This window comes from Brassica rapa, chromosome A08, assembly GCF_000309985.2.
Source record: "Brassica rapa cultivar Chiifu-401-42 chromosome A08, CAAS_Brap_v3.01, whole genome shotgun sequence".
NCBI classification, from domain to species: Eukaryota; Viridiplantae; Streptophyta; class Magnoliopsida; order Brassicales; family Brassicaceae; genus Brassica; species Brassica rapa.
This window is the reverse complement of record NC_024802.2, coordinates 10,532,085-10,807,434: the sequence shown is the minus strand read 5'-3', so window position 1 is coordinate 10,807,434 and position 275,350 is coordinate 10,532,085. Positions and strand designations below refer to the sequence as shown.

The following is a 275,350-nucleotide window of genomic DNA, read 5'->3' as shown; positions in this document are numbered from 1 at the left end:
TGCCATCAATCTTTGTGTTTTTGTTGATGTTCTTGTTTTGGTTACAGAGTCGAGAGGGCTTATGAGGAGTCCCAAAAGTGTGACAAAGATGAAAGCAAGCGATGAAAGCAAAGTTCTGACAGAGAACAACGGTTCTTGCTTCAGCCCAAGAAGTTTAGCTTCTGTGTTTGCGCAAGAGAGTGGTGGTACTACATTGTTCGGCAATGAGAATAACTGCAGTTCTGATCAAGATCTGCTTCTTATGGACTTGCCATCAAATGGGTCGTTTCCTCAAGCAGAGCTGCTTCACCAACTTTGAGGGGATAAAGCTTTAAACTCCATGGTGCTTCTCAGTGGTAATGGAAGGATGAGAGACTCTTAAGGCTTTTGATTGAGATTGATAAAAGAGACTCTTAGGCTTTCTGAGAGAAGGGACCAAAGTGAAGTTTCTGCTTTAGAAACTGGAATATGCAGCATGAAAATAACTTATTTCTATTTGAGTCTTGGCTTCTCTTTGGTGGTTAAGGTGGGTCTTACATATATATATATATATACATACTATTATAAGGTGGTTCTTATAAATACATAAATATACATAATGCCTCTTCCTTTTCAATGAACCTTTCTCTTTCAATGAACCTTTTAAACTTGAAAGTTCCATTATTTTCATTTTTTGTGGGCTTCTTTAGTTTCTGCTTTTTTTCTTGTATAGGTTGAGATTATAAGGTGGATCTTATCTATACAATACATATATATACAGTGATGCCTCTTTTCTTTCTGTGAACCTTTTAAACTTGAAAGTTTCCATTGTTTTCACTTTTGTGTGGGCTTCTTTTCTTGGAATTTTAGTTTCTGTTTTTTTTTGTATAGATTGAGATGATACTGTAGTATCATGTAACGTTCCCCAAATTCAGATAGTGGAGTAAAGGAGTGTATTTTATTTTGGGATCAATACATATACATACACATAGAGTTGTCCAAATTAGAAAATGATAATTGATCATTTCAAATATCTCTAATGTCAAACAAAATCATGCGTACAAAGACTTAAGATGTGGTTAACCATGATGTCAATTGCCAAAGAGAGACACTGTCGAATATTTTTATGATGGAGTGAATTAATAAATAACACCAAAAATTATGAATGTACCATTCCAACGGTTAATTCATGAGACAAAAATTAGGATAATATAAATAATACGAAGTTGTTTTCCACCTCCGTAAAATCAAAATCAAGATTCATCATTCATGACAAAGTCCAGATAGAATAGAATAAGAACAAGAACAAGTCCTAAAAGGGTCATATATCATTTCATTATCAAACAAGGACCATGTCTACATTCACCAACTGGAATCTCGACTAATCTTTGATTTACTTTCTCAGAAGAATGTGCAGCCATGACTTACAAGCTTAGAAAAGAAAAAAAGAAAATAGAAAGCAACAATTCTTACATGAACAAAGAACACAAGGGAAGATTAACACCTTTGGAGGTTCGGACACAGCACAGTGGCTGGTGATCACTTAAAAGTGGAGAGACGGGGAAGCTTGTCCCTGAGGTAGTAAAGCCTTGCTCTTCTCACTTTTCTGTGACTCACAACTTTTATCTCTTTGATATTGGGAGAGTATCTGTCAAAATGATAAGGTGAATCAAAACTTATATTCTTAAATCCCACATTCGGTACATTAGAGGAAGTTCCTCAACACTCGTATGTTATACATAATGAAACATGAGCAGCCATGAAGCTACCGATTATAAACGTAAACCTATGCACAGATTCTAATCACAGAGCTTAACTCAGTATCTATACATAAGGTCGGATTCATTCATTAAAAAGCCATGAGTCAAAACGTAAAGCACAGAACTTACATGGGAAACACGATTTCAACGCCAATACCAGCAATAATCCTGCGAATACGAATGGTAGTGTGGATGCCAGCGTTTTGTCTAGACATGACTATGCCTTTGTAGATAGACAACCTACGTCTGTTTTCAGGAACTTCCTGCAAAGTGTAAAAACACCATATCATCACAAAGATCAAAACTTACTGATTCCACGCATCAATCAAGAACTGTACCAGTTTGATCTCAACGATATCTCCAGTCCTGATTTCAGGAACAGGTCTCACTTTCTCGGATACCTCAATTGCTTTGAGGTTCAGTATCTACACACAACAACAACACTTAATGGCATTGGAATCACTACTAATCAAATCAAGAAACCAAGTCCCTTAAAAGCTTAACTTACCCCCATTACGTCTCCGAGCTTGACTCTCGCCTTTCGTGGAGCTTTGGCTTCGACCACCTCTTCTACATTGCCTTCATCAACAGCTTCCTCTGCTTCACCTTCACCTTCACCTTCACCTTCACCTTCTGCTCTAACGAGAACCTCTCGTCTCGCCTTAGCATCGAGTGAGAAGCTAGATTTCGAGACGGAGTGGTTCAGAGATAGCCTAGACACTGATAGACGAGGAGGATTCATCGAAGGTGCGCATGATAGGAACGACGAAAACCCTAGTTTCTTCGATGGCTGACTAGTCGGAATCATGTGCAATGCCTGGAATCATAACAAGTAATCAACACCTGGTATATATACTCAATTGGTGTATGTGTGAGAGATAGAGAAAGAAACCTGAGGAAAGAGATGAGAGCTTGTCGCCATGGTTATCACTCTTCAGCTACTCGGAGATGGAGGAGGGAAGGCTTGAGACTTGTAAACAGCCTTATCTGCTTCAGGCACGCGTGTGCTAATCCCACGTGTGGGGGGTCTTAATGGGCCATTTACTAAATTTATTGGGCTTTCATTGGTCCTTGAGTATTATCCAATAATTATTATCATCATAATATAAAATGATTATCAAATTATCAAGCAGTGGGGTTAATAAACCATCAAAACAGTCAAGAAAACAGTCAAGAGTCTGTTTTATAGATAGTGTATGGAAGAAAAATGACAAATTTACAGAGCAAGGATGGTTCTGCAGAGAAACAGGATCAGAAGAAAAGATGATGGGGGCGATGAATCTTCGAAGAAGCTGATAGCTTTGATATGGACTGTGGAATACATGAAGACCCTTGATTTTTCAGACATAGTTTTTACAACAGTCTGTTTTCAATTGGTACGAATGATCAGTTTTTGCTACACACATAAAAGAGTTCTGACGCAGTAAGTGCTTCTTTCCTTATTCGACATATGCCAAAAGTAATTAATTTAGTGGCGGACAAACTTATACGAGGTGCTTGGAATTCTCCTTCAGCTGTGGTTTATTTGATATAACCTTACCGGTTTAGATTTTTTGAGCCAGTAGGGTTTTTATCAGAGTTTAATTATTGTTGTAAAAAAAAAAAGAATCATTTTTTTGCTGAATGGAAAAAAATTTATTTGATTTATAAATGTTAATTTAATTACAGAAATTTACTAATATAGATCATTAGTTACGATGAATCTATTTACTAAAATATACTATAAAAGATTCGAGAGGCTGCTGATATATTCTATGCATTGGCTGACTCAGCCAGCACGCTAATGATATTGATGCTTACATAAACCTGCAACTCTGGCCCACTATTAGATGACGTCGGTCACGCGCCGTCGCTTCATAGGAAACTAAAGTCGTCGACGTGGCGTGACAACTGTGTTCTGTCTTTTGGCTCTTCCGTAAAGAAGAGGACACGTGTCACATCTTCACACATTACGTCGACTTTCTCTCTCCCTCCCGCTATCCCCTCTCTCCCTCTACCCCCTCTCTCCTCTAATCTCTCTCTCTCAATCAAATTAACTGGTGATTCTGATTTCTCAAACCATAGATTTGGGTTTTTCATTTTTGATCCTTAAAGGTTGGTTGATTCTTTTATCTCGATTATTAATTATCATTTATTATTATTGGAAAAAAAATGGCGATGGGTTCGAAGAGGAAGACACCGCCTGGGATTCTACTTCTGAGGAGAGTCAGAGGAAGAAACTGGAGCCCGAAGACGTTTCGTTACGCGATTCTATTGATCACTTTCATCGCCTACGCTTGTTACCACGCTTCTCGGAAACCAAGCAGCATAGTGAAAAGCGTTTTACACCCCGAGCCAAGCACCAAGCCACCGCAACAAGAACACATCAACATGCGTCCTTGGCCTTTGGGTGACGTGTTCGTGAAGGAGGAAGAAACCGATGTGAATCGTCGCGGCTCTGCTAATAAAGGATGGGAACCGTTTAACGGGAAAGGTGGCACGTCGAGGCTGGGAGAGATCGACGTGGCGTTTCTCGCTTGTTACTCGATAGGAATGTATGTCGCGGGGCATTTGGGTGATAGTTTGGATCTGAGGTTGTTTCTGACTTGGGGAATGATTGGGAGTGGGTTCTTCGTGGGGCTGTTTGGGATGGGTTACTTCTGGGGCATTCACGCGTTTTGGTTCTTTCTGGTGATGCAAATGGCGGCTGGGTTGTTTCAGGCGACGGGCTGGCCGTCTGTTGTGGCTGTGGTCGGGAACTGGTTCGGGAAGAGGAAGAGAGGGCTTATCATGGGGATTTGGAATGCTCATACTTCGGTCGGGAACATTTGTGGTTCCTTGATAGCTGCTGGTGTTCTTCAGTACGGTTGGGGTTGGTCGTTTATAGCTCCTGGTTTGGTTATGTCTTTAGGAGGTGTTCTTGTTTACTTGTTCTTGGCTGCTTACCCTGAGGATGTTGGCTTTCCGGATATCAATTCTAATTCTGGTAAGTTCATTAAGAGGCGCCGCGACATCGAAGAAGAGGTAGAAGAAGAAGTAGATGTGGAAGACGAAGGGGAGAGTTCAGGGTCAGGGTCAGGACAAGGGTACGAGAATAAAAGAAGTGTTGGTCTTTTGCAAGCTTGTATGATTCCTGGTGTGATACCATTTGCGATGTGTCTCTTCTTCTCGAAGCTGGTCGCCTACACGTTCTTGTACTGGTTACCGTTTTATCTGAGCCAAACAAGTAAGTTTTTTGATAGTCAGTCTCAGAGAGCTTAGTGTTGTGGATAATGTTCTTACTTTTATTTGTTGCAGCTATTGGTGGAGAGTATATGTCTGTGAAGACAGCAGGAAACCTCTCGACGCTTTTCGACGTCGGAGGCATTGTGGGAGGGATTCTCGCTGGTTACATTTCAGACAAGTTCAAAGCGAGAGCGACGACTGCAGCAACGTTCATGTACGCTGCTATTCCCGCGATGCTCGTGTACCATTCCTATGGAGGTGTCTCTCAGACAGTCAACGTCGTTCTCATGATGGTTGCTGGTTTGTTTGTCAATGGACCTTACGCACTCATCACAACCGCGGTCTCTGCTGATCTCGGAACGCACAAGTCTCTACAAGGGGATTCGAGGGCGCTTGCGACTGTGACTGCTATTATCGATGGGACTGGATCTGCTGGTGCGGCTTTGGGACCTCTTCTGACAGGGTTTCTTTCGACGTTGGGTTGGGAGGCTGTGTTCTATATGTTGGTCGTTGGAGCTCTTTGTGCTGGGTTGCTTTTGACCCGTTTGGTTATTGCTGAGATTAGAGAGAAACTTGGATATGTTGATGAAGGTAATGCGCACCAAATCTTTTATTGTGTGTTTGAAGAAACGTTGATGATCTGAGTTTATATCTTCGATTGTTTCTTTTTTTTTGCAGTTACTGCGTGTGAACCACTATTAAACGAGAGAAGATGATGGAGAAGAGAGTTAGGTGGTGTGAAGAGGAGCCATTGTTTGGGTAAGAGTTTTGTTCTGTTATGTAATAAGTAAAGGTTTTGCAGAGAAACTTTTGTATTCTGTGTGTTTTGTCAGATATTATTATTTTTTTATCTCATAACAAATGAAAGAACTGGTTTACGTATTTCTTCTGTGTGATTATCATCGGAAGCTTTTTGTGCTCTTTCAGTAGTTCATTAACGAACTTTTGATGTTTCAGCAGCTAAACAAAACCACAATAAAACTTGGTTATGTATAACTATAATCTGTAGCATTAAGCTCTCTGATTCTAATTGTGTGACACTGACATGTTAGCAAATTAGTGTGACATGTTAGCAAATTAATGAAACACAAGTTCGTACTATGAATGATAGCTTAAGAATCTGCTTTCATCTCCAAGAACTCTGTCTGAGACATAACTATCACAAGTTTAGAGCTAAAAAAAAAGGTTACTACTATAAACTCACTGCCAGTTCAAGCAGACCATTATCACAAGTGGCAGCAACAACACTAGCAATCTAATCAAAATTTCCATTTCGGATTTGGAAAATTTTACATATTACTGTATCAAAATAATTAACGACTTTAATTAAATAAATGTTTTGAAAGTATGGAAGAATCAAAAAAATTAAGGGTAAAAGGAAAAAAAGAAGCAACTTTCTCTCTTTTTTTTTCCATCTAGAAATTTATATTAAACAGAGCTAAAACCCAAAAATTTTACAAAGCCCATACACATTGGACACCCAATAAATCAAACCGGCCTAAAGGCCTACAAACCAGGAAACCGTAGCGCCTAAGACGCTCTGCCGCCTCCGCGCTCCATCTCTGTACGATCTGGTCGGAACACGAACCAAGGAGGTTCCAATCGAGGAGAAGACTGCTCAGTGAGTGCGACACACAACACAACCGCCTCAACTTGTCCATCTCCGCCACAGCACCGCCGGAACAATCATCAAACTGAAAACGCGTTTCATCGGATCTCGGAAACTGACGAGCCTCCGACGAAACCAACCCCGTTCCACACCCCCCCTGTCTTTACGCCGGGAGATTCCATCGATGTATCGAGATCTCCTCGGCCTTTGAACCACTTCAAACCCTAGACAAGTGAATCGCGAACCGGAGCATAAAGACCCCAAACCCTAACTCCACCGACGCTTCATTCAAAGGGATAACTCCCCATCGACGCCTCAAACCGACACCGAGACACCACCCACAAACAACCGGAGCAAAACGAGCCTCCGCCTTCCAAGATAACTAAAGCCGCCAGTTCATCTGAGTAAGGAGCCACAGCGGTAACAAAAGCCAACCGATCACCTGAGAAAGGAGCCACGGCGGTTACAAGAACCGAACGTCCGCCTCGAGAAAAGCGCAACGCTGGAAACACTAGATCTACTAAAAAAAAAAAAAGCCTTAGACTAGGAAACAAAAGAACGGAAAACGGAGGGGAACAGGAGGAAACCGGGCCGACGGTGGCATAAAGAGCCCACTCCGTCGGTCGGCCGAATGGGCACGGTGGGAACTTTTTAGAGAGAAGGCAGAGGTTTTCGGTTTCAAGAAGCAACTTTCTCTCTTCCACGCATCTTCTGTTTGAACAAAAAAAAAAAGATGTATTTAAATTTAAAATTGACCGAGACAATGGTGTGGGCCTTTCTTATATATAAATTTACCACGTTGTCTACACAAAAGCAAAGCCATCCTTTACGTCTCTCTCTCTCTCTCTCTCTCTCACACCGACGAAGATCGCCGCCGGATTATCTGTTCACAACTACCGCTAGATCAACCATGAATCCTGAATAGTAAGAGCCTTCCTTTTCTTCTCTCCTATCCTTCAGATCGATTTAATATATATATATAACATAATCTGTGGTTTTTTTGGGATCGATTTGGACTCTCTTTTCGTGAATTGATTACATTTAAGGTTGAGATCTGTTGTTTCTCTTGAAATTCATAGATTTGATTCTCGTACTTTGCGAGCGATTTGGATTATTGAGCTTGTGATTGCGTTTTGTATCTCGAGATTGCTGACTCCGCTCGTCTCCTGTGATGATACATATGACTGGTCTTTGTGAACATTGAATTGAATTGCTTACATGTTGTGTCTGTAATATTGGCAGTGACTATCTGTTCAAGCTTCTGCTCATTGGTGATTCTGGTGTTGGCAAGTCATGCTTGCTTCTTAGGTTTGCTGTAAGTCTTTTCTTTCTTTCTTTACAAGCCATTTGAAATGGGTGTCTCAATCTCTTTCTGGTCTCGTGTGCAGGATGATTCCTACCTGGATAGCTACATCAGCACCATTGGTGTTGACTTTGTAAGCCTCTTCTCTTACATCACTTTGCTTTTATGGGATAAATCACTTCTGAATTTTGTAATATGATTATTTTGCCAGAAAATCCGCACTGTCGAACAAGATGGAAAGACCATCAAACTCCAGATTGTAAGTTCGTGTCACTGTTACAATCACTTGACATTTCTTTTTTCGCGTATTCTTATTATTGTTATTATCAACCAATTTTTATGCAGTGGGATACGGCAGGTCAAGAGCGTTTCAGAACCATCACTAGCAGTTACTACAGAGGAGCTCATGGCATCATTGTATGCATTGCTCCTTTATTATCTCCCTGTTATCTGATATCCATCACTGGGAACTCTGAACCGTTTTGTTTTGTTTTTTTGTTACAGGTGACTTATGATGTAACAGACCAAGAAAGCTTCAACAATGTCAAGCAATGGCTGAATGAAATCGACCGCTACGCTAGTGAGAATGTCAACAAGCTACTGGTTGGGAACAAGTGTGATCTCACTTCACAGAAAGTTGTCTCCACTGAAACTGCCAAGGTAGTAACATGCTTCACAGTTAATGCTTCTTTGGATTTGCTGTAATGTTTTTGTTCTGCCAACACCAGGCTTTCGCTGATGAACTTGGGATCCCATTCCTGGAAACGAGTGCCAAGAATGCTACCAATGTCGAAGAAGCTTTCATGGCCATGACTGCCGCAATCAAGACAAGGTAACTATCGCATTTCATTATCGTCCATCAACACTAATCCTCATGGTTCTACTTATTAGAGTAGCCTTAACCCCATTTGTCTTTTCTTGCAGAATGGCGAGTCAACCTGCAGGAGGATCCAAGCCATCAACGGTCCAGATCCGAGGACAACCAGTAAACCAACAATCAGGCTGCTGCTCTTCTTAATTCGCTCTGGGAAACGCTTATTAACCATATGTTATCTCCTTCGTATGCATGAACATCGTTCTTCTTTCATCTGGTCTTTGTTTTTCAGTTTATGTCCAAAAATTTATAAAATTCTTTGTAATGTAGCACTTGCAATAATAAACTTATTGGTAAAAGCTTTCATTCATATTAAAGCTAAGTGGTGGTTTTTTATCAAGTTTTAAAGCTAAGTGAAATGCAAATTTTTGTTTTCTGCCTAATTTAAAAACTTCCAAACTTGGGTTTGTAGAACAAAAAGCTTTCAGTGTATAACAATAGAATCAAAAGAACAAAATCCAAACCGGGTGAGAGAGATTACAAAAACTAAAAAGAGTCCACACAGAGGCTGAACGGACCAAACCGGAGGGCTTTTACTTGCCCAGAGTAGGGAACTGTGCTGCGTCTTCAATCTTTGGTGCAGGAGCCACAAATTTTGGTGCAGCAGCCTTCTGCTCTCCTCCTCCATTGTCTCTTCTTGGTCCCCGACCACCTCTGTCGGCTCTTCTTGGTCCACGACCTCCTCTGTCGGATCCCTCTCTTGGTCCACGACCTCCTCTGTCAGCTCCCTCTCTTGGTCCACGGCTTACCCTTCCGCCACGGTAACCACCTCTGTAACTCTCACCATTGGCAGGTTTCAGAAACTCATTGATGCTCAACGACTACAAAAAAAAATAGACATACCACAGAAAGGTGTAAGTAAGAGAACGAAAATGCTACATCCTTTTTGGCTAAAACATTAGTAAATTAGAAACCTTCTTGGTCTTCTCTTCTCTCTCAACTGGGCGCTTGTCCTTCTCTGTTCCCTGATAACAACATTAAGGTTCAGTATAATAGAAGATTACGGAGACCAAAATGAAAAAAATATAGAAGAATACAGAGAACTCACCAGTTTGATGAAAACCTCATCGTTGTTGCTCTTTTTGCTCGAGAGCTGTTGCATGGAGTCAAACACTTTGGTGTCAACCTTCCTTTCTTCAACCTTGGTGGACTGCAGAGCTTTCCTCTTCTCCTCCAAAACTTTCTCATACTCCTCCAGAGTCATCTCCTACAACCAGTAAAATTACAATTAGAAAACATGATGAGATTTGAGAAATGAGTTTAAAAAGATGATAGTGTACCGTGTCCTCTGGCTCTTTCTCTGCTTGAGCTTCAACAGGTGTCTCTTTGTTAGCATCAGTTGCTTCACCTTCCTTCTCAACAGCCAAATCCTTCTCCACAACAGTTGTGGATTCTTCAGTCACCCTAGTGATTGCAACAAACAAGTGTTTATTTTCAAGACACCGATCAAACAGAACCCACATGACTACACAACACAAAACTTACGGAGGAACTTCATCTTCATTGGTTCCCCAGTTACCACGGCCAGCTCCATCACGCTTGAACTCATTTCTACTCACACCAACAGATTCACAATTACAAACCACGCACTAGATCAAATTTGTTAAAAGGTAAGATCAATTTAAGAAGCTTGCTTACCCGTGAACTGCTCCACTCTGGCGGTCATAGTTCCTACGTGGACGTTCAAAGTCACCAGACTCTCCATTGTTGTAGCCTCCACGGCGACCACCACGACCACGGTATCCACCAACAGACCCACCGCGTCTACCTCCATCTCCTTCTTCAGAGCGTCTGTAGCCTCCACCATATCCGTTCTCATTAGCAGGAGCATCATTGTTCCTGTTGAATCCACCACTCCTACCACGGCTGCCACGTCCTCCACCAGGACCGTTCTTTCCCTCCCTCACTACTCAAAGAAAAGAAAATAAAACATCTCATCAAACAAACGACATTAAAAAAAATGATGCAATGCTTATGCAAGTCACTACAACAACCAAACAAAGTCAAGCTCAACTGAACAAGAACACCACTTAAGCACACGTGACTTGCTTAGTTTAACTTTATGAACTCAATCAGAAACTAAGCAACACTAATCCAACCAAGTAAGTACCATATCGATTGAATTGATTCCGACAAGATTCTAACGTCTTCAGACACAAGAACCAAACATGTTTGACTTTAGCAAAGACTAGAGTTTATAAATCCAACCAATTACCAATCTGGTGTTAAACTTTAGAAACAGAATAAAAGAGAAAACCTCACCGGCTTGAGAAGGGGGAAGCGGCTTAGAAGGCAACTTAGCAGGCTGAGCTGGAGCAGCTTTCTCTACCTTCAGTGGCTTAGCCGCAGCGAGCAGGCTAGGATCCTCTGCGTCATCGTCCAACAGATCGAAAGGGTTCAAAGTCGCCATTACTCCGGCCTCCTGATTGTATCGAAAAGACCGGCTAACCCCGAGATTTTTTCAAAAAAACTCTTTATTGCCTATACGAATTCATGAAGAAGAAGAAAAGAATCAGAATCGAAGATATGATTCGGACAGCGTTGTTTCGACGCCCAACAAAAGTGAGTGTGAGAGAGAGAGAAGCTGCGTGCGATAGAGAGAAGTACTAACCAAACCCTAGCTGATGGATGAATGATGTCTGAAGAATTTAGCTCTAAAACCTAATCTTTTAAAAGCCCCTTAAACTGATACTCTCTTGTGTGTATTGAACTTAATTGGGCCAGGCCCGCTAACAGTGCCGCTTAGTTGAGTTTTAGAAGAATATTCCTATTGTCCTAATACTTATTATCTTTTACTTTTCATACATTAAAACAAAACAAAAAATGAATGGTGTAAAGTGTTTTAACACATGATCTCTCTATTAGTCAAAAAAAAAAATGAATGGTGTAAAGTTTTTTTAGATTGTTATATAATATTGATATGAAGTACACTTTTGAGTGAGTAACCTCTATCAAGTATTTAAATTATTATATATTTTATATTCATAAACAATTAGAGTGCTTTATGTTTATGAAGTTCGAAGATTCTCTATTCATCTTTCATCTAGCTCATGATCTCTTAGTTCTTCGCCCTATATTCTTTCAAATATATATGAATTTATTATATGTTATATCCCATGTTTGAAACTACGCTGGGCGCTAGTCGGACGGTGACTCTGGACCTAGCGAGTTACCGAAAAATCGGAGATTAATCGGGGTATACGCGGGAATTAGTTTTTATTATTTTTTAGTTATAAATATATGTATGTATATTAGTACATGTAAATATTAGACAAATGAACAACGTAGTCCAGTGGTACGTGAGTCTTGCTTGCGGTAAGAGGTCGAGGGTTCGATTCTTCTGAGTTTCAACTCCTCGAAACCAACAGCACTTGTCCCACATCGACTAATTTTACTCTAAGAAGAGTCTTGAGTCTTCTATAAATACAAGGAGAAAGTCTCCACTCCTTTCAGACAACTGGACCTCTTCCATAACCCAATAATTTGTCACCAAAGACAAAAATTTAGTTGAATAAATCGGTTTACGTCCTATTAATTGGCGATTAATCACTTAGAAAAGCGTTTAATAGTGTTTCCGATTAGTTACAACGATTTGGCTAAAATCGAAGCGGACCTTCGACGCCGAGTGCCCAGGCGGTCGCGTTTTTGAACAAGGGTTATATTTATACTATATAAAAATTGAGACTATAAACTATTTATAACAAGATATGAGTCTGTTGCGTTGCAACAGATTTTGTTTGATGTTTTAATTTAATTAGAACCATAAAATAATTAATTATTTATTATAGTTTTATGATTTTTTTTGCATATGTTGTTTGAGATTTATTTTATAATAAAAACTCGTTTTCACACATAATTCAAGTTAATATTTGTATTTTATAAATATAATCATAGTGCATAGATGAATTGTTATAAACTTTGTACTTAGGATTAGAAAAAATACTACACCTAAACATGAAACTGAATACAACTCGAAATAAGAAGGTAATGTATGGTATTCATTTAACCGGTGATCGTCTTGTGGATGTTACTCATATTACCAGAAAATATAAAGGTAATGTATGGTATTCATTTTTATAAGCCATGTTCATGTTATGATCCCACGTCTCTTGATTGTGGTGTTTGCCGTATCCTGTATGTGTATCTCTGCGGATATTTTTAAGAAACATGCTGGTCAAAGTTAAATTAGTTTCACTCATGTGTCCTGTTACAAATACCTTGCGTTACATTTGATATGTCTCCATGCTCTATATTGATATAAAAGTTTAAAAGTGGATTAATATTTTTTTATGTTTGGTTAATTAATGATACTTTATATATATTTTTTATCTTCAAGTGTTTTGTTTCTCTTTTCCAGTTAGGGTGAGTGAGGTTGAAGCATTGCTTCAAGAGCATAAACATTAAACTAAACGATCAGTCTCTTCCTTGCAGATATTTGATATGTTTGATGTTAAACCAAAAGTAGTGACTGATTTTTGAGAGTTTGTAAATGTTCTCAGTTACGTTTAGGCTTTACGACATGGAATGTACCGGTTTCGTTGGACGACAAGAGAGAAATAGGCATTATGCAAGTTGTTGACAAGAGATCTTTTGCCAACAACTTGTTCAAAACATGTTGCACCTTTTACTTAAAACATAATTTTTTTTAACTTTTATTTATTACTATTCTTTTGATAAAAGACTGCTGATTAGGATATAACAATAAGTGGATATTGCTCCCGAAGCAAATGCAATCTATAAACCATTGTATGTGCATGATCTGGTCGGGAGTGTGATATAGAATCGTGTGTTTGCGAAAATAATTAGGTTGTTGGCGCACACCTAAGAGTTAACAAAATCAATCACTTTTTATAAAAAGAGAGATTAGAGTTTTATAGTTTAAGTTGGGTGAAGATGAAAATAAGTGAATTGGTGGAATACAACTTATTTATTTGCTTACATACATCCTATTATATAAAAGGAGCTAAATCCTAGCTTCCTAAGCTTTGCCACATGAGCAAAATAATCAGAACCAACCATTATGCCATGTCATTTTGGACTGTGCTTTAAAAAAAAAAACCAACCATTAAAATATGTGAAGAGTCACGGTTTAACCCGGTTCAACTCCAGTTACATTACATCATAATAAAAAATGCATGCATTGATTGTTGATTATTAGGCTTCTAGCTACCACATCTTTGCCATCCTAAATCAAAATCGATTTCTACAACTTTAACTTGCCCCATACTTAATATTCTTATAGCTGGTGAACAATTTAATTTAGGAAATCGTTATATTTCATGCCAAAAATACCTACTGATTTCATTGAAAATTAAATAACATATATTCTACCATTAGGACCAAGAACTCTAATCTGAAGACCATATATTCATCCCCTCTCACTCTGAAAAAACCACCACCGCCAACCGTTCAAGATTTTGTGTAAGTCAATATTTGAAAGTCCCAATTTTGTCAATTTCTTGGCGTAAGTGATATGTTTAAGAGTTGGATAGTTAAGTCCGTATACGGTTGGGGACGTGGGGTTTGGCTCACCTTCCACTGTTTATTTTCAATTGTTTTAATAATAGATTCATATTGATAATCTGTGGGAACAAACGTATAAGATTTTAGTTGGTTAAGATTAAACATAGACCGACAATCTTCCGTCTTTAGCTATTGGTCTCCGCCAAATTTTTTTGATTTAATATAATAGTTCATGCCTGCTAAGATACTATAATTGTAGTTCACATCTATCGGTCATATAAAATATTTAGTTTTTTTTTTGGCTTTATAAGATTTTAGTTTGTAATTAATCTCATGGTTCGATTTTATCCATTGGGACCTTTTTCACTATGTTTTATTATCAAACCATTTCACTTTGCCTAACATTTAAATATTCTTTCCTTTGTTTAAGGATCGATTGTTCCTCAATACCATGGTCAAACCAACCGCCAAAGATCCTCCGCTTATGGGAGGTATTTTGAATTTATAAGTACATTTTTGAATCAAAAACATTATTAGTATTGATATATTAATTTAATACTTTAATCCAAAACTTTAATAAAACAAATATAAAATACAAATTATGTTTTATATATATTTATTTTTTATTTTTTTTTGACTATTTACATCTTATTAAATTTGAAGCGCACAAAAAAAAAAGAAAAGTTACATCTTATTTGATAAGATTCCAAATATGTAAATGAAATGCTACGTAGATTGGACGAACCCGAATGGGTAATTTGAAACCCCATCCTACATCAACACGAGGAGGACAAAACCACAAGCTTTTAACATGTGAAAAATACTATGAGGTTTGAGGTTGTAACTAGTAACCCGGCGGCTGCAGCGTTTAAAGAACCGGACACTATCAACGTGGTCGGGCCATTCTTGTAGTAAATCTCGGCGACTCCAATACCGATCCCGATTCCTACAGGTGTTGTGAGAGAAAACACTATCACGATAATTAAAGTTTTCTTCAAGTCAAACTTTGCCTTCACACACAAGAAAAAGGGTATAAGAACACTTCATTATCACATTGGAGAGATAAAACAAAGTAAGATTACCTTGGAGATGCAACCTCCAAGACTAATTCCTTGGAACAATTGATGGAAGGTAATTGCAGGTATAAGAGGCTTAATTGTGCTAAGATGTGGAGATGCTCCTAAAGCTATTCCAATGATCACTGAGTGAACCACAAACCCTAACTCCAAGACCTAAACAATAAAGAAAGAGAGCAGAACATAATGTTAAAATCAAAATATCGTTGTAATCAAGAATTTATTTAAACTTTTAATATATAAAATAAAATAAAAAAGTTTGAATTTAGACTACCTGAGTTACGAGCTTCTGTCTAATCTTATTGTGATCTTGTCGGGAAACAGAGTGTCCTTGTGAAGCACTATTATCAACATGATCATCATCACCGTTGTGGTTTTCCGAGTGAGATATATTCATAAAAGCTGAAGCGAAGGACTTGAATTCAATCATGGTTAAGATGGCAGCAGCCCTGGCTACAACAACTCCAGTCATCGGGAAATCTCCGATGCAAGAACTAGTGAGGCTGGCTGTAGCATCAGGAAGAATGTAGACCACAGAGGCGAGTAACATTACATAGGCACCGAATTGCCTAACGCATGCGTAGAAAAAACCATCTCCATCGAGGCCAAAGATGGGCAAACAAACACCAAAAATTCCGAAAATCAAAGTGGAGAAGATAGCTACGATCTTATACTTAAGATCCGTTGCTGAATTTACAGCGGCAGAGCAACCGCTGTCGTTTCCTTCCTCGGCCGCCGCGGAGACTGAAAGAACAAGTAGAGCAACCAAATAGACAACAATCAGGGATTTACCCATCTCGTACGACGGAAGGTAGGCTTTGAGCTTTTTCTCTGTTTTTTTCTCTGTAAAGTGTAACCGTGATTGTCAAGAATTTTAGGGTTTCTCGCTCTCTGCTTCGCTTCGCCAACTCTCTGTATTTCTTCCCTCTAGGAAATGATTATTTTTTTCTTTTTTTTTTTCTTTTTAACTTCCAACAGCAAAACAAAAAGACAAACAAAAATAATAAATAACATTATATTAAAATTTCTAGGGAAAATTGTTTTTTTAAAGCAAAAAAATGATAACTATGTCTCTTTATACTAATCTCATATACTTTATTGTCTCATTATGCTAATTATTTTAAAAATGGCAATAATACCCTTAAAGTTGTAAATTTTTATTTTTTTGTTTTTTTCTATAAAAAAAATCATTTTTTTTTCTAAATATGAAAGTGAATATTCCCAAATATTTTGTTTCCATATTTTTAGGAACTGATTTCTTATCCGTATAATACATCTTATCTGTAGAAATCGATTTCTACAGGTTTTTAGAATTATAGTAATATGTAGATTTTAATTTCTACATGTTTTATATTTACAGTAAATCTGTAGAAGTCATTGTAGATTTATATTAATGTGTAGACTTTGATTTCTAAAGATTTTAGATCGGTAGGTTAAGCGCGGAATGTGTATTCTAAATATTTTAGAATACTCTTATTTACGTAGATCATGTATTCTAAACATTGTAGATTCAATGAAAAAATGGATTTTGTTTTCTACTTCGTAGAATATCATTTATACTTTATTTAGAACATAATCTGAAATTTATGATTTAAACATTTTTAGAACTGAAAAAAATACCACTAAGTTCATATTGGTATTTTATCAAAAGTTACTATTTTTCTAATTTTTTTTTGTTTGTAAAACTATTTATTAAATTTATTTTCAAAAATATTAAAGGGTGTTATGGACAAAAAATGACACAAAATAGATATTAGTTTAAAGGGACATAATTATTATTTTTTGCTCTAAAAAACAATTTTCCCAAATTTCTAATTGTTATAAGTTTGTTGGACCATCAGACGTCCCGAGCAATAGCTTCTTTTTGTTTGTTTGTTTCTTTCTTTCTTGTAATGAAGAGATTGCTAATTTTTAGATTGTTATATATTTTTGATGTAAAGTGCACTTTTTAATGAGTAGCCTATATCAAATATTTAGATTATTATTATTATATATATATATATTTTTTCTTTTTATATTCCTAAAAAATTAGAGTTCTTTATGTTTATGAAGATTGAATATTTTTTTATTCATCTTTCTTCTAGCTCATGATTTTTTATTTCTTCTTTCTATATTTCTTTCAAATATAGAAGACGAAGACATTCTTACTTGAGTTATTAACATAAATGATCACTTTTATTACAGCATAAGACACAATATGCTATCATGAGATAGTTTTATGTGGCTGAAGACCTATTTAGCTTCTTAAAAGGTAAACCAAGGATGGACATTTGGATAATTAGCCGATTTATTTCTAGTTGGGCTGGTTAGAAAATTTGAAATTAAAAAAAAAACGGGTTGTGATCGGTGGATTCGAAATTAAGTTGATTTTGTTTTATTTTTTACCTCGGGAACATGTAAAAGTGAAACTTAATGTGTGTTTTTTCCATCGAAAGAGATTCTAATGTTGTCTATTGCTCTTAATTCTATTAGCTCCATGTACATAATTTGTGGTTGTTCTGATTTTAATTCATATGTTTCCTAGGGTGCAGCCTCTAAGAACATAATTGCAGACTTAGGCCTGGGCATTCGGGTCGTCGGGTCGGATTCGGATCGGGTTCTTTCGGATCCGGATCTTTCGGGTCTAAGAGTTTAGAACCCGATAGGGTAATTTCAAATTTTCTGTTCCGGGTCGGTTCGGATCGTGCCGGGTCCGGGTCGGATCGGGTCTTAGATAGTTAGACCCATTCGGGTAATTAGAATTTATCGGTTCGGGTTCGGTTCGGTTTCGGGTCGGGTTCGGTTCGGGTTCGATCTAAAAAAGACCTAAAAATACAAAAAAATATCTGAAAATATTTATATATTCGAAAATATTCGAAATTTTATTCAAAATTTGTGTTTTTATTATATTAAAATGTGTATATATATTAAACTATGCAAGATACAACAACAATTTGTTGTCTTCTAATGGTTGACCCCCATGTTCTCTAGACAAATAAACTGTCTTTGATTCCCTCTTAATGCATTTTATTTAATTTACATTATTAATTTGGGTTCCCATCGGATTTCGGTTTGGGTCGGGTCGGGTCTAAGACCCGCGGGTCCTCTGCAACAAGACCCGATAGGGTAATTTAATCGGGTCAGTTCCTATCCGAACCGGGTTTTTTCGGGTCGGTTTCGGGTCGAATCTTCGAGTCCAGGTTGGGGTGTTCAATCCGGATATTGGTTCGGTTTCGGTTCGGTTTTTTTTGGTTTTCGGTATTTCGGTTAGTAAAATATAACTACCATTCTAAATCCATATTTACTTCGGTTCGGTTCGGTTTATATACCGTCGGTTTTCGATTTATTCGGTTTTATACCAAAAAACATAATTATTTTGTTTGAGATCATATTATATGAATTTTAGAGTCATATTGTCAGCTCAGTAATTTATTAAAAATATATTACATGTTCAAATAAATAAACAAAAAAGTAAAAATGCTTCTATCATAAAATAAAAATAATCAAATTTATAACTAAAATCAAAGCTTAAAATTTTGAAAATAAAATTATGAAACAAAATAGAAACATGAAATAAAAGTTTTTCTACTCTTTCATATTTAGTGTTCATTAAAGTCATGTTTTTTCAATTGAAAATTTTCCATTAATTATTGTCCATCAAATTTATAATCTTCATATTAATTTAGTGAAGACTAAAATAAATCAAAAAGATCAAAAAAAGACTTAGAAAATAAGATGTCTGAATTGCGATGTATTGTTATTTAACTATAGTTCAAGTGTTTCACAAATTATGGTTTTTTATTACTATAAAATTATGGTAATAGTTATTAACACAAATTTACCTTATGTAACAAATAGATTTTTGTGTATTGTTATAAAATAAATATATATTTACATGTTTCTACTTTTAATCGGTTTTGTTCGGTTTATTCGGTTTAATCGGTTATATACCAAACCGTATCCAAATCCTATGGTTTTTATAAAATTATATCCATTCGGTTTATATGGTATATACCAAAACCAAATCATATTGTCTATTTTGGTTCGGTTTGGTTCGGTACGGTTCGGTTTTACCATATTGAACAGTCCTAAGTCCAGGTAAAATGCCAAGGCCTAATTGCAGTTATGCAGACTCGGGTTCAACTACGTTATAACTAAATTTTTATCCTTGAATGATATTTACCATTTAGCAAAGACAAAAAAAAAAACACATGACCTCTCCAAGTAACTAAGCACAGTGAACCATACTAGCCAACGATCGACGAACTGGCCTTTTAAACCTCAACATCCCAGAACTACGTGTTTGATGGATTTGTACTTAGAACCGGGTCCGAATCAAGGACAATACAGCCATGTTGCCGGATCCTACAACTTAAACATTAGTCAAACCCAGATTAGTCTGTAAAACATTGTATAGATAGATTTTATTGTGTAACCATGGTTAGTCCAAAGGATAGACCACTAGAACTATCATTTAAGGCATTCGATTTAGAAAACATATTTTAATTAATAATTTTATTAACTATTAAAACTTTCAAGAGAAAACGACCTAGTTGAAAGTTTGCATTATTTTCAAGATACTCTAAACACACATGCTCATTTCCTATTGCTTATGATTTATTTATCATCAAATTGAAATTATGTAATTAACTTATACTTAAGATCTGATATTAGAGTCGTAAAAAAAAGGGGTCTTTTAACCATTAAAGATGATCTAAAGGCATTGTCTATTAAGCCACCCTATTTTACCTTTTAAAAGGCTCCTAGAAACATTATTTAAGAAGGCCAGGGAACAAAGTTTAAGTTAACTTGTGTTTCTTTTTTTTGATCAAACCATACTTGCATTAATCTTAAATATGTTTACGCTCCAACAGAGGAGGAGGATACAAGGAGGCTATTAACAGCCAAGCAAATAACAACAATAACATAAGGGATAAAATGGCGATACAAATCATAAAAGAGAATCATATGAAATCGTATCACAACAAAGTCATAAGCTTCTTCAAAGATCGCATCTAGTGTAACCCGTAGGGCCACACACACTACGCAGAGAGCATTCGATGGGAGGAAGATCCTTGCAATACCAACGAAACATGTTCATCCAATTCACTCCATATAGGAGGAAATATTAGGAACGAATACTGATTTAACTGAGGAACAAGCGGAAAACCATAACCCGCCACATCCATATTCCACGGCTTGAAGAGGACAATGAACTTCTCTTCCACCTGCCACAGAGAAGAGAGATACACAAGCCCAACACCAACATCCGTCATGGAACCCGTACAAGAACTGCATACTGCAGACGATCGCGCCAAGGCGATATAAATGCTCCTAGAGGTCGTAAAGGTAGAACCTAATGAAACTACATCCATCGGTATATCACCAACTAAAGTCCTAAACCTCAATTCCAATGTCACCCAACCAAATAACTGTCTAGAATATTCTAGATTAGCAGAGTAAAAGGAGCTAAGATGACCCTGAAAAACCTTACACGAAAGAGTGGTAGAGAGGTCAAAACAAGAACTGATTGAAAGCCAGTCGACACACCCAAACACAAACCTGTATATCACAGGAGAAAGAAACCCGTAGGGTAATGAAGTGTCACTAGCGGACACAGGGGAACCACCACCACCACCATTCTTTGTAGCCATCCTAGATGGTGGCTTTAGAGTTGAGATCTGGGTAAAAGCTTGAGTAGATGGTATGGAGAAGATACAGCCAAAGACGACTGATGAAACCCCCAATAACAAGAAGGGAACGTCACAGCCTCGAGACTCAGGCGTCAAACTTGGGAAATCCAGATCTGGGTTTTGAGTCATTGCCAGAGGAAAGAGACTGGAAGAGGTGTTGAGGTAGCGAAGAAGAGCAACGACGGCGGGTACATCCGGAGGATCTGGTGGTTCCGGCGGAGTGACGAGAGAGAGGGAAGCCAACGGGAGGAACTTGCACGGTGGTGGGTCAGGAGGAGGCCTGAACAGCGGACAGAGAGGAGCAGTCACCATCATCATCACGAGGAAAGGGGGGTGGGGGGGCTGCTTCACGTGGTGGAGAGCTAGGCGGAGGTGGAGGAGCAGAGGAGATCCATCCAAGCGGCGTACATCGGGACTCGGGCCTGGGAGGTTTTTCTAGGGCGAACTCTTTTTTTAAAGCATAGTTAACTTGTGTTTCATCTAACATAGTGACGACAAAAAGAAGAGAAATTTTTTTGTTTTTGTTTTACATTTGGAGTACAGAAAGAACAAAAACATTGGTTGTGTCGATCGTGTTATCTATTTTATAAACAACTATAGTGAAGGCATGTAAAAGTTATGAAACTAGAAAACAGAGTGACTAAAGTAAATTATTAATGGTAATAGCAATATGGATCCAATTATACATCTAATCCTTTTTTTTTTCAGAATAGGAGATTTCATGTTGTACTTGTCTATACGCAAACAAATAAAGCCGCGTTCCAATACCATCAATACTTAGCCAATGGTATCATGAAACCTATTAAAAAAAACTTTTTCTTTAATCCATTTCTTTCTGGTCCACAATCGTTAATCAACTTGTTTTTTTTTTGGTCCACTATCTCTAAATAACAATTTACAATTTAAATTAATAAGATTGTTAAATATTGCTTTCCCGGCAACATCATCTTAATTATCACAACAAAAATATAATGTATGAATATGCAAATTAAATAAGTGCCACTATTTTTTTCAAAAGTGCAAATAAAAATGAAATAAGTCATTTTCTCCTTAAGAAATTGAACTAGTTCCATCGTTTAATAACTAAAAGAGAGACGACTAACAAAAAAAACTGTGGAATTTAAGAACCAATGAATCCAGAACTGCGAAATGTTTGTGTAGTCTTCAAGCATTAACTCATCTAGTCAATAAATCTTAAGCGGTCATTTTTTTCTCTTACAATATTGTCAAGACATTTTAAATGTTAACTAGAGCTGGATTTAAGGTTAAAAAAAAAAACTAGAGCTGGACCACCCGGTAGGGCGGGTGTTTTTTTTGTTTACATAATGTAACTAAATATTTTTTACACCATTATATAATTTATAAAAATTATAATAAAATTATAATACATCACATAATACATGTACTGCTGGTACATAATTCCACTAATAGTAAAAGTAAAATGATTTATATAACTGTAAATATAAATATCACGCTAATATTTATTTTTATTTAACTGAAATCATTTTTATTTACCCGATATCGAGTTGACTAGTGGTAAAGGAAATGCTAGTAGTCTTTCATTGGTCGGATTTGATACGCATTGGAAAGAATTATTTACAACATTTGGATTCCTAGTAAAAAAGAGAAACCACTTTTTCATTTTTTAGAAATATACTTTTCTTTTATATAAATAATATAATATTTTTTATGTATTATGTATTTTTTATTACGACATTACATATAATAATTAAAATATATATATTTTAGTTTATTTTTAGTTTATGTGTGTGTTTTTCATAAACTAACATATATATATATATATGTGAAAATAATATTTGAGATGTTTTGATAGGTTTTTGGTCATAAATGATAATTATATCTAAATTTCCAACCCGTTATATAAATAGTCTTAATTTTTAATTTTTCAACCCGATATATAAATATTAGTCATGCATTTTTAGTAAATATGTATATTATACTTATTAAAATGGGTAATTTTGGTTAGAATGAGTAATTGCATTTCTTGTATTTATATTATTATCAAATTAATTTTATTTTAACTTATTGACTTTAACATTTTATTATCTGTAGGATTTTTATTTTATTTGAATTTTTTTTTATCTTTTTTTAGAACATTGTTATCTTGTCTAAATGTTTTTCTTTACATGCAAAACTTGAAGAATATTCTTTTGAAATTTTACCTATTACAATTTTCTCATAAGAAAAATCTTAGGTGTTTTTAATTTTTTTAATACTAATACTTAAATGTACATGTTATTACCAAATATAATATTTCAAATCCTTACTAAAGAAAAATAATTTAAGGTAAAATTCAATTGAACATATGTAATATCATACATAATTAAAAATAATTTTCTAATAGCATTTTAGTTATATATATATATCTATAAAAATATCGTCAATTAAATAGATTAGTCAAATTGGTTATTTGAAAATTTTAATTAGGTACAAAATTATAATTATCAAGTAAAATGAATCTTTTTAAATATGTTCTCATTATTAAGTTTTTATTCCAAAATACAGCATATCCTTTAAATTTTTTAAATATCGTTAATTGATTTCATTAACAATAAAATTTTAAAAAATGTAATAAACACTATTTAATAGAGGATAATACCCATGAAGTTATGGAATAAGTTTTCTACTTTACATATTAAGGTTTATAGTATTAACGTGCATTAAGTGTAATATTTATCATGAATTTGTTGTGGAATAGATTTAGGAAAAAAATTAATTTAGATTTAAGTTTATTAAGTACTTCAATGACATTGTATTTTAATTAAGTTGTAAGCTTTAAGATTGTTTTTTATTTGTACTTCTATTTTAATAAAGTAGATGGAAATAGTTAAGCTTAATTTGTTCATTATGAAAATCTCCTAAAATATTTACACTTCACAAGGAATCTTGAGTAATACAAATACTATATATATCTTAAAATATGGTCTTTCTATACTTTTTTTAACAACTCATCTTTCTATACTTAAATAAAATAAAACTTTAAGAAATGAATCAACGAAAAATGCGCAGCATGCAAATATCATAAAAAAATATGTCCAAAAGATTGTATTTTTCTCATCTTAAATTTATTCGCAAAATCTATAGAGCTAGTAATTTTTTGTTTCCCTTTATACTTTTGAGATAGACACAGAGACGTGTCTACAGAGTATTAAAAAATACACTTGTCTCAGGCTCCGACTAATATGATATTTTTTAGAGCCTCAAAATTTTTTAAAAAAATATTTCTACAAAAGTCGACTAACTCAATTTCTGAATTCATGTTTTTTTTCTATATGACATAATATATCATATTTTCGTAATAAACTTATTTTTTTAAATGTTAAACTCGTGTATTTGATGAAAGTAGTATATTACATTAAAAAGTTGTTTTCACGGTCGTAAATAATTTTATTTTTAAAACTTTGCCTTAGATCCCTGGAGCCTTAAAATCCTTCGCACTGGATAGACAATATTCACGTGAAATCATTCTACGCTGTGTACGCTATACGAATTTAAGCATAGTATGATAGTAATAGCATATTCAAAAGTCTTCGTTGAAAAAAGAGAAGTTCAAATTCCTAAAACTCTTTATTTTTGTCATATTGATATCGTATAAAACATTTTGTATTGCTTTTTTTTCTCAGATGTGAATAATTATATGGTTTGTTAATTTTGTAAAATTACTGAGCAGCAACTCTCGCAGCCCGAAAGATAAGAAACTGCAGATTCTCTCTACTTTGAGACATTATGCAGAGTCGAAAATCCTATCTATGATTGTATTCATGGCTGGTCCGGGGCATAAGCAAACAAACCGACCGTCTAAGGCATTCCAATTTTATACAGCAATTTTAATTGTATGTAAAGCACTATAAAAATTATATGAGGAATATTTTAATTATAAATATTTAAAAAAGTTAAACGGAATTCGTGTTGGGATTCTTTGTTACAATCCAAAAAAAAACCTCATAGCAAAAACCAATGTTGAGATTCTGTTCAAAAGAAAATGTTGAGATTGCTCTTTACAAACCACCTTGCCCAATCCCAATTACTATTTAAACTAATTAATATGTACCGAGATAAAGACCTCTGCTCTAAATTTATGCTCTTTTTAATAAGATAAAATTATAGTGGATGGTAGCTTTCTATCAGATTCTCGTGTTTAATCGTATGTCTATATCAGCTTGTGTTTGATGTACTACGTAACTAGTTCTGAGACTGTTTCTTCTTCTCCAATAATTGGGTTTTATATAAATCTTATGACAAATCTAAAAGTGATTACATTTAACAACGTAACACGGCAAAGATGAGTTTAAAATTATGACAAAACACTGATAGTTTTTAGCGAACGAACTTATTAAAACTGTGGTGACGTTTTTTTTGCTTAAATAGTATGATACTAAATTAAATTAGAAAGTCAATTCATTGTTAGACCATCTTTATCGGTGAGTCCTTAGTGAGTTTTTAAGTATAATAAGGTATTTAATTAAATCAAAACAAAAACAAAATTAGATAATCGATCCTTAACAGAGGGTTTTGGCAACCGATAGTAAAGAGAGTTCTTAATACACGTGTAAGCAAACTGTGCATTATGAATTTTTTTTCTTTTTTTTCTTCTCTCCGCTCCTCTAGCGTTCTCCGTTGTCCAGACGATCGATCCTTCGAATTCTAAGTACTTGATGTCCGATTTCAGAAAATTCCTTAAGAGATTCGTACTCGTTGCGCAACGCCGCCGTGAGGCCTGTGACTACGAGGAGGAATCAGCGGCGGAGGCCACAAATACTGATTTTGGCGAGGGGGAGATCGCGAGCGTTCACAGCGCGGGGCTTACGAACATGCTACACAATGTTGGGACTTTAGAGAGTTTTACTTGTCTGAATGGAGACCATTTTAACTAGTGTGTGGGAGTTTGAACAGTTGGGGATCTGATTTTCAGTGTTTTTATTGATCTGCTGCAGAGATCATACGTTCACAAGAAGAGGAACAGAAGAATGAGGGAGAAGCAAGAGTTATTGCGTGGTGTGAATGCTTTCGCAGCAAACATGTTTACGGTATTACCTCATCTGTGTGTTCTGTTTTTTTTATCTTACCTCATCTGTTGTTTGTTTCTGTATGCAGTTGTTGCCCCTCCTCTTTCATTATTTGTAGAAAAATTGGGTTGCTTTACGGATTGAGCTTCTTGCAAAAAGTTACATGCAAATTTAGTGTTTCCTGCTTTGCTTCTCCCATAAGCTGAAACTTTGTCCTATAGGCCACTGCTGGTTCTTCTTATGCTCAATTGCTCATAGTATTAGCTTCTTCAGTTACTAGAATGTTCTTTGTGAAGAAATTAGAAGGTAATATTTGTTAGTTGTTCCTCTTTATGAATAAGATTGCTAGAAGCTTTTGAGTCTCTGTTAGTGGATTCCATTAAAGCTGAGCATGTTGTAACATTGTTGTGTGTGTATTTAGCTGTTGATTGAGTGGAAACATGAGCTTGATTCTGTGGAGAACACTGAGAGGAGAACTGCTAAAGGAAAGAAGATTCACTACAAGAAAACATCCGCATACTGAGGGAAAAAATCGTCGGTATATCGTCGGAATAACGCTATTCCGAGGACATACCGACGAAACAAGTCGTCGGAAATATCTTCTCGGAAAATCATATCTCCTCGGAATTCCGTCGGATATTTCCGACGGAATTCCGAGGAAACAAAATTCCGAGGAAACTCCGAGGACACAGAGTTCGTCGGAAGGTTCCTCGGAATATACCGAGGGATGTCTTCCTCGGAATATTTCGATGGAATTCCGATGGTCCAATCCTCGGAAGTTTCGACGAAATATTCCTCGGAATGTTTATCGGAAAATTCCGAGGAACTTTTGTCCCTCGGAAAATTCCGAGGAACTTTCTTCCCTCGGAATATTCCGAGGAATTTCAGTCCCTCGGAAAATTCCGAGGAACATGTTTCCCTCGGAATTTTCCGAGGGAAGAAAGTTCCTCGGAATTTTCCGAGGAACTTCTTTCCCTCGAAATTTCGAAAAAATTAATTTTTAAAAAAAATTATTTTTATTTTTAAAATTTAAAATTTTTAAAATTTAAATTCGAAAATTTAAAATTAAAATTAAAATTGAATAAAACATAAAACATTAAAACATAGTAGATAATATTCAAAGTTAAATAAAACATTCAGAGTTTTTGGTAAAAAAAAAAAAACTACTGGTCTGGAATGTTCGGGAACACCTCGTTCGGGTACATCCTCTTCATCATCTCCATCATCTGCTCGTTCAGCCTCTTCTGGGTCTCATAGCCCGCCTGTTGAGCTGCCATCTGGGTCTCCAACGCAGATATCCGATCATCCTTGTCCTTCAGCTGAGCCGTAAGAACTTCTGGATCAACATATGCCGGTGGTGCAGAAGAAGGAGCAGCCGACCGGGAGCGACGACCCAAACCGACCAAACGTCCCTTTTTCTTTGGAACCGACTGAAATATAAATAACCAAATTTAGATAATATAAATTGATAGATAAAATAAAAATCAAGAAATAATTAAATTGAACTTTTTAAAAAAAAAACTTACCGATTCAACGATTTCGTTAATTCGAACCCGGGACAAGTTGGTCGAGGCCGTCGAATCGTCATCATCGGTTTGAAGCTGAGACACTTCGTCATACACCTGAGTTTGGACCAGGTCGACCACGTCCCTCACAAGACCATCATCAATCTGGACGGTCTTCTTGTTGGTATACGCCCTTTTCATAAGGGCGAGATCATCAACCGGGTCGCCCTCATTTTCTTCCGCCTTGAAAAAAAATAAATTAAACAAACATTAGAAATTTGAAAAAATGCACAAAAAAAAAAATTCTGAAACTTAAATAATTGAAGAAAAAGCGGTTGAACTTACCATGCGATCCGCCAGAGTGGCAATAGATTGAGCACCCAAGTTATGCTTGTAGATGCCCTTTCCTTTACGGTCGCTCCTGCGGTTGTTGGAGTTGGTGGAAGAAGTTTCTTTCGTCTCTTCTTTATCCCAATGCGCACACAACTCCTTCCAGACCGTGTCGTTCATCGACTTTGGGACCTTTTAATTTAAAAAAAAAAGTTTAATAATTTAAAAAATAGTTTAATAAATTAAAAATTGTTAATAAATTAAAAACTACCTTGTTTACTTCCCACTTCTTCTTCTACTCGTACATCTGCTTCCCATAGTTGTCCATAACTTTATGGACAAAATGGTGATAGATAGAGAGCGTATCATCGGAATTCCAGTTGAATTCTTGCTGAAATAGTTTAAAAATAGTTTTAAGCACAAAAATATAAATAGTTTAATAATTAAAAAAAAAGTTTTAATAAGTAAAAAATAGTTTAATAAATATAGAAAATAGTTTAATAATTACAAAAATAAGTTTTAATAAATAAAAAATAGTTTAATAATTAAAAAAATAGTTTAATAATTAAAAAAAATAGTTTTAATAATATTTAAAATGTCTAATAAATATAGAAAATAGTTTAATAATTACAAAAAATAGTTTTAATAATATTTAAAATGTCTAATAAATATATAAAATAGTTTAATAATTACAAAAAAATAGTTTTAATAAATAAAAAATATAAGTTAAAAATTTGAATATTTACCGCAAACTGACGAAACCACAGATGCTGCTTCTCGAGAGGGAAGTGAGTGAAAGTCGGATGTCCCCTGTCGAGGGCCGAGTACATCATACGGTTGATCCATGCGCTGATCCCGTTCCCGGATCGGTTGAACCTAATAAAAAAACAAATTATTAATAAAAAAAACAGTTTAAATAAAAAATAGTTAAAAAAATAAAAGTTAAATTACCATGTTTGACCATGTCCATGTGGATACTCAGTGAGATAGGGAAGATGGTCACGACCGGGCTGTCGAACCAACTCCGCAACACTCATCACTCCCGGAGGACCCGGAGGAGCAGGAGCGGGTGTAGCAGCGGGAGCGGGAGCAGCAGGAGCGAGTAATGGAGAGGGAGATGTATGGTAGGAGCTGTGGGGCGAAACGGAATCCTGAACATGGCTGGACGAACCCCGAGACTGGCTCCCCATACCACCCCGGCTACGACGCTGACGAGGCCGGATCTGATCATCATTAGATCTGTAAATTAAAAAAAAACATATTTAAAAATTAGTTCTAATAATTTTAATTTAAAAAAAAATAGTTTAAATAATAAGTTTAAAAATATTTAAAATGTTAAATAATTACAAAAAATAGTTTTCATAATATTAAAAATGTTTAATAAATATAGAAATTTATATTTTATATATAAAATACATAAAACGTTTTATAACCACAAAAAAATGATTTTAAATATTATATATATGATTTTTAATCTTAAAAAAAGTTTTATAGATTTTAAAAATGTTTAATAAATATATAAATGAATTTAAAATGCAAAAAATAGATTTTATATACAAAAAACGTTTTCAATATGTATTTATAATTACAAATTCGATTTTTATAACCACAAAATTAATAAAAACTAAAAAAAAAAATTCAAATCAAGTGAAATACATAATCAAACTCGATTTTACACAAATCTACCATTCACCCTAACAAAATCTATAAATCTCATTCCAAAATCATCAAATCTACTTAAAAACCATACAAATCTAACTTAAAAGAGTGGGATAGGGTTCATACGTGAGGATTAGGGTGGAAATCACGAGGGAGAAGAGAGAAAGCGCCGGAAATCGCAAGGGAGAAAAGAGGAGTCGACGAAATCGCAGGGGAAAGAGAGAGTGCGGCGGAGAGAAATGGGGAAGAAAGTCGGGCTCGACCTAATAAAATGAGGTGTCCGACGGAAATTATCCGTCGGAATTTCCTCGGAAATATTTACTATATCCGTCGGAATTTCCTCGGAAATCATTAATTCAATTTTCGCGAAATATTTGGCGGCTTGGTTTACCCGGTTAAATAAAAATATTCCGAGGAACCAGGTTTCCTCGGAATACCCTCGGTAATTACCGAGGAAATTCTGAGGAACCAGGGTTTGGGGTTTCAAAACATCGATTATTTTCGCCGTATTTCATTTCTTATACAATTATAATGCATACCATTGAGGATTCTTTGTATAGATGATCATAAACCATGAAATAACAAAATTTCAAAAATAATTGTAAGTATTCCCTTTACCGTTTGTTAAAGTGTATAAGTGTTTCTCTTATGTTGTGTGGTTTTCGTTCATGCAATCGTAAAAGTGTTTGTTATTGGGTAAAAGACCAAAGTTTGACTTCATAATCTGGTTAAGACACTTAATGAAGGTTATATACGTGTTATTCAATCCGTAAAACGTTGTTTTCGGTTTAAAACCCCAAGTTCCTCGGAATTTCCTCGAAATTTTCCGAGGGAATTCCGAGGAAAAGGAATGTATAATCAAATCCCTAAATCGACAAGATCTATTCCGAGAAAATTCCGAGGAAAATCTTTCTACCCTTGGAACTTGGGGTTTTATAAGCAATGTGCTAGGTATCTTACTCCTCGACTTATGCAGGAAGAAGGTATAAAGCACAATCCCTTTTCCTTTTATTGCAAATTCTTGGCTTTGCTTTCTGTTGGGGTGTGAAACATATTAGTAATAAGAACGTTTGTGTACTTGTTCTTTGAACTTATGTATAAGATAGCAAATTGTTATGTAGTTAATTTTTTTTTTTTTTAAGAAACTCAAATCAAGAAACTACCATTGTAGGTTAAAAATTAGGTGATTCTTAACTAAAATCCTTAGCTAACATTTATTAGTTAAATAAGCATTAAAATGTACTTAAGAAACTTTATGGGTTTCTAGGGATAATCATGCTCTTAGTTTTCCCTTCCAACTTTTTTTGATCGCACTAATAATTGGAAGGTGGTTGTTTTAAAAAAAAAATAAAAAAAAATTGGAAGGTGGTTTTAAGTAATAAATGAATATTATTTTCTTAACACTTTCCTTTCCCCCAGTCTGCGTCTCTCCACAACCATTATGGGGACAAATAAAATGACCCAACAAAGAAAATTTCAAAAACTATAGAACAAATAAATGATCGTCACGTCTTACTTCAACAACCTCACACTTGACCTTCAACCCCATATCTGTTCCTTGACCGCCAGAAGCCACCGTTCTTCTCCGCTTCGAAGCTCCGTTCTCATTCTCAGAGGAAGAACCTCTCTTTGACTTAACCCGAACCGGGTCGGGTTCTCCTGAGTTAACCCTCAACGGAAAATTCAAAAGAGCGCGGGAACCACGCATCCTGAAAGCAGCTCTGTCGTAAGCCAACGCTGCGTCTTCCGCCGTCTCAAACGTCCCCAACCAAACCCTAGCTCCGTTCTTTGCCGGATCCCTTATCTCCGCCGCGAACTTCCCCCATGGCCTCTGCCTCACTCCTCTGTAATGCTTCCCCTTCTCCGGAGCCTTAACCGGACTCGCCTTCTTCGCCGGAGCATGATCCACCACCGTGAAGTTCTCGGTTTTAACCTTCGGAAAAATAGAGCTCTGGTCTTCGTCGGAGGATGAAGACGACGGTTCCCATCCGCCGTGAAACGCGTCGTTGAGGATACCGTATACTAACATGTCCTCCGAGTCGTTTTCTTTCAACGGCAAGTCGCCCCAGCTCTCAGTGAAGCAAGGGTACAACTTGCTGAAGCTAGGGTTTCTTCCATACACCGGTTTGGCCGTCGTACCAGATTGAACCACCGAACTCGCCGTCGACTCACTGAGCCACGACTCCGATTCTCCTAGTAAGTGTCGTCTTATCGACTCAAGCAAAATGTAGTCGGATTCTGCCGCCATTATATTTTTTTTGAAAAAATGTTTTTATTTATTCTGTAGAAAAATATTGAAAATTGCAGTGGGAATGAAGGTAAAGAGGTTTCGTTATATTTATATAGAGAGTAAATTGAGATAAAAGGTTCATGAACCTGGAAAGGTTTGAATTGACAAAGACATATTATTCCTGTAAATATTTATTTTAGTGTATAGTGGGGTGATTAAAAAGTTGAAAATATGAAAGTGGTGGATTTTTCTCATTGCTAAGAAGGTTCGTGAATTAAACACGTGCGGATTATCCACATAAAGACACAGGTGAAGTAGCCGTCATGGAATGTTGTCACGCAATCTATGGAGGAAAGCAATATTGTGATTGGTCTTTCTCTCGTGTCTCCCAACTTGTCTTTGTCTTTTTGTCATTCTGGTTTTGGCTCTTTTTCTAACTTGAACCGACGGTTTCTGCATCACACATCTATGCCAATTTACTTTTCTGTTACCAAACCGGCTTTATGGTTGTAAGAGAACAGGGTATTGAGAATCCATAATCATTTCATTTTTCTCGTTGCTGTATAAAATCCTATGTTCATAAAGATCCAACTAACTACTCATTTTTGTAAAGTCATACTCTAGAAGAAAAACCTATGTTCAGGTTTCATAGGCGTTTAAAGTGATTTTAAAAATTGAATACCTATTTTAATTTGCATTTCATCATCAATTGACACAGTAAAATATTCTCACTATCTTCATTTGATATTATACGATCAATGTGTTCTCGAGCATTCTTTTCTAAAGCAAGCGCGGTATCATCGTCTGAAGCTCAACTAATTTTATAACTAATATTTAAGAGGATAATGCCAACGACTAATCTAACTCCAAAATTTCTTATAAAGTTATTCCATTTCGTTTGATCAAACAAAGTAATTTAGATTATTTTGGTTTTCAATCTATGTAAATTTAATTAAAATATATATATATATATATATATATCCAGTTTATATGCGTAAAAATGTTGATAAGCGTGCCTAATCAAATACAAACTGAAGAAAAACCCAAAAATTCATGTCAGACATGATTTTATATCTTGATAGTATTCATATAACATTGTGGTGATCATCCGAAACTGTGGTTTATAATATATAACATTATTTGAGTTTCGGTTTAGTCGTTAGGAGAAGCTCATGACACGTCAGCTTTCAAATTAACCAAATTCAGTCGTGTGAGACTTTTGACCGTGTCGTAGAACATTCAAACAAGTTTTCTACAAGTAGCCAAGACACATATGTACGTGCAAGCAATCGGCAAGTGCGTTCCTACTTCAATTTTGAGTTCAACAGAGAAACATCACCATAGAACTTATTAGCAACAAGACGACAATCTTCCGGAAAAAGAAAAGAATTATGTCTGTAGCTACACGAATTCTGTCCGATTAAGAGGGTTATTTCTTCCAAATTTTCAACTTGTCACTTCTGTGTTGACAAAATTATCATGTTTCTTCTTAATTTCCCGATGTATATATATATATATATACAGAGACGGCCTTAAGGCAAAGCAAAGCAAGCAACCGCTTGCGGCCACCAATTTCACTGGAAAATATAGTCTTTAAAAACAGCCAATTTTTCTGAAAAATGTATAAAACCAGCCACTTTTTCTCTTTTCGATTGCGGCCTTAAGTGAATACGTTAATCTTAGGACCGGCTCTGTATATATATATATATATATATATATATATCATAATCTGTAATGAAAACATATACTCTATATAGCTGTAAATTAACGAAATATGATATTAAAAAGGTCTAATGGCTTTTGTTCGAGTTGGTCTTGTAATCACAACTATTATTCTCGTAAAAGTTAAAATAAAAATAATAGCTTTTGTTAGTTTTGACAATTTCTTTGTTGTTCAACTTGTTTGTACTTCATATAAAAGGGATAAATGTATTCGACGAAAAAAAAAAGGATAAATGTATAACGCACGTGTTCAGTCATAAGTTTTGAAAGGAAAGATGCATGCACATACCCGTTTTCAAACAAAATTTTCGAATAAAAATTATTATTTAAATATTAAACTCATAAAAATTTCCCGAATATTAATAGGATGCAACCGTATAATAATAAAGATAAAACAGTGTTCAAAAAGGGCAACTATTTCTCTTCCACTTGAAACAAAATATATACAAAAAATCAAAGTTTTCGTTTCTCATAAGTTTTATTCTTCCTCCATAAAACATAAAATTCAAAATTTTGTGTTTAGTTCTATGAATTTATGTTAATAAAATCGTAAATTAAAAAACACTAAATGAGAATATTCAAATTTACTGAACTACTATTGGGTATTGACTAATAGATATAACTAACAGAACAAAACTTAGGTTCACCCCTAGGGTGAACCTTTAAATTCACCTCACATCTAAGAACCAATCATAATGCCACATAGATTAATGGATAAAAACAATTAAATAATTTTTCAAAAACCAAATTAATTAAAAAATAATAATAATAACGTCAACTTTACCGACATTAAAAACGCTAACTAGACCCAAAATCCAAACCGTAACCCTAAATCCTAAATCTAAACCCAAACTCTATACCCTAAAACCCAAACCTAAACCCTAAACCCAAACCTATACCCTAAATCCAAACTATATACCGTAAAACCTAAACCCTAAACCCAAAACCCAAATTATATACCCTAAAACACAAACCTATACCCTAAACCCGAACCCTATACTCTAAATCCAAACCCTATACCTTAAAACCTAAACCCTAGATTCAAACTCTATACCCTAAACCCAAACCCTATACCCTAAACTATAAACCCTAGATCTTAAATCCTAAACCCAAACATTAGACCCTAAATTTAACCTTAAACCCAATTCTATACCCTAAATCATGAACTTAAATTGTAGATTCTATATCCAAACCTTAAATTCTAAAAGAACAATATCAACATTAATCTAAATATTTAAGTTTTGGATTTGGGTATAGGATTTACAATTTAGATTTAGGGTCTAGGATTTGAGTTTAGGATATAGGGTTTGGATTTATGGTTTATGGTTTAAATTTAGGATTTAAGGTTTGGGTTTAGGATTTAAGGTCTAGGGTTTAGGGTTTAGAATTTAGGATCTAAAGTTTGAATTTAGAGTATATAGTTTGGGTTTAGGGTTTAGGTTTTAAAGTATAGGGTTTGGATTTAGAGTATAGGGTTTGGGTTTAAGGTTTAGGTTCGGGTTTTAGGGTATAGTATTTGGGTTAGGGTTTAGGTTTTAACGTACAGGGTTTATATTTAGGGTATAGGATTTGGGTTTAGGGTTTAGGTTTGGGTTTAAGGATATAGAATTTGGGTTTAAAGTTTAGAGTTTAGGGTTTAAGGTTACAGTTTGGATTTAGGGTATAGGGTTTGGGTATAGGGTTTGGATTTTAGGGTATACAGTTTAGGTTTAGTGTTTAGAGTTTAGGGTTTAAGATTACGGTTTGGATTTAGGGTTTAGTTGGCATTTTTAACGTCGTTAAAATTGGTTATTATTATTATTTTTAACTATTTTGATTTTTTAAAAATTATTTAATTGTTTTTATCTATTAATCTATGTGGCATTATAATTGGTTCTTAGAGATGAGGTGAATTTAAAGGTTCACCCTAGGGGTGAACCTAAGTTTTGTTCTGTTAGTTATATCTATTAGTCAATACCCAATAGTAGTTCAGTAAATTTGAATATTCTCATTTAGTGTTTTTTAATTATACGAACATGTTTAGTGAATGAAAATGAGAGAGTAGTATTCAACTTCCGTTGACAAGGAGGACTTACGAACAAATTATCTTCAACTTGCATGTTATATTAAACAAACCAATCATCAATAGTGCATGAGTAAGTGACGCTGAACAAGATGAACATGGCATGCTGAACAAGATGAACATGGCATGCCGTGCCATGTCGGCCAGAAAACAAACAAATTTATGCCCTTCGCTAGATTTGCAGCCAAAGAAATAGATTATAAATTTATAAACACGAATATTCTACAATTATCGAGGACCATAAGCTGATGATATATATATATATATATATATTTTTTTTTAAAATAAGCAACGCTGTGATGTTTGGGCATATCGATATCGATGGAGTTGGTCTCACACAGTAATTATGTGATTTCAGTTACAGTTTTTCTTTTGTCTCGAACTTCTTTTATCTCATAACTGCATGGTACATCCGTACATAAAGGTAGATTTTTCCCAAACTTATAGTACTTCTTTCTTTCTTTGGAAAGAACACACCAGAGACGTTGGTTTAAAAAACCGAGTTTTATTTCGTTTTGTAGCAATTGCAATTATATGAATGTTATGTCTAGCTCTATAATATTTGAATTTCAGTTGATAGTTGCTTCTCTGTCAATAAGATTATGATGAAGTTTCACCATCTTATAATTTTTCTTAACTAGTGTAATATAAGATCCACGAATTTTCTGTAAACAAATGTGAAAAAAAGTTGAAAGACCTGCAGAATCTACACACATCAAGCGGAAATGAAAGGCGTTCAACAAAAAAATCAAGAAGAAATGGAAAGAAGTAATCACCACACGTTGAGCTCCAACGATTATTATAAAGTTTCATCAAACGGATGATAGCAAAAATAAAACAAAAACATAAACTAATTACAAAAAATAAAATAAAACATAATCATATAGGATCGAATTCGAATACAATGATAAAAATGAGAAACAATAGATTTTACCATGTGTTATTAGTATGTGATATTTGCTCTTAGGAAATGTCGGATAGTATATATTTTAATGTTGTTCTGTTAACACTACTAATGTAATAATATGTATTTTACTGTTTCTACGTACATATTCTGAATATAATCCTTCATTCGGAATACTTGTGTGATTAAAGAAAAATCGATGATTATTCGCTTTTATATTAAGTTCACGTATGAATCAACTTTGAAATATTCGTGATGTATTATAATTCTTCAGGAGCAAATAAAGTATATGTAATGAATTCAACCAACATAAGCGATGATGAAGTAAGCACAGTCGTATGAAACGTAAAAAGGATAGATCACGTCCTAGAGCAGCAAAGGCTGCCACATGGTTTGTTATTGTAGAATACTTGAGAGTTGAGATTATAAGTTTATAGTATTAGGATTCCCTTAATTATTAAGTACTTATCTTATGTACCCAGTATGTCATGGCCTAATAAATATATTTTCGTGTCTTGCATTTCTTTAACAAAAACAAGTGTTTTGCGTTTGTATGCAAAGACATAGCTAAAATAAGTAAACTCAAATTAAGTCATAGTTGCAAAAAAACATTACAAATTTATAAATACAGTTGTGAATGCAACTTTTTTCCTTACTCATCTTACAAACAAATTTAATTTGCAAATGTAAGCACGAAACAACCATACTGAAATGAAAATAACTGATTGGTCTAAAATTTAGAAACCAAAAATAGATGTATATGTTATCCCGATATTTGACTGGATTGATAAAATATATGCGTAACTTAAAATTATTGGTTTCTTAGTATATGTTTCTGGGCGGCAAGATGATAATTCCATCGGTCTTTGTCTACCAGATGTTAGAGACTACACGAAACATCGTCGACAAGGAGAATCTAGTCCTCATGGTTTCTTTTATTCCACAAAACAAATATGTATTCGACGTAAAAGTTAAAAACTGTTTTTATTCTTCCATTAATTATTACTCCAACCTTAAACAAACGTGGTTTTAGTCGTTACAACCAAAACTATCCACAATTGAGCTGACACACGGCCGATAACTTTTGATGTTGAAAATGCATATGCATATGATCAAACTCTTACAACTAGTAAGTAAATTAATCAAATATCAACATTGAACACGCACAATTCTTTAAAAATCAGGAGTACTAATCTTTTGATTAACCTTTGTTATGTATGCATGAAACCGATAAGTTCTTGCCTAATCTACGAAAAAGAAAACATTATAATACATCTAAAAACCCCTGATAGATTAGATTGCGCAGCCCGCGAGTTGTTATTTTTAAATCATTTGTTTAATCTTCCCCTCAGCTGCCATCAATGAACCACACGATCATACCGTTGACTGATGGTTTATAATATAATCTAACGGTTTAAAACCGATGAAACACACGGGTACAGATACACCCTTCCGCACCTGATTATTTAGATTTTGAATTAAAAAAACACGAGATGATGTTGCTTTGAAAGAGTCTCTCATTGACTAGACTCTTTCCTAATCCTATATATACATTCCCACTCTCTTCTCCACTGTCAAATCAAATCCTTTCTTTATTAAATCAATCATCTTCCTCCTTAGATTCTCTGTTTCCTCCGCAATGGCCACGCCAAGCGAAGCATCAGCTCTTTCCTTCATCAAGAAGCATCTCCTCGACGAATCTTCTCCGCTGCCTAAAGTCACCACCACCACCAATCCATGGATCGCTTCGGAAACCAGCTCCGATTTTTCAATATTCGGTTCATTTGACCAAACCGGTTTTGATTTTTCTGAATTTGAGACTAAACCGGAAATAACCGATCTCGTGACGCCTAGGTTCACTGACTCGTTCGAATTCGAACCGGAGGCGAATGCTGAAATTCAACTAGCATCGAGCGAATCTTTCACGTTCCAATCGAATCCACGCCGGAAACCGCCGTTGAAGATCGAGCCGCCGAGCAGAACCGAGTGGATCCAATTCGCAACCGCAAATCCTGAACCGGAGCAGCTTCCCGTACACGTGGCCGCAGAAGAGAAGAGGCATTACAGAGGAGTGAGGATGAGGCCGTGGGGGAAGTTCGCGGCGGAGATCCGAGATCCGAACCGTCGGGGAACTCGGGTTTGGCTCGGGACGTTTGACACGGCGATCGAAGCCGCCAGGGCTTACGATCAAGCAGCGTTTAGACTCCGAGGGTCAAAGGCCATTGTGAATTTCCCGCTTGAGGTAGGGACGTGGAATCCACGCGCTGACGTTGGGCAGAACAAACGGAAGCGAGACGGAGAGGGAGAAGAGGTGACTGTTGTTGCGAAAGCGCTGAAGACGGAGGAGAGTCACGCCGTTGAGACAGAAACGTCGAGTTTGACGGCGGTAGATGACTGGGATTTGACGGAGCTTTTGAGCATGCCGCTGTTATCGCCGTTATCTCCGCACCCTCCGTTTGGTTATCCACAATTGACTGTTGTGTAAATGTTGACGTGGAACTACGGCGTACACGTGTTCGTGTGATCCCTTGCTTTCTTTTGTTGCACACTCGAGGAAAAATATAATTCATTTATTTGTTTTTTATTTATTAATACGACTTTCAACTTTCAAGTTTCAACATCAAAAAGCGAAGTCCCATAACGAGAATATTAAAAGAAGAACACGAGGCTCCGTTCTATTGACTTTGAACTATTCGATTATTTCCCATGTGTGTATTAATTTTCGAAAGATGTTCGACTATGTCTGCATGTAGAATGAGGGCTTACTGTTAAACTTTTGAACCAAACTTTCTGATCCTCATCTATGCCCTAACTTTGACTTCTCTCTATTCTGTACTGCCTACATAAATACAAAAAACAAGTCATATATCATTACAAATTTAGAAGAAAAAAAAGTTATATTAACTTGAAGCATTACATGTCTATCAAATGGTTCAATATAATCTTCTAAAAATGTGTTGTCAACGAATAGACTTTCTATATGAGTATTCAAATGAGACATAAAGCGTAGTTTTATATACGTGTAGCTACATATATTTAGTGTCCTGGAGTTGATTTGAATCCATGTCTTTCTGAAGTTTGCCTACACTAGATGACTCCTAGACTTTGACGTTCGGGAATCTGTTAGGTTCGGTTCGATTGATTCGAATTTTCAGATTTTTGGTATTATGTTCATAAGTTCCATTATCATGTCGTATTTGGTTTGATTCTTTCTGAGTTTGATTCAGATCGAATTATAACCAATGTATAAAATTACACACAAATTTTTTTTTTTAAACTAAAATTTGATCAAAAATACTTAAAATATATAAATTATTAACAAATCTAATAAAAACTAGTTAATCTAGCTAAACTAAAAAAATGTATTCAAAATAACAAATAGAACAAATTACATAAATCTTTAAAATACTCTAAAAAAATCTATATTATCTGAGCATGTATATATTAATATAATTTCAGATATTTTTGCATCCTAATTCGGATTTCGGTTCGATTTGAGTTGTATCCAAATTCCAAGTAGCAAATTCTTATACTCTGTTCTGATATTTTTGTATAATAATTTAGATTGGATGTTAGTTTTCTTGGTTCGGATTTAGGTAGGATGGACTAAAAAGTAAAAACTCCCATGCCTAATGACGCTTTCTGGTCCCAAGTAGAGTCACCAGCGCAATCTTGGAGCTGGCGATGCATCTTGCGTCTAAGAGAGATACTGTCTCGGTTTTTATTCAGTGAAATTCACAGTGGCCAGAATACAAGTTTTTGGTTTGACAACTGGTCCCCACTTGGACCATTAATCGGAGTGTTTGGAGGGAAGGGACTCGTAATTTGAGGATTCATATAGATGCTCCTGTCTCTGCTTCCTGCAACGCAGGAGGATGGTCTCTTCCTCACCCAAGATCAGAGCAAGAAGTCAATCTACACCTATACCTCACTGGCATCCCTCTACCTTCCATTGATAGAGGACCTGATCAGTTCTTTTGGTTAACTAATGGGATTAAAAACAGAGTTTTTTCGTCCTCAAAAACATGGGATGCATTAAGACCTCGTGCTGCAATTCAAGATGTCGCCAAACATCTCTGGTTCAGCGGTGCGACGCCTAAACATGCCTTCCACTTCTGGGTCACAAACCTTAACAGGTTACCCACCCGTTCTCGCTTGGCTTCATGGGGAATGCAAGTACAAACAGAATGTTGTGTCTGCAACTCTGAGATTGAAAATCGAGACCACCTAATGCTCACCTGCCACTACGCAACGGTTCTATGGTCTCAAGTAAGGCGTCACCTTCGAGTCTCCGTCCCATCATTCACTGATTGGACACAACTTATCCACTGGACTACATCCTCTAGCTCTACAGCTCCGGGAAACCTGAGAATGATGGTTGTTCAAGCTATGGTTTACAACATATGGCAGCAGAGAAATAATAATCTTCATAACCAGACGCTGCAGCCTCCGTTGGTTGTCTTCAAACACATCAATAGGCACATCATCAATTCTATTTATGCGTGGAGACATAGGAAGAAGTTCAGCTCCCTTATGCAGCTTTGGCTGATTTAATAGTGCTCGACTCTTGCGCACTATCTTTTAGGGTCCTCTCCACGAGCCCCTGTTCTTATTTATATTGAACCCCTGTTTTTTACTTTCTTTTTGCCAGGGTTTCTTTTGTAAAGGATAACTACTTTGGTAGACTACATGGTCTCAGAACCAATATTAAAGTCTCCGAAGAATACATGGCTGTTAAAACAGATATGTCGAAGGCCTATGATAGAGTTGAGTGGAGCTTTCTTGAAGTGCTGTTGGAAAAGATTGGTTTCGACAGAAGATGGGTTTGTTGGATCATGGCTTGTGTCTCTTCAGTCACTTTCTCGGTTTTGCTAAACGGGAATTCTCATGGCTTCATTAAACCAGAACGGGGCATTCGTCAAGGGGATCCTCTCTCTCCGTTCTTGTTCATCCTCTGTGCAGAAGCCTTGGTTAATTCTCTAAACATTGCTGAAGCAACTGGACGTATTCAAGGAATCAAGCTCTCACCGGCCTGTCCTTCAGTGCATCATTTATTGTTTGCTGATGATAGTTTGCTTATGTGCAAAGCAAACTCGACGGAAGCAACGGAGATCTTAGAATGTCTGAAGAAGTATGGAGAAGCTTCTGGCCAGGTAATTAATCTCCAGAAGTCATCTATAATATTTGGAGCAAAGGTACCAGACAATATCAAAGAGGATGTCAAGAACGTTTTAGGAATTGTGCAAGAAGGTGGAGAAGGTTCGTATCTAGGACTTCCGGAATGCTTTAGTGGTTCGAAAAGGAAACTCCTTAGCTTCATCAGAGAGAAATTACAGGGGAGGTTAAAGGGCTGGTTCTCCAAATCACTCTCCCAAGGAGGTAAAGAAATACTTCTGAAATCAGTAGCTCTCGCTCTTCCCGTGTTTGCTATGTCATGCTTCAAATTACCAAAAGATCTTTGTGCTAAGCTGACAAGTGCAATGATTGAGTTCTGGTGGAGCAATGGTACCAACAAGAAGAAGATATCATGGATTGCTTGGCAGAAGTTATGTAAAGACAAGGAGTTGGGAGGACTGGGATTTAAGGACATTGAGAAGTTCAATCAAGCGTTACTTGCGAAACAAGCTTGGAGAGTATGGAAACATCCTGATTCCCTCTTGGCTCGAATATTACAGCATAGGTATTTCCCTCGGTCATCCTTCTTGGAATGTGGTATTGGGACGAGGCCTTCATACGCTTGGCGAAGCATTCAACATGGATGGGAGCTTCTCAAAAAGGGGCTGCTTCATAAGCTTGGTAATGGGGCAAACACAAAAATCTGGACTGACTGTTGGATTATTGATAAAGTTCCCAGAGCCCCGAGATATAGACAAGACGCCATTGTGGATTTGACCTTAACAGTGGATCATCTGATCAACCCTGCGTCAAAAAGGTGGAATGAGACTCGAGTGAGACAGCTCTTTGAAGAAGAAGATGTAAGCATCGTTCTTAATACTCGTTTCAATCTACGGTCTGGTGATTCTTTGGTTTGGGGTTTCTCAAGAAGTGGCGTCTATGACTCCAAGAGTGGATATAAACTCCTTGAATCCATACAAGCGTTCCAATCCCCTACACTGCAGCCCCTTCCTCCTCTAGAGAAAAAGCTATGGAGTGACCTCTGGAAAACAAAAACTTCTCCAAAGCTCAGACATTTTTTGTGGCGAGCTCTCTCTGGTGCTCTCGCAGTCAAAGAAAGGTTGAGATCAAGGGGTATTAATTTGGATACTACGTGCCCTCTGTGTGGACTTCATCAGGAGACCATATGTCATGTTCTCTTCACATGTGATGTGGCTAAGGAAACATGGGACCGAGCTCAGATTCCACTCCCATCTGCAGGTTTTTCACACAACTCAGTTCTTTTGAACTTGTACCATGTGCTCTCAGTTAGTAAAAATCAAAGAATTGGACAATCTCAGAGGCTACGCTTCCCTTGGATACTCTGGCACCTATGGAAAGCAAGGAATAGCTTCTGTTTTGAACAGAAAAGATTCACGGCAGCTAACATTTTCAAGAAAGCAGCTGAGGAATCTTCCATTTGGTTTAAGCTCTTTCAGAAAGATCAGGAAGAAGAAAGTTCAACCAGAGTATTGGATATTGAGAGGGCTTGGCAGAAACCTCCCATGGGTTTCGTTAAATGTAATCTAGGTTGCTCCTGGTCAGCTAGCTCTCAACATACGGGAGCTTCTTGGGTGATCCGGATTTTCGAGGCCAGGTAATGGAACACAGTCGGAGATCCTTCACAGAGACTAGCTCAAATCTGGAAGCAGACCTTATTTCACTGTGTTGGACAGCAAAAGATCTTCATACTCTGCATTGGAACAGAGTGATCATGGAAATCTCATCAGCTCATACTCTGGAAGCTCTGAATAATCCTCAATGGTTCCCTGGCTTGTCCAATACCATTGAACAGACGAGACAAGCACTAAATTGCTTCCAAAATTGCTATGTGGAAGTTGTGAATGCCGATACAAACAGAGTAGCCGAGAAGATCGCTGCCAGTGTTACTAAAGATGGACGGTTTCAATCTTATATAGCTCGTGGAGGTCCAAGTTGGCTCAATGATATCATTCTTGCAGAGGTTTCCAATTCTCCATCTTCATACCAAAGATAAGGTTGCAACGGTCTCTCTTAAGGAAGTATGAAGCTTTGGTTTCTACACATTTCACCCTTTATAGGGTATTTTCTTTTTCAAGCACCTATTGGTGTAGGCTTTGATTTGTTTTCGTCTTCTGCTGTTTTCTTTTCTCCGACAATGAGTTTGGAGATCAAACATTGAATTTATTTCAAGGAAAAAAAAAAAAAGACTACCTCTCATTCAATATGATATTAACATTCTTAGCAAAAAAATAAAAATAAATAAAATGACCCATATGCAGATAGTTTAGAAAGGCTTCACTCTCCCGTAAACCGAAATTCGGTTCATTGTTAATGTTATCCCTAGACGTGAAAATTTAACTCACATTTACCAAACAGGAAATGCCACGTGAAACATTTATACGAATCGTCAACCTCCTTCTCTTTTTGGTCAACAAACGTTACTTCTTCATTTTAACAAATTATAGTTTTGGTTTCGGAGATCTTTTTTTTTCGTAAAAAAATATTGTTTAATATTTCCAGTATGCCTTTTCAAAAAAACTTTACAGTTCTCTTTCACCAAAGCTAATTATTTTTAAAAGTTACTAAAATTTAATTAATGATTTGTGACCATTATTTTTCTTAGTTTCATCTATTTTTAAAATCTAATAAGTGATACAAAAGTATCTGTGTATTTTTAATCTAAAATTAAAAATACAGGAAACTAAGAAAAACTAATGAGTAAAAAAAAAATACAAAAGTATCTGTGTATTTTTTTTGGGGGGGGGGGGGGGGGGTCAAATTAGACATATATCATAAATTTATATTATATTGGTAATGATATATATCGAAATTTAATTTTCGTATAATTAAAAAATGATAGCTTGAATTCTCTGGTAAGCTCCTAATTTACGATGAGCACTACGTTTATGAATTGGCTTCCTTATTTCTCCTAAATGCAGATGAGGATGAATCAAACTCGGAGGCGTCTTCTGAGTCAGATGAGGAAGGACCAGAGCATCGTCTTATAAATGTAGCGGACAGAGAGGTTGTGTATCTACAAAACAAACCAGTGCGACTTACCAGAGAGGAGATTCATTGAGAAGACTTCCTTCCTGAACCCAAGCCAACCAATCATTGCAGAGCAGCGTTACACAACCAAAAAGGAGTCAAGTGATATTTGGTCTTTTTGGCTCATTTAATATTCTTCTCATCTCAGGAATGTAAAAAGAAAACTTAATTCAAGATTTTGTTAAAATTGGAACACCCTTTTGCATTAGATTTCACCGCATCTTTCATATATATGCTTTGCTTGTATATATTTTTATTGGTCATTTAGATCAATAGAGAAACAAATCAATGATGAATGTGGACTTTGTTAAAAGGACGTCCAAAAGTTAATCGATATGGGCAATGAAGAACTCTTTGCAACTGAGTTTTTAAATGGACATTTCGAATCGGATTGCCTATAATTTGTAAATTTGATTAAAGATGAAATGCATTCATTTGTCTATTTTCCTCCTTTACCCTCCCTTCTTTTACTTATACTAGGGGCACAGCCCCCGCGCACGCGCGGGGCCGGATACTTTGGCGTTCTGTCGTAGTGGATGACCTCTCTTAGTGGCGATCTGGAGATGGTGTAGGCCGAGGTATTTGTTTCTGTTTCCAAAGAATTCTAGCACACCAACGATGAAGTGAGCATCTAGGTTATCCTCCTTCAAGCAAGAGTTGATTAGAGAGTTGTAAAACTTAGCTCTCATTGGGTTCTTGACCAAGGGGGAGAGCTTCAGATCTTTGGCAATAGCTCTATCACTCAGATCAAACTTTAGGCTTCTGCAGGATAGCCGAGCGTTGCAGACGTCGAGGGATGAGGACGAACCGCCTTTTGAAACAATAATACAGAGCACATCATCCGGTAAGGACTCAAGCCCGCTCTGGTTTGCTTCTCCTGGCTCCATCGGTCGTTGAGAGGTACTGAAGAGTTAACTGTTTTCTTTTGCCTGGTTTTTTTTCTGGAACGTAATGTTTGGTTCATGAGTTGTTACTTTATTTATAAAGCGAGTTATTGGAGATTGTTTGTATTCACGGACTCCTAATGCCATGTAACGGGTTCTACTCATGTGTAGAGTAATTGTTATAATTTAAGTGTGAGTAATTAAGAAATAAGAACCCAAACGTTTTAAAATAACACCTTCAAAGAGGCGTACGTGAGGGAAGCTGAATGGAGTACCATGTTCTGGTTTGTAGTGGAGAGTAGTAGTTTTGTAAATATTGTAGACTACCACTAAAATTGATTTGTTTTGTAGTTTTCTAATTTCTTCTATTTTCACTAACTAAATTGAGCTTGAGAATGGAACCAAGCTGTAGTCGATAGAAGGGAGTAATTGTTATCTAAATTTCACTTGATAGTAAAAACTAAAAAGTAGTTGAAAAAGCTGGTTAAATTTAGTTTGACAATTAAATCAAAATCAATGATATTTTAGTGTTATAGAGTCAGGATTATTAATAAACGCAAAAGGTGTTACGAAGATCTTTAAGGGGAAGCATAAAAAAGGTTTATAGTGTCACAATTTGCGGCATATATGACGTGCTCATCTTCTAAGGGAAGAGCAACAATCTTCTATTTTGTAGTTAGATTTTTAAGATTTGGAATGAGTTAATCATGGTGCAAAATGTATTATTTCGAGAAAGCGTAGCTCCTTTAGGTTGCATAAACCTTGAGGTTTTATCGATTCTTTGTACGATGAATATAAAGTTATAGGCTAGAAAAATATACAATGCTTAGATTAAAAAAATTCTTTTATATAACCAATAGGTGTAACTCTTTTATGTGCACGTATATTTCCCTGAAAAACTTTGTCTCTGCCTATTTTTTTAGATTTATACATAAATTCTTTTAACAATAAGATGATAGAACAATTAAGACAACCGCATACACACATAATAAGAATTAGACCTTTATTCCTCTATTTTTGTAGTCCATCAATGGCAATAACTTACAAATCAATAGCTCTCTCTGTTATCTCTAACTTATATATATATATATATATATATATATATATATATATATATATATATATATTCATAAACATGAGATCATAAACATAAGTAGAACCCGTCAATATTTCATTAATAAGCAAAGAAAAATTAAATATCCAAACAGAAAAAGATGGCAGAGGAAATTATGCAAAGTCTGAAATGGAAACAAAGATAGTAATAATTATTTTAAAGCGCAAAAACTAAGTAGTTGACGGGTTCATAGGAATGGATCATTCTATACACTCACGGGAGCGCTTGCGGTTGTTCCGAGTGACTGCAATCTCTGGGGGATCTGTGGTACCACACTCCTCCCCGACATTCTCTCTCAAAACAGACAGACCCGAAGGTGGTGCTTTCAACCCGCTGTCACCTTCATTGCCTCCAAGAATGTTCTCATCTTCCTCCTGAGATAAACAAACTTTAGCTTCAAACAAAAGGTTCAAACAATAAACATATCGACAAGTATTATTGAACAACCTTGCCATGGGTCAGCGAGATGATATCTTCAGTTATAGTGGAAACAGTGAAAGTACGGTGGTTTGGTGTGAAGTTGAAAGGTGTCACACGTATCTGGAACACAAACTCCTTATCAGTTAGCTCTTCAAGACAGATTGGGAGGTTCTCCTCTCCGCCATTTGCAGCCTGCAGCACGTCAGCAATATTCAGTAACTATATTTATTAGCAGGGGAGTGCAATGGGAATGAATATTTTATATGTGAAAAGCACAAAGAACCTCATCGAGGGCGAGGACAGCAGCATCTTGCTGGGTAAGTTTTGTCATCTCCTTATCAAAGACGACAAATGTGGCGCTATCGTTGCCATCATCAACAGCAAGCTCAACACGGAACCTATGATCGAGCAATGACATGGTCAGTGAATGCTTAGCCTAAGATGTTTTTAATAAATAGAGCATAGCATACAAAGTTACCTGACAACACCGGTAACGGCATCAGTTACACATCTGTTGCAGCTTAGTGAAGTTCCAATCCTCTCCAATTTTCTGTTGCAGCCAGTGCATGCCACAAAGGACCACCCATTCTCATGGACGACACCAACAATCCGTGCTTTGCAGAAGAAATCAGCCTCCTGAGTCTGACCATGAAACCACGTCAGTCACTGTAATATAAAATCGCAGCAAGCACAGATAAACGTGGACACAGTAAGATCACAACCTGCTCATTGGAGTTGGAGATGAAAGTGTTGAGATCTGCTATTGAGACAAGCTCCTTCTTCTTAATTCCTTGGAGAGTGTCGACAAGAGGAAACACTTTGGATGATTCACCTCCAACCATGCTGACAAACGTTGCTATCTCAGGGAGGCTGGTGTCGAAAAAGAAGCGAGTCCCTGGTGTGGAGTTCAAGTACATGTTACCTGGTTAAAAAAAAAAAACCAAACTATTAGATATATCAATATGTTAGGGGATTCTGAGTTCAAACGTGTATGAGACCAGATTGGAATGAAGCAGGAAGTAAATGGTCAGAACCTCCAAATAGTTTAGGATTGACCGTGGTCACCAACATCAAAGACTTGGTCTTATCGCCAGCTTTCAAGAGACCCCGGAAGGTCGATGCAGCCTCATCCCACAGAGATAAGTAGACAGTCACATCTCTGTCGGAGAAACAGTAAGTAAGCATTGGTAAAGCAAAACACAGTAATGAACTAAACAGATATATAAGCAGCGGACGTGACTTATCAAGATGATTCCACAGAGTTATAAAACAAACCACAACAATGAACTAAACAGCTACGAATCAGCGGACTCCACTAATCAAAATGCTTCATAACTCGAGACATTACAAAAATCTGTAAGAAAATAAACTAATACTTACGGTTCGATTAAGAGGCGGACCACCACTCTGGTTGTTGCTGCATCGTTCCGGAGATCGGACCCTTGGACAGAGCGTATCTCACCCACGACGTCTGCCAGTTTATGGAAAGTTACTTATTTTAAAAGCAAAAATAAAACAAATATTGAATCAGATTTTTTGTAATTATGGAAACAAACCGGGGAGCTCCAGGTTCGTGTTCGAAAGAACGTGAAGGTGGTCGTAGCGCCGCACCATGAATTTTTCAGAGTTGATCACAGGCGCGTCAGTGAGGACCTCGCAGATACGCGTGGAAGGGGTGAAACGGATCACGAACTGATGCTATGTGATCTTGTACGTGTGAGCGCACCTTGCAACTTCAAAACGATCCACTTTTACTATAGAACCAGACTTCAGATCAGGACGGTAGTGACTCGCTCGATTAGCGGGAATGAACCCGTGAATAACCGAGTCCTGCAAGGAAATTTTAAAATCAAAATATCAGATTTTTTTAATCAACAAAAAAAAACGTAAAGCTAGCCGATCTAGAAAAGGAATAAAACTATTAGAACTTTTTAATCAATAAAAAAACGTAAAGAGATATATAATACAAAATTCAGTACTGAACAAAAAAACGTAAAGTTAGCAGATCTATAATACAAAAGTCAGAACCAGTTCATCGAGGAATAAAACTATTAGAACTTTTTAATAAAAAAAAAACGAAAAGAGATCTATAAGACAAAATTCAATACCAGTTCATCGAGGAGGAGTATCGTGATCCCCATGAACTCCCCATTCTTCTTGATGTTGCGGGAATCCCAGAAGCGTATTAGACGACCAACAACAAACTGAGAAGTTCGTCCGAGACGGAGAGAGTTGAATGTGGATCGGGCGACGACGGCGTTAGCGACCGGAGAAACTGCAGTAGTCATTTTCGGAGCAGGCGTTACAGAGCTAAGCAGAGAGAAAACGTAGAGAGAAAAGTCAGGAGCAACCGAGAGCTAACCTTGGAAGCAGCTATATAATGGAGACTGGAGAAGCGTTAGAAGAAGCCAAATCGTATAAGCGGCGGTGTAATTGTGCGTTAATGAGATGAGTTACGGAAGGAAGGAAGGTGAAGGATCGGCTGCGCAAACGAAGTCGTCTCTTCTCCTGGAGCTGTGAAGATGAACTCACGTGAACCCTAGAAGAAAACACAGCGTTTCACCACGACGTATTGGATACAGCACGGCTTGGGCTCGAGGAAGCAAGTAACGGTCCATCGAAACACAAAGCCCATACATATAAGTAAATGGGACCCGTGGCAGCTTCTCCTACGTGGATGAAGGTGTAATAGAAAAAAAAAATTAAAATGGAAGCCAGGGGGCTTCGAACCCGTACACTCAAGCTTTACTATGAGCGGGTTATACCACTGGGCCAAGTAGACTTTAGTTGATATAGCCAGGGCGACGTAAGTGTTATACAAAAACAAACTCGACCCCTCTAAAAAGTGATGACGTGTCACTTCAGGAGGAGAGAAACTCCCTCATTATATTATAGATATAGCCAGGGCGACGTAAGTGTTATACAAAAACAAACTCGACCCCTCTAAAAAGTGCTGACGTGTCACCTCAGGAGGAGAGAAACTCATTATATTATAGATATAAGCCAGGGCGACGTAAGTGTTATACAAAAACAAACTCGACCCCTCTAAAAAGTGCTGACGTGTCATCTCAGGAGGAGAGAAACTCCCTCGTTATATTATAGATTTCTCTGTGATCTTAGTTTGCAGATCGACATCTTTGCGAAAGGAACTCCAGCACAAAATATTTAGTTTCCCCATATAACCATTTTTTGGTTCCCATTTAATTAATAAAACGTTGAAAGTTATTCCAATATGGTAATATTTTCATTTGACTTTGACTCTTAAATAAGGTAGAAAACGATAACAACAAGCCTTTTTGACGAACTATCTTATATATGTATTCATCAATAGTCTCATATATTGTGTACAGTGAGAGAGACCAAAATAAAATAAAACATCAAATTAGATAGATCTCAATCATTATGGCCAAAACTCTCCAGCGACCTTTTCTCCTTCTAACGGTGGCCACTGTGCTATTCTCAACCGCTCCGTTTTCAAACGCTATTCCATTTATAGTGTTTCACGGTAATTAACGATTCTTTTTTTTTCTTCTTCAAATTCTTTATGTTTTTCCTTTTGATTATGAGTAAAACAAATATATTAATTTAAAAAAAAAACAGGAATTGGAGATCAATGCTCAGGTGGAGTTAGTAACTTCACGCAACTCCTAAGCAGCGTCTCCGGCTCTCCTGGCTCTTGCTTGTAAGTTTTGCGATCATCCATTAACAGTTGTTTTCATCTCAGGGGTCTTTTAATTTATTTGCAGAGAGATAGGAAACGGAGAGGAAGACTCATGGTTCATGCCACTAGTGCTACAAGCAAGTGAAGCGTGTAAGAAAGTTAAACTGATGAATGAGCTGAGTCAAGGTTACAACATTGTTGCAGAGTCTCAAGGAAACATGGTGGCTAGAGGCCTTATCGAGTTCTGCCACGATGCTCCTCCTGTCATCAACTATGTCTCCTTAGGAGGACCTCATGCTGGCATCGCTAGAGTCCCCAAGTGTCCAGTACAATTTCAATTTTACTATTCTTGGTGTATCTTAATCACGTTAACAAAATTAAAACAATGGCTTCGTTATGTGTGTTTTCTTGTGTCAAGTCTGGTCTAAAATGTGATATAGCAGAAGCTATCTTGAAGTTAGAGATCTATAACGACTTCGTTCAAGTATATAACACTCTTGTCTCTTTATTCAAGATTAAATTCCTTTAATCATGATTTGATGGATTAATCACTATGCAGGATCATATTGCTCCTAGTGGTTATATCAAGATCCCTGGTGTAAGTAATTTAGTTAACCAAATGGTGTAACTCGATATTGATTTAAGGGTTTTTAAATACAACGTATTTGGTTTTCTCAGGAAATGACGAAGTATTTGGAACATTCCCAGTATCTACCAAAGCTTAACAATGAGAGACCTGACGACAGAAACTCCATTTTCAAAGACCGTTTCGCGAGCTTACATAACTTGGTTCTTGTCATGGTACTTTACTGTCTCCTTTCTCTAATTCAGAGATTAGAAAACCATGTTCTTGTAAGCTCATTACTCTGTTTTCTTCTTCTTGATTTGGTAAACAGTTCCAGGACGACACAGTACTGATCCCCAAAGAAACTTCTTGGTTTGGATATTATACAGATGAAGGGTTTGGTACCCTTTTGTCAACTCAAGAGGTGAACCTCTCTCCATCTCGCTCTCTGTTTCATTTCTTCTCGGTAGATTTGTTTTATAATAACTTCAAATGTTTTCTTCTTCAGACAAAACTATACACAGAAGACTGGATCGGTCTGAAAGCATTGGATGACGCGGGAAAAGTAAAGTATGTGAGTGTCTCCGGGGAGCACCTTATGATATCGTTTCAGGACGTTGTGAAATACGTTGCGCCTTACTTGATGCAGATAAGTTAGTAATTTCTGTAATGCGACTCTTCTTGTCATTTTATGAAGTTTCAAATAGGTTTGTTTTTTTTATACATTGTTTAAGAAAAATTTAGCTCATAAAATAATATTTTTAATTAGTGTCTCTCTGCATCCTGCGCAAGCATATAAATATTTCTTAATACCTGCTTTGTCAATTCAAAAACCATCAGGAATTGTTGTTGTTCATGCGTTCTAAATAATCAATAATAAATTGAAACCAAAATTTTAATACATAACAATATCTTTAATCAAAATACACAGGGTCAAAGATCTATTTTTTCACTAAAAAAGACATTCATTTGAAAAATTATTCCACGTCAGAAAAAGTTTGGAATAAGTGGAATGCTAGTTCCATTCCATAAAATTCCAAAAATTATTGTCTCTATTGTTCCGCATATTCATTTTGCAAGTTACCAGTTACAGTCCCAGTATCTTCTAGACCATGTCTGAGATATGTAGTTCCTGAAAAAAAACAATATTTCTAGTAGATTGTTTGCTGTTTAGGGTGGTCGACGTCACACATATGGAAGCCACTGGCCTCGAGCCAGAGATCAGTCCAGACATTTGCGACAGTTTCACATTTTCGTTCTAATTACGAAATTATGCAGAATTTTTACTTATATATTTTTAGAACTAAAAACAGTAGATTTGCTATTGTAGTTATGATGATGAGTCTCAGTTTCTATGGTTTGACAAACCTTTCTTAAGCATATATGGTTGTTTTGATTTGGCAAGTTAAAAAATAATAAAACAACGCAAAGAAATAAAGTTTACTCTGCCATTAGACTTGATTACAAAGCATCATACTACCCGATTCACTACCAATACTTCTCAAAATCGAACCTCTCTCAAAATCGAAACCCTTTATCAATACCTTGGATATTTACTAATAACTTTGTTCCTACTAAGTTTGATATATCAGACAAGAACATGTCTCTTCAGGCTAAGCACATAAACCGAGATGTTATGTTTCTGCAAGGTCTTGGTTCTCTTCCGAAATGGCCTGTTTCCGCTCATTCTGAACACGTCTTCTTCAATCTCGTCTCGAGAAAGAGCGACCCTGAGACTGTGACTCTCCTTCTTTACATTCGCAATTCTCCTCGGCTCCATCGCTCCGACTTGTTTCTGGTTCTTCACATTCGAAGCTCCTCCGCCGGGAACACACCGTTTCCCTTCCTTCCTCGGCCGCAGATTCCAAGTCCTCTTTTCCTCTCTCCGCGGTAGGTATCATCGGGTTTCAGGTGATCGTGCTCGGATGACGGCGCGAATTTATTAATTTTTTGTAATTTAATAATTGAATTTTTACTTAGTAATACTAATTTTGTTTTGAAAAGTGTAAATATTTGATATTTCAAATAAAAGAAGACGATTTTTTTTGCAATCCAAATTATATAAAAAAAGATGGTTTGATGGATACATACAACAATTGAGTAAAATTATTACAAAGACAACAACTCAATCAGATTCAAACTCAACAAAAGTTTATGCTAATAACAAAAGAAGATTTTTAACTCAAGAAGGCAAACACAAACGGAGCTTTGTGATATTGATTTTGATAAGGCTTTATTGAAGCTTAATGAGCTCTCTTCAACCCTCTTACACAACTCTTCTACTTGAACATTCATGAAAGAAACTGTAGTAGGTGGTTTCATAAGGAGGTGTCTCGCGGGACGGTCCGCGAAGACATATTTTAATTATATTTTAAAACTGTAGTAGGTGGTTTGTTTCTGATGTTAAAATTTTAATTATACGAGAGAACTGAAACGATGATGAAGAAACGGTGAAGACGAAGAGCGAGAAGCGTAGAGCCTCGTGTTATCCGTCTTGTGTTGAATTTTTTTTTTAATTGAACCGGGTAGCAAAGCCCAATACTAACCGACGAAGCCCATCGAAACACAGCAAACCCCATACGAAAGCAAGAGTTTTGTGTCTTTTGCCAGCGTGTATTATTGGAATGTCTTGATTGGTCAAATATATTAGCCTACGTGGACATGCTAGAAACACTCCATATTCACCTTTTAGTATATGTTAGATGTTAGATTTTAAGACACATTTTATTTGTCACTAGAGATGTCAAATGGGCGGACAACGTCTATTTAAACATGTTCAGATGGACATTTTTTGCTGGATATTTGTTGGTGAAGCCTAAAGTGGTCTATGTCCAACCAAACAACTTTATGATTATTTGAACCGTCTATAGAGTCTAGTCAGTATAAACATTCAAATATTCATACTAAATAATGTAAATATTATAAAACATGATTTAACGGTTTTCGAGGAAAAATTAAATTTGTTACTCTTTTCCAAATTTTTTTTATGGAACAGCACTCCCTTTTCAATCTAAAATCATAATTATTGTAGATAGAGATTCTACCTTTTCAATCTAAAATCATAATTATTGTACATAGAGATGTCAAACAGGTTTATCCATCCCGTTCCGTCCCGTACCGCGGCGGGTTAGTCGTCGAGCGGGTTACAGCGGACCTGTCTCGTGCAGGCTGCGGTCTTCAAAATGCCGGTCCAAACCCGTACCACAGAATATATAAGCCTTAGCGGATCGTCCTGCGGGACGCCTCCTTATCAAACCACCTACTAAAGTTTCTTTCATGAATGTTCAAGTAGAAGAGTTGTGTAAGAGGGTTGAAGAGAGCTCATTAAGCTTCACTAAAGCCTTATCAAAATCAATGCCACAAAGCTCCGTTTGTGCTTGCGTTCTTGAGTTAAAAGTCTTCTTTTGTTATTAGCATAAGCTTTTGTTGAGTTTGAATCTGATTGAGTTGTTGTCTTTGTAATAATTTTACTCAAATATTGTATGTCTTCATCAAACCATCTTTCTTTTTAATTATTTGGATTGCAAAAAAAAATCGTGAATCACTTTGCCAAACTATATGAGTGACGTGCTATACATTTAACTTTTCTCCTAAATAACCCCATTGTAACCAAATTTAATTTAAGAAAAACACTACTTCACTGTACTGAAAACAAATTCAATCAACTTAAACAAGAAATATCACATTGTAATAAAGCAATTCATAGCTGTGTGTAATAAAAATAGAAAACCAAATCAAAACACCACCATAGCTCGAATCGTCATCGCTGGAGCTGGAGTCGTCATCGCCGGAGCTCGAATCATCATCACCGGAGCTTGAATCATGCATCATCGCTGAAACTCCTTATGTTTTCTGAGGGAAAAGTCACAAGAATCGTTTCTTTTTCACTCTCTTTCTCGCTTCTTTCAGGTAAATAAGAAAGAAGAAAAAATGCGGATCCATGCAATCCCGCATGAACCGTTTCGGCTATCCCGCAAAAAATTTAGTCCTGTAAAAACTCGTTTCTCGAAGTCCTCAAATTTACGGGCCTAGAAAATCTCATCCTAATATCGTACCGCGACAGTCTTTTACAGGCCAGACTCACGGTCAAGATCCATGATTGCCGTATCTAATTGTAGATAAAGTGGCGAGGACCAAATATGACATGTAAACTAATCATAAAATGTGGCTTCAACCGTAACGCACCCTTTCTGTAAGGTATGATTGTGCCGCGAAGGCCCAATAAATAAAGAAAATGGGCCAGACTGAAGGTGGATGGAAGCCCTAGCTACCTCCCCCCCATGGAATCATCTTGTATAAAACCAAAAACCTAGATACAAGAAACAAGTAACTGCGACGCCGGGAATCAGCAATGGGTATGGCTTCTCTACTTTCATCTCTCTTTCTGTCGTGTTTCTGTAATGTTTTCATCAGAGTTTGGTGATATGTGCTTTGTACGAGAATGGAATTAATAGTTTAAGAAATGTGATTTTTGTAACGACAGGGGCGTACAAGTACGTGTCTGAGCTATGGAGGAAGAAGCAGTCGGATGTGATGAGGTTTGTGCAGAGGGTTAGGTGCTGGGAGTATCGCCAGCAGCCTTCCATTGTTCGTCTTGTTCGTCCCACTCGTCCCGACAAAGCCCGTCGTCTCGGCTACAAGGCCAAGCAGGTACTCTTCTTGTTCTCTTGCCCTTTTATTGTTTTTAGGTAATCTCGAGCCAAGCCTTTGATTGTTACTAAGCTGGTCAAGCGGTGTCTTGACCCGTAGACATTCTCCTTTTTACAAGTAGATGTCTGCGTTTACATGATTGAACACTTCCTGAGATCAGCAAAATCAATTCAATTTTCTGACCGAACATGTCTTTATCTATGGTAGACTCTGTTCTTGTCTAAAATTGATACATTAATGGGTTGACATTTTATTGTTTTCATTCATTGAGTTTGCTGTTTTTCTGATATTTTTTATACTTTTTTTGTTAGGGGTTTGTTGTCTACCGTGTGCGTGTTAGACGTGGAGGTCGCAAGAGGCCTGTTCCCAAGGGTATTGTCTATGGTAAACCCACAAACCAGGGAGTGACACAGCTCAAGTTCCAGCGCAGTAAGAGATCTGTTGCTGAGGAACGTGCTGGTCGCAAACTTGGTGGCCTTAGGGTCGTTAACTCCTACTGGCTCAACGAGGTAAGCATTCCTAGTCAGTCTAGCATTACTTTCATAATACGATGCCTCTGAAACAATTAGTCATTGGCCTGTGCATGTTAATTTCATACTGTAACTGTCTGGTTCACATACTGATATAATGGTGTCTCTTTTTTGCTCAGGACTCTACCTACAAGTATTACGAGATTATACTTGTGGACCCTGCACACAATGCCATCCGAAATGATCCGAGGATCAACTGGATCTGCAACCCAGTGCACAAGCACAGAGAACTCAGAGGGCTCACCTCAGAAGGAAAGAAGAATCGTGGTCTTCGTGGAAAGGGTCACAACAACCACAAGAACAGACCTTCCCGCAGGGCTACCTGGAAGAAGAACAACTCTCTATCTCTCCGTCGTTACCGGTGATATGTTTTTTTTTTTTTGCTCGAGTGGTATATCTTCTGTGTGGATTTACGTTTCAGAATTTTGGGATGTATAACTTTTGCATTCAAGAGTTTGTTTTCAAGTTTTGAATTCCGTAAAACATTGAATCTGACCATAAAGCTATGTTTCTTGGTTAAGTTGGACTGTTTTTGTTTCCGTACCTTAAAGATATCCGTCTGCGCTCGACCAAAAATAAAATAAAAATAAGCGTCTGCTTTTAGAGCCTTCTTTCAGTGAAGCTGTCCTTTAGATTTTGAAGAGCTTGACGGATCGAGTCGTCGTTTTGTGTGGAGTACTTCAAGCATATCAACTTTTGTGCGACTCTGTAAATCCGATGCTTTTCATGGTGCTTCTCACAGTTTAGCTCTATTCTTTTCAATTCCTGCATCACATTCATTACAAACACGAAAACTCAAAACACAAAAGGACCTTATCTTTTTATGCTATGCTGTAATGAATCCAGATCCTGTATTTTCAATTTATTAAAGTTGTGTAAGAATACCTTGTCTGTGATCCTTGAGGTTATGGTCCTAGCTGTTTCGATCACTGTATTAGGCAGACCAGCCACTTCTGCTAACAGAAGGCCGTAGTGAGGAACATGTAAGGTTCCATCTCGTAGTTGGAACTGATCATCAGTAACTGTGAAATTTAGCAGCAGTAGGTAGCTAAAACCTCAGTCATGCGAGTGGGATGGAGTCAGAACCTTGAAGTCTAAGCGGTTGTCTCTGATGTCTACATAAAAATGCAGAACCTTGACATTCGGGTAGATAGTTGCCAACTCTGCCAGGCTGTCCATATGGGTTGCAAATACTGTGTACCTGAAAGTTCATTTGCCATCAAATGCTCATTTACTTACTTATTAAGTACCTTTCAGCGATCTGAACATGAAATAAAAACTCCGTCAAATGCTTACGCTTTGAGCGATAACAGATGCTCGCAGCAGCTCCATGCCATTGCTAACCCGTCCGAGGAAGAAGTAGCTCTCCCGAGTTCATCCATGACTATCAAACTCCTACATTTTCAGGCGTTCACAGGATATGAAACCGAGTGGAGGTTCATTTGTGTAAATGCTTTCACAAAGACTACCTGTTCGAGACATTCTGCATTATGAAAGCGGTCTCTCTCATCTCTGTCATAAACTGCGACATTAAAAAGTTAATACTGATATCATCACGCTCTCCATATGATATAAAAACTGTTGGGATTCATCAATACGCCATATCCTTGGAAATTATAATGATCGTCTACCAGTATAGGAGAATTTAGAGGTTTACCGTGCTTGAATTTGACTCAAGGTTATCCATTGTCCCCATTCTTGTGAATATGCGGTCAACCACACGCATAGTTGCAAATCGAGCTGGGACATAGCAGCCAATCTGAGCAAGAATAACTACTAGACACACCTGTTGGAGATAGGTGCTCTTTCCGCTCCTTAGGATATGAAATGCAAATACAAACATGAGCCGATGATGATTTTTTGGTCAATTGATCCGCAATTGGGGAGGTAAAGCAAGAGTTCCCTTACATGTTTGGACCCATAACTACCAACATGTTGCTTGCTTCTGACATGAAGATACTATTAGGCTGAAAAAGATATAATGGGAGTTGAACATGCATTCACATGGCCCAAAGAGAAAGATTGTAAACGGCAGAACACATAAATATGTGATTCCACAGATTTCATCGACGTCAATGTTAGTGAGAAAAAGAATATCATATACTATCTTCAAGGTTTGCCACCAAGATGATTTCTCAAGAATAAATGGAGGGATCATAGTATCATGAGAAATAGCACGAACAACTTACAACAAAATCATTGTGTATGCTTTCTAGGATTGGATGCCTTCCAGCGTCAATTGCCAGTGGGCCACTATCTGCCAAACAGTATACAGACAAGTTAATTCCACAGAAAAGATTGATAACATTTCACTTAAGGTGCTGTGTATAAAAGATGTCGCATAATATATTTCCTTCAATTTTTACTATGTTTAAGTATCATTCAAGAATCCTTTAGAGCTAAGGAGCATATGAGGATATGATGGTAGGTTTTTGAGGAAAGATAGTGAGAGAGAGACATCTACCTGTTAGTTCAGGTCTGGAGTATCGATAACCTGGCTTTGTGGATATTGAATGAGCAAACGAATTAACAATCATATCTAGGAGACATAAAACTTCTGCTAGGAGTGTGAGGGCAGAGACATCTTCCCTTATAGCATCCATAAGTGCTACATACATATAATTACATTTCATGTAACAAACATAAACGAACCAAGCCTGATATGACTGTAATAAATCGTGTTACTGCGCATAGTTTTGAGCAATGTGCAGTAATCAACCTTCCAGGCATATTTCCGTTCGAACGAAACACTCTCCAGCGGCAGACTTATTCCTGACATTCAACTGCACAATAGATCAATATACAATCGATATTAATGAAACAATATGTCAGGTTGAATCTGGAACATAACTCTTTATTGTACAAGATAGGAAGGCTCATTCTTCTCATATCAAAAACATCCACAGTGTTTCATGTCTTGCCGGACTAAAATTTTGAGAGGGGAGTTTTGTTCATTTATTATCATTTACAAGAAACACTGGAACTGTGTATAGATAGCTATAGTGTGAGCCTGAACTACATTACTTTCTGAACAGCTAAAATGCTTAAGCACCCAACAGAATCACACATGGAAACGACACATCTGAAATTGTGATGATTCAACTTACAGAGGCAAGTTCCAGACTTGAACAATGAATGTTTTTCCCATGTTTTACAACCTGAATTACATACCGCGTTCAGGGAAAATTAAGTCAGGAAAACCATACATATAGATAGAACATTAAGCTTCCAGTGGAAGTGCGTTTTTGACCTGAGTAAATTTGCTTGGAAGTTTTCCCTGAACTTCTTTCTGCGAAATTCTAAAAAAGAAGCCCTGTCTGTTGTTGAATGGGAGTTTTAGATTTGGCAAGTTGAATTCCTCACGATACTTTCTGGCCAGATTATGTATCGCTGCCAGTGTTTACATGAATTTAGACTAGCAGAACAGATTTGTAAAAGAAAAAAATCAGTGATAACACAAAGTGAAGCATATTGTTGATTCCACCTTCACTAGTATCACAGAAGGTTCTCCTTGCCATATCCAAAAATCCATCAATACCAGCTTTTAAAGCAAAACACTGCTGTGAGCGGGCAACAAAAGGAACTCGTGCATGAAGAACATCATCATCAATCACTTCCCCGACTCTGAAACAAAAATACGATAAAGAGTCTAGTTATTTTGAAACTCTAAACTTTAGTAACTTTAAAAGTAGGAAATGGAAAGCTTTCCAGAAACGAAGCTCATAGTTAATGTCTACTAGCTAGACCCACTAGTGGCGTACCTTTTTCTGATGGAAGCATATCTATCATTTTCACACACAGTCTTGTAAATATTAGCAAGGAGAAAACACTTTGCATCCTTTAGAGCCTGCATTGGAAAGAGTGCGACTAAGGTTAGGAGTCGTCATAGACATAGTTGCGAAATCTAGCAAACAAAACTGATAACAAAATGAGAAAGAAAAAAACACCATAGCAAGTAGAGGCAGAGCATCCAAGGCTGTCTTAAGTAAAATAATGCTTGAAATCATGTTTTGGCTCCTTCTGGTATTATCAAAACCAAGGACCGCTTCTGTGACTTTCTTTGGCTTGTAGCAGAAATGACAAAGAACACGATCTGAAAGTTTTGGACGGTAGAAATCTCTTGAAATTATGTGATAAAAAAAACCAAGCTTATATTAGATGCAACTATAAGAGTTCATGATCTTCTCACTTTGCTTACCAGTCTCTTTTGGAAATTTACGTAAAACCTGGGAAAGCCCATAGAATAGTTCTTCATTGCTCATCAACTCATCCTGCAATTAACAGAAGAGTAATTTTAAGAAGCTCTACAAGATCAAGCGCTGTAAATCAACATATCAACCCTTAACAGAAATCGAATAGTATATTTTAAGAAGCTCCTTAGAAAATATGACAACCAGATCACAGCAAGATACTAACCAAGCAGTTCAGGCGAGTGTTAATAGTTTTAATATCTTTCAGGGGCTGCAACAAATTGGCACGGAGAAGCCTAGTCCTGACCAACAAATCATGCATGAAATAGAATGACTAGTGAGTTAAATGAACAATGAAATATGGAAATCATGGAAGAACATTGCTATGAAGATTACAATTTGAACTCTGAATATCAAATTCATATACAGTACTTTTGGCAAAGGGAAACTATTAGTAATTTTAACTATTATGAAGAAAGTGTTTCGAGATACCCTCCAACTGTTTTTGTTGTCTTGAACATCTGGAACAGACTCCTCTTCTTATTGCTAGTGCCCAAAAGAGAATTATGGAATGGATCAATGATTTCCAGATTCTCAACACTACCATCAAACAAAGGAAACAATTAAGCATAACGGTTTATAATTTTGATTCTTAAATTCTCTATTATTCAATGGACTAAGAAGATAAATACTATCACAGTACTCATACCTAGTTGCATCGATATTCATGTGACTAAAGGATCCATTAAAGGTTACCTACACATAGGCAGCACAATCAATAAAATGCCATCAACAGAACCAAAGAAGAAACAGATGGATACCCAAAAACAAAAAGATACTCATATTGCAAGAAACTTTTAAATTACTTCATAATACAGTGAATACACCTTATCTAAGCAGATAACTGAGAACTGTATGAAAGAAAACACATACGGTGAGTGAGTGGTTGGTGACAATCACACCCTTTTCCGCCTCTATCCTGCTCATGACACAACCAAAACTCAGTATTTCAAAAATACCAAACTCATAATGTAATGAAGCAAAAAAAAAGTTCAGGATGTAGACACCATTTGATAGTAGCAGCAGCAGCAGCTAGTGATAGATAATGCTGCTTATAGTAAGTGTCTAAACCAAGAGCCAAAGGTTCCTCTGCAGCCAAGTTTTGTATTAGCACGGCACCCTGTAACATATAACCCAAAATTGCATATCCATTTAGAAACACATGAGATGACTATAAGGATGTACTATAAGAGATTCATGGATATGAACCTTGGTGTCATCGAAACAGCCACGGGCAAACACAACCTGCAACAACGCAAGATAGTCACATTACTTAACTGAATCTCATGTAGCTAAAGCACACACACTCATCTCCCATCCATGGCAAAAACTCTCACCTTCCTGACGGTGCTATAACATCTATCCACCAATTCTGAAACCCCAACCATGCCATCGGCTGCAAGTTTGTTGGGAGGAACAATAATCACACAAGGATCATAGAAACGCAGCAGCGTATTCGTGTTTTGATACGAGCTGCTCGTCTCTATATACTGAGATAGATGCAGTGAAGCGGATCTTAAATCAAACGCAGCCATTCCAACCTGATCCAGAGAATCAAACATCACCATCACGCGAATAACAACCGATCTCGTTCGATTCCAGGAAAAAAATCGACATCGCGATAGTGGAGACTCTAAGAGGACTCAAATCGAATCTAAGGTCTGCTAAAAGCGCAACGACGGAGAAGCCGTACGTACCTCTTTGGCTCTGTTCTCGATTAGTCCAACGACGAAGCTCGATCTCTCTCCACCGTCGTCTTCCATTTCCGCTCCACTGATGCTAATTTGAAAGTCGAGCGACTGGTACTAGAGTTTCCGATAACGAAGGCTAAAGCGCGCCACTGTGAATTTCAATCAAATCGGTTTGGACTTAACCACGCCGGTTTTTATTCGAAACCCGGTTTAGATTACACCCCAAACAAAAGGGAAGGAAAAAGGTTTATTCAATGCCTCTGATTATATGTGAAGATTAGTATCTGAAATTCAGATTCAGAATCAGTGACGTGTGCCTAAGCGTACATCTAACTCCTGATGTTTTTTTAAAACTAGTATGTGGTCATTTAAAACCGAATAAACATTTGGTTCAGGTTTCGATTATAGAATCACAAACTCAATAATAAGAAGTCCTTCTCTTATTCAATCAATCACAAATCATAAAGTCACACCTTATGCATCACAATATGCATTCATATATATAGGGACTAACAATTTCCTATTCCCATTATATTTCCTAATCCTTAAGATAAACACAACATAGAAAAGGAAACTTTCATCACAAGTATTATTCAAGCTTATCCAACATTCTCCCTCTTAAGCTTGATGCCATCTTCACTCACATCTTGTACTCCAATAAGCTTTCTCATTTCCTTAAACTTTATTCTTCCAAGCGACTTCGTAAGGATATCAGCTTTCTGTTCACTACCCGGGACATGTTCAACTTCAACTTGTTCCTTTTCGACACACTCTCTTATGAAGTGAAACCTCCTGTGTATGTGTTTACTTCTTCCATGGAACACTGGGTTCTTTGTAAGTGCAATAGCAGACTTGTTATCAACCATGATGACCACCGGTTTACTTTCGCTTCCAACTGCTTCACTTAGCAACTCCTGAAGCCAGATAGCCTGCTTTGCTGCCTCAGTTGCAGCCATAAATTCAGCCTCGCATGACGACAATGCTACTATCTCCTGCTTCGTTGAGCTCCATGTAATGGGACTCTCCCCAAGATAGAATATGTGTCCTGAAGTGCTTTTGCCGTCGTCTGTATCCACATTGTGGGAGCTGTCACTATAACCTACCAGCTTAGCTCCACTTTGTCGTGAGTAGTGAAGCCCAAGAGAACAAGTTCCTCGCAGATACCTAAGGATCTGTTTCATAGCTGCTGCATGAGAGGCTTTAGGTTCGTGCATATATCTGCTCAAAACCCCAACGCTATATGATAAATCTGGTCGCGTATGTAGCAGGTAGCGTAGGCACCCAATGCTCCGACGATACTCTTTTGCATCAGCCTTCTCCTCCTTAGGAGCTTTGGAGAACATCGCATTTAACTCCAATGGTACGTGAGTCGGATTGCATGAGCTCATGCCAGTTTCTTCGAGTATTTTGCGAGCATACCTATCTTGTTTGAGTAAGATTCCTCCTTCATATTGTATAACCTCAATACCCAAATAGTATGTCAACCTTCCGAGGTCACTCATCTCAAACTTTGTAGCCATCTCACGTTTGAATTCAAGTATCGCATCAAGGGAGGTACCAGTAACCAGCAGGTCATCAACATAGACCACCACGACAAGAACTTCTCGACTTTCTTCCTTCCGATAGAGCGAGGGCTCTTTCGAGCATCTTGTGAACCGCAAGCTGCGCAATATCTCATTAAGCTTTATATTCCAAGCTCTTGGTGCTTGTCGTAGACCGTAGAGAGCTTTCTTAAGCTTGTAAACCTTGTGTTCTTGTCCATCAACGATGAAACCCTCTGGTTGAGTAACATAAACCTCTTCCTTTAGTTCTCCGTGCAAGAAAGCAGTTTTTACATCAAGATGGTGTATTTCCCAACCATGTGATCCAGCCAAAGCAATGATCATCCTAATAGTTTCAATGCGAGCCACCGGAGCAAATACTTCTTCATAATCCACACCATGCCGTTGAACGTAACCTTTGGCTACTAGTCGTGCCTTATACTTACTTATTGTTCCATCAGCATTACGTTTGATCTTGAACACCCACTTAAGGCCGATAGGTTTGATTCCTGTAGGTAGTTCCACGAGATCCCAAGTTTTATTTTTTTCAATAGATACGATCTCATCTTTGCAAGCATCAACCCAAACTTTCAGTTCCTTAGCATCGCTGAAACTCCATGGTTCCTCATTTATGATCATCAACAATTGCTCACCCTCAAGTTCTGCGAGCAGAACATAGTCATCGAGGTAGGTTGGTTTGTTAGAAACCCTCGTTGATCGTCTTGGCTGAAAGTCGTTTTCATCGTCACCCCCAACTTGATTTTCATCATCATGATTATCAAGAGCTTCATGATAATCATTATTGTCGTGATTATCATCATCTGTATCAGATGAAGCTTCGAGTTCGTGATCATCTTGGCCCAAGCCTTTCACGGTGAGCTCAAAGCCCTCACTATCGAGTCTCGTTGTCACACTTTTATCACTCCATCTCCATCGCATTGCTTCTTCGAACACAACATCACGACTTATGACAATTCTCAAGCTCAGGGGATCAAGTAGTCGGTATGCTTTAGACCCTGGCTCTGTTCCGAGATGGACCAGAACTCTGGATCTATCGTCGAGCTTCTTTCTTCCAACCGTTTCTGTCCTTGCGTAGCACACGCACCCGAACACTCTTAGGTGAGACAGGTTTGGTTTTCTTCCTTTCATCACTTCGTACGGAGTTTGTCCTTCCAAGGACCTCGTTGTAACCCTATTAATCAGATAGGTTGCATGTCGTATGGCTTCTCCCCAGAGATGATTCGGCATGTCCATATGTTTTAGGATACTTCTAGTCATCTCCAAGAGTGTTCGATTTCGTCGCTCAACTACACCGTTTTGCTGAGGTGAATATGGCGCAGTCATGTGTCGCTTAACACCATGTTTCTCGCAGTAGGTTTGGAATTCGTTGGATGTGAACTCACCCCCCCTATCTGTTCGAAAACACTTTAACTTAGTATGTGTTTCTTGCTCCACAAGGTTCTTGAAGCGCTTAAATTTCTCAAAGGCTTCACTTTTGACCTTTAATAGTACTGTCCACATATAGCGAGAGTGATCGTCAATAAGAACAAAGACGTATCTGTTGAGTGCTGGTGTCGTCGGGGAGATAGGTCCACAAAGATCCGCATGTACGAGTTCAAGAAGTGATGAAGCTCGATAGCTCGTTGCTTGTGGGAACGGTTTTCGTGTTTGTTTCCCGCGCAGACAAGATACACAAGCTTCTGTGTCGCGTTTGATGTTCGGTAATCCCTCGACATACTCCTTGCTAGCCATCATTCTCATTGTATCTTTGTTGATATGTCCCAAGCGCGCATGCCATAAGTTTCCGTCTCCAAGGCTCTTAACCTGAAGACACTGCTGCATTTTATCAACCTGTAGTGTAACCTTATATAATCGATTCTTTGTCCTTGTAGTCTTGATCATCAACTGTCCTTCACGATCGAATAAAGTTAGAACGTCTTCTTTCATTCGAACTTCACAACCCACTTCAGTAGCTTGACCCAAGCTAACAATATTACTTCGAAGAGCCGGTATGTAGTAGACGTTATTTAACATCTTTTTCACGCCTCCTTTGCTGATAAATCGAATGGAACCTTTACCCATTATGTCAATCCTTGAATCATCGCCAAAACGTACTTTCCCAGTGATAGTATCATCTAGTTCGTAGAAGAACATACGATTACCACTCATGTGATTACTGGCTCCATTATCAAGATACCACACATCTATCGTATCTGTATCAGCTTCAAACTTCTTTGGATCTACCTTCTTCTCGTTTAAGTAAACTACTTCATTCATCATGAGGGTATCCGCTTCGTGTGTATCATCATCTTTCTTCTCTACAGTTTCTTGAAGCTTTAGAGCTTTATCGGGACAGTCTGTGGCGTAATGTCCAGTTTTATCACACTTAAAGCAAGTGATATGAGAGAGATCTCCACCACGTCCTTGTCTATACGCTTCTCGTTGTTGTAAGAAAGTTGTGCGACCGCGGCCTCTTCCTCTCCAGTTTGATCGACCGCTGCGTCCTCGACCACGGTTATTGTAGCCGTAAGTTTCGCCGCTTGAATCTGAGTTAGCATACATTAGCTTCCCGGAGCTATCATCGGTTTCTTCTTCCTCTTCAGTGACTCTTTCTTCGTACGCCTTAAGTCGTCCTACAATGTCCTCAAAGCTCGTTGAGTTAAGGTCAAGAACTTGCTCAAGCGAAGCTACAATATGAATAAATTTTTTTCTTGGCAAGCTCTTTAAGAATTTCTTAACAAGCTTTGGTTCTTCTATCATCTCTCCCAAAGAAGCAGATTTAGAGGAAATTTCGGATATCTTGCCAACGAAGGTATCGATTGTATCTTCATCTTTCATCTTGAGTCTATCGAAATCCGCCATCAAAGTTTGTAACCTAGCTTCTTTTACCCTCTCAGCTCCAACATATCGTGCCTTTATCGCATCCCATACTGCCTTTGCTGTATCTAAGTCGCCTACTTGTAAGATCAAGGCCTCCGGTATGGACTGGAACAGGTATGCGATGGCCATGTTATTCTTTTTTTCATCCTTAGCTCCAGGTTCTATAGCTTCCCAAACTTCACTAACTTTAAGCGCTATCTTCATTCTCATGGACCAGACCGTGTAGTTCGAGGAAGTTAACATCGGAAATTTGATGGTGGCTGGTCCGGTTTCTTTGGTCGTCGCGATCTCTTCTTTGACGTCGGCCATGGCTGTGTAAGATTGTCGAGGTGCTTATTAGGCTCTGATACCAAATATAGAATCACAAACTCAATAATAAGAAGTCCTTCTCTTATTCAATCAATCACAAATCATAAAGTCACACCTTATGCATCACAATATGCATTCATATATATAGGGACTAACAATTTCCTATTCCCATTATATTTCCTAATCCTTAAGATAAACACAACATAGAAAAGGAAACTTTCATCACAAGTATTATTCAAGCTTATCCAACATCGATATGGTCGGGCCGGATCAATCTAGTTTAATTGCTGGGTCAATCTGAGAGTCTTGAAGATTCAGGAACTCGTCTCCATGTTCTTATATACGGTGAGGTGCAAAGAGATAGAGAGAGGATACTATTGTGGTTAGAGAACATTGTGAATGAAACGAGGTGATAACTTGTTGGGGTAAGTTGTTATGGTAATTAAGATGGTTTGTAAAAATTTAGTTTATTGAAATTATATATTTGTATAAGCATAATAACCTAGTGGTTAAGATTTAAAAGTTTCTATTTGTACCAGGTTCGAATCTTAGATAATGTATTTTTTTTAGAAATTATACGATGCAAATATTTTTAGAGGTTCCATAGTACTACATGCAAAGCCGTTTTTTGTGATCGTCTACTACGGAGAAAACATGTTCATTTAGGATGTCGTACCTGCTGAACCGTTCATCAATCCAAGTGTTTCGAAGAGAGCTTCATCGTGGAATCATTATTCATGGAATTGTTTATCAATATCGTATATGTTGCAGGTAGTTGATCATCATATGTAATAAAGTTAGAAATTATATGATGATGTAGTGTGTTATCCAGTGTTAAAAAATCAACTATGCATCAATAGAGGAACATACCAATAGCAACACAAACTTAAGAGATTAAGCGGATAAATAGCAAGACGGCCTCAGAACTTTACTCTCTCTCTCCAAATTAAAACTTTTCTTCGCAGTTATATTTTGCATGCCACATCAACATCAACATCAAGCCTTAAAAAGAACTAGAGTTTTACAAAATGTCAAAATATCCTTGCAAGACGCCTTTGTTCTTACAAAATTCCGCCATAGATATTGTTGATTTCAAATTTCTACCAATCTAGCCCTCTGCCCAGAAACCCTGATCGCCAATCTCGACACCCTCTGCCTTCATCATGACATGTATGTAAACAACCTTAAGTCATCGATTACAGTCATAGGTTAAAATGATATAAACTACAAGGATTGTAATTTTGGATAAGTTTATGAGAAATTTTATAGGATAGTCTTTTTTAATTTTTAGTCACAAAATAGCCATTAATGAGGAAAATGACCAAAGTAAGTTTTATTAAAAGGTAAAAATATATTTATACCCTAAGGTTAACTAATCTAGATTTAGGGTTTAGAATTAAGGGGTGAGGTTTTGAGGATAAGGTTCAAGTCAATATTGGATGCTCATCTTCTTCCTTAGTTTAAGGCTGACGTTAGGAGCTGCATCTCCTTGGGATAAGTCAGAGTTTAGTCGTCTTTGATGTTGTCTACTTCGTCGTTGACTTACCGTCAATAGTCCATGCTCATCTTGGTTTTCAAGATCTACTTTTTGGTGATCTGAATTTTATGCTCTTTTTCATAGTTCGAGGACGGCTCCACAGTTTGCTGATTTCGTTACGTCTCCATTTCCCTCTCTATTTTCTCATCTCATTGCAGCTTTCATCACTGCTCGCATCTCTGGTGGCTTTCCCTTTCACCATGTTTGCCACTCGAGGTTTGGATAATTAATGTTTTCATTTGTGTATGTTATGTGGGCTTGAAAGGTTATTTCTGGTCTCAAGTTTAATCTATGAATTTTTGGTGGTTGCCTTCCATTCTCCCCTCCCCCTCGAGTTGTTTCTCTTCTTTCATGTTTCCCTTGGTTTGCGGAATTAGTCTTTTGGAGCTTTGGTCTATTCTATCCAGAGCTTTGTGGGTTTTCACTTGTATAGTCGCCTTTGTTTGTTCTTGTTTAGTTTGTGAGGTCTTTCTTAGCTTTTAGCTAGTGGTTATGTTTCCAGTGCTTTAGGCATATTTCTTCCTGCTTCTTAGTGACTTTTGACCTTCTGATTATTATTCACCCTCTAGCCCGCTTTCTTGGTTCTTTGCGTTGGTACTTGATCGCGCTTCTTTGTGTTTAGGAGATTGATTTGTTTCAGATATTATCTTTCTATTTTTTTATCTCTATTTATTCTGGCCAAGAAACTCTATAGTACAATGAGATAAGTTAGTCTTCCGTCTTGATATCCTTTTAGCTTTAGACTTTTATAAAGATATATAATGTTACTAGGGTATTTTGTTTTTCTCGGTGATTGTAGAGGTTTTAGGTTTAAATTTTGTGTTGTGCTCTAGCTTCTTATTCTTAGTTTGGTTATTTTATGATTCTAACAGTAAAATAAATATATAATTTGTAAATAAAATAATGAAAAGTAGTAAAAATAATAAAATGGTAAAAATTTATGTTGTTTTTAATTTTGAATAAATTAAATATTTAAAATATTTAAAAGAATAAGGACCTATAATAAAAATAGAAAAAACATGAAGACAAATGTCAACAAACTCTCCTTCCACATGTCATAAGAAGAGAATAAAGTTTATTTTATATATATATATATATATATATATATATATATATATATATATATATTTTGTTTTAATACTTTAATCATTTATAAGTAATTAATTATATTTTAAACATTTAAATTTTATATTAATCTGTTTAAATTTTTTTTTTTCAATCTCGAATATATTTTGTAAAGAATTCTCAAATATAGTGTGTTTTACCTTAAATCCATACAATATTATTAAAAACAGATGTATTTAACATTAACTAACTAGGTTAATGTGGCAGATCCTTTAGGTATGTTAGTTTAGATTGAATATAAATACTGATAAACTTGTAATATTCAGCCATTTTTACAGCTTATGATCGGTGATCACATTAAAAAATCTGAACTGATACAATTCTTGGTATATATATATATATATATATATTTCATACCGTTTAAATTAAACTATACATCATATGAAAATACATACTTATATTTTGATATATGCGTTGAACATATATTGAAAAGTTAATATTTTAATTTTAAAATCATCATTTTTTCAAATGATAATAAATTATTGAAATCACTAAACATTTCACATTAAAAACAAAATAGTTGGTGTAAAATTTTGTTACATAAATATGCAAATAATCATAAAATCATATGAGTATAAACCTCAGTTAATAAATATCCATATTAAAAGTATATTATATATCTATGATAATATCATTTAAATTTAATTATATATCATATACGATAGATAAGATTGATTGTTTTGATTTATTTACCCTAAAATGATTACTAATAAACAAGAGAGGTCGTTTGATTTATATGCGCACACCAATTTATTACATAATATTAACTGATTTCTTAGTTATTTAATATATAATTATTATTTTATTATTTCATATGCAGAAAAAACATAAAATTAGTAATAAATATAAAATATTTATTGCTCAAGGCGCGGATCTTAACCTAAGTATGTATCTCTTTAATAATTTTAAATCTAAAACATTTTCTAAATCTCAGACCAAAATAAAATAGCGAAATGAGAATAAACTCAAAAATCAATATTTATATTGAACAATAACCAAAATGAAATAAACGACGCTAAAAAATAGAAAAATATTGAAGATAGATAGGATTGACACGTGAACGTAAACTTCTCATAACCATAATTAACTTTTAAATTGCTAAATCATGGTATAAAACCGAGCTGCCATAATTTTAATGTAACCAAATAGTAGGCCTGAGATTATTCGGCCTAAACGTTAGGTTTTTATGTGATAAGTAATTTTTGACCTAAAATCTTTTTTAAAATTGGGATCACCTCATCAGTAAACAAATTATGTAATTAACAATATTTTCTTAAAAAAATTGTTTAAGGGCCAAAAATATTTATTCAATCAAGAATATAAATTTTATTTTTCCATACGATATTTCTTAAATACTTTTCATATAAATTTACCATGCGCAAAGCTTATCCTAGTTATCCATTATTTATTGGATATATTTTTGCACTTTTGACTCAATAAAACATAACTACATAATGATATATTAATTTAGATTTCTTTTCTCTTTGCGGATTACAGAATTATTAGACTTCTCATCCATAAAATTAAAACTCAAAACCAAAATAGAAATTTTGATTTCCTTTTCCAACTGTTGACCATTTTCATTAAATAAATCGAAGAATGAAATGCAAGTAAACATACAAAGAGATTCAGATTTAAAGAAAATCGTATGAGATGGATTAGAGATCAAAGAGATAGAGCAATTGTTAAAAACCTGGTTCGAGAAAAATGTTTAGACTCCTGAAGCTCTTGATGACATTCCTAGTATTCATCATAATCCTCATTGATTTTGTCAAATTCGAAAAGAGCCAATTGCTATAAATATATAATCACGATTCAGTATAAGAGAGAGTTGTAAAACAATACTTACACTGAAATGTTCCAAATAACCTTAATATCTTTATGAGATCGACACAATGATCTATCAAACAACCCCAATCGTTTTTTACAGAATCGTTGTTTTTAGTGGTATAAAGAAAAAAAATTATGGTTAAATATAGTTTCATAATATGGTTGAGATAGATCAACCATGGCCAGTTTCCTCCTTTTGCGTGAACGGTTTGGAAACCTCTCATCATGTTGGAGATGGTGTGGTATGATTGTATTGCATTGCGTGGTGATACTTGTGTGTGATTGGTTTCTACCAATGGGCGCTCGATTATTTAGAGAAGATATTAGGATGATAAACTATGGAGGGTTTATTATCTCATCGGAGGCATTATACAAGGGACTGCTACGGGAAAGTGAAGATTTCAAAACAATAAAGAGACAGATGATGATGTTTCTGTATTATTATAAATTGAATATTTGGTAAAAAATTTCAATGCCATGGATAGTTACAACAAAACATGTTATCTCCTGCAGCGGAAATGTTTGGAGCGGATTGCAATGTAACAGATGGATCGGATCCAATGATCTTCTTAAAAGAAAATGACATTTACTCACAATAATTGAGAGCCACAAGAAAGATCTTTTAAGACCAAGAACGAAGTGGAGGAAAGCTAGCGAATCAGTCTATCCTACGAATGCGTTAGGAAGCACCGTGTTACTGCTGTCTCTGCTATATGTTTTTCTTAACAACATATTTGTTGTAATTTATGATTCATGTAATATGTTTACAATGATTTGAAATCAATAAAGTTAGATGTCTTAAAATATATATATATATATATGGTTGAGATAGTGGGAAATAAAAAAAGTTATAGAGATAGTGGTTGGTCTGAGACTTATTATCCGAGATCCGGATTCGATCCGAGATCCACTCCGGATCCGCTCCGAAAATAGAATATCTGAAGTGTCTGTATCCGGATAGTCTTGGATATATCCAAACTGAATCCGGATATCTTAATTTTTAGGTTCGGATATCCGGATCCGGATCCGTATTTTTAAACGTATTAAATTTTTAATTTTCATTAATATTTATATTTAATATATTAATATTTATACATGAATTAATCTTATAATATTATATTTTAGTTTTTACAATATTATAGACATATATAAATATATTTATAAATCTTATATAAATATTTAATTTATGTATTATATTAAGAATTATTTTTTAAAAAAAATATTATGTTTAATTATTTTTACGGATCCGGATATCCGCGGATAATAGAATATCGAGACGGATATCCGAAATCCGGATATCCAGAAACCACATATCTGTATCCAGATATTAAATCTAAAACGGATATGGATCCAGATACTTTAAATTCTCCAGATACCCGGATCCCTTCCAGGTCTAGATAGTGGAAACAATTTTATCTAAAAAGTTGTTTGTTTCTGAAATAAAAATAAAAAAAATAACTTTAAAAAAATTAAATGATACATGTCACTCAAATAATTGTTGACCTCTGTTTTATTGTATAAAGATCTGTGATATTTATACCTTCAATAGTTGTCAGCACAGCAGCACTGAGTAGAATTGGATTCTTGTGAATCATTTCAGCGCCTTTAGAATATATTTTTTTTCAAGTTATCCGACCCATGTTTATTTTGACACAGATTCTTCTTTTTATTATATACTTTTTTTACTGAACAAAAAAAAATCAACTAGAGGACATCAGTAGACTACTCCGACTCAGTGGTTCCGATCATGGCCGACGAGGCAAGAGAAACCCTTCTGGAGGAGAAAGAAGACAATAACTGCCCAGGCTGTAACATCGACCGACTCAAGCAAGAACAGCGAGGAATCCCTTACATCCACCTCTCCTTCATCTGGCTCGTCTCTCTCTGCACCGGTTCAATATTCTCCTCCTTTAGCTTTCTCTATGTTAGTTTTGTTTCCACGAACTTGTGCGTCTCTCTAATACGGATGATGCTCAAAACCTTGTGGTGTATGTCAGCTCTCCCGATATCTTCCCTGTTTCCATATCTCTATTTCATGATCAGAGACTTCCATGTAGCTGAAAAAGAAGAGGATATTGGTTTCTATGCTGGTTTTGTTGGTAATAACTTTAGGCAATTTTTTTTTTTTAATTGCTTCAACATATTAATATTGAAAGATTCGTTGGTGTTACTTCTTCTTGTTCTTAGCATCATCTTTCATGATCGGAAGAGCTCTGACGTCTATTCTCTGGGGGAAACTAGCTGATCGATATGGTCGCAAACCTATCATCCTCATGGCGACTTTCTCTGTGTTAGCTTTAACTTTTCCTCAATATTTAAATAAAGACAATTTCCTTTTCTTGCAGAATTTTTATTTTCCCCGACACTCTTTTCAGGATCATATTCAATACCTTGTTTGGTTTAAGCACAAGCTTCTGGTTTGCTATTTCAGTTAGATTTCTTCTCGGCTGCGTCAATTGTCTACTCGGAGTAATAAGAGTAAGTAAATGTCTTCGTCAAAGCTGTGAAGGAATATCTACTTTTTCTCTTTCAAATGTCCTTTGAGGTTGCACTTTCTAAAGGTGTTTCTTTGCTGTTTCAGGCATATGCTTCAGAAGTCGTTAGTGAAGAGTATCACGCTCTTAGTCTTTCTGTTGTGAGGCTTTTGTTTATCTTGCATGTTTATTCTATTATTGGCCATGTTTACTTCATCTAGTTTAATTTTTTTTCTTTTTTTTCTTGCATGTTTTTCAGGTAAGTACATCGAGAGGTATAGGACTGATAATAGGTCCTGCTATTGGAGGCTATCTTGCTCAGGTTCACTTCACTCTAAACTCTGCTTACACAAATTTCACATTCCTTACATTTTCCTGATTGGGCTGCTTGGTTTCTGTTTCATGCTTCTTAGCCTGCAGAGAAGTATCCTAATATATTTTCACTGGATTCAGTTTTTGGAAGGTAATATATTTATTATACACTCCAAAATGCAGTTTCAAATGCTTGCAAAATAGTCTCCTCAATAGTTTCTTTTTGTGTTGTGCATTACAGCTTTCCATATTTTCTGCCGAGCTTAGTTATATCAGTCTATGCTATTGGGGCTCTCATTGCATGCTGGTGGCTGCCTGTGAGTATTGACTTGAACAAAAATATTAATTCATTCCTCATGGACAAAATTAGTATAGGGTATTCTCTTTGCAATGTTTTGTTCATAAAATGAATTCTTGTGAAGATCAAGAACAAATGTTCAATAAATCACTATATGGTAACTATACGCTTTGTAGAGGACTAATGACTAGGTGGACCTAGACGTTAACAAATTATTGATTTATTATATATATATATATATATATATATATTAAACCGATTTAAAATTTATTTAAACCAATTCAAGATGGTTTAAACCGATTTAAAATGGTTTGAACTGATTTGAATCAAATAAATCGGATTTAATGAAAATAGTCTGGCGATGATCGATTTGCCGCCTAGGCCCCGTATATGCGCCAGGTAGACCGAATTTTAGAATCATGTCAACTATTAGGTATAACTTTAAGCATATTGATATTTGTATGAAGATAAACCTGGAAATATTAACTCATGGTATAAGTTACAGGAAACACTTCATACGCATTGCAGAATTTCACGCGGGAGGCTAAATCCAAATGAACCTGAATATTCACCAAATGAACTAAACAATGATGGAAGTACAGGTAGAGGACTCGAAGACCATAACACACAAAGCAAGCCAAGTCTCCTGAGGAACCGTCCGTTGATGGCTATCATCATTGTGTATTGTGTTTTTTCCCTCCAGGAGATAGCTTATTCAGAGGTAAGACAGTTACAGTTCACTTCTCTATCGAAGTTATTTATTTGTTTTAGAGGATCGAGTGCTGTCAAATATTTTCAGCAGCTTTAACATTTTATCATTTTTTTGGGTAAACTTTGCAAGATATTTTCACTCTGGGCTGTTAGCGACAAAAGTTATGGAGGATTGAGCTTCTCGTCTCAAGATGTTGGCCAAGTTTTAGCTATATCAGGTGCATGTTGTATATAGCTTACATTGTCTTGTGTTGTGGTTCCTTATAAGAATTGTATGCTTATTTATATTTTCTTCGTGAAGCGTGCTCATTGCTGATTGTTTAATTAGTTCTTGGATTCTTTTGATTTGGTTTGTGATAGTCTATCCATATATATTTCCCCTTGGAGGTTCCTTGTGATTTGAGTTACCATGTTTTCAGGACTTGGGCTTCTGTTGTTTCAACTTATGGTATACCCTCCGATGGAGAAGAGCCTGGGACTCCTTGTGGTTATACGTCTTTCCGCGGTAAGTATTCTTGATTATAAAGCAATCCTCTCTGATTTTAGAGTGGTAATGGGTTGTCTACAATAGACTTTTCAAATCCCTTACATTTTTGTTGTTGTTCAGGTGATGCTAATACCGCTGCTTTCTTGTTACCCGTCTATAGCTTCGCTTTCAGGGTTGACCCTCCATTTAGTGATAAACTGTGCATCTATCTTGAAAAACGCGTTGTCTGTGAGTACATTGCGACAGCCCTGATGCTTTTGTAATGTCTCCTTAATTAACAATAATAAATATTGTAGATATGTTTGTGGTTTTTGTTGTTGCAGATCTCTCTTGTTACAGGACTGTTTATCTTGCTCAACAAGGCGGTGGTATGGTTCTTGGGCCAGTGTACCACATACCCTTTTCCGTCTTGTTTTAGTTATGGCCATCTTCAATAATGGTAACTTCTTCTGCCTCTGGTCTAATGCTCACTTTTCTTCGGCATGCCACTGCAGCCACAGAGTCAGAGAGGTGCTGCTAATGGACTTTCTATGACCGCAATGTCTATTTTCAAATCATTTGGCCCTGCCGGTGGAGGAATCTTGTAAGCAATTCACTGGAATTGTACACCAAACAATATTTACCTATAGGCTATAGCTGGAAAATTCAAGTCACATGCATGCAAATATTTACTTATAGGCTATAGCTGGAAAATTCAAGTCACATGCACGCAAATATTTACCTTCAGTTAGTCTAGAAAGTATAAGAAATATATAGGAGCTTCGTCACTTGTTCTGGTTGGATTGTTTTTCTCTGTTGTTAATGTTCTTTTTACTGTGTGTCGTTAAATCTGCAGATTCTCTTGGGCGCAAAAGAGACAGACTGCGACTTTCCTTCCAGGTCAAATTTTACACCTTGCCCATATTAATCTCTCTAAAAAAAAGCAAAGTTCTTATTCGTTTTTTTAACATGAGACACAGGTGATGAGATGGTGTTCTTTGTGCTGAATTTGGTACAACTCATAGGATTAATTCTAACTTTCATACCGTACATTTCTCAGAACCAATAAAAAGGTTAATTATACTCTACATAGGTGAGAAATAAATGGGAAGTTCATTATAGACTATATATAAAGTGTTCATCTATTTTTAACATTCCCCTCCCCCTCCCCCTCCCCCTCCCCAAGTGTTTATCCATGATTCAATAGCAAACGAATGACTAATGTTACGGTGTATTCATATTTACATAATATATTTGGGTATGTTTATTTCTTTTGATATCAAAAGATATTCAAGTATTAAAGTTAGAGGTGCCGAGTTTGACAACTAACAAAGCAAAGATCCCTATGTAATGTTACAGCAACCTTAGTTAATGAATATGTTGTAGAATTTTCTACTTGATGATGGCATCTAATTGTAAAATCTTGAAAACTTCGCTTTAGTGTCGCTAACTACTTCAGCTATGTTGAAAAACTCGTCTATCTTCTGAATTCTGAATCATCGATATCAAATCTTTATAGTCTATTCTAAAACACTGACATGTTGAGTTTCCTTTTAACGGACCTGCAAAAACGAAAGCAACAAAGATATGATGTTATCACGAGTCACAGTCTTCTTTGTCTTTTGGCAGAAAAGTAGACCACAAAATTTTTTGTTTACAACGTGAATGTGGAATTTCCAGTTCTTCTTCCTCATCATTGTCTTTTTCTCTCTATAAACATACAACCTCCTCTCTCACCACTAGTATTATCATTTATGTTTTTTGGGTATTCTAATATGTAATTAATATGCAGTCGTCTACTCATTTAAATTTAAATGAATTTACTTGCATCTTACGTGTTTCATTTAAATATGATGTTATCATTTAGTCTATGGAATTCCAAGTTTTTCTTCCTCATCAAATCTTATCAATTTATTATGGGAACTCTCATTACCTTTTAGTCCATAGAAATAAGATGGGTGGGAAATGTAATATAAATCCTTCTATCATATATAAAAATGTGTGTTCTTAATATTTGAAGAAATTAAAGAAATAATAATTACTATAGGCCCTCCATACTGAAGATGGTTAAGCGTATATGTAAGAGAAGAATCAATAACTTATGTGACAACAATTATTCTCACTCTAAAAATCTAAATATTGATACATGAGTATGACTGAAGTTTGAAATTTAAGATAATTGTTTGCTTGTAGGATTTTCGGAACACTGTTTTGAATAAGTTTAATGGATGCAATCATGCCATTATCGATGGTGAGAGAAAAATGTCAACACTTTTACAGCATTTGTACATTATATTTTTTCCTTTTTTTGTTTCTTAACAATTATGCCACAAAAATGGTCCATTAGTCGAGCACCTACAAAAATGACGAAGCGTTACTATTAGAGGAATTGAAGTTGAACAGAAACAGAGCACTCATGATGAAGACAATAAGATCAAGAGATGTGAAAATGAATATTATTTCTGTTAACCGTAAGTGAACAAGGTACAAGTGTTTATGTACATCATAATGGTGGCTAGTTCCTGTGCTTATCTTCGGTTGAGTGTCCGTTTGTCACCGGACATCATTTAGACATTGAGAAGTAATCGTCTCTCGGTTCTCGAGAACGGCATTTGGCGAGGAAGTTGGTGGCTTTGGTTTGTCTCCGGGCTTCCACCTCCCTCAGTGGCTCCTCATGGCGTGGTAGCGCTTCCCAGTGTTGGTGGTGGTTCACTTGAACACCACAGCAGCGTTATTAGGCTAACACTTCTTGCAGGTCTTGGAGCTCTCTCGGGTCTTAGGATGTTGTCGTCTCGAACCCGTTTTTTGTCAGTTTGTTGTGGTGGAGTCTTTCCCGTTCTCTTGGCAGCGGTGTGGAGGCTTCTTTACCGTCGTTTGTGTCATTCCGGAGGTTGCGCCTGGAGTTTTTACAAAAGTCATCAGGTATGTTAATCAACCTCCCTTCTACTAGCGCTTCAAAGACTACAGAGGCTCCAGCAACGAAGAGAGTGGGATGCTTCTGCTCCTAACCGGATTAACGTGAAAGAGGTGGTGATGACGAAAGGACCCGGAGTTGCGCCCACAACTTGGCTGTGTAGTCCGAATAGTTAGATCTACTAATTTCATTGTTGTACCGAATTTTACTTAAATCCGAGCTGTAGCCTTTGTAAAAAAAAAAAAAAAAAAAACTTTCTCCAAAAAAAAAAAAAAAAAAAAATATTTAATGAAAAACTGGAGGGCGATGATTGTGTCTGAGAGTTTAGGTCAAATTAAGCCGGAGTAAATATTTATTGGATAAGAGCACCCCCCATTGGTGAACTCTTCCCAAAATCCACTTTTTATTATTATAATTTTCTTTTCGTTTGATTTTTTTGAAAAAAAAAATTTCAATAAAGCAACCAATTACGGATCGCCACGTGTCAATGGAGCCCGCGAACAGTGTTGATACAGGTTCATCCCAGCGAACCCAAGTGATACAGGTTCATCCCAGCGAACCCAAATGATACAGGTTCATAAAAAATAGATTACTATATTAATTTTGTTTCTTGGAAACTGTGTGAACCTCTCTTAATATACTTCAATAGGGATGCTCTAAACACCACTCTAGTGTCTTAATTAGGAGAATTTGTTTTTTTTTTCATGGTTTTCTTATATCCCGCCATATACATTGTTATATCACAAGATAGTGAATACGATAAAGATCTGTTTCAAAAATCCAAACTTAAGTATATATTAAAATATGTACTATGATATTTTTTTTTGAGAAAGGGTTTAAATATGAACTATGTTGAATGTCCTTGCTTACACCTTTGCGTGATAGATCTTCTTATCCCAAAAAAATAAACGATCCCAAAAAATAAAAGAATTTTATATAAGTACCAAGTGATTTATTCTGTATTTCTTGCACTTGTTTCATTTCATTGGTCAGAACTGAGATTGGATTTTGATTATATACAGATAAAAGTTTTTTAAAAAGATACATGGTTAAAGAGAAAAAATCCTAGATTTTTAACTGGATTGTGCTAATCTATACCAAACTTTCTCTTTATAACAAAAATCTTATGTATCAAATATTTTATGTTATTTATATAATTATATATACTAGAATACTACCTGCGTAAAACACGGATTATATTTTTTCTGTTTTTGTTTCATTTACAAAATCAACTAAACAAATTTAATGTGTTATATTAATTAATTTGATAAATATTTAGTTAGAAGGAATTATGCTTTTTTTTAACATTTGATTGTTATGTTTCTTTTGTTTTAAATTTTGTTTAGTAATTTATCAGTAACAACTTTATTTACTCTGATATATGGTGTTTTTCACATCATTGTATAGGTGTTTTTGTATTGATTCGAGTCAATAATCCGAGTCAGTCTAGTCCTTTTTGATCTTTTACAGGTCTGGAGTTGGTAGAAGAATGAAGAGAGCATGCTTGAAGAGAAGCTGTCCTTTTGGAGCATTTTGCGGAGAACACTCAAGACGAACAGTCCCGAGACTGTTCTCTAGCAGAACAAGCAGACGGAGTGATCCCGAGGTTGTTCCCGACAAATAAGGAAGCTTCTATTTTCGGGAATTAAGGCCTTGTTGCCCTAATTTCTTTTCTACCTATTGGCGCCTCCATATAAAGACGCCATCTATCCTATTTTATTTCTTACGCTAGTTTTTACAAGAGAACTATTAGCTTTTGCGATCTGCAACTTGTAAGGGAGAAGAATCCATTCTCTCATAGAGAAGACCTTCTGAACCCTTGTTTACTACTCTTATTATTATGCAGTTTCATTCAGGATCTATGTCTTTGATTTCTTGCATCATGATTGAGTAGTGATCTAGCTCGCCTAGGGTTTTTAGGGTGTTGAAATATGAGCTAAACATAGATAAGCTATTCTTGATTATTCTTCATCCATACTATTCATAAAGCTTCCATTAATCTGATCACTTGATGTTAGATCCTAAGTTTATCGCCTAGCTAACCGCTTATGAGATAGCTTGACATGTATTGAATGAGCTTAGTATCCCTAATCAGCGAAAGTAGATATTAGGGTAGTAAGTGAACTGATCGGACCTGACCACTAAGGCTTGCAGTCGTTTCTCATCTCAACGACAGTTAGATGATGGGACCGACCAGCAAAGAGATCACCACCACGACAGTGGGGTGTTCCAGCTGAGTGATCCGAGTTCTAGAAAGCACTGCACCGCGCTTGAATAATTGTTTGGCTCTCGCTCAACACCCAATGAAATACCCTAGGCTAGCTTCTTGTTAAATTGAATCAATCTCTAGTTTACTTGTTTTCCGCGTCACCAATTGAATTGAAAACCATTTTCTTCTTAGCTTGATATTGAGATTTATAAGAGTAAAGTGTAGACTGGTCCTCTGGATTGAATCTAAAGTACTATAATCACAACTGTTAACTTGGCAGTAGCAAAGATTCATATTTAGTGTATCAAGTTTTGGCGCCGTTGCGACGGGGACCAGATTTTTTTACCTCTACTTTTCGGTTTCATTTTAAGTCTAAGATATCTAACTCGCCTCTGTTTCTTTGTCACAGCTAATGATCCAGGTGCATGACCAGTAGACATACTCGGAGCAACGCACAAGGACCATTGCATCAGCTCACTAACGAAGAACTAGCGAGATTAGAACGTCAGAACCGTCAACTGCCTAGACCTACAAGCACCAACATGGGTGATCATCAGGATGATCTTACTGCTGCATTTGCACTCATGCAACAACAGATGCAGCAGATGCAGCAAACTATCCAAGCGAACGCTGCAAACCAACGGAATGCACCGGAGGAAGTTGATCAGATTGGCCAAAGGAATCTCTTGCGTAATCTACCTGCTACGCGATCCGCCATCAACCCTCCACCTTGCACTAGACAAGACTTTGAGATCAAGCCCGCCTTGATAGGTCTGGTGCAGAGGAAGATCTTCAACGGACTTCCTGCAGAAATACCGATGGACCACATTGAAAACTTTGAGAAGATGTGTGGGTTCACTAAGGCGAATGGAGTACCACCAGATTACATCAAATGTACTTTGTTCCCTTTCTCTCTCGATGGGAAGGCTGCTCGCTGGCTAGATTCCCTACCAACTGGATCGCTCACCACATGGGAACAAGTCAGATCCGCTTTCTTGAGCCACTTCTACACGAAATCAAAGACGGCAGCTCTGAGACAGAAGATCGCCACCTTTAAACAGCTGGTAGATGAGCCGTTCTGCGACGCATGGGAGCGATTCAACGTCTATCGCAGAGAGTGCCCACATCATGGTTTTGAAGAAGATTATCTACTCGGAGTTTTCTACGATGGAGTAGGTTGGGAGTACAGGAATGCTTTAAACTCAGCCAGTAATGGAGATTTCATGACCCAATCCACTCAAGGCGCTTTCGCGCTAATTGAGAACATGGCCTCAAGCTCAGCTGACAGCAACCGAGAGACAGACCGCACCCAAAAGGTGAACAGCATCGACAATAGCAAAATAGATGAGCTCTCTGCCAAGGTCGATCAGCTGATTAAGAGTAATCAGAACCATGTCTTCATCATGGAAGAGTCTCCTCAGGATAAAGGAACCATAGACGCTACATCAGAAGCGGACCAGGCGATTGAGGACCACCATGAGGTTAGCTATGTGAATGGGCAAGGATGGCAGTTTAAGAACTATCACCCGAACCCTAACGTGAGGAACAACCCCCACCTGTTCAACAACCCTAAACCCGATGGTAACACAGAAAATGCTCAAGGCAATCAAGTTCAGAACAGTGGCTACCAACGGGGGTATGGAAATCAAGGACGAACCTTTGTCCTCAGCCCAGCTCAGAATACTCAGTTCCACAACCAGAAACAACCGACTAACCAGCAGCCTGCACAGCCTGCTCAAACTGCTCCACAAGACGAGATGAAGAGTCTTGCCAATATGATGAGCCAGCTGCTCCAAGGACAACAGATTCAGGGAAAAGCACTGAATCAGGTCACAAACGACATCAATACCCGAATGAATCACATGTTCAATGACCTGAGTGCCAAATATGATAATGTCTCGAGCCATATGAGGCAGATGGATATTCAGATTGCTCAGACTGCTGAGAGTGTGAAGAGACAGCAAGGCACTCTTCCTGGAAAAACAGATAAAAATCCCAAGGAGTGTAATGCAGTCGCGCTTAGGAGTGGGAAGCAGTTAACTGATCTGGCACCCAAGAGATTCACAACAGCTGAAAAGGGGAAGCAGAAAGAATCAGAACAGCCACCTGTAACCGCACCAGCAGACGAGGAAGAAGCAGAGCTTCCTGTTAAACATACTCCGACCACTACAGAGCAGCCTACTGTGGTTGTTCGCCCAGCGGCAGAACCTGTTCCCACCCGTGACTATGTGCCAAAGGTTCCGTACCCTGTTCCTGCTAAGGCCACACGCAAGGACAAGGAGGAGATGAAATGTAGGAAGATGCTGGAAGACTTAACAGTCAGACTCCCTCTCATGAGTGCAATCCAGATGATGCCATCCATGAGTAGCTTTGTGAAAGGACTAATTTCTGGAAAGATAACCGATGACAGTGAGTTCATGGTAGTCTCTAAAGAGTGCAGCGCTGTTCTCCAGAACAAAAGGATCAAGAAGCTAGGTGATCCTGGAAAATTTGTCCTTTCCATCCAAATAGGGAGAACAGTCTTCTCGTGTTCGCTAGTCGATCTGGGATCAAGCATCAACCTCATGCCGTACTCTGTGGCTAAGCGCCTAGGATTCACAGATTTCAAACCTACCAGGATGTCCCTAGTGTTTGCTGATCGATCAGTGAAATCTCCAGTCGGAATTATCGAGGATATCCAGGTTCTGGTTGGGAACACACTTGTCCCTGCCGATTTCGTTGTTCTGGAACTTGAGGAAGAATCAAAGGATCCTCTGATCCTAGGCAGACCATTCCTATGCACTGTCGGAGCTATCATAGATGTGCGACAGGGAAAAATCGATCTCCACCTAGGAGACATTGTGATGAGGTTCGAGATGAATCAGATGCTCAAGAAACCTATGCTAGATGGACAAACCTTCACTGTCCAAGAGGAGGGTGATCCGCTGGAACCGAGTGATCAGATGATTGAGGAGATCCTAATAGATGATCCGCTGGAACTAGCTCTGACTAGAGCTGAAGCAGAACAGAATGTCCAGAACATCGACGCTGATGGGTACGCCAAGATGTTGGACTCCGCCAGAACCATGGAAAGATTAGTGGCATATCTTAGTCTGGGGGAGAACAATGCCTCAGACTCATCGAGCTCGCCTGTTCCACCAAGTAGGAACAATGACCCGTGGAGTGAATCCAAAGCTCCAAAAGTCGAGCTCAAAACACTCCCTAAGGGGCTCAGGTACGCATTTCTTGGACCAAATTCTACATACCCAGTAATCGTAAATGCTGACCTGAACAATGCTGAAACTGCTCTTCTCTTATGCGAACTTAGGAAATATCGAAAAGCATTAGGATATTCCCTAGCTGATATACCTGGCATTTCACCTGATCTGTGCATGCATAGAATACACCTAGAAGATGAATCAATGACTTCTGTAGAACATCAGAGGAGGTTAAACCCAAATCTGAAAGATGTTGTAAAGAAGGAGATAATGAAACTTCTAGAAGCTGGTGTAATTTATGCGATTTCTGATAGTAAGTGGGTTAGTCCTGTTCATGTAGTGCCTAAGAAAGGAGGGATCACTGTTATAACAAATGAAAAGAATGAATTAATCCCTACTAGAACAGTAACTGGTCATCGCATGTGCATTGATTTCCGTAAATTGAATGCTGCGACTCGCAAGGATCACTTTCCACTTCCCTTCATTGATCAAATGCTTGAAAGATTGGCTAACCACCCTTACTATTGCTTTTTAGATGGTTATTCAGGTTTCTTTCAGATTCCCATCCACCCAGACGATCAAGAAAAGACGACGTTCACATGTCCTTATGGAACATACGCCTACAGGAGAATGCCTTTCGGGCTGTGCAATGCTCCAGCGACCTTTCAACGCTGCATGATGTCAATTTTCACTGATCTAATTGAAGACATAATGGAAGTTTTCATGGACGATTTCAGCGTCTATGGGAGCTCCTTTAGTGTCTGTTTGTCAAACTTGTGCAGGGTTCTGAAGCGATGCGAGGAGAAGCATCTCGTGCTGAATTGGGAAAAATGCCATTTCATGGTCAGAGATGGGATTGTTCTAGGACATAAGATTTCAGAAAAAGGCATCGAAGTGGACAAGGCAAAGATCGATATCATGATGAGTCTGCAACCCCCAACTTCAGTGAGGGGAATAAAAAGCTTTTTGGGACATGCTGGTTTTTACAGAAGATTCATCCAGGACTTCTCGAGAATCGCAAGACCACTCACTAGACTGCTCTGCAAGGAAACAAAGTTCGATTTCGACAACGAGTGCTTAGCTTCATTTCACACGATCAAGGGAGCTCTTGTCAGTGCACCGGTTGTCCAACCCCCAGACTGGGACCTCCCTTTCGAGATCATGACGGACGCGAGTGACTTTGCAGTGGGAGCAGTGCTTGGACAGCGGAAGGATAAGAAGCTCCATGTGATCTACTACGCGAGCAAGACACTGGATGAAGCTCAATGTAGGTATGCCACCACAGAGAAGGAACTCCTGGCCATCGTCTATGCTTTTGAGAAGTTCCGATCATATCTGGTTGGGTCTAAAGTGATAGTCCACACGGATCATGCAGCTCTCAAGTACCTGCTCACGAAAAAAGATGCCAAACCGCGGCTCCTGAGATGGATTCTCCTCCTTCAGGAATTTGACCTGGAAATAAGAGACAAGAAAGGGGTAGAAAATGGAGTAGCGGACCACCTTTCCAGAATGAAAATAAACGATGATACAGTGATTGACGAAGAACAACCAGTGGAACACGTCAGTGCGATTGGTCTTTGCTACACGGAACAACCAATGCGCATAGAAACAGCTTGTTCTTCGCAACTAGAGCCGTTTGTGGCAACAATCCAGAAGCAATATCCTGATCTACCGTGGTTTGCTGAGATTGCAAATTTCTTAGCTGCTGAAAAGGAGCCTCAGAAGTTCACGGGGAACGAGAAGAGGAAATTCTTAAGAGAGGCAAGGCACTACTTCTGGGATGAGCCTTATCTATACCGACAATGCAAGGATGGGATCTTCAGACGATGTGTTCCGGAGGCTGAAATTCCAGGGATCCTACACCACTGCCACGGATCTTCCTACGCTGGACACTTCGCCACATTCAAAACAGTCTCCAAAATTCTCCAAGCGGGATTCTGGTGGCCAACAATGTTCAGAGATGCTCACGCTTTCATATCCAGATGCAATGCATGCCAGCGAATGGGCAGTATCAGCAAAAGGAATGAGATGCCCAGAACTACATATTGGAAGTTGAGGTGTTCGACTGCTGGGGGATAGATTTTATGGGACCTTTCCCACCTTCTCACAAAAACGAGTACATCCTGGTTGCAGTCGACTATGTCTCCAAGTGGGTAGAAGCAATTGCTAGTCCGACCAACGACGCACGAGTTGTAACCAAGATGTTCACCTCCATCATCTTTCCAAGATTTGGAGTACCTAGAGTGGTTATCAGCGATGGTGGAACTCACTTCATCAACAGAGTGTTCCAAGGATTACTGAACAAGAACGGCGTGAAACACAAGGTTGCAACCGCCTATCATCCTCAAACGAGTGGCCAAGTGGAAATTTCCAACAGAGAGATCAAGAACATTCTGCAGAAAACAGTCAATACCACGCGTAAGGACTGGTCCATCAAGCTTGACGACGCTCTCTGGGCCTACAGAACAGCCTATAAGACCCCATTAGGGACCACTCCCTATCATCTGGTCTATGGCAAGGCATGTCACCTACCTGTGGAGCTAGAGTATAAGGCAGCTTGGGCTGTTAAGCTGCTTAACTTCGATATCAAACCTGCTAAGGAGAGGCGAACAATTCAGATCCATGAGTTGGAAGAGATTAGGCATCTGGCCTATGAGAGCTCCAAAATCTACAAAGAAAAAACCAAGGCATTCCATGACAAACGGATCATCAGCAGAAGCTTTGCTCCGAATGATCAGGTCTTACTATTCAACTCAAGGATTAAGCTGTTCCCTGGAAAGCTAAAATCCAGATGGTCAGGACCTTTCACCATCAAGGAGGTTCGCCCCTATGGAGCTGTCGTGTTGCTGGACACAAGAGGAGGAGAATTTGTTGTTAATGGGCAGCGCCTCAAGCCTTACCTTGCTGATACAACAATCGCTGAAGGTGTAGAAATACCCTTAAGTGATCCCCTTCAAGCCTAATCGGCTCACAAAAGTCAAGCTAGTGACTGAAAAGAAGCGCTTGGTGGGAGGCAACCCACTGGTGAGTGTAAATATTTCTTTTATTTCTAAAAAAAAAAAAAAAAAAACTAACTTGCAGGAAGAAAATCGAGCACTTCTCAGCAGAACACTCCGGCGTTTGTTCCACTGATTGTTCCCAGGTAAGTGCTCGAACAAAAAAAAAAAGAGGAAAAAGGGAAAGGCCTATTTAAGGCCCACTAACTTTACCACCCCCCTTATATCTAGAGCCGCAAACCAACCTCACCGAACCCTAAATCGAAAACTCTCATTTCATATTCTTCTTCATCGATTTTGCTCTAATCTCTTGGATCCTCTAGAGATCGGTTTGGTTTTGCAGGAACAACAATCCAATCAAGGTAACCGCTCAGATCCCCTTCCCCTTCGCGCATCCAAAACGCGGTTTGGAAGTGTCTCCTTGAATCCTCCTTACCTATTGCTTAGCGATTGGTTCTTAGATTGTAGCTATATCTTTTGCGTTCTTGAGTAATTGCGATTGTGTTGGGAATTGATGGAAGTTGTAGGTTGTTAGAAATTGATGGACTTGGGCAAAATTGAGAGATTGGAATGTCCCATCGTTTCTGAACAACCGTTGAGCATGGCTAATTTGGAAATTGACTTTGTTTTGCAGATGCCTCCAAGAACAAGGAACCCTAAAGCACTCAAGGCCTCTCGCGGAGCAGCCACGCCTTCTCACTCCGCGAACGTCCCTTCCTCCTACCCATGGCCGAACAAGGCTGAGGGTCAACCGATCAACATCAATGACCCACTACTCCTTGACTACAATTGTGAGGGGTGGGACAAGGAGTCCGCAGCAAGATACAACAGGCTTCTCGCAGCAGAGATCCTGCCCACACGATTTGCTCACGCGGAGACCTTAGCTGCTCTTGGTCTCGAGTCTGATGTGTTCGAGACGCTCGATGTCATGGGCCTCGCTCCTCTCTGCTACCAAGCCCAAGTTCTCTATCCAGATTTGGTTCGGCAATTGCTCGCAACAGCTCAGATTACTTACCAGAACCCAACTGCGCCAACATACGAGAACTGCTACTTCTCCTTCATGGCTGACGGCAAGTTCTGCTCCATCTCTCTCCACGATCTAAACGAACTACTCGAGATCGCAGACACGCCAAGAGAGGTCTCAGTTGACAAAAAGTTCGCGCCAGCAAACGCCTTTTGGGATCTCATTGCGACAGGGAAGTTCACTTCTCGCAAGGCTTATCAGTCACAAATCCGAAACCCCACTCTGCGTATCATTGCCAAGATCGTCTCGAACATCCTATTCGCAAAGGAACACACCTCCAAGGTCACAAACGGAGAGCTGCAGGTTCTATACACCGGCCTCGAGGATGAGATCCGTAGAGACAGAGTCATACCGATACAGACTGTGAAAACAAACCCTGGATTCCTTCTCATCACGATGCTCTCTGAGCGCAAGGATTCCATGGTCCGAACGGAAGACAAGAAAGATCGCTGCGGCAGTGTTCTCACACCCTTGTTCAAACGCTTCAACATCGACCTGGATTCCTACACGGTTGTTCCTGAGCTTGAGTACATTGACACCGCCTATTTGATCACGTGCCACATCCTGCGCGACGAAAGCACATACAAGTTCACAGACAAGGACGGGATCACTCTCTACTGCAAGCTCCCTCTTCCAGGGTTAACAGATTTCACAACCTTGGATAACATAGTGTTCTTGCCAAACGCAGAACACTTGTGCGTCGACCCCCGAGCGCCAATTCCAGATGAGAATGCGGCAGGGGATGATGTGGAGGACATAACTCCACCTGCTGATGGTGCTTACGACCTAGAGGACCTCACGGATGTTACAGATGACCACGCCTACAGACGTTGGATGGTGGACTCCCAGAAGAAAAACAACAGCCTCATGAAGAGGATCCTCAGAGCACTCACTGGAGGCTGCATCAGAAGTCAGGATGAGCAGACGACGCAAGGAACAAGGCGCCCAGGCAAAGAACCAGCGGGCACTTCAGCTAGAGAAGAGAGACTTCCGAGGAACCGGAGAACAGCCGGCCACTCCAGCAGCGGCGATTCAGACTGAGTCCAAACGGACTATTCCTATTCCCTTGTTTTATCCATCTGAACTATTTATTTCCCTGCTATTTGTTTTTGGTTTGGTGTGTTTTAGCCTTCTCCGATTTATTTTCACAACCAGGGATGGTGTGAAGTAAGTCTGGGGGAGAAACTCTGTACGATTTCCATGTTTTTATTGAGTCAGTCCCTAGGATCGAGTCAGTCCAGTCAAACTTATTGTGGTAATCAGGACCTTATTTTGTGATGATTTCTTAACCACCTCGTGCTTTAACCTTCTTATTCAGTGACCTTAGCAGTGATGAAAGACCCACACATGGACCTGGAACACCCTGACTTATCTCATTTGACACTCCAGAAGTTCTCCACCGATCAGGTTACACTGGGTAGACTCAACTCCACTATATCTGAACCTAATCTGGACTTTAATTCTTCTTGTTATGGGTACTAGATCAGGGAAACGAGACCTATACTCAGGACTTCTTATCCTTTTTATCCATCTTGCTGTTCCTGAGTAGCTAGCTCATCTTTAGCTAGTTCCCACCTTGTACCTTAGCCTTCGTTCCAACTTCAGGCATTTGTTTCTCAGTGTTATATGTGCAGATATGTGCAAAAAGGTTGGAGAGGAAAGGATCAACGCAGCCTTTACTCGTTACTGCTGCAGAAATTCAATCAGAAAGGAGAACAAGCAGATCAAGGGACCAACTGCTCCATGACCAATGGATCGTGCAAGTATAGCAGAATGATGCGAATCAGATCCACCAGTGGCCTTCTCAAAATCACATGCTACCTCCTTCTTCGTCACCTCATCTCTACTTTCATGCCATTTGAAAAAAAAAAAAAAAAAAAAAAAAAATTTAATTACCTTTCGTTTTTGGCATTTGACGATAGGGAAGGAGATGAGTTCGAGGGAACATGAGCCACTGGGAAAACCAAGAAGGAGTTCAGGCTAATTTTCGGAGAACATAGAAGGGGGCAAGCAGAGCAGTCTGATGACTGTTCCAGAACAGAGAGCAACCGTTCGAAAGAGAGCAAAAAACGAGTAGAGGCTGTGGACATCAATGGATCCGTTCTCTCTTGCCATTTTGTGCGATATCCTGCATCCTCTAAGAAATCGGTAACCCCTAAACACTCTCAACTCCACCATTAAAAAGCTTGTTCCATACCTAGACCGTCCACCCTGAGTAGCGCCCATGACAAGAAGCTCACGAAAATTCTAATTGAACAAATGGAGTTTGGTCTCGAAAGTGTCGCTTTTTCAGGTCAAGATGTAGAGTAAGGAGCCGATCTGTGAACAGCGATCAGGGGTTTCCAGTAAGTGTGTGTGGTTCTAATCTACTGCTTGTATGGTTCAGAGATTTGTGGTAAGAGTATGGTTGCTGAGAATAAGCGAGTTCCCACACTTTCAAACTTTTCTCCTGTTCTTGATACTTGCCTTGTTCGAGGACAAACAAGGATCTAAGTCTGGGGGAATTGATATATGGTGTTTTTCACATCATTGTATAGGTGTTTTTGTATTGATTCGAGTCCATAATCCGAGTCAGTCTAGTCCTTTTTGATCTTTTACAGGTCTGGAGTTGGTAGAAGAATGAAGAGAGCATGCTTGAAGAGAAGCTGTCCTTTTGGAGCATTTTGCGGAGAACACTCAAGACGAACAGTCCCGAGACTGTTCTCTAGCAGAACAAGCAGACGGAGTGATCCCGAGGTTGTTCCCGACAAATAAGGAAGCTTCTATTTTCGGGAATTAAGGCCTTGTTGCCCTAATTTCTTTTCTACCTATTGGCGCCTCCATATAAAGACGCCATCTATCCTATTTTATTTCTTACGCTAGTTTTTACAAGAGAACTATTAGCTTTTGCGATCTGCAACTTGTAAGGGAGAAGAATCCATTCTCTCATAGAGAAGACCTTCTGAACCCTTGTTTACTACTCTTATTATTATGCATTTCATTCAGATCTATGTCTTTGATTGCTTGCATCATGATTGAGTAGTGATCTAGCTCGCCTAGGGTTTTTAGGGTGTTGAAATATGAGCTAAACATAGATAAGCTATTCTTGATTATTCTTCATCCATACTATTCTTAAAGCTTCCATTAATCTGATCACTTGATGTTAGATCCTAAGTTTATCGCCTAGCTAACCGCTTAGGAGATAGCTTGACATGTATTGAATGAGCTTAGTATCCCTAATCAGCGAAAGTAGATATTAGGGTAGTAAGTGAACTGATCGGACCTGACCCTAAGGCTTGCAGTCGTTTCTCATCTCAACGACAGTTAGATGATGGGACCGACCAGCAAAGAGATCACCACCACGACAGTGGGGTGTTCCAGCTGAGTGATCCGAGTTCTAGAAAGCACTGCACCGCGCTTGAATAATTGTTTGGCTCTCGCTCAACACCCAATGAAATACCCTAGGCTAGCTTCTTGTTAAATTGAATCAATCTCTAGTTTACTTGTTTTCCGCGTCACCAATTGAATTGAAAACCATTTTCTTCTTAGCTTGATATTGAGATTTATAAGAGTAAAGTGTAGACTGGTCCTCTGGATTGAATCTAAAGTACTATAATCACAACTGTTAACTTGGCAGTAGCAAAGATTCATATTTAGTGTATCATACTCCTATATAAATGCTTAGATTTCTCACTTTGTTTATGCAAACCAAGTTTGTATGTGATTAACCGGTTTAATATATGACCATATTTGTGGAAACATCCCCTATATATTAATCCTGGAGCATTACAACATGTTTTCATAGCCATGTGTCATCATGAGAATGATTCTTAGAATTGTTAGAAAATTAAGTTGGTTCATATAAACATATACTATGTTTTTTATTGAACTAACTATAAATTAATTAGTAGTATATAAAAGAATATTTTTTCTTTCCTTAAATAAAAGTTACAGAATCACCTAATATGGTTAACATATATAGGACAATTAATGATTATGAATAATACATATTTGATAACAATTTTTTTAACCTCTTTCTTTTTGTCTAATTTTATACTATTAAAATAAACTAAACAATCACATTAAGCATATAATAAAAAAATTTAGATTTTTTTCTAAATGTTATATTTTGAATTTTTAAAAACGGCTATAAATTACAAATCCTATTATATAAAAGAGACTAAATTCAAGGCTTTTGGGACTATCCACCTCAGCCAAAATATTCTCATCCAAAAAGAACTAAAAATAAATGTCATTTAGAAGATAATTAACTAACATACAACTTTTGATATTTCTAGAAATTTCAAATTTGTAACTACTAATTTATTAATAGAATCATATATCTATATTGAATTATGTTCTATTTTTAATCGTTAGACTTCAAGGGTAAATAAATTATTAATTTATAATATATATAGTTTATAACTTTATATTGTAGTTATAAATAAAGAGAAAATAACCGGGGAGGGTGAAGAAGCTCATGTAAAATTATGTAATTAAAATGGTAAAATGGTGAGTATGATGACGTGAATCTAAAAAAATTTGTTATACAAATTAAGGTGCTTTCTTCGTCTACTATAATGATTTAAAATAAAATATATATTCACATAAATAAGTCAATATTTGTTGTTTTTTTTTGTAAGATGTTAAGATTATCATTTTTTGAAAGGTTACACTGTTGTTTTTAAACAACTTATTACAGCAAGGAAACAAAAACAACCAACAACAACTCAAGGTAAAAAAAACCTTAAGGAAGTTTTATACAAGAAAGATAAAAAGAAGTAGAGAAGAGGAGAAAGAAGAACTTGCCGGGTAAGAGAGGAGACGGTCACGCATCATACGGTCGAGAGAGGCAAGGATGACTGATGAAGGTGAAGAGACAGCTGTGAACACACGAGCATTACGCTCTTTCCACAGCAGGTAGATGGCTGACCGAAAGTAGAGCTTGATGACTGGAGTAGCATGCGTATCTGCGTTGACGCGAGGTTGATTGATCCAGACTATATAAAAGGGACTAAATTCAAGGCTTTTGGGACTATCCACCTCAGCCAAAATATTCTCATCCAAAAAGAATTAGAAATAAATGTCATTTAGAAGATAATTAACTAACATACAACTTTTGATATTTCTAAAAATTTCAAATTTGTAACTACTAATTTATTAATAGAATCATATATCTATATTGAATTATGTTCTATTTTTAATCGTTAGACTTCAAGGGTAAATAAATTATTAATTTATAATATATATAGTTTATAACTTTATATTGTAGTTATAAATAAAGAGAAAATAACCGGGGAGGGTGAAGAAGCTCATGTAAAATTATGTAATTAAAATGGTAAAATGGTGAGTATGATGACGTGAATCTAAGAAAATTTGTTATACAAATTATGGTGCTTTCTTCGTCCACTATAATGATTTAAAATAAAATATATATTCACATAAATAAGTCAATATTTGTTGTTTTTTTTTGTAAGATGTTAAGATTATCATTTTTTGAAAGGTTATACTGTTATTTTTAAACAACTTATTACAGCAAGGAAACAAAAACAACCAACAACAACTCAAGGTAAAAAAAGTCTTAAGGAAGTTTTATACAAGAAAGATAAAAAGAAGTAGAGAAGAGGAGAAAGAAGAACTTGCCGGGTAAGAGAGGAGACGGTCACGCATCATACGGTCGAGAGAGGCAAGGATGACTGATGAAGGTGAGGAGACAGCTGTGAACACACGAGCATTACGCTCTTTCCACAGCAGGTAGATGGCTGACTGAAAGTAGAGCTTGATGACTGGAGTAGCATGCGTATTTGTGTTGACGCGAGGTTGATTGATCCAGGCTGCAACAGAGTGTAGATCAGCCGGAGGAGAAATCCAAACTTCAGCAGCAAAAGGCTCTCATATCAAGCGAGTGAAAGAGCACTCAAAGAAGAGATGATGGTGAGTCTCTATTTCCAGATTACAAAGGACGCATGTTCCTGAGACATTTAACCCCCAACGCCTCAAGCGATCCTTGGTTGGCAGTCTTCTCCGCAAAGCCAGCCATGATATAAACGTATTACGTAGAATATGTTCCTTGAACCCAATAGTCTTGTGCCAATATTTGTTGTTGATAGTGTTTATATTCTTTTCTGACATTAGTATCTATATTTTTTAGTAAACTGATCCAAAGAGATTAATTTGTGGAGCTAACCAAACAAGGATTATAGTGTTTACTTTGGAAAAAGTAATAGGTTGAATGATAGATGGCGTGCGTGTTTTTTCACATGGAAATCTGCACATATATTAAAATCGTAAGATTTGAATCATAGAGAAAATATAGTGTATATGACTGAAGTTGGTTCATTCTGAAACTAAATATGGCTAAAATTCTTCTTTGTCAAAATGCATAGATGTGAATTTTATATGAATAGAGTTTTCCATTGCTTATAACAGTGTAATAAACTCCATGTGTAAAGGAGAAAAAATGTTATATAAGTGAAAACAAAATTTTTTTTTTCTTGTGCCTATAGGCTCTTCGCAATTTGAAGAAGAAAGAACATATTGTGTGAAAATCTTTGGCTCGGTCAAATTTTATCCAGTTGTTTATAAAACTGTTGTTATCTGATTCATGTAATTTTTCAGTGTTGATTTAAAATCCCAAAAAACCCATCTATACTGACTTTTTGATATTTTTTTTTGTGATTTGAATTTAAAAAGAGATAAAACTTTCGATAAGTTATGTAAACTCAGAACAAGTATTTAGCTTTAAAAAGCATTTACATGTTTCAAACTTAAAATATATACATATATAATGTTTAAAATTATGCATATAAAACCTGTGTAAAATGTGCCTGAATATGTTTCTCTTCTTTAATGTGTTAATCGTACTATATATAACATTATTTTAAAATTTCAAAAAGTTTATGTCACATACAAAAAACCATCAATAAAAAATATAATTCTCCATTTACAACAAGAAAAATGAAAAATTATAAACATATAAATTTAAATTAAGAAAAACTAACATTGGAAAAACAAGAAGTTAATGTAAAAAAAACCCGACAAATAATATTATAAATAAAATAAATTTATAAGACACAATCCGCGCGAAGCGCGGAAAAAATCTCTAGTAATGGTAAAAGCCTCACATTGAACTCATATATTAGGGGTTGGGCTTTTGGATATACGTTCGGGTTCGTATCGGGTATTTCAGTATAAAGGTATATAACACGTTCGGGTATTTTTACACTTCGAGTCGAGTTTAGGTATTTTATGTTCGGGTTTGGATATTTTGGGTCGGGTTCAAATATTTAAATTTTGAAGGGAAAATAAATAAATGATTTGTTGTTTAAGTTTTTTGTATTTAAAATATATTTTAACTTAACTGGTTTTCTAATTTTTAAAAGATTAAACTATTAATATGTTTGGAGATAAAAATTTAAAAATAAAAAGACACTAATTTAGTTGTTGTTTTGAAATTTTAAATGCAATTTTTGTTAATACAAGAAATAGGAGCTTGATATGTATTTTAAGTGAGTAGCAAATGATTTTGTTAATAATTATATGTATATTATCTAATTTTGAGCAATAAGCATCATTAATATAAATATTTTGAATAAAATAAGAGAAGTAAACAAGAAATATTGGGTTAAGTATATTTAAGTTTGGTTATATTCGGAAATCTATTCGGGTTCGGATGTCACCCGTTCAGATTCAGATATTATCTGAACTGGTGAAATAAATAATTTGTTTTGTTGTTCTAGAATTAGATGATTTTTAGATCGAGCTAGTGAATATATACTAGACAGATATTTATATTTTGAGTTTGCACTTATATTCTATAACAACTTGATATGTTAGATTTGAACACTAACATGTTAATATAGTTTGCCAGTGATTTTTTTTCAAAATTTTGATTCTTAGATATGTATCTCGAGTGAAACTAATTTTCAGAGATGTCCATTTTTTTAAATTGACACTTATGTAATTCACCGAATTCATAGAAGAAGTTCAAAAATAAACTTAACTTATATCAATGAAACAAAGACAAGAACGAAAGCATAATTTTATAGAGGTAGAAAATAAAAGCAATTATGGAGAGTCAATAGTAAACAAATCCAGAGCAGAAAACTCAATTCTCTTTCGTCATTATACAACCGATGTTGCCTACTTGATTTTGGTGATTTGTGTCAGCCGCAAAAGTTAAGTTCTTTTTGTGCATATTAAGTCTTAAAAATAATTAAACGATGTTATTTTTAAGAGACCAACATTTGTATTCGTCATTTTATAATCGATAAAGATTATAGTGTTGCAAAATATTAAAACCATATAATAAACAAACATTATTATAAAAACTTACTCCATGCATGCGAGCGGATTATCATCTAGTTATACAATTACTAGGTGATTTTTCCGTGCTCATGCACGTATATAAATATTTATAAAATAAATATATTATAATAATTGATTGTTATTTATTTTTAATTTAAATTAATTTATAATTTGTATGCATAATTTATATTAATAGTATTTTATTACTTTAATTAGACATGATTTAAGATATGTTATATCTAGTTTTTTTATCGTCGATTTAATTATCATTTGGGTATATTAGATTCCATCTATTTCTCTGAATTCAACTATAATATTTGTTTATTTTAAATATATAAAAATTATGATTAATTTTCTTATTTGCATTTACGATGGTTGTTGTCTTAGATATGTAAATATATTTGAGGAAGATTATGCATAACTTAAGATATATTATGCTTAGAATGAAACATAAAATAAACTAAAGTGTATGATTCCAAATTATGTAAATTAATATAACGATAATATTCTAAAATCTCATGCATATATATAAATTTTACAAAAAAAGTAAATTATAGCAGTTGGTTGATATTTTATTTTCATTTGTTAATATGTTTTGAGTCATCCTATAATTTACATTTATAAAATAAATTATTATTATAAATTATATATTTTTGTTGTAGTTAAATCTATGATTTTAGATATAAGTTGGATTAAGTCGAGTCACTCATGTTATGAGTATATTGAGTTACATATATTCTTTCAAATTCAAACTGAAGTATAATTATTTTTATTATAATTAATAAAAATCAAGTTATTTTATTTATCGTTTAAATGTGCATGTATATTCATAATATTTATCAAAGTATATGTTGATTTTTTAAAAACAAAAAATAAAGCGATAATCAATATGAAGTTACATACATAATTAACTGATATATTTTTGGAAGCTCATGAACACATATCAATATTTACAATAATTAAAATATTTTATATATTCTAAATAATTTTATGCCTTAGATTTATTAAATGGTAAACTGAAATTTATTTTGAATAATCTTAAAACTGAGAATTCAGATTTGCTTCAGTATTTTAATTATAGTCATATTAAGTTCCACAAACATAAAAACATAAAATTTAAAAGCAAATTTAATATATGAAATCACATAAGTTTAATAATGATTAAATATAATATATCTACCTCGTTAAAGTATATAGTGTTATGTTATTTTAAAATATTTTGTAATTATTTGATCAAAAGATATTTATTGTTAATTTTTTAATTTTTTTAATATCTCTTAAAAACAAGCACTTTGAACATATATATTTTTGTATTGTTTAAATTTTTTTTTTAAAAGAAATAATATATTTTTCTAATATTAAGAGTATGTGTGGGAATGTTGTTTTATGAAATCACATTATATGCAAATATATATTTCCATATAAGAAAATATATATATAAAGAAGTATTTTATTACTGCAAAAGTATATTCTATGTTATTTAAAAATATTTTTTAAAATGAAATATTTCTATTTTGTGAAGTTTCCTCTTTAATGAAATCATATTATATACATATATTTTTGTTTTAATTTTTTTTGAAACTTTATAATTGTTTCCTTTTTATTATATATGTTACTTAGAAAATTTTATATAGGAAACTAAATAAAAATTCAATAATAGTATTTAAATATAATATCTTTAATTCATTAAGGGTATCAGTGTAATCAACCATCGTGAGAGTTAATATGAGCGTGACACATAAGAAACTGAGTTCTCAAATAATATTATAGAGATTTACATAATATGCATAAAAGGTAAGTTGACAATTTATGGTTGATACAATTTGTTTAGTGGTTTATAAAGCTGAGTTTAACGTAGAAAACTAATATATAGTGGTTATGCCTAAGATCAGGAATCTATACGATAGATATGCATGGTCATTTTCACATTTTTATTAGGGTGACTATATGTATTTTTAATGAAATGTCTTGTTCGCCCATTTTAAAACTTAAATGACAACTTTTATCAGTAAATAAAAAATAAGAGTCTAAATTAATAGAATATAAATAGCTGATTTAATACAACATCAAAACTGTTATAGTTTCTTTAATACTAATATAAATAGTATTTATTCTTAAAATTTATATTTATGTATACACATATATATATATATTAAACTATAAATCAAAACACAATAAAATTAAAAGGAAAAAGTAAATTTAGGGGAAATATTAGGTGAATTGATAAATATAGAAAATGATCCTATGATATGAAAATAGGTGGGATATAACAATAGAAAAAAAATGAAAATATATAAGGTAAAATAACAAAAAAAGAGAAGAGTTAAAAGATCATATGAAATGAAAATATATTTTTATCGTGGAGTTTTTTTTATGAGGTAAAGAATACAATCATTTAATCAATAAATCTAGATATACAAATTGATTTATTAAGTTATTGAAATAAAAGAAAAATATGTAAAAAGTATCTGAAACCTAAATTCTAATACACAATTTGTAAGTTTCGTGTTTAATAGTATTAAATTATGTAAGAGAGACCAAAAGATGTTTAAGATAATATAAATGAAAATTAACGGGAATAAAAACATAAGAAAATGACAAATATAATAAACATAAGAATATGAATAATATGAAGAAATTAAATAGCTAAAAAGAAAAGCAAAAGAACCATGCGTTGAATTGGAGTTTGTTGATTTTGTTTTTAATAAATAGTGTAATATATTCTTGTAAGATGAGAGTACTATACAAATATATCCTTGAACAACGCTGGAAACACCTCAACATATAGAGTTTCAGATGTTATATATTTATTGTTTTCAGTTTCACTTAATTTTAATATAATTGTTATAATAACTAATTTATATACAGAAACCATACATTTTCGTTTATAAATTATTGTGTATAGTATCTCAATATTTTTATATAGTATAATATTAACATAAACTCATAGATATTTGCTAAATTATAGTATCGTCAGATATGAATTTTCACAAAATATGTAGAATTGTCGTTTATATCATCTATGTAATGTTTCTCATAGTTTTTAATAACATAATTAACCAGTGTTAAAAAAAACTAATTATTTTTTTTTTGCTTATTTCACAGAGAACCATTTTTGCCAAGTTAATCCATCCCGTCATCTCTTTTACGCAAGTAGGTAGTGATAATCTTGCAGTGTGTGATTTTATCCTTTAAGACACTTCCCCCAATGACTAAACAAATATATTTTTGTTGATGTTATTTTGTTTCTAAGGTGCAACCCCATGAATACTATGAAGTCATGAAATCAATTAAGATTTTTGGAGAAACATGAGGACAATGTATTAACTATGAAGAAATGTCTTTATGCTTTGGTGAGAAGATATTCAGACATGTAAAGGATGCAATCAAAATTTCAACGAAAATAGCAAATAAAGAAAAAATGAGATCTTATCTTGAAATCCTAGAGGACATCAGTGACTCTAAACGAAAAATTATTTGCTTTCCTTAAGGAAAAACTACAAAGCCTGATTAATGGTTGGACATGGCGATGGTTATCAAAGGGTGGAAAGGAGGTTATGATAAAGTTTATCTTTCTTGTTCTACCTACGTATGTCATGTCGATTCTACTACTACTTTTAGAGACTTGTGAGAATTTAGCTAATGCCATTGTACTATTTTGGTAGAGTTCAAACAAAGAGGTTAATTAGTTTTTTTTAGCGAGAGGTTAAAGAGCGATATGCCATACTCCTCGATTTTAAATCATCAAGATTAGGTTTTTACAATCGGTGCCAAAATCTTGACACGTCGATATATGTAGCATGCATTACCTGCGTAAAAGAGATGCCTTTTTGTGTGTTAGGTAATTGAACTGGATTTACTTGGTAAAAAAGGGTTATTTGTGAAGGACTAATCTCACCATGAGGGCGACATGGGACGATGGCGATCGGTCTTGCCATGAGGGTGAGGCGTGGCAAGGAAGGGTTGGTCTCGTTGTAAGGGCTAGACGAGACAGCAGGACGGGTGGTCTCATTGTGAGGGCAAGACTAGACGGCGGGGGTGGGTGGTCTCGCCATGAGGGCGAGACGAGAAAACAGGACGGGTGGTCTCGCCATGAGGCCGAGACGAGACAATGGGACGGATGGTCTCGCCATGAGGGCGAGACGAGAAGGTCGGCACAGGTCGACATCACCATCACGGCTAGACGATGACAATCGGTCTGGCCATAAGGGCGAGGCATGGTGAGGACGGGTGGTCTTGCCGTGAGGGAGAGACGTGGCAAGGAAGGGTTGGTCTCGCTGTAAGGGCTAGACGAGACAGCATGACGGGTGGTCTCTCCATGAGGGCGAGACGAGACAGCATGTCTTTATCCAAGAGTGAGTATCTTTATCCAACTCATGGTCTTCTATATCATTTTTTCGTCATAATAGATTAATCCATATTTGTGACTTGCGCTAGAGAATACTAAAGGTGGAGACGTGATTGCTGCTAGAGAGCATGTTTGTAAAGCCGACGGACATTCAAAGATGGCATTCAATGATTTTTAATAGTTTCATCTTCTGCTCCACATCTCGGTTGAACCGGTCCGACTAGTAAACTAGTGAGTACGCCGAGTCGGTATCCGGTCCGGTTTTTAAAACATTGCGTTTACCTCTCGGTGATTGCAAAAGAAAAAAAAAAAGACTCCCGTTTACTTACCTCTCGGTCACTAAATTTTCTCTCGAGTGAACTTCACGTTTAAAAAACCTACTATCAGATGTTTTTTGTTAAATTCAATACTAGCCGCAAGATTGAGGAAATAAGACACGTGTCAGTGTGGATGTAGCGGAATGAGCATCCATATTTTTTGTTTATAATTTAAATTTATTATTCGTTTGATTTCCCTGAGTAAATCGAATAATTAATCGATCATTCTCTCTCTCTCTCCCAATCTGCTTCACTCGCCAAACCTCTTTTCTTCGCCGGAACCCTAGGTCCGCCCCATCAGCTTGAATTTTCCGGTAAGTTTAACCTTCTTGACCACCGACGCAACGGATGCGAGAGGGTAGATAGTATTGACGAGTTTGCTATTGTTTTGGTGGAGCAGTAGATGAACGTGCGATTAGGGAACATCTGAGGTCGGTTTTCGTCGCCGAATGGAGGGAGGTAGCGTTTCTATACACTCGAGTTGAATTCATCTCTTTGTTTAAAGCTTTGATTTTTACACATGTTCTCTCATATATGTCAGGAATAGCCCCATGGATTATGATGACAGTGACTTTCAAAACCAGAATCTCCATTTAGCTGGTGAAGCTAACACTAAGTTTCCTCCGGTGTCTCTTCCAAGGTTTGATTTTGACGAGCATCTGAGGTTTGATAGTTTAGTCGAAACTGAGGCTTTTCTTGGTATTGAGGGTAACGAAGATAGTAACTGGATTGAGGATTTCTCTCGTGCAAGTAGTGGTGTAGTGTTTAGCTCAGCTGCAACTGAGTCTTGTGCCATTTCTAGGCATACTAATGTTTGGTCTGAGGCTACTTCCTCAGAATCCGTTGAAATGCTTTTGAATTCGGTTGGACAGGACGACCAAGTCATTGTAAGAGAGAAAGATAATTCTATCAAGAAATCTGGTGATCTAGGCTGCACAATGGATCAATTGGAGCCTGGCCTTGAGACTATTCTTTCCAAAGAGGAAACTCCCACCAACCCTTCTGTGGATGATACTCCAGCAGACTCCTGCAAGACAGATGCTGCACAGGAACAGGTCCCGCTGAAAGATGACTCACCAACTCTTGTGGAGGAGGAGCCGGAAGATAATGCCATTTTGGCTTCAAATACAGCCGCTGTGCCTGTAGAGGTTGTGGATACTGCTTGTCATGATAAGATAGGGACTGAGACAACGCATAGTCTTCTTGACCAAACCGTTGCGGAAAATAATGCAGTTTTAGCTCATGTGAGTTCTGCTGGTCTTGATACGATAGGAACTGAGACGACTGATAGTGTTCATAACCAAACCCTTACGGAAGAGGCATCCATGGAGGAAAACAATGTCGTTTTACCTTCAGATACCGGGACTGTAGAGGCTGTGGATACTGGTGGTCATGCCAATATAAGAACTGAGACTACTGATAGTCTTCTTGACCAAACAGAAGACGAAGCCAACACAGAATCAAGGATGGAAATCGATTGTAGCCACGGAACTGTACAGACTGGGGTTTCTGCTAGTGGTGAGTTGAATAATCATAATCAGACCACTTTGCTTCCAGAGCTTTTCAATGATGAAAATGATATCAGCGACCACACTGCTAAGTCTGATCTGAAGGATATGGAGCTATCTGATGTCACGGTACTAGAAAGAGGGGACCAAGCTCTCTCTTCTCTTGAGGTAGCTGAACCAGACGTTTCAGGGATCCAATGCCAAGATCTTCCTGTCAGCAGTGCCAATACCAGCGCAACAGTTGAAGCATCTTTGGAACTCACTGGGGTATTACCAAATATAACAAGCAGTGAACATGAATCTACTTTTCAGACTCAGACACATACAGAGATACTTCGAGTTGAGACTTCAGAAAGTGTTCATGTTTCGCAAATGGACTCAATGGTTGAATCCACAGATGGTGATGTGTCTAGGAAGGGTGACAATAAGAAAGGTAGTGCTCGCATATCTTATCTCAAACAAAACATGGAATTAGCTGTCAATGCCAATGATAGAGATCAGGATGCCAAGAGCTCTCAAGTCTTATCTGAAAGCTTTGTATCCGAGTCTGTTGGTTATGTTTCAAGAGACTCTGCATCCAAGCTGGTGGAGTCAAATTCTCAGTCTGACACCATTCCAAAAGAAAATCCAGGTAATTATGTTGTCTCATTCTTTTGATATATACTTTTATACTCTTGGTTCTGCATTTTTTTTCTTTTTTTTTTTTTTTTTTTGGGTTTTGATATATCATAATTATTTATATATAAACCCTCTACATGTGTATGTGTATACATTTTATTTCTCAGGGACTATGATTGACATTAAAGAATGTGAAGCCTTTCCTCTCAAACCTGAAGAATCGCGACATCTAAGCCAAGATGGAGCTTCTGCTGTCAGTCTTACATCTTCAGTAGATTTACATATGGTGACTACATCATCTGAGGCTAATGAGCAAGTCAATTTCTCTGTAACCGAGAAGGTTTTATCTGGCGAACCTGAAAATTGCCAAACTGTTTCACCTGTGAAAGCAAGTAATTCAGGGATTCATATTGCACAACAACCTAGCAAGCATACTGAAGATACTCAGCAAAGTACACAATTTCTCCATGGTTGTCCTACCTCTGAAGGGTCAAAGGATGCAGTAGATGCTGATGCCGCTGGACAAGTTTTGCCTCAGCAGTGCGAGGAAACAATTTTAGAAAAAAATCTAACAGAAGTTGTAGACGTCCCTGGTAAATGTTTTTTTTTTTTTTTTGCACGTGCTCTTTTCTTTGTATACTGTCGTTCCGTTAAGACCTTACCATATTTGCGTTTTCCTTAGAGACTCGGTCAATCCTGGACAAGGATGCCTTAAATGAAAACCCTAAAGCTAGCTCCTTGGCTAATCTTCGGACTGAAGCTGTGGCAGATTGCCAGGAAGAGGATAAGACTGCTGCATCCGGTAGGATTATGACATCTGCTACTTCTGTTTCATACCCCGCAGGTGAGTTTGTATGATCATGTGAAACTTTCTTTCTAGCAGTTTCTTCTGATTTTTTTTTTTTTTTTTAGAATGGTTTATTTAGAAAGATACATATTAGGTATGTGAATATTTGTGAATTCATACAGATCCGGATGCCAAGAGCTCTCATGTCTTATCTGAAAGCGTTGTGTCTGAGTCTGTTGGTTATGTTATAAGAGACTCCGCATCCAAGCTGGTGGAGTCAAATTCTCAGTCTGACACCATTCCAATAGACAAATCAGGTAATTATATTGTCTCATTCTTTTGATATATAGTTTCATACTCTTGGTTCTGTATTTCTTCTTCTTCTTTCTTTTTTTTTGAGCTTAGCGTACAGCCGGTAATTGCATACAAAATTGATATATCATAATTACTTATTTATAACACTCCACATGTGTATGTGTATTCCTTTTATTTCTCAGGGACAATGATTGACGGTAAAGAATGTGAAGCATTTCCTCTCAAACCTGAAGAATCGCAACATCTAAGCCAAGATGGAGCACCTGCTGTCAGTCTTACATCTTCAGTAGATTTACATATGGTGACTACATCATCTGAGGCTAATGAGCAAGTCAATTTCTCTGTAACCGAGAAGGTTTTATCTGGCGAACCTGAAAATTGTCAAACTGTTCCACCCGTGGAAGCAAGTAATTCAGGGAGTCCTATTGTACAACAACCTAGGAAGCAGACTGAAGATACTCACCACTCTCCTGCCTCTGAAGGGCCAAAGGATGCAGTAGATGCTGATGCCGCTGGACAAGTTTTGCCTCAGCAGTGTGAGGGAAGAATTTTAGAAGAAAATCTAACAGACGTTGTAAACGTCCCTGGTAATGGTTTTTTTTTTGGCCGTAGTATTTGCACGTGTAGTCTTTTCTTTGTATATTGTCGTTCCGTAAAGACCTTACCATATTTGTTTACCCTTTGATGGTTTGATTTATGTTGAAGTAATCTCTTTTCTTTTGCGTTTTCCTCAGAGTTTCAGCCAGTTCTGGACAACGATGCCATAAATGAAAACCCTAGCGCTAGCCCCTTGGCTAAGACTGCTGCCGGTGGGATTATGACAGCTGCGACTCCTGTTTCACACCCCACAGGTGAGTGTGTATGATCATGTAGCAGCAAGAAGTTTCTTCTGATTTTTTAGAAAGGTTTATTAAAAAGATACATATTAGGCGTGTTTCCACGATAGAATCAATAATCTGTTAAAGAATGCAGTTACTATAAACTTATGACTAAGTTTTACCGGTCTTGATCTTGGGACGACCAATGCTTTTCCTTTTCTAGATTCGTGGAATAAAAGAATGTGCACTCATCGAAAATATATACCTGTCCTTGCGGATATTGCAGGTGGTGTAATTGAAGTAGGAGTGTCCTGTGCTTCTACAAGTTCTGAGCCTTTTGTAAAGTCCCATGTTACTGGAACTGAAAACGCTGCTACAGATTTAGGGTCTCATGTCATTTCTTCCCCAGCTCGTAAGATGACCGAACTAGAACTTAATAAGACAGAGGATCAGAATACTTTGAGTTTGATGGCTACCGAATCTCCGGTCTTGGATAGAAACCCGACCTCCAGCAGTGGGCTGAACTTGACTTCCGATCCAAGGAAAGCAGTGGAAATTTCCGAAACTACCCTTGTCTCTCCGGTACGTCCGATCTATATCTCAACATAGTTTCATCACTAGACAAAGCGAATGCTGTTACATTATGTTTTTATTATCCTTACGTAGCATATGCTTTTGTTTATTCAGATGGTGGTGGGATCTCTGTCAAAATCTAGCTTAGAGAAAACAGCTGCGAAGTCTTCGAAAACAAAATCTGAGCGTAAACCCAGGCGAACACCTAAATCTGCAGGAAAAGAGACTTCTAGAAAAGGAAATAGTGTAAAGAGAGCTGCACCTTTTCAACATCTTCAAAGTGCAGGCAAAGCAAATGCTGCTAATCAGAGTTCTGGTTCTTCTATTCAAATCACACACTCTACTGAGAAACAGCAAAGTCTTCAGACTCCTGTTCTTAATTCGTTTGGTAACCTTTCAGCCCCCACGACTAGTCTACCGGATATGAATTCTACTGCTCCCTCAAGCATTTTTCGTCGACCTTTCACTGACTCGCAACAAGTGCAACTACGCGCACAGATTTTTGTTTATGGTGGTCTTATGTAAGTTCTATGTTACTCTGTACGTGTTCTTAAGTTTTGTTGAGTCAGAGAGACTCAGTAGCGATCTCATTCAGCGTTCTTGCACATCGTACTGTCTTACAAAATTATAATTGTTTTGTTTTTTTCTCCCGTTACAGCCAAGGGACAGCACCCGATGAAGCTTATATGATATCTGCATTTGGTGGTGCAGGTAAGACTATTATTCTCTTAACCTATTGTATTACCCATTTTTGAGACAAAGCATGTTGATTCTGAACTTCTCTAGATGGTGGGAGAGGCACTTGGGAGAAAGCATGGCGTGCTTGTGCTGTGAGGGCTCAGAGAATGCGTGTTTCTAGTCCTGAAACGCCATTGCAATCACGTGCAGGTTTCTAGTTCGATTTATTCAGCTCTTATGGTTATATTTTATTTCTCAGCTCTACTGCTGTTTGCATTCCGTAGCTAAATACCCGAAACTGCATTTCCAGGGAAGACAGAGACCCCGTCAATGAGTCACACCAGTAGCAAAGTGAGTTCAGCGACGAAACCCATAATTCCACTCTCATCACCTTTATGGAGTTTGTCAACTCCCCTCGAAACTTTACAATCAAGAAGCATTCAGAGAGGTTCAGCTGCTGCACCACTGCCTTCTTCATCACATGCTCATCAAGCTGCATCAGTTACGAATATTGGACATAATACGGCTTGGATGTCCCCTCTCCCTTACCCCAACCCGTGGCTTGCTTCTCCGCAGACCAGTGGGTTCGATGTTGGTTCTCGTTTCCCCGTTTTCCCGATCACCGAATCTGTAAAATTGACACCCACAAAAGAATCTTCCTTGCCTTACTCTGGCGGTAAGCATGTTTTGAGTGGAACTTCTGGCAATGTTTTCAAAGGGACACAAACACTTGAGCCAGCCAGTACAGTTGTAGCACCTGCTCAACACTCCACTGGGACGAAATCAAGGAAACGGAAGAAAATGCCAGTCTCTGTGGAGTCTGATCCAAGCATTTTAAATTCGCTACAGCAGACAGAAGTAGTTGTCTCACCTCTTGTTTCTATATCAACACCTGTACCTATTACAGCTGCTCCGGGTAGTCTGTCTTCTAACGCAGGCACCCTGGCCAGTGTTGATTCCATCTCTGCAGTCCCTATAAACCTGGTATCTACGTTTCCTGGGAAGAAAATGAAATCATCTTTGCAATCCCCAATTTTTGGTGGTAACCTTGTATCTGAAGTTAAGCAGAGATCTGTGTTGCCGGCAGATACCATTGATAAGCTTAATGAGGCTAAGATGCATGCAGAGGATGCTTCTGCTCTCGCTACTGCAGCCGTTAGTCACAGCGAATACGTATGGAAGCAGATAGAGCAACAGAGGCATGCTGGCCTCCAGCCAGAAACTCAAGGCAGATTAGCTTCCGCTGCTGTTGCCATAGCTGCTGCCGCTGCAGTGGCAAAGGCTGCAGCTGCCGCCGCCAATGTCGCAGCTAATGCGGCGTTTCAGGCAAAATTAATGGCTGAAGAAGCATCCCTTCCTAGTGTTTCTTATCAGGGTAATGATCTCCACAAGTCAAATGATGTACTAACTCAAGGCCAGGGTACCCCTGCTTCTGTCTTGAAGGTGAAGGTGCAGTGGTCAGCTCCAGTCCGTTCCTTAGTGCTGCCAGAGAGGCGGCTAAGAAGAGGGTCGAGGCTGCCACAGCGGCCACCAAACGAGCTGAAAATGTGGAGTCTATTGTTAAGGCAGCAGAACTGGCATCAGAGGCGGTTTCACAAGCTGGAATACTTGTTTCAATGGGTCATCCTCCGTCGCTCAATAAGCTGGTGGAGGTGGGTCCAAGTAATTATTGGAGGCAGGCTCAAGAATCTGAGAAAGCGCAGCCTTGTAAAGTGGGTGTATTAGAAAAAGAAACTGAGACTACTAGTGATAGAGGTTTTGCTAGTCCCAGCACTGCGCATACTGAGTTGGATGGCTCCGTGAGAGCAGCTGATGGTCTAGGTCTAGTTTCTGCCACTGAAAGAAAACAAATGGACAGAAAGGTCATATAAGTGCAGACGTGGCTAAACACACTGCTGTAGTTTTCGAGCCAGAAGTTGGGTCAAAATCTTCGATTGACACCCAGACTGAAAGTGAGCAGATTATGAAAAAAACAAACGACGAGTGCATCAAGGAAGGTTCTCATGTAGAGGTTTGTGCTATGTTTGCATATATACACTTTCTATAGCAAACTGCTCGCTGCTGGTTGTGTTTCTTTTTGTAATGGAGATAAAAAATTTCTATGTAGGTTTTCAAGGAAGGACCTGAATTAAGAACCGCATGGTACTCTGCCAATGTATTGAGCTTAGAGGATGGGAAAGCTTATGTGCTGTTCAGTGACCTTTCTGTAGAACAAGGTTTATTAGTTGGCCATAAATTTTTTTATGTTGTCCTTGCAGTGATCGGTATTTGATCGTTATCTTTCATTTACTTTACATATTGCTCCAAGTGTATGATATATATGTAACCGTATATAATCACCCACTTTCCATTATTATATTTTATGCATGTGCAGTACTCTATTAGTTGATCCGATTCTTTTATCTCTTATCAGGAACAGATAAGCTGAAGGAGTGGGTAGCCCTCAAAGGTGAAGGTGATGAGGCCCCGAAAATAAGAACTGCTCGTTCTATTACTGCCCTGCCATATGAAGGAACCAGGAAGAGGCGTAGAGCTGCCATTGGGGATCCTGTGTGGAAAATTGGAGATAGGGTAGACTCGTGGGTTCATGACAGGTAACAGCAATGATCCCACAACACAAAATCTGTATTGTTTTGAATTTTCCGTTTTGTGAAATCCTATTCTATTCATTCCACTAACTTTGGAAGCTTTATCTATGTGTTTTGTTCTCCTTTAGTTGGTTGGAGGGTGTTATCACGGAGAAGAACAAAAATGATGAAAATACAGTGACTGTGCATTTTCCAGGTTCGTAAAGACGTGTGATGAAGATATCTCATTTTCATGTTCTAAACTGTTTGTCTCTTTTTCTTTTTGGCAGCACAAGGAGAGACTTTGACTATCAAAGCTTGGAATCTTCGTCCTTCTCTTGTATGGAAAGATGGAAGGTGGATTGAATGTTCTACTTCAGGAGAAAACATCAGCTTGTCACATGAGGTACTACTATGACCCTTCTGTGAAGCTAGAAGCTTCGTTTTGGATGCTTTGCTATTTTGAATGACTCGAAAATTTGAATTGCAGGGTGATACTCCAAAGGAGAAGCGTCCTAGACTAGGAGCTCCATCTCCTGTGGCTGAAGGAAAAGACACGAAAATGGAAACTGTAGTTGATCCGGATTTAGGTAAACCGCCTCAGACTGGTGTTCTCGACCTCGGTGTTTCAGAGACTACATTTAACATCGGGAGAAAGGAGGGCAATCCTGGTCCACTCCGAATGAAGAGAACCGGTTTGCAAACGCAGGGAGCAAAAGTGATCTATGGTGTCCCTAAACCTGGAAAGACAAGGAAGTTCATGGACGTGAGCAAACACTACGTTTCAGAGGCGAGCAATCAAACTCGGAAACAGAAGGAACCAGCTAAGGCTGTGAAACCAATTGTGCCCCAAAATCCAGGACCAGGGAGCTGGAGATTGCCTTCTAAACCGAGAGAAAAACAGACGACAACAACAACGAAGCCCAAGACTTTCAAACCTGCGCCCAAGACCAAAGAGAAGCCGGTTGCTGCACCTAGGATAATTCCCCGCAAGGACTCTCGTTATACAACATCCTCAAATATGGAATCTGAAGATGCCGTTGGTCAGAGTGGAGAGAACAAAGGTCCTGCATCAACTTCCAGGGATCCAGCCAAGGGAACAGGGGAAGAGCAAATCACATCATCTTCACAACAAGGCCAAGATACTTGTTCCCAGTCAAGCACTACTGGTAAAGGGAAAGTAGCTCCTACTGCAGGGAGGTTAGCCAAGATTGTAGAGGATAAGGCGTCGGATGATAATTCTTCAAAAGCATCAGATGGAATGGAACCACGTAGGTCTGTCCGCAGGATTCAGCCAACTTCTAGAGTAAGTATACAGGACACTACATTAATTTCTATATGGCAATCACTTTAATTTACTTTTGAGTTTATGTGCTTTGCTCTCTAGCTACTTGAAGGTCTGCAAACATCGATGATGACCTCAAAGATTCCTTCCATGTCACACAGCAGAAGTCACCAAAGTCAAAGGAAAAAGTAACTCTAGAGGTGATGTTCTATAGTGTCTAGTAGTAAAATGACTTGGAGGCAACTATATTGAGCTACGAGTCTAAGACTATAGATTTTGTTTTTGGCAGGCAAGTAGGTGATGGAAGTAGCAAAAGCTAAGTGCACATAAAAACCTAAAAGGAAGTAAGAGGCAGTCTGCTGCTGTTTGGTTCAAGCTCCGTTGTTGGTTGGGGGAGAGATGATATGTTATTGTAGGTGTGTTTTTGATGTTTATTTTAGTCAGATGTTCTCTCTCTCTCACTCGGTGTGTCTCAGTGAGATAAGTTGAAGTATATTCGTGACATTGTTGTAGGAACTAAAACAACAGTTTTATTATTGCCAAGTATCATCATCATCTTCCCTGACTCTATTTAATCCTCTCATCAAGTATATAGATACATTTGTTTCACATTTATTTAAGATTATGATCGATCATACGACTGAATTATTACACAGTTGTTACAGGAGCAAAAGCTTCTTGTATTGTCTAAACAGGCTGGGCATGCCACTTCTGAATCTTGTCTAAACAGTTGACTAACGTCTTGGCTTGGTTTTGGAATCCCCTTGAACTGAATCTTGTTCTCTTTGTTCTACGGTCATGGATCAAGTGAACGGGAACTGGAATCTCCCATTTTATGAACTTCTTGTACCATGTGTACAATGTTGTTTTGGGAGCAAGAACCAAAGGCCTCTTCCCACGGAATATCTTCAAGTAGCTTGCGAGAAAAGGTATGATGAGAAATGTTTTGCCTGCTCCTGGGGTATAAGAAACCACACAGCCACCTATCTTATCTGAACTTGGATCCATCATCGAAGGAACCACTGACCCGGCTAGGTTTCTCCAGAGAAACTCTAAAGCTTTCTTCTGGTGCATGTGGAGTTTTCTCTTAAGCTGTGGTATTAGCGACCAAACGTTCTCACTTTCTTCAGGTGAAGGAACCTCTAAGGAGGCCACGGGCATAGTGAAACTGCGTCTCTCATCTCCATCTTGTTTCACCTTAGTGTCTATGTCTTCTTATATCACAAGATAGTAAAAATGATAAAGCTCTAATTCAAAAACAAAACATAATTATATATTAAAATATGAACTATGTTGAATGTCCTTGCTTTAGACCTTTGCATGAAAGATCTTCTATTCCAAAAATGATAAACAATTTTATATAATATATGGTAAATCTCCTAAAACACCACAAAAATATTTTTTGACCAAAAGAACACAAATGGTGTATTTAACTAGGAGTTTTGATGATTTGTATTAAAATAATAAATTCACTATTATTCAAACATGTTTTTTTAAAACACTTTAAAATCCAGTGTTATTGAATATGTCATTTCATAAAACACTTTGATATCATTGTTATTGAACAAAATTTAAATTGAAGATTTTAGAGTGGTTTAAGTGTATCAAGTTAATTTTCTCTCATTGAGATGTGAATGTAAATGTGCGGAAACATGAAGTTTCTATTAAGAGTCTTGATGACTTTTTGTCACGTGTACACAATTTCACAACATCCATGTGTACACATATTTACATTTACACACATAAAAACCGTGTTAGTTCGACACTTCAAACCAATATAATATGGACTCCCTACAATCTATGTGAACTTATCTCTTTCAACAAAGGAATTTTTTTTACATAAGCAGCAGATTCATAGGATGAACACTAATATTCCAAAGATGTAATCTTTACAAGATTCAAAGAACATAGAGAAGCCCAAATCAATGGCTTTTAACACTGATTTCTCCTTCTTGTTAGCAAATAAGAAGTTATATGATTTCAAATATGGATGTAAAAAACTCCACTGGAATGAGACATCATCACCACTTCAGAAATCGTTCTCACGACGGCTACATCCATCGGAGAGCGGAGGCGTAAGGGAAACTGGAGTAGATGAGCATAAGCTGATATTGACCAACGACAACGATTTCCGCCGAGTGGAATCCTGGTTCTTTGGTTGGTGAGATGGAAAGTTCGGTGGAGGAAAATCAGAAGACAAGAACTCATTAGATTTCAGTTCAGTCATAGCCGGTTCGTTGAAAACATAAGGAAGCAGCGACATGCACAACCCAAGTTCATCGGAGTTATCTATCCATCACTGGAACGATTGTTAAATCCATAGTGGAAGAAGAGTCGAGGATTTCAAATGTTGATGCCGATGATTCCATTCAAACTTAGTATCTCATAATCACACCTCACCTTCTTCATCCTTGTCGTTGTCGTCTCTGTCCTCACTGCTGTCGCCATCTTTGACTTCATCTTCTTCTTCTACTTGTTTTATATGAGGCCGACTAAGGACTGCAAAACTCGAACTCCATCGTCATCATGTTTCAAATATACCTATTAATCTTAATCTTCCTCTCAACATGATTTGTTTTACAAAAGAAAAAAATTATATGAGAAAACGAAGAAAAATTTAAGAGATAAGGAAAGAGAAAAAGAAATTGATTTGTGGCCACATAGTTTAATTCTTGTATTTTAGTTAGGTTTCAGTTAGAAATAATAGAAAAATGGTAGCGATGGGTTTCCATAAGCTGGGAATAAGAGAGAAAGTGTTGAAATTGAGAAAAAGTGTGTTGGTAGGACTGTTCAATATGGTAAAACCAAACCGTACCGAACCGAACCAAAATAGACAATATGGTTTGGTTTTGGTATATACCATATAAACCGAATGGATATAATTTTATAAAAACCGTAGAAATTGGATATGGTTTGGTATATAACCGATTAAACCGAACAAAACCGATTAAAAGTAGAAACATGTAAATATGTATCTATTTTATAACAATACATGAAAAGCTATTTGTTACATAAGTTAAATTTGTTTTAATAACTATTACCATAATTTTATAGTAATAAAGAACCTTAATTTGTAAAACACTTGAACTATAATTAAATAACAATACATCGCAATTCAGACATCTTATTTTCTAAGTCTTCTTTTGATCTTTTTGCTTTATTTTAGTCTTCACTAAATTAATATGAAGATTATAAATTTGATGGTCAATAATTAATGGAAAATTTTCACAACTTTTTTTTTATCGGTAAACAAACAGAGTTTCGTGTTCAATTGAAAAAGTATGACTTTAATGAACACTAAATATAGAAGAGTGGAAAAACTTTTCTTTCATGTTTCTGTTTTGTTTTATATTTTTATTTTCAAAATTTCAAGCTTTCATTTTAGTTATAGAATTGATTATTTTATTTGATGGTAAAAGCATTTTTACTTTTTTGTTCATTTATTTGAACATGTAATATATTTTTAATAAATGACTGTGTTGACAATATGACTCTAAAATTCATATAATATGATCTAAAACTAAATAATTATGTTTTTTGGTATAAAACCGAATAAACCAAAAACCGACGGTATATAAACCGAACCGAACCGAAGTAAATATGGATTTAGAATGGTAGTTATATTTTACTAACCGAAATATCAAACCTAATTAACCGAACTGATATCCGGATTGAACACCCCTAGTTGGTAGCTGAAACTTTCTTATAGTGAAAAAATAAACTAGAAAACTGCCTATGAGTGTAATTCTTTCTTAAAAAAATCTATTGTAAATAATCCATAGACACTATAAAGGTGAAATAGGGAGGGAGCGCTGTTCGATTCTCCATCCAGATGAGCCATCTAGATGAATATGAGAGTTTTGTTCCTTTAGACATTAAAAGTACAAGTCATCTGGATGGCTCATCAGAATGAGTTTAATACGTTAGTGACTTAATACGTTAACCGCTTGTGTATGACATGGATTACTTGTGTAGTGACTTAATACGTTAACCGCTCACACTAGATTAGGTCTTGTACAATTGGTTAAGTACATCAGACTTGCAATTACCCGTGCATACTCCCCTTATAACACTGTCTCGCCTACGTTCTTGATCAAGTGCAACATAGTGTCAACATGAGTTTCTGCAGTTCAACTAGAATAGATCATGAACTTCTCAAGTATGTTTTCAGCATAATGATCGTGAGATAAGGTTATCCCATTAGGAGTCTTTGTGATCTTAATATCAATAATAACATCTGGAAGACCCATGTCTTTCATGTCGAACTGACTATTAAGTATGTTCTTGGTTTGTTGGATGATATCTTTGTTGCTGCCGATGATGAGAATGTCATCCACATACAAGCACAACAAAATATACCCACTAGGAATACTTTTGACGTAAATGCATTCATCACATTCACTAATGCGGAAATCATTTGACAACATTACATTGTCAAAATTTTCATGTCATTGTTTTGGAGCTTGCTTCATTTCATACAACGACTTTACGAATTTTCAAATTTTTTGTTCTTAACCCTGAACCACGAAACCTTCAGATTGTTTCACGTATATCTCCTCTTCTAAATCTCCATTTAGAAAGACAGTTTTAACATCCATTTGATGGATTTCCAAGTTTCTTAAACAATTGTGATCAAGAGTCTGGTTGAATTTATTCTCGTTACTGGAGAATAAATGCCAAAGAAATCTACATATTCTTTTTGTCTATGTCCTTGCACCACCAGGCTTGTGCTTATCAACTAAACCATCAGTTTTCAATTTCCTTCTGAACAGCCATCTAGACTCTAGTGGGTTAAACCCTGGAGGAAAATCAACCATCTAGAAGGTATGATTCTGTAATATATAATCAAATTCACTATTGACTGCTTCTTTCCAGAAGTCTACGTCAGGGTTAGACATGGCTTCAACGTAAGATTTCGGATCGTTCTCAGCCAGAAATATGATCATGAAATCTTCACCAAAAGACTTTTCCTTACGAGGTATCTTGCTTCGTCTAGGTTTGTCTACAACATCTTATGCTTTGATTGCAGAAGTTCCAGAAGTACTTTCCTCATCAATGGAGATAACCACATCGATTTCTTCACGAGCGCATTTGAGATGTTGTTTATCCTTACACAGAAATATGTCTTCAAAGAATGAAGCATTCCTCGATTCCGTGATAGTATTAACATGGATGTCAGGTACATCTGATTTTATTTCAAGAAACCTATAAGCGGTACTGTTGTGTGCTTTACCAATGAATAAAACATCCACGGTTTTAGGTCCAATTGAGACCTTTTCGGAGGTGGCACTGCAACTTTTGCCAAGCACCCCCACACTTTGAGGTATTTGTGCGAAGGTAGGTTACTTTTCAAAATTTCATGTTGCGTTTTGCGAGTTACCTTATGAAGCATTTTGTTGAGGATATATGTCCTAGTTTGCCACATCAGTTGCACTTCCCAACGAATTTGTTATTAGTGGGATGTTGGCCCTGTTTCTTGAAGCTCGTGGGTGCTTATTGAGCAAGCTTGTTCGGCCTAAATTTTTGGAATCTTGCCTTTCCTTTGCCCTTATTCTTATGCTCAGAGACATTGACATCGTGAGTATGAGTTGGCACTTCCTTTTCATGTTTTAGTGACTCATTCTGAAGCCTGATAATCAGATTTGACAACGTCAAGGCCTTTTGCTTGTAAACAAGATAATTCTTGAAATCTTTTCAACTTGGGAGGAAGCTTTTCGATGAAGCAGTTTACTGTGAAAGTCTCACAAAACTTCATTCGCTCTTCAGTGAATTGTTTACAGATCAATTGTAGTTCATGCACTTGATCCATAATAGATCGTGAATCGACCATCACGAATTTGAGAAATTTTCCAGTGGCAAATTTCTCAGAGCCTACATTGAAAGACTTGTATTTTATTTCAGAGCGTCCCATAAATCTTTGGAAGATTCGACCTCATTGTAAACACTGAACAATTGGTCCACCAGCCAGTTTTGAATGTAACCTTTGCATCAGAAGTCTTCATGCAATATTTTTATCTGATGTTCTAATGTTTTTATAAAATAATTTTATAGAAAAACTGTTTGCAATATTTTAATCTGATTTAAGCGATAAGCATAAAGCATAAGGATTCCACTCGGCGAAAATCATTGTCGTTGGTCAATATCAGTTGATGCTCATTTACTCCAGTTTCCCTTAAGCCTCCCTCTCCAATGGTTATAGCCGTAGCGAGAACGATTTCTGAAGTGGTGATGATGACAATGGAGTTCGAGTTTTGCAGTCCTTAGTCGGCCTCATATAGAACCAGTAGAAGAAGAAGATGAGGACAAAAAGTCATCAAAACTCTTAATAGAAACTTCATGTTTCCGCACATTTACATTCACATCTCAATGAGAGAAAACTAACTTTGTACACTTAAACCACTTTAAAATCTTCAATTTAAATTTTGTTCAATAACAATGATATCAAAGTGTTTTATGAAATGACATATTCAATAACACTAGATTTTAAAGTGTTTTAAAAAAACATGTTTGAATAAAAGTGATTTTGTTATTTTAATACAAATCATCAAAACTCCTATAAATACACCATTTGTGTTCTTTTGGTCAAAAAATATTTTTGTGGTGTTTTAGGAGATTTACCATATATTATATAAAATTGTTTATCATTTAGGAATAGAAGATCTTTCATGCAAAGGTCTAAAGCAAGGACATTCAACATAGTTCATATTTTAATATATAATTATGTTTTGTTTTTGAATTAAAGCTTTATCATATTTACTATCTTGTGATATAAGAAGACATAGACACTAAGGTGAAACAAGATGGAGATGAGAGACGCAGTTTCACTATGCCCGTGGCCTCCTTAGAGGTTCCTTCACCTGAAGAAAGTGAGAACGTTTGGTCACTAATACCACAGCTTAAGAGAAAACTCCACATGCACCAGAAGAAAGCTTTTGAGTTTCTCTGGAGAAACCTAGCCGGGTCAGTGGTTCCTTCGATGATGGATCCAAGTTCAGATAAGATAGGTGGCTGTGTGGTTTCTCATACCCCAGGAGCAGGCAAAACATTTCTCATCATAGCTTTTCTCGCAAGCTACTTGAAGATATTTCGTGGGAAGAGGCCTTTGGTTCTTGCTCCCAAAACAACATTGTACACATGGTACAAGGAGTTCATCAAATGGGAGATTCCAGTTCCCGTTCACTTGATCCATGACCGTAGAACAAAGAGAACAAGATTCAGTTCAAGGGGATTCCAAAACCGAGCCAAGACGTTAGTCAACTGTTTAGACAAGATTCAGAAGTGGCATGCCCAGCCTGTTTAGACAATACAAGAAGCTTTTGCTCCTGTAACAACTGTGTAATAATTCAGTCGTATGATCGATCATAATCTTAAATAAATGTGAAACAAATGTATCTATATACTTGATGAGAGGATTAAATAGAGTCAGGGAAGATGATGATGATACTTGGCAATAATAAAACTGTTGTTTTAGTTCCTACAACAATGTCACGAATATACTTCATCTTATCTCACTGAGACACACCGAGTGAGAGAGATAGAACATCTGACTAAAATAAACATCAAAAACACACCTACAATAACATATCATCTCTCCCCCAACCAACAACGGAGCTTGAACCAAACAGCAGCAGACTGCCTCTTACTTCCTTTTAGGTTTTTATGTGCACTTGCTTTTGCTACTTCCATCACCTACTTGCCTGCCAAAAACAAAATCTATAGTCTTAGACTCGTAGCTCAATATAGTTGCGTCCAAGTCATTTTACTACTAGACACTATAGAACATCACCTCTAGAGTTACTTTTTCCTTTGACTTTGGTGACTTCTGCTGTGTGACATGGAAGGAATCTTTGAGGTCATCATCGATGTTTGCAGACCTTCAAGTAGCTAGAGAGCAAAGCACATAAACTCAAAAGTAAATTAAAGTGATTGCCATATAGAAATTAATGTAGTGTCCTGTATACTTACTCTAGAAGTTGGCTGAATCCTGCGGACAGACCTACGTGGTTCCATTCCATCTGATGCTTTTGAAGAATTATCATCCGACGCCTTATCCTCTACAATCTTGGCTAACCTCCCTGCAGTAGGAGCTACTTTCCCTTTACCAGTAGTGCTTGACTGGGAACAAGTATCTTGGCCTTGTTGTGAAGATGATGTGATTTGCTCTTCCCCTGTTCCCTTGCCTGGATCCCTGGAAGTTGATGCAGGACCTTTGTTCTCTCCACTCTGACCAACGGCATCTTCAGATTCCATATTTGAGGATGTTGTATAACGAGAGTCCTTGCGGGGAATTATCCTAGGTGCAGCAACCGGCTTCTCTTTGGTCTTGGGCGCAGGTTTGAAAGTCTTGGGCTTCGTTGTTGTTGTCGTCTGTTTTTCTCTCGGTTTAGAAGGCAATCTCCAGCTCCCTGGTCCTGGATTTTGGGGCACAATTGGTTTCACAGCCTTAGCTGGTTCCTTCTGTTTCCGAGTTTGATTGCTCGCCTCTGAAACGTAGTGTTTGCTCACGTCCATGAACTTCCTTGTCTTTCCAGGTTTAGGGACACCATAGATCACTTTTGCTCCCTGCGTTTGCAAACCGGTTCTCTTCATTCGGAGTGGACCAGGATTGCCCTCCTTTCTCCCGATGTTAAATGTAGTCTCTGAAACACCGAGGTCAAGAACACCAGTCTGAGGCGGTTTACCTAAATCCGGACCAACGACAGTTTCCATTTTTGTGTCTTTTCCTTCAGCCACAGGAGATGGAGCTCCTAGTCTAGGACGCTTCTCCTTTGGAGTATCACCCTGCAATTCAAATTTTCGAGTCATTCAAAATAGCAAAGCATCCAAAACGAAGCTTCTAGCTTCACAGAAGGGTCATAGTAGTACCTCATGTGACGAGCTGATGTTTTCTCCTGAAGTAGAACATTCAATCCACCTTCCATCTTTCCATACAAGAGAAGGACGAAGATTCCAAACTTTGATAGTCAAAGTCTCTCCTTGTGCTGCCAAAAAGAAAAGTGACAAACAGTTTAGAACATGAAAATGAGATATCTTCATCACACGTCTTTACGAACCTGGAAAATGCACAGTCACTGTATTTTCATCATTTTTGTTCTTCTCCGTGATAACACCCTCCAACCAACTAAAGGAGAACAAAACACATAGATAAAGCTTCCAAAGTTAGTGGAACGAATAGAATAGGATTTCACAAAACGGAAAATTCAAAACAATTCAGATTTTGTGTTGTGGGATCATTGCTGTTACCTGTCATGAACCCACGAGTCTACCCTATCTCCAATTTTCCACACAGGATCCCCAATGGCAGCTCTACGCCTCTTCCTGGTTCCTTCATATGGCAGGGCAGTAATAGAACGAGCAGTTCTTATTTTCGGGGCCTCATCACCTTCACCTTTGAGGGCTACCCACTCCTTCAGCTTATCTGTTCCTGATAAGAGATAAAAGAATCGGATCAACTAATAGAGTACTGCACATGCATAAAATATAATAATGGAAAGTGGGTGATTATATACGGTTACATATATATCATACACTTGGAGCAATATGTAAAGTAAATGAAAGATAACGATCAAATACCGATCACTGCAAGGACAACATAAAAAAATTTATGGCCAACTAATAAACCTTGTTCTACAGAAAGGTCACTGAACAGCACATAAGCTTTCCCATCCTCTAAGCTCAATACATTGGCAGAGTACCATGCGGTTCTTAATTCAGGTCCTTCCTTGAAAACCTACATAGAAATTTTTTATCTCCATTACAAAAAGAAACACAACCAGCAGCGAGCAGTTTGCTATAGAAAGTGTATATATGCAAACATAGCACAAACCTCTACATGAGAACCTTCCTTGATGCACTCGTCGTTTGTTTTTTTCATAATCTGCTCACTTTCAGTCTGGGTGTCAATCGAAGATTTTGACCCAACTTCTGGCTCGAAAACTACAGCAGTGTGTTTAGCCACGTCTGCACTTATATGACCTTTCTGTCCATTTGTTTTCTTTCCAGTGGCAGAAACTAGACCTAGACCATCAGCTGCTCTCACGGAGCCATCCAACTCAGTATGCGCAGTGCTGGGACTAGCAAAACCTCTATCACTAGTAGTCTCAGTTTCTTTTTCTAATACACCCACTTTACAAGGCTGCGCTTTCTCAGATTCTTGAGCCTGCCTCCAATAATTACTTGGACCCACCTCCACCAGCTTATTGAGCGACGGAGGATGACCCATTGAAACAAGTATTCCAGCTTGTGAAACCGCCTCTGATGCCAGTTCTGCTGCCTTAACAATAGACTCCACATTTTCAGCTCGTTTGGTGGCCGCTGTGGCAGCCTCGACCCTCTTCTTAGCCGCCTCTCTGGCAGCACTAAGGAACGGACTGGAGCTGACCACTGCACCTTCACCCTTCAAGACAGAAGCAGGGGTACCCTGGCCTTGAGTTAGTACATCATTTGACTTGTGGAGATCATTACCCTGATAAGAAACACTAGGAAGGGATGCTTCTTCAGCCATTAATTTTGCCTGAAACGCCGCATTAGCTGCGACATTGGCGGCGGCAGCTGCAGCCTTTGCCACTGCAGCGGCAGCAGCTATGGCAACAGCAGCGGAAGCTAATCTGCCTTGAGTTTCTGGCTGGAGGCCAGCATGCCTCTGTTGCTCTATCTGCTTCCATACGTATTCGCTGTGACTAACGGCTGCAGTAGCGAGAGCAGAAGCATCCTCTGCATGCATCTTAGCCTCATTAAGCTTATCAATGGTATCTGCCGGCAACACAGATCTCTGCTTAACTTCAGATACAAGGTTACCACCAAAAATTGGGGATTGCAAAGATGATTTCATTTTCTTCCCAGGGAACGTAGATACCAGGTTCATAGGGACTGCAGAGATGGAATCAACACTGGCCAGTGTGCCTGCGTTAGAAGACAGACTACCCGGAGCAGCTGTAATAGGTACAGGTGTTGATATAGAAACAAGAGGTGAGACAACTACTTCTGTCTGCTGTAGCGAATTTAAAATGCTTGGATCAGACTCCACAGAGACTGGCATTTTCTTCCGTTTCCTTGATTTCGTCCCAGTGGAGTGTTGAGCAGGTGCTACAACTGTACTGGCTGGCTCAAGTGTTTGTGTCCCTTTGAAAACATTGCCAGAAGTTCCACTCAGAACATGCTTACCGCCAGAGTAAGGCAAGGACGATTCTTTTGTGGGTGTCAATTTTACAGATTCGGTGATCGGGAAAACGGGGAAACGAGAACCAACATCGAACCCACTGGTCTGCGGAGAAGCAAGCCACGGGTTGGGGTAAGGGAGAGGGGACATCCAAGCCGTATTATGTCCAATATTCGTTACTGATGCAGCTTGATGAGCATGTGATGAAGAAGGCAGTGGTGCAGCAGCTGAACCTCTCTGAATGCTTCTTGATTGTAAAGTTTCGAGGGGAGTTGACAAACTCCATAAAGGTGATGAGAGTGGAATTATGGGTTTCGTCGCTGAACTCACTTTGCTACTGGTGTGACTCATTGACGGGGTCTCTGTCTTCCCTGGAATGCAGTTTCGGGTATTTAGCTACGGAATGCAAACAGCAGCAGAGCTGAGAAATAAAATATAACCATAAGAGCTGAATAAATCGAACTAGAAACCTGCACGTGATTGCAATGGCGTTTCAGGACTAGAAACACGCATTCTCTGAGCCCTCACAGCACAAGCACGCCATGCTTTCTCCCAAGTGCCTCTCCCACCATCTAGAGAAGTTCAGAATCAACATGCTTTCTCTCAAAAATGGGTAATACAATAGGTTAAGAGAATAATAGTCTTACCAGCACTACCAAATGCAGATATCATATAAGCTTCATCGGGTGCTGTCCCTTGGCTGTAACGGGAGAGAAAAAAACAAAACAATTATAATTTTGTAAGACAGTAAGATGTGCAAGAACTCTGAATGAGATCGCTACTGAGTCTCTCTGACTCAACAAAACTTACGAGCACGTAACATAGAACTTACATTAGACCACCATAAACAAAAATCTGTGCACGTAGTTGCACTTGTTGCGAGTCAGTGAAAGGTCGACGAAAAATGCTTGAGGGAGCAGTAGAATTCATTTCCGGTAGACTAGTCGTGGGGGCTGAAAGGGTACCAAACGAATTAAGAACAGGAGTCTGAAGACTTTGCTGTTTCTCAGTAGAGTGTGTGATTTGAATAGAAGAACCAGAACTCTGATTAACAGCATTTGCTTTGCCTGCACTTTGAAAATGTTGAAAAGGTGCAGCCCCCTTTACACTATTTCCTTTTCTAGAAGTCTCTTTTCCTGCAGATTTAGGTGTTCGCCTGGGTTTACGCTCAGATTTTGTTTTCGAAGACTTCGCAGCTGTTTTCTCTAAGCTAGATTTTGACGGAGATCCCACCACCATCTGAATAAACAAAAGCATATGCTACGTAAGGATGATAACAACATAATGTAACAGCATTCGCTTTGTCTAGTGATGAAACTATGTTGAGATATAGATCGGACGTACCGGAGAGACAAGGGTAGTTTCGGAAATTTCCACTGCTTTCCTTGAATCGGAAGTCAAGTTCAGCCCACTGCTGGAGGTCGGGTTTCTATCCAAGACCGGAGATTCGGTAGCCATCAAACTCAAAGTATTCTGATCCTCTGTCTTTTTCTGATCCTCTGTCTTACTAAGTTGTAGTTCGGTCATCTTACGAGCTGGGGAAGAAATGACATGAGACCCTAAATCTGTAGCAGCGTTTTCAGTTCCAGTAACATGGGACTTTACAAAAGGCTCAGAACTTGTAGAAGCACAGGACACTCCTACCTCAATTACACCACCTGCAATATCCGCAAGGACAGGTATATATTTTCGATGAGTGCACATTCTTTTATTCCACGAATCTAGAAAAGGAAAAGCATTGGTCGTCCCAAGATCAAGACCGGTAAAACTTAGTCATAAGTTTATAGTAACTGCATTTTTTAACAGACAAATTCTCTTATTTAAAATTTACACAGATTATTGATTCTATCGTGGAAACACACCTAATATGTATCTTTTTAATAAACCATTCTAAAAAATCAGAAGAAACTTCTTGCTGCTACATGATCATACACACTCACCTGTGGGGTGTGAAACAGGAGTCGCAACTGTCTTAATCCCACCGGTAGCAGTCTTAGCCAAGGAGCTAGCACTAGGGTTTTCATTTATGGCATCGTTGTCCAGAACTGACTGAGACTCTGGGGAAAACGCAAAAGAAAAGAGATTACTTCAACATAAATCAAACCATCAAAGAGTAAACAAATATGGTAAGGTCTTTACGGAACGACAATATACAAAGAAAAGACTACACGTGCAAATACTACGGCCAAAAAAAAAAAACATTACCAGGGACGTTTACAACTTCTGTTAGATTTTCTTCTAAAATTCTTCCCTCACACTGCTGAGGCAAAACTTGTCCAGCGGCATCAGCATCTACTGCATCCTTTGGCCCTTCAGAGGCAGGACAGCCTTCGACAAATTGTGAACTTTGGTGAGTATCTTCAGTCTGCTTCCTAGGTTGTTGTACAATAGGACCCCCTGAATTACTTGCTTCCACGGGTAGAACAGTTTGACAATTTTCAGGTTCGGCAGATGAAACCTTCCCGGTTACAGAGAAATTGACTTGCTCATTAGCCTCAGATGATGTAGTCACCATATGCAAATCTACTGCAGATGTAAGACTGACAGCAGGTGCTCCATCTTGGCTTAGATGTTGCGATTCTTCAGGTTTGAGAGGAAATGCTTCACATTCTTTACCGTCAGTCATTGTCCCTGAGATATAAAAGGTATACACATACACATGTAGAGTGTTATAAATAAGTAATTATGATATATCAATTTTGTATGCAATTACCGGCTGTACGCTAAACCCAAAAAAAAAAGAAAGAAGAAGAAGAAATACAGAACCCAGAGTATGAAACTATATATCAAAAGAATGAGACAATATAATTACCTGATTTGTCTATTGGAATGGTGTCAGACTGAGAATTTGACTCCACCAGCTTGGATGCGGAGTCTCTTATAACATAACCAACAGACTCAGACACAACGCTTTCAGATAAGACATGAGAGCTCTTGGCATCCGGATCTGTATGAATTCACAAATATTCACATACCTAATATGTATCTTTCTAAATAAACCATTCTAAAAAATAAAAAAAAAAATCAGAAGAAACTGCTAGAAAGAAAGTTTCACATGATCATACAAACTCACCTGCGGGGTATGAAACAGAAGTAGCAGATGTCATAATCCTACCGGATGCAGCAGTCTTATCCTCTTCCTGGCAATCTGCCACAGCTTCAGTCCGAAGATTAGCCAAGGAGCTAGCTTTAGGTTTTTCATTTAAGGCATCCTTGTCCAGGATTGACCGAGTCTCTAAGGAAAACGCAAATATGGTAAGGTCTTAACGGAACGACAGTATACAAAGAAAAGAGCACGTGCAAAAAAAAAAAAAAAACATTTACCAGGGACGTCTACAACTTCTGTTAGATTTTTTTCTAAAATTGTTTCCTCGCACTGCTGAGGCAAAACTTGTCCAGCGGCATCAGCATCTACTGCATCCTTTGACCCTTCAGAGGTAGGACAACCATGGAGAAATTGTGTACTTTGCTGAGTATCTTCAGTATGCTTGCTAGGTTGTTGTGCAATATGAATCCCTGAATTACTTGCTTTCACAGGTGAAACAGTTTGGCAATTTTCAGGTTCGCCAGATAAAACCTTCTCGGTTACAGAGAAATTGACTTGCTCATTAGCCTCAGATGATGTAGTCACCATATGTAAATCTACTGAAGATGTAAGACTGACAGCAGAAGCTCCATCTTGGCTTAGATGTCGCGATTCTTCAGGTTTGAGAGGAAAGGCTTCACATTCTTTAATGTCAATCATAGTCCCTGAGAAATAAAATGTATACACATACACATGTAGAGGGTTTATATATAAATAATTATGATATATCAAAACCCAAAAAAAAAAAAAAAAAAAAGAAAAAAAATGCAGAACCAAGAGTATAAAAGTATATATCAAAAGAATGAGACAACATAATTACCTGGATTTTCTTTTGGAATGGTGTCAGACTGAGAATTTGACTCCACCAGCTTGGATGCAGAGTCTCTTGAAACATAACCAACAGACTCGGATACAAAGCTTTCAGATAAGACTTGAGAGCTCTTGGCATCCTGATCTCTATCATTGGCATTGACAGCTAATTCCATGTTTTGTTTGAGATAAGATATGCGAGCACTACCTTTCTTATTGTCACCCTTCCTAGACACATCACCATCTGTGGATTCAACCATTGAGTCCATTTGCGAAACATGAACACTTTCTGAAGTCTCAACTCGAAGTATCTCTGTATGTGTCTGAGTCTGAAAAGTAGATTCATGTTCACTGCTTGTTATATTTGGTAATACCCCAGTGAGTTCCAAAGATGCTTCAACTGTTGCGCTGGTATTGGCACTGCTGACAGGAAGATCTTGGCATTGGATCCCTGAAACGTCTGGTTCAGCTACCTCAAGAGAAGAGAGAGCTTGGTCCCCTCTTTCTAGTACCGTGACATCAGATAGCTCCATATCCTTCAGATCAGACTTAGCAGTGTGGTCGCTGATATCATTTTCATCATTGAAAAGCTCTGGAAGCAAAGTGGTCTGATTATGATTATTCAACTCACCACTAGCAGAAACCCCAGTCTGTACAGTTCCGTGGCTACAATCGATTTCCATCCTTGATTCTGTGTTGGCTTCGTCTTCTGTTTGGTCAAGAAGACTATCAGTAGTCTCAGTTCTTATATTGGCATGACCACCAGTATCCACAGCCTCTACAGTCCCGGTATCTGAAGGTAAAACGACATTGTTTTCCTCCATGGATGCCTCTTCCGTAAGGGTTTGGTTATGAACACTATCAGTCGTCTCAGTTCCTATCGTATCAAGACCAGCAGAACTCACATGAGCTAAAACTGCATTATTTTCCGCAACGGTTTGGTCAAGAAGACTATGCGTTGTCTCAGTCCCTATCTTATCATGACAAGCAGTATCCACAACCTCTACAGGCACAGCGGCTGTATTTGAAGCCAAAATGGCATTATCTTCCGGCTCCTCCTCCACAAGAGTTGGTGAGTCATCTTTCAGCGGGACCTGTTCCTGTGCAGCATCTGTCTTGCAGGAGTCTGCTGGAGTATCATCCACAGAAGGGTTGGTGGGAGTTTCCTCTTTGGAAAGAATAGTCTCAAGGCCAGGCTCCAATTGATCCATTGTGCAGCCTAGATCACCAGATTTCTTGATAGAATTATCTTTCTCTCTTACAATGACTTGGTCGTCCTGTCCAACCGAATTCAAAAGCATTTCAACGGATTCTGAGGAAGTAGCCTCAGACCAAACATTAGTATGCCTAGAAATGGCACAAGACTCAGTTGCAGCTGAGCTAAACACTACACCACTACTTGCACGAGAGAAATCCTCAATCCAGTTACTATCTTCGTTACCCTCAATACCAAGAAAAGCCTCAGTTTCGACTAAACTATCAAACCTCAGATGCTCGTCAAAATCAAACCTTGGAAGAGACACCGGAGGAAACTTAGTGTTAGCTTCACCAGCTAAATGGAGATTCTGGTTTTGAAAGTCACTGTCATCATAATCCATGGGGCTATTCCTGACATATATGAGAGAACATGTGTAAAAATCAAAGCTTTAAACAAAGAGATGAATTCAACTCGAGTGTATAGAAACGCTACCTCCCTCCATTCGGCGACGAAAACCGACCTCAGATGTTCCCTAATCGCACGTTCATCTACTGCTCCACCAAAACAATAGCAAACTCGTCAATACTATCTACCCTCTCGCATCCGTTGCGTCGGTGGTCAAGAAGGTTAAACTTACCGGAAAATTCAAGCTGATGGGGCGGACCTAGGGTTCCGGCGAAGAAAAGAGGTTTGGCGAGTGAAGCAGATTGGGAGAGAGAGAGAGAATGATCGATTAATTATTCGATTTACTCAGGGAAATCAAACGAATAATAAATTTAAATTATAAACAAAAAATATGGATGCTCATTCCGCTACATCCACACTGACACGTGTCTTATTTCCTCAATCTTGCGGCTAGTATTGAATTTAACAAAAAACATCTGATAGTAGGTTTTTTAAACGTGAAGTTCACTCGAGAGAAAATTTAGTGACCGAGAGGTAAATAAACGGGAGTCTTTTTTTTTTTCTCACAATGACCAAAAGGCAAGAGGTAAACGTTAATAACGGTACGGTAAGAGAAATGTTTTAAAGAATAAAAATCACACACGGCAAAATTATCACTATTAGAGTAAAAGTAATTAATTAACGGTCTAGATTAACTTAGCAAAAAGGGTTATTTGTGAAATAGGCAATTAGTTTTTTTAGCGAGAGGTTAAAGAGCGATATAACATGCTCCTCGATCTTAAATCATTGAGATTAGGTTTTTACAATCGGTACCACAATCTTGACATGTCGATATATGTAACATGCACTCCATTGCTCATAATAGCGCCTCAAATTCCAAGTACAGTGAATCAAATTCTTTTTCATTGTTTCTTGTTTCCAAAAGTTGAAATTCTCCTCTAGAATTTTATCATGTCCATCCACGACCAGTGAAGAGTGCGTCATGTGTCCATGATCCATCTATCATACATCTCTCTGACATACCCCCTCAAGATGGAGGGAGTTTAGTCACTCCAATCTTGCTCATCAGTTCTTGAAACCGGAATCGTGATAATGGCTTCGTAAGGGCGTCAGCGAGTTGATCCTTTGTCGATATGTGAGTGACTCGCAATGCTCCGGACTGCACATTCTCGCGGACAAAATGGAAGTCTAAGGCCAAGTGCTTCATCCTCGAATGGAACACATGATTAGCACTGAGATAGGTAGCATCGACGTTGTCGCAGTAGACCACAGGTGTCGTCGGCAGTGTAACACCAAGTTCGGTTAACATCGAGTAGACCCATCTCATTTCTGCACCCGTGTTAGCTAATGATCTGTATTCTGCTTCAGTCGACGATCTGGCGATGCTGTTTTGCTTCTTTGATGACCATGCTATCGGTGTAGCTCCCATATATAGGATATAGGCATTTGTGGAGACAAAATCGTCTGTATCTCCAGCCCAGTTTGCGTCGGAGAATGCGTGAAGTGTCAACTGTGATTTGGTCGGCAGAAAAATTCCATGCGACATAGTCCCAGCTAGATAACGGAGGATCCTCTTAGTGGCTTGCCAATGCTGGTTAGTAGGGCAATGCATGAATTAAGACAGCTTATTGACGCTATAAGCGATATATGGGTGAGTAAAAGCGAGGTATTGTAAACTGCCCAACACCACTCGATATTCCCTTGGATCGTCAAGCGCTGTGCCGGAGAGTAGCGCCAGCTTAGGCGAGGTGGCCATAGGTGTTGTCACAGGCTTGGTGTCCAGTATGTTGATCTTCTGTAACAGATCCTGAATATACTTCCGCTGCATCAAGTGGAGACCATGATGAGTACGTGTGGCTTCTACACCGAGAAAGTAGAGGAAATCGGTTGGATCCTTGTATAAGAATCTAGCCGAGAGAACTGTGATACACTTATTGAGGAGATCAGCACTACTGCCTGTGACGATAATATCGTCAACATACACCAGGATATAGACAACATGCGGACTGTTGATGTAGATAAACGCAGAAGTATCAACAAGAGAATTTTGACAACCCATCGCGCAGAGAAAAGTCTTGAGTTCTTGGTACCAAGCTCGAGGAGCTTGTTTGAGACCATATAAAGCTTTCTTTAGACGACAAACATGGTGTGGTCTATCCGAATCAACAAAGCCAGGTGGCTGTGTGACATAGACAACGTCAAATAGTGTGCCTTGCAGGAAGACATTGTTGACGTCAAGTTGTTTGATACTCCACGATCGCGAGACCGCTAGTTGAAAAACTAACCAAATGGTAATAAACTTAACCAAGGGGCTAAATGTATCTGCATAGTCAATGCCATACTCCTGGTTGTTCCCTCGTGCGACCCACCGCAATTTATACCTATCAAGAACACATGTCATTGCTACCCACTTTGTAGCAATGACATGTTGTTGTGGTTCTGGAGGAACCAATTCAAAGGTTTGGTTTTGCAGTTGAGCGTTGTACTCGGCACACATGGACTGTCTCCAGTTCTGGTCTCACAAGGCCTGATTAAGAGTAGTTGGAATCGAGGGTTTTTGGTTTGGTTTTGTGGTGAGAAGGAAAAGCTTTTTGGAAGGTTTAGAGATTTTGTTCTTGGCTCGTGTTTGCATAGGGTGAGTATTTGTAACTTGTGTTGGTGGTGAAGGCATTGGGATCGGGTTGTTTGAGGTAGCTGAAGGTGTAGGAGATGGTTGCGGTTCTGGTTCGGTGGTTTGATTTGGTTGGGGTGCAGGCGGATGAGGTGGGGAAGAGCTTGTGGGTGTCTCTGTTTGTACCTGCGCAGAACTAGTAAGTGTATTAGTTGAATTAGTTCATGTACCTATATTCGTGTTCTGTTCTAGAGGAACAGAAGGCGTCTGAGTAGGCAGCGACACTTGTGATGGAGGATTCTGGCTCGGGGGTAAAGGCGACGAGTGTTGTACGAGTGGTGTCGTGAAGATCGGTATTTGAGTAGGTGGAGTGAAGAGAGCTGGAGAGGGGTGATCATCAGGAGCCTTGTCGAGAACAGCCGAAGCATATATGAAGTGAGACTCGACGAACAGAACATGCCGAGACGTATAAATGCGAACGGTCGAGAGGTGGAGACATAAATAGGCGCTTTGCGTGATGGAGTAGCCAATAAAGACGCAAGGTAATGATCGATCGTCAAGTTTGTGCGCCGTATACGGTCTCAGCCAAGGAAAGCATAAGCAACCAAATATTCTCAGCTTGAGGTAGTTCGGTGGTTTCCCGAAAAGCTTCTGGTATGGTGAGTCGTTTCTGATCACCAGAGATGGCAGTCAGTTAATTAGATAGACCGCGGCAGCAAAGGAATACGTCTAGTACGTTGTTGGTATTTTAGCTTGATGAAGAAGAGTTAACCCCGTCTCGACAATGTGTCGATGTTTGCGCTCCGCGATTCCATTATGTTCGGGTGTGTGTGGTGGAGAGGTAAGATGAGAGATGTCATTGGAGGATAAGACGGATCGCAGGACGATGAATTCTCCACCATTATCTGAATATAAGTTGCGGATTTTTGAATCAAAATGCTTCTCGACAAGGGCCTTGAAGGTAATGAAAGTTTCTTTTACTTAGGATTTTTGTTGGGGGGGTAGAACCATGTATACCGTGTATAATTGTCTACAAAAATAAGATAGTATTTGAATTGATCAATGGAGAGAGTGGGAGAAGTCCAAACATCTGTGTAGATGTATTGGAGAGGCTGAGTTGAGACAATTGTACTTAAATAAAAAGGGAGTTTATGACTTTTATTAATGAAACAATGAGAACATGGTGTTTGTGAAGAAGATGATAAAGGCAAAGAAAATTTTGAAACAACATGTTGCAGAGTAGATAAAGAAGGATGTCCCAAACGGGAATGCCAAAAAGAAAATGAAGTTTTTGGTGTTGGATTGGCCAAGAGAGAGATGGTGTTTGGGGATGTCACTGGGCACTCGCACAACTCGTCTTTAGTTCTGCCTTGTAGTAATTGGACCCCCGTGTTGAGATCCTTCACCTGAAAGTAGGGATGTTATAACGGGTTTCTTTAGCGGGTTCTTAATGGGTATTGAAAATAAATTAATACCTAATTAGACCCATTTAGTGTACTGGGTTTTTAATGGGTTATCCGGCTAAGACCCATTTATTATATGGGGTTTAGCTAAAATAAATGAGGACCCTACTAACCCATTTAAGTTTTTTTTTCTTTAATCAAAAACGTTGTCGTTTAATTTTTATGTACGGGTTTTCTAATCATATCAAAAAAAAAAAATTTGTCTACTCTTTCTCTCCGCGGCGGAGACTCCGCCTAATCTCAATCTCTTCTACAAGCATCAAAGGTTTGATCTCTCTTCCTATCAACTTCCATGTTTATATCTTCTGGGTATCGTTTATTTTAGTGGTTTATTGGAGTAATCATCTCTCATCTACTTGTGTTTGTGGTTAGGATCAGTAAACGTTAATGCTCTTCTTGTGTCGCTTTACTTCTTCATCATCACTGCAAGTTCCAGATAATAATACATGAATGTGTTGTGATTATGATATGATTTGCTTTGTTCCATTGATATTATTTGATTATATATTTGTGACGTGATTGTGATTTCCTTATGTTTTGTGTTTGTGATTGTGCTAGAATCTAGATTGATTAAGAGAATCTGTTTTTGTTCTTTTAGTTACAGCATGGATTAGTTAATAGACATGAATGAAGAAGATACTCTAGCTGAGATAAATTTAGAAGATACACAACCACAAGCACAGCAAAGTGAAACTCAAGTAGGGGAATCAACTCAAGCTCAACGCAAGAGACGTAAAACATCGCCCGTTTGGGAAGACTTTGTGTCAGTGGGAGTAGAAGAAGATGGCAAAGAAAGGGCCAAGTGTTATGCATTGCGGTACGAAGTTAGTGACACGTAGTGAAACGAATCACAGCTTTGGGACTCATCATCTTCAATGCCACTTGAAAACTTGTTCAAAGAAGCCTTTGAAGGAAGCTAAACCTATAAATAAAACAAGAAAGGTATGAAACAAATTAAAAAAAAAAAGAGTTAAATGGGTCTAAATGGGTCTTAATGGGTCAAAGTAAAATTTGTGGGTTTAAATGGGGAGCCCTAATAGACCTTAAAACTAAATGAGTCTAAACGGGTTTGGGTTCTAAATGGGGTGGGTTATAAATGGGGTGGGTCTAAATGGGGTGGGTTTACCCATTTTAACATCCCTACCTGAAAGTGGGTAGGAAAGAATTCAACAGATACGTTATTAGAATTGCACAAGTGATAAACAGAGATAAGGTTTTTATGAAGGTTAGGGACATAAAGGATATCATAAGGGTTAAATGAGCGAGAGGAAGTTTTAAGAGATGTTGAACCAGTATGCAAGATTGAGAGACCAGAGTCAGCAATGGTGACCTCCTCTCCACATGTGTACGGTTTATGAAGGGCAAGGTTGCTCAGATCAGTGGTGAGGTGATGTGTAGCTCCACTGTCCATGATCCAGTTGTGAGGATTGTAAGAAGACGCAGACGCCATGTTTGCTTGTGGCTGCCAAGCGGTCGAAGCAGGAGCATAGGAACGAGACTGAGATGACCCGGCAGCAGTGTTTTGAAGTTGAGAGAAACGTCTAGCGCTGTGACCGTAAACACCGCATAACTGGCATTTGCCTTGATAGCCATGGTTGTTGTCATTGCGCGAGGAGAACTGTTGTTGTTGTTGCAAAGTCTGATCATTCCTGTTGTTCCTGCTTTGATTGTTGTTCTTGTTAGAACCTTGAAAGTTTCCGCGGTTACCAGTATGAAGAGAGGATCCACGGTAGTTAGCTACATTAGCTATTATTGGAAGCACCGTCTGACGCCAGAGTACCTTGGAGCTTAACCTCGAATTGAGAAGCTTCTCGTGAACCTCCGTGACTGATGGTGTCGAATCACGACTCTCAACCTGATCAACCAGTTGCTTGTACTCCTCTTGGAATCCTTCAAGAATGTATTTGATCTGGTCCTCGAGTTCATACGGTTTGCCCAAAAGCGCAAGTTGATCAAATCGAGTAGTGTAGCCTTGGATGTACGCATCGATTGACATCGTCCCTTTGGTCTAGTTTTTGATTTGTTGACACAATTGCTTGATGTGAGCACGAGAAGGCTTCGCATTCGTAGAAGAGAACGTGTCCCAGATTTTAGCAGAGGTTATGGTAGTGGAAGTATCGGTTGAATGGAGACGGTAATAGCGCCGAGCAAAGCATTGTAGATCAGTCTGTCTTGTCTCTTCCACAAGAAGTAGTCCTGATTCGCTGAGATCACACCATCCGTTGTTATCATGGGTGGAGGCATGACAACTGATCCATCGATGTATCCCGTAAGATCGTAGCTATCGAGTAGGGCGTGAACCTGACGGCTCCACATGAGGAAGTTGGATGCTGTGAGCTTCGTAACGTTGGTCATATTAAGGTTGAGAAGGTTTGTGGTATTGGAAACAATGATTGTTTCAGTGGAAGAGGCCGGAGAGTTCGACATGATTCAAAGAATCAGTGAAAAGAAAAATCGTGAGAAGAAGAAGAGTAGAAGTGGCGGCCAAGAGAGTTTTGAAAAATTAGGGATCTATGGCTCTTGATACCATAAAGAGAATATGACTGAATGGTTTGTATTACTCATAAGATTACAGTATATATACATCGTACATTAGGTATTCTAAGTATCTAGTATTTACTGAGAGGTCCTTATACTTATATCTTCTACAGGTGGATACATATCAAAATTCTCTTCATCTTTCTTTCTCTTTTCTTTTTACCACAAAAGTTTGTTTTGGGTTTTGATTGCTGAATTTTGACTGCTTATCATCTTTTGTACTAGTGGAAAGAACTCTGAGTGATCACCTAAAAATCGTGACCTAAACACTTTGAGAGTGTGCAGATTTTTATTTGCTAACTCTTTTGTTAAGTTTTTTCAGGATGTTTTGACTTCTCAAGAAATCAAAAGCACAACAAGACGTTTATTTTTCTTTTAAAACCGTGTTAGAAAAAGAGCAAATAATTTTTGGAAATAAGAAACAGTTTGCTTCTAATGGGTTTGATTTGTGCAGAAACAAAAAAAAAACCAAAGGAAGAGACAAAACATGATCGATGATGATGAGAAGTGGGTCAGAAGTGGTGATCGTCCCTTCTCCAAAGCCAAGAGACGCAACTATGATGGGTTTGATCAGAAGAGCTTCTGACTTATGTCAGTTTGGAGAAGATGTTGCATAAGGCAATTCATGCTATCCGACAACTCAAAAAAGAAAAAAAACACCAACACTTTTATTGCACCAAAACATCAAAGTAATTTTTCTTCTCTTTCAAATTCTAATTTGAAAACTAATGTGTTGCCTTCTGATAAAAGCAAAACTGTGAAATCTACAAGCAAAGCTCATTCTACCAGGTGCTTCAAATGCCATAGGATCGGTCATTACGCTAACAAGTGTCGAAAGCAAAGACCGTTGGTGACTTTGGAGAATGAGAACGTTGAAACCGAACCAGAAAAGGAAGATCCATTACAAATTTTCGATGACTTCACATATGAGCCAATGGAGGGGCTAGATGAACAAATTTGTGGTCATCAAGCCAACCAAGAAGAATCATCTTCCATTGAAAAAACGGACCGAACTCAAGGTGAGCATTGTGTTGATTATGGTTCTTTTGCTTATAATCCTTTTCCTTTTAATGTTTCAGATTTGAGGATAAATCTTTTTGAAAAGGAAGGGAATGATGTGCCCCGGTTCGTGGATCAGTCCATTGGAGCCAACCAGCATAGAGATAAGGACGTTCTGAACAATTTGACCGATTGTAAAAATCTAATCTCGATGAATTAAGATCGAGGAGCATGGTATATCGCTCTTTAACCTCTCGCTAAAAAAAAGTAATTACTTTTTTGTTTGCCTAATTCACAAATAACCATTTTTACCAGGTTAATCTAGACCGTTAATTAATTAACAAAAAAGAAAAGAGACATTACATTTACTACGGTAGTGATAATTTTGCTGTATGTGATTTTATTCTTCAAGACATCTCTATTATTAAAAGAGAAGTACCAATATAAATTTCCCCTTAGTTTTCAAAGTTATTTACATTTGAATGTCACTGAAGTAATAAATTTACCTATCTTTTAGTATTCTTGTCTTTTATAGTTTAATTAATGTATTTTCCTAAAATAATGTATAACAAATTATGTTTATTTATTTAAAAAATGTTTCCTATAATCTGGGTAAACAATAAATCCTCCTATACATTAAAAGAGAAGTCACTTTAGTGATTTTTGCTGACATGGCATTAATATAGAGCTTCTCAGAAAAATTGTTATAATTCTATTGGTCGATTTTTTTGAATTTTATTTTTCATTTATTTTAATCAATCGTTTATCTAAACAAGCCCAAAACTATTGTCGATTTTGTTAAGCCCATATATAGCTAGGGGATAATAATTATCGATTTAGTTTAGCCTTGGGCAAGATTTAGAACTAAGATAAATATTAAAAATTTTCCTTATTATTCAAACAGTAAACTTGCGCATGTTGATATCATATTAATTACATTTGATTAGAAAATATTTTAATGTTTCTAATTAGGTTGTTTGTTTTTATTAACTTACCTTTCTAATAGCCCTGCGACTTTGCCCCGAACCGAACCAACATTTTCGGTTTCCGGTTTGGTTATGTTTTCGAGATCGGTTTGGTTCGGTACGACTTAAAAAAATATTTCGGTTTTCGGTCGGTTTTTGATTATTTTTTTTTGGAAAAACCGAAAATAACCGAAAGTAACCGTAAATAACTGAAAATCCAAACCGGAAATAACCGAATTTAACCGGAAAATCCGAACTTTTTTAAAAACCTATACCGAAATTAACCAAAAATCATAAAAATCGGTTATTTTCGGAAATTTAGGTGAAAACCGAAAATAACCGAAAACTGAACCGAACCGAACCGAAATTTAATTCGGTTACTTTCAGAAATGGTTTTTAAAATTTCGGTTAACCAAAAACTGACGGTTCGGTTTGGTTTCAGAAAACCAAAGTCGCAGGGCTACTTTCTAATATGGATTACTTGCGCAAGTTGAAATTATTAAATATACAAATAACTTATTGACAAAATTTGTTTTTAATAACTTACCTTTCTAATATGGATTACTTGCGCAAGTTGAAATCATTAAATATGCAAATCACTTATTTACAATATGGATTACTTGCGCAAGTTGAAATCATTAAATATTATCGATTTAGTTTACCCTAGGGCAAGATTTAGAATTAAGACAAATATTAAAAACTTTCCTTATTATTCAAACGGTAAACTTGCGCATGTTGATATCATATTTATTACATTGCTTACAAAATATTTTAATGTTTCTAATTAGGTTGTTTGTTTTTAATAACTTACCTTTCTAATATGGATTACTTGCGTAAGTTAAAATCATATCATATGCAAATCATTTTTTGACAATACACATTTAATATCTTTCTTTAAACGATTTTATTATTTATTATGCACAAAATTGTGTGTCATTAATATGAGAAATAAATCGACTGTATATATATAGCAGACACCCAAGGTCTTAAAATACAAACATTCTATTTTCATTCTTTAAAGTATTATTCACAAATCTCTCCTCTCATACTATTAAAGTATTACGACGATGCTGCTTGTGTGCTTGAGGTGCGAGAGACTCCAGCTTTTCTGTCATCCATCTTTTATCAGAGCCTTGATTCATTTTATATTTTTTTCTTCTTTTTGTAGACAAAACTAAAAAGTGCAGTCCAGTTGTAAGACCTATTAGATGCAACAAGAATGTTAGTTTCCCGTACAAGGTAAAACCCTAAACTCAACTATTTGTGTCTTGTCTCCAAAAATCATGTCTGGTCTATCTTTTCCATGTGTTGAATACTGGTAACGACAATATGGTCTTTCTTTTTTTATATGTAGACCAGGTCGTGAGAGTGATAGTGATCCAGAAGACCTTGAACATGCTGAGAAGCTTCGCCAAATTAAAGCAGTTCTTGAAGAGGTTCTTTAGTACTTTTTTTTTTTTGAATATAGTCCGGGGAAAGTATTACATAGTATCATTTAGTAATACTATCTTATATCATTTTTTTGTTGAATAGACTATCTTATAAGTAAACTAGCATTATGCATTTTTTATTTAATTTATGAGGTCATTTTCTCACATCAGAGAACTTTTTGGAATGGCGTAGGGAGAAAATTTCTCATGGATATACAGGAAGGTTCAACTGAAGCCGCTGAAGTGGGATGGTGAAGGCGAAGAAGAAAAACCTGTAGAGGCCCTTATGATTCTTCAATACGGTGGTGTTCTAACTCACGCTGGTAGAAAACATGTGTTTACATACTCTACCATTTAATTTGTCATTGTTATATATATATATGTTTTCCAAATATGGAAGAATTGTTTAACTTATTGATGTTTGCTTCATCTACATGCAGGCAGAAGAGCTTGGTAGATTCATCCGATACAATATGTATCCAGTAAGGCCCCCTGATCTGTTACTTTTATTTTGGAGTATTTCACCGATGAAATGGCCTTAAATTACATGTTTTTTTCAGGTGAAGGGACTGGTTTGCTTCGTCTCCATAGTACATACCGTCATGACCTTAAAATTTACAGCTCTGACGAGGGACGTGTTCAGGTACGTACACCTTTTACATTGATACTACTGAAGATAATTAAGCATATGTGTTGGAAAAAAATAATGTTTGAACTGGTTCGCATATGGTGACCAGATGTCTGCAGCTGCTTTTGCTAAAGGTCTACTTGACCTAGAAGGACAGCTGACGCCAATCCTGGTTTTCCCTTCTTAATATTATATTGCTGGTGCTTAATTTGCAATGTCATCATGTGTTTACTAATAACTAGACATTTTTCCTGGGCTACGCCCGGGGTTATAAAAATATAAATGTATTTAATATGATAACGCACATATATTGCATCCTTTGCTGAAATAATAAATCATATATTGAATTAGAAAAAAGTAAAACTGACAATTTATCATTTTTACTATCTAAAAATACATATAGAAAGATCAACAAATGTGAAATGAATAAAGAATAGTTAAATCTAAATTATGATCCAAATATTTTTTTATTTTATATATTGGATTATCATGAAAACAAATTATTAATCATAGATAAAGTTTATCTGGTTAGGATAGAAATAAACCATGTATTACACGTGTAAAATCTGAGAACATATTGTATCACTATTCTAACATAGTAGATGTTGAAAGATTTATATTTTTTTGCTTGAAATCAGTGAGCTTGAACTATTTATTAACAATGAAGTTTTAAGTAGCAGTATTAGAAATTTTATATGGTATTTAAAATTAATATGAGTTGATGCCGCTTGCAATGATGTTTTGATGACTGCTACCCATTATAGAACAATCCTCAAAAAGTCTGCCAAAAGACCTCAAAAGCTTACATCAACATTTTGTTTAATGCTAAATTTGAAGTGTTTTTAAATTTTAAAACTATTATTAATAATTGTAAAACAGATTTTATAAATTGTTTTATGAAAAGAAAGTTTTCTATCATTTATTTTCACATTTATTTTGGTTCGTTACCAGTGATTATTAATTTGATTATCTTCTTTAGGAGTATGTTCATAATTTTATGCATAAATATCTTCTTTATGATCAATCCATGTTCAGCGTTTGCATTTCTGAGTTTCTTTGCAACCAAATTTTCTTTGTTTTTAATTCGCTTATAGCCATTAATTAGGCTATAAACAAACAAACCTATTTTATTTTTGTTTGTTATTTTTAATCGATTTGTTATTTGATGTTGTTTAGAAATTTTTGTGATTTATTAATCTAGATGGAAGTGATGACTTAATTTTTGGGTATGTGTGTATATCAGATGGGTTTGATAAATTTTACTTTTTTGGTAATTATATTGTATTTTAGGTGAGCAATTAGAGTAGAAAATATTTGACTATAAGCTAATTGTGGATATGTTTTATTTGTTTCTTTTTGTTCTTTTTCTAGTGTTTAATGTGATATGTATTATTTTATTGTTGATATTTCATCTTAAAAATATAGTTCTACATTTTGTGCTACTCGGTGGTGTTTTCGGTTTGGTTGTGTCCCAGAACATAGGAGATGCTGTCCAAGATAGAGGATCTCTTCGTCTAAAGAATATACTTAGCAATATAAATGCTTGGCATCTTTCAAAATGATGTAGTGTTACATTTGAGAATAAATAAAAACAGCTTTAGTTGTAATATCAGATGCCATTTGACAATATAAATTTTTCATAAATAGTTTCAAAAATATATAGAAACAATTATTCATCTAAAATTTGCTTGCTTTCTCTCGTCTTTCATTGTCACTGCTTAATAAAATTTATAGAGAAAATATATTTTCGGAGCAATTCTGGTCACAGTGGTTTACAAAAAGAACATTGGTTGTCCCAAAAAAAAAGGACATTGGTTTTTCTCCTTTTGCCTCTTTAATACAAATACGTTAACATGTTCTCTGTTTTGCTTTTGTCTCTTTGCTACCCCAGTGATTAGATGAATTATTTTTTCTTTATGTGATCTTTGTAGTGAATAAGATCTGGAATCTCCATCATTGTTTGTTAGTTATAATTATAACATATCGGTACTTTGCGAAATGAATCTTGTTCACCCTAACACATCACCTCATTTCGCAAAATGAATCTTGTTCTTTTGGTGATAGACATTGTGTTAGAAAGAACAATTTTTTTACTTCAACTACACTCTACAAACAAAAGACATAAAAACCAAAATTTTGAGAGATTATTCAAGTTTCTGAATAGTTGTAGGATCTCATTCTTGATCCTATCCCTGAAACATTCTCGTTTTTTTCTGTATAAATTGAATAGTTAAACCAAGAAGTAGGATCTCATTCTTGATCCTATCCCTGAAACATTCTCGTTTTTTTCTGTATAAATTGAACTTGTGCATATCCAAATCAATCTCAAAGTAATTTGGTCCTGTCCAAATGATCAACACACACATCAACAGTAGCACAGAGCCTGAAAATTAAATGTGCGATTAGCTATTGAAAACTAAATGAAAGATTTGTAATCCATCCCAAATTCAATATCAGAATAACTATCGTTGTAAGTTGTGAAAAAAAAATTAGTAGAGCTTAGCTGAAGACTCTGATATTCACCAAACCAGCCATCATCTTCGACCTTTCTCTAAATGAAACTGTAGATTTTCTTCTGAATCATTTTACTTTCTCCATTTTTTCATACATAAATCTCTACAAAAAAAAAGAATATGGAGAGAAACAATTATCTAATGCGGTTAAACATTATTGCTTTGAAGTTGCCTTGAACTGTATTCCTCTCCACGCACATCAACAAACATCCTAAGCTCGCTATCGGTCAGGTGCTCTTGAGTCGCAACACTTTATTAAACAACCTCTGTTGTTCCTCCAGCCACCTCCTGTAGCCACTGAATTATGAAAAAAATTAATGCACAAGTCTGAGCAACAATGGATCTAGCTCCGGCTGCTCCTAGACACAGAAGCGTGCTCACCTGATGATCCACAAATGTAGGACACCTTCCATTATTATTATCTACACGTTCTTCCTAATACCATGTTAGGAACTTTTATTCCATTTTTCAATCCCACTTTTGACAATCTTTAGCTAGGCCACATTTATTGTCTTTGCCACCACCAGCTTGGCCTCTGCCTCAACTACCTCTAACAACACCTCCATGTTGATGTTGTCTACCACTAAGTATGATATAATTAGATGATAAATACCACCAGCACGTTGATAAGAAAGCGAACTAAGTCAATAACACTTACATTGGTAGGTGTCTCACATAAGGAGTGCATCGCTGCCAAGGAAATAATTTGTTCACAATCAACTTCTTTTACAAATGTATATATATCTCCTAAAGAAGAATCAAATATGAGCAGAGAAAAGATCAAAGATTTTGTGATAGAACGCCTATTTATAGGATCCAAGCTCTAACCATTCCAGGGCCCTCTGTACATGGACCTCCGACCAAAGCAACGATTCTAGCCCCAGTTCCAGGAAAGCAAGCTCCAAGCAATCCAGCAGCTACACTCAACACCACACCAGTGCATCTTTGGGGATGATGACCGGGCTGAACAGGCCATTGTCTGTTTGCAGCTCATCCAAAAGCTGCATACCAAACATCAATCCACGTCACAACATATAATCATTTACCAGCACAAACATATCAACCGTAACTTACCAAGTCCAGTGTGTATTCACAATCCGAGGCATGCAGCAAGAACCTGTTGACACCAGCAGCACTCTGGAACCCATTTTGCGCTCTTTTGGGAAACCCAGAAGTGGGAACTCTCCTCGAGGAAAGCCTCAACTGATCCAAAACCTGATTCTTAGACACTTCTTTATTCCCTTTAAAGACAAAAACTTTAGACATCTCCGAGAATCCCAACTCATGAACATGAGCCTGCGTCCCAAAAGACACAAACCCCACCAAAGCATTCTCCGGAAGCAACCCAATCGTCTGCTTAAGTGCAGATTTAGCGAACCCCAACTCCTCCTCGATCATACACGTATCGAGAACAAACACGAACACATGAGGAGGCGTCTGAGGCGGAGCAGCGCCGGTTCTGGGATCGAATTGGCCGGCGGTGGAAGGAAGCGCGTATTAAACGGTGGTGTACAGAGGGTAAAGCTCGCCGGGGAGATTGGTCTCGGAGATCATGTGGTAGTGAGGAGGGAAAGGGTTCCGCTGGAAGCAGAAAGGGCAGATCCAGATCTTGGGTGCCTTTTAATCTTGCCTTGGAGAAGATGCAGCCATGGTCTCTCTCGATGTAACTACAACAAAACAGTGGTCATCAGCAGTTTTGAAGAATGGTTTTAAGTAGTTAGAAGAAGATATGAGAGACTTCTGATGACATGCTAACCTTCAGGCTGGCTTTGTACAGCACGTTCTTGAGTCTGAATTTGATCCTCTCTTTGGATTTTACCAGGAGACGAAGCTTTGAGCTGCTCTTCAGTGATCTTGAGGTAATCTTCGGTTGTGTAAGCTTTTGGTGATTGAGCATCATCTGCTTATTTCAAGGAAATCACCTTCACTAAAACTCCGTTCATGAATATGAATATGGAAAACAATAACAGTGGTTACAAATTGGCCAATATAAAAAATTTAAATTTACTAAACCCCGGGCGCATCAAAGTATGCCTGCCACAGACCCAAATATTGTTCATTATATCACATCGTGTGGTCTGTCAGAAAAATATAAAAGAACCAAACATGAAGCCAACTAAACTCGTTGGGCATGAACTGAAAGACCGAACCTTCAACAACAAAAAAATATTACACGAACTGCACACTGCTAAACCCTCAATGCGTAACTTGCAGACCACAGAAAGTCACAAAGACACATACATAACAACATACTTCTGAGTTTTGTCGGCAAAAACTATAAAAGAACCGGACATGCAGACAACTAAACTCGTTCCTCATGAACTGAAAGACCAAACCTTTACTAAAAATATTACATGAACTGCACACTGCTAAACCTGAAAGCGCAATTCACAGACTATTAGATCAAACCAATAAAAAACACAATCACTGATTAAACTTGACCCACCTGAGAATACTGAGAAAGTGGCTTTGCCCATGGAGCCTTAGCTCGCTTCTTCCCCGCCTTCGACTTCTCACCATCCGTCACCACTTCACCTAAATCCACAAAAACATTAGAAACAAAATTGCCGGAAGAAGAGAAAATAATAAAAGACAGCTTCAGTTTTCTGCAACATGTTATTACAATCCTTATAATTAAAAACTACAATCCCAGCAGATCCGGACTTAAACCAAAAAACACACACAACAGAGAAGAAACCATTCATGAGTTTCCATAGTTAGACCCGAGAAAAGGATAAAAAGAAGAATCATACCTCTTTTTTTTTTGCCTTTTGCTTAAATTTTGTAGCTCAATAATCTAGGAAGAAACGATGGCTGCATGAAAAACAAAAAGACCATGAGTGAGAGAGACAACCAGTATCAGCTGAGCTAAAAGAATGATTCAGATAGAGAGAGACGTAATTGATTTACGTTGTAAAGAGAGCGAATGCGAAGAATGTTGTAGAGACGAACATGTTTACAGTAGATCAAGAGATTCTCATCAGGTGGTGAAATCACCTCCTCCTCTTGTGACGATTTCGCGCAACAATTCTGCCTACACATTCTCTTTCTGTCTAAGCAATTCAGTAGCTACAACATGATCGGCTCCTGGGTAGAGTTTTCTGCAAATAGGATTATTCAATCAATGGAAGCAGATCTGGGAAAAAGAAGGCAACAAAAGAAGTTTGAACCTAAAAAAAGAGCAAAGTGAAATCGAAGATCTCAAGAGCTATTAGCTAGCGAAGGCGTTGAGGACGGAGACGCAGCTTCTGAATTTGAGGGGAGCGTAAGGGAGGCATTTTGGGCTTAATGGGCTGTTTAAATTGCTAAGAAAAAACCCAAAATAAAACCAGTTTCGAAGATGACATGTAAAACGAAATGTTTTGATTGGAGGATTATTTTTGCTGACGTGGACATGCTAGAAGTGGAGATTATCTCCCTTTTAGTATAGTATAGATGTCTTTTTATCTTTCTTGCTTCTCAAAGTTTCTTTGGTTAGCAAGGACTCTTCCATGTTGGATGGTCTTGATACTGCCAACATTGAAATGGAAGCTGCCAAAGTTTGTCCTATGACTTGAGTCATTTTTTGAAGCGTGTGTATCAGTCAATCAACAAGATTGATTTCATCATAATTGGACAATATATGCAGGCTAGATTGAATGAGATTGTAACGTCTGGCAAAAAGATGATCAATGAATTACTACTATTTATTATTATCAAATCATAGTAGTAATTATCAAATTAAATACGCAAAAGGCAAAACAAAAAGAGAGAGACATAACATAAAATAAGTTAGCATATTACATTGCAAATAAGCCAAAATATTTCAAAGCAGTCAAACAACCTAGAAAATTAATAATCGAACCAGCTACCTTTTTTTATTAGACCGGATATTAGTTCCACCAATAATCGTGGTCAACTTACCAACATGGTGCATATATGTCAAATGGACAAATCTACGTTTAAGTAACCTAACCTGTAAGGGATTTAGATTTTTTTTGTGAATCTCGTGGACTGATCTAACGCAGATTGAGGTTCATAGGTGAAGTTTCAAGAAATTGTTATAATTTCATTGGTCGATTGTTTTTAATTTTTATTTATTTCGTTTAGATTTAAAAATTTAAGATAAGTCTAAAATCATTTAACATCACTTGCCATATAATCTAACGAATATTACAAATAACAATTTATGGAAACTAATTCTCGAAATTATTGAATGATTAATAATGTTTTATTTATTACTTTTAATATTTATAAACTATAAAATATAATGAACGGAATTTTATATAAGATAATTATAATAGTTTTATACTCTACTTGATGAATTGTGTTCGAATATAATTATATAATAACTATTTTAAATATTACAAAATCCAAAAATGTTTATTAATATTATTTTTAATTATTTATCATTGTTTAAAGAATAAATTTATCATAATTATAAAATAATTTATAAAATGCTTACAAAATGCAAGGCAAAGTTGCACTTTCAAGAGTTAAGTCGAGATCTGGATTAAAAATCCTAATAAATGGTAAAAAAAGGAAGCCGCAGACAAAAGCATTGAATGTTTGTCTACAAACAAGTTTTTCAGAATATTCCGTAGTCACGGTACGTAATTTTTATCTACTTTTTTTTGAAATACAAATTTTAAAATATATAAACTGCTACAATTATTTATTTTTTTGTATTTGCCAGATGGGTTGTGATGAGTTAGGAGACCGATGACGATATGTCAATTTAATATTATTTCATGTTCAATAAAATTTAGAAATTTATAAATTTATCAAATAATGTTAATCCGTCAAATTGCTTACAAATTTTATTTAATTTTTTGCAGGTTTCTAATTGAATTTGCTTTCTTTATCGAGAATTGTACTTCATAATTTATATTATTTATGGATAATATTTTGATTTTTATTATATTTTCTTTTAATATGTCTACATAAATGTTTGTTTATTATTTATGGAAAAATAATATTATTCACCTAAAATAAAGAATTACGACACATATACAATAAAAGTCTAATTAATGTGAATATAAAATTTGTTACTTCTAAAACTATACACTATTTATTCCATTTTTTGAATGAAAGTATCTTCTTAAACACACAAAATATTTTGTGACTTTGCAATTATACATACACACAATATCTGCCTCTTCCTATTGACGTTACTGTGTTCCCTCTCGTCCATCTCAAATATGAACTACCAACTTTTTTCCATGACTGATGAATTCTCCCAAAGACGGTGGTATTATGTTGTAAAATCTGTTACTTTTAAAAACAATGTAATATTTATCCATATTTAAATTTCTTATGCCCGCACAGGGTGCGGACCGGTCACCTAGTTATACTTAATCAATGTCAAAAATGTAACAAGATTTTATTATTACGTGGTGGTTATTTTTTATTTTGGTATATTAACTACGTCTAAAAACATAAAAGTGTTATAAAAATACATAATATAAACCATAAAATTTTAGATAATATATTGAATTATTTAATCGTATAAATCAAATATAAAAATAGATAACCATTTTATTTTACATTAAAATTTTGATCCATAAAAATACATTTACACGAACACACGAGTTATATTTTAAAAATATGGTCGTAACAGTTGACGGATCAAAAAAAATTATTCATTATAAATTCTAAAATGATTGCATTTAGAAATATATTAAATAATTATATAATATTATATATATATATATATATATAAAAATTTAAAAGCATATATTACCATTTATATAAAATAAATATTTTTTTTTGCAAATCAAAAATGAATATACGCGCAGGTGCCTCTTGCCTTTTGGTCATTGTGAGAAAAAAAAAAAAGACTCCCGTTTATTTACCTCTCGGTCACTAAATTTTCTCTCGAGTGAACTTCACGTTTAAAAAACCTACTATCAGATGTTTTTTGTTAAATTCAATACTAGCCGCAAGATTGAGGAAATAAGACACGTGTCAGTGTGGATGTAGCGGAATGAGCATCCATATTTTTTGTTTATAATTTAAATTTATTATTCGTTTGATTTCCCTGAGTAAATCGAATAATTAATCGATCATTCTCTCTCTCTCTCCCAATCTGCTTCACTCGCCAAACCTCTTTTCTTCGCCGGAACCCTAGGTCCGCCCCATCAGCTTGAATTTTCCGGTAAGTTTAACCTTCTTGACCACCGACGCAACGGATGCGAGAGGGTAGATAGTATTGACGAGTTTGCTATTGTTTTGGTGGAGCAGTAGATGAACGTGCGATTAGGGAACATCTGAGGTCGGTTTTCGTCGCCGAATGGAGGGAGGTAGCGTTTCTATACACTCGAGTTGAATTCATCTCTTTGTTTAAAGCTTTGATTTTTACACATGTTCTCTCATATATGTCAGGAATAGCCCCATGGATTATGATGACAGTGACTTTCAAAACCAGAATCTCCATTTAGCTGGTGAAGCTAACACTAAGTTTCCTCCGGTGTCTCTTCCAAGGTTTGATTTTGACGAGCATCTGAGGTTTGATAGTTTAGTCGAAACTGAGGCTTTTCTTGGTATTGAGGGTAACGAAGATAGTAACTGGATTGAGGATTTCTCTCGTGCAAGTAGTGGTGTAGTGTTTAGCTCAGCTGCAACTGAGTCTTGTGCCATTTCTAGGCATACTAATGTTTGGTCTGAGGCTACTTCCTCAGAATCCGTTGAAATGCTTTTGAATTCGGTTGGACAGGACGACCAAGTCATTGTAAGAGAGAAAGATAATTCTATCAAGAAATCTGGTGATCTAGGCTGCACAATGGATCAATTGGAGCCTGGCCTTGAGACTATTCTTTCCAAAGAGGAAACTCCCACCAACCCTTCTGTGGATGATACTCCAGCAGACTCCTGCAAGACAGATGCTGCACAGGAACAGGTCCCGCTGAAAGATGACTCACCAACTCTTGTGGAGGAGGAGCCGGAAGATAATGCCATTTTGGCTTCAAATACAGCCGCTGTGCCTGTAGAGGTTGTGGATACTGCTTGTCATGATAAGATAGGGACTGAGACAACGCATAGTCTTCTTGACCAAACCGTTGCGGAAAATAATGCAGTTTTAGCTCATGTGAGTTCTGCTGGTCTTGATACGATAGGAACTGAGACGACTGATAGTGTTCATAACCAAACCCTTACGGAAGAGGCATCCATGGAGGAAAACAATGTCGTTTTACCTTCAGATACCGGGACTGTAGAGGCTGTGGATACTGGTGGTCATGCCAATATAAGAACTGAGACTACTGATAGTCTTCTTGACCAAACAGAAGACGAAGCCAACACAGAATCAAGGATGGAAATCGATTGTAGCCACGGAACTGTACAGACTGGGGTTTCTGCTAGTGGTGAGTTGAATAATCATAATCAGACCACTTTGCTTCCAGAGCTTTTCAATGATGAAAATGATATCAGCGACCACACTGCTAAGTCTGATCTGAAGGATATGGAGCTATCTGATGTCACGGTACTAGAAAGAGGGGACCAAGCTCTCTCTTCTCTTGAGGTAGCTGAACCAGACGTTTCAGGGATCCAATGCCAAGATCTTCCTGTCAGCAGTGCCAATACCAGCGCAACAGTTGAAGCATCTTTGGAACTCACTGGGGTATTACCAAATATAACAAGCAGTGAACATGAATCTACTTTTCAGACTCAGACACATACAGAGATACTTCGAGTTGAGACTTCAGAAAGTGTTCATGTTTCGCAAATGGACTCAATGGTTGAATCCACAGATGGTGATGTGTCTAGGAAGGGTGACAATAAGAAAGGTAGTGCTCGCATATCTTATCTCAAACAAAACATGGAATTAGCTGTCAATGCCAATGATAGAGATCAGGATGCCAAGAGCTCTCAAGTCTTATCTGAAAGCTTTGTATCCGAGTCTGTTGGTTATGTTTCAAGAGACTCTGCATCCAAGCTGGTGGAGTCAAATTCTCAGTCTGACACCATTCCAAAAGAAAATCCAGGTAATTATGTTGTCTCATTCTTTTGATATATACTTTTATACTCTTGGTTCTGCATTTTTTTTTTTTTTTTTTTTTTTTTTTTTGGGTTTTGATATATCATAATTATTTATATATAAACCCTCTACATGTGTATGTGTATACATTTTATTTCTCAGGGACTATGATTGACATTAAAGAATGTGAAGCCTTTCCTCTCAAACCTGAAGAATCGCGACATCTAAGCCAAGATGGAGCTTCTGCTGTCAGTCTTACATCTTCAGTAGATTTACATATGGTGACTACATCATCTGAGGCTAATGAGCAAGTCAATTTCTCTGTAACCGAGAAGGTTTTATCTGGCGAACCTGAAAATTGCCAAACTGTTTCACCTGTGAAAGCAAGTAATTCAGGGATTCATATTGCACAACAACCTAGCAAGCATACTGAAGATACTCAGCAAAGTACACAATTTCTCCATGGTTGTCCTACCTCTGAAGGGTCAAAGGATGCAGTAGATGCTGATGCCGCTGGACAAGTTTTGCCTCAGCAGTGCGAGGAAACAATTTTAGAAAAAAATCTAACAGAAGTTGTAAACGTCCCTGGTAAATGTTTTTTTTTTTTTTTGCACGTGCTCTTTTCTTTGTATACTGTCGTTCCGTTAAGACCTTACCATATTTGCGTTTTCCTTAGAGACTCGGTCAATCCTGGACAAGGATGCCTTAAATGAAAACCCTAAAGCTAGCTCCTTGGCTAATCTTCGGACTGAAGCTGTGGCAGATTGCCAGGAAGAGGATAAGACTGCTGCATCCGGTAGGATTATGACATCTGCTACTTCTGTTTCATACCCCGCAGGTGAGTTTGTATGATCATGTGAAACTTTCTTTCTAGCAGTTTCTTCTGATTTTTTTTTTTAGAATGGTATATTTAGCAAGATACATATTAGGTATGTGAATATTTGTGAATTCATACAGATCAGGATGCCAAGAGCTCTCAAGTCTTATCTGAAAGCGTTGTGTCTGAGTCTGTTGGTTATGTTATAAGAGACTCCGCATCCAAGCTGGTGGAGTCAAATTCTCAGTCTGACACCATTCCAATAGACAAATCAGGTAATTATATTGTCTCATTCTTTTGATATATAGTTTCATACTCTTGGTTCGGTAATTGCATACAAAATTGATATATCATAATTACTTATTTATAACACTCTACATGTGTATGTGTATACCTTTTATTTCTCAGGGACAATGACTGACGGTAAAGAATGTGAAGCATTTCCTCTCAAACCTGAAGAATCGCAACATCTAAGCCAAGATGGAGCACCTGCTGCCAGTCTTACATCTGCAGTAGATTTACATATGGTGCCTACATCATCTGAGGCTAATGAGCAAGTCAATTTCTCTGTAACCGGGAAGGTTTCATCTGCCGAACCTGAAAATTGTCAAACTGTTCCACCCGTGGAAGCAAGTAATTCAGGGGGTCATATTGTACAACAGCCTAGGAAGCAGACTGAAGATACTCACCAAAGTTCACAATTTGTCGAAGGCTGTCCTGCCTCTGAAGGGCCAAAGGATGCAGTAGATGCTGATGCCGCTGGCCATGTTTTGCCTCAGCAGTGTGAGGGAAGAATTTTAGAAGAAAATCTAACAGAAGTTGTAAACGTCCCTGGTAATGTTTTTTTTTTGGCCGTAGTATTTGCACGTGTAGTCTTTTCTTTGTATATTGTCCTTCCGTAAAGACCTTACCATATTTGTTTACCCTTTGATGGTTCGATTTATGTTGAAGTAATCTCTTTTCTTTTGCGTTTTCCCCAGAGTCTCAGTCAGTTCTGGACAACGATGCCATAAATGAAAACCCTAGTGCTAGCTCCTTGGCTAAGACTGCTACCGGTGGGATTAAGACAGTTGCGACTCCTGTTTCACACCCCACAGGTGAGTGTGTATGATCATGTAGCAGCAAGAAGTTTCTTCTGATTTTTTAGAATGGTTTATTAAAAAGATACATATTAGGTGTGTTTCCACGATAGTATCAATAATCTGTGTAAATTTTAAATAAGAGAATGTGTCTGTTAAAAAATGCAGTTACTATAAACTTATGACTAAGTTTTACCGGTCTTGATCTTGGGACGACCAATGCTTTTCCTTTTCTAGATTCGTGGAATAAAAGAATGTGCACTCATCGAAAATATATACCTGTCCTTGCGGATATTGCAGGTGGTGTAATTGAAGTAGGAGTGTCCTGTGCTTCTACAAGTTCTGAGCCTTTTGTAAAGTCCCATGTTACTGGAACTGAAAACGCTGCTACAGATTTAGGGTCTCATGTCATTTCTTCCCCAGCTCGTAAGATGACCGAACTACAACTTAATAAGACAGAGGATCAGAATACTTTGAGTTTGATGGCTACCGAATCTCCGGTCTTGGATAGAAACCCGACCTCCAGCAGTGGGCTGAACTTGACTTCCGATACAAGGAAAGCAGTGGAAATTTCCGAAACTACCCTTGTCTCTCCGGTACGTCCGATCTATATCTCAACATAGTTTCATCACTAGACAAAGCGAATGCTGTTACATTATGTTTTTATCATCCTTACGTAGCATATGCTTTTGTTTATTCAGATGGTGGTGGGATCTCTGTCAAAATCTAGCTTAGAGAAAACAGCTGCGAAGTCTTCGAAAACAAAATCTGAGCGTAAACCCAGGGGAACACCTAAATCTGCAGGAAAAGAGACTTCTAGAAAAGGAAATAGTGTAAAGGGAGCTGCACCTTTTCAACATTTTCAAAGTGCAGGCAAAGCAAATGCTGTTAATCAGAGTTCTGGTTCTTCTATTCAAATCACACACTCTACTGAGAAACAGCAAAGTCTTCAGACTCCTGTTCTTAATTCGTTTGGTACCCTTTCAGCCCCCACGACTAGTCTACCGGAAATGAATTCTACTGCTCCCTCAAGCATTTTTCGTCGACCTTTCACTGACTCGCAACAAGTGCAACTACGTGCACAGATTTTTGTTTATGGTGGTCTAATGTAAGTTCTATGTTACGTGCTCGTAAGTTTTGTTGAGTCAGAGAGACTCAGTAGCGATCTCATTCAGAGTTCTTGCACATCTTACTGTCTTACAAAATTATAATTGTTTTGTTTTTTTTTCTCCCGTTACAGCCAAGGGACAGCACCCGATGAAGCTTATATGATATCTGCATTTGGTGGTGCAGGTAAGACTATTATTCTCTTAACCTATTGTATTACCCATTTTTGAGACAAAGCATGTTCATTCTGAACTTCTCTAGATGGTGGGAGAGGCACTTGGGAGAAAGCATGGCGTGCTTGTGCTGTGAGGGCTCAGAGAATGCGTGTTTCTAGTCCTGAAACGCCATTGCAATCACGTGCAGGTTTCTAGTTCGATTTATTCAGCTCTTATGGTTATATTTTATTTCTCAGCTCTGCTGCTGTTTGCATTCCGTAGCTAAATACCCGAAACTGCATTCCAGGGAAGACAGAGACCCCGTCAATGAGTCACACCAGTAGCAAAGTGAGTTCAGCGACGAAACCCATAATTCCACTCTCATCACCTTTATGGAGTTTGTCAACTCCCCTCGAAACTTTACAATCAAGAAGCATTCAGAGAGGTTCAGCTGCTGCACCACTGCCTTCTTCATCACATGCTCATCAAGCTGCATCAGTTACGAATATTGGACATAATACGGCTTGGATGTCCCCTCTCCCTTACCCCAGCCCGTGGCTTGCTTCTCCGCAGACCAGTGGGTTCGATGTTGGTTCTCGTTTCCCCGTTTTCCCGATCACCGAATCTGTAAAATTGACACCCACAAAAGAATCTTCCTTGCCTTACTCTGGCGGTAAGCATGTTCTGAGTGGAACTTCAGGCAATGTTTTCAAAGGGACGCAAACACTTGAGCCAGCCAGTACAGTTGTAGCACCTGCTCAACACTCCACTGGGACGAAATCAAGGAAACGGAAGAAAATGCCAGTCTCTGTGGAGTCTGATCCAAGCATTTTGAATTCGCTACAGCAGACAGAAGTAGTGGTCTCACCTCTTGTTTCTATATCAACACCTGTACCTATTACAGCTGCTCCGGGTAGTCTGACTTCTAACGCAGGCACACTGGCCAGTGTTGATTCCATCTCTGCAGTCCCTATGAACCTGGTATCTACGTTCCCTGGGAAGAAAATGAAATCATCTTTGCAATCCCCAATTTTTGGTGGTAACCTTGTATCTGAAGTTAAGCAGAGATCTGTGTTGCCGGCAGATACCATTGATAAGCTTAATGAGGCTAAGATGCATGCAGAGGATGCTTCTGCTCTCGCTACTGCAGCCGTTAGTCACAGCGAATACGTATGGAAGCAGATAGAGCAACAGAGGCATGCTGGCCTCCAGCCAGAAACTCAAGGCAGATTAGCTTCCGCTGCTGTTGCCATAGCTGCTGCCGCTGCAGTGGCAAAGGCTGCAGCTGCCGCCGCCAATGTCGCAGCTAATGCGGCGTTTCAGGCAAAATTAATGGCTGAAGAAGCATCCCTTCCTAGTGTTTCTTATCAGGGTAATGATCTCCACAAGTCAAATGATGTACTAACTCAAGGCCAGGGTACCCCTGCTTCTGTCTTGAAGGGTGAAGGTGCAGTGGTCAGCTCCAGTCCGTTCCTTAGTGCTGCCAGAGAGGCGGCTAAGAAGAGGGTCGAGGCTGCCACAGCGGCCACCAAACGAGCTGAAAATGTGGAGTCTATTGTTAAGGCAGCAGAACTGGCATCAGAGGCGGTTTCACAAGCTGGAATACTTGTTTCAATGGGTCATCCTCCGTCGCTCAATAAGCTGGTGGAGGTGGGTCCAAGTAATTATTGGAGGCAGGCTCAAGAATCTGAGAAAGCGCAGCCTTGTAAAGTGGGTGTATTAGAAAAAGAAACTGAGACTACTAGTGATAGAGGTTTTGCTAGTCCCAGCACTGCGCATACTGAGTTGGATGGCTCCGTGAGAGCAGCTGATGGTCTAGGTCTAGTTTCTGCCACTGGAAAGAAAACAAATGGACAGAAAGGTCATATAAGTGCAGACGTGGCTAAACACACTGCTGTAGTTTTCGAGCCAGAAGTTGGGTCAAAATCTTCGATTGACACCCAGACTGAAAGTGAGCAGATTATGAAAAAAACAAACGACGAGTGCATCAAGGAAGGTTCTCATGTAGAGGTTTGTGCTATGTTTGCATATATACACTTTCTATAGCAAACTGCTCGCTGCTGGTTGTGTTTCTTTTTGTAATGGAGATAAAAAATTTCTATGTAGGTTTTCAAGGAAGGACCTGAATTAAGAACCGCATGGTACTCTGCCAATGTATTGAGCTTAGAGGATGGGAAAGCTTATGTGCTGTTCAGTGACCTTTCTGTAGAACAAGGTTTATTAGTTGGCCATAAATTTTTTTATGTTGTCCTTGCAGTGATCGGTATTTGATCGTTATCTTTCATTTACTTTACATATTGCTCCAAGTGTATGATATATATGTAACCGTATATAATCACCCACTTTCCATTATTATATTTTATGCATGTGCAGTACTCTATTAGTTGATCCGATTCTTTTATCTCTTATCAGGAACAGATAAGCTGAAGGAGTGGGTAGCCCTCAAAGGTGAAGGTGATGAGGCCCCGAAAATAAGAACTGCTCGTTCTATTACTGCCCTGCCATATGAAGGAACCAGGAAGAGGCGTAGAGCTGCCATTGGGGATCCTGTGTGGAAAATTGGAGATAGGGTAGACTCGTGGGTTCATGACAGGTAACAGCAATGATCCCACAACACAAAATCTGAATTGTTTTGAATTTTCCGTTTTGTGAAATCCTATTCTATTCGTTCCACTAACTTTGGAAGCTTTATCTATGTGTTTTGTTCTCCTTTAGTTGGTTGGAGGGTGTTATCACGGAGAAGAACAAAAATGATGAAAATACAGTGACTGTGCATTTTCCAGGTTCGTAAAGACGTGTGATGAAGATATCTCATTTTCATGTTCTAAACTGTTTGTCACTTTTCTTTTTGGCAGCACAAGGAGAGACTTTGACTATCAAAGTTTGGAATCTTCGTCCTTCTCTTGTATGGAAAGATGGAAGGTGGATTGAATGTTCTACTTCAGGAGAAAACATCAGCTCGTCACATGAGGTACTACTATGACCCTTCTGTGAAGCTAGAAGCTTCGTTTTGGATGCTTTGCTATTTTGAATGACTCGAAAATTTGAATTGCAGGGTGATACTCCAAAGGAGAAGCGTCCTAGACTAGGAGCTCCATCTCCTGTGGCTGAAGGAAAAGACACAAAAATGGAAACTGTCGTTGGTCCGGATTTAGGTAAACCGCCTCAGACTGGTGTTCTTGACCTCGGTGTTTCAGAGACTACATTTAACATCGGGAGAAAGGAGGGCAATCCTGGTCCACTCCGAATGAAGAGAACCGGTTTGCAAACGCAGGGAGCAAAAGTGATCTATGGTGTCCCTAAACCTGGAAAGACAAGGAAGTTCATGGACGTGAGCAAACACTACATTTCAGAGGCGAGCAATCAAACTCGGAAACAGAAGGAACCAGCTAAGGCTGTGAAACCAATTGTGCCCCAAAATCCAGGACCAGGGAGCTGGAGATTGCCTTCTAAACCGAGAGAAAAACAGACAACAACAACAACGAAGCCCAAGACTTTCAAACCTGCGCCCAAGACCAAAGAGAAGCCGGTTGCTGCACCTAGGATAATTCCCCGCAAGGACTCTCGTAATACAACATCCTCAAATATGGAATCTGAAGATGCCGTTGGTCAGAGTGGAGAGAACAAAGGTCCTGCATCAACTTCCAGGGATCCAGCCAAGGGAACAGGGGAAGAGCAAATCACATCATCTTCACAACAAGGCCAAGATAGTTCCTCCTCGACCACTACTGGGAAAGGGAAAGTGGCTCCTACTGCAGGGAGGTTACCCAAGATTGAAGAGGCCAAGGCGTTGGATGATAATTCTTCAAAAGCATCAGATGGAATGGAACCACGTAGGTCTGTCCGCAGGATTCAGCCAACTTCTAGAGTAAGTATACAGGACACTACATTAATTTCTATATGGCAATCACTTTAATTTACTTTTGAGTTTATGTGCGCTTCTCTCCAGCTACTTGAAGGTCTGCAAACATCGATGATGCCCTCAAAGATTCCTTCCATGTCACACAGCAGAAGTCACCAAAGTCAAAGGAAACAGTAACTTTAGAGGTGATGTTATATAGTGTCTAGTAAAATGACTTGGAGGCAACCATATTGAGCTAACACTATATAGATTTTGTTTTTGGCAGGCAAGTAGGTAATGGAAGGAGCAAAAGCTAAGAAGAAGAAAGAGGCAGTCTCTGCTGCTGTTAGGTTGTCCTAAATTTAATATCGAGCTCTGAGAAAAATACTTTCGTTGTTGGTTAGGGGAAAGATGATATGTTATTGTAGGTGTGTGCTTATGATTTTTAAGTTAGATTCTACCTCAGTCTGTGTGACTCAGAGAGGTAAGACAACTGTTGTTTGAATAAAACAACTGTTTTATTATTGCCAAGTACCATCATCTTCCCTGGCTACCTTTCCTCCTATCATAAGTATAGTATGATGAAAAAATACACTTGTTTCACATTTATTTAAGATTATGATATGCAGCTGAATTATTACACAGTTGCGATAATTGATTAGTTTTATTGCAATACAAAGAAGCTGTTACAGGAATGAATCATCATCATCATCAGCCAGTTGAAGCTTTCTCGTTCTTCATTATCATATGGAAGGATTTGACTTTGTCTTCCTCTACGATCTCTCTGAGAACATCATCTTCAATCTTTTCAGCTTGCCACTGTGACGGGTCCTCTACAAATTCTTCGCTGAAAATCATACTTGAGACCCACTCTTTCCACGTCGTCCTCCTGTATTTGTCTTCCTCAAGTGTTCCTCTGGACAAGAGCTGGTAAACGTACACCACTTTCTGCTGTCCTGGTCTGAACGCGCGTGCTATTGCTTGCTTTGTCTTGGAAGGATTCCACTCCGAGTCAAGCATGATCACCCTCGAAGCAGCAGTTAGACTGATCCCTTCTGCACAGGCTGTGATGGAAGCCAGCAGAACACGAGAAGGACCTCCATGCTCTTCGAATTTGTCTATCACTCTGCCTCTGTCAAACAGCTCAAGATCCCCTGTTAAGGTAAGGATCTCTCTCCCTCTCTTCCACCTGAACACATTCTCAAACAGCTCAAGAAACAGGCGGATCGGCGCAATGTTGTGGCAGAAGATGAGAATTTTCTCCCTCTTGACCACCCTAAACACGAGATTGAGCACAAACATGACTTTGGATCCTTTCTTGGCGTCATGCTTGAGCTTCTCGATCTCGAAAAGCTCCTCAGGGTTGAAGAACTTGGCGCAACACGTGGAGGTTTTAACCAGCCAAGGATGGATAGCTGCTAAGGTTATGAGAAGCTCCAGTTCCAGGGGATAACCATGGTAAGTCGACATCACCGTCTGAAGTTTTGTAAGAGTCTTGTGCTGTAAATCTGTGGAGTTCATCAACAACGTGTAGATCTGCAAACCAGGAAGAACATCACCGCTTCCGCTTCCACTTCCTTCATAGTTATCAATGAAACCGCTGGTCATGTTCCTCAACATGTTAAGACCTTGCAACCGCTCGTCTCCAACTTTTGTGTCAATCTTCTTGGCTATAATGTCAAGGAAGAACTTCCTGGCTCTGTTTTCAATCAAGTGAGGCGCCTTTTGAACAGTTTGGTTGGTATTGAACTTCTCGTCCAACTCCATTAGAACCTCATGAATAAACTTGGGTCTAGCCAAGCACAAAGTGTTGAAGTACTCACAGAAGTTGTTCTGAAACAATGTACCAGACAGCAGAACCCTCAAGTCAGTGTCAACTTTCATCAAAGCCTTGCGCAATCTCGACTTGGTACTCCTCGGATTGTGTCCCTCGTCTAGAACCAGAAGCCCCGGAGATTCTCTCAGTACCTTAGCCATGTACTTCCTGTGAGCAAACTTGGAATCTTCTCTCATTAATGTTAGAAACGAAGTGTAACCCATTACAAGAACACTAGGCTGAGCATGCCACTTCTGAATCTTGTCCAAACAGTCGATAACATGACTAACATCTTGGCTCGGTTTTGGAATCCCCTTGAACTGAATCTTGTTCTCTTTGGCTACACAGTAGGTTCTACGGCCATGGATCAGGTGAACGGGAACTGGAATCTCCCATTTAATGAACTCCTTGTACCATGTGTACAAAGTTGTTTTGGGAGCAAGAACCAAAGGCCTCTTCCCAGGGAATATCTTCAAGTAGCTTGCGAGAAAAGCTATGATGAGAAATGTTTTGCCAGCTCCTGGGGTATGAGAAACCACGCAGCCACCTATCTTATCTGAACTCGGATCCATCATGGAGGGAACCACTGACCCAGCTAGGTTTCTCCAGAGAAACTCAAAAGCTTTCTTCTGGTGCATGTGAAGTTTTCTCCTAAGCTGTGGTATTAGTGACCAAACGTTCTCGCTTTCTTCAGGTGAAGGAACCTCTAAGGTAGCCACAGGCATAGTGAAACTGCGTCTCTCATCTCCGTCTTGTTTCACATTAGTGTCGATGTCTTCTTCGTTGATATGCTTAGCCTCTGTGGTCCATTTCTTTTGTCGCGCCTGTCGATAAAAATGTACATGATTAGAACACTACTGGTTACAAAATAAATGCATCTTCCAGAGTTTCACTACTTACAAAAGGTGCAGAAACATCTCTTATCTCCGATCCTACATGACCACATAATTTGCAACACATTCCTATTTCTTCATTCAGTTCATAATCATGTTCACAACCACTTGTCGCTTTCTGGAACGCCTCATTATCCACTCTCAACTGAAATTTTCAAAATCTTATATGAGTTGAAAAAAAACGCAAGAAATCAAATATTTCCAAAAAAGAACAACATTACCTCATTGTCATCAAGAATGTAAGAAGAAGCCATACATAGTTCCATCTCCCTCCACAACATCTCATTCTCTGACGTCTCTCCCTCACTATCATCATCCTCACTCGACCCGTCTTCATCTTCCACTGTAGTGCTTGTGGGGTTCTTTAACGCTTCCCATTGCTCAACAACACTGTTTGTTTCCTTCTTGGCTGCAATTGTGGAGTCAATATTACTCATGTATGATTCTATCAGCTCGTTATAAGCACCTGCGCTCAATGTTCTCCTCTTAAATATCTGCGGTTCATCAGAATGTCCGGTTTTCCCATAACCGGACCTTATCCGGGAGTGTGATCCTGTTCCTTTTTGGACCGAGGACTTGCTCATGTTGTCAATCCAACCCAAGTCAGATTCCATCTCATCCATTTCCGACAACATCTTCTTCTTACCGTATTTAGAAGGTTTACTACGATACCTATCCATCTCATCTATCAAATTGCTTCCAGAGAATCCACCACTACATAAACTGTTTGCATTGAAACCAAACTGTTCCAATGGTATAGGGTCAAACACAGGAGTGAAGGGGATAACTGAGAGCTCGCGGCTTCCACCACTTCCATCTCTTTTCTTCATCTTCATCTTCATCATCATCTTCTTCTTCCTCGCTGTTTTGTCTACCAAAACAATCTCACTTTCCTTACGTTTACTGAATCCCTTTGTGTTGCTCTCTTTCCCAAAGAAGTGTGATAAGGGTAAGTACAAATCATCATCTGAATCTCTATCATCATTACTATCTTCATCATCACCTTCTTCGTCATCAGTCCATGTGCTGTACTTATATGGCATAAGCCTTACCCATCCATCCTTTGAATCTGGCTGAACCCCAGAGAAACCATATCTATCAGGCCTCATGTTTCTTCTCTTGGATCGTCGCAGCTCCATCACCTCCTCCTCCTCTTCACTTTCCTCCTCCTCTACATGAACATAATCCAGAGCAAGAGTAGTATCATCCTCATCTGGATTGAATGTAACCACCTTTGACAAGTAAACTCCATCTTCCACCGTGATATTCATTGCACTCAAACAAGAACTACTACTAGACTCTTCATCCGTCATAATCAGATACACCATCTTGTTTTGGATAGTTTTGATATGGAACACAGTGTTTTTCAAGACTGATGTAACAAGAAGCCAAGAAAGATCAGGCATGAATTTGCCGAGTGTAAGCCTTGTTTTCACTAGTGATGCACTGTCCTCGGAGTATCTCCATCTGTAGAACCGGTCCACGCTTTGTTCCTTTGGAAACTTTTGGAGAATGGAGATTTGGTCCAGTCCCATGACCACAGAAGCTCTATTCATCCTATGCTTCTCCGAACTGATGCAGCCTTGGTCTATATAGATGCTGACGTGGAACTCACACAAGCACTCAGGTTCATGAGGCTTCCTCTCTATGGATACAATCTTTGCATCAACCCATACCTACACCACACACACAGAGAGAATCTCACAACAAGAAACCAAAATGCGCAAGGGAAGTAAATGTATATACATACCGGCTCCAAGTCATCCTCTGGAGTCACTTCATCTTTCTGATAGAGAACACAAACATCAACACCGTGCCGTAGAAAAGTGGTGCAGTCGATAGTAGTGGCCTTTCTTGATCTAAGACGAAGCTTTTGGAAAGGTTTTACATCATCCAGTACATGCCCGTTCTCAAAAAGTCGCATGGTCATCGATCCACTCTCGACTCTTAAGTACTCCACCGCCTTCCATGTCCCTGAACAGAACACCTCGAAAGCTGCACACAACAAACAGATGATGATGATGATAATAAATCACTTACTTCACCTCTAAATGCAGAACATTTTTAGGTGAAACAAATGGAAACATATAAAGCATCTTACGACATGGATCAAACGTATGGTTCAACTGATAGTAACGCTTTCTCTTCATGTTTTCAGTCACATACAATCTCCTCCTGCAGTGTAACAAATAAAATAGAACAGTCAAAATATGAAACTCTCACATATAATGTTTACCACCAAACAATCATAGAATCTATCAACATTCATCGACAATTAAAAAAAAAAATATTGCATCTATCACAAGATGCAGACTTATATATATATATATATATTCATCATAAATCATGATAAAAAGCTCCAAATTTTATATTGAAGTACAGACAAACCCCAAGATCTTTTCCGGAACAGAGAGTCAAAAAGAAACAGAACATATGACATGTGCTTGAAACATGATCATATTGTTTATGTCCAACTTTGTGTTATGGTTTCTGGAAAGAGACAAAACAAACGATGATCATGTACGGTACAGACAAAAATCCAGATTGAGAAAGAAAAAAACACAAACTCATCATCATGATAATATATGTGGTGTAAAGGATCAGAGCACAGAATCAACCAATCACCACCTTGTGAGTGAAGTGAGATGGAGTTTGTGGGATTGACCAGAAGAGGAAATTAGATTAAAAGAAAATGATCAAAATCGAAAAGGACGGCGAAGAATACAATACCACACACACACACACTCGCTCAGAATCTCGGGCAGTGTGTAACTTTTTCTCTCTCTCTTTTTGCATGAATTTGCGCAGAATCGATATAAAGTGATGAGAGATAAAAAAGGTGAGATTGAAAGTGACTGAAGAGGAGTGTTTTATGTAAGGACCGATGGCAAATTCGTCATTTCACTAGACCTGCTTTTAATTTGGGAAATATACTCCTTTGACTATATATTGGATTTTTCTTCCTAGATTGTTAGATTTCCTCGTCGGTAGATTTTTTTTTCTTGCTTGGTAGAGAGAGGGGATCATCAGCTCAGCTGCCACCGTTTCTGTCACAGTTTTCATCATTCTCACATGTTACTCAGCTGTGGACGTCATGAGCCCTGATTATCACTAAACCTAATGATTATAAATTTTAATGCAAGGTTTATTTTCTATTTTAACTACAAAACTAGACAATTATTGGGTTGTATACACACACGAAGAGCTAATATAAATTTTAGTATAAGGTGTTTCAAAAAACACACACACACACGAAGAGATACTCCATACGCTTAAAACCTCATACAATGGTAGCATTTGTTGCTTGGACTTCCAGTGTTAGCCATACACAGATACACTCATCTCATCGTCATTCTCTTTTTCCATCTTTACCTAATCTTCGTTCAAGACTTTTTTGAACGAATCTCTTCATTTTCTTTTACCATATTGATTACTACTTTCCAAATATGTCTCCTTTTTTTTTTTTGTTTGCTAGGAATGTAAATATCATATAAATATGAGAAGGTTCAGATATACAAGATAGCTACAAGATATCACCTTGGCAAAAAAAGATAAAAAACAAGGGGATACATAATTGAGAAAGAAATGATCAAGAGAAGGTTAAGAAAGCCATCGAACCATAAGACCTTCAAAGCGCTTTCTTCCCCTTCTTCCTGTGATTACGTTGCGGACCTCGCGATCAATGAGCCTAACGACGGTGTGAGGGGGTAGACAGACTCCATTGTGTAGGCTGTTATTCCTCTGCTTCCATAAATGATACACTGTCGCCTGGGCCGCCACCATTTTTAGTGTTGAAGGCGTTGCTGAAGAGGGTTTTCTGATCCATGACATAAGCTCTGTCCAAGAGTAGAAGAGGTGAGACCTATTGAGCTTCTGTAGGATATGGTGCCAAACAAATTCCGCATAACCACAAGTGATTAATAGATGGTTCCTAGACTCAGCAGCAGTGGTACACAGACAGCAGGACGGTTGGATATTCAGGCCCCATCTGATCAGCCTATCCTTTGTTGGGAGACGGTTCAGGTTTGCAACCCACATAGTGAAAGCATGCTTTGGTATGTGTCCTTTAAACCAGATAGTCTGAGCCCACTGTTTAAAAGTTGAGCGAGGTCTAAGCATATCCCAAGTTTTGCCTGACGAGAAGCCATGACAGTCGGTTCCGTTAACAATCCACATATTAGAGTCCGGTTCAGCAGAGGCATGAGGAGGCATGACAGTTGTTAGATGGATATGAAGAGCTAGAGCACTGTCTGACCTAGGTTGTGGCAGCGTCCAGTTCACGCCGTCTGAGGCTTCGGACACTGTGGCTGTTAGTGGTATTCTCAAATTACAAGGACCAGTGGGTCCAATGTGATCCAGAAGCCGTCCAAAAGGGGTCCAACAGTCGTACCAGAAGCTTGCACTGTCACCATTTCCCACTCGACACTTTAGAAACTGTTGCGCGATAGGTCTTAGTGATAGTAACACATTCCAAGTCCAAGTATCTGTCGACCTTGGCTGTGCAGCCCAGAAGCTCACTCCCTGAAGGTGATGAGACTTGTGCCATTGAGACCAAAGAGAGCCGTTGTTCTCGATCAGTAGCCATATATAGCGCAGACAGAATACCTCATTCCAGACAGTAAACCTGCGAAGCCCAAGACCGCCTTCTTGCTTTGGGAGGCATACGGTAGACCACGCAACTTTAGCTCCTGAGCTTTTTTCAATATCGCCTGTCCAAAGGAATCTTGCACATAGGGATTCTATTTTTCGTATACAGCCTTTGGGTAGGAGAAACGTTGAGATCCAGAAGTTCACTGTCCCTGCAATAACTGAGACAATCAGTTGCACTCTTCCAGCAAATGAAAGAGTTTTTACACTCCAAGCTTTGAATCTGGCAGTTATTGCAGCAAGTAGAGGGTCGTATTCAGATATCCTTAGCTTCCTAGACATCAAAGGAAGTCCCAAGTAGCGGATGGGTAATGAGCCAATTGGGAATCCATATGCTAGAATCTCTGTGGTTTCAGCTTGAGTGAGACCCGCATGGAAGAGTTGAGACTTCACATGATTCATTCTCAAACCAGACCAGGAGGCGAAATCTTCAAGAGCCTCGGTAATTCCATGAAGTGAGGACCCCCCACCATCAAAAAATATCATTATATCATCAGCGAACATAAGGTGGGAAATTTTAAGCTCTGCTGCCTGAGGGTGATATAAGATATAACCCGACTCAAATCTAGATGCTAGAAGCTGAGAGAAAACCTCCATTGCAAGGACAAAGAGGTAGGGGGAGAGAGGATCTCCCTGCCTTAACCCCCTCTCACTCTTGAAGAACCCACTGGACTGACCATTAACTGCAATCGAAAACGTAGGCGTGGTGATGCACTGTGCTATCCAGCCAACAAATTTTTCAGGTATGCCAATGGTGCGAAGTGAAGCAAGTATAAATTCCCAGCTCACCGAGTCGAAAGCTTTCTTGATATCAACTTTGAGCATAGCTCGGCGAGAGATGTTGCTGTGGTTATAGCCATGGACAATTTCAGTTGCAAGAAGCACATTTTCTCCCAATAGGCGGCCAGGGATGAACGCGGACTGCGATGGAGAGATCATCTTTGAAATCACCTTCACCAACCTGTTGGTTAGTAGCTTTGCTATGACTTTGTACACTGTATTTAAGCAAGAAATGGGTCTAAAGTCAGCCATAGTCTCTGCATTTGTGACCTTCGGTATGAAGACCAGCGTAGTAGCGTTCCACTGCTTCAAGAGCGTGCCTGTTCTGAAAAATTCTGCAACCGCAGCGGTGACCTCACCTCCCACCACTGACCAGCAAGAGTTGAAAAATTCAGATGAGAACCCGTCAGGGCCGCTGGTCTTGTTCCTGGGAAGACTGAGAAAAGTGTTCTTTATTTCCTCGTCCGTAAACATTAGGTCCAACGCTGTCCTTTCCTCAACCGAACATCTGTATGTCAACAGCAAGCTCAAGTCTTCTTCCTCAAACCGAGGTACTTCCTCTTGTTCCCCCAACAATTCAGAAAAGAACTCAACACAATGCTCTTGGATCTCTCTCTGTGACTCAATTCGGTGACCATGAGGATGTAGTAGAAAGTGAATGTGATTGATTGATCTCCTGGTCGCAACCATCCTGTGGTAAAAAGCTGTGCTCCCATCACCATATGCAAGCCAATTTACATGAGACCTTTGCATAAAGAAGGATTCCTCAGCGTCAGATAGGAGCTTCCATTTCCACTCAGCTTCAATGGCCACGCAAGCAGTCGCAGTTGAAGGTGAATCAAGTGCTCTAGCTTGTGCTTTCAACATTTTTCCATGGGCTTGAGTCACTCTTTTTTCTATTCCAGAGTAGTTCTGCTTACTAAACGCTCGGATGATGGGTTTTAGTTTCTTTAGTTTTGAAGAGACTCTAAACATAGCAGAACCAGTGACTTTAATCGAGAACCAAGCTTCAGCAATGATAGGCAGGAAAGCCGCGTTTTGCAGTAGCAGGTTGAAGAACTTGAATGGTTTCTTAGTACGCTGCACTTGGGGGTTCAGAATGACAGTGCAGGGAGAATGGTCAGAAAAATCAGGTTCACCAAAGAATCCCATGGAAGCTCCGAAAGATGTCAGCCACTGATCATTCACTAGGATTCTATCAAGTTTTTCTGCAATCGGGTTTGATTTTCTCTTGTTCCACCATGTGAAAGTAGAGCCTCTGAAATTTAAATCGGACAAATCAGCTTGAAGGAGGCTGTCTCTGAATATTCTCATTTTCCTATCTGTGTTCAGAGTAAGCGGTGATGAATGCTCTGTTGGAGAGAGGATCTGGTTAAAATCTCCCAGAACCAGCCAGGGCTTTCCATCAATACTCGAGCTTTGACTCATTGCAACAATCTCTTTCCACAGCTCCCTCCGAACCTCATCATCATTGGAGGCATAGACTAAAGATACAATGATCGCCTCTGGGAAGAAAAACTTCAGAGGTGATCATTTGCAGAGATGTTTCCAAGATTGTAACCCTTACACTCGGATGCCAGACGACCCAGATCTTGCCTAGGTCTGAGTAATCATAGTTATCCGCAAAATTCCAGCCAGGGAGGACGTTCTTTATGAACTTATTCGCCTTTGGCTTCTTGACATGAGTCTCGATGAGACCCCCGAAAATAGGTCTATTGACCTTTATCCATTTTTTAAATCCGCTACGGTGGTTGTATATGTTAAAGCCTCGTACATTCCACCCGAAAAAGTCTGTACACATAATTAATGAACAGAGGGGCGCTTGCCCCTGATCCCTTTACGGCGTCGCTTTGACACCACTTCTGTAAACTCAGCGAGAGTTCGCTGAAGCTCCGGATCTGAAGTATCCTCACTGGATGAGATGTCTGAGGAGTCGTGTTCAACTTCCGTGAAGTGGGAGCTGCCGTCACTCTGCTCATGACTTGCCTTTTTAGGCCTAGTGATTTGTACTTCAGTATTGCTTGTACTCCCTTTCTCGAGCGCCTTTGTTCCGAGAGCGGTATCAGTAGCAACTTCAAGCTTTGAGAAGCTATTGGAAACCCTTGGAGTAGTTTCTTTCGGCAAGATTGTATCTGCTTTCTCCTTTACCTTATATTGCTTCTTATTAGAGTGGGCAAAATTTGGCTTTCTAGGGCAGTCTGCTGACTGATGCACTGTGGAGTTGCATGTGGAGCAGTTCTTCGGAGCAGCTTTACATCGCTTTAAGCTATGTCCTATCTCTTTGCAGTGGGAACATACCGGCGGCATCCAAGGACTCGATACACCGATACGTTTTATCTCGCCAGAGTCAAACTGCACGTTGACAGCTTCAGGGAGGGGCTTTCTAGGATCGATAAGAGTTAGAACCTTCGCCACTTCCAAGTTTGTTTTATTAGCAGTTGAGGGATGGAGAACTTTTGGATCACCAACCAGACCTGCAATTCTCTCCAAACCATCTTCATGAAAGAATTGTAAAGGGACATCTCTCAGCTCCAACCAGATAGGAGCAGAGGTCAGCTCAGGCTTTTCTGGTATTATACAGGGTTCCCATTTGGCAACAAACATGGTTTGGCCTTCAATCTGCCATAGGCGTTGATGTATGACACGATTGCGAGTTGCAGCATTTGATATTCTGAAGAGAAAGGAAAACCCTTCCATCTTTGTCACCGTAATGTCCCTATGATGACGACTCCAGATGCCATTTGCAACACTATGAACCAGACCTTGTGGTGGTGGGTCGGAATAAAACTGGCCTAAGATGAAGCAATCCCAAGCTTTGCGATTCTTCTCAATAATCTGGTTGGGGATTTTAACGCAAGCTTCTCCCGATGGCAGGGTGAAAGCTTCACCCTTCTTCTGAAGAAGTTTCGATGTTCCCTTGACCATACTAGTCCATACATCGGCCGCCGAGGGTTTGGAGGCTAGCGTTTCTGTTTGAGCCACCAAAGGGGTTTTGGGAGCTAGGGTTTCTGGATCAGCCATTGGTGGGGCCTTCACAGAGAGAATCGCAGATTCGCCGTTCTGGCTTGCTGGGATTTGCTGGGTAACTGGCGAGGCAGAGACCGAAGCCTCCTCGGGTGGAACCAACGGGGTAGACGGCTCTGCAGGTTGCTTCCTGGCCATATCAACTTGCGACGAAGGTGATTGGGCAGACAATGATTCCGAGGAACCTGTAGCAACGGGAGAGATGGTCTTCATAAGATCAAGGTCACGGGGGGAAACATGAGGAGCAGAAGGAGATTTTTTGGTGGAGGTCGATTTCTTGCGGGATTTCTTCGGAGAGGTTTTTTTGGGGGGTTTTTTCTTCCCCATAAGGAGGGGAGGGCCTGAGAGAGGGGGCGGAGCAGGATTCCGACGCCGTGAGAAACGCCGGCGGACAAGAGAAAAGGAACTCACTTTGTCGCCTGAAACTTCGCTAGGAGAGAGAAACTATCGCCTTTTTTTCGTTAAGAGATAAGATGCTATTTTGACTAGATGAAATATGTCTCCTTTCTTCTTTCTTTCTTTCTTTCTTTCTTTCTTTCTTTTTGAAATCCTAATTTTTTGAAGACCCTGAAACTTTTACAATTCCTTTTCTCTGATTCATCAGAAAGATTTACCGGTTTCGAATCTGAGGATTTTGGGTACAACAAAATGATTAAGAGAGAAACAACGTAGCAATGAAATCAGATCAGTGAATAAATGTACATCAAATCTATGAATGTGTATTACTGTTTTTAACATACAAAATATTTTGTTAATAATTTTAATTGTGTTTAGAGTGTTACAAGAATCAAAAATATAGATAATGATGAATATTCATTCTTTGGTATTAAACGATGTATAGAAAAATATTATCAGCTAACAAAATATTTATCGACTAATAGACCATGTACCAAACAAAATGTATAATCTACAAACCATGTAAATGTTTTTTTTTTGGGTCTAAACCATGTAAATGTTTTGTTAACCAATATAATTATGTATAGAGTGTTACAAGAATCACTAACTCACATAATAAAAATTATTCATTCTTTGATATTAAACACTATATCAAAGTAATAAAATATGTATCAGGTTACAAATCATATATCAGCTAATTGATCATATACAAAACAAAATGAACCAGTTAACAAATCATGTACCATGTAACCAACCATATATCCGCTAATAACATTTATTTGTAACATTTAACCAACTTGTTATATCAATTAGTGGCTAAATGATTATAACATCTAAAAATGTATCAAAAGTGGCGATATAAAACTGAAGATCCACTAAAAATAAATAATATTAGGTAACACGTAAAATGTCGGTTAACATAAATGTTATCCATATCGAAACATAACGTCATTAAGTAGTTTGCCTCTTCTCCGGCTTCAGCTTCAACAAATTCGTTGGTTTTGATTTCTCAACACGAATGAACTGATCCATGAGGATCACGTCGGAACACTGTGGCAACATTCTCTTCTTGGACATTGACGCAAAATGTTATTGTTGATGAAAGATATGCACCTTTTTTATCTCACCTTCTTGTTTTTAAGTTGACGTGGTTTAAGATTGGTTTAGTCTTAACCCAAATATAATTTTATAACGCAATTAGTTTCATAAAATCACAGTTTTAAAAATTAATTACTTCTGTGGAAATAATTAGAATTAAAATGTACTTATAGTTTAGTGATAAATTTTGTTAGTTTAGGTGGTGTACTAGTTAATGAGTATAGAAATATAGGGGGAATTTGATGGGGAACTTATAATTCAGGGGGTATACAGAATTCAACCCTTTATTTTTGTCACGAAAATAATACTTAAAATAAAAAATCTTGATAACATTTATTAAGAGAGATTTTCTATAATACCACTAAAACAGTTTATTATAAATATAGCATACAAAAATCAAAATGATTAAAATGTTTCATTAAACAAGTAAATAGATATTTATATTCTTATGGTTAACTAATATAGGACTAGAATTTAAATTGAGGAGTGGAGTTTTTGAGGGGTTGCGTTTAAGATATTAAAAAAAAATAATACTAAAAAAAAATAGTTTCAATTTTTTTTCAGATTTCAAAATAAAATTTAAACAAAAAAATGAAAAAAAAACTGGAAACACAATTGAATTGAAAAACGTATTATTAAAAAATAATAAAAAAATTATTATTTTTATTTATTTAAATAATTATATATATACTATAATATTATTTGAGAAGCCAGTTTCTTATATGTCGCTCACGTTAACTTTCACGATGGTTGATTACACTGATATCCTTAATGAATTAAAATATTACATTTAAATACTATTCTTGAATTTTTATTTAGTTTCCTTTTTAAAATTTTCCAAATAACATTTATAATAAAAAGGATTTATAAATTTAAAAACGAAAATATATGTATATATAATATGATTTCATTAAAAAGGAAAGTTCACAAAATAAAAATATTCTATTTAAAAAATATTTTTAAATAACATAAAATATACTTTTGAAGTAATAAATATTTCTTTATATCTATATTTTCTTAGATGAAAATATATATTTGCATATAATGTGATTTCATAAAACAACATTCACACACATAATCATGATTTGGAAACAATGTTTAAAGTTCAATATAATCTAACAGATGACTTAAAAAAAAAACAACATTCACACACATAATCATGATATTAGAAAATGAAATATTATTTCTTTTAAAAAATAAATTTAAAAAATACAAAAAATTATATTTTCAAAGTAATTGAAATAATTTTTATATATCTATCTAGTTTCTTAGATGATTGCATAAGTAATTAATTAAAATAAAAGGATATATGTTTAATTGACTAAAAATAGTTTATAATTAGTATTATTGAAATGTTTTATTTATTTTCCATATATTTAGTTGACTATAATATATTTCAATTATAGTAAAAAAATCTATAAATTATGTTTTACTTATATAATATGGTTTTAAAATACAATCACACAATTTTTTTAAACTGCTTATTTTTAAGAGATATTAAAAAAAAATTAACAATAAATATCTTTTGATCAAATAATTAAAAAATATTTTAAAATAACATAACACTATATACTTTAACGAGGTAGATATATTATCATTTATCATTATTGAAATTATTTGTTTTCAAAATATTAAATTTGCTTTTAAATTTTATATTTTTTATGTTTGTGGAACTTAATATGACTATAATTATAATACCAAAGCATATCTTAATTCTCATTTTTAAGATTATTTAAAATAAACTTCAGTTTACCATTTAATAAATCTAAGAAATAAAATTATTTAGAATTTATAAAATATTTTAATTATTGTAAATATATATATGTGTTCATGAGCTTCCAAAAATACTTTAGTTACTTATGTATGTAACTTCATATTGATCACTGCTTTATTTTCTGATATTTTGTTTTAAAAAATCAACATATAATTTGATAAATATTATGAAACTACATGCACATTTAAATAATTATTTTTAAATTGCGAACAAAAGCCTAATTAGTGTTATTTTAAAGAGTATTTCTCAAATACAAAACCTTTGTAATGTGATATGATAAATCTTTTTTTTTTTACCGATTATTATTTATGGCACATTGGCACATAATAGTACAAGAATTTGGATGAAATGAAGAGAGAGAGAGAAATGGAGGTAAAGGGTGTGTAAAAGAATGAAAATGAGACATGAATCAGAAGTCAGCAGAGCCAGGTGAGCGCGGGAAAGGAATAACGTCTCTGATATTATCAATTCCAGTGGCAAACTGGACCAGCCTCTCAAACCCGAGCCCGAAGCCTGCGTGAGGAACTACACATAATAACAAAAACACTTCATCAGCCTCTAATTTTTTCTATCTTTTGTTTCCCTTCCATAACCATTTAATGACGATTCAAGAAAAAGTGATTCAGAAGCAGAAAAGAGACCTGAACCATAGCGGCGGAGGTCGAGGTACCACCAGTAGCTCTCCTTGTCGAGTTTCAACTCATCAAGCCTCGCTTCCAACACTTCAAGCCTTTCCTCTCTTTGGCTTCCACCTATCAGCTCCCCTATCTTTTTTTTTTACCATGGTTCATTACAAACTAGTTTTTCTTTTGTTTGTTAAATGCAAAATCTAAACTCTTACCCGAGGCACCAGCATATCCATTGCTGCCACCGTCTTCCCATCATCATTCTCACGCATATAAAACGCTTTTATCTCCTTCGGATAGTCTCTTATTATCACAGGGCGACCCCCAAATGCCTCTTCAGTTATATACCTTTCATGCTCGCTCTGCAAATCGAGCCCCCACTTCACCTACAACAACAAGATCTATACTAGCTCAGCGGCCAAAATATGCAGCTCAAATCTAATCCAAAGAAGAAAGTAAAGCCTTTACCGGGAATTCAAATTTCTTGTTTGCTTTCAGAAGAAGTTCAATGGCGTCTGTGTAACCCAGCTGTAGAAACTCTTTCTCAACTACCTCCTTCACAAGTTAGATCATAATATCAGCCAGTGCAAATTCTTTTCTGATCACAGGAGTGAGAATCAGCGAGAACATACACTCAAGCGATGAATGATTCCTTTCTCAATCCATGTATCAAAAAACTCCATGTCTTCCTTGCAATTATCAAGAACGTATTTTACCTATCACGAGATAACTTACAATCATATTAATTCTAGATCATATATAGCTTGAAGGAAGGAAATATAATAAAGTGAGAGAGAAACATACGACGTACTGGAGGTAGGCGGTGGCACAGGCCATGTCATCATTCAGATCGGCAAAAGCAAGTTCTGGTTCAATCATCTTACATCCATAGAAAGAGGGAGGTTTTTAGAAAAAAAATGTACATAGGAAAGAAAAATTCAATTTTGAGTTTAGCTGGAAGATGAAATAATGCTGACCCAAAATTCAGCCAAGTGCCTGGAAGTGTTGGAGTTCTCAGCTCGAAATGTAGGACCAAACGTGTATACCTGTGAAGTCATACATATGAGAAACTCAGACAGACACTTACTAACCAAAAAATCTAGCTAACCGATGATCACTCGAGAAGTTTTACATCTGAGAGAGCGGTGGCATAAGTTTCTCCATTGAGTTGCCCAGAGACTGTCAAGAACGCTGGCTTCCCAAAGAAGTCCTGAGAAGTGAGTGAATACAATACAACCATGAAATCTCTTACAGTTGCAAAGAAACAAAAGAAATGGAGCTGGAACACACACCTGAGACCAGTCGACCAACCCTCCCTTTGTTTTAGGAATCGCATCAATGGAAGAATCTGTGGTCTCATGGGAGCTGGGAATCTAAAAAAGTGAAGTACAGTTTAGGTGTAATTCAATTATATCCTTTCTGAGTTGAGAATAACAGTACGTGTGGAAAGCAATCAAGCTGTTAATGGGTTATTATTATTTTGATGTTGAGAGCTAAGGTGCTCACGAGTGTGGTGACACAGAACTGTTCTCCAGCTCCTTCACAATCGGATGCCGTGATAATTGGGCTTGCCACCCAGACAAATCCACTTTCTTGAAAGAACTTGTGCGTAGCATATGCCAGAGCATTCCTAACTCTCGCCACCTGAAACGAGATGTTGCGAATATTAAAACACACAAAAAATGTGACTATTTTGCAACAGTAAGTTCACTAATAAAGTTTCAATACAAGTTTAGAGAGAGAGGAGAGAAGCCTGAAAGGAGGGAATAACTGCAAAAAAAAAAAAAAAATCTAGAAGCTATTTTCAACACAAAAAGTAGTCAAACAAACAACAGTTTCTAATAAGAGCCATGTTTCTATTTCACCGGTGAAGAGTTTCAGGACAAGTAAAAAGAAGCTGAAGGCAATCAATTACCGCTCCAAAAGTATTGGTTCTTGGACGCAGATGAGCCTTGGTTCTCAAGAACTCCCGGCTGACCCTTTTCTTCTGGATCGGATAGGATGAGTCACACTTGCCAACCTGGTATCAAATGAGAGTAAGTGACAAGATAACTTTAAGTTGGAGGAGGTCCAAAAGTAGAAGAAGCAAAGGACGTACCACAATGATTTTCTCAACCTTAAGTTCCACCTTTTGCTTAGTCCCCTGGCTAGCCACAATAGTACCTTGTACAGATATCGATGCTCCAGTCAACACCGAACCAGATTCTACCTAACATATCATAAGATTTATATACAAAAGTCCAAGACTTTAGAGGCTCCTAATCAAATTAAACTAAATGACAAGTGATTACCTGATCATAGCCCTCTGCGTCTGGATTCATCACACATTGCAAGTTTGATAAGCATGAACCATCGTTTATCTTCAAAACAAATTTCAAACCAAAATCTTGTGAGCAGTCAATTAAATTAAACCGGCGGTAAGTAAACCGGGATTAGAGAATCCACCTCGATGAACGTGACACTACTCTGAGACCGAAGTGTCCGGACCCAACCCATGATGCTTAGACTCTGCCCGACGCGACCAAGACCTTGGTCTGCTCCTCCTTTCACTTCAGCTATCTTCAACTTCCTCCTGAATTCTCCAACTCTACTCCCGAATCGATTCTCGTAACTGTTATCCACCTTCTTTCCCTCACCGGACCCGGTAGATTCAGAGACGGCGGTGCAAAAGCATCTCCGGCGAGCATTTGCCGGAAAACCTTCGAAACTCGGGCGGCGTAGAGGGCTGAAGAGGGGATAAGAAGAAGGGAAGAAGGATAAGAAACGGAGAGAAGAGAATGGAGTGAGGCGGAGCGTCGTCGCCGGCAGAAACTTGGCCGCCATTGCAGTCGTTTATTTTTTTTTTGTTACCAAAACATTTCTTTTTGTTTTACATTATCATCATTAAGTTGGGCCTCTATATTAGATTTGTAAGGCCCATGTATGTATAAAGCCTGTCAAGTAATTGGGCTTGTCGATGAATAAACTGAAAGCTGACAATTAGAGTGTAATAAATAGAAGTTCAGTGTGAATGCACCCAACGTTCGTCTCTGAATGAGTCTAACTTGAGACCGTGGAGAGGAAGAGACAAGAAGAGGAATCAACAAATAGAGGAGTTCACAGTTCAGTGTGAATGCAGCCAACGTTCGTCTCTGAATCAGTCCGAACTAAAGACCGTGGAGAGGAAGAGACAAGAAGAGGGAACTAGTCTTAAGTTGAGATAGTGTTAAGGATTCACTGAATCAAATCCAGTTTGTTACTGAATGAGACTAAACTTGAAACAGTGCAGAGGAAGATAGAAAGAAGAGAGAATGAATCCAACTTTTAGTAAAAATCAAAGCCAGTTTGTTACTGAATAAGTCCACACAAACATTAAATTCACCAACTCTCTCTCTCTCTCTCTCTGTCTATAAATGGAAGAAGCAGAAGAAGAAACAGAACATCATCAAAAAAAAGCGATGGGGTGCGATGGTCAAGGCAAGCTTAGCGACTCAGAGTTCAGCAAGCCCTTACCATGGATAGGCGTCTACGTGGCCGCAGCCTCACTCATCTGCGGACTCGCCATGTTCGCCGATCTCCTCCGCGGCTTCCGCAACCGCAGGTTCTGGTTTCCATGCAAGTCCTTCTCTCTCAACGCCACCACTCTCACCTTTCTCGCCGTCTGCGTCAAACTCTCAGTGGATCTCAACACTTGCATGCCTAGTCGCCAGGACCAGCTCTCCAAACTCAGCAGCAACGTCTTCGTCTGCACCGTGATGGCCAACTCCATGCCTTCCTTGGGTTTCATGGTCACTCAAGACCTCCTCATGAACCTCGTTGCTCTTGGGATTCTCGTCGTCACCGACGTTGTCAACATCTGTATCCAGCTGGGGACAGGTGCCATCTACGTCTTCCCTCAAGAACACGCGTTGGTCATCGTCCTCACGCTTCTAATGTTTGTGATCTTGACCTTCTCTGCTATCACAGTCCCAGCCACAAAGCGTTTCTTGGAGCTCAAGTATAAGAAGAGTTACGAGCTGGCTTTGAAGCAGTGTCCTTTGTATCAGACAGAGAGAAGAGGAGGGTTTTGTGAGCTTAAAGAAGATCTGATGAAGTTTTGGATGATGGCCCACACTTGTAGTCCTCAGTTCGTCATGGCTCGCTCTGTCACCTGCACCACCTCTGGTTTCCTCTGTTTCTTGAGTGCAGTCACCTTGTCTGAAGCCATTCTCCGATCTTACTTTATACAACCAAGTTCTCTCGGGTTCTGCGGTGGAGACTCTGATTACAAATGGTCAACCACTTTGGTTTTACTCTCGCAGGCGGTTGCTGTCGCCATAGGAACCATTGCTCCAGCGAGCAGATGGTTTACTGCTGTGAACTTACAGTGCTCATCAGGAGCAAGCAAATCCTTGAGAGATGAGTTGAGAGTAGAGAGTTATTGGGTAGAGAGTCTCTCCAAGAAGAAAGAACATCCCTTGAACTTTTGGATGCTCCATGGTCGCCGCAGTAGGAAGCTTGCACACGACGTAAACCGATGCATACTTGATCTCTGCATTGCGATACAGTACGGGATAGTGTTTGCTAGCAAGCTCCTCCGGTTCATCGCCGTCTACTGTGTGAGTAGGATCTTGCTATGTTGCCATTTCACCTTCAGAACACACCCTGACTCATCCTCCGGATCAAACCCATCAGCGAGACAGTTCGTTCTGCATCTTGAAGGGGAGGAAGAGCTGGTTGACTATATGGCACGGAGCAACCGCGAGGCCACAAACCACTTGATACAAAAGGGCCGGAAGAAACAGCCACAAAACTTGATCGACCTTTTGGAGGCAACAGATCCCATCTCAAAAGGATTTGAAGGGATATTAGAGTTTGATAGCGACGAAGTCGGTTCTCTGGCGGCCGGAGAGCCACCTAATTGCTGGGCTCTTCCTTTAGTAACACTGACTAGTATAGCTGCTTCACTTCCCAACATCAACCCTTGCTTGCTGAAGAAGTTAGTGAAGGCTGTAAACGAGGCGTTGGTCTATGTCAAGAAGTTTGAAGACGTCTTAGACATTGAAGGAGAGTTAGCAAACAGCAGGAAAGCTGCTGAAGTAGTTTGGTTAGGAGTTGACCTCTACCATAAGTGGCTCAAAGTGGATCTAGAGAAACTATCTAAGCAACAGAGAGCAAGACCACAAGAAGTTTTTAAAGAGCTTGAGGATATAGCCAGTGGCGGAGGCAGCTTGTGGGGAGGGGGGTCACTTGACCCCTATGAATTTCAGTTTTTTAGAAAAATTACTTGTATTTTGAAGAAACAAAATTGTTTAATGCCGTAAAATTGATTTATTGACCCCCGTAACTTTTTCTCTCCCGAGTAACTTGACCCTATGATTTATTTTCTTAATACTACCATTTTGATAATGTGGGTAAATTTCCACTACTTTAATATTCTTTTTTTTTTGAGAAATGGCATTCTAATGATAACTTTAATAATCATTTCCATATTTTCCTTACGTTTTAATTTGTTTGATTGTCTTTCCATTTTTTCCAGCTGTCTAACATTTATATTTCAGTAAAAAAAGTAAACGTTTTGCATTTTCCATAACATATTCTTATTTTATTCTTCATTATATTTTTGTCTTTAACCATTTTAGATCATTATAGAGTTCCAATGAATAGAAAATACTATTTTGTAAGTTAATGTTTGAATAAATATAAACTCAAATAATTTTAATTTATTTAATAATTTTATTTTTTAATTAATTAATTAAATAAATTTTATATCGGGGGTGATTGGTTGGACTGTAACTATAGAAAATTTACTTTAGAATTTAGTCTGTAGAATTTTTTGATTTAGCTTTAAGGGTTGTAGCTTTAAAATTTCCTACAGCTAAAAGGATGAGGCTTTAGAAAATAAGATTTTTACAACCATTTTTTGTCTGTTTTTGCTGTAGCTTTAGGTTTTCGGTTGTAGCTTTAAAAACTAAGATAAATCATGATTGGTAGTATTTAAGGTTGTAGATGGAAATTAAAGCTAAAGTCACTTCCTACAACCCAACCAATCACTCCCATCATTTATATTCTATTATAAAAAAAATTGACCCCGGTCAAATTAATGTCTGGCTCCGCCACTGGATATAGCGAAGAAAGAGTTCAGTGAATCGTGGGAGAAGAACATGTTGCTGAAGCCCTCGCGCTGGCCCATCAAGATCTTAGCAGCAAACTCGATGTACCGAATCAGCCAAACCCTTACGAAGAAATACGAATCGAGAAACATTGGAACAGAGGATACTCTGTTCAGAGAGGTGGAGAGGATGGTGTCGGACATAGTAGCAGGTTGCTTTTGCAACACGGCAAGAGTGGTGGGAATGCAGTGTTTGGTAACGGCGGTTGAAGTGAGGGAAGCTTCGGTGAGAGAAGCGGCAATGCATCTGGGGAGAACAGAGAAGATACTTGAGATTGTGGACAGGAGATGCATCCCTGCTTTGTCTCATCACAAAGTGGCCAAGATCGATGGATGGAGAGAGTTTTATAAGACCAATAAATGTATCCCTTCTTCCACTACTCATCCTTCGACTCAGTGTACAACTCGTCAACTCATTCTCACCATAGAGAAGTAACTACACTTAGTGTCAAGTTAAGCTAATAAGGACTGTTCTGTACACTTGCACTTGGCAGTAATAAAGCTTTCTTTGTCGGTTTATGTATAATAATAACTAACACTATGATTTGACCCAAAAAAAAAAACTAACACTAAGAATCCGTGAACTTGTTCTACTGAATCTTTAACCTCAGTAATGAATACTAGTAAGTATCTTTTATCCTTCTGTATCCAAGAGTTTCCACAAATGGTTATAAAACATTTAAAAGCTGAGAGTAGACCACAAGTAACCAAACAATGTGGTGGTTTTAGTAGAGTAGTTGTGCGTCAAACTCGAGCATAAGTTCGTAGAGACATTAAATTCTTAGCACCATGGGAAAATTAGAGATATTAGATTGCAAAATTCATTAAAAAAAAAAGCAAACATATTTCTTGAAATACAATGACGAAATCTTGGTTCTGGTGATGTACAAAGAATTATATAAATTGTAGTTGAATTATAGCCAAAGACGTCAAGATGGCCGAGTTGGTCTAAGGCGCCCGCTTCAGGTGCGGGTCCGAAAGGGCGTGGGTTCAAATCCCACTCTTGACAATTTATTTTGTCCTTTTTTGGTCTTCTGTGCCTATTTATTTAATCCTTGTTGATGACCGTAGCACTGATGAAAGAACTATTCCATCTAAATTTTTTTAAAAAAAGATAAAATAAAATCACACTCATAATCGAACATCTAGGCTCAGAGGCGGTATGGTTTACTTGCTCACGTGCATTCACTCTTCTTTGCCTCCAACGTCCTTTGCTTTTCTTATTATACTCATATATATAAAATGGTTCCACATGTTATTATTAGTGCATGCGAGTAAGAGAATAACTCAAAATCAATCATTTTACTTACTTTTAGGTTGGAGATGCACTAAACCAATAGCAGTTTGTGATATATATACGTAGACAGAAAGAGAAACAGAAGTGATGGGAAAGAAGTTGGTAGAAACATAGGCAAGTGAGATAGGTGTGAACCGGTTATATATTGATGAAATCCAGTGAAGACCTTTGGAATTTATTCTCCTAGTGCCAGAATCATATCATGCCAATGTAGTAATGTGAGTCATTCACTTTTGTCTTTGCTCCCCCTCAGTATTCATTATCTTATCCAATAACACCTCATTATTCTTTCTTATCCAACAGGTGGGAAGTTAATACCTTTCACACCTTGAACTCCAACATTGAATAAAGCCTTTGGCCACACTTATGTTTTTGAGGTAATGTTATGCTTTGCTTCGTTATCGTCTTTGTTTGTTTTGCGTATAGTTACAGTTTGGTTCACAAAAGTGACGTAATATCAGTTTCTCTTTTGTGTGTGTTTATGATTTCATGGAACATAAAACAACAAAAGGTAACAATTAAACTAGCTTGGAAAAACATGATAGAGGTGTGACTTGGGAAAGAAAATAAAAAGGAAAAAATAGTCAAAACCAGGAAGCTGTATTGACCATGAGGTCATCTGACTAAGGAGTTCCGGTTGGTGAGAAGATGTCTGTACGGCAAGTGGGACAGGAACGGTTGGAGGAGAACCACTGCTGGATACAGTGAACGTGGAACCCATGTTTGCATCTATCCAACACGCGGAGGGTGTCACCGTCCTTGAATTCAGACAAGCAAATGATACACTCTGCTTCAGTGCCTGCCAGGTTCAGCTCAGGGGAGTAGACAAGTACCGGGAAAGGTTCCGAATGAGAGGCTTCAGGGTCAGGGTTGGGTTTAGGATCATGTTGGAGGACTGGACGGAGGCAACAACGTAGTGCAGCCTTGAGAGAGAGGACACAGATGAGAGATGAGAAAATGATGATGAGAAGAATAAAGGCGTTGGCAGTAAAGTCATTGGGATGAGAGTAAGGCTTCCAGCTGCAGCTTTGGGACTTACATGTAGAGTTAAGTTGAGGTTCAGATGATAGCAGCCGCATTGGAAGTTGGAACTCAAGACAAGTTCTCCAAAAACCATCATGTCTTGGTTGTGTGTTTATAGAGAAAGAGGGCATTTAAGAAACGAGGACACACCAGAGTGTGGCGTTGGGTTCTTATTTACGTGGATGGGTCTTGACTCATGAGGGAGGGACCACTGAGTTTGTAGACTCACCATAATGCTTTCCCCTCCTGCCAAGGCAACTCTACAGTTCCCTATTCTCTTAATCTTAAATGCTCATCTTGTTCCTAATTACTTGGTCTTTGAAGATATTGTGAATCGAAACTCTTTATATGTATGTGTAGAATACTCTTACACATACATAATGGTCCAGTTACGTGTTCTACTCACATTACAACTCCTAACCAATTCCTCATTAATTATTACTCTTCCATTTCATTATCACCATTCAACAACTTCTGTCATTCTTTTATATCTTCCATTTTCCTCTCATTCAGTTAAAAGAACGACAATAGTAGCAGGACTTATGCTGAACTTTGGGCTCTACATGTCTACCAAACACCAGCTTCACTCATTCCACATTTACTCTAATTCTTTGAAAATAACAAAATGCTTTAGATGTCCAAAAAGTGACATGAAACTCTCTCTATTTCTTGTTTTCCTCCATTTGTATTTGTCATTTTACAGCAAACAAAACAAAGATAAAAAAAAAAAGTAAATTCCAAATTAAAACAAAAAAGAAGCAAAGCAACTCAAAATTTGAAAATTTATGGGACTCTAATAAGTTGCTCTCTAAAACTCACTCCAAAATCATCTCATCTCCCTAAAGTGTAGATATGTCATGTCTCTAAGCTAGCAGCAATTCCTGCAAAAGTACCATTCATTAGTAATCAATCCATCACGTTGGCTCAATCACCAAGAGCAAAAGTCTATCTTAGTTGTTACCTCTGTGTTGTTCATGTATCCACAACCGCGCATCCCTCCTCCTTCACTGGACATTCCCCAACCCGAGCTGCTCATATGAGCTCCTCCTCCTCCTCTAGATCCTAAACCCATTCCATTGCTTATACCATAATTAATACGCCCTTCACCAACTGTTCCCCACTTCTCTCCTATGCTTCCTACACCATAGTTCCCATTGAACCCTCCACTTAACTCAGCGTTTGACATGTAACTCAAACCACCATTATTCCCCCATAGTTGATTTCGGTTAACAGAACCATTCCATTGGCCACCATACCTGCTAAGACTTGCATTATATCCAGGGCTAAACAGCCTTCTACTAACATTACTCTGATTATGGTTTCTCTCAATAAAATCCAGATCAATCTCAAATCCGTGGCCAAACGGAGAGAAGCTACGTTGGTTACTCAACGCTGGACTGTACCTAACTTCAGGTTTTGCTGAGGTTGGACTCAGGTTGAACCCTTGTGTGTAATCGTTGAGCAACAAACTCATCCTGCTACTTCCAAAGTTATTTAAGCTGCTAATGTTCATGTTTGGGATGGGAGATGTTTCCTTGGGGACGGCCACTTTGACCTCAACCATCTTACCATCGAGCTCATGGAACTTCCTCTGCAAAACTTTGTCTACAGCCTCTTCGGAGTCGTATGTAACGAAGCCAAAGCCTCTGGGGCGCTGAGTTTTGTGGTCATACATCACCACAAGATCAATGATAGTCCCAAACTGAGCAAAGTACTTCTTGAACTCTGCCTCCGTCACTGATGATGCTAACCCTCCCACAAATATCTTTTTAGAGTGTGCTGGACCAGGGGACCCCTGGAGGCTACTGTTACTTTTGTTCACTGAGATGTGGTCATCTCTTGGAACTGCCTTCTTCGCCTCCACCTGTTGATGCATCAACAAGATAAAAAAACACTTGCACATTATAAATTTATCACAGTTGTACCGTCATTACATAACGAATCTAAAATCATGAAATGGCATAAATGTAGCTGATATAAAGCAAACAACTTTGAGCAACATATATATATACATTTTCAGACAGACATGCTCTTTCTCTTCAGTCTTTACACAGAGACCAAACTGAATTCACACTTTCAAAAAGCAACAATCAACTTACAGATTTGCCATCAATCATGTGTTTCTGGAGAAGGACTCTCTGAGCGACACTGGAGTCTTTAAAGACGATGAAACCAAAGCCACGGGCACGACCAGTGAGACGATCCTTGATGACAAGAGCCTCTAAAACCTCACCAAAGGTCTGAAAATACTGAAGGAGACTATCTTCAGTGGTTTCCCAAGAGATCCCACCGATGAACAGCTTACATGAAGACTCCAACTCCATTCTGTCAAACGATGATTCACTGACACAAGGCATGATTACAAAACATCAATATGAACAGGAAACAAAGAGGATGAAAAGAAGAAACCTTTTGTTGATGAGAGTCAAAGAAAAAAGCTGGACTTGGGTCGTGATCGGATAACAGGAATCGATGGACCCAAAAGGAGAGGAAAGATGAAGATGTGTCGATCAGAAGCGAAACGTAACAAGTAGTACTCACCAAAGAGGAAGCAGCAATAGAAGACAGAATCTATACCCGAGAGAGAGAGAGAGAGAGAGATGCCCACCTTGCCCTTTACCTCTAATCTCTTTTTCTTTTTTTTTTATAAATTCGAAAATTTCCCAAATCAGAAATACTATTTTTTTTTTTAAAAGATGGATGGAGTTCGTGTGTGTGTAGCAGAGAAGTGAGGGAGTAGCCAGACGATGTTTTATTGTTTTTTTTTTCTTTTTGTATTTATTTTAGAGTATTTAGGTTCTCTATACCTACAAAAATCCATAATTAGCTATCTACCACTTCACTGTTTTTTACACTGCTCACAACTGGATAATCCGATTTTGTCCTCATCTAAATTCTCTCTCTCACGTGTTTCTTGAAGTTCTCTGCAACATCTTACATTTCTTTTTTATCTCTAAAAATAATTTCCTCCATCTATTTCTTTAACTATAACCAAAAATTCATATACTTTCACCACTCACTTCCCTCCGTTGTTGACGTTGTCATCTCCCATTCTTATCCATGAAAATCACAAATAGAAACAACATAATCTCGATTGACACATTACAAATGGAAACAAAAGGACTCACGAAGATGTTCCACCACGGTGAATCTATCTTCTGGTAGATATGTTCATTCAGCGCACCTCATGGCTCCAATTAGTGTTTCTCTCTCGAAAATATCATATAACATAACCGCTTCGGCGGTTTTCTCGAAGTCGCACAATATAAAAGATTTAAAATGATTCCATGGCATGTACGAAATAAATATCTTTGATTCACGAGCTGGTAAAAGCATGTGGACTAATGGATCATGAGTGTAGCAAAGAAATAATTGGTTTTTTTCTGAGATCGATGATGACGACTTGAATCTCACATGTTTCAGTTACAAGTAATTGCAGCCACTATGTAACAAGCTGTTAACCGATAAATATTGGATTAGTTGATACAAATTAGGCATTGTGAGCTGATACAATTTTGGTTATATGTTATCAAACTGTAGGTGCTGCTAACTAATAAATAATTGATAAGATGTTACAAGTCATTAGTTGATACATGTTTGATTAGATGTTACAAAACATGTTGTCGCTTTAAAAAATGATTGGTAAGATGTTAAAAATAAGTTTTATTAACCAAAACATGTTTTCTTAGATGTTACAAAATATATTAACCATTAATATGAAAAATAACTCGCTAACAAAACATGTAGTATGTTAATATATATTGATACATTCATTGAGAGCATACCTTCGGATTGACAATTTATCACTAACAATTCATATAACATTTAAGTTAAAGTGTAGTGTTTAACATTTTTGTTAGCGTACTAGTAATTTAAATCCCAAATTCCTCAATGTCTTGTGTTTTCTCTCTTTGGAACGAATTGCATATTACCGATTCTTTAAAATCAAGCAATCAATCACAATCACTAACTCTTCCATTGATATTCAGCTCCGAAAACCAAATGGAAAAGTTCATAAATTAGAGAAAATCTTCTTTTTTTGTGATTTTGGATTGATGTTCCATAACTCTGAGAGATTTTTGTGAGCCACATATTTTTGAGTCAATTATTCATTGGAATACATAACACATCCAATATTAAATTATTGTAACAGTGGCTAGGACATAGCGACGAGAAGGAGATGTGTGTGACTGCGACGATAACAAAATCAGTTGTGGTTACAGGATTCAGAAAAGAAATTGGGAGATGTGGATTTGAGAAGAAGTTGCACTGTTGATGAAGAATAAGAGAAGAGATTGATATCGGTGAAGATGAGGAAGATAAACGATGAAGACGTTGATTAATGTTTCTCTTTCTTTCTCTCACGTAGTCACGTGGTATGTGAAAGGATAAAATAGTAAAATAGCGTTAAATCTGCTACAAAAAATACCAGTTTGTATGTGTTAGGGTACTTTCTTAATTTTAGCCCATATTAGGTATATTGAGTAAATTGACTCTTTATTTTATATGGAGGCAGGTACGAATATTGTTTGGCTATTCTCTCTTCTTTTTCGAAGAGACGATGGCATTGTCGTCATTTTCCCCACTTCTCTATTTAATTGGTAATTGCATATATTGCTGTTTTTATCTTATTTAATTACATAGTTACCTTTAATATTCGTTTTTATTAGGAAAGAATATATACTGTTTCTAGTTTTCTATTAACAACAAGAGGTGAGTTAAATTAGCTGTGATTTTCTCTCAAATTTTTATTAATTTTTTAAAAATGCAGCTATTAGCAAAATAAAAGTTACTTAGATTTTATTGGTTGAGGTGGTAATTTTAGATTTTTGCCTAAAAATTAAGATGTAGCTTTTAATTTTGCAACTGTGTAATTATTTCTGAAACCATCCAAGGAATTAAATATTAAGATATGGAATAAATATTTTTTACAGCTAATATATATTTTTGTTTTATTTTAAATATAAAACATGTTTGGTTCACAGTTAGGTTGTAATTTTGGTTTGTTTATCTACAAAATGAAAACTTCAAAAGCCAGGGCAATCAAAGTGGAGTGGAACATGGGAATGGTTGATAATGACAAGATTGACATCTAACAATTTTATATATTTGCTGACATTTAAAACTTTGGAAATAAACTTAAAAATAATTTAATACTAAGTGGAATATCTCTGAATGACAGAAGGCCATCAACATTATTATACCAACACTACAATTCATATTTTATAGCCATTACACCTTTTTTTTTGGAACACGTAGCCATTACACTTAGTTACTGTTTTCATATATAGTTTGGTAATCCGTGCGTTTAACTACAAAAATTTGCAGTTTCTAAGAAAATGTCTTCACCAATTTGATTAAGAACTAAAATACAGTGTATATGAATATGTGCGTATACAGCCTCAGTTAAAATGGATACAAAACTAAACTCTGTTAAATAATATGTCTGTAGAGTACACCGTCAAACATGTTAAAACATACGGAATTTTATCACTAATTACATGAATAAACCAGAAGCAAAATTCAAATAAATACCAAATTTTGTTTTTTTTTTCTTCAAGAAAATAAATAAATAGCAAAATCAATTAATTGTGAGCCCACAATGGAGCCCAATAGAGATGAAAAAAAAACATATCAGATAAAAGACAACGGAACAAAATTTTGAAATGAAGAAAATGGAAGTCAAACGCCCTCTGCTTCTTCTTCTTCTTCCACAATTTCAAAATCACTGCAACTACAATCCTACACAATCCTTACGACAATAGATCATCGTTATCTTCCTCAATCAACTCAAATTTATCTTCCTCTTCCCCCACTGAATTCAAATCTAACAAGCCATCTTTATCTAAAAGGCCATTGTCAGATCCAAAACAACCAAACCCGTTAAGCCTGTTACCAATACTTGTAGAGATGATGGAGACGAAGAAGTTAAAACTCCAAGAGCAAGAGGGTCGAGCTCATGATTCCCGAGAAGCTGGACACGAGAACTCTCTCTCTCTCTGGTTCTGCGAAACGAGAGGGAGGTACCGAGAATGAATAAGGACCAGGCGATTAAGAGCTCAGAAACTATAGTTGAGCCCCAGTTAGCCAGGGATGTTTTGGGTTTGGGGATTAATAAAAGAGAATTGTTGTTATGAATGTATCATATAGCCTCTGGGACTTGGGTCTCTAGGTATAATAATGGTTAACTGAGTTTTAACTTTTTTTTGCAGCATCAATTCAGTATTATTCTACATAACCCCTGAGTGGCCATATTATATATAATGAGAATCTGAAAGCACTCTTTCTTATCAGGCTAAGGCGAACAACTACTTGTCAGGAAGCTGTTGCTGGCAAGCACAGACTTCTTCCTTTGATTCACTGTTAACCTGAGGATCAAAAGTTGGGACCTGTAAGAATCTGTACACAGTTGGCAACGCTCTTAATATTATTTGAACGCTTATCAGGAATTCAGCTCAGGCAGATCTGACTGAATCCATGCTCTTATACCAAGATGAATCACAAGATAGACGAGACTTGAAAAGCTTATGCTATGTTCTGCATGAGTTTTGAGAGGGTGGATTCAGCGGAAGAGAGCTTATCAGGGAGAAGCACTGTAACATGTGAGTACCGTCACCTGGATTCGATTCCCGACCACTGCGGATTTCACATTCGGGCTGCAGCGACACAGATTAGTTCCTTAGGCCTAGGAAGCCTTTGGAGAAACTGTGTATAATCAAAAAAAAAAAATGTACACGAGTTAAAGTTAAATCAAGTTCAAAAAAGTGTAAAGCTATCAAGGAGCTCAGAGGGAAAGGCAGGACCTAGATCAGAGGATAGCAAAGGATGGCATATGGGTGGGAGAATTTTTTTTAAAGACAAACAAAAGTTCATCAAAATGTAAGCTTTTTTACCTTTTTCTGTCCACTTGATATGTGTCGTCTCTCATGCTCTCAATCTCAGAGGGTAGTGTAGTTTTCGGTCTAACCGTGTGGAGCCCACATGATCGAAGACTGAGATGAACAAATTAGAAAAGTGTGTTGAGTAAAATAGTCAAGTAAATGGTTATAGTACAGTAGATGAAGAGAGACAGCAGTTACGTTTCCTTCACATCCCTCCCTTTTTTTCTTACTTGATGTATCAATGACCTCATGATCAAATCATCATTAGTACTGTTTTTATTGTAGATGCATGATGTGTTGCACCATATAGAAATGCGTGATGATACTTAAACATATTATATAGATTTACAAATTTGACTATAGGAAAAAATTGCAAACGCGCACTACAAGTTTTCTTTTAACCGAATAAGTTATTTTTCTACTAACAATATTGCAGTTTACCTTGATAACAACTTCTCCACTAACAATGCAAGTTTGAATATGATGAGTATATAACAAAGGGAAGAGTAATGGTGTTGGACCGTTGGTAATAAAGAACATAAAGAAAAGAGAGTAACCGTGTTTGGTGGGCCTCCATGATTATTGGTTATACATACTACGTCTCTTGCTCTTACGTAAGCCTTTCTTTTTGTGGGCCAGTGGCATCTCTATAAAGTAAAGGAACGACAATTGGTTTTCTTTCCATCGCATCGCATCATCATCTCCTTTACCCTTTTTACTTATTTTGAAAACGCAAGAAAGCAGAAGAAAAGGTTTTAAAGGATTTGTTTCTATATTTATAGTCTGTTTCCTCACCTTTTATATGCCAAAATACAATCTGTTGGCATACTGATTTCCATGCAACTCACATAGATTTGTATCCATATCTCTTTTACCTTTTTTTAACACTCATATCTCTCTTTCTATATCTTTTTTTTACATTAAGTGACTTAAACAAAACAAAATAAAAAAGTTAAAAGAGAAAAAGAAATGTGTCGGAGAGTGAGAGGAGATTGGGATGTTCCAGGAACTCCCTTGATCCCCCTCGACCTTTTTCCTACGCATTGCGTGTGATGTGACGCAAACGCGTTCTCTTTTGCCCTTCACGTTCGTCTCTTTTTACTATTTTGCCATCACACCTCCGTACAAAGGATAAAATCCATTCGATCTGAATAATATTTTAAGAGTTTTCTTACAAGTTGTGTAAAAACATCTAAGGAGATGTTACAAAAGTCCGCCTGTTGAATATTTATTAGTACGTAGTAAACGAATATGTATATTTACAAGACGAGTGAGTAGAAAAGCCAGTGCTACAAAGAAAAAATGAATAGAAAAGCCACCGCGACTCTCAATAAGAATGGCAAAAAGAATCAATGGTTTTGCTGTAGACTTGTAGTACACACTTTATTCTCTATGGGCCAATGTCAACTATAAACCTAGATTTGATGCACATTCTATTTTGTTGCTCCCTTTTTCTCTCTTGGAAAGCTTGTTTCTCCCTTTTGCTTGCATTGCTGGTTACTCTTCATCCGTGTGATTTGTTTTGTTCTTTTCCTTCTAGGTTTTTAAAATGTCTATGAAAATTTTCAAGCATTTTCCTTGCTATGGGACTTTACTTATGCATACATCTAAACTCTAACCGTCCATAGTTTATGGATTTTATGTCCGCTCTTTCGGCATGTAGATTTCATCTTGTGTAACGGGTAGAATATTAAGTTCGAAAAGTTCGAAAGATTTATTTACTTATACTACAATCACCACGTGTGTTTTTTTTTGTATTTTAGGCTCGAAAAGGCATTGAAAATGATTTTCCAATAAATCATCTATCTTTCTATTATTTCAGATTAATCATGATTAATTAATTCTAAATTTTTATGGAAAAATATTCAGAAAATAAATACATTAATAATATAAATAATCAAATAATTCTGGTAAAAAACATTTTCATGTACATAAAAGGTCGGAATGTCACAAAATCTTTTCGAAGATTTCCAAATTTTTTTATTTCTTTTGATATTTTGTTTATTAAATTAGAGATATTTCAAATTTATAGAAAAATCCAAATTAATCTCCATAATGAAGTATAGTCCATAAATAGATTATTTCTCTAGATATTTAATGAGATTTATGGCTTTAAGGAGATCAACTTTTTAACATTGTTTCCTTTTTTACGTACTCTTTCACGTCGTTTTGAGAAAAAAATGCCTCTCCGATGGTGAAACAGCCACCTTGCGATGTAGCAGCCAAAGTCAAAGTTTCACTCTAGCGATGTTGCTTTCTTCTGCAGTTTCATATCAGCTTGTAGTAGTCACTTTGGATAGATCCGGTTAACTTCGGTTTAGAGCTATACTTCTATCATTTTTAAAAAAAAAATCGTGTATTCTTTATATATCATACATTTTAAATTAATAAGATCAGATTCTATAATTTGGCTATTTTCTTATCAATCATGAAACATATTAGAAATTAATAAATTTACAATGGCAAAAGTGACAGATAGTAGATAAATAACATCAAAAGAGTAATAAAAAAAAGACAGTGGTAAGTGCTAGCTAGTACTGCCGTCCAAAAGTCAATGGTCAGAGTGGCATTTTAAGTGAATAAAAGGAATAAAAGGGACATTTAATAGGTCCAAGAGGGTCATGACATTTTGCACTTTTTATATCCTCTTCTTCCTCATCAAGCCTTTGATTCTTGAGTATGCAATCAAACCTTCTGCTTCCTCTCTGTTCCCTTCCAGCAATCTCCACACCAATCCCTCCAGGGTCTCTCCTTAAGGTTAGCTTTCGTGGTAATCTATGCACTACTCCCTTTCTCCTTTATTTGTCATGTCAACACTTTTCAGTTCCATTTACTCTTTTTTTCTTCCTTATTATACTATGAAACTATTTTCTTCTTATCTATTTTAACTCTGTTTTAGGCCTTTGATCATAGGGTTTTTGAATCCTAGGTCTTATGTGCCTTTTGGCTGTTTTAGGTGTGAAGGATATGAGATTATATAAGTAGCCAAAATCAAATTGTCTATGTCTTGTCTTGCCTTGCCTTATCAAAAGTACAGAACTTTAGGCTGATGAATGTATAAAAATCATGACTTTTTTTAGCCACAAAAATTTAATCTTTTCAATCCAATAGTTGAATCCCTGATTTTAAGGTTTGACTCTTAACCATCGAACTGATTTATTTTTTGTAGAGAGAGATTAGGCTTCTATTTTTGGTAATAGGGATCTTGAGGCAGTACCAAAAACCGATCTTTGTATTCCTGAAAGATGTTAGATCTGTTTTTTTTTCTGATGACCCCTTTGATTGATTGATTGAATACAAGGAGCAGTCTTTGCAAATGGGTTTTGACTTTTGACTACATTCTTGTCGCATACGTCTGGAAAAATTGTTCACAAGAACTAGACTCTTTATTTTCTTCTATCACAAATAATATTGTCTGTATTTAAGTTGCTTGTACGCTGCTGTAGCCTCACTTGTCCTTCTCTTCCTTTCCATGGAGACAGGTCGGTTCAGTCAAACAAAAGAGACATTAATATAAAGAATATGCAAACATCTCAGAAACATCACAGTGCAGCTGGACTTCACATGCTGTATCCTCAACCACACTGTTCACCTCAGTTTCAAATGATAGACAACAATGGCTCCTCCAAAGAAAGCTTCTTCACCCTCGAATCATCAACTGCTTCTGGTACTACTCTTCCTTCCTATGACTCCCCTTCTTCTGTGAGCATCAAATCTGGCCGGAGCCCGTTTTCTCCTCAGGGCTCTCACTCATGCATCTCTGATCCACATCCTTCCCCTGAAAACGTGTATGAATCTTCCTTGACCGCGGCGTCTTCCTACATCTACGACGAAGCCGGGGTCAAGAGCAAGATCCGTGAACTCGAGGACACGCTGCTGAGTTCTGACCCCAAAGTTGAAGAATACTCAGGCTTCAGCCCTGCCGCTGGGAAGTCATGGAACTGGGACGAGCTCTTGGCGTTGACTCCACAGCTAGACTTGAAAGAGGTGCTACTAGAGGGAGCTCGTGCGGTCGCTGACGGGGACTTCGCTACAGCGTGTGGGTTCATCGACGTCTTGGAACAGATGGTGTCGGTCTCAGGAAGTCCTATCCAACGTCTAGGCGCTTACATGGCGGAAGGGCTTAGAGCGAGGCTTGAAGGGTCTGGAGGGAATATATACAGAGCCTTGAAGTGCAACGAACCAACGGGGAGAGAACTCATGTCTTACATGGGAGTTCTCTATGAGATCTGTCCTTACTGGAAGTTCGCGTACACAGCCGCAAACGCTGCCATCTTGGAAGCAACGGCTGGTGATAACAGAATCCACGTCATCGATTTCCAGATCGCGCAGGGATCACAGTACATGTTCCTCATCCACGAGCTTGCTAAACGCCCCGGTGGGCCACCGTTGCTGCGTGTAACGGGCGTGGATGATTCACAGTCTTACTACGCCCGTGGGGGAGGACTCACCTTGGTAGGTGAGAAGCTCGCCAACATGGCGAAGTCGTGCGGCGTGCCGTTTGAGTTTCACGACGCGATCATGTCCGGGTGCGAGGTCCACAGGGAACACTTAGGGGTGGAGCCTGGGTTTGCAGTCGTTGTGAACTTCCCTTACGTGTTGCACCACATGCCCGACGAGAGCGTGAGCGTGGAGAATCATAGAGACAGGCTGCTCCATCTGATCAAGAGCCTCGGACCGAGGCTCGTGACGCTGGTGGAGCAAGAATCCAACACCAACACGTCGCCTTTCCTGTCGCGGTTCGCGGAGACGCTTGATTACTACACGGCGATGTTTGAGTCGATCGATGCGGCGAGGCCGAGGGATGATAAGCAGAGGATCAGCGCGGAGCAGCACTGTGTGGCGAGGGATATAGTGAACATGATAGCGTGCGAGGAGAGGGAGAGAGTTGAGAGACACGAGGTGCTTGGGAAGTGGAGGGTGAGAATGATGATGGCAGGGTTCGTGGGATGGCCGGTTGGCGGATCCGCGGCGTTTGCGGCGAGTGAGATGCTGAAAGGTTACGATAAAAACTATAAACTAGGAGGGAGTGATGGAGCGTTGTATCTCTTTTGGAAGAGGAGACCCATGGCTACATGTTCCGCTTGGAAACCAAACCTGAATCAGATTGTGTAGGACATGGTGGTGAACTGAGAGTGGATGAAGAAGAAGACTACACATCTGGCAGCCTGTAAATTTTTGAGGATGTGTAATGATGTTTTAAGTTGTAACACAAATTACAAGTCAACTAGTTATATATATTTGTATACACAGCAAACCTGGTGGTGGTTGTTTTTTCTCCTGTAAATTTGCTGCTGTTGTGGGAGTGGGTGTTACTAGTGAACTATAACCAAAGCATTACTTAATCTTCTGTAATAATTGTATGAGTGCTGAACCAAAAGGTTTGAAGTAAACATATTCAGACCAAAACTTACAGGCCAGATTGTGGTTCTGTCTGGTAAGCCTTAGAAGAAGTTCACCAACCAACCCACAAAACTAAGTCATCATCTCCACTTTTATTCTTTTTCATTCAAGTAGAGATGTTAAAATGGAGCAAGTCAAGTCCCATTGAAATTGGTCTATTTAAACATCCATGTTTAAAGCTCTCCTTTATTACCTTTTAACTTTACTCACCCTATATGATATCAGTTATGATTCTTGCTAACTGTTGTTTGTCTAATTTTCTATCACCATTTGCTGTTTCACCCAATAAGTTATAACTAAACAACCAGAAGACTTGGAACCAAAGAAGAAGAGTCCAATTTATTTGAAAATTTCTCCTTACAAGTCAAAGAGGGATTTGGGCGACTTTCACTTATACAAAGAAACCTTGGTTTGTATTTACCAAAACGGGCAAATTTAAACTTCAAGTATCTACTATATTACGTTTTGATATTATTTCTAAATATTTCAAGGTTTCTTATTTTAGAATTCAAAGAATTGATGTTACAAAAAAAAAAAAATTGATATCTAAAAACAGAAGAATGGACAAAGGAAAGGAAAAGAAAGACCTCAGAGTGACAAAAGAGCGAAAAACATGGCGAGCCTCTGCTTCATTATTTGGAAGACGCAAGATCCAGAGGACCAACATCAAACTCTCTCTCTCTCTCTCTCTCTGCTTCAACACGTCAAACAAGACGAAACATTTTGTGTCAAGAGAGAGGATCTATGGCGAAGATCAGAGCGGATGCTCCGGTGGAGACTCCTCCTCGGATGAGTGAGGTGGTGGGAGAGATTGACACTCGTCCTCCCTTCCAATCCGTTAGAGACGCCGTTAGTTTATTCCGTCAAGCTAGCTTCTCAAAGCAGCAACAACCGCGTCTCTCCTCCTCATCCTCTCAGGTACATTCACTCTTCTCTGGCTCTTTATTTCATTCCCACTCTTCATTCATCTGAAATAGCTTCCCTTTCTTAAGGACGCAACGGATGTGTCGGAGAAAGAGACGCAGCTTCTGCTAGCAGAACAAGAAATGGGCAGAGTCCAGCTCTGTCTCGATACCTCTGTCAAAGCCAAAGCAAGAGCTCTCTCTGCTCTCGACTCTGCACAGCGAAAGGCCTTTGACTTGAGGGCTAAACTAGAAGCCACCAAACATTCCAAAAAATCAGCCATCCTAACCAAACACACAATGAACCAACGGTTAGAAGAACTCCAATCCCAAAACCAAGAAACAGAGCGCGCAAGAGAGGATTACATTTTAGCCACCGCGGAGCTACTCATGGCGAGGCAAAAGCTCGCGGAGATAAAACAAGAGTTCAGCATTTCCGTGGAAGAGAGGCTATCAGAGCTTCAAAGAGCAGATGAAGCAGAGTGCGCAACAGTGGTTAACTCCCAAAAGATCAGTGACATGACACATGAGATAGCTGAAATGTGCAACGCTGCTGAGAGGTTGAAGTCAGGTGCTGATAGAATAAAAAAGGAAGAGGAAAAGATCAACGAGGAGAGAGTGGACATGGAAGAAACTTACGGGGATATGAAACGAGAGGCTGAGCTGAGGCTGGAGGATCTGAGACGAGGTTGTGACCCTGATTTGAGGAAAGATATAGATGAGCTGGAGGAGATATCTGCGGAGAACGAGCTTTTACGAGAGGAGATCAAACTTGCTATGGAGCTCAAAGAGGCCAAGAGCGCCATGCGTGAGATTTTTGATGAAGAAAGATCATACAGAAGCTTGGTGGGATCGCTCACGGTGGAGTTGGATGGTGTGCAGAGAGAGAACATAGATCTGAAGGGAAAGGAAAACGAGAGAGAAGCTTTTGAAGAAGTAGAATGGGTTGAAGCAAGTCGAAAGGTCGATGAAATCATCAGTGAAGCTGAGAGGACAAGACAAGAAGCGGAAGAGATGAGGATGCAGGTGGATGAACTCAGGAGAGAAACATCAGGCAGGCGTACAGTGATGGGTGAAGCAGTGAAGCAGCTAGAGATAGTTGGAAGAGCTGTGGTGAAGGCGAAAACCGCGGAGAAGAGAGCCGTGGAAGACATGAGAGTACTTACTGATAAGAAGGAGAGTTTGAAACATGATGAGCCTGATAAGAAGATTAGAATATCATTGAAAGAGTACGAGGAGTTGAGAGGGAAGCATGAAGAGTCAGAGAGAATGGTTCAGTACAAGGCCAAAACGGTTGCTGTTCAGCTGGAAGAGATCAAGGAGAGCAGAGTAGAAGGAGAGATAATGTTGGAGGAGAAGATGAAAGAGATGGAAGAGGTAGAGGAGGCTATTGATTCTGCGTTGAGAAACGCAGAGATCGCAGAGGAAGCACACTGCATCATCGATGCTGAACTTAGAAAATGGAAACCACAAGAGTTGTAGCAGATGCTATTGATGTTTAGGTTTTTAGACAAGTACTAGAATATGGGCCATATATGTTTTTTTTTGGGATAAATTGATAATTACTCAGAGTTGTTCATAAGTGCGATAACACTGAAACAAAGACTTGAAAAATAGATTTTCAAGGGCATCTTTGTTCTCTTCATGTTAGAATGTTAAACTGGACACCATACCATAGTGGACAACCACATGCATACATGATACAACCGTCATTTCTAGGTTAATTTTTTTTTCATATGGTCATTTCTAATTTTTCAGATTCCATTTTGCATGGTTTGAACGTAAACATCTAGAAAATGTATAGATGGGATTTAAACCATTACATCACAACTAACATCTAAAACTTGATATAGCTAATTTTATTATAAAGTATATTTAGCACATTGAACAATTGTTTATGGGACTTAAATTGGTCCTAGTCGTGTCACTACAAGAAAACACAAGATTAACGATGAAAATTAACGAGGAAAACTGGTCCTCGTAAATTTACGTTGACTTTACGAGAATCTTACAAGGAAATTTACAATCAACGTTAGTTCGTCGTAAAATAACGAGGAAACGATTTCCTCGTAAAAACCACGCAAGGTAACTTCGTTTTTACGAGGAAAAACTGTTTCCTCGTAAGCTCGACGTAAAAGTAGCATCTTCTTTACGAGGAAATAGTTTACATTTACTTAACGAAGAATTTTCGAGTCCACCCACTTTGTAATTGTAACACGTTTTTTGTTTCGGCTACCTTACTAAATTCCACATAATCACGAGTAATGAAAATGATGATGTTTCTGGTGATGACGAAAATGTCGATGTATCTGACTGATGTATTTGTGTTTTAATATGACTGATTTTCAGACTTAATCCATGTGATTTGATGGATTTAATCATGAAAATCTATTTATATAATTTAATTTTATGTAATGGGGTTTGAATTAGAAAGAAGAGATTGAGATTATTAGTTAAGGAATTGTGGTTTTAGAATTTGGGGTTTAGAATGGATAGAAGAGATTGAGGTTAAAGGGAGGATGGGGTTGGGGTTGGGGTTTGGGGTTTCGGATTTTAGGGATTTAAACGTAAACATAGTTATTTCCTCGTAAATTAACGAGGAACTTACGACGATTCTTAAAAATAAAGAACGCGGCACTCGTTAATTCCACGTAAGCAGAAATCGTCGTAAAGACCTCATAATAAAAAAACGATGGCCTCGTTCATTCCTCGTAAAAATAAAAGCGGGCCTCGCTAATTCCTCGTAAATTAACGACGATGTAACGAGGAAACGAAACGGGAATAAATTGGTTTGCCGTGATCAAAGTTACACCTCGTGGACAAATCATCAGTGGAGAAGAACCACCATTGCAAGAAGAACAGATAGATGAAGTTGAGGTACCTGAACAACAAATTGATGACATCCTTCTCATTGATCCGCATAATCATGAGTACGAAGATATTACTGACGATGCCACGGACGAAGCTGTTGAAGACGAGTTTAATGAAAATGATGATGTTTCTAGTAATGACGAGAATGTCGATGTATCTGATTGATGTATTTGTGTTTTAATATGATTGATTTTCAGATTTAATGCATGTGATTTGATGGATTTAATCATGGAAATCTATTTATATAATTTAATTTTTGTAATGGGGTTTGAATTAGAAAGAAGAGATTGAGATTATTAGTTAAGGAATTGTGGTTTCAGAATTTGGGGTTTGGAATGGATAGAAGAGATTGAGGTTAAAGGGAGGATGGGGTTGGGGTTTGGAATATATGAAGTAGAAGATAAGGAAGATAAGGAAGAAGGGGTTTGGGGTTTCGGATTTTAGGGATTTAAACATAAACGTAGTTATTTCCTCGTAAATTAACGAGGAACTTACGACGATTCTTAAAAATAAAGAACGTGGCACTCGTTAATTCCACGTAAGCAGAAATCGTCGTAAAGACCTCGTAATAAAAAAATGCGGGCCTCGTTCATTCCTCGTAAAAATAAAAGCGGGCCTCGCTAATTCCTCGTAAATTAACGACGATGTTACGAGGAAACGAAACATGGACCTCGCGAGTTCCTCGTAAATAAAAACACGGGCCTCACGAGTTCCTCGTAACTTTACGAGGAATTTACGACATTTCATAATTTCCTATATATACACGCGAGTTCTCACTTCCCATTTCGTCTCAACTTCCTCTCCCTTTTGTAGCTATGGTACGCTCTCTATTTCCTCTCTAATTTGATTAGTTTAGGTAGATTAGGTGGTTAGTGTAGGAAATTTAGATAGTTTTACGGATTTTATGTTAATTAGTGTTGATTAGGTGGTTAATGTAGAGAACTTAGTTAGATTTATAGAATTTGTTAATTATTGTTGATGTTAATTTTAGGCGAATCATCATCCGTCACACATGCCGACGCGGATGTAGAGAGGAGGAGTGAGGAATTCTACCGGGGATGAACGACCCTTAGTTTTTTTTTTTTTCAATGGTTGTATTATAAATTCAAAAATTATTTATGTATAAATTATTTTCGTATTTAATATTCTTTTTAAATTAGATTTTTATTAAATAATTAAATACATTGTTTTTTTTTAATCTGGAAAATATAAACTCAAAGTAAATTCGTAGCTAAATTACGACAACCTTACGTGGAAATTTTACGAGGAATTAACGAGTAAAATATTTACGTCAACACTACGAGGAAAGATTAACGAGTATTTGACGTGGAAACATTTACGTGTTATTTACGAGGAAATGTTTTCAAGGTATTTACGAGGAAATATAGCGTCCCCCTTACGTGGAAGGGTTACGTGGTTTTTACGACGAATACTTTGCTTCGTCTTTACGAGGAAATGTTTTCTCGTTAGTTTACGACGAATTAGCAAGGAAATATGCGTTACGACGAACAAATAACGACGAAACGTGTTTCCTCGCTAGTTCCTCGTAAAACTGATTTTACGACGAACTTACTACGAATTTCGCCGTCGTTAATGTTGTGTTTTCTTGTAGTGTGTAACATTAAAATCATATCCTCAAAACCTTGCAGAAATTGGTCTCCTAATCTTTTACAGATGTAAATAATACGTTTATATTGATGTAGCTCTCTTTGTTCTCAAATGTAACAAAAATTTGTGTATTATTTACGTATAAAGGAAGTTTAATTAGCGGTGAAAATTACAAAACTTTGATCTAGTATAGTGTGAGAATTTTAAATCTTACACATTGAAGGTAATGTGACGTTCACAAAAAGATGACTTCTCGGATGCAAGATTGTATATATGAAAGATGTTTTTAACTTGCTAACGGTAAGATATAATGACACAATTAACCAAAAGAAAATTGAAAACATGATTGTGTATTATATCACAAATAGAGATGTACATGCATTGCACACTTCAGGAACATGATTATGGGCTTGGATGAGCATGATAATGAGTAGATGTTAAGGCTTAAACGTGAAGCAATGTTGATGAAGATTGCAGCTAGGCAGCTGGCTATGCTGATGACTCACTTGGAGAGTAGTCAGAGCAATGAAGAAATTAAGCCAAAGAGGTGAATTGTTAGTATTTACACTGGTTAGTTATTATGTGATGCTTATTTTATGTTCTTTTTAGATATGACAAGGTTTAATTAAAAAGTTTTAGGCTGACTTCTATAAGTAAGATTTGGTTGGCAACTTGTTTACTTCAACATTTCTTTAACTAAATAGCTTAGTATGTGTTGAAAAAATAGTTTATAAAACAATTTAAAAGAGTATAAAAGTTTAAATAATTTTACCAATAACCATTTCATTCTCTAATACAAAACCATGATGAAGCTGAAGCCGTTGTGTAATCATTAATACGGTGGCCGCGGGATATGTTTATTATTACGGTGGCTGCAGGATATGTCTAAAGGGAGACTTATGTGATTTTAGTCACAATGAATATCTCTTTCGCAGACGGGAAAACGAAGTATGTAATACTGATCTCTTCATGTCTTCCGTAGGTGGTGACGCAGGCTTGTAGAGCTTTCAAGCACTATGTCGGAGTAACGTCGCAGGAGAATCACAGTGCATTCTCAAAAAAATGCACAGCTTAGGTAAGGATGAACATAGAAAATCTCAAACAATTCAGAATTAATATCTTCATCAAAGTTGGACTTCAAGCGCTTAATTCCATGTAGTGTCTTCACATGTATCAATATAAAATAATTAAAGTATATTTATATTAATAAGAAGAGAATAGAAAACATACTGTATTGAGATGTGTCTGCATCATCTCGCAATTGGAATGACCATGTTTCATTAATATTTGGACTCATTCTTCTAGTTGTATATTATATCTCAAATAGAGAAGTACAAGCATTACACATTTCATATTTTCAAAGTCAGGAACATTATTATCGGCTTAGATGAGAGCATGATAAGGAGGAGATGTTGAGGCTTAAACGTGAAGCGGGGCTGAGGAAGATTGCAACTTACTGTATTGAGATGTGTTCGCATCATCTCGCAACTGGAATGACCATGTTTCATTAATATTTGGACTCATTCTTCTAGTTGTATATTATTATCAAAGTATACAAGCATTACACACGTCATATTTTCAAATTAAGTCAGGAATATAATATCGGTTTAGGTGAGCATGATAAGGAGGATATGTTGATGCTTAAACGTGAAGCGAGGCTGAGGAAGATTGCAACTAAGTAGTTGGTTATACTGTATTGAGATGTGTCCGCATCATCTCGCAACTGGAATGACCATGTTTCATTAATATTTGGACTCATATACTTCTAGTTGTATATTATATCTCAAATAGAGAAGTACAAGCATTACACACTTCATATTTTCAAAGCCAGGAATATTATTATCGGCTTAGATGAGCATGATAAGGAGGAGATGTTGAGGAAGATTGCAACTAAGCGGTTGGTTATGCCGATAACTCACTTGGAGGGAAGTCAGAGCAATGAAGAAGGGTAAACCAAAGGAGGTGAGCGATTAGTTTATTGTGTGTTAAAAATGATTTATAAAACAATTAAAAAGAGTATAGATAAATTATATATGTTATTTTTCTATATTTTTTTAAAGGGTGTACTACACTATTCACTTATAATATGATTGCACCAAGTTACCAATTACAATTTCTATGAACCCACATCAATCGACCTGAGCTCACTGCATTATGCACCAATTAAAAATCCAATTCTACAATCTGAGTTCTTAAAAGATAACTGGATAAAGCTTCAACACAAACAATTCACCATTTTACGTGCATCTAATCTATTAATTTACGGATCTATTTTTATCTACTACTTGAAGTTGTCATTTAAGTTTTGGCCTCTTTCATAAATATTACTAGAATATATCACACTACTTTATAAATGGAACATACCTACTTAAACTTAACCGAAATTTAATCAGTTTCATATTTAAAATAACTTTGGTTATCTCTTAATAGAAATATATCATACAAAACAAAACCACCCTTATACTAATCAATACACGACTCATTTATAATTGTGTCTTCAGTACAAAACCGTGTATGCTTATGTTCATATCACCAATTTCACCTGCATCTAGCCTTTAGTCATATATATTAGATGTTTCTTCAATACTCATTCTATATGGACGTCATGTTTGTAGACAAAACTGTGTTTGCTTCTGTTCATATCACTAACTTCACCTTCATCTAAAATTTAATCATTAATTACTCTTCACATGCATCATATAACAGAATACGATTCATACATGTATACAATTCATACATGTTTCTCCAAGATTACGTGTATTGCAAACAAGAAATCCACCAAGAACAACACATTTTTTGTTACTTTTCCTTAATCTATTTTTTTTAAATAGATGAATATTCTCTAACAAATATCATGTTATTCCGACCTTAATATTTATCACCTTCCCAACTACATTCAGATTCCATATATATTATTCAAATCATATTTAGATTAGATTTAATCAAATCTATATGTATGTTAATATTTTTAACAAACTAATTATGATTAGTTATAAGCACATCGTATAAAGTTGTTAAAATTATATAATAATTTTTTATTTAAAAAAATAAATATTTTAAATTTAACAAATGTAAGTTTAAAGTGATCCAAGTCAAACTATTATACTAAAAATGACACAAGATTCAATACAAATTAACAACATGTACAACACAAATTATAACAGCATTGAAAAACTAGATATACTATATATAAATATTACACAAAATTATATACAAAAATTATATACATATTATATACATATATTATATACAAAAAAATAAAAATAAAAATTTTACAAATCAATTTCCACGCTTTAGCGCAGGTTAGAATCTAGTCTTAGTTTAAACTGCAAAGCTGCTTTTTCCTTAAGAGTTTTATATTTTTGACCTTTGAGTCTTTGACCACTCACAGCTCCTATTGAGTATTCTTTTTTTTTTTTGTAACTTCTCCTATTGAGTATTCAACCCTCAAAATTCTTCTCTTTTTCTTTTTTTTTTTGGTGAAGAGACTGCATGATGTCTTTCATTCAAAATAGCGTCACGCAGTGCGATTACTAAATTCGGAAACGCCATAAAGTTTGTATAGAGCGGGTAATAATACACAGGTTGATGCTTCGTTGGATTTGCTGGAAATTAACAAATTCCCGTCTGTACAGAGAGAGAAGAAAGAGATTCTCTACAATTCTCGTCTTCATCGTGATTTTTCGATTTATTCAGCTCCAATGTCTTACGCTTATCTCTTCAAGTATATCATCATCGGCGATACTGGTAACGTAACTCCTTCGTCTTCCTTTCGTTTCAAATCCATTGAGATCACTGTGACCTATTCAATGATTGATCTGAATCTAGTTCATTAGGAATTGAGATGATTGGTTTGTGTATCAGGAGTGGGGAAATCATGCCTTCTGCTTCAGTTCACGGACAAGAGGTTTCAGCCGGTGCATGATCTCACCATCGGTGTTGAGTTTGGGGCTAGGATGATCACCATCGACAACAAGCCCCTCAAACTCCAGATCTGGGATACCGTACTCTCGTCCTCCTCCTCTTTAAGCCTTGAATCTCCTTTTTCATGAAATATCATTGGTGTTTGATTTGTTCCCCATCATCTTTATATTCTTGCAGGCTGGTCAAGAATCATTTAGGTCTATTACAAGATCCTACTATAGAGGTGCTGCAGGGGCTTTGCTTGTCTACGATATCACTAGGTCCGTTTTTAATCTTCTTCTCATCATGAACTGACTTTGATTATGAAAGCATTTTTTTAGAAGTTGAGCATCATCTCTTGACATAATAATAATGACTTCAGCTGTATTTTTGCAGGAGGGAGACATTTAACCATCTAGCCAGCTGGCTAGAGGATGCAAGGCAGCATGCTAACGCTAATATGACCATTATGCTCATTGGGAATAAGTGTGATCTTTCCAGCCGAAGGGCAGTCACCACAGAGGAAGGTGAGCAGTTTGCAAAGGAGCACGGTCTTATTTTCATGGAGGCCTCTGCCAAGACTGCTCAGAACGTTGAAGAGGTATACGAGCGTTTTGTTACCCACATGCTTTCTCTAGTCTCCAATGTAAACCTCTCATATATGAGAAGTATCAACATATAATACCAGAATTAGATTTAGGCATAACTTATAGAATAACTCTCCCTACTATTCACACACGAGTAGAACTACTAATCATGATTTGTTGGTGCTTTTAAAATTTTGCCAGGCATTTATTAAGACAGCGGCAACAATATACAAGAAGATTGAAGATGGTGTGTTTGATGTGTCAAATGAGTCGTACGGAATTAAAGTTGGATATGGAGGAATCCCTGGGCCATCAGGTGGTAGAGACGGATCCACACCGCAAGGAGGTTGCTGCGGCTAATCTATTAATAATGGTGTGTCTATATCATCACGTATAAAACAATCATCACATAATGATGTGAACAAAAACTTCTGTGATTCTTTTTTCTACTGTTGTAAATCCATTTTATTTTCGATTTGGTGACTTGTGTTCTGGTGAAGCTCGGGACGGATTATTAATTTATCTAAAAGAAGTGTGTTTGATTATCTAAGGATATGATTAGGAATGTAGTCCATTTGCAATGACAATCGATACGGTAGTACATATTTGATTTGCTGCATGTGTACATGGCAAGATGCAGAGAACATATATAACAAATTTAGAGTATTTTGTTGAACTTTGTTGTTAAGGTTGCGAAGAACGGTGTCTTCCATGGTTTACTCGCTTTATGATGCCAAGCCTGAGTCTTTTGCTGAAAGCCTCTAACCTTTCCAGTTTCTCTCGTTTAGGCTTCTTTGCATCTGTTTCAACTCCTTTCTTCATTTTCTTCTCCTTCCTCTCTTCTTTTTCTTCTTCTTCTTGTTGTCTAGTGGACTCTATTGGCTTCTGTTCTGTGTTTCCAATATCAGCTTTCTCGACCTGGAAGGCATGAATCAGAAACTATCCAAACATCTTCGTATAAGATTCAAAGAACATTAACCTGATCACCCTCGCCGACAGCCAAGCTCTCATCTTCTTCAGAGCCTCCTAGTGAAGAGCATCTACCCCAGCTTTCCCTGTTAGAGCTTGTGAATGAACATCCTTCTTCAAACTGATCAATAGGCATCCCCTGCCAAATAACAACAGTCAAAACCTATAATGTCAGCAAGGTTCATAAAGGCTAACACTTGAGGGACTCCATTTAAAAGGAGCTCTAAGTCATCATATATATATATATATATTAATTGTGTGTTTCCACATGCTCCAGTTACCTCAGGTTCATCAATGTTCTGATCATTGTCTGCTACAAGCAAGTCATCCTGTTTCATTAATGATTTGATTTATCAAAAGGAATAATCAAAGCAAAAGAAAATAAAAATTCATGCAACAGAAAATATACAGTATCCATAATGGGCATGGCTTCTGAGATGAGCTCATTTGTTGGCTTTGTTGTTAGAGAGGCAGGAGGTGCAGAAGAAGAAGAACTTGCAACATCGATACATGCCGAACGAAGCCCAGAGATGATCTCATACAGAAAATTCTGGCAGTACAAGGAAAAACCAAGCAGTTAGATTCATGTGCATCATATTTCACCATGCTAACTGTAATTGAGATTAATCCATAATGCTGTGTGACCACAAGTTCTTAACCCTCATCTATTTTGAGCTACCTTGTAAGTGACTCGAGTAGAATGTCTAGGCAAGATCTTTATGTTTATATACTATCTAAGTGTAGACATATAAACAGACATGATATTTGGATTGCTTGATCCAGAGGAGGAGTGCAAACTACCTCGTCCAAACCAGCAGCGCTATAACTTTCAAGTTTAGATGAGCAAGCTGAAGAAACTTGAGGCGGGCGTAGAACATTGTAGAAGAATATTAACACTGAATCATAATAAAACTGCGGCCGTGAGGAGTTGTGATCACCATCAAACTTGATGATGTTTTTGTCTCCCTGCATTATAAGATTACTACATAACATTAAAAACAACACTGACATGAATGCAAAAAAGATAGCAACTTTGATCTAACCGCATAGCACTTGAGAATGTGGTCAGAGTGATGAGGTTGGATGAATTTGTCTCCGCTTGCATGCCCAAACAAAGCTGGAATAAAAGTCTTTGGTGAAACCTGGGGGAACAGAAATCGAAAAGCTCATGCTAAGATTATTTGGAGCAAATGTTGAATAAGAATATAGAAAGAGGTAACTAAATAACACCTTGAGACAATTGAGATCCATGATATTAAACTTGGCCTTTTTCTGAATTACTCGCCGCATGTACTGTACAGCCACTTTAACCTGATTGAAAAGTGAGATAAGAGTTTCAGAATGTCTACAGTATGCTATCATCATTGGAAGGGATAAGAGAGGGAACTATCTTCTTGGACTCTTGTAGCCATGTGAAGATATAAGCAATGAAGAATATGACTTGGGGGAAAAAGAGAGCATACTGTGAATTTAGGAAGTCTGATCTTGTAAACATCCACTAGTTCCATCATAAGATCAAATAAGTTTGAGAATGCACTGTCTAAGACCATTCCAGCAATTGAAGGATCTTCTGCTCCATAGAGAAGGCTGCACATTTCATTAACAACTTCATTAAATGATGAAGAGAGCCACACAAGGAACACATTCCAGATCACAGACATTAAGAAAGCTGATGAGACATTAAGAGCTAGTTCAAGAAGTAACCTGGTAACTGCACCCATAGACCGTCCCCAAAGTCCAATACGAGACACCTGATTGCTGCTTCTCAGGTAAGAAACCACAGTCTTGAGATCATCTTTCTAGCTTAAGTTTAACAGGCAAAAGGTTAGTGTAACTATTTGGAAGAGAAAGAGAAGGCTATGGAAGTAAGTAAGAACAAGGAAAACACACCTCATGCCAGCCAAGGCTAACATAATCACCATCAGATAAGCCAGAACCGGAGAAGTCAAGTGTGAAAACAGTAATGTTAGATGGAAGAAGAACCATTGCTGCCTCATTTGCATCTGCCCTACATCCACTGATCAAATGGAAGTTCTTATTCATCAAATATTCATTCCCAAGAAGAGGAGTGTGCAAAGTCTTTAGTTATGTACCTATTACCATGGCAGTATATAACGCAAGGAAGAGGAGTAGTATTCTCCAAAGAAGATGAAGGAATGTAGTGACTGCAACGCAAGGTGTGACCCCTTGAATTTGTAAGCTACTTCAGAGAAAAAACATAAGACCTTTAAGATTAGCCACATGAGGAAACCACTAATTGAAGAGAACAGTAACTGGTTTTGCACATCATACTTGCCTCCAAGTCTTGCCTTTTACACTTTGTGCCACCGATGCTAAAGTCCTTCTCCCACAAATACTGATCAGGATCATACTCAGCCCTGTTCCAACAGCTACCAATCAGTTGAATGCAAGAAAAGGTTGAGACTTTAGAGAAGCAAAAGGTACCTGGGAGGGCGAATAACAAAGTTGATGAACTGGTCAATCATCTTGAGTCCTCCAAGTACCAATGAACTCATGAGCTACCTAACTATAAACTACTCTGCATCCTACCTACACATTGCTTCGTCTTCAGCAAGAGATTACAAGTGGCAGCGAAAGCATCATGCTTTCGAGAAACCCATTTCCCATATAAGCTTCTGAGATGCTCAGATCCCCAAAGACAAGAAGAAAGTTGACAGCTTTTTTTGCTGAAAAGCAAGTAAGACCACCCAAAAGTTACCTACTACGGTATTACTAGCTGGAAGGGATTAAAAAAAGAAAGAAAGAAGAAAGCTTTATAAAGGGAATAATGACATAAGCCAGATCTTGAAATGAGTCAACACTTGAAAACTGAGATTTGATGAGAGAGGAACACTATTCAAAGGCCGCGACTTTTGAGAAGGGGAAATGAAAAAGGTAGGGATCAGGTTTCAGATCTCGAGATGTTGTCGAGAAAGTAACAAAGAAACGATGTTTATTTTGAGGGAGTTCGAACACGGGTCCTTCTGGTCACTGCCACTAATGCGTGCCTTTCGTCTCCAGCTCATCATGAGTGATGTGTGGATCTGTAAAGCTTAGATTATGTGTTTAGGAAAAGTCCTCGTCAGGTTGCTGCTCCTTTCCTCTCCAGCTCACTAAGTGACAGTGATATATGGACATGTCTCTTGCTCTGTAAATGTTAATCAAATTAAGAAAGTATCTAATCTTTTTAAAGTTTAGGGGTGATATTAATGTGACGTCTAACAATCAAATATACTTCATTTTAAGCATCATGTAATAATCATCTAGATGGTAGGTCAAATTTGTTATATTTGAGTTGTGAGATAACCATCTAAATCGTATTTCACAGTTACCAAATATATAGCTCCAAAATAATTCTTCTTGCAGATAAAATCAGCTGGCCCTAAACTAAACTCATGAACACCGGATTTATGCGTCAGAGCATTTATAAAAGAATATAAAAATATAAAAACATCAAAATCTATTTAGCAAAAAAAAAAAAAAAGACATCAAAATCTATTTGAGTAGTTCATGAGCAATTTTTTTGTTTTTGTGTATGCGCTCAAAACACAAGACTGGATCATAAATGAAAGAAATTATTATTATTATTTCACTAAACGAGTTTATTCTAAAAAAACATAGAATTAGTATATAACTTGGCGATTCTACCTTTTTCTACACCTTGTCATTTTAATTCTAAAGAATCTACTATTTAATTAATTAATTAATTATAAATGTTTTATCAAAAGAAGTAAATATACACTTATACTCTTAGGGTTAATTAATCTAGACATTAGGGTTTAAAGTAAAGGAGTGGAGTTTAGGGTTTAAGATTTAGGGTTTAGAGTTTAGAGTTGAGGAGTGGGGTTTTGGGGATAAGATTTCAAATTTTAAAAATTAAAAAAAATTAAATTTTTAAAATAAAAAATTCTATTTTTGTCATTTTAGTTTTTGGGGTCTATTTTTGTGACAAATTAAAAAAAAAAATCTATTTGAGAGAATTGCCCTTTTATCTATTGTTGATAAGTCATAAATGAAAGAAATTATTATTATTATTTCACTTAAATAGAATTTCTATTTTTATCTATTGTTGACAAGTCATAGTAGAACTATTTAATTAATTAATATGACATATTTGATTATTTAAATTAATCAATCAAATATATAACATTTTAAAAAATATTAATAATCAAAAAGATATTAATATCAAATCAATTTTAATTATAAATTTGAATTTCATTTTTAGTTATAACAAAAATTGTGCATTCTTGAGCCCTATCTCCGACTACCTCAGCACGAGAATCACAGCGCATTCTTTCTTGATTTTGGCAGATAAGTTGTGCATTCTTGAGCACTATCTCTGACTACCTCCGCATGAGAATCACAATGGATTTGTTCTTGACTTTGGTAAATGCAGCCCAACTCAGTCATCTCTTACCAGCCGTAGCTAATTTTAAATCGAAATACCCTCACAATTTTTTGTGAACTATCTTTAGCCATTGAGTGATCTGAGAAAAAAAACAGAAGCTGAGATTCAAGCACGAAAAAAGCCTAATGATAATTTTCAAATTGGATTGTGTTCATTGTTTAGATAGCCAAAACATTAAAAGATATTGCTCCAGGAATTTGCTGAAAGTAGATACCACTTCAAAGACCACAAAGTACACTCGTAACTTCGAATCTGATTTGTTTGTGTTTATCATGTGTTCATTGTTAAGTCGGCCAGAACTTTAAAATTTATCCTATCTCAGAGGAAGGAAATTGTGATTGCTCCAAAAATCTGCCGAAATGAGAATATAAAAATATAAAAACATCAAAATTTATTCGAATAGCTTATAAACAATTTTATGTTTTTGTGTATGCGATCAAATACATAAGACTAGATCATAAAAAAATATTATTATTATTATTATTATTATTTCACTAAACGAGTTTATTCTAAAACCGTAGAATTGTATTATATAATTTGGCAAATCCACACCTCTTTTACACAACTTGTCATTTTAACTCTTAAGGATAACACTGTTAAATCACCAACTTAGACAAAATGATGGCATGTGGTTCCACTCGAAGATATACCGAAGTTATGACATGTGAAGCTGATATTGGTGCACGAGAGACTGCATACGTCATTAATATCCTTCATGTTATAGAGGAACGGATATTGGATTATATATGATTTTTAAAAAATTTCTTGGTATTATCATTCTAGCTGGAGAAAATTTTAGGAGAAGAGACGAAGAGAACGATGTATATGTAAGATTTGCAGTGTATAAAAAGAAGATTTTGAAGATAAATCAAACGAAAAAAATCTACTGCAAACCAGACTAATAAAAAGAATGCAAGTAGGAAGTAAACTTGCAAAGTAATTAGTAATCAGCCACAACAAACTCTGAACCTAAAAAGACTAAGGCGAGCATCCAAGAACATTAATAGTCTTTGAGCTAAGTCTAAAATCAGCTATAAAGTGGAATCATATCCTAGAAAACTCTCTTCCTAAAGAGGAAACATTGCACACATACCTGTCATATGTGGAGTATTTGTAGTTCCCTATCATGGAGTTGAAAGACACTCTTGTACTTCGGCAACTACATTTATCCATGATATTTTTCGTTCAGAATTTATTTTGTTAAAAAATTAATCTTTTAAAACAGATTATATGTATTTTAATAGGACTAATAATATATAAAATTTTTGAACTAATTTAATCATAATATCTGTTGATATCTTTTCATTTAATATATATATATATACATATATATATATATATTAAATTTTTGAAAGTCTGTTTAAAAATATTTTTAAAAAATCTTAATTTTCAAAATTATTATACATTAATATATTCAGTTATCGTTTATAAAATGAAAAATAAATATTTTATCATATTTTTATCTATTATATCATCACAATCAATCATATTAAAAAAATTTATTATGTTGATCTGAATATTTTAACAATATCTTAATTTTCAAAAAGTTTATATAAATATTTTCACTAATTTCGTAATTAGCAATGAACTATTATTATGCATTAATATATATATATATTCAGTTATTGTTTATAAAATTAAAGATAGAAATTATGTCTTACTTTATCTATTTTATAATCATAATCAATCATGTTAAATTATTATATTGAACTAAATATCATAAATTATATTAAATTGATAAATTTTATTTTCATATTTATGTTAAAAATCTAATATGATGACATAACGTCTTAACATTAGCATACTATATAATACATGATTAAAAATTAACATATCTTAGATTTTTGTATATACAATAATATATTATGTAAAATGAATAAACGTAAGAAATATTGCAAAAAAAGAAATCCATTTCGAGGGGGGGGGGGTAAAAATAAAACATAAATTAAATACAAAATAATTTTCAAAGATGATTTTTTTCATGCACATATTATTTTGTTTAATAATTAAATGCAAATACAATACGGTAAATATATAATAAAAACAACAAATACATGTGAAGATTTTAAACAATCAATTATTTACAACATGTAAACTATAAATTATTGTATTTGAAATAGTTATAAAAACATTTAAGTATATGATTAAAATTGAAAATGTATACCACTAATTATCTAAAGTAAATATATATATGCATATAAAACTTACAATAAAACGCGCATGGTTGCGCGTGTCAAGATCTAGTAACACTGTTAAATCACCAACTTAGACAAAATGATGGCATAGTGGTTCCGACTCGAAGATATACCGAAGTTATGACATGTGAAGCTGATATTGGTGCAAGAGAGGTTGCATACGTCATTAATATCCTTCATGTTATAGTGGAACGAATATCAGATTATATATGATTTGAAAAAAAGATCTTGGTATTATCATTCTAGCTGGAGAAAATTTTAGGAGAAGAGATGAAGAGAACGATGCATATGTAAGATTTGCAGTGTATAAAAACAAGATTTTGAAGATAAATCAAACGGAAAAATCTACTGCAAACCAGACTAATAAAAAGAATGAAAATAGGAAGTGAGCTTGCAAAGTAATTTGTAATCAGCCATAGCAAACTCTAAACCTAAAAAAAAAACTAAGGAAAACAACCAAGAACGTTAATAGTCTTTGAGCTAAGTCTAAAATCAGCTAAGTGGGATCATACTTTTGAAAACTCTCTTCCTAAAGAGCAAAACATTGCACACACATCTGTCATATGTGGAGTATTTGTAGTTTCATATCATGGAGTTAGAAAGACACTCTTGTACTTCAACAAGTATATTTATCCAACATGTAAGAACCACTTAGTTAGTGTATACTAAAACTAAGATAGTACAAAGAGTTTTTGTTTTTTTGTTTTGTTTTTTGAAACACAAAAGAGTTTAAACTACAATGCTCGTTAGAAAATGTGACAAAAGTTAAGTGATTTATGTTGGGATAAATAAAGAATGCAAGTTTCACATCTCTTATTGAAACATAAACATTCCTTTGTACCTAACTTTTTTAAGGAAATTGTCAAATATGATTCATAACTTGATTTTAAACAAAAAGGTATATTCCAATTTGAACAAATGCAAAACTAATCCAAATTACTAGTGAAATTAAAACTCCTTATGACAAAAAAAAACAGAATGTGATCTGATATCAGAATTAGTTGGAACTCTCTCTCCTCTACCGACAAACTCTCTCTCGACAAACAACAACACAGACGCGTGCATCTCACCCTCCGGCGTACGGCCGGCGCGTCCGCGCGAGTGCCGGGGCCGGAGGGGTCTCTTCTCCCCTTTCCTTGTTTTCACCTTTGCTCTCGATCGCATCTGTCATCCTTTGCTCGATATGCTCGCGTTTCTAGGATGGAGCTCGCAGAGACTGGCGGAAGCTTCAGTCGCGAGGAGCTGATTCTGGTCGAGGTGGTTCCTTCTCCGGACCTGCGGCGAGAGTACAGCGAGGCTGAGCGGTTTAGAGTCGGTTTTTTTGGGTTTTGGAGTGATTCATTTTTCTCTCTTCGGATCTCTCCGGTGTTTGTCGTCGTGGAGTGACAGCGCTGGGTCTTGTCACGGCTGGGCTCGTGGTGGTTCGCTGCTGTAGATCCTGTGTCCCGTGCTTGTTCGGTAATGGTGGTGGTTGCTTAGGGTTTCTTCGGGTCGAAGAGATTCTGGTACCCATTCGCCGTTATCAAGAGTGCTCCGGTACTGTATTGGTGTTGGAGGCTAGGTTGACAGCGGATGTAATCGTGGTGAAAGTGTCCTGCTTGATTCCTCGTGTGTGTGTTTCTGGTTACGTTTTGATGGGTCGTCTATGGCCATAAGGAGGTTTCAAGACGCACCACAACTCTTTCGGAACTCTCATTCCCGGTGTCCTGTTTAGTTTTTTCTCCGGGAGTTTAGCGACGGCTTCTCTTGAGGAGTTTAAGTCTCTTGGACTTAATTGTTGTATCATTCCTTTGGCTCAAGGGATGAAGTGTTAGCAGTCAAGGAATTGGTCCTTTGGTTCTCAAAGGCCATGGATGCGTAGGCGGTGCTCGGGAGTCATTTGCCGTCTCCGAGTCAGCATCTCGTCAATGCTCACATCCCGGCGCCGTAGTGTTCTATGGTGGTGTAGCTGACTTTCTTGCAGGTTTTAGGGACTGCTTTACAGGATGTGGCGGTGGAGACAACCCACTTTTCTGCAGGTTTCGTTGATGGCTGAAGCGAGTGCTTACTCGTTTTGGGAATCGGTTCAGGCGTCGTGTGGCGCTTCATTCATCCCGGCTTTGGTGGCATTAGCAAGGCATTGGTATGTACTTGAACTCTCCCCTTTGGCTGTCTTGAGCTTCATTGACAGAGAAAGTTATGAGCTTTGTGGAGATCATCGGAAACTAGCTACTCCGGAAACGTTAAGGGAACTCCCGGCATCCAAGGAAACAAGGAGAACCTCACATTCCCGAGAATTATGTTGATGGTTGAGAACTGATATCTTGCATATTTACATTGTTTTATCCATTCATTCATAAACATTTTCATCATATAGATTAGGATTTAGACATGTTTAGGTTGCATTTTGCATACATATGTCTCTATCAGGTATTTGAGTACCACATGGAGTTTCTGGAGACATTTGGATGCATTTGGAGCTAAAAAAGGAGTGTTTAGAGTGGTCATTGGGCGAGCAAGGCATGGAGTGACCAGTCCGGAGCGACACCACCAAGTCGCTCTGACTTCCCTATTGGAGCGACCTTACCAGAGCGACAGGGAGAAGTCGCTCGCGGTTTCATCACTCGGAGACGCGAGAACGAGCCCGGAGCGACCTCCCGGAGCGACACCACGAAGTCGCTCGCATCTCACACCCCTCTCGGAGCGACCTCCCAAAGCGACACCCCGAGGTCGCTCGCGTCTTTATGGAGAGACGACACGAAGCGAAGCCTGGAGCGACCTACCAAGGTCGCTCCCGATCCAGAGCGACCCGTTGGAGCGACACACCAAAGTCGCTCGCGACCTCTCGCCCGGAGACACCAAAAATCGGCCCTGGAGCGACTTCCCGGAGCGACACCTGCAAGTCGCTCCGCGTTATTTTGCTGCCGAAAATCATGATTTCTTAAGGACCTTTTTGCAATTTATTTTGGACGTTTTGCACTTGGAAAAACCTATGTTTTAAACATCTTTTGTAGCCACCAGAGGCAGATTATCTTTTATCTTTTGATCTATTGAGAAATACACAAGAACTCTCTTGAGAAGTTCATCTCTTGGATTTTGATTGTTATGTTCTTGTGTTATTGTTGATTTCTTATCTATTTCTCTACATGATTAATCTGAAATCCAATATGGGTTTAAGAGGAATCATGGAGATTAGTGAGTAATCACCTTTTGAATTCATGGGTTAGGGAGATTAAGGGTGATTAGGTTAGAGCTAGGATGTTTTAGTGTAGATCATTCATATTTCCTTGCTAGTAGAGTAATCATAATGCATCTTCTGAGTTGGCCACTCAGTTGTTGATCCTTAGGCATTTCTCACCCGAAAGGTGTTCGATGAAATGCCCGAGACAACTCTCCTAGGCTTTTAGTATACTTTGCCAAAGACATTTGTTGTTAAAGGTGCTAAGATAGCTAATAGACTTGTTAGTAATGATTGCTTTCATATTATTCAACCAAAGACATTTGATGTTTGAGATATGTTAGCAAATGAGCATTCATCTAGACATAGAGCTTGCTTAGAATTGTGTCTAGGCTTAAGGTTGATAGTTTGATTGATCATTTGCCATCCTTAGTTCGATACTTGATCACCCAAGGTCTAATCCCTATGCCCATGAGTTCTCTTTTCCCTTAGTCAAGAAAGTATCATTCTGTTATTGCTTTTTAGTTTTAGTCATAGTTTAAAACCCATCTAAATCATTGGTTGCACTTAGATTAAGTGAGTACTTGCATTCTCAGTGCTTTGATATCCCTCAGAACTGGTTCGACAATCTTCTATACTACAACATTTGTCTTAGGAGCCTTGAAAACTCCTAACATCAAATTGGCGCCGTTGCCAAATTCTGAGTAGATTTGAACATTGAGATTTAGTCACTTGCTTGAGACTAAGTCATTTTTATTTTCTTTTGTTACTGATTCTCTTTCTTCACCTCCCTTTAATCTACAGGTGTATGAACTTGAGGAGCAGGGGTCCATCAAACCTAGTTCCAATAGCTGCAGACATCAGAGCTTTAGAGAGAGAGTGTGCTAGAAATAGAAGAGAAGAAGAGCAACAGGCTCACTTGCAGAGATTGAGTACTGATATGGGAGACATACCTCAAAACCAACAGCGAGCAGCTCGACCCATTGGCACTTACGACCGCCCCAACATTCATGGTCATAGATTGGGAATCCGAGCACCCGCTGTGGCAGCCAACAACTTTGAGATCAAATCAGGACTCCTCAACGTGATCGAGAACAACAAGTATCATGGCTTGGCTCTAGAGGATCCATTTGATCACTTGGACAGGTTCGACAGCTACTGTGGGTTGTCAAAAACCAATGGTGTGTCCGAAGATGCCTTAAAGCTCAAGCTATTCCCTTTCTCTTTGGGGGATAAGGCACGTCAGTGGGAGAAGTCTCTACCCAGTGACTCCATCACTACTTGGGATGACTGCAAGAAAGCATTCTTGGAGAAGTTCTTCTCTACTTCAAGAACTGCTAAGCTGAGAAACGAGATTTCCAGCTTTCAACAGAAGAACTTGGAAGGCTTCAGTGAAGCCTGGGAGAGATTCAAGGGCTACCAAGCTCAATGCCCACACCATGGCTTTTCTAAGGAGAGCTTACTGAGCACATTCTACCGTGGTGCTCTTCCTAAGTACAGAGCCAGACTGGATACAGCTAGCAATGGGTTCTTCTTGGGGAGAACTGAGGAGGATGCAGAAGAGCTGGTTGACAACATGGTAAAGAGTGATGCAGTCTACAGTGGAGACCACGACAGAGGCAGTAGAACAGATGATAAGCAGACGAGGAAAGAGATCAAAGCTTTGGAAGACAAGATCGACCTACTCATTGCTGAAAAAGCAACCCAAGAGCAGCTGAAGTTTGTTGGTAACTCCAAGCAGGAAGATCCACTTGCTGTCAATGAGGTTGAGGGTTTGGAAGGTCAAGAGGAGTTGTGTTTCATCAACAACAATGGTAGCTGGTACAAAAAGGAGCCCAACTTTCAGTACAACAACTACCAACAGAAATCCTATCCCAACAACCAACAGAGTGGTTATCCGCCTAGAAACAACCAGCAAGGCAGCTATCAGCCTCAGCAAAACCCCTCGTCTGGTTCCTCTGCTCCTCAAGAGAGCAGCACTGATACCTTACTGAAACAAATCTTGGAGTCTCAGACTAGAAGTGAGAAGCACGTTGGTTATGAGTTGAAGAACCTTCATTCCAAGATTGATGGGAGCTACAATGAGCTCAACAACAAATTCTCACACCTTGCTTCTACAGTCAGAATTTAGAGAATCAGTTTGCTTCCATGAACACTCACCAGAATCGCCAGCAAGGATCTCTACCTGGAAAATCTGACCAAATCCCAAGGAGGCCAAAGCTATCACCCTTAGGAGTGGTAAGCAGTTACCTCCTAGAACCCTCACCAAGGATGCTGAGAAACTAGGTGAGGGGGTTGCCATCAACATAGATGATGAAGTGGTGATTGTTGATGAGAAGATCAATGACGAGATCTTGGAGAAGATAGTGGAAGCCAAAGGTAAAGGAAAGGTTGGGGAAGAGAAGAAGACAGTAAAAGATGGTGAGGTTGTTACTCCAGCAAGTGAAAGTTCTTTTGTTCCTCCTCCCTATGAACCCAAACTTCCATTCCCTGGTAGATTCAAGAAGCAGCTGCTAGAGAAGTACAAGGCTCTGTTCGAGAAGCAAATGAGTGAAGCTCAGGTTGCAATGCCCATCATCGATGCTTTCATGTTGATTCCTCAATACAGCAAGTTTTTGAAAGATACTGTAGCTGCAAAGAAGAAGGAGATGGAAGGCATGATGATTCTTACCCATGAGTGCAGTGCCATCATCCAGAGGCTTGATGTTCCCGAGAAGTTAGAGGATCCAGGAAGCTTCACACTACCTTGTGCTCTTGGACCTATGGTATTTGAGAAAAGTCTCTGCGATTTGGGAGCTAGTGTCAGCTTGATGCCTTTGTCTGTTGCAAAGAAGCTTGGATTCACTCAGTACAAGAAGTGTAGACTCTCTCTGGTGTTAGCTGATCGTTCAGTGAAGTATCCTGTGGGCATCTTAGAGGACCTCCCTGTGAAGATTGGAAGGTATGAGATACCTACAGATTTTGTGGTGCTTGAGATGGGTGAGGAGGCTCAAGATCCATTGATTCTAGGAAGGCCATTCTTAGCTACAGCAGGAGCTATTGTTAATGTGAAGGAGGGCACGATTGATCTCCATTTGGGTAAAGAGAACATCCTCCACTTTGACATCAAGAGGAAAATGAGGAAACCAACTGTGTTCGGGCAAGCCTTCTACATTGAAGAGATGGACACCCTGCTGATGAGCACCTTGAAGAGTTACCACCTGAGGACGACGAGGAGGGAGCATCTCCCTCTACTCATTCCCTATAGAAGGTAACCCACCACACTCCCTTGTATATACCATTTCATTTTTGCATATTAGTCTTCTTTTCGGTATCTCTCTCTACTTGACGACACAGAGACTGTGTAACTCAAGTTTGGGGGAGGTACCAAGTATTTGATCATGTTTGCTTTGATGTTGTTTCATTGAGTCATGCATGGCATACCTATTTGCATAGATAAAAAAAAAAAAATCAATCATTTAGTTTGCATCATTTGCATTTTTAGGAGAGTCTAGAGCATATAGGTTGCATTCACTTGCATTGGGAGCAATGATTTTGAATGCCTTGTAAAGAACACTACGTTGCACTTGACTAGCTTTTGCACCTCTCAAAAAGACTTGTATGTTTCGAGCCTTGAAAACTCTTCCTGAAACTTGTTGATTGCTGAAACTCAGTCTTTGAAGCCAACTACAACCTTATTTGAACTGAATGAACTTAATGCTTCTTGCTCATGGTCCCTTGTGTACTGAGTCATGGCTATACACACTTGAGTTGTCACATCCTTTATGCCAATCTTGTTTTGACAAACTCTAGTGGTAGACCACTCCCAAAACCTTTCCCTCCTTTTAAGCTTTCATTGTTTGATGAGTGAGGCCTTCTTCGGAAAGTCTTACATGTGCATAATGTTGAAAGTATCGGGAACGACAATGCTTGATCTTCATTCTTGCTAGATTAGGCACTCTATTGTCTAGCTATAGGTGGGGGTGAGTGTTGTGATTATGATTTGGGAGCAATGAAAAAGGAAAAGAAATGACTCTTTGTGTTTAAGTGAATTGTTTTATTGGGATAAGTAGAAAAGCCTCTAGCTCAAGTTTTGAAAAGTCTTGGCCCCAGCCTAAAAAAAAAAAAGGGAAAAAAAAAAAACGAAAAAAAAAGAGAAAAGAAAAAAAAAAAAAGAAAAGAAAAAAGGGGCTAGCAAAGTTGTTAGGAGTTAAGAAATGTTTTGAAGTTGTGAAAAAATCCCTTGTAGATTTCAAAGAGAAGGAGTTAAAGTTCTTAGGATCTTTTGGTGAGAGATGTGAGTTGGGTTTGACATTGGGAAATGATTGTGTGATTTGTATGTTTGAGAAAGGGTAGAACAATGGAGATTGAGCATTGTATGCATGAGTTGGTCCCTTTCTTAGATATATTATGTGCAATGTCAAGGCTACTTGTTTTGAGAGTAAACCACCTTAAAGATCATATGTTTTGAACCTCTTGAATCACTTGAATAAAAGCCTTCCCTTACCCAACCAAATGACTTGGACCAACTGACCATTTGCAAGAATTCACCTGATGTTTTGTGCTTAATGAATGTGAGAGTTGGTTGATTTGAATGTGTGGATGCTTGATGATGAGTGTAAGAACAAAAAGAGTTAAGATAGGCCTAGAGAAGCTAGAGTGTAATAAGAGAGTGTGCTAGTTGTGTTTCTTTTGGCTATGTGCTCCCTCCTTCAACCTCTCTCCCTATGAGTTCTAGAAAGTTCACTTGTGGACAAGTAAAAGAACAAGTTTGGGGGAGTTGATATCTTGCATATTTACATTGTTTTATCCATTCATTCATAAACATTTTCATCATATAGATTAGGATTTAGACATGTTTAGGTTGCATTTTGCATACATATGTCTCTATCAGGTATTTGAGTACCACATGGAGTTTCTGGAGACATTTGGGTGCATTTGGAGCTCAAAAAGGAGTGTTTAGAGTGGTCATTGGGCGAGCAAGGCATGGAGCGACCAGTCCGGAGCGACACCACCAAGTCGCTCTGACTTCCCTATTGGAGCGACCTTACCAGAGCGACAGGGAGAAGTCGCTCGCGGTTTCATCACTCGGAGACGCGAGAACGAGCCCGGAGCGACCTCCCGGAGCGACACCACGAAGTCGCTCGCATCTCACACCCCTCTCGGAGCGACCTCCCAAAGCGACACCCCGAGGTCGCTCGCGTCTTTATGGAGAGACGACACGAAGCGAAGCCTGGAGCGACCTCTCAGAGCGACCTACCAAGGTCGCTCCCGATCCAGAGCGACCCGTTGGAGCGACACACCAAAGTCGCTCGCGACCTCTCGCCCGGAGACACCAAAAATCGGCCCTGGAGCGACTTCCCGGAGCGACACCTGTAAGTCGCTCCGCGTTATTTTGCTGCCGAAAATCATGATTTCTTAAGGACCTTTTTGCAATTTATTTTGGACGTTTTGCACTTGGAAAAACCTATGTTTTAAACATCTTTTGTAGCCACCAGAGGCAGATGATCTTGGATCTTTTGGATCTATTGAGAAATACACAAGAACTCTCTTGAGAAGTTCATCTCTTGGATTTTGATTGTTATGTTCTTGTGTTATTGTTGATTTCTTATCTATTTCTCTACATGATTAATCTGAAATCCAATATGGGTTTAAGAGGAATCATGGAGATTAGTGAGTAATCACCTTTTGAATTCATGGGTTAGGGAGATTAAGGGTGATTAGGTTAGAGCTAGGATGTTTTAGTGTAGATCATTCATATTTCCTTGCTAGTAGAGTAATCATAATGCATCTTCTGAGTTGGCCACTCAGTTGTTGATCCTTAGGCATTTTTCACCCGAAAGGTGTTCGATGAAATGCTCGAGACAACTCTCCTAGGCTTTTAGTATACTTTGCCAAAGACATTTGTTGTTAAAGGTGCTAAGATAGCTAATAGACTTGTTAGTAATGATTGCTTTCATATTATTCAACCAAAGACATTTGATGTTTGAGATGTGTTAGCAAATGAGCATTCATCTAGACCTAGAGCTTGCTTAGAATTGTGTCTAGGCTTAAGGTTGATAGTTTGATTGATCATTTGCCATCCTTAGTTCGATACTTGATCACCCAAGGTCTAATCCCTATGCCCATGAATTCTCTTTTCCCTTAGTCAAGAAAGTATCATTCTGTTATTGCTTTTTAGTTTTAGTCATAGCTTAAAACTCATCTAAATCATTGGTTGCACTTAGATTAAGTGAGTACTTGCATTCTCAGTGCTTTGATATCCCTCAGAACTGGTTCGACAATCTTCTATACTACAACATTTGTCTTAGGAGCCTTGAAAACTCCTAACATCAAGAACGGCTACCGATATCGAATGACTTCGAAAAACAACTTAGCGGAACGTGCCGGGTTTAGTGGGTGGGCGAAGCTAGGCTTGTAATAGTTAGATTTTGACATTTTGTTCAAAACAAGCTTGTAACCGTATCTGATTCCCGATTCTTCGGGCAGATTTTATAATATAAGTACTTATTATAAAAAAAAAAAAAAAAAAAAAAAAAACAGAATGTACCATGTGGCATGTACCCAAGAACAAGTTAATGAAACCACACTGTACACAGGCCCACAACAATTGGATCTGAAGCGTTACAGCGTGCAGTTATACACGTGCAAATGTGTGCGTTTCCTCTTCAACGTTAATATAAGGCATTGACTTATGGACTATGATTTTCAGTCTTGGTCTGAACCATAAGCATATTTTATTTTGTTTGGGTTCAGATATAATAAAATAACATGATAAAGTTAAAAATAATTTGAAAATAATTTTAGCTTAGAAATTTGATAGTTATTAAAAGTTAGTCTATATAAAGTAATTTGAAATTCGAATCATATATTTTTTCCGTCTAACATTTTTTTTTTTGGGTGTAAAACATTTATTTTGTTGATTAAAAGAATTTTTATATAAATGTATTATATAATCATAATGGAAGATACAATTTCGAAGAATGAAAACTTACAGTTTGATCATTTTACTTAGCTTAATATACTGGAAAACTGTGAAGTAACTCTTTACTCTCCACACATGGATTAATGAAAAAGTTTTATAACTTTTAACATCATATGAATAAAAATATCGGATATGTATTTTTAATTTTTGTGACACACATAAAATTATTGATTGAAAATTCATCAAAATATTATTTTTATAATCTATACTATTATTTGAGAAGTGAATTTGCTTTTTGTTTATTTGTCATGTACTCCTTGATTTTAATCTGAGCCATTAGTTTTAATAATACATTTTAATTAGACTGATTAAAGTTTTAATACATAACTATATAATTCATTATTTAACTGATTACAAATTAATATTATAAAAATTATCTCAGAAAATAAATGGAGAACATGTTTGGAAAAAGAAAAGATAATTCCATGTATTTATTTTGTGTTTATATACATCTTTCTTTCTTATTTATTAATTTTTATAATTAGGTAGTATATATACACATAATTTGATTTTTCATTATATTAAAATAATAAAAAATAGTTTTATGAAGAAAAATATATTTATATTTGTTTGTAGACGTAATATGTCATGTCATATTTTTTTAAATATGAAATTTATTTTAGCACTAAAATAGGTATGTAACCAATAACAAAAATTTGATTTATATTTGTTTGTTAACGTGATTTTTTGGTATTTTTATTTTTATTCTTATTATTCAGTTGCAAGAATAACATTTATTTGTTATTTAAGTTGAAAATTAATATTTATTTGTTTTTGTTGTTCTAAATATTTTTTTAATTGGGAATGTAATTATCCTTTTTAAATAGTTTCAAAATATCTGCTTCCAAAAGAGAATATTTTCAAAATATTAATTTTATATTACAACAAGTATCTTATATTTATAAAAATTTAAAATTAACTCTGTTTACTTTTATTTTTTTTCAAGAGTTTCAGAGAATTATAACTTTTTAGATTAAAATTTCTTTAAGAGACTATAAAGTAAAGAAAAATGTGATTTTTATATTATCAAAACTGTATTTTCTAAAATGATAGTCTTATTTATAATTATCAAAGTTTTAAAGTTAAAAGACCATTTGAAAATAACAAATTATAATTTTATAATAAGAGGAATAATAATTTATAGGGAAATAGCAATATATACTTTAAAGTAAAAAATATAGATTGACTATATCTTATTTTTCTCTACTATAATATTTAGAAATGAAAATAAAAATAGATTGGAAATGTTTTTGTCTTATACAATATTAATATTTTGTTTGACAACATGATTCATCTGTTTGAATGTTTATTTAGTTATGGGTGAATTGGTTTAAAACCCTAAAAAATTGAAAATACCTATGATGTGACTAGTTTGTGTCTATAGAGAAAGGTATAATATTGTGGGATTTATGATATTTGGTTAATTATGGTAAAAGTCTAGTATATGGGGTGTAATTTCCCTTGAGTTATTATGGAAGATACTTTACAATATAACTATACATATATCCATAGTTTTATTTACTTTGATTAATATAATATGTAAAATTGGGTTCGGTTTAACATTTTTGTGCTTTTGATTTATTTTGAAATTTTGTAGGTTTTGGTAATTTCAAAAATTTAGTTTAACAACATCACTTTGTATTAACAATTATATATTTGTTTATTTAATTAGATCATTATATATAAATTAATATAATAAAAATTGGTTAAAAATAACAGCATATTTTAAAATAAAATATTAATGTTGTTATCTAAAATAATGTTTTAAATCAATAAAAATTTAAATTAAGAAATTTAAAGATTCATAAAAAATATAAATATAATGTTTACCCCTTTATTTTATTTTTTGATCTATAAACTAATAATACACTTATTAATAATTATCTATAAAAGAATTATATCTGCATGTACAGATAAAACACCTAGTTTATATTAATTTAAGGCCAATTCTCTCAAATAGGCTTTTTAAGTTTTTATCACAAATAGCCTTAAATAAATAAAATGACCATAATAACCCATTTTTGTTTTGAAAATTTTAATTTTAAATTTTTTTAAATTTGAAACGCATTCCCAAAATCCACCCCTTAACTCTTAATCCTAAGTTTAGTTAACTCAAGGGGTATAAATTCATATTTTACCGTTTAATAAAATTTATTTTGGTCATTTTCCTCATTGATAGACTATTTTGTGAAAATAAACTAAAAATGGCTATCCAATGGAATTTCTCTTAATTTAATTTTAATGTTCATAATATTTAAAAAATATTCAGAATATTTTTTTGTAAATTTAAATGTATGATGGCAAAATATATTGGGCAATTCTCATAAATAGACTATTTTCAAGTTTTGGTCACAAAAATAGATCACAAGGAAGAAAATGACCAAAATGTTTCATTTAATAGGTAAAAGGATACTAATACCCTAGATATATAAAAATAAAATAAATAAAAAATAAATTTTTTTATTGTTTTAGATTATAGGTTTTCAAATTCGAACTTTTTATAATTTTTTTTTTTGGAATTTGTCTTTTGGAATTTTGTTTTTAATTTTTTTTGGCAAATTTTTTTTTTGTAATTCGAAAATAATTTTTGAAACTATTTTAAAAAATTTTATTTTCAAAATTTTAATATTTATTTTCTGTTTTATAAAATTTTTAAATCTCAAACCCAAATCCCACTCTTTGATTTTAAATCTTAAAATTTGGATTAGTTAATCCTTAGGGTATAAGGATATAATTTCTTGAATGAAACATTTTGATCATTAAAGTCTATATTTGTGATAAAAAAATTTTAGTGATATCCTAGATATTTCCCAAATAGATTTTGTACATATATGGAATTAAAAATGTTTTAATTTTCTTGTTTAGGCAACAATTGATAAGCAGCACCGCCAAGAATCGGAGAGGATATTTTTAATATTCCTTTTTAACGGAGCCGTAACTCCTCTCCAAGTCATGACGACTAATTCACAATTCCAACTCCTCCTACTTGCGTGTTCTTGAGGAAACGATCATCTTCCTCCCCATGTGCCTCCTTCTCTTTTCCATCCGCTCTCTACTCCGATCCAAATCGAACCCACTCCACGCGTTTTCTTCTCTATCCACGCATCGTCTCCGATAGATTTCTTGATTTTGTTTTTCCCAGTTTTTGATTTGTAGGATACGAAGATGTTGGAAGATCAAGTAGCCTACTTGTTACAGCGGTACTTGGGGAACTACGTCAGGGGATTGAGTAAGGAAGCCCTTAAGATCAGTGTCTGGCAAGGTCAGATTGGTTTCTTCTGTGATATTCAGTAGCGAATTTAGGTTTTGTGTTGTGTTGTAGTTGGATAAAGAGCTGTAATATTCGTATAGCTAAACGGCAAAGTCTTCTTTGATTTTGGAAGAAGGGTGGGAGTAAAGTTCAGATTTTGTGATTTTTTGGGGTTTAGTTGGTTGGAACTCTTCAAAGATGATGGAGAATATCGGCTTGCTTGCTTTCTTCATCGTTTACATTGATTGTTCACTTCGTAAATGCTTAGTTGGTTTTCCCATTTGTTACTAAGAACAGATCGACTGAATAAAAGGAAGGACTTTTAGTTTTCTCATTTGTTAATTAGCTCTTGGTTCTACTTAATTTCGCAGGGGATGTGGAGCTGAAGAATATGCAACTAAAACCAGAAGCACTTAACGCTTTGAAATTACCTGTCAAGGTTAAAGCTGGATTTCTTGGATCAGTCAAACTCAAGGTGTGTTGTGTTTTTTTCTTCTGTCTGTTGTATCTAAAGCTAAAGTATGTCTGCTTGAGTGCGTTCATTTTCTTCCCGTTTTTCTACACATTTGCTCACAAATTGTATTTCAACTGCTGTTGTAGTCTCTGTAAGTGACGCAATATCATACATTTTTTTCCGGGTGATATCGATTTTTTTTCTGGGCAGGGGTCTTTTACCTTCCTGTTTACAGATTTTTCTACACTCGGTTACACCCATTTACTGATACGTTTCAAATCATTTTAGGTACCATGGAGCAGGCTTGGCCAGGAACCTGTAGTGGTTTATCTTGATCGAATTTTTTTATTAGCCGAACCCGCAACTGATGTTGAAGGATGTAGTGAGGATTCTATCCAAGAGAAAAAAAGAAAGCTAATACTGGTGAGATAGGTCGCTCATGTTATGATTGTTTTCATTATCTGATTTGAGTCATTGAATCACTTTTATGTTTGCAATATACAGGAAATGGAAACAAAACTAGTAGAAAGAGCTCGTCGACTACATACGGAAATGGTGTGGCTAGTGCTACTCATCAAAGTAGATAGTGTGTGTTCAGAAATATTGTATTAAACTAACTACCATATTTTTCTTGTTCTCTTATAAGAACAAATCATGGGTAGGATCATTGGTCGACACAGTCATGGGAAACTTGAAGCTGTCAATATCAAATATTCACATAAGATACGAGGATCTAGAGAGGTAAATAGAATATGACAATTTTTTTCTTCTTGTTTTTGATTGTCTTCCCATTGTGATTAAAGCTTACATTATAAGTGCAGCAATCCCGGCCACCCATTTTCAGCTGGTTTTACACTAGAAAAACTCTTAGCTGTAACAGTTGATGAGAATGGGAAGGAGACCTTTATTACTGGCGGCACTCTGGCTTCCATCCAAAAGGTATAAATTTGCTCATTAATATCTGTCTGGCACAAGCTTTTCTGGTCTTATGGAAAACATTTTATAAAGGTCTCTGTCCCTCGGTTTTATACTTTTGGGAAGGTGTTGTGTTCAGATCTCTTGCGCTTATGCTTGCTTGTAGTAAGTAGCTAGGTAGTTTGTTTTTAATAATCTAGTTCAAATAGTTATGTGGGTATAGTAAGAAGCACCCGAGGAAGATTGACTTAGGGTGCTCTCCGGAAGGGTTAGTGATATAGAGAAAAACTTTATGTGGAATTCATATATGGATTAATTGCATGGTGAAAGGATCACCCCTGCCAAGAAAGAAAACAAAGGCACTTTACATTCCTGTTATAATTATGTTTGCCTTTGTGCAGTCTGTTGAACTTGATCGGCTTGCATTCTATCTTGATTCTGACATGTCTCCGTGGTATATTGACAAACCATGGGAGGATTTACTTCCTTCTGAGTGGGATCAGGTATTCATAAGCGAAGTTATGTATATAGTGGAACATAATTTGTCTCTTACCCCAAAATCTAATTTTTTGGTGCATGCATATTTCTAGATTTTTAGATACGGAACCAAAGATGGTAAGCCAGCTGAAGACCTAACGAGAAAACATTTCTATATTCTGCAACCTGTCTCAGGGAATGCAAAGTACATTAAGTCCCAAGCAAATGGTTCTTCCAATACTGATCAACCTTTGCAGAAGGCATATGTTAACTTGGACGATGTGACACTTTGTTTATCAAAGGTTAAGCCAAAATTTGAGGCTCCTGCTCTTTCTTTTTTTATTTGGATGTCTGCGGAGGTCTAGATTGTGTGTGTGTGTGTTTTTTTTGTCTCAGGGAGGATACAGGGATGTCATGAAACTTGCTGATAATTTTTCTGCGTTTAATCAGCGTTTGAAATATGCACATTACCGTCCATCTGTTTCAGTTAAAAGTGACGCACGGTCTTGGTGGAATTATGCTTTCAGAGTTGTTTCAGAACAAATTAAGATAGCAAGGTATCGAATTAGAGATATTCATTTCTGTCGTCTTGCTACTGCCGTATTTCTCTATAATTTGCATTCGTTTTGGAAACCGTTTCCTTGCGGTTCCTAACTTCACTTCTCTTCTGTTTACGTTTTCTGAGATTGTTACCTTTATGACAGCGGGAGAATGTCATGGGAGCACGTTTTAAAGTACACTAGTTTACGCAAGAGATACATTACGCGTTATGCTTCGTTGCTGAAATCTGATGTCAGTAAGACAGTGGTTGATGATGATGAAGAAATCAAGGCCCTTGATCGGGGACTTGATACCGAAGTCATTTTGCAATGGAGGTAAAATATTATTGTTTAGTTGCATCTTAGCAGATCAATTAGCTTTCTCAAACGTTTGGTCTTGTGTAGTTCTATAAATTTTCATTAGGACTAATTCGTTATTTCTTTCTCTATTTGTACCTATGATGCTTCTCTGTTTTCTTTTCATTGTCAATACATGAGTAGGATGTCGAAAGTAAGGGTAATTTACAAACCATTTCTAATTGTGAATATTATCATTGATTTTATTATGAAGGATGTTGGCCCACAAGTTTGTTGAGAGATCGGTGCAAGCAGAAAATTACTCGAAGGCACAACAGGCTAAAAGTTCATGGTGGCCGTTTGGAGGGTGAATGCTCCCCTGGTTGCTTCCAAATTCCCAACTCCTTCTCCCAATTTTTTTCTAAAGTATTTTGTATATATGCCTTCAGGAAGAGTCAAGTGTCTGAAGGTGAAGGAGAATCTGTTCAATTCACCGATGAAGATTGGGAACGGTTAAATAAAGTCATAGGGTACAAAGAAGGTGATGAGCAGTCAATTATCAACAATGCAAAACCTGATGCTCTCCATACATTCTTGGAGGTACACATGAGGCGTAATGCTTCAAAACTTTATGATGGGGATAAGGAATGCCTTGCTGAGTTATCATGTGAAGATCTTAATTGCTCCATTAAGCTTTTCCCCGAGACAAAGATTGCCGACATTAAATTGGGAAGATATCGCTTGTCATCGCCAAATGGCCCGCTTGCTGAGGTTTGTTAGGTGGAATTTGTTTTCTTCAGGCTACAGAACATTGTCAGTGATTTCTTAAAATCCCTTAAAAATGTCTCTTCTCTTGCAGAGTGCCCCTGCCTCTCACTCTGTACTTGCTTCCTTCTGTTATAAGCCTTTTGATGCTAAAGTTGACTGGAGTCTTGTTGCAAAAGCTTCTCCGTGTTATATGACTGTGCGTGCCCCTCTCTCTAAGAAAATTTTGTATAAGCAGTTCTTTCTAAAAATTATGTGGCTTATTGCGGTGCCGCCTGCAGTATCTGAAGGACTCTATTGATGGAATTGTCAACTTCTTCGAAAGCAGTACTGCTGTGAGCCAGACAATAGCTTTAGAGACTGCAGCTGCTGTACAGGTGTGTCTAATATTTGCCGTGGTGTGAAAAGTTGACAAAAATGAGTGCATATTGGTTTTATATAGCCTGGTAATTGTAATCTCATTATTAACTGTATATCTAATCTAAGGAATGGTAATATGGGATCTAGTAAGTATGCATTTCTGTTTTTTGTCAGTATTTCTGCTCGAACTTTCCAATTTGTAGAGCTTGATCCTTGCAGTGTATTCAAAAATTGTTCGAATTAGATTTCTGTTCCTTACTTATATTCAACTGCCCGTGGGAGCCACTTTAATCATTATAATTCACTTGCTTACCGTCTCAGTCAACTATTGATGAAGTTAGACGCACTGCTCAACAAGGAATGAATAGAGCATTGAAAGATCATGCAAGGTCTGTTCGTACTCTCATGAGCTCGTGGTCAAATTTATGCCCATGCTTGTTTTAGTAAATGACGTTTTACAAAACAACCAGGTTTCTGCTCGACTTAGACATTGCAGCACCCAAAATCACAATTCCAACCGAATTTCGTCCTGATAACCATCGTTCTACAAAGCTTCTTCTGGACTTGGGTAACCTGGTCATCCGTTCCCAGGTAAATAGAAAAGTGTCAGCTGTCAACTTTTTTAACAATATGATTTGAATTTTCTAAATGCACATTCCCTAAATTCTATGCATGCAAATTTTGCAGGACGACTATAAGCGTGAACTGTCAGAGGAAATGGATATGTATCTACAGTTTGATTTAGTTTTGAGTGATGTGTCCGCATTACTTGTTGATGGTGACTACTCCTGGAAACAGTTATCCTCGAAAAAATCTTCTGGTAAGGAAAGCAGTGTTACTTTCTTGCCAGTTATTGACAAGTGTGGGGTACTCTTAAAACTACAACAGGTAAAATTCTGGACATCTGGCATAGACATTTTTGGTAAAAGAGTTATGCTTCAAACTGTAGATATTTAGCACTATTGTTTCCTGTTTTGGTTTGTAGATTCGTAGGCCAAACCCATCGTACCCGTCAACCAGACTTGCCGTGCGGCTACCGTCACTTGGTTTTCACTTCTCACCAGCTCGATATCATAGGTTGATGCAAGTTGCACAGATCTTTCAAACTAAGGATGATGAGGGCTCTCACATTCTTCGTCCATGGGAAGAAGCTGATTTTGAGGGTTGGTTGTCTTTACTTAGCTGGAAGGTCAGTACCGTTCTACGTACCATAATCACTTTTGTGGTTGCAAGCTCTCTTATCTTCTTGGACACTATTTATTTATTCGATTGTCAAATCCATGAATAGGGCAGAGAAGCTACATGGCAGCGGCGGTACTTATGTTTAGTTGGTCCTTTTATATACGTGCTGGAAAGTCCTAACTCAAAATCTTATAAGCAGTATACCAGGTATGATTCGAACTCTTGCAATTTCGTTATAGTAGTGATAGGCTTTATAGATTAGACTTTAGATAAAATGGATGAGGCTTTATAGATTAGACTTTAGATAAAATGGATGGTCTGTACAAACTCGATGAAGTGCAGTACTCTTATATGTAATGTTTGCGTGTGTTTACAATGAATAAGATACGAGGATTGACATGTGGAAAGACTATGGCAAGACTGCCTTTTTTGCTCAATGTTTATGTTATCGTAGCCATTTGTAAATTAAACCAATGCTATGCATTGTATTATATAACTAGTGAAGTCAAGGTGAAAAAGACACGGAAGAAATGAATTTCTCTCGGTTGTGCTATTTAAGGGGCTTATTAAGTTTCCTTGTCTAACTAAAGACCCACTAAAAGTCCAGTTATCTAGGTTCATAAATCTAGTGTAAGAATTCATTACCTAAACTTTATGCTGTTTCACCCAGCAGTTAAAGTTACTAGCTGTTTTGATATTTTCCTAACTCTATCTGTTCGTTCTAGTTGGTATTTGTCATATTTCTAAGGATTTGTATCTTTTGTAGCTTACGTGGGAAGCATATATACAAAGTCCCTGTAGAACTCGCGGGAGGAGTAGAACACGTCTTGTCCATTCGCAATGCTTCTCGAATCAATGAGAAGGTTTACATCTCATGTAGTTGAATTAATAAATGCAGGCGGAGTTTGGTCATGACTTTTATGTTTTTATTGTGTGTTCATCAATGAGGATTCGAGGATCTTGATTGTAAACTTCAATGAATTTTGGCGCTGAATATTTTAATTTTATGGTCTCTAGGTTATGGAGGATGTGAATGCACTCATATTAATGTTTGATTCTGAAGAGTCTAGAAAGACTTGGCACAGCCGTTTGCAGAGCGCTGTCTACCGGGCCTCGGTAAATTTAATTTTGAACCTTACTTCCAGTTATCAATAGGACGTCTTACCATGAGACAGTTCCATTGATGATCTACCTGTTTATATAGATGATTTAAGTTTAAATTTCACTTTAATGTACAGGGTTCTGCTCCCATAGCCGGTCTTTCGGATACGTCATCTGACAGTGAGGAATCAGAAACAGAACATAAAGAAGATATTTGGGATTTGTCTAAGTTGGAGAGTTTATATGTAACCGGTGTGCTTGATGAACTCAAAATATGTTTCAGCTATGGTCAACAGGTAAATATAAATTATTTCTGCGTGTGAAATTCCACGGCTTGTTGTTATTATGGGACATGCTTTGACTGAGTATATTTTAATATAGCACGATGCTTCCTTCATGGCGGTGCTTCTTGCAAGAGAGAGTAAACTGTTTGAGTTTAGGGCCATAGGTGGGAAGGTATATGATCTGCTTCTTAATTATCTTTGTCATTTCTTATTCCTTTTTATGAATGTCTGTTTGTCTTTGTCGAACCAGGTTGAAGTCTCGATGAGAGGGAGTGATATGTTTATTGGGACTGTTCTAAAATCTTTGGAAATAGAAGATTTGGTGAGCCGTTCTGGTTCAAATGAGTCTTGTTATTTAGCAAGATCTTTTATTCAGTCTTCTGTGGTGCTTCCATCCTTTAAAGATGCTGAGATTAAAAACCCTGAAGGAAATGATCTTTCTTCTAGCGAAGGGGAGGAAAAATTTTATGAAGCACCAGAGATCTTGGTTGACTCCGTTGACTATACATCTCTTAGGACCCCCAGTTTTAGTCGAATGGATGGATTGCTCCCTGTCGACAACAGGAATATCACTATGCCAAGCAGTGAGAGAATTGAGTCTCTGGATAGTTTTGTTAAGGCTCAAATAGTCATATACCATCAGACGTCACCTCAATATAATAATATTGATAATCAGGTCAAGAGATTTCTGTTTATACATCTTTCAGTCCGGAGATGTTAGTTTTTTCCGTTGTTTTAAAGTCAAGGCTTACTATCTTTTGTGGCTGATGTTTCACACATTGTAGGTGACCGTAAGCCTAGCCACATTATCATTTTACTGCCGGAGGCCAACAATTCTTGCTATTTTGGAGTTTGTAAATGCTATCAATGTTGAAGATCCAAGCTGTGAATCTTTTGAGGACAGCTCTCCTGTCGCTGGAGAGCAAAGTTCACCGAAAAGAAATGGATTTGAAGATTCCAGGGATGCAGCTGTTAAGGGTTTGTTAGGGAAGGGGAAATCTAGAATCATTTTCAACTTGGCATTGAACATGGCTCGGGCGCAGATATTCCTAATGAATGAGAATGGAACTAAGTTTGCGACATTGTCACAAGACAATTTGCTAACAGATATTAAGGTTAGATTATACTTTTTGAATTGCATTCCAAACTTTATTTATGATTCTCTTTGCTTCAGAACTATCAATATCCAAGGTATTCCGTACTGATTCCCATTTGTTTGAAGGTCTTCCCGAACTCGTTCAGTATTACAGCAAGTCTTGGAAATTTACGAATCAGTGATGACAGCCTCCCAGACAACCATATGTACTTTTGGATCTGTGATATGCGAGACCCTGGAGGAACTTCTTTTGTTGAGGTATTCGTTGTTTGTTTCTTTTTTTCGTTGAATATGAATTGATGTGCAGATGAGATGCATGAGTTTTTTTCCGTGTTAATTTCATTTCTTTGATTCCGTTCCTAGTTGGCATTTACATCATTCAGTGTCATTGATGAAGACCATGAAGGTTTTGACTACTGCCTCTCTGGACAACTTTCTGAAGTGCGCATTGTTTATCTGAATCGCTTTATTCAAGAGGTAGTTCATTATTCTCTCTACGTAGATGCGAGTAAATTTGTCTTGCTTCCTACAATCAGTCTCTGCAATGTAGGTTGCTGAATACTTTATGGGGCTTGTGCCAAGCGATTCAAAAGGGGTTGTCAAGATGAAGGATCAAATTACGGACTCCGAGAAGTGGTTTACGACTAGCGAAATTGAAGGATCTCCTGCTCTTAAGTTGGATCTATCTCTTAAGAAGCCTATAATTGTTATGCCTCGACATACTGAGAGCCCTGAGTAAGTTCATGCTTGGATTTTGATTTCTCCCTCCCCACCCTTTTTTTTTCTCCATGACACATTTTTGTTATATTAGTTACTGGTCCCATGAATTCTCTGGACTTATCAGAGTAGTTGATTTACCTTTCTCTACTTTTCGGGTTTTCTTTTATTTGCAGTTACCTGAAGCTTGATGTTGTGCATATAACTGTGAACAATACCTTTCAGTGGTTTGCTGGAGATAAAAACGAGCTGAATGCAGTTCACATGGAAACTATGAAAGTGATGGTGAGAACTCTCGTTGTTTGGCTGTTGGGTTGAGCATATTTCATTCTGGTTGATATCACTTTAAATTCATACTACCTTATCGTACAATTAGTTTTTTCTACACCTTTTGACGAAAACAACCTTAACTTAGGTCATGGATATCAACCTTAATGTTGGTTCTGGAGCTGAAATAGGTGAAAGCATAATTCAAGATGTGAATGGGGTTTCTGTAACCATTAACAGGTCTCTGCGAGACTTGTTGCATCAGATACCAAGCATTGAAGTCTCTGTAGAGGTAAAGGATAATGTCTTATATCCAGTCTGTAGCATAATACTTTCTTACTCATACGTTCTTTAAATTTCTGCTTTATCAGATAGACGAACTAAGAGCAGCCCTCTCGAATAGGGAATACCAGATCTTGACAGAGTGTGCACAGTCTAATATTTCTGAGATTCCGCATACCGTGCCACCATTGAGTGGTGATATTGTGGCATCGTCAAGAAACTTACCTGAAACTCTTACTTCCGAGGATCCTAATGCTGCTCAAACTGAAAAAAGTGATGCTTGGATATCAATGAAGGTTTCTGTTGTCATCAATCTGGTGGAGTTGTGTTTGTATGCTGGGACAGCAAGAGATGCGCCGTTGGCTGCTGTACAGGTCCGCTTTCCATGTTCCATTCATTTCAATTGTCATATTTATCTAGGAGTACATAGTATTCTTATGTCCCTTGGACCTGTCATAGCTGATAGATTTGGGGGATAAAAGTGATTGACCAAATATTGTTTGATGTCAAACTTCTGACTAAGAATTTGGGCCTATGCATTTGTGAAGTTTAATCTTGAATAGGCCTTGACTCAGTCCGGAATTGGTTCTCCAGAAAGACTTCAGTAATTTGATTTCTGCTTTATTGTAATTTCTCTTTGACATTATCAAATCAGGCTTCTGTTTAAATTCCTTTCTAGTTCTGTGGATCAGCAATTTTATCGTTCTTATAGGACTCTACTCTTCCCCCTCTTTGTTCCCACTTTTTCTTCTCATGTTTGTTGCTTCGTAGAGATTTTATGTTACAATCTCAAAGGGAATTTTACAGCAGAGTTAACATCTTAAATTTATGTTAACAATCTCATGGCACATTGAGTTAACATCTTAAATCTATCGTGTTTGGTTTACAGATCTCTGGTGGCTGGCTTCTCTACAAATCCAATACACACGATGAGGGTTTCCTTACAGCAACGTTGAAGGGATTTAGTGTTATTGACAACCGTGAAGGAACTGAAAAAGAGTTTAGACTTGCTGTAGGAAGACCTGCAGACTTAGATTTTGGTGACTCACATTCTCTGACTGATGGAGATCAGAGATTAACTCACTCCCGTGTAACCAACGGGAGTGATGTTAGGCCGCTTCCTTCGATGCTCACTCTTGATGCGCAATTCGGTCAGTCGTCAACTTTTGTTTCCGTCTGTATCCAAAGGCCACAGCTGCTTGTAGCTTTGGATTTTCTACTGGCCGTAGTAGAGTTTTTTGTCCCTACTATTGGAAGTGTCCTATCAAGTGAAGAGGATAAAAACCTTAATATGGTCGACGCAGTCATCATGGATCAGTCTATCTACAAGCAACAAACTGCTGAAGCGTTTCTTTCTCCTCTGGGTCCTTTAATTGTTGAAGATGAGAAATTTGATGATTTTGTGTATGATGGTAATGGTGGAACGTTGTACCTGAAAGATAGACATGGAGGCATCCTTTCTTCTCCCAGTACAGAGCCTGTTATATATGTGGGAAGTGGAAAAAAGTTGCATTTCAGAAATGTAATCTTCAAGGTACAACAGAAGTCCTTACATTATTTCTTTGTCAAATCTGAACTTTATTATTTCTGTCGTCCTTATAGTTTCTCACTTTTCTTTCTATTATGATCAAGAATGGCCAATTTTTGGATTCCTGTATCTCTTTGGGAGCCTACAGCAGCTATTCTGTTTCGAGAGAGGAAGGGGTTGTGTTGGAAGAATATCATAAAGTCCCCAAACAAGACTCTGAGAGCAAGGAAGATCCGGTTTCCCAATCTCCTAGCATCACAACGGAGAAGTCCACGGAAATGATCATTGAGTTTCAGGTTCTTATTGTTGCTAACATTCTTCTTTGTATGGGCATGATAAGCCAAGAAAACTTCCATTTTAAATGTTCGAAGCTCGTTTCCGCTGCTGCAGGCTATCGGCCCAGAACTTACATTCTACAACACATCAAAAGACGTTGTTAAAACGCCACTACTCTCCAACAAACTTTTGCATGCTCAGCTGGATGCTTATGGCAGGTCAATGGCTTCTCCGTGATATTACTGTTAGAGCTGAAATTTAAGTATATGATTCGTTGCTTAAAGCTTGATGAAGTTTTTGCACATCTGTTGTTCATAGTTTTATCGTCTTTCCTTCTGTTTTTTTTTCTGGTGCAGGGTAATCATAAAGAATGATGAAATTGAAATGAGTGCTCATACATTGGGTCTGACCATGGAGAGTAATGGAGTGAAAATTCTGGAACCGTTCGACACCTCTGTAAAGTATTCAAGTGTTTCTGGGACGACTAACATAGAGCTTTCAGTTTCAAACATATTTATGAACTTCTCATTCAGCATCTTGAGATTGTTTATAGCTGTTGAAGAAGACATTTTATCATTTCTAAGGATGACATCCAGAAAAATGACTGTCGTCTGCACAGAGTTTGATAAAGTCGGGATCATCAGAAGTATGTCCAATTATTGCTGAAATTTTTCAGTTCATTTAAGGTTTGTTACGTGGTACTTACTTACATTTCATGCAGATCCCTGTACAGATCAAAAATATGCATTCTGGAGACCCCATCCGCCTCCTGGTTTTGCAAGTCTTGGCGACTATTTGACACCATTGTTAGTCATCCATCCTAAGTTATACTTTTAAATAGGTTGCGCAAGAGCCTTTGTGAATCAACTAATTTATTTTGACATGGCAGGGACAAACCACCTACTAAAGGGGTTCTTGTTGTCAACACCAATTTGATGAGAGTGAAGAGGCCTTTATCTTTCAGATTGATTTGGTCACCTTTAGCTTCCAACGGGTTAGGTGATACTTCAACGGATGACAAAGATGAAAGAGACAATTTGTGTTCCATTTGGTTCCCTGAAGCACCAAAGGGTTATGTGGCGTTAAGCTGTGTGGTATCCAGTGGATGTACACCGCCTCCACTGGCCTCTGTCTTCTGCATTCTAGCTTCTTCCGTATCCCCTTGTTCTCTCAGAGATTGTGTAGCAATCAGCTCAACAGATATGTATGCTGCAACGAACCTCTCACTTTTAGTTGTTGCTCACTTTCTGAATACATGGATACAATGCTGCATGTTCCCTTCTGTAGAGATGTGCCAACATGCTTACTGTCTGTTTTTCCTGACATTTCGTATGTGTTTTGCCATGTGTCTATGTGATTTATATTGGTTTCATGCGCTTGTTTCAAACGAACTGGAATTTAGTTGGTAGTATCCGGTTTTGCAGATGCAGAAATTTGTTTGTTCATTTGTTTTTTTTTGTCAGATTTTGGTTAATATTAATAAATGATTCCATTTTAGTACTTCAGTGTACGTCTGTGCTGGTCACCTCAGTGTGGTTTATCTTCCTTCATTGATGATTTGACATTTTAGGCTTGCTTTTGTATTCAATGCAGTTCTCAATCAAGTTTAGCATTCTGGCGGGTGGATAATTCTGTTGGCAGTTTCTTACCTGCGGATCCGTCTTCTCTCAGCTTATCAGGAAGACCATACGAGCTACGTCATATATTATTTGGATCCACTGGAGTCTTGCCAAAAGAATCCAGCTACGTGGATGTTCGTACTACTGATAATATTCAGCCTATACAGCCACAGTCACAGCCACTGAATTCTGTTAGATCTGGTCAGCGATTTGAAGCTGTTGCTTCCTTTCAGTTGATATGGTGGAATAGGGGCTCAGGCTCGCAGAAGAAAGTTTCAATATGGAGACCAATCATTACTGAGGGGATGGCTTATTTCGGAGACATTGCTGTTAGTGGGTAAGTCATAATGATGTACTATATCATTTTAGTATATTCTTTTCTGGTGGCAAGGTGCATGTTAATTACTTTCGGGGGTTAATTTGTAGGTATGAACCTCCAAACTCTTGTGTGGTTCTTCGTGATGATGGTGAGCAAGATATCCTTAAAGCCGCTGTTGATTTCCAACTTGTTGGACGTGTCAAGAAACACAGAGGAGTTGAAAGTATATCTTTCTGGATGCCTCAAGCTCCACCGGGTTTTGTTTCCCTGGGTTGTGTTGCATCTAAAGGTTCAGCAAAACCATACGAATTAACCAAATTGAAATGCGCTCGTAGCGATATGGTAGCTGGTGATCGTTTTGCTGAAGATAGTTTGTGGGATACCTCTGATGTGTGGCAGAGGGTAGAACCGTTTAGTATATGGGGCATAGGCAATGAGTTGAAGACCTTTATCGTCCGTAGTGGTTTGAAAAAACCACCAAGGAGATTTGCTTTAAAGCTAGCAGACCAGGATTTGCCTGGAGGAATTGATAACATGGTCATTCGTGCAGAAATTGGGACATTTTCTGCTGCGCTTTTTGATGACTACGGGGGACTGGTAAGAAAAAACAAATAAACGTATGTGGCGTACTTATCTGCGTGAAAATAATGGCGTATCTATGTACTTTGCAGATGGTTCCATTGGTTAATGTATCTTTGAGTAATATATGTTTTGGATTACTTGGCAAAACCAACTACACAAAGTCAACCATCAACTTCTCCTTAGCGGCAAGGTCATACAATGATAAGTATGAAGCGTGGGAGCCTCTCATCGAGCCTGCAGATGGATTCTTAAGGTTTTTTTTGTTCTAATTTTGTGTTACTTTAAAGCTCATTATTACAGAAATGTGTAGGTCTAAACACCTGTGGCTGCGGGTGATTTGCTCTGTTTATTTTGTTTGTTATTTACTCCAACTAATGTCGAGCATATTCTATATAATGGCTACGCTCCATTGGGCTGTAGGTACCAGTTCAACCCTAGATCCTTTGGTGCGGTTTCTGAGTTACGCCTGACATCTACAACGGACTTGAATGTGAATTTCTCAGTTTCAAATGCTAATACAATTATCCAGGCGTACTCTAGTTGGAACAACCTTAGCAACGTCCATGAATACCATAAAGAGAGAGTGAGAACTTCTCCTTTGGTTCCTATGTGCCACATGGTGACGCAGTCTTCTTTCTCTCTTGATTTATGTTTGCTACGTCTTACAGGGCGCATTTCCTCTAGTTGACAATGGAAAATCTGTTATTGAGGTGCATCAGAAGAAAACCTATTTCATAATTCCACAAAACAAGCTTGGGCAGGATATATATATTAGACCCACCGAAATCAAAGGATTTAAAGATATTGTAAAGATGCCATCTGGGGACATGAGACCTGTAAAAGTTCCCGTCTTGACCAATATGTTGGATTCTCACCTCAGAGGAGAACTATGCAGTAACCCTAGAATAATGGTTACAGTTATTGTGGTGGATGCACAGGTACCTTTCTGCCTAAAACAAAGGTCACATTTGTCGTGATGCCTTTTCATTCATATACTTCTACCGCTCAGGCTCTCATGAATCTCCTTTTATTTCCTATTCTTTTACTTTTCTATGGTAATAAAGCAAGGAAGTGATTTCATTTGATGCTCCATGCGACTCTTTCTACTAAGTTTATGATATTTGTTTTTCATAGACTCTTTGGAGAATGTGTTATATGGAATAACCTTTTTTTGTAGCTTCCAAGAATTTCTGGATTGTCTTCTCATCAATACACTGGAGTTATACGTCTCTCTCCCAAACAGACCTCCCCAACGGAGCCAGTGCTTCGCCAGCAATGTGCACGTACTTGTGGAAGTGTTTCAAATATGTTTTCCTCTGAGCTGGAAGTCGTTGACTGGAGTGAAATATTTTTCTTCAAAATTGACTCGCTGGTATTCTCTTTTCCACTATGTCTAACATTCTTTTGTTGGCCTAATGTTTATTTTATCCCCTGAATACTGCTGGCAGTTCTGTTTCTTTTCAAACGAGCGTGTTCCTAGTCTCTGTGGATTCTTATGTCCATCACCATTTCATTTGTATCTCTACTACTTGTGTTCTTCAGATTGATTCTGAAACAGTTTATGCATTGCTATAACTTTGGCAAATCTTAGTTACTAATCTTGGTGCATGTACCTCTCTTGTACAAGAACTTAAGAATAAATTATATTAAGAGTATTTCTTTCTCTTTGTTATTTTTTGGTCTTCAAGATCAAGGTTATTGCGGCTTTGATATTTTATTGTTTTTTATTTTTCCAGGATGACTATCTCTTGGAATTAATAGTGTCGGACGTCGGAAATGGTTTGTTTCCTTCATTCTTTCGTCGTACATCTCAAGCACTACTAAATCTGAGTTAAGTGTTTCTTTCATTTTTGGTATATAAATTAGGTGCACCTGTTGGCGCATTTTCAGCTCCATTGAAGCAGGTAGCACGATATATGAAGGACAACCAATACGAGCACAATTATGCCAATGACCTTGTCTGGTTAGACTTGTCTACCATGGTAAAAAACCTCAACTTGAATGCCTTTCGCCTATGTAGACTTCATTGTCCAAATATGATATTAAAAATGCAAATGTCACGGCTTTTTGGGTTCAAAGATTGCAAAAGATAAATGCAATAGTTTTCTTACCTTTTTCATGTTTTCTGCAGAGCATGAACCAAGGGGATCAAAGAAAGAACTGTGGAAAAATAAGATGTGCTGTGCTGTTGCCAGCTAAATCGAAAATGGTGGAGCAAGGAAAATCCTCAAGTGAAAAGAAATCTGGATTTATTCAAGTAAGTCCTAGTATTGAGGGTCCTTGGACGACGGTGAGGCTGAATTACGCTTCACCTGCTGCTTGCTGGCGGTTGGGAAATGATGTTGTTGCAAGTGAAGTTAGTATGGAGGATGGAAACAGATACGTAAATGTCAGGTCTCTAGTTTCAGTGGAAAACAATACTGAGTACCTTCTTGACCTCTGCCTGGAGGCTAAAGTCCACTCATTTCCAAATATATCAATTGGGTTGCTGAAGCCTGGCGATATATTACCGGTTCCCTTGTCAGGATTGACACAGTCTGCATCGTATGTCCTGAAGCTGAAGTGTGTAATGACTGATGGTTCTGAATATTCTTGGAGTTCTGTGGTATCAAGGCCTGAGGAACCAGAGGTTGCTTGTGAATCAGAGTCTGAAATATGTATATCGTCTCTTACTGAATCTGAGCACTTGCTATGCTGTACTCAGATAAGCAGTACTTCTCCCGGACATAATAAAATTTATTGGTTCTGTTTGAAAACCCAAGCAACAGAGATCGCTAAAGATATACGTTCGGACCCTATTCAGGATTGGACTCTTGTGGTCAAATCACCGTTTTCTATAGCAAATTATCTTCCATTTGGAGCTGAGTACTCAGTGCTAGAGAAGCAAGACAATGGTGATTTGATTCGTCATTCTCAGAGCAGAGAATTCATTGGTTCTGGAGAAACTGTGAAGGTGCATACTGTCGATATAAGGAAGCCTTTATACTTTTCCTTGCTGCCGCAAAGAGTATGGCTACCAATGCGTGTAAGTTTGGAAATCGAACCTAGATTCACATCAGCTAGGAACACATTGTTGTTCCATTTCTTTTATTCTCCCTTGTTTAGTTATTTGGTTTATCGAATTTGGCAGGAAGCTGTCCTTGTATCTCATCCAAATGGTGTCCCTGCGAAGACAATTGATCTGAGAAGTTCTGCCACTGGAAGGTCTTCTTCTTTCTGCTAAGGTGTTACAATTTTTTTGCTGTTCTGGTTTATTTGGTCTCATACTGTTGAATATATGCGAACAGGGTTGCTCAAATAACACTGGAGCAAACTTATGATGACCAGCAGAAAGTTTTGACGAAGATGATCAGAATCTATGCTCCGTTCTGGTTTTCGATTGCAAGATGTCCCTCGCTTACACTTAGACTTTTAGATCTGCCAGGGAATAAGAAAACAAAAAAGTTTGGTCTTCCATTTCGAAATAAGAAAAATGACGAAGTAGTCCGGGAGATAACTGAAGAAGATATATATGAAGGTCATACAATTGCTTCTACTTTGAATTTCAAACATATGGGCATGTCAGTGTCTATATCTCAGTTTGGCAATCAGCAACATGGTCCTGCAAAAGATCTTTCTGCCCTTGGTGACATGGTCAGTTGTATGCTATTTTATTTGTTCGATAGACTAGTTTCCTCTAAAATTGAGCTTTGCTTCCCCTATCATTCTTATGATTCGTACTTATTTTGATAGGATGGATCTTTGGATGTTGATGCGTATGATCCCGATGGAAAATGTATGCGGCTATTTCTGTCTACAAAACCTTGCGGTTATCAGTCAGTTCCTACAAAGGTAATAAGCAGTTTATTTTCTACACCTTCTCTATTATTACTTGCTGACTCGAATTTACTTCGCAGATCATATCTGTTCGACCATTCATGACTTTCACCAACAGGATCGGTGAAGATATATATATTAAACTTAACAGTGACGATGAACCAAAGGTACTCAATGCATATGATTCGCGGGTCTCCTTTGTTTTCCAACCAAGTGGGAGAGATGAACTCCAGGTGAGCTGTTTATGTTGCAGAATTTTTTTAATTTTTATTCCTCTTATCTTTGTTTTAGTCAATGAGTTGCAAAACTGCGAGAGAAAAAAATGAATAAGGCTGTTGTTTAGGATGTCCACTGGAGCATGTAGTATGATATGTTCTCAGTCAAACCAGTGACACTTCTTGAAGTGAGCAGTGAATTAAAGTTTGAATGCAAATCGATTATGTTTTATATTGTTAAATTGTTTGGCATGTGGATGCTTTCTCCTGGCCACCACGTATGTTTTCATTTGAGAGGTAAGAGCATCTCTGTTATTATCTAATGATGTATAATTTTTATTCTCTGGCCTATTTTCAGGTTCGGTTAAGAGAAACAGAGTGGTCATTTCCTGTTCAAGTTGCTCGAGAAGACACAATTGTTCTTGTATTAAGGTGTCAAAATGGTGCTCGTAGATTTTTGAAAGCAGAGATACGGGGATTTGAAGAAGGGTCACGTTTTATTGTTGTATTTCGACTTGGACCAAGCAATGGTCCTATGAGGTATCCTCTCTACAATTAGTAAATACATATTTGTGAAACCATCATTAATTTACTAATTTCTTTTCTGTTTTAAACTTCTTAAACAAGGGTTGAGAATAGAACAGCTGTCAAAAGAATCAGTGTCCGCCAATCAGGTTTTGGTGAAGATTCGTGGGTTTTGTTGGAACCTCTTACGACAGTAAATTTTGCTTGGGAAGATCCTTATGGTCAGAAATTCTTGGATGCTAAGGTTGAAAATGATCACCGCTCTGGGGTTTTCAGACTAGACATGGAAAATGGTGTTGTGGATTCTGAATTGTGTAGGGACTTAGAGGTGAACTTTCATGTTAAAGAAATTGGTGACATCAAGATTGCTAGATTCACTGATGATGACAGTACTTCACAGAGTCCTCATGAAATCATATCTTTATCATCGGTTGGGAATAATAGATATTCTACTCGTCAGACACCTTCAGAACAAAAGACCACCACTCTGGAGTTCATAATTGAAATGGGACTAGTGGGGATCTCTCTTGTAGATCACGTGCCAAAAGAGTTATCATATTTTTACCTTGAGAAAGTTTTCGTATCTTACTCCACTGGGTATGATGAGGGAAGAACTAGCAGGTAAACTCAAATATTGCAGTATTGTTTTGTTTTTTTTGTCTGTTTTTACGTATAAATGGGTTACAATATGAATATACTTCATGTTCTTTCCTATGCTTGGAAAATACGAATCAAAATGTGCTAATTTTAGGCAACATGGTGTTATCAACAAAACTTGTGGTCTTTAGGTTGCACATTCGTGTAAATTTTTCAGTGTCATATGTTCTCTCGTATTAGGAAGCGATGCAACCGCATGAAATACCTTCGGAAATCTGAACTAGCAACTCTTTTCTATGGTTTACAGGTTCAAAGTCATTCTGGGCAATTTACAGATTGATAACCAGCTACCTCTAACTCTAATGCCAGTTCTACTGGCACCAGATAACACTGGAGACAGTCATCAACCAGTGCTTAAGATGACAATTACTATGTGTAATGAAGAAACTGATGGCATTCAAGTGTATCCATATGTATATGTACGGGTATGTATTCTAGTCAGGTTTATCTTCAATGTACTCAAACATATGAGATCCTATTTGAAGTGCATGATGGATTTGCTATTTGATTGGTAGGTGACAGATAATACTTGGCGAGTAAACATTCACGAGCCTATCATTTGGGCTTCGGCTGACTTCTGCAATAAGCTCCAGATGGATCGTCTCCCGAAAAGTACTAGTGTCGCGCAAGTTGATCCTGAGATACATATAAAGTATTCTTGCCTTCTATAAAACTTTACCATTTTTCGGGGATTAAATTTATAGTATATGGCCATTTTGGCATGCAAATCGAGCAAATTTTAAACCTAATTTTGTTTTTGATTTTCAGCCTCATAGATGTTTCAGAGGTAAGGCTAAAGGTCTCACTGGAAACAGCGCCAGCTCAGAGGCCTCATGGAATTCTTGGTGTTTGGAGCCCGATTTTGTCTGCTGTTGGAAATGCATTCAAAATTCAGGTAATTGATTTTCTTTGAAGTTATTACCATAAATGAAATAGTGAACTACAATCATTCTCTTAGCGTTACATCCTGCACGGTCTAGTAATAGAACTAACTATGGATACGTGGTTCCATTTCATGGTAGATTAGCTGGCTATATATTGTGCGAACTGAAAACTAGTTGTAAATTAAGAACTGCTGAAGCATGAGCTGGTTTCAGTCATGTTCCTTTTTGACTCCCAACATGGGATAAGTAGCTCAGAAGATCTTACGACATCATAGGAGAGTTTTTTTTACTTGGATTGTCATGGAACAACTTGTGGCTAGAAAGCCTTTCTACTTCCTGGCACCACAAGCTAATTCATCATTTTGCTATACTCGGAATATTTACTGCTGAAAAAAGAGAGCGAGAATGTTGCTAATGTTTCAAAAAAATATCTACGTTTAGGTCCATCTAAGGAGAGTAATGCACAGAGATCGGTTCATACGGAAAAGTTCAATACTTCCAGCCATCGGAAATCGCATATGGAGAGATCTGATCCACAATCCCTTACATTTAATTTTCTCAGTGGATGTTTTGGGTATGACTAGCTCAACATTGGCTTCTCTTAGTAGAGGATTTGCGGCGCTTTCAACTGATGGTCAATTCCTACATCTGAGGGAAAGACAGGTACATATTTCTTGCAACAAAATTAAGTTGATTACTTTGGCAGTTTGCCTAATAGAGGGCTGAAAAATGGATCAGGTTTGGTCGAGGCGGATCACTGGTGTAGGTGATGCTTTTGTTCAAGGAACTGAAGCCCTAGCACAGGGTGTTGCCTTCGGGGTATCAGGAGTTGTTACGAAGCCTGTAGAGAGTGCCCGACAAAATGGTATCTTAGGGTTTGCCCATGGGGTAGGGCGGGCTTTCCTAGGATTTTTCGTACAACCGATGAGTGGTGCATTGGATTTTTTCTCATTGACTGTTGATGGAATTGGAGCAAGCTGCACCCGATGTTTGGAGGTTTTGAGCAACAGGACCGCTTTGGAGAGAATTAGAAATCCCCGTGCAGTTCATGCTGATGGTATACTCAGGGAATATGATGAGAAGGAAGCTACAGGCCAGGTACTGCCTCACTTTCTTTTTATTGTCTATTAGTGAGACTGCATATTGAGAAATTTTGGAAGCTTTAGTCTACGACCAAATCCAAAATTTCTAACTACAAGTCGGCTATTCTAGCATGAATTATTTAAATATAATTGTTGACATCTAAGTCTCCTTTGAGGATAATTATGTTGTTAATGTTACCAGAAAGCTATTAATTTGCATTCTTTTGGTCAAGCTTACCATTCATGCTCAAACTTCCAAGCTGGTTCTGATTTCTGTTTGTTATCTGTTTTTGCAGATGCTCCTGCACCTAGCGGAAGCAAGTCGGCATTTTGGCTGTACAGAGATATTCAGGGAACCTTCAAAATTCGCTTTATCTGATTGCTATGAAGAACATTTCCTTGTTCCATACAAACGCATTGTCATTGTGACCAACAAGAGAGTTGTGTTATTACAGGTCAGACCCACTACCATACCATTTCACATTAGCGTCTTAAATTTGCTTTATTTGCTGACTTGTTACTTCCATTTAGTGCTCTGATCTGGATAAGATGGATAAGAAACCCAGCAAGATTATGTGGGATGTGCCTTGGGAGGAACTTATGGCGTTGGAATTGGCAAAGGCAGGTGGCCAAAGGCCCTCGCATCTCATACTGCATCTGAAGACCTTTCAGAAGTCAGAGAGCTTTGCTCAGGTTATTAAGTGCAGCGTGTCGGAAGAATCAGATGTACTAGAACCCCAAGCTGTTCGAATTTGTTCAGCAGTGCGCAAAATGTGGAAAGCATATCAGTCTAACATGAAAAATCATGTTCTCAAGGTCATTGCTATTCCTTATCTCATCATAGTTATTAGATCAATATTTGAAACAGATGAACTGAGTTTGAATAAAGGGAGATCTTCATTCGAAATGACCATTCTCAAGATGTTTTGGTCTTCTGTGTTATAATAATATCGACTTGACCATAAACATGTTTAACACTGGCAAGCATTGAGAAGCTCGTGCGAATGCAACGCACCTACCTAATACACTTTATATCTTCTCGTCACAGGTTCCTTCAAGCCAGCGACATGTGTATTTTGCTTGGAACGAGGCTGATGGAAGAGACTCGAAATCGTACAGCAACAAGGCTATTATAAAATCAAGAGACCTTTCTTCTTCCTCAAGTTCTGTCTCAGATGATAGAAAGTTTGTCAAACATAGTATCAATTTCTCAAAAATCTGGAGTAGTGAGCGAGAATCCAAAGGTCGATGTACTTTGTGCAAAAAGCAGGTAATTTTCGTTTGATTGCTCTCGGTGTCATTGAGGTTCAATAGATGTCAAATAAGAATTCTTATGAGACGAAACTTTAAGAATTCACCCACACGATCAACTGTTTCAAGGTTTACTTACAATTGTTTTACTTTTATTTTTTGCTTTCAGGTTTCTGAAGATGGAGGAGTGTGCACTATCTGGAGACCTAGTTGTCCAGAGGGGTAAGTATTATCTGTTACGCTAATGATGATACTGTAGTTGCGCTCAATTGTTCTTGAAACTGAAGCAGTTTCGTGTTGTTGTTTTGCCAGATTTGTGTCAGTGGGTGATGTAGCTCATGTTGGTAGCCATCCGCCAAATGTTGCTGCTGTTTACAATAACACCGAGGGAGTGTTTGCACTTCCAGTGGGTTATGACCTTGTAAGTATCTCTCATCAATTAATATGACCCCTTAATCCATTGAATTTTTCTCAACCGTGAACTTGTAGCGAGTGTAGAGCATAAAAAAGTGCTAACCGAATCAAACCTGAGTTGTGTCTTTTGACTAGTGATACATAATGTTATTCACTTCTCAGGTGTGGAGGAACTGCTTAGATGATTACGTAAGTCCTGTATCAATCTGGCATCCGCGGGCTCCTGAAGGATTCGTATCTCCTGGATGCGTTGCAGTTGCTAGTTTCAAGGAGCCAGAGCCCAACACAGTGTATTGCATGCCGACGTCTCTAGCTGAGCAGACAGAGTTTGAGGAACAGAAGGTTTGGTCGTCACCTGACTCGTATCCGTGGGCATGCCACATATACCAGGTTAGAAGTGACGCACTACACTTCATGGCTCTGAGGCAGACCAAAGAAGAGTCTGATTGGAGAGCCATTAGAGTTCGAGATGATTACAGATCCATGGAATCTGAATCTGCAAGGAATTTGCGTATAGAATGATCTTTTCTTCTTCTTTTTTGCTGTTGGGAAGTTATTGCTTTATTGTAAAGAACTAGACTTTGCAAAGAGTGAGTTTTTTATGTGTTTTTTGGTTTTCCCAAAGAGAGCTTTTAAGTTGATCTGTGTAACATTTGTCTATAACAGAGTTAGGCATTCTGGGAGGTTACTTTGCTTGGTTACAAAACCCAAATGTTTAGTTTCTTCTCAAACATAAATGCTTCTTATCTTTTACATTTGAGTTTCTTTCAATAAAATTGTAAAAGAATCCTTTATTGTTGTCCTTGTTTTTACCAAATAACACGAAAGACTTTTTCAATATTTTTCAATCTTTTTTATCATCGATATTATTTTGTTTATATGGTTAACGATCTTCTTAACTTTGGTATAGTACCATGTCCACACGAAGTTAAGGTTTGATTCTATGTACCCGAATGTTAAATACATGTTTTCCGTGAATTCAAAGTTTAAATTTCACTTTTAAACCATGATTAAATTTGGTTTAATGTGTACCAATTATATTCTTAACCATATACGTGGCAAAACTCAAATTAAACCAAGAAAATACTCTAGAAAAGGTATTCATTTTACACTCATCAAAATTCCCAAATCATCAAAATCGAGAAGAATCGGATTATTTTATCCCTACTGGTTTTAATGATTTGGGGATTTTTATCTTTTAAGTCTTGGGTTTTATTTCCAGTGAGTGTGAGATTAATCGCTTTAATAAGGAATTTTCTTAGTTTAATTTGGATTTTGATTGGTGTTTAATGGTTAAACATATGTTGGTACACATTAAGCCAAGCTTAATAATGGTTTAGGGTGAATAGATTTTGAATTTTTAATTCGGGGGTAAATAAGATTTGAACTTTGAATTTATGGGAAACTGGTATTTAATATTCATTTGATGGGTATATAGAATGAGGCATTAACTTTGTGTGGATATAGTGCTACGTGATAGTTACGAGAGAGAAAAATAGATCGTACCAAAAACATTATTTTGGTTTTCATGATTTAGGCGTCCAAACTACATAGGATTATGATTGATTATTATGAGCATTGTTTATCTGCATACGGCGACACTCGCTGACTTGTAGTAGAATATTTTTTAGATATCTAATATCTTACAATACACACTACACAAATTATACCTTATATTATACACCACACATAATTAATGTTGACTCTTTTAACTAATATATGTCGTACTTAGTTGATGTTAACATAGATAATATTAATATTATGATATCTATGTCATCATATTAGCCAAAAGAGTCAACATCAATTATGTGTGGTGAATAATGTAAGATATAATTTATGTACTATATATTGTAAGACATTAAAGTTCTAAAGGATATTCCAAAAAATATTTTTTAGACATTGGACTATAAATAAAAAGGTTTGGAGTGTGTTGTAATACGAGCCAATTGATTTGAGTTAAGTACCGAAGAATCTCTCAAGTTTACAAAGAGTGTTCTTAGTAAAGTAAAGATCCTCTTTGTAATATTTTAAAACATTTTATCAATACAATTTTAATTCTAAACACCTCTTTTGTGATTGTACTACTATGTATTCGTAAATTTGCATGCTATGAGTCAACTATCTCATTTCGGTAGAAAATAGGAACATATTTTTGATATATCTACCAATTACTATACCTCCACAATAGTTAACATTTGTTACTCTAATTACGAAATTTACTGAAATGGAACACGTTTTATGGCACTATCGTATATGAGCCATTATCTTTTTTCTTTTCATTTGTACTTGTAGAATTAAAATCAACTAACTGTCAGCAAGTACAAACGACCGTTATTTATTATAGACTCACGCGGTTGCTGTGGCGCGTACATGGAAACTCCACACTCTTCCCATACAACTGGAGAAGCATTTAAAGAGAAGCGAGCGGTGAAAACATAATAGAATAGTGTCGTGACCCAACTACCAAATCTAGATTAAGATAGTGCTTTTAAGTTTCCTTTCACTCAGAACCTAAAGGAGTTTCGATAGATTTAGCTGAAAAGAACACAATACGTAGAAGCTTCTTCTTTTTTGCTTAAACTTTGTTTATCAACGCTATATAGATTTCCCTGGTGAAATTGTTTAAAGTAACATATCTTTCAATTCATCACATAATGTTTCCTCCAATATACATGCTAACGAAACATGCCGCTGTTTAACTGAGGTATCACACTTATGATTCCGTTACGGCCTGATTCATGAGACTCAGCTGCTAACGATCGAATTCTAGTGGAACTGTGTTCTAAAATCAGTGTCAAGTACTCTAGTTGGAGTAAGTCCAGAGTTCGAGTTGGCTCTCTACACAATGTGTTTTATTCGTGTGAAGAGACTATGTCTTGCCATGCTTCAACATAAGAGGAGAGTGGGAGAATATATCTTGTACTAATGCGAAAAGATATTTATTTGATTGGTAAAATACAAACTCGTTAACTTTCTCACATACCTATTGGATGAACACTTATCACATTTCACAAAGCAGAAAAATATCTAAGCAAGACAATGACACTATAAAGCTTAATTGTTAAGGGTTCTATTTTTTGATATCCCAAGGTAAACCCGAAGGCTGGATTAATTCCCAGGGGCCGGGCAAACCCAGTTGCTCTACATGGGAGTTAAATACACATGCTATCTGGTGACGCAAATAGGTAAGTAATAATTTAAGTGGTAGGTTTCGAAGATGTTAAGGTTCTGACTTGTTTAGTTTAACAACTTAAGCCTATGATGAATTGGTGACAAAACCATATGACCACTGAGCTAGCCACAAACCATATAGTCTGCTTTAGCCACTATATGCTTCTGTCTACGAAGATTAGCGACATTCACTCAAGCTCAGCCCCAGCAAATACACACATGAATGAATTTTACCATTATTTCAACTGTATCAAACTCCCTTAAGTCAATAAAACAAGTCACCATCCCACGATTTTTAACTCACACACTAGATTTTTCTAACCAACGTCAAGACACAAAGCACTAATCAGATGTAGACTAAATTAGATCAAGCAACGAACATCAAAGTCAGAAACTATGTACGTGAAAAGAAAATATCAACTCATTTTACTCATTATTTTTTTACTGATTCTTGCAGATGCATGTATGAACAGATCCATAACCTTTGTACTTTTTCTACCATCGGTCCATAATAAAGCTCAAAACTTTGCATGTACATAATATTACTACATGTTTGTCCTACAATGCTGCGTACCGTAGACTCTTGAAACAAAGAGTCGCACTAAAGCGTCCGGAGAGGTCATAAGGCTCACAACATGCATATTATCATTGTTAACCGAACAAAACCAGAAACTGAGCTCATGTATCTATCTATATGCTTGGCAAGAATACATTACTAGTGTCTTTGAATTAACATAAGGAATCATGATAGAGAATGGGGGGATGTATGTTCAATAATTTATACGATCAGTTATTGTCACAAATTTGTTTCTTAACTACGAAATGAGGGTTCGAAGAGCGTACCTGTTTGAGGCAGTACTGTAAATGGTTGGTGCTTGCTTGGTGGAAATTGATTGAGAAAGATGGACCTATGAAGTATAACTGGGAAGGCTATGCCGCGCTTATACAGATGGTTCAGATGCACGGTCTCAAACTCCACGTCGTTATGTCTTCCCATCAATGTGGAAGAAACGTTGGAGCCTTTTGCAGGTAATGAAAGCAATTTTAGTTTCTCCCTTTTGAACAAAATCTGTCTCAAACTTCTAGCGTAGCTAATGTTTGTCTCTTTTAAAATCTAGTATTCCCTTGCAACCATGGGTGCTTGAAGAAATCAGTAAGAACCCTGATCTTGTCTACACAGACAAATCTGGGAGAAGGAATCCAGAGTATATCTCCTTGGGATGTGATTATGTGCATGTACACCTATCCAGGTCTATTCAGATTTTATAAGGAGTTTCCGTGAAAGATTCAGAAATTACATAGAAGTTGTCATTTGCGGTAAGCAAGCATCTAGACTCTTTTAAAGAAAAAAATAATCAACTTCATATAAGACATGGGCAGTATATATATATGCAGTGACCTAATCACATCATTTCTTCATGTATTGCAGGAAATTCAAGTAGGAATGGGACCTTGTGGAGAGTTGAGATACCCATCATACCCTGAGAGCAATGGGACCCGGAGGTTCTCGAGAATTGGAGAGTTCAGTGCTATGAAAAGGTATAGCTTAAGCTAGTGAGATATTGTATAGTGTACAGTTAACTGCACCAATATTATACATAACTATATACTTCTTGATTTGCAGTATTTGAGATCGTCGCTTCAAGCATATGCTGAATCATCAGTCGAGAAGACTAACTAGGGGAACAAGTGGGCCTCATGATGCTGGCTAGTACAAGAACCTTCCAGAAGATACTGAGTTCTTTCAGGAGAGATGGAACATGGAACAGTATAAATAAATATGGAAAGTTTTTCATGGATTGGTATTCAGGGAAGTTACTGGAACAGGGACACAAACTTCTAGCTTCAGCGAAAGCAATCTTTCAAGGAACCGGGGCAAAGCTATCAGGAAAAGTAGCCGGAATATACTGGCACTACAACACCAGGTCAAACGCGGCTGAGCTAACCGATGGGTATTACAAATTTACAACACAATAAACCATGACGGGTACTTACCAATAGTAAGCTGTTCAACACACATGGTGCTGTGTTCAGCTTCACCTGCATGGAGAACAACCTGAATTACGCAAACACGGCAAATTGCTCGCCGGAAGGTCTGGTTAAACAAGTGTAGAAGGTGACAAGGCAGGCTGGAACTGAGCTAGCAGGGGAGAAAGCGTTAAGGGAGATATGACTGGAGCGCGTTCTGACAAGTGGTTGCAACGAATAGATCAGATTCTGGAAAGGGGTCGACACAATTTACTTACCTAAAAATGAACAAGAGGTTGTTTGCGGGTCAAAACTGGCAGCAGTTAGTGGAGTTTGTTAAGAACATGAAGGAATAGACGACTCTCTGAAGAAGACACAACAAGAAGTGAGGTTTATGTGGGATTTGTCAAAGGCAGGAGGATCATTGAGAAGGTTGAAGAGACTTCTCTAGTTTAATTTCTCACATATACTGTATCCATAGGCGATCTTGAACATAATGAGATGAAACATTCTCGTCCCCAAATTTAAATATCAAATAACAATATGTATTGATCATTTAGTCTCAAATAATCAACGGCCCTGATTGTAAAGTTCATGTTCTTGATGTCTAATACATAATAAACATGGGAGATGAGAGAGTACAGTGTTACAATCTTTATGATCTTAATCAATGTGGTTTACACTGATAGTAAATGTCTAGTGATTTTTCATATAACTCAAACAAAAGATACAATGATAATTGCTCAAACAAGAGTGCAAAAAGAGCTATCGTCGTCACCTAACTCAAGAATGGGGAGGACAACCAGAGTCCGAACCTCCGCGACGGAGATCTTCGATCAAACCGCCCAGCTCTTTTCTCGCCGATTCTCTACCGAACATGAATCCATACCTTGAAAAATTAACACACGACATATTATTATCAACCCTAAATTGAAGAAATGAGAGTTAAGGGGGCGGGGGGAGAATAATCACTCACCAGCAAGAGACGGCGGAGAATACGCCGGAGATTGCCACCGTTTGGATCAACGAGAACGATTTCTGCATCTCTTCTCTTATTCTAGTTTTTTTTTTGGGAGTTCTCCGGTCATGTTAGACTAAAACGGACCTGAGAGCGGGAGAGAATCGTCTCATGGGCCTGGGCCCATTTAACTATGTGACACAAGCTCTGTTTTTTTCTTGTAAAGCTCGGGTTATGCTATGGCTACAAGAAACCAGTTGTTTAATTCTTCTAGCTTGTGGTTAGTTTCTTTCATAGTTCTGGTTCATTAATTGTGTCTGAATGGTTAGGACTTATGACAGCACTGATCGTACCTCAAGACCATAACCATTTACAAGAACAGATGAATATGTTGGCACTTGTCATTGGCCATTATATATGTAATCTTCTGTCAATTCATTATACATCATCTTGGTTGATTGTGTCAAGTTGATTATAACTTGTCGTTTTCTGTTGAAAAGAAATCTAGTAAGAAGAGATGTTGTTATTCACACGGTGAAAACGTAAAAGACAATGTTTTGTTGCTTCTCTACATGGGTTACGCTTGTTACAAAGATCTTTTGTTAACACACATTGCTTACTCTTCAACAACCTATGTACAGCTTATAAACCAGCCTGCTCATAAAAAAGAAAAGAGCTGGGAGAAAAGATGAAAAAAGTAAACCTGCATTGCTTGCTCCATGGCCAGATCTCTTATTTAATACTTATATGAGATCTCGACATTGGTTCCAAGTGGTTTCCACCTTCAAGATAATCTCAACGGAGATGCGAATTTTGACTGCCATTCTCTAGATGTCTCTCTTTTTCTCTCTCATGTCACCGAAGAAGTTCGAGGTGAGATTCATGACTGTGACTATATCAAAAGCTTTGACACACGAACTCATAAGGGATCATCGCCGCCACTACTGTAATATGTTTTTGTTTGAACAGCCTTTGTTGCAGCAACTCTAGCAGAATTTGCTGCTCGGTTTGCTACCATCACTGCTCTGTTCACTCTCTCTTCCACTTTCACAACTTCATGTGCTTTCTCGGCTGCTTTCCTAGCTTGCTGTTGAATGATATGAACATTAAATACTATTTTTACAAATTGGTCTCTTAACTTCTCAAGAGATGAACAAAATTCAAAGTACATAACTTTGTATGTATTAGTAGGAGTAAGATAAGCTTATAAGTTACCTGGACAGTGTCGAGAACCTTGGAATGGCTGATGGAAAAGGATGAACCAGGACGGGTGCTCTGCTCGGTAGGACAGCTGAGAACACCGTCATCCCAATGTCCTGCCTGTGTCTCACCATTCCTGAATGTGTACATACCAAGCCCTTGCCTTCTCCCCTCATGCCAGGCTCCTTCATACCGATGCCCGTTTCCAAATTGGTAAACTCCAAAACCATGCATCCTGTCTGCAAAATACTCTCCAGCGTAGGTATCGCCATTTCTGCAACAGAGGTGTAGTTTCAAGTTAGTTAGGAAGGTATCACTAGAGAAGACAACACAGTAACCGATCGAATTATTTTAAGATCAATGCTTATGCCAGCAAACAAAAAAAAAGCTTGAACCTTGAGGCCATCCTAGACTTATAATGTTTCAAAGGTAAGAACTACCGTCCAACATAAAACTCTTGGTCCAAATGTAACAGGAACTGAAAGACAGAATCTTAAAATTTATTATCTCGTGCATTTATCAATGGCAGTAATAGTTAATCTTCAAAAATTGATTTGCTCCTAAAAAGGTGAGTGACGCCAACAACAAAACGTATAGGCAGCCTAACAATCCATCAACAATTCAAAATCGAAAGCCATAAACTTAGACCTAACACAGACATAGGCCTAACACAGCATCCTAAGTCAAAACACAATTAGAGGCTTAGCAATAAAGTTCAGATTCGAAGTCAGAAACTATCAGAAACCACATTAATTTCAATTCCAAACTGGTTAATAGTTGGCCCTTATACAGAAAGCTTCACGATTTCTACAAAAGTTAAACGACTCTGCAGTGTTCAAACCCCACACCACCTCACCTTGGCATGTTAATTAATGAGAACGCACAAAGTTAACAAACGAAAACTGATGACTTCTCACCTGAAATGGTAATGACCAAGGCCATGTTTGACACCCCATTTAAACTCTCCAACAAAACGACTACCATCCTCAGAGGTATACACACCACACCCATGGCTCTGTCCATTAGACCACTCACCAGCATACACATCCCCTGTATAAAACCTATAGATCCCAGCTCCATGCCTCATCCCTTGCCTGTACTGACCTCGGTACCTGCTTCCTTTAGCCCACGTCTCAACTCCATACCCATCATACTTCCCATCAACCCAATCCCCTTCGTACTTACCCTTCATCGAGTAGTAATAAACCCCACTCCCTGAACACTTCCCCTTATGAAACTCTCCCTCGTACACATCCCCGGAGCTGTACTTGTGAACCCAAGACCCTGAATCGGTCTTCTTCTCTGTAACGGGCTTTGACCCGATTGACCAAACAACCTGAGAGGAGGAGGAGGAGGAGGATGATCTCAGCTTGAGGGATAGCAAGCGAGCGATGATCAGGCGAATCGAAGGAAGGCGAGGAAGAGCGAGTTTGAGAGAGATGGAAAGGAAGAAGGAGAAGGCGAGAATGGAGAAGACGAAGACAAGGAAGAAGCGGAAACTGATCAAGAGGAAGAAGACGTAGAGAGGAGGGACGGAGAGGAGAAGCAGGAAACGGAGGTGGAAGCATATCAAACGGACTCGAATCACTTGGCGGAGGAGCTTCTGGTTCGTCGCGGAGGGGATCGACGGAAGCGATGATGACACAAACGACAAAATCGAGCCCAGGCGGAGATCAAACGGGTGAGAAGACTGAGGCGGAGACGATGAATCAGCGATTTCAACGGTCAGATGGCTCTGAGGAAGATGATGTTTGATCTTAGGTTTGGGATCGGAAGGTAAACAAGCGGCGGCTTCTTTTCCGATGAACCGCCGTTCTGCTACAGATGCATTTACATACATAAATTTTGAGATTAGGGTTCTTCGCGAATTAGGGTTTCTGTTGCTTTTTTTTGTTCTTCCTTTAAAACTGTCTTCGTTCCGAGAGAAGAGTAGCAAGGAGCTGAGTTTTGAAGCTAAGGTAAAGAGGATTAGTTAAGTTAAGACCCCTGTATTTCGCTTTATTTTACCGTTATGCCATTGATCATTGGCTTTTGTTTAATGTGATTAGTTAAATGCCTCACGTCATTAATCATACAGATCACGAGTAATTAAATGATTTAGCGATTTATTCTTCAAACATTAATGCCGTACATACCATTATAGAATTCGGGTTGGTGAATTAAGTCTCTCCTATTAAAGACTATTTTAGGTAATAATTGTGTCAATAACTTGTAAAAGTGGCAAGAAAAATGAAATTTTCCTTTTCTTGTGGATGGTTTTGTTGAATTGTGTGACTTAATACAATGATTTTGACTTGTACGGTCTTTACGTGTCTGCCATTAGCGTAACAAACATTGATCATTTTCATTTTTTTATCATTTTCATTTTTTAGTTATTCTAAATTATGTTGTTAACCAAATAAGTATAACACATAATCTATTAATAACGGGACTTATAAAAATGATGTTGATAAAATTGGTTAAATCCGATTGTAGGGTAATGCAACTTCCAATATAGTTTAATGAATAGTATTCGTATAATAATAAAAGGGTTATTAAACATATAACTAGATTTCCACCTGCACAACTGTGCGGGTATATATTTTCACATTTATATATATAGATATTTGTTTTACATAATTATTATATATTTTAATGTTACTCACATATTTAAATGTTTGTATAATTATGACAAATATAATAATTTTATAGTTTTCATGTTATAAATTAAAATCATCACATATATATGTTGCTTATCATATATTTGTCTTATTGAATTTGCGTTTGATTACTAAACTAAATTTTTTAATGCATGAAACAACATATATGAAAATAATTTTGTATTTAATTTATTATAATCATGATCCATAATTCAAATCGCTAGATTTTTTTAGTAATTTTTTAATTTTTATTAATTTTATATAATAAATTACTGTATATTAAAAAGTTTAAGATAAGTTAAATTTTTATACATGTATTATATAGTTTACTAATATAACCCGTTCTACCAACATATTATATTTTTAGCATAGATATTTTATATTTATGAAAATAAAATATGTTAACTTATCAATTTAAAATAATTTTATCATACTTTGTTCAATATAACATTTTTATTTTAAAATGATAGATATTATTATAAAATTGATAAAATAGGATATAATTTTATTCGTTTAGTAACATTTCATTACTAATTACAAAATTAGTTGAAAATATTTATATTCAATTTATGACAATTAAGATCTTATTATAATCTTTTTCAAGAGATTTGTTAGATTTTTTTTAAATTAAAAGATATAAAATATATTATGATTAAAGTAGTTAAAAATATTATGTATATTAGCATTAGTGATATACATTTAATATAAAATTTAAATGATGGTCCAAATAAAAATATCATTCATAAAAAAATCATGATTTTTATTTTATTAGAAAACAAATTTGAAAAAAAAATAAAATAAATATAAATATTTATTTCTAACAAAATCTTTAAAAATTATTAGTAAATGTATTTGTGAAATTAATTAATTTCATTTTATTTAAATTTTCGTTTATAAACCAAAAATATATTCAATTTTAATTTCTAATTATATTTTATGATAATTTAAATTAAAACTGACTAATTTTTGAAAGTAAATTTAAAAAGATTCTAAGAAGATTTTAAATAATTTTTGTTAGAACATTTTAAATATATTCATTTGTATTTCAAATAAAAAGATAAAGATATTAAAAGATATAATAACGAACTTATGTAAAATATGATATTTTCTAGGAATGGTTCAAACTAAAAAAATCACACATGAAAAGAAGTCATCATTACTTCTGTTTTAATATATAAGATTTAACAGCTAAAATGAATATCATTACACATAGACTCATCCCTAAACTAAAAAGTCCAATAATGATTAAAATGAAATTTCAACTCCTAATATTTATAATCATTATATTGTGTTAAAATTAATATTTCTTCTATTAAAAAAAGGTTTGAACTTTTATTTGTTGTAAGGTTATGTTTTACATTTATTTGTAAATTTTTTCAGTTAAGAATGATAAATTTAAAAAAATTAAGTTACGCTTATTCAAGTACTATTTGTTAAATTTCAGAAAATAGTTAGTTATATAAAATGATATATTTATAATCAATTTTTAATATGTATTAAATACAAAAATATGTAATTTAAAAAACACAGAGAATCTAAACACTTACAAATAACAAGAATGCTTTTGAAAGAATAGAATAATTATCAATCTAGTCATAAATATTGAACTTTGTGTCTTGTGTTATTTAGATTCATCATAAATTAGCGGTTAGGATTGATAATTACTTTTTTCTTCCAGTGCAAGTAAAGGAAGATTAGCAACATGGACAGTATTGTAAGTAACAAGATGATAGAGTAAAAAAAAAAAAAGAAAAAAAAAAAAAAAAAAAAAAAAAAAAAGATGATAGAGGACATATGCTAATCTACTACCACGTGTCAGATATAAAGCGGCTATCGACAATGCCTCGAGATGATAGGAACGACACCATTCGATACCGATCGAGTGAGTGGAGGGATGGATAAGTTTATCGACTTGGCTTTCTAGTTTCTATATTCAGCTATCATCCAAAAGTGCATGTCTCTCTATCCTTTATTATGGGCTCCCAAACGCATCTGTCCACTGCAGATAAATATCTATATTCGGACAAAGTCTTGTAAATAAATATAAAATGTGATTGGAAAGGTAATAAGAGCACAGCAAATACAAGGTGACATATGCTTTCAAAGCAAATGGGGTAGTATAGTAAGTCCGTAAAAAATACCCCACTCAAAACTTATTTAGAAAGCATTTTAAAATATGTTGCTCAACGGTTTGTTCCATAATTCATTTTCAATACAAAAAATATTACACCTAATTAGTTGATCAAAGGTTTTCCTTGAAGGCTTGAACCTAGCTTATATAGTGGTGAGTTCTTTTAGGCAGATGGCTCTTCAACTATGCGTATTTATGGTTCCGCTAGTGCTTCCTTCGTTGATGGTGCTACTAGAGATTAATGTTCCTCTTCAAGATTTTTTCTGGTGGAGTTTTGTTTTGATTTCTTTTTTCTGATGCTCTTGTTGGCTGGTTCAACTTCGGTTTTAATTTTCCATTTCTATGGTACCCACGTGGAAACACTACAATGTGTAGTTTTGTTATATTGTTTTCAGAGTATTTGCATCCCATACCTTAATATTATCTCATAATTAGCTATATACCTAAAGACATTATTATTCACTCTTTTCAGAGTATTTGCATCACATACTTTAATATTATCTCATAATTATTGATGTTAGGAGTTTTCAAGGCTCCTAAGACAAATGTTGTAGTATAGAAGATTGTCGATCCAGTTCTGAGGGATATCAAAGCACTGGGAATGCAAGTACTCACTTAATCTAAGTGCAACCAATGATTTAGATGGGTTTTAAACTATGACTAAAACTAGAAAGCAATAACAGAATGATACTTTCTTGACTAAAGGAAAAGAGAACTCATGGGCATAAGGATTAGACCTTGGGTGATCAAGTATCGAACTAAGGATGGCAAATGATCAATCAAACTATCAACCTTAAGCCTAGACACAATTCTAAGCAAGCTCTATGTCTAGATGAATGCTCATTTGCTAACATATCTCAAACATCAAATGTCTTTGGTTGAATAATATGAAAGCAATCATTACTAACAAGTCTATTAGCTATCTTAGCATCTTTAACAACAAATGTCTTTGGCAAAGTATACTAAAAGCCTAGGAGAGTTGTCTCGGGCATTTCATCGAACACCTTTCGGGTGAGAAATGCCTAAGGATCAACAACTGAGTGGCCAACTCAGAAGATGCATTATGATTACTCTACTAGCAAGGAAATATGAATGATCTACACTAAAACATCCTAGCTCTAACCTAATCACCCTTAATCTCCCTAACCCATGAATTCCAAAGGTGATTACTCACTAATCTCCATGATTCCTCTTAAACCCATATTGGATTTCAGATTAATCATGTAGAGAAATAGATAAGAAATCAACAAGAACACAAGAACATAACAAATCAAAATCCAAGAGATGAACTTCTCAAGAGAGTTCTTGTGTATTTCTCAATAGATCAAAAGATAAAAGATAATCTGCCTCTGGTGGCTACAAAAGATGTTTAAAACATAGGTTTTAGAAATGTAAAACGTGCATAATGAAATGACCAAAAGGCCCTTAAGTAAAATAGAAATCGAGCAGATAATAGGCGCGGAGCGACCTCGGCATGTCGCTCCGACAAGTCGCTCCGGCCTTCGGGAGCGACCTCAGTGGGTCGCTCTGAGAGGTCACTCCAGGCTTCGCTTCGTGTCGTCTCGCCATAGAGACGCGAGCGACCTCGGGGTGTCGCTTTGGGAGGTCGCTCCGAGAGGGGTGTGAGATGCGAGCGACTTCGTGGTGTCGCTCCGGGAGGTCGCTCCGGGCTCGTTCTCGCGTCTCCGAGTGATGAAACCGCGAGCGACTTCTCCCTGTCGCTCTGGTAAGGTCGCTCCAATAGGGAGGTCAGAGCGACTTGGTGGTGTCGCTCCGAACTGGTCGCTCCATGCCTTGCTCGCCCAATGACCACTCTAAACACTCCTTTTGAGCTCCAAATGCCTCCAATGTTTCCAAGAACTCCATGTGGTACTCCAATACCTGATAAGGACTCATGTATGCAAAATGCAACCTAAACATGGCTAAATCCTAATCTATATGATGAAAATGCACATGGATGAATGGATAAAACAATGAAATATGCAAGATATCAACTCCCCCAAACTTGTTCTTTTACTTGTCCACAAGTGAACTTTCTAGAACTCATAGGGAGAGAGGTTGAAGGAGGGAGCACATAGCCAAAAGAAACACAACTAGCACACTCTCTTATTACACTCTAGCTTCTCTAGGCCTATCTTAACTCTTTTTGTTCTTACACTCATCATCAAGCATCCACACATTCAAATCAACCAACTCTCACATTCATTAAGCACAAAACATCAGGTGAATTCTTGCAAATGGTCAGTTGGTCCAAGTCATTTGGTTGGGTAAGGGAAGGCTTTTATTCAAGTGATTCAAGAGGTTCAAAACATATGATCTTTAAGGTGGTTTACTCTCAAAACAAGTAGCCTTGACATTGCACATAATATATCTAAGAAAGGGACCAACTCATGCATACAATGCTCAATCTCCATTGTTCTACCCTTTTCCCAAACATACAATTACACAATCATTCCCAAATGTCAAACCCAACTCACATCTCTCACCAAAAGATCCTAAGAACTTTAACTCCTTCTCTTTGAAATCTACAAGGGATTTTTCACAACCTCAAAACATTTCTTAGCTCCTAACAACTTTGCTAGCCCCCTTTTTCTTTTTTTTTTCTTTTTTTTTTTCTCTTTTTTTTTTCGTTTTTCTTTTTCCTTTTTTTTTTTAGGCTGGGGGCCAAGACTTTTCAAAACTTGAGCTAGAGGCTTCTATACTGGTCCCAATAAAACAATTCACTTAAGCACAAAGAGTCTATTCTTTTCCTTTTTCATTTCTCCCAAATCATAATCACAACACTCACCCCCACCTATAGCTAGACAATAGAGTGTCCAATCTAGCAAGAATGAAGATCAAGCATTGTCGTTCCCGATACTCTCAACATTATGCACATGTAAGACTTTCCGAAAAAGGCCTCACTCATCAAACAATGAAAGCTTAAAAGGAGGAAAAGGTTTTGGGAGTGGTCTACCACTAGAGTTTGTCAAAAAAGATTGGTATAAAAGATGTGACAACTCAAGTGTGTATAGCCATGACTCAGTACACAAGGGACCATGAGCAAGAAGCATTAAGTTCGTTCAGTTCAAATAAGGTTGTAGTTGGCTTCAAAGACTGAGTTTCAGCAATCAACAAGTTTCAGGAAGAGTTTTCAAGGCTCGAAACATACAAGTCTTTTTGAGAGGTGCAAAAGCTAGTCAAGTGCAACGTAGTGTTCTTTACAAGGCATTCAAAATCATTGCTCCCAATGCAAGTGAATGCAACCTATATGCTCTAGACTCTCCTAAAAATGCAAATGATGCAAACTAAATGATTGATTTTTTTTTTTTTATCTATGCAAATAGGTATGCCATGCATGACTCAATGAAACAACATCAAAGCAAACATGATCAAATACTTGGTACCTCCCCCAAACTTGAGTTACACAGTCTCTGTGTCGTCAAGTAGAGAGAGATACCGAAAAGAAGACTAATATGCAAAAATGAAATGGTATATACAAGGGAGTGTGGTGGGTTACCTTCTATAGGGAATGAGTAGAGGGAGATGCTCCCTCCTCGTCGTCCTCAGGTGGTAACTCTTCAAGGTGCTCATCAGCAGGAGTGCCCATCTCTTCAATGTAGAAGGCTTGCCCGAACACAGTTGGTTTCCTCATTTTCCCTTGATGTCAAAGTGGAGGATGTTCTCTTTACCCAAATGGAGATCAATCGTGCCCTCCTTCACATTAACAATAGCTCCTGCTGTAGCTAAGAATGGCCTTCCTAGAATCAATGGATCTTGAGCCTCCTCACCCATCTCAAGCACCACAAAATCTGTAGGTATCTCATACCTTCCAATCTTCACAGGGAGGTCCTCTAAGATGCCCACAGGGTACTTCACTGAACGATCAGCTAACACCAGAGAGAGTCTACACTTCTTGTACTGAGTGAATCCAAGCTTCTTTGCAACAGACAAAGGCATCAAGCTGACACTAGCTCCCAAATCGCAGAGACTTTTCTCAAATACCATAGGTCCAAGAGCACAAGGTAGTGTGAAGCTTCCTGGATCCTCTAATTTCTCTGGAACATCAAGCCTCTGGATGATGGCATTGCACTCATGGGTAAGAATCATCATGCCTTCCATCTCCTTCTTCTTTGCAGCTACAACATCTTTCAGGAAATTGTTGTATTGAGGAATCAACATGAAAGCATCGATGATGGGCATTGCAACCTGAGCTTCACTCATTTGCTTCTCAAACAGAGCCTTGTACTTCTCTAGCAGCTGCTTCTTGAATCTACCAGGGAATGGAAGTTTGGGTTCATAGGAGGAGGAACAAAAGAACTTTCACTTGCTGGAGTAACAACTTCACCATCCTTTACTGTCTTCTTCTCTTCCCCAACCTTTCCTTTACCTTTGGCTTCCACTATCTTCTCCAAGATCTCGTCATTGATCTTCTCATCAACAATCACCACTTCATCATCTATGTTGATGGCAACCCCCTCACCTAGTTTCTCAGCATCCTTGGTGAGGGTTCTAGGAGGTAACTGCTTACCACTCCTAAGGGTGATAGCTTTGGCCTCCTTGGGATTTGGGTCAGATTTTCCAGGTAGAGATCCTTGCTGGCGATTCTGGTGAGTGTTCATGGAAGCAAACTGATTCTCCAAATTCTTGACTGTAGAAGCAAGGTGTGAGAATTTGTTGTTGAGCTCATTGTAGCTCCCATCAATCTTGGAATGAAGGTTCTTCAACTCATAACCAACGTGCTTCTCACTTCTGGTCTGAGATTCCAAGATTTGTTTCAGTAAGGTATCAGTGCTGCTCTCTTGAGGAGCAGAGGAACCAGACGAGGGGTTTTGCTGAGGCTGATAGCTGCCTTGCTGGTTGTTTCTTGGCGGATAGCCACTCTGTTGGTTGTTTGGATAGGATTTCTGTTGGTAGTTGTTGTACTGAAAGTTGGGCTCCTTTTTGTACCAGCTACCATTGTTGTTGATGAAACACAACTCCTCTTGACCTTCCAAACCCTCAACCTCATTGACAGCAAGTGGATCTTCCTGCTTGGAGTTACCAACAAACTTCAGCTGCTCTTGGGTTGCTTTTTCAGCAATGAGTAGGTCGATCTTGTCTTCCAAAGCTTTGATCTCTTTCCTCGTCTGCTTATCATCTGTTCTACTGCCTCTGTCGTGGTCTCCACTGTAGACTGCATCACTCTTTACCATGTTGTCAACCAGCTCTTCTGCATCCTCCTCAGTTCTCCCCAAGAAGAACCCATTGCTAGCTGTATCCAGTCTGGCTCTGTACTTAGGAAGAGCACCACGGTAGAATGTGCTCAGTAAGCTCTCCTTAGAAAAGCCATGGTGTGGGCATTGAGCTTGGTAGCCCTTGAATCTCTCCCAGGCTTCACTGAAGCCTTCCAAGTTCTTCTGTTGAAAGCTGGAAATCTCGTTTCTCAGCTTAGCAGTTCTTGAAGTAGAGAAGAACTTCTCCAAGAATGCTTTCTTGCAGTCATCCCAAGTAGTGATGGAGTCACTGGGTAGAGACTTCTCCCACTGACGTGCCTTATCCCCCAAAGAGAAAGGGAATAGCTTGAGCTTTAAGGCATCTTCGGACACACCATTGGTTTTTGACAACCCACAGTAGCTGTCGAACCTGTCCAAGTGATCAAATGGATCCTCTAGAGCCAAGCCATGATACTTGTTGTTCTCGATCACGTTGAGGAGTCCTGATTTGATCTCAAAGTTGTTGGCTGCCACAGCGGGTGCTCGGATTCCCAATCTATGACCATGAATGTTGGGGCGGTCGTAAGTGCCAATGGGTCGAGCTGCTCGCTGTTGGTTTTGAGGTATGTCTCCCATATCAGTACTCAATCTCTGCAAGTGAGCCTGTTGCTCTTCTTCTCTTCTATTTCTAGCACACTCTCTCTCTAAAGCTCTGATGTCTGCAGCTATTGGAACTAGGTTTGATGGACCCCTGCTCCTCAAGTTCATACACCTGTAGATTAAAGGGAGGTGAAGAAAGAGAATCAGTAACAAAAGAAAATAAAAATGACTTAGTCTCAAGCAAGTGACTAAATCTCAATGTTCAAATCTACTCAGAATTTGGCAACGGCGCCAATTTGATGTTAGGAGTTTTCAAGGCTCCTAAGACAAATGTTGTAGTATAGAAGATTGTCGAACCAGTTCTGAGGGATATCAAAGCACTGAGAATGCAAGTACTCACTTAATCTAAGTGCAACCAATGATTTAGATGGGTTTTAAACTATGACTAAAACTAGAAAGCAATAACAGAATGATACTTTTTGACTAAAGGAAAAGAGAACTCATGGGCATAGGGATTAGACCTTGGGTGATCAAGTATCGAACTAAGGATGGCAAATGATCAATCAAACTATCAACCTTAAGCCTAGACACAATTCTAAGCAAGCTCTATGTCTAGATGAATGCTCATTTGCTAACATATCTCAAACATCAAATGTCTTTGGTTGAATAATATGAAAGCAATCATTACTAACAAGTCTATTAGCTATCTTAGCATCTTTAACAACAAATGTCTTTGGCAAAGTATACTAAAAGCCTAGGAGAGTTGTCTCGGGCATTTCATCGAACACCTTTCGGGTGAGAAATGCCTAATGATCAACAACTGAGTGGCCAACTCAGAAGATGCATTATGATTACTCTACTAGCAAGGAAATATGAATGATCTACACTAAAACATCCTAGCTCTAACCTAATCACCCTTAATCTCCCTAACCCATGAATTCCAAAGGTGATTACTCACTAATCTCCATGATTCCTCTTAAACCCATATTGGATTTCAGATTAATCATGTAGAGAAATAGATAAGAAATCAACAAGAACACAAGAACATAACAAATCAAAATCCAAGAGATGAACTTCTCAAGAGAGTTCTTGTGTATTTCTCAATAGATCAAAAGATAAAAGATAATCTGCCTCTGGTGGCTACAAAAGATGTTTAAAACATAGGTTTTAGAAATGTAAAACGTGCATAATGAAATGACCAAAAGGCCCTTAAGTAAAATAGAAATCGAGCAGATAATAGGCGCGGAGCGACCTCGGCATGTCGCTCCGACAAGTCGCTCCGGCCTTCGGGAGCGACCTCAGTGGGTCGCTCTGAGAGGTCGCTCCAGGCTTCGCTTCGTGTCGTCTCGCCATAGAGACGCGAGCGACCTCGGGGTGTCGCTTTGGGAGGTCGCTCCGAGAGGGGTGTGAGATGCGAGCGACTTCGTGGTGTCGCTCCGGGCTCGTTCTCGCGTCTCCGAGTGATGAAACCGCGAGCGACTTCTCCCTGTCGCTCTGGTAAGGTCGCTCCAATAGGGAGGTCAGAGCGACTTGGTGGTGTCGCTCCGGACTGGTCGCTCCATGCCTTGCTCGCCCAATGACCACTCTAAACACTCCTTTTTGAGCTCCAAATGCCTCCAAGTGTTTCCAAGAACTCTATGTGGTACTCCAATACCTGATAAGGACTCATGTATGCAAAATGCAACCTAAACATGGCTAAATCCTAATCTATACGATCAAAATGCACATGGATGAATGGATAAAACAATAGAAATATGCAAGCTATCAATTATATACCTAAAGACACTATTATTCACAGTTCGACAAAGATAATTTGTATTATGACATGTATATGTGCGTGTACTAGTTTCACTGTATTGGATATTTTCCTAATTTCACACTTTGTTTTCGTTTTCTAACAAACTCACTAGTTTATTACGATACTGCAAATTATCTTTATATATAAAGTATGGTTTGCTCTCTCCTGGTGATGCCACCTCAGCATGACACGTGTTCCAGACAAGCAAAACGCATCACTTCATTTAATCCGATGGGCTTTGACTGTGAAACGTGATTGGGCTGATATTTTCTTCTGCGGCCCGGCAGCCTGTAATCGAAAACCCTAAGTTTGATTACGCAAAAATTGAGTTCGTCTCTCCTCTTGCACCTTCATCGAGAATGTCGACAGAAGAAGCTAGGGGTTCGTCATCTCCCCTAGATCCGACCATGTCAAACAAGCATGGATGTTCTGGAAGGAACCTCAAGTCAGATCTTCATAAACTTTTGTGTCGTTCATAGTTCCCGTCGTTACGCTTGATTTCGACCTCCTCTGATCTGTTACGCAGTTAAGTGATTGATCACCCTAACATGTTCTTTAACCTTTGGACCCATGCCAACCACGACTGATTCATTGAATGCTTCTTATCTTCCTTGCAGGCAGTGATCTTCACTTATAAAAAGGGGAGACTTCACCTTACGAAAATCATCCTCCCGGCTCCTAATATCAGCAAAACCTCATCTTCTTCGATTTCATCGCTTAAACTTTCATGCTCGCTGATTTGGAGGCCGTCAGTGTTTTTCCACTGTGGTGGTGTTACTTCTCGAGAAACGTGAAAGGAGGTGACGAGCTGATGGGCGTGGACAAGCTTCTCCTCGACTCTAAGGTCTGATTTCTAACCTTATTATCATCCTCGGTTTTGGACAGCATTTATAATCTTATCAAGCTTATGTTTTCAACAATATATTAATCCTTTCTGATTGATGGTGTTGAATCCCCTTATTGATTATTTTTTTCATTTTTTTAATGTTTCAAGCAACCCTCATACCGCCACCGTCTCACGGCTTACCGGCATCATTTTAAGGCAGGTTTGATGTACTCCTTTGACTGATTTGATATAACTCGCTGCAATCAGAATTACAGGCTCTCTGACTCACCTCTACTTTTACGGTTCAGTGTTTCAACTGAATTTGAAGAGATACGGTTCTACCAATTCCTAAAGAACGCTTCAAGTTCCATAATCACAGTGAGGTACTTTGGCTGGCCAACAGGAACACACACCTTCCCGGTAATCGTCTTCATATCTCTTTAGCCCAGGATCAACATTGGAAAGTGATTAGATATTGACATCTTGATTTCTTTGTAGACCTTATCTGTGAGCTCACAGCTGTGAAGAGTATTGTGAGTGACCCTACACAAGGAAAACATCGTGTCATGACCGGAGGCTCCAGCTGCTCCCAGTTATGATGATGTTGCAACAAGCATAAACCTCAAGATTGTTCGAGGTGCTCAGTCATGTTATGGCAACAATTAAAATCGACAGGTATTTGATTCATATTGTGGTCCTTATCACTTTCATACGTTTTAAAGAAAAGAAACAAAACGTCTGAACAGATATTTCTCTGATTTTCCATTGTTAGTGATGTTTCTCTGACTTTGAGTTTGTTCCACTCACAACTCTCAAGCTGTATCGTTTCACAACCACCTGGAAGGCTTCTGTGTTGATCTAATAGTTGTTGCTACAAGCATAAACCTCCAAGATTGTTGGAGGTGCTCTATCATGTATCATCTGTTTTTTTTGTTAACTGTGAATTACTTTACTGCTGCTTGGAACAAGCAAAAACCCCAAAAACGAAAAAAACCTGAGTTTCACAGGTCAATACATACTTTAATAGCTTAGCTTGGCAGTCTATATTTTTTGTTTAAAGAGGAGAAACGTGAGTTCCACATATTTGTGCATTATCATGTGACATCACTGCTATAATATAAATAAAACAACAACACAAAATTTGTTATACTTTGGTAACGACAATTTGTTATACGATTATGGTCATTGTTCAAAATTGATTATATATATCCACTTTATATATATATATATATAGAAGATTTTTTTTTGAAACAATGTATATATAAACATAGATGGTGCAATTACATCAAAATATATTGCATGATGAAGCGGAACATACAAAATTGGAAAGACAAATTTTCAAACACCTATTAAAGTTATGAATTCAATGGTTCTAAAACTTAAATAAAATTTTATCGGGTTGTCCATTTAACAATATGTAATCGAAAAACTTATATAAGTGAGATAAAAAAATATTCAGATTATAGGTCCGATTAGTTAGTTATAAATGCAGAAAATTTGTTTAAATAATTTAGTATGTAATTTTTACTGATGTAATTGTAAATTTTTGATGTAGAAAATATTATAACATTTTAACCGCTGATTTTTGAAAAAAAAACATTAAGTAAGATTGTAGATTTCAAGGGGGATGGTCAATTAAATTGCTTAGAACTAATTGGAAACAAAAGATATAAAAAGGTGTAAGTGAAATGAAACATATCTATAGTCCAACCAATCAAACACTATAACTAAAATTTAATTAATTTTGTTAATTTTTCTCTTCACCTTATATAAAGTTTCCAATTACAAAATATAAAAAATTGGATATTAAAATTTGGATTTAAAATTTTTCAATTCATAAGACAAAAAAATGCATAGTTATAAATAATTTAATAGCTTATATTTTTATAATAGGTTATACTATATATATATTAAATAAATATACAAAATATATAATCAAAATTAAAATTTAAACAAAAAACCCGGGCGTAGCCCGGGCCGACCCTAGTTATAAATATTATATAACATGTTTTATGATAATTTACATTTAACTATACTGTTTTATACATGTTCTGAAAATATACGATTTGACGGTTATACTTACACGATGCTGAAGATATTTGTACATTTTGTCTTCATTAATATTCATAAATTTCTTTCTCTTGTACTCGAAACTAATATATAAACATTGACGAACCCTCAAATTAAACCACTCAATTAAGAGAATTTCCACAAATATAGCATTCATCTATTATAAATAACAAATTGAAGCAAAACTATCTTATGTTTATGGTAACTCTTACACTAGTTTGGAACCGGCTGCTTCTTGCACTAATTCAAACTACCAACCTGTTAGATTCAGGTTTATTACGGGCTTCCAACTTAAAACTAATTGGTAATTAATGAATTGACCCTAATCCTTTATATATTATTTAGTGTCCCTTAAAATTTTCGATGTGGATATATATCCCTAATACCCCTCCTCGAGATGATGGCTGTTATCGGCCAGAAATCTCAGAATTTTAAGACATTTATACTCAGTCGAGCGAGTTTAACACAACCTTTATACCCGGTTGGAAGGGTTAATCACGACCTTTATACCCCGTCGGAAGGGTTAATTTTTAATTTTAATTTTTAATTAAGAGTTTTAGGATATTTAGGATATGGGCTCTGATACCATGTTAGATTCGGGTTTATTATGGGGCAAATCTCTAAAATAGCACATTTCTAAGTTTATATCACAAAAATAGCACTCAAAAATTAAAATGGCCAAAATAGCATTTTATCTTTTGAAAAATTTAAATTTTTTTATTTTTCAAAATTTGAAATCTTATCCTCAAAACCTCATTTCTCAACTCTAAACCCTAAAACCTAAACTCTAAAACCTAAACCCTAAATTCTAAACCCTAAACCCCACCCCTTGAGTGTTATTTTTGTGACTTTTGGCTTTGAGTGCTAGTTTGGGAATAAAAACTTGATTTAGTGCTATTTTGGTCTTTTTCTCTTTATTATGAGCTTTCAACTTAAAACCAATTAGTAATTAATGAATTGATCATAACCCTTTATATATTATTTAATATCCCTTAGAATTCCCGATATGGGATATATCTATACTATTAAAGCAGAATACTTCTTATGAATCTGCCCCTGAATTTTCCTATTAATTACAAAACATTTCATTCCTTTTTTAATTGTTTTTTAAATTGTTTTAAATGTTTTTCGAAAATGAAAAGCCCAACCAATTTGCTACTTACATTTTTGTTTTTAAGCTGATTAAATCGTTTTAAATCCCATTTTGTACTCAAAGATTTACGGAATCAAATCAAATAAAAAGAAGATGCCCTAATTTTAGGAACACGCAGAAAAATATTTTAACTATTTGACATAGTAACTAAATTTTTCAAAAACTAATCTTAAAATATAGAGAGATTCGATTTTAAAGAGAAGATCTCCCAACTTCCTCTCCAAGTTTCTCCTAAAATCTAACACCTCGCTTTGAATCCGATCAATATTATAAATAGGCAACACCGATTTCCTATTCAAACCCACACATTCGAACAAACCAACAGGATCTACGTAGGATAATATAGGACAAACATTTTTATTTTAATAATAATAAAAAAAAATAAAGAAGACAATATTATAAAAATTGACTATAAACAAATAAAAAAATCTATTAAAATATAGATTCGACAAATGTTTATTAATTTAAATGAAATTTTAAAAAGAAACGATCTCGCGCTTTGAAAGCGCGGGTTAAAATCTAGTATCCCTAATACAACCAATGATGATGGTACATATTTTCTTTGGTCAAACCAAATGGTACGTATATATCAGTGGATTTTTCAACCCAAAAAGGAATTCTAAAACGACAGTGTTTTGATTACTTCAAACTGACGTAAGCGTAGAGGAAACTTCCGAAAGGAAGACAGGAAAACAAAATAATGAGATCACAATCTTCCATGATAGTTCAAAGGTTACAGAGAGGCAGCCGCACGAGTTGACTCACCAACCATCTCTTCATCATTATTGATTCTCGTATTTTCAATATCTCATGAAACCTCACTTCTCTATCCTCTTCGCTTTCGCATCTTCCTCACAAAAGTCAACCAACCCTCGGAGACTACTCCGGCCATGCCCCGTCGATTAAACGACGGAGATCCTGGCCGTTTTACCGCCGCCGCGCTCCTTTTCATCGGTCTGATATCGTGTCTTGTCGTCTACGCTGTCTTCACTGCTCTTCTCCGTCCCCAAGGTCACAAACTCGATTCCGCCGTCCGGTTCACTGACTCGCGAGATCACTCCCGTGTAGATGGCGGCGGAGGGTGTTGCCGTGGAGTAGATAATCTGGAGCTGTGGGGTTCGGCGGTGAAGTGGGGGACGGATTTCAAGTTTAATTCGTCGGATGAATGTTGCAAGGCGTGTAAAGTTATGTGCAGTGGCGACGACGGACCTTGCTTGTGCGATTCATGGGTCTTCTGCGGGGACAAAGAGGCTTGCGGGTCCAAGTTCGGAGAGGTGAGTCTGCGAGAATCGCCTTGTTTTAAGTTGTACTGTCCTTGGATCATGCCGCCTAAGTGTTGGACAAAAGACACTTGACATAGGTTCAAGTTACAGAGATTGACTTAATAAGTTTATGGGTTCTGTTTCTTCTCTGCGCAGTGTTGGTTGAAGAAGCAAAAAGATGTATTGGTGCCTGCTCGACAGGAAGGTGGTGGGCAGAAAGTTATGTGGACATCTGGGCTGATCTTCGGACAAGGCCAGGTAGTCTATCTGTCATGTCTTAAAAAAATTTACCTCGGTTGATTGCCATAGTTTACTACTCCACGAAGTTACTCTTGCCTTTTTTTTTTTTTTGTATTGATCTGTCTACCTGATTGGGATGTTCATAACTGCTCTCCTCATCCGATTTCATAAGATATATTCTTACTGTGTTCTCAGTTTCCTTCTAATCTGTGAAATTAATGTGTCGGGTGATGATTTCCATGAAAACAAATGTTCTCGGATTTACTGATTAGCTACTTTGCTTCTGTTAGGGCATTGTTGGTTTTGAGACAGAACACGGTGTACTTCATGTCAAAGTAAGTATCTTAGTTTTAATGTTGTTTTTACTTCTAGGGAATGTTCCGGACTTGACGCTGATGCTTAATTTTTGTTGCAGCTTCACCCTGAGTGCGCTCCTCACTCAGTATAATACATTCTTAGTTTGTTAACTATGCGCCACTGCGCAGGCTGCCAGTTTCATCGGGCTGAGAATCGAGGATCATATTGGGACTCACAAGGCAATCATATAAACAACGTAAGATACCTTTCACAAATTGGCCTGCTAAATATCAGTAATCATAGCAGCTAGGATCTGTTCTCATACTACGAATACTGATTCTTGTGTTGTGATGTCATCTATTTGGTTCATTTTCCGGTTTAAACTTGTTCATACTTGCGCACACGTCATCACTACGCGGTGCAATTTAGCACAATCTCAAACCGGCCACCTCCTCCCCCAAGTTTTCTAACCTACGCATCTCTTCCGCCTCTCTTATCATCCTTAACCCACCGCTCTTTCTCCTAACCCTAATTTCTTCTTTGCCACCGGCATGTCAACCCCCGATAATGAATCCCCCGTCGCCACCGCCATCGATCCTTCCACCGCCGTCACCGTCTCGACCACCACTACCAGGAGAGTCCCGCCTCCGTGCTGGACCGACGAGGAGACCGCCGCGCTCGTCAATGCCTACAAAGACAAGTGGTTCGTTCGCCCTCCGCCGTGGGAACCTCCGTGCGGCTGACTGGGACGACGTGGCCGCGTCGTTGCCTACCTTTGGAGGTCCGGCGAAAACAGCCATCCAATGCCGGCACAAGATCGAGAAGCTCCGGAAACGTTACCGCGGCGAGAAGCAGCGGTGTCTCACCAAACCAGGCAAGTTCTCTTCCTCGGGGGATCTGTTCCCTGTTTTGGATGCTATGGAGTTAGCGTCGGTGACTTCCACGGCCGTTGAACCGAACGATCAGGATGTGGATCGTGAGAACGAGAGTAACGGTGTGGATGGATTTAGGGTTAGATCGAAGAGATCCTTGGTGAGTACGCCTCGTGACGGGTTTGGGGTTAAGAGTCAGATGAGAATGTACGGTGGTTTTAAGCCCGAGTTTGATTCAGATCACGATTCAGGAGGTGGGTTTGGATCGAAAAGGAGATACAATGGACATCCAAAGTTCAATGCTGATTCTGATGATGAGATTTTGTTAGCCCCCAAGGCAACTAGGCTTAGGGGTTCTCATGGGAAGCTTTCTTCGGGCGAGTTTAGTTTCTTATTAACGGGAACGTACCAAATAAGGATGGTATAATTAATGGGGGATCAAATAGCTTTTGAGTGTCCAGTGTGGCTCAAGCACATCTTCGACAGTGAGATAATCCCTCCCTCTACAAAGGGTTACTATAAGAACTTTTACGAGATGTTGAGTACTGATAGTGTGTAGTGCTCTGTTTTTGGCTAGTATTAGTTGTCGTGGGTTCTGGATGCAGGTGGTCCAGTCCCTTTAGGCTAATTCATTTTGTGTAGTGCTGTTATGGCTTGTGTCCGAAGTTTGTAATTCTTGAACCTTCGGTTTCCTTAATGTTAATCAACAGATGACAAAAAAAAAGCTTGAGTGTAGTACAGTAGGACCAAGTGTTCTCTTCAAGTGACCACCTCCAATAAAGGGGTTCTTAAGAAAAATACAAAAAAAAAATTAAAAAAGCATTAAAGGGGTTCTTCTTTCTATCTTCTTCTTTCTCTTTTGAAGCTGTTCGTCGTGCGGCTGATGGAAGCACTTTTGAGAAATGATACTGCTCTCACATCTCTAAAGTCTTAATTTTTTTTTTGATTTGTCGATTTGAGTTTTCTTATGATTCAATCTAGATTTGTGATACTCTGTTTTGGGATTTGATTCTAGTGAGGAATATGGAGTTATGATCGCGATTGCTCTATTTGATATGCACGAGTGCGGAGAGAAACGAAGTGAAGTGAAAAGATTTAAGTGTGTTTCGAGTGACAAGATCGATGATGATATCTCGAAACCAAGCTTTAAAGATGAACCTAGATCACCATTTGTCTTCTTCTTGTACGGTAACCAAAACCTTCCTCTGTTACTTCTCATTTTTTTCCCTTTATTTAGAGAGGATTTTAGGAATAGTTACGATGGGAACATGGTTGATTTTAGCAAAAACTAGGAGGAGGTCCTTCAGTCTCTGACTACGAGAAGTTTCACGCTGAGAAGTCTGAACTTCAAATAAAATACAATGATCTTTTGGCTAAATAGCTGGGCACATTCACCGAGGTATCGTATCATTGAACAATATATAGTAAGACATGAATCCATTCTGATGTAGTTCCTTAGTACTGGTTTTACCATAGTTTTTCACCATCCATAAGCAGTCCATCCTTTAAAACTGCCCTAAGCGATTATAAATAAAATGCCTACATTTATTTACAAAATGTTACCGTAGTTTGTACATATAATAGAAATAAATAAAACTAATCAACTATACAAAAATATTAGTATTTATATTTACAAAGCAAAATATTAAGTAAACTTAAAATTTAAATCATTTAACCAATTCTGTTAAAATAAATAATATGACTAATATTTTATATGATGTTCTTAAACAAGTATAAAATAGTCAAATCATACAATCTTTTATATGATATGACCAACTTTTATTTATTGTATTACATTTAAAATAATTATATACAATTTTAATTTCGTAAATATGAAAATTATAATTTTATAATATACTCTTGTTTTCTTTATTCTAACTATCAGAAAAATTTCTGTAAGCATTTCATTTCATTTGTATTCTTTTTAATTGAATTGATAACACTAAAAAATTCCCTTATTGTTTTGAGAAAATTGGATGCCCTAAGCCAATGCTTCAAATTTTTACATTGAGGCACAGCTCTGCAGTCCATATATCTCGAGTATCTAACTTTATCCAAAACTCAGTTTGGTCATTTACGAGCTCATAGGGTTTAATTAATTTGGCATATTCTACTCCTGGTCATTGTTACAATTACATTCAAGATTCAAGGAAACTACTACCATAATTTTCAAGGGTCTCACCCTTTTTTTTTGAGCAAAAGGGTCTCACCTATCTTGAGCATAGACTCAAAAATATATCCATTTCAAAAAATAAAGACCTTATAATACACACAAGCACCAAACTAAAGAAATAACTAACACCGTTTATAATTATCACTGAGGGTTAAGAGCATGACACAAAACAGAACATTCAAGATTCAAAGAAACTACTGTCACTATCTGCAGGAGACTATCACCTACGTTGATCTACAAGAGACTTCATGATACACCAATTTCATAAAATAAGAGATCTTATAATACATACAATAACCAAAATGAAGAAAATAGAGATGACAAACACTGTAAACACAAATGTAATGTTCCAATATTTTTTTAAAAAAGTATCCACCTGTTCATCAATGAATATTTTAGCAATCAGTTTCAAGAATCTCACAAAGATGCTAAAACACTGAGAGTCCATACACCTTAATAGAACATTTTCAACTATAAATGGAGCTGAGATCTTCGTTTCCAATTTATTTACTTTTACGTGTAACTTAGTTTGTCAATTTTCTTTTGTAATAGTATCGATTTATCAAAGAAAAAAAAGTCAAGAAAGGATATACCTGAACAATTCCTCGGCCAACAATAGTATCAGGTATATGCTTTTAACCAATGAAACTATTTGTTACTTTTATGTCTTTATCTCTTTTTTGTAATTCCATAAATGTATAACTCAATAACAAACAAATTTGAAATACATACCTATGATACAAAGGCTTACTACTTCCATCTAGCTCTCTGTTTCTCCTGTTTCGATTTTACAGATCAACCCAGATTGATTGCTTGTGTTAAGAGAAGAAGAAGATGGGGAGAGGAAGGATTGAGTTAAAGAAGATCGAGAATGTGAACAGACTTCAAGTCAGTTTCACCAACAGACGTAAAGTGTTGATGAAGAAGGCTAACGATCTTTCGATTCTCTGCTCGCTCTTATCGTCTTCTCCAACACCGGCCAGGTTTACCATTTCTCTAGCCGCATGTAATCTAAACACAACGATTCTTTTCATTTTGAGATTTTGGAAAAAGATCAACTTTCTCGGTTTCTTATGTCCAAAGAAAACAAAGCCGATTATAAATCTTAGGGTTTTGTGTGTTTAAGGACTCGCGAAGATCTAAGATCAGTAGTAGAGTCGATTATGAGCATAGCACAAAACATAACACACTAGAGATTCAAGGAAACTACGACCACAATTTTGAAGAGTCTCTCACCAACGTTGGTTTACAATTGCAAGAGACTCCAATATACATCTATTTCATGAAAAATAAGAGACATTTTTTTTAAGAAAAACTAAGAGACATTATAATAGACACACAAGCACCGATCTAACTAAAATTAATAAATATTTTTCTAAGCAACATAAATACTACTAACAGTGAACACTGAAGGTTAGGATGAGCAGAAAGCATAAACATTCAAGGAAACTACTATCACAACTTTCACGAGTCTCACCTATGTTGATCAACAATACTCTAAAATATTTCCATTTCATAAACGAGAGACCTTATAATACACGCTAGCACCAAATAACACCGTTTAAGATTAAGAGCATGACACAAAACAGAAACATTCATAAATTTTCTTAAGAAAAACTACTACAACAACATGCTAGAGTCTCTCGCCTACGTTGATCTATCAGAGACTCCAAGACAAACTGATTTTCACAAAATAAGAGACTTTATAATACATACAAGCACCAAACTACAGAGATTCTAACACTGTTAATAATGAGCAAGGAGGTTTGGGAGCATGACACAAAACAGAAACATTGAAAGTACCACCACAATCTGCAGGAGTCTAACACCTACATTGATATACAAGAAACTCCAAGATACATCCATTTCAAAAACTAAAAAAAACCTTATAATACATTCAAGCAAAATAGAGATTACAAAACAGTAAAACACTGTAAACGCACAATATACTGTTCTAATAGTAAAAAGAATCTACTTGTTCATCAATGGAAATGTTAGCAATAAGTTTCTAGAACCTCAAGGATGCTAGATCAATGAGAGAAATGTTGTCAAGACAGCTTAATAAAACGTTTTTAGTTAAAAACGGAGCTAAGATCTTCATTACCTTTACATATCACTTAACTTAGGTTGTAGATTATAATAATGTAATAATACTAATGAATAAGAAAGAAAGTAAGGAAAACTAAATAAATAAAGAAAGTAAGGAAAAGACTCTACCTGAAAATCCTTGGAATTAGTGAGGAGGATATGAACAGTTTGTGAAGCACATACCCACATAAACGAAAATATAGCTTTACTTCATGTTTATGTCACAATCTTGTGATTTTCATAATCGTATTAACTAAATAACAAACAAGTTTGAAGAGCACATACCTGTCAAAGAATCTGCTACACTTGAAATTTGCTCCGATCCTACTGAAGCACATATATACAAAACCTGAGGAAATCACAATTAATTAGTCTTTACTTCACGCAAAATGATTCATACTCACCTTGTGAGTTTTTAACGTTGTAAGTGGTAAAGTAAGGAATATGTTAATGTTCAGAGTCTTTTTCATAACTTTCTTTATGAGATTGATCGTCTTTTTGTATCCCATAGTAAGGACTTTTTCAAGCCGCTTCTCACAGCAACTTTGAAAACGAATTTTCTAACACGTTAGTAGTGCAGTGAAGAATCAATTATCGGCCCAGTCTCTGACTTAAACCTGGCTTGTTGGTCGTTTTTATCATCAATTTTTTGTTTCGTAGTTTATGTCTAAGAATGGGTTTGCCATTGTTCGTTTTTACCATCCAACAAGCTCAGTGTTTGGTTCAAAGTGCCTATCCTCAAAACTTGGTATTGTTGGTCGTTTTTACCATCCAACAAAAACCAAGAATCGACTTGGTTCATAGTCTAAAAGACTTGTCTAAACCGTTGATCGTTTTCCTTGTCCAACAAGCCAGGCGTAGTCTTTGTCTAAATTCTTTTGCCAAGGCTTGTTGTGAAGTAAGGAGCATATTTTGATAGTCTTTGTCTTAATCGACTTGGTTCATAGTCGTTGTCTTAAAGACTTGTCTAAACCGTTGATCGTTTTCCTTGTCCAACAAGCCAGGCGTAGTCTTTGTCTAAATTCTTTGCCAAGGCTTGTTGTGAAGTAAGGAGCATGTTTTGATAGTCTTTGTCTTAAACTCTTTCCACTCGTTGGTCTTTTCCTTGTAACGATTTTCAAGCCTTGTGGTAATGTAAATAAGTAGTCTCTGGCTCTGATGTCTAAAGACTTGTTTAACCGCTGGTTGTCTTTACAGCAGAAAAACTCAGAAAACCAAACTACAAAATCTTTGTCTAA

General features: G+C 37.5%; 33 protein-coding genes, 5 long non-coding RNA genes, 5 other non-coding genes and 1 pseudogene across 98 annotated transcripts in view; 23 read left to right on the top strand and 21 right to left on the bottom strand.

Annotated features, from left to right (window-relative positions):
- LOC103834023 (GATA transcription factor 26) overlaps positions 1–653 on the top strand; it is a 3,953-nt gene extending 3,300 nt beyond the window's left edge. For both annotated transcript variants that reach the window (XM_009110088.3, XM_033278160.1), the window contains one exon: positions 48–653. In XM_009110088.3, coding sequence (XP_009108336.1) covers positions 48–298 — 251 coding nt within the window. In that variant the 3' untranslated portion in view covers positions 299–653. The remainder of the gene's footprint in view (positions 1–47) is intronic.
- A 612-nt stretch (positions 654–1,265) lies between these two features.
- LOC103834022 (50S ribosomal protein L19-1, chloroplastic) lies at positions 1,266–2,731 on the bottom strand. The gene is made up of 5 exons (XM_009110087.3): positions 2,611–2,731; positions 2,227–2,535; positions 2,057–2,143; positions 1,848–1,981; positions 1,266–1,606 (listed from the first exon to the last, which is right to left on the bottom strand). Exons 1-5 carry the CDS (start codon positions 2,638–2,640, stop codon positions 1,498–1,500), a joined length of 669 nt encoding a protein of 222 aa, XP_009108335.1. The 5' UTR covers positions 2,641–2,731; the 3' UTR covers positions 1,266–1,497.
- A 947-nt stretch (positions 2,732–3,678) lies between these two features.
- LOC103834021 (putative glycerol-3-phosphate transporter 4) lies at positions 3,679–5,824 on the top strand. 2 transcript variants are annotated; one of them, XM_009110086.3, is made up of 3 exons: positions 3,682–4,923; positions 4,995–5,513; positions 5,601–5,824. In XM_009110086.3, the coding sequence occupies exons 1-3, from the start codon at positions 3,870–3,872 to the stop codon at positions 5,636–5,638; spliced, it is 1,611 nt and encodes a 536-aa protein (XP_009108334.1). In that variant the 5' UTR covers positions 3,682–3,869; the 3' UTR covers positions 5,639–5,824. The 2 variants fall into 2 exon arrangements, with proteins under 2 accessions (XP_009108333.1, XP_009108334.1); XM_009110085.3 differs by lacking the exon at positions 5,601–5,824 and having other exon boundaries at positions 3,679–4,923; positions 4,995–5,583.
- Positions 5,825–7,062: 1,238 nt separating this feature from the next.
- Positions 7,063–9,048, top strand: LOC103834020 (ras-related protein RABD2c). The gene is made up of 8 exons (XM_009110084.3): positions 7,063–7,455; positions 7,774–7,846; positions 7,920–7,967; positions 8,046–8,093; positions 8,180–8,251; positions 8,339–8,494; positions 8,563–8,666; positions 8,759–9,048. The coding sequence occupies exons 1-8, from the start codon at positions 7,265–7,267 to the stop codon at positions 8,850–8,852; spliced, it is 786 nt and encodes a 261-aa protein (XP_009108332.2). The 5' UTR covers positions 7,063–7,264; the 3' UTR covers positions 8,853–9,048.
- Positions 9,049–9,065: 17 nt separating this feature from the next.
- On the bottom strand, positions 9,066–11,449 carry LOC103834019 (RGG repeats nuclear RNA binding protein B). Of its 2 annotated transcripts, XM_009110083.3 has the most exons (8): positions 11,320–11,449; positions 10,971–11,189; positions 10,347–10,614; positions 10,194–10,259; positions 9,989–10,112; positions 9,757–9,915; positions 9,623–9,673; positions 9,066–9,529 (listed from the first exon to the last, which is right to left on the bottom strand). In XM_009110083.3, exons 2-8 carry the CDS (start codon positions 11,116–11,118, stop codon positions 9,242–9,244), a joined length of 1,104 nt encoding a protein of 367 aa, XP_009108331.1. In that variant the 5' UTR covers positions 11,119–11,189; positions 11,320–11,449; the 3' UTR covers positions 9,066–9,241. The 2 variants fall into 2 exon arrangements, with proteins under 2 accessions (XP_009108331.1, XP_009108330.1); XM_009110082.3 differs by lacking the exon at positions 11,320–11,449 and having other exon boundaries at positions 10,971–11,313.
- Positions 11,450–14,473: 3,024 nt separating this feature from the next.
- LOC103834018 (probable zinc transporter 12) lies at positions 14,474–16,658 on the bottom strand. Of its 2 annotated transcripts, none has more exons than XM_009110079.3 (3): positions 15,522–16,654; positions 15,254–15,403; positions 14,474–15,181 (listed from the first exon to the last, which is right to left on the bottom strand). In XM_009110079.3, exons 1-3 carry the CDS (start codon positions 16,041–16,043, stop codon positions 14,978–14,980), a joined length of 876 nt encoding a protein of 291 aa, XP_009108327.1. In that variant the 5' UTR covers positions 16,044–16,654; the 3' UTR covers positions 14,474–14,977. The 2 variants fall into 2 exon arrangements, with proteins under 2 accessions (XP_009108327.1, XP_033134053.1); XM_033278162.1 differs by having other exon boundaries at positions 14,989–15,117; positions 15,522–16,658.
- A 3,386-nt stretch (positions 16,659–20,044) lies between these two features.
- On the bottom strand, positions 20,045–22,002 carry LOC103834017. 2 transcript variants are annotated; one of them, XM_033277782.1, is made up of 2 exons: positions 20,789–22,002; positions 20,045–20,525 (listed from the first exon to the last, which is right to left on the bottom strand). In XM_033277782.1, exons 1-2 carry the CDS (start codon positions 21,235–21,237, stop codon positions 20,333–20,335), a joined length of 642 nt encoding a protein of 213 aa, XP_033133673.1. In that variant the 5' UTR covers positions 21,238–22,002; the 3' UTR covers positions 20,045–20,332. The 2 variants fall into 2 exon arrangements, with proteins under 2 accessions (XP_033133673.1, XP_009108326.1); XM_009110078.2 differs by having other exon boundaries at positions 20,045–20,454.
- An 8,802-nt stretch (positions 22,003–30,804) lies between these two features.
- On the bottom strand, positions 30,805–31,915 carry LOC103834016 (ethylene-responsive transcription factor 1A). The gene has a single exon (XM_009110077.2). It carries the CDS (start codon positions 31,686–31,688, stop codon positions 30,924–30,926), a length of 765 nt encoding a protein of 254 aa, XP_009108325.1. The 5' UTR covers positions 31,689–31,915; the 3' UTR covers positions 30,805–30,923.
- A 3,542-nt stretch (positions 31,916–35,457) lies between these two features.
- On the top strand, positions 35,458–38,976 carry LOC103834015 (ethylene-responsive transcription factor 6). Of its 2 annotated transcripts, XM_033276610.1 has the most exons (2): positions 35,458–38,207; positions 38,247–38,976. In XM_033276610.1, exons 1-2 carry the CDS (start codon positions 37,998–38,000, stop codon positions 38,841–38,843), a joined length of 807 nt encoding a protein of 268 aa, XP_033132501.1. In that variant the 5' UTR covers positions 35,458–37,997; the 3' UTR covers positions 38,844–38,976. The 2 variants fall into 2 exon arrangements, with proteins under 2 accessions (XP_033132501.1, XP_009108324.2); XM_009110076.3 differs by having other exon boundaries at positions 37,722–38,976.
- Positions 38,977–39,983: 1,007 nt separating this feature from the next.
- Positions 39,984–43,508, top strand: LOC103834311. Its single transcript, XM_009110388.2, has 4 exons — positions 39,984–40,113; positions 40,230–40,809; positions 41,010–43,109; positions 43,220–43,508. The coding sequence occupies exons 1-4, from the start codon at positions 39,984–39,986 to the stop codon at positions 43,506–43,508; spliced, it is 3,099 nt and encodes a 1,032-aa protein (XP_009108636.2).
- A 1,510-nt stretch (positions 43,509–45,018) lies between these two features.
- On the bottom strand, positions 45,019–45,429 carry LOC103834309 (F-box protein At2g35280-like). The gene has a single exon (XM_009110386.1). It carries the CDS (start codon positions 45,427–45,429, stop codon positions 45,019–45,021), a length of 411 nt encoding a protein of 136 aa, XP_009108634.1.
- A 1,147-nt stretch (positions 45,430–46,576) lies between these two features.
- Positions 46,577–49,521, bottom strand: LOC117127170. Of its 2 annotated transcripts, none has more exons than XM_033276607.1 (10): positions 49,323–49,521; positions 49,069–49,235; positions 48,517–48,790; positions 48,341–48,431; positions 47,995–48,119; positions 47,683–47,882; positions 47,439–47,602; positions 47,244–47,358; positions 46,988–47,152; positions 46,577–46,914 (listed from the first exon to the last, which is right to left on the bottom strand). In XM_033276607.1, the coding sequence occupies exons 3-10, from the start codon at positions 48,572–48,574 to the stop codon at positions 46,741–46,743; spliced, it is 1,092 nt and encodes a 363-aa protein (XP_033132498.1). In that variant the 5' UTR covers positions 48,575–48,790; positions 49,069–49,235; positions 49,323–49,521; the 3' UTR covers positions 46,577–46,740. The 2 variants fall into 2 exon arrangements, with proteins under 2 accessions (XP_033132498.1, XP_033132499.1); XM_033276608.1 differs by having other exon boundaries at positions 47,683–47,838; positions 48,026–48,119.
- Positions 49,522–50,113: 592 nt separating this feature from the next.
- Positions 50,114–52,611, top strand: LOC103834013 (palmitoyl-protein thioesterase 1-like). The gene is made up of 8 exons (XM_009110074.2): positions 50,114–50,465; positions 50,561–50,642; positions 50,707–50,947; positions 51,040–51,105; positions 51,181–51,219; positions 51,300–51,422; positions 51,518–51,610; positions 51,695–52,611. Exons 1-8 carry the CDS (start codon positions 50,363–50,365, stop codon positions 51,842–51,844), a joined length of 897 nt encoding a protein of 298 aa, XP_009108322.1. The 5' UTR covers positions 50,114–50,362; the 3' UTR covers positions 51,845–52,611.
- A 2,717-nt stretch (positions 52,612–55,328) lies between these two features.
- On the top strand, positions 55,329–56,897 carry LOC103834011 (60S ribosomal protein L15-1). Its single transcript, XM_009110070.3, has 4 exons — positions 55,329–55,541; positions 55,670–55,836; positions 56,148–56,345; positions 56,486–56,897. Exons 1-4 carry the CDS (start codon positions 55,538–55,540, stop codon positions 56,729–56,731), a joined length of 615 nt encoding a protein of 204 aa, XP_009108318.1. The 5' UTR covers positions 55,329–55,537; the 3' UTR covers positions 56,732–56,897.
- On the bottom strand, positions 56,736–62,583 carry LOC103834012 (DNA mismatch repair protein MSH4). Of its 2 annotated transcripts, none has more exons than XM_009110072.3 (24): positions 62,314–62,583; positions 61,954–62,157; positions 61,826–61,861; positions 61,624–61,736; positions 61,490–61,535; positions 61,266–61,312; positions 61,049–61,156; positions 60,783–60,858; positions 60,565–60,637; positions 60,314–60,459; positions 60,128–60,213; positions 59,851–59,990; positions 59,617–59,756; positions 59,474–59,524; positions 59,086–59,149; positions 58,831–58,974; positions 58,556–58,623; positions 58,275–58,333; positions 58,024–58,180; positions 57,836–57,888; positions 57,663–57,761; positions 57,453–57,559; positions 57,252–57,374; positions 56,736–57,131 (listed from the first exon to the last, which is right to left on the bottom strand). In XM_009110072.3, the coding sequence occupies exons 1-23, from the start codon at positions 62,377–62,379 to the stop codon at positions 57,301–57,303; spliced, it is 2,157 nt and encodes a 718-aa protein (XP_009108320.1). In that variant the 5' UTR covers positions 62,380–62,583; the 3' UTR covers positions 56,736–57,131; positions 57,252–57,300. The 2 variants fall into 2 exon arrangements, with proteins under 2 accessions (XP_009108320.1, XP_009108319.1); XM_009110071.3 differs by having other exon boundaries at positions 56,790–57,131; positions 57,453–57,567.
- Positions 62,584–70,666: 8,083 nt separating this feature from the next.
- On the top strand, positions 70,667–77,069 carry LOC103834010 (probable peptide/nitrate transporter At3g43790). 3 transcript variants are annotated; one of them, XR_004449994.1, is made up of 16 exons: positions 70,667–73,421; positions 73,527–73,628; positions 73,717–73,819; positions 73,905–74,007; positions 74,111–74,164; positions 74,263–74,325; positions 74,417–74,466; positions 74,557–74,632; positions 75,119–75,334; positions 75,455–75,542; positions 75,744–75,829; positions 75,932–76,039; positions 76,135–76,228; positions 76,306–76,394; positions 76,647–76,690; positions 76,771–77,061. XR_004449994.1 is itself a non-coding variant. In XM_009110068.3 (16 exons), exons 1-16 carry the CDS (start codon positions 73,277–73,279, stop codon positions 76,857–76,859), a joined length of 1,461 nt encoding a protein of 486 aa, XP_009108316.1. In that variant the 5' UTR covers positions 70,674–73,276; the 3' UTR covers positions 76,860–77,069. The 3 variants fall into 3 exon arrangements, 1 of the variants encoding a protein (XP_009108316.1); XR_626375.3 differs by having other exon boundaries at positions 70,669–73,421; positions 76,135–76,198; XM_009110068.3 differs by having other exon boundaries at positions 70,674–73,421; positions 76,135–76,179; positions 76,771–77,069.
- A 3,063-nt stretch (positions 77,070–80,132) lies between these two features.
- Positions 80,133–86,144, top strand: LOC117127509 (the record flags this gene model as incomplete). Its single annotated transcript, XM_033278060.1, has 1 exon — positions 80,133–86,144. A coding segment is annotated over exon 1 (4,806 nt), but the record flags the coding sequence as incomplete, so codon positions are not given.
- LOC117127649 lies at positions 81,942–82,048 on the bottom strand. The gene has a single exon (XR_004450669.1). It is a non-coding gene; the product is annotated as a small nucleolar RNA R71 (small nucleolar RNA).
- Positions 86,145–87,303: 1,159 nt separating the features above from the next.
- On the top strand, positions 87,304–90,017 carry LOC117127169. Its single transcript, XM_033276606.1, has 2 exons — positions 87,304–87,468; positions 87,741–90,017. Exon 2 carries the CDS (start codon positions 87,741–87,743, stop codon positions 89,169–89,171), a length of 1,431 nt encoding a protein of 476 aa, XP_033132497.1. The 5' UTR covers positions 87,304–87,468; the 3' UTR covers positions 89,172–90,017.
- Positions 90,018–101,166: 11,149 nt separating this feature from the next.
- On the top strand, positions 101,167–110,841 carry LOC103849405. Its single transcript, XR_004450085.1, has 20 exons — positions 101,167–101,395; positions 101,482–101,540; positions 101,623–103,220; positions 103,375–103,800; positions 103,890–104,051; positions 104,177–104,311; positions 104,492–104,896; positions 105,044–105,160; positions 105,414–105,709; positions 105,815–106,221; positions 106,359–106,411; positions 106,487–106,588; positions 106,689–108,389; positions 108,486–108,594; positions 108,792–108,972; positions 109,095–109,162; positions 109,236–109,351; positions 109,436–110,251; positions 110,333–110,430; positions 110,520–110,841. It is a non-coding gene; the product is annotated as an uncharacterized LOC103849405 (transcript).
- A 6,806-nt stretch (positions 110,842–117,647) lies between these two features.
- LOC103834307 (mucin-17) lies at positions 117,648–127,330 on the bottom strand. 3 transcript variants are annotated; one of them, XM_033276842.1, is made up of 21 exons: positions 127,119–127,330; positions 126,974–127,032; positions 125,294–126,891; positions 124,713–125,138; positions 124,462–124,623; positions 124,201–124,335; positions 123,594–124,019; positions 123,329–123,445; positions 122,733–123,046; positions 122,221–122,627; positions 122,036–122,088; positions 121,859–121,960; positions 120,722–121,759; positions 120,057–120,685; positions 119,852–119,960; positions 119,474–119,654; positions 119,284–119,351; positions 119,096–119,211; positions 118,196–119,011; positions 118,017–118,114; positions 117,648–117,927 (listed from the first exon to the last, which is right to left on the bottom strand). In XM_033276842.1, exons 3-20 carry the CDS (start codon positions 126,879–126,881, stop codon positions 118,025–118,027), a joined length of 6,777 nt encoding a protein of 2,258 aa, XP_033132733.1. In that variant the 5' UTR covers positions 126,882–126,891; positions 126,974–127,032; positions 127,119–127,330; the 3' UTR covers positions 117,648–117,927; positions 118,017–118,024. The 3 variants fall into 3 exon arrangements, with proteins under 3 accessions (XP_033132733.1, XP_033132732.1, XP_033132731.1); XM_033276841.1 differs by having other exon boundaries at positions 117,648–117,943; positions 120,057–121,759; XM_033276840.1 differs by having other exon boundaries at positions 120,057–121,759.
- A 3,569-nt stretch (positions 127,331–130,899) lies between these two features.
- LOC117127227 lies at positions 130,900–133,955 on the top strand. Its single transcript, XR_004450098.1, has 2 exons — positions 130,900–131,225; positions 131,333–133,955. It is a non-coding gene; the product is annotated as an uncharacterized LOC117127227 (long non-coding RNA).
- Positions 133,956–134,444: 489 nt separating this feature from the next.
- LOC103834306 lies at positions 134,445–140,157 on the top strand. Of its 2 annotated transcripts, XR_004450097.1 has the most exons (8): positions 134,445–134,517; positions 134,578–134,731; positions 136,631–136,701; positions 136,817–136,898; positions 137,086–137,215; positions 137,333–137,374; positions 137,453–137,535; positions 137,630–140,157. It is a non-coding gene; the product is annotated as an uncharacterized LOC103834306 (long non-coding RNA). The 2 variants fall into 2 exon arrangements; XR_004450096.1 differs by having other exon boundaries at positions 134,505–134,731.
- LOC103834009 lies at positions 140,039–143,332 on the bottom strand. 9 transcript variants are annotated; one of them, XR_004450095.1, is made up of 10 exons: positions 143,204–143,332; positions 142,944–143,134; positions 142,787–142,847; positions 142,480–142,568; positions 142,047–142,408; positions 141,790–141,933; positions 141,108–141,700; positions 140,692–141,034; positions 140,415–140,616; positions 140,039–140,330 (listed from the first exon to the last, which is right to left on the bottom strand). It is a non-coding gene; the product is annotated as an uncharacterized LOC103834009 (long non-coding RNA). The 9 variants fall into 9 exon arrangements; XR_004450090.1 differs by having other exon boundaries at positions 140,692–140,780; positions 140,862–141,034; positions 141,790–142,111; XR_004450088.1 differs by having other exon boundaries at positions 140,692–140,723; positions 140,862–141,034; positions 141,790–142,111.
- Positions 143,333–145,941: 2,609 nt separating this feature from the next.
- On the top strand, positions 145,942–155,600 carry LOC103834006 (mucin-17). Of its 6 annotated transcripts, XM_033276846.1 has the most exons (21): positions 145,942–146,169; positions 146,256–146,314; positions 146,397–147,994; positions 148,150–148,575; positions 148,664–148,825; positions 148,945–149,079; positions 149,213–149,638; positions 149,785–149,901; positions 150,184–150,479; positions 150,585–150,991; positions 151,124–151,176; positions 151,252–151,353; positions 151,453–152,490; positions 152,527–153,155; positions 153,252–153,360; positions 153,558–153,738; positions 153,861–153,928; positions 154,001–154,116; positions 154,201–155,013; positions 155,095–155,192; positions 155,273–155,600. In XM_033276846.1, the coding sequence occupies exons 3-20, from the start codon at positions 146,407–146,409 to the stop codon at positions 155,182–155,184; spliced, it is 6,756 nt and encodes a 2,251-aa protein (XP_033132737.1). In that variant the 5' UTR covers positions 145,942–146,169; positions 146,256–146,314; positions 146,397–146,406; the 3' UTR covers positions 155,185–155,192; positions 155,273–155,600. The 6 variants fall into 6 exon arrangements, with proteins under 6 accessions (XP_033132737.1, XP_033132734.1, XP_033132736.1 ...); XM_033276843.1 differs by having other exon boundaries at positions 151,453–153,155; XM_033276845.1 differs by having other exon boundaries at positions 151,453–153,155; positions 155,257–155,526.
- On the bottom strand, positions 155,569–160,523 carry LOC103834007 (SNF2 domain-containing protein CLASSY 1). Of its 6 annotated transcripts, none has more exons than XM_009110063.3 (7): positions 160,324–160,455; positions 160,084–160,185; positions 159,797–159,870; positions 159,446–159,690; positions 157,917–159,371; positions 157,703–157,840; positions 155,698–157,626 (listed from the first exon to the last, which is right to left on the bottom strand). In XM_009110063.3, the coding sequence occupies exons 3-7, from the start codon at positions 159,843–159,845 to the stop codon at positions 155,698–155,700; spliced, it is 3,816 nt and encodes a 1,271-aa protein (XP_009108311.1). In that variant the 5' UTR covers positions 159,846–159,870; positions 160,084–160,185; positions 160,324–160,455. The 6 variants fall into 6 exon arrangements, with proteins under 6 accessions (XP_009108313.1, XP_009108311.1, XP_009108312.1 ...); XM_009110064.3 differs by having other exon boundaries at positions 160,263–160,384; XM_009110065.3 differs by lacking the exon at positions 160,084–160,185 and having other exon boundaries at positions 155,569–157,626; positions 160,324–160,523.
- Positions 160,524–169,617: 9,094 nt separating this feature from the next.
- On the bottom strand, positions 169,618–172,903 carry LOC103834005 (asparagine--tRNA ligase, chloroplastic/mitochondrial). The gene is made up of 14 exons (XM_009110061.3): positions 172,486–172,903; positions 172,332–172,400; positions 172,139–172,249; positions 171,956–172,060; positions 171,547–171,684; positions 171,333–171,413; positions 171,173–171,250; positions 171,018–171,086; positions 170,845–170,919; positions 170,673–170,756; positions 170,509–170,595; positions 170,256–170,426; positions 170,056–170,182; positions 169,618–169,939 (listed from the first exon to the last, which is right to left on the bottom strand). The coding sequence occupies exons 1-14, from the start codon at positions 172,861–172,863 to the stop codon at positions 169,824–169,826; spliced, it is 1,689 nt and encodes a 562-aa protein (XP_009108309.1). The 5' UTR covers positions 172,864–172,903; the 3' UTR covers positions 169,618–169,823.
- A 248-nt stretch (positions 172,904–173,151) lies between these two features.
- LOC103834004 lies at positions 173,152–177,296 on the top strand. Of its 2 annotated transcripts, XR_004450086.1 has the most exons (3): positions 173,152–175,208; positions 176,124–176,713; positions 176,745–177,296. XR_004450086.1 is itself a non-coding variant. In XM_033276851.1 (2 exons), exons 1-2 carry the CDS (start codon positions 173,433–173,435, stop codon positions 176,604–176,606), a joined length of 2,259 nt encoding a protein of 752 aa, XP_033132742.1. In that variant the 5' UTR covers positions 173,152–173,432; the 3' UTR covers positions 176,607–177,296. The 2 variants fall into 2 exon arrangements, 1 of the variants encoding a protein (XP_033132742.1); XM_033276851.1 differs by having other exon boundaries at positions 176,124–177,296.
- TRNAL-CAG lies at positions 177,099–177,179 on the top strand. Its single transcript has one exon. It is a non-coding gene; the product is annotated as a tRNA-Leu (tRNA).
- Positions 177,297–177,904: 608 nt separating the features above from the next.
- Positions 177,905–178,847, bottom strand: LOC103834003 (RING-H2 finger protein ATL79). The gene has a single exon (XM_009110059.3). The coding sequence runs from the start codon at positions 178,619–178,621 to the stop codon at positions 178,091–178,093; it is 531 nt and encodes a 176-aa protein (XP_009108307.1). The 5' UTR covers positions 178,622–178,847; the 3' UTR covers positions 177,905–178,090.
- Positions 178,848–179,125: 278 nt separating this feature from the next.
- On the bottom strand, positions 179,126–182,913 carry LOC103834000 (heterogeneous nuclear ribonucleoprotein 1). 3 transcript variants are annotated; one of them, XM_009110057.3, is made up of 4 exons: positions 180,900–182,912; positions 180,590–180,833; positions 179,452–180,354; positions 179,126–179,371 (listed from the first exon to the last, which is right to left on the bottom strand). In XM_009110057.3, exons 2-4 carry the CDS (start codon positions 180,812–180,814, stop codon positions 179,354–179,356), a joined length of 1,146 nt encoding a protein of 381 aa, XP_009108305.1. In that variant the 5' UTR covers positions 180,815–180,833; positions 180,900–182,912; the 3' UTR covers positions 179,126–179,353. The 3 variants fall into 3 exon arrangements, with proteins under 3 accessions (XP_009108305.1, XP_009108306.1, XP_009108304.1); XM_009110058.3 differs by having other exon boundaries at positions 180,590–180,815; XM_009110056.3 differs by having other exon boundaries at positions 180,590–182,913.
- A 73-nt stretch (positions 182,914–182,986) lies between these two features.
- Positions 182,987–187,740, bottom strand: LOC108869362. Its single transcript, XR_001955659.2, has 2 exons — positions 185,294–187,740; positions 182,987–185,195 (listed from the first exon to the last, which is right to left on the bottom strand). It is a non-coding gene; the product is annotated as an uncharacterized LOC108869362 (long non-coding RNA).
- Positions 187,741–187,980: 240 nt separating this feature from the next.
- LOC103833999 (scarecrow-like protein 13) lies at positions 187,981–190,721 on the top strand. 2 transcript variants are annotated; one of them, XM_009110054.3, is made up of 2 exons: positions 187,981–188,128; positions 188,854–190,721. In XM_009110054.3, exon 2 carries the CDS (start codon positions 188,894–188,896, stop codon positions 190,484–190,486), a length of 1,593 nt encoding a protein of 530 aa, XP_009108302.1. In that variant the 5' UTR covers positions 187,981–188,128; positions 188,854–188,893; the 3' UTR covers positions 190,487–190,721. The 2 variants fall into 2 exon arrangements, with proteins under 2 accessions (XP_009108302.1, XP_009108303.1); XM_009110055.3 differs by having other exon boundaries at positions 188,007–188,141.
- A 230-nt stretch (positions 190,722–190,951) lies between these two features.
- Positions 190,952–201,190, top strand: LOC103833998 (putative WEB family protein At4g17210). Its single transcript, XM_033276852.1, has 5 exons — positions 190,952–191,692; positions 191,767–199,902; positions 200,020–200,339; positions 200,455–200,659; positions 200,847–201,190. Exons 1-2 carry the CDS (start codon positions 191,519–191,521, stop codon positions 193,156–193,158), a joined length of 1,566 nt encoding a protein of 521 aa, XP_033132743.1. The 5' UTR covers positions 190,952–191,518; the 3' UTR covers positions 193,159–199,902; positions 200,020–200,339; positions 200,455–200,659; positions 200,847–201,190.
- On the top strand, positions 199,689–201,190 carry LOC103833995 (ras-related protein RABB1c). The gene is made up of 5 exons (XM_009110048.3): positions 199,689–199,902; positions 200,020–200,159; positions 200,257–200,339; positions 200,455–200,659; positions 200,847–201,190. Exons 1-5 carry the CDS (start codon positions 199,857–199,859, stop codon positions 201,003–201,005), a joined length of 633 nt encoding a protein of 210 aa, XP_009108296.1. The 5' UTR covers positions 199,689–199,856; the 3' UTR covers positions 201,006–201,190.
- A 10-nt stretch (positions 201,191–201,200) lies between these two features.
- Positions 201,201–204,750, bottom strand: LOC103833996. 4 transcript variants are annotated; one of them, XM_009110050.3, is made up of 13 exons: positions 204,060–204,750; positions 203,907–203,992; positions 203,708–203,814; positions 203,505–203,631; positions 203,319–203,413; positions 203,078–203,201; positions 202,845–202,925; positions 202,658–202,756; positions 202,416–202,580; positions 202,024–202,164; positions 201,896–201,943; positions 201,625–201,753; positions 201,201–201,563 (listed from the first exon to the last, which is right to left on the bottom strand). In XM_009110050.3, the coding sequence occupies exons 2-13, from the start codon at positions 203,982–203,984 to the stop codon at positions 201,330–201,332; spliced, it is 1,428 nt and encodes a 475-aa protein (XP_009108298.1). In that variant the 5' UTR covers positions 203,985–203,992; positions 204,060–204,750; the 3' UTR covers positions 201,201–201,329. The 4 variants fall into 4 exon arrangements, with proteins under 4 accessions (XP_009108298.1, XP_009108297.1, XP_009108300.1 ...); XM_009110049.3 differs by having other exon boundaries at positions 203,911–203,992; positions 204,060–204,747; XM_009110052.3 differs by lacking the exon at positions 204,060–204,750 and having other exon boundaries at positions 203,708–203,817.
- Positions 204,751–212,713: 7,963 nt separating this feature from the next.
- Positions 212,714–212,820, bottom strand: LOC117127626. The gene has a single exon (XR_004450646.1). It is a non-coding gene; the product is annotated as a small nucleolar RNA R71 (small nucleolar RNA).
- An 8,322-nt stretch (positions 212,821–221,142) lies between these two features.
- On the top strand, positions 221,143–244,330 carry LOC103833994. 2 transcript variants are annotated; one of them, XM_009110047.3, is made up of 63 exons: positions 221,143–221,600; positions 221,960–222,063; positions 222,331–222,465; positions 222,547–222,597; positions 222,689–222,783; positions 222,864–222,981; positions 223,359–223,460; positions 223,548–223,736; positions 223,831–223,991; positions 224,139–224,309; positions 224,545–224,637; positions 224,720–225,041; positions 225,130–225,234; positions 225,317–225,412; positions 225,717–225,784; positions 225,866–225,986; positions 226,083–226,283; positions 226,381–226,584; positions 226,684–226,784; positions 227,344–227,440; positions 227,595–227,693; positions 227,816–227,974; positions 228,060–228,134; positions 228,213–228,638; positions 228,748–229,077; positions 229,185–229,316; positions 229,422–229,535; positions 229,609–229,793; positions 229,952–230,060; positions 230,191–230,334; positions 230,414–230,698; positions 231,214–231,858; positions 231,957–232,148; positions 232,243–232,346; positions 232,485–232,774; positions 232,850–232,934; positions 233,018–233,332; positions 233,722–234,084; positions 234,174–234,663; positions 234,738–234,901; positions 235,069–235,231; positions 235,317–235,586; positions 235,826–236,020; positions 236,385–236,427; positions 236,515–236,630; positions 236,780–237,673; positions 237,779–237,852; positions 237,936–238,281; positions 238,381–238,479; positions 238,545–238,697; positions 239,038–239,219; positions 239,307–239,825; positions 240,109–240,286; positions 240,377–240,513; positions 240,630–240,756; positions 241,187–241,408; positions 241,484–241,843; positions 242,124–242,282; positions 242,359–242,643; positions 242,876–243,097; positions 243,248–243,300; positions 243,391–243,499; positions 243,655–244,330. In XM_009110047.3, the coding sequence occupies exons 1-63, from the start codon at positions 221,504–221,506 to the stop codon at positions 244,012–244,014; spliced, it is 12,603 nt and encodes a 4,200-aa protein (XP_009108295.1). In that variant the 5' UTR covers positions 221,143–221,503; the 3' UTR covers positions 244,015–244,330. The 2 variants fall into 2 exon arrangements, with proteins under 2 accessions (XP_009108295.1, XP_018509206.1); XM_018653690.2 differs by lacking the exons at positions 221,143–221,600; positions 221,960–222,063; positions 222,331–222,465; ... (5 more) ...; positions 223,831–223,991; positions 224,139–224,309 and having other exon boundaries at positions 224,545–224,652.
- Positions 244,331–247,417: 3,087 nt separating this feature from the next.
- LOC103834304 lies at positions 247,418–249,352 on the top strand (annotated as a pseudogene).
- LOC103833993 lies at positions 249,199–249,897 on the bottom strand. Its single transcript, XM_009110046.3, has 2 exons — positions 249,608–249,897; positions 249,199–249,520 (listed from the first exon to the last, which is right to left on the bottom strand). Exons 1-2 carry the CDS (start codon positions 249,673–249,675, stop codon positions 249,415–249,417), a joined length of 174 nt encoding a protein of 57 aa, XP_009108294.1. The 5' UTR covers positions 249,676–249,897; the 3' UTR covers positions 249,199–249,414.
- A 227-nt stretch (positions 249,898–250,124) lies between these two features.
- On the bottom strand, positions 250,125–252,896 carry LOC103833992. Its single transcript, XM_009110045.3, has 3 exons — positions 251,707–252,896; positions 250,805–251,063; positions 250,125–250,676 (listed from the first exon to the last, which is right to left on the bottom strand). The coding sequence occupies exons 1-3, from the start codon at positions 252,627–252,629 to the stop codon at positions 250,509–250,511; spliced, it is 1,350 nt and encodes a 449-aa protein (XP_009108293.1). The 5' UTR covers positions 252,630–252,896; the 3' UTR covers positions 250,125–250,508.
- Positions 252,897–260,863: 7,967 nt separating this feature from the next.
- LOC117127624 lies at positions 260,864–260,970 on the top strand. The gene has a single exon (XR_004450644.1). It is a non-coding gene; the product is annotated as a small nucleolar RNA R71 (small nucleolar RNA).
- Positions 260,971–264,890: 3,920 nt separating this feature from the next.
- Positions 264,891–267,935, bottom strand: LOC117127339. Its single transcript, XR_004450297.1, has 2 exons — positions 267,719–267,935; positions 264,891–266,285 (listed from the first exon to the last, which is right to left on the bottom strand). It is a non-coding gene; the product is annotated as an uncharacterized LOC117127339 (long non-coding RNA).
- Positions 267,847–273,127, top strand: LOC103833990 (protein FIP2). Of its 17 annotated transcripts, XM_033277430.1 has the most exons (6): positions 267,847–268,454; positions 268,599–268,700; positions 268,973–269,017; positions 269,098–269,235; positions 270,867–271,250; positions 272,577–273,094. In XM_033277430.1, the coding sequence occupies exons 1-4, from the start codon at positions 268,071–268,073 to the stop codon at positions 269,128–269,130; spliced, it is 564 nt and encodes a 187-aa protein (XP_033133321.1). In that variant the 5' UTR covers positions 267,847–268,070; the 3' UTR covers positions 269,131–269,235; positions 270,867–271,250; positions 272,577–273,094. The 17 variants fall into 17 exon arrangements, with proteins under 17 accessions (XP_033133321.1, XP_009108291.1, XP_018509389.1 ...); XM_009110043.3 differs by lacking the exons at positions 267,847–268,454; positions 268,599–268,700; positions 268,973–269,017; positions 269,098–269,235 and adding an exon at positions 269,242–270,336 and having other exon boundaries at positions 270,867–271,034; positions 272,577–273,127; XM_018653873.2 differs by lacking the exons at positions 267,847–268,454; positions 268,599–268,700; positions 268,973–269,017; positions 269,098–269,235 and adding an exon at positions 269,242–270,336 and having other exon boundaries at positions 272,577–273,127.
- The last annotated feature ends 2,223 nt before the right edge of the window (positions 273,128–275,350 follow it).

What these genes read in the sequence shown, in the direction of transcription:
- LOC103834007 (XM_009110065.3), bottom strand. Translation starts at nt 159,845, where the DNA reads ATGAAGAGAAAGCGTTACTATCAGTTGAACCATACGTTTGATCCATGT. An exon ending in ACATTCTTGATGACAATGAG is followed by an intron (nt 157,841 to 157,916) that starts GTAATGTTGTTC and finishes TGAAAATTTCAG; the next exon opens with TTGAGAGTGGATAATGAGGC. An exon ending in GAGATGTTTCTGCACCTTTT is followed by an intron (nt 157,627 to 157,702) that starts GTAAGTAGTGAA and finishes TTTTATCGACAG; the next exon opens with GCGCGACAAAAGAAATGGAC.
- LOC103834010 (XM_009110068.3), top strand. Translation starts at nt 73,277, where the DNA reads ATGGCCGACGAGGCAAGAGAAACCCTTCTGGAGGAGAAAGAAGACAAT. An exon ending in GCTCGTCTCTCTCTGCACCG is followed by an intron (nt 73,422 to 73,526) that starts GTTCAATATTCT and finishes GGTGTATGTCAG; the next exon opens with CTCTCCCGATATCTTCCCTG. An exon ending in CCAAGTTTTAGCTATATCAG is followed by an intron (nt 75,543 to 75,743) that starts GTGCATGTTGTA and finishes CCATGTTTTCAG; the next exon opens with GACTTGGGCTTCTGTTGTTT.
- LOC103834005 (XM_009110061.3), bottom strand. Translation starts at nt 172,863, where the DNA reads ATGGCGGCCAAGTTTCTGCCGGCGACGACGCTCCGCCTCACTCCATTC. An exon ending in ACGCAGAGGGCTATGATCAG is followed by an intron (nt 172,250 to 172,331) that starts GTAATCACTTGT and finishes ATGATATGTTAG; the next exon opens with GTAGAATCTGGTTCGGTGTT. An exon ending in GGCACTTGGCTGAATTTTGG is followed by an intron (nt 170,920 to 171,017) that starts GTCAGCATTATT and finishes TATGGATGTAAG; the next exon opens with ATGATTGAACCAGAACTTGC.
- LOC103834307 (XM_033276841.1), bottom strand. Translation starts at nt 126,881, where the DNA reads ATGGATTATGATGACAGTGACTTTCAAAACCAGAATCTCCATTTAGCT. An exon ending in AAACTACCCTTGTCTCTCCG is followed by an intron (nt 122,628 to 122,732) that starts GTACGTCCGATC and finishes TTGTTTATTCAG; the next exon opens with ATGGTGGTGGGATCTCCGTC. An exon ending in ATCTGCATTTGGTAGTGCTG is followed by an intron (nt 121,961 to 122,035) that starts GTAAGACTATTA and finishes GAACTTCTCTAG; the next exon opens with ATGGTGGGAGAGGCACTTGG.
- LOC103834011 (XM_009110070.3), top strand. An exon ending in TCGGCTACAAGGCCAAGCAG is followed by an intron (nt 55,837 to 56,147) that starts GTACTCTTCTTG and finishes TTTTTTTGTTAG; the next exon opens with GGGTTTGTTGTCTACCGTGT. An exon ending in ACTCCTACTGGCTCAACGAG is followed by an intron (nt 56,346 to 56,485) that starts GTAAGCATTCCT and finishes TTTTTTGCTCAG; the next exon opens with GACTCTACCTACAAGTATTA.
- LOC103834004 (XM_033276851.1), top strand. Translation starts at nt 173,433, where the DNA reads ATGGAAGAAGCAGAAGAAGAAACAGAACATCATCAAAAAAAAGCGATG. An exon ending in TTTTTAAAGAGCTTGAGGAT is followed by an intron (nt 175,209 to 176,123) that starts ATAGCCAGTGGC and finishes CCGCCACTGGAT; the next exon opens with ATAGCGAAGAAAGAGTTCAG.
- LOC103834015 (XM_009110076.3), top strand. Translation starts at nt 37,998, where the DNA reads ATGGCCACGCCAAGCGAAGCATCAGCTCTTTCCTTCATCAAGAAGCAT.
- LOC103833999 (XM_009110054.3), top strand. Translation starts at nt 188,894, where the DNA reads ATGCAAACATCTCAGAAACATCACAGTGCAGCTGGACTTCACATGCTG.
- LOC103834022 (XM_009110087.3), bottom strand. Translation starts at nt 2,640, where the DNA reads ATGGCGACAAGCTCTCATCTCTTTCCTCAG. An exon ending in AGCTCGGAGACGTAATGGGG is followed by an intron (nt 2,144 to 2,226) that starts GTAAGTTAAGCT and finishes TGTTGTGTGTAG; the next exon opens with ATACTGAACCTCAAAGCAAT. An exon ending in ATATCGTTGAGATCAAACTG is followed by an intron (nt 1,982 to 2,056) that starts GTACAGTTCTTG and finishes TACACTTTGCAG; the next exon opens with GAAGTTCCTGAAAACAGACG.
- LOC103834019 (XM_009110083.3), bottom strand. Translation starts at nt 11,118, where the DNA reads ATGGCGACTTTGAACCCTTTCGATCTGTTGGACGATGACGCAGAGGAT. An exon ending in GCTTCCCCCTTCTCAAGCCG is followed by an intron (nt 10,615 to 10,970) that starts GTGAGGTTTTCT and finishes TTCTTTGAGTAG; the next exon opens with TGAGGGAGGGAAAGAACGGT. An exon ending in CAGAGTGGAGCAGTTCACGG is followed by an intron (nt 10,260 to 10,346) that starts GTAAGCAAGCTT and finishes TGGTGTGAGTAG; the next exon opens with AAATGAGTTCAAGCGTGATG.
- LOC117127169 (XM_033276606.1), top strand. Translation starts at nt 87,741, where the DNA reads ATGCCTCCAAGAACAAGGAACCCTAAAGCACTCAAGGCCTCTCGCGGA.
- LOC103833990 (XM_009110043.3), top strand. Translation starts at nt 269,547, where the DNA reads ATGAATCCCCCGTCGCCACCGCCATCGATCCTTCCACCGCCGTCACCG.
- LOC103834018 (XM_009110079.3), bottom strand. Translation starts at nt 16,043, where the DNA reads ATGGGTAAATCCCTGATTGTTGTCTATTTGGTTGCTCTACTTGTTCTT. An exon ending in GACAGAAGCTCGTAACTCAG is followed by an intron (nt 15,404 to 15,521) that starts GTAGTCTAAATT and finishes TTTATTGTTTAG; the next exon opens with GTCTTGGAGTTAGGGTTTGT. An exon ending in TTGGAGGTTGCATCTCCAAG is followed by an intron (nt 15,182 to 15,253) that starts GTAATCTTACTT and finishes TTGTGTGTGAAG; the next exon opens with GCAAAGTTTGACTTGAAGAA.
- LOC103833996 (XM_009110049.3), bottom strand. Translation starts at nt 204,130, where the DNA reads ATGAGTTCATTGGTACTTGGAGGACTCAAGATGATTGACCAGTTCATC. An exon ending in TTAGCCTTGGCTGGCATGAG is followed by an intron (nt 203,414 to 203,504) that starts GTGTGTTTTCCT and finishes AACTTAAGCTAG; the next exon opens with AAAGATGATCTCAAGACTGT. An exon ending in TGGATCTCAATTGTCTCAAG is followed by an intron (nt 202,757 to 202,844) that starts GTGTTATTTAGT and finishes CTGTTCCCCCAG; the next exon opens with GTTTCACCAAAGACTTTTAT.
- LOC103834000 (XM_009110056.3), bottom strand. Translation starts at nt 180,847, where the DNA reads ATGCCTTGTGTCAGTGAATCATCGTTTGACAGAATGGAGTTGGAGTCT. An exon ending in ACATGATTGATGGCAAATCT is followed by an intron (nt 180,355 to 180,589) that starts GTAAGTTGATTG and finishes ATGCATCAACAG; the next exon opens with GTGGAGGCGAAGAAGGCAGT.
- LOC103834020 (XM_009110084.3), top strand. Translation starts at nt 7,265, where the DNA reads ATGTATTTAAATTTAAAATTGACCGAGACAATGGTGTGGGCCTTTCTT. An exon ending in TCAACCATGAATCCTGAATA is followed by an intron (nt 7,456 to 7,773) that starts GTAAGAGCCTTC and finishes TAATATTGGCAG; the next exon opens with TGACTATCTGTTCAAGCTTC. An exon ending in GCACCATTGGTGTTGACTTT is followed by an intron (nt 7,968 to 8,045) that starts GTAAGCCTCTTC and finishes TTATTTTGCCAG; the next exon opens with AAAATCCGCACTGTCGAACA.
- LOC103833993 (XM_009110046.3), bottom strand. Translation starts at nt 249,675, where the DNA reads ATGCAGAAATCGTTCTCGTTGATCCAAACGGTGGCAATCTCCGGCGTA. An exon ending in TTCTCCGCCGTCTCTTGCTG is followed by an intron (nt 249,521 to 249,607) that starts GTGAGTGATTAT and finishes TAATTTTTCAAG; the next exon opens with GTATGGATTCATGTTCGGTA.
- LOC103834016 (XM_009110077.2), bottom strand. Translation starts at nt 31,688, where the DNA reads ATGGCGGCAGAATCCGACTACATTTTGCTTGAGTCGATAAGACGACAC.
- LOC103834006 (XM_033276843.1), top strand. Translation starts at nt 146,407, where the DNA reads ATGGATTATGATGACAGTGACTTTCAAAACCAGAATCTCCATTTAGCT. An exon ending in GCCATTGCAATCACGTGCAG is followed by an intron (nt 151,354 to 151,452) that starts GTTTCTAGTTCG and finishes ACTGCATTCCAG; the next exon opens with GGAAGACAGAGACCCCGTCA. An exon ending in GACTCGTGGGTTCATGACAG is followed by an intron (nt 153,739 to 153,860) that starts GTAACAGCAATG and finishes GTTCTCCTTTAG; the next exon opens with TTGGTTGGAGGGTGTTATCA.
- LOC103834311 (XM_009110388.2), top strand. Translation starts at nt 39,984, where the DNA reads ATGCCTAATGACGCTTTCTGGTCCCAAGTAGAGTCACCAGCGCAATCT. An exon ending in AACCAGACGCTGCAGCCTCC is followed by an intron (nt 40,810 to 41,009) that starts GTTGGTTGTCTT and finishes TCTTTTTGCCAG; the next exon opens with GGTTTCTTTTGTAAAGGATA. An exon ending in ATCCGGATTTTCGAGGCCAG is followed by an intron (nt 43,110 to 43,219) that starts GTAATGGAACAC and finishes GCATTGGAACAG; the next exon opens with AGTGATCATGGAAATCTCAT.
- LOC103834003 (XM_009110059.3), bottom strand. Translation starts at nt 178,621, where the DNA reads ATGCCCTCTTTCTCTATAAACACACAACCAAGACATGATGGTTTTTGG.
- LOC103833994 (XM_009110047.3), top strand. Translation starts at nt 221,504, where the DNA reads ATGTTGGAAGATCAAGTAGCCTACTTGTTACAGCGGTACTTGGGGAAC. An exon ending in TAAAGTCGGGATCATCAGAA is followed by an intron (nt 232,775 to 232,849) that starts GTATGTCCAATT and finishes CATTTCATGCAG; the next exon opens with ATCCCTGTACAGATCAAAAA. An exon ending in GTGGGAGAGATGAACTCCAG is followed by an intron (nt 238,698 to 239,037) that starts GTGAGCTGTTTA and finishes GCCTATTTTCAG; the next exon opens with GTTCGGTTAAGAGAAACAGA.
- LOC117127170 (XM_033276607.1), bottom strand. Translation starts at nt 48,574, where the DNA reads ATGGTGCGGCGCTACGACCACCTTCACGTTCTTTCGAACACGAACCTG. An exon ending in CAATCCTAAACTATTTGGAG is followed by an intron (nt 47,883 to 47,994) that starts GTTCTGACCATT and finishes TTTTTTAACCAG; the next exon opens with GTAACATGTACTTGAACTCC. An exon ending in CTGTCCTCGCCCTCGATGAG is followed by an intron (nt 47,153 to 47,243) that starts GTTCTTTGTGCT and finishes GACGTGCTGCAG; the next exon opens with GCTGCAAATGGCGGAGAGGA.
- LOC103834309 (XM_009110386.1), bottom strand. Translation starts at nt 45,429, where the DNA reads ATGGAGCCAGGAGAAGCAAACCAGAGCGGGCTTGAGTCCTTACCGGAT.
- LOC103833998 (XM_033276852.1), top strand. Translation starts at nt 191,519, where the DNA reads ATGGCGAAGATCAGAGCGGATGCTCCGGTGGAGACTCCTCCTCGGATG. An exon ending in TCTCCTCCTCATCCTCTCAG is followed by an intron (nt 191,693 to 191,766) that starts GTACATTCACTC and finishes CCCTTTCTTAAG; the next exon opens with GACGCAACGGATGTGTCGGA.
- LOC103833995 (XM_009110048.3), top strand. Translation starts at nt 199,857, where the DNA reads ATGTCTTACGCTTATCTCTTCAAGTATATCATCATCGGCGATACTG. An exon ending in AACTCCAGATCTGGGATACC is followed by an intron (nt 200,160 to 200,256) that starts GTACTCTCGTCC and finishes ATATTCTTGCAG; the next exon opens with GCTGGTCAAGAATCATTTAG. An exon ending in CTGCTCAGAACGTTGAAGAG is followed by an intron (nt 200,660 to 200,846) that starts GTATACGAGCGT and finishes AAATTTTGCCAG; the next exon opens with GCATTTATTAAGACAGCGGC.
- LOC103834013 (XM_009110074.2), top strand. Translation starts at nt 50,363, where the DNA reads ATGGCCAAAACTCTCCAGCGACCTTTTCTCCTTCTAACGGTGGCCACT. An exon ending in CTAGAGTCCCCAAGTGTCCA is followed by an intron (nt 50,948 to 51,039) that starts GTACAATTTCAA and finishes TCTTGTGTCAAG; the next exon opens with TCTGGTCTAAAATGTGATAT. An exon ending in TCTATAACGACTTCGTTCAA is followed by an intron (nt 51,106 to 51,180) that starts GTATATAACACT and finishes ATCACTATGCAG; the next exon opens with GATCATATTGCTCCTAGTGG.
- LOC103834012 (XM_009110071.3), bottom strand. Translation starts at nt 62,379, where the DNA reads ATGGAAGACGACGGTGGAGAGAGATCGAGCTTCGTCGTTGGACTAATC. An exon ending in TTCCAAGCAAATTTACTCAG is followed by an intron (nt 59,525 to 59,616) that starts GTCAAAAACGCA and finishes TATGTAATTCAG; the next exon opens with GTTGTAAAACATGGGAAAAA. An exon ending in GTAGTTATGGGTCCAAACAT is followed by an intron (nt 58,181 to 58,274) that starts GTAAGGGAACTC and finishes TCATATCCTAAG; the next exon opens with GAGCGGAAAGAGCACCTATC.
- LOC103834021 (XM_009110085.3), top strand. Translation starts at nt 3,870, where the DNA reads ATGGCGATGGGTTCGAAGAGGAAGACACCGCCTGGGATTCTACTTCTG. An exon ending in GTTTTATCTGAGCCAAACAA is followed by an intron (nt 4,924 to 4,994) that starts GTAAGTTTTTTG and finishes TATTTGTTGCAG; the next exon opens with CTATTGGTGGAGAGTATATG.
- LOC103833992 (XM_009110045.3), bottom strand. Translation starts at nt 252,629, where the DNA reads ATGTATGTAAATGCATCTGTAGCAGAACGGCGGTTCATCGGAAAAGAA. An exon ending in CTTGGTCATTACCATTTCAG is followed by an intron (nt 251,064 to 251,706) that starts GTGAGAAGTCAT and finishes CCTCTGTTGCAG; the next exon opens with AAATGGCGATACCTACGCTG. An exon ending in AGGTTCTCGACACTGTCCAG is followed by an intron (nt 250,677 to 250,804) that starts GTAACTTATAAG and finishes ATCATTCAACAG; the next exon opens with CAAGCTAGGAAAGCAGCCGA.
- LOC103834017 (XM_033277782.1), bottom strand. Translation starts at nt 21,237, where the DNA reads ATGATGATGGTGACTGCTCCTCTCTGTCCGCTGTTCAGGCCTCCTCCT. An exon ending in CTTTCTCCTGTGATATACAG is followed by an intron (nt 20,526 to 20,788) that starts GTTTGTGTTTGG and finishes GATCGTCTGCAG; the next exon opens with TATGCAGTTCTTGTACGGGT.